At 39.9% G+C, this 288,358-nt stretch overlaps 4 protein-coding genes across 9 annotated transcripts; 1 reads left to right on the top strand and 3 right to left on the bottom strand.

Annotated features, from left to right (window-relative positions):
• Nucleotides 1-92,197: 92,197 nt before the first annotated feature.
• HTR7 (5-hydroxytryptamine receptor 7) lies at nt 92,198-186,287 on the bottom strand. 3 transcript variants are annotated; one of them, XR_005016788.1, is made up of 4 exons: nt 185,349-186,287; nt 101,695-102,453; nt 99,946-100,074; nt 93,806-93,879 (listed from the first exon to the last, which is right to left on the bottom strand). XR_005016788.1 is itself a non-coding variant. In XM_036828318.1 (3 exons), exons 1-2 carry the CDS (start codon nt 185,891-185,893, stop codon nt 101,691-101,693), a joined length of 1,308 nt encoding a protein of 435 aa, XP_036684213.1. In that variant the 5' UTR covers nt 185,894-186,287; the 3' UTR covers nt 92,198-93,879; nt 101,690. The 3 variants fall into 3 exon arrangements, 2 of the variants coding, with proteins under 2 accessions (XP_036684213.1, XP_036684212.1); XM_036828318.1 differs by lacking the exon at nt 99,946-100,074 and having other exon boundaries at nt 92,198-93,879; nt 101,690-102,453; XM_036828317.1 differs by lacking the exon at nt 99,946-100,074 and having other exon boundaries at nt 92,276-93,879.
• LOC118882521 (heterogeneous nuclear ribonucleoprotein A1-like) lies at nt 151,740-165,190 on the bottom strand. 4 transcript variants are annotated; one of them, XM_036828319.1, is made up of 2 exons: nt 164,125-165,190; nt 151,740-151,750 (listed from the first exon to the last, which is right to left on the bottom strand). In XM_036828319.1, the coding sequence occupies exon 1, from the start codon at nt 165,188-165,190 to the stop codon at nt 164,144-164,146; it is 1,047 nt and encodes a 348-aa protein (XP_036684214.1). In that variant the 3' UTR covers nt 151,740-151,750; nt 164,125-164,143. The 4 variants fall into 4 exon arrangements, with proteins under 4 accessions (XP_036684214.1, XP_036684217.1, XP_036684216.1 ...); XM_036828322.1 differs by lacking the exon at nt 151,740-151,750 and having other exon boundaries at nt 164,094-164,268; nt 164,416-165,190; XM_036828321.1 differs by lacking the exon at nt 151,740-151,750 and having other exon boundaries at nt 164,103-164,292; nt 164,440-165,190.
• A 14,589-nt stretch (nt 186,288-200,876) lies between the features above and the next one.
• On the top strand, nt 200,877-228,525 carry RPP30 (ribonuclease P/MRP subunit p30). The gene is made up of 11 exons (XM_036828316.1): nt 200,877-200,984; nt 202,476-202,531; nt 203,079-203,135; nt 204,345-204,419; nt 207,077-207,148; nt 214,026-214,115; nt 222,636-222,752; nt 223,304-223,333; nt 223,709-223,746; nt 224,133-224,212; nt 227,717-228,525. Exons 1-11 carry the CDS (start codon nt 200,903-200,905, stop codon nt 227,824-227,826), a joined length of 807 nt encoding a protein of 268 aa, XP_036684211.1. The 5' UTR covers nt 200,877-200,902; the 3' UTR covers nt 227,827-228,525.
• Nucleotides 228,526-243,250: 14,725 nt separating this feature from the next.
• On the bottom strand, nt 243,251-252,419 carry ANKRD1 (ankyrin repeat domain 1). Its single transcript, XM_036828315.1, has 9 exons — nt 252,002-252,419; nt 251,163-251,342; nt 250,116-250,253; nt 249,881-249,988; nt 248,736-248,834; nt 247,108-247,206; nt 246,867-246,965; nt 246,631-246,729; nt 243,251-244,095 (listed from the first exon to the last, which is right to left on the bottom strand). Exons 1-9 carry the CDS (start codon nt 252,026-252,028, stop codon nt 243,985-243,987), a joined length of 960 nt encoding a protein of 319 aa, XP_036684210.1. The 5' UTR covers nt 252,029-252,419; the 3' UTR covers nt 243,251-243,984.
• Between the last annotated feature and the right edge of the window lie 35,939 nt (nt 252,420-288,358).

Below are 288,358 nucleotides of genomic sequence, written 5' to 3'. Positions count from 1 at the left end.
AATCTTATTCATCATTCCAACTACACCCATGACATCAATAACCATTTACAGTAGATGACACAACATGTTTTATCTCCAGTCCAGACTACTCCTTGAGCATCTGACATATGTAGCCAACTGAAACTCATATCTCTATATGGTGTCAAATTGAATATACTCAACCAAATTCATAATCTTAATCCCCCCAAATCTGGCATTCTCTTGGAATTCCTTAAAACAATAAGTGCATTTACCATACCCCAGCTATTCAAGCTAGAAATTTAGAGCTCATACTGACAAGCCTCTCTACCTCAGCCTCTATATATAATTCATCATCAGGTCCTATTTCTTTGACCTCCTAATTACCTCACAAATCTGTCCCTTTCTCTCTGTCTTCACTGTTACCTCCTGCTCCAAGTCACCATTGTCCCTCATTTGGACTTCTTCAAACCAGTCAGGTGGCTGGTTTACCTGTGTCCACTCTGGCCTTCTTCTAATCCCTTCTTCCCACCTCAGCCAGAGAGATGTGTCCCAATCAGCTCACACATATACACACACACACACACACACACACACACATACTCCTCTTAAAACTCTAGCTGGCGTCCTATTACTCTAAGGTAAAGACCAAAGTATTTAACATGCCTCTCAGAATCCTGCATCTTCTGGTCCCCACTTCCCTCTGCAGCCTCCCTTCACACACTCCCCTTCACTCTTGTTCTGGTGACACTGGTGTGATTTCAGTCTCTCAATCTGAAAGGCTTCCGCCTGACACAGGGCCTTTGTGTATACTATTCCCTCTGTCTTGAAAGCTCCTCTCCCCACTTAACCCTCCTTTGCCTGGCTAACAGAACTCTTCCTTCTGACCTCACCTGATCATCATTTCCTCAGGGAGCCTTTTCTAACCTTCCTAAAAATGTAAAATCATCTTGTCATATGTACTTCTTCTCAGTGGTAAGTTTACATGTATGTACATGATTCTTTGATTAATGTATATCTCTCTCTCACTAGACTGTAAGCTTCACAAGAGCAGAAAAAACATCTGTTTTTGTTCACCATTTTCTCCTTAGCACTCAAAACAATGTATGGCACATAGTAAGATGCTTCCGCATATATTTTCATTTCTATTCATTGTATACATAACTGAATGAATACAATCCCACCCGAAATGGATGATTATATTTTTAAAAACTCAGTTATTGATATTTGTGGCATTGACTCTCAACAGGAGAAATGTTTTCAGACCAGAGAATGAGTGCAGTCTATACCACCTGTTAGCCAGGTAATCTTTGGAAAATCATTTACCTCAGCAGTAGCATTATAATAATAATACCAGTTTTCAAGCACAGGGCTATAGATAAACTGTCAAGGGCTATACAAATGTAAGACATTATGATTTATTAGCAAAGTTTAAAAGCTTTTTATGCAAAGGCCACCAAAAAATACATAAAAACACAAACTTAATGTTGAGAAAAGCCTTATGATTTCCTCCCACATGCTTCAATTTTATATTAGTTGATATGGATGCTTAATCAAATGATACACTGAAATATTTATGGAACATTCTTCAGGTTCCAATACCTTGAAAAAAATCTCTTTATTTCCTATTTTTTAATCATTATTATAGTTAAGTGGGTGAAATCAGTCCCTTCCTCATAGATGAGGAAGTACGTTGTCCAAGGTCACAAGCTAATAAGGGATGAACTGAGGCATGCTGTAATAAAGTTTTTGATCTCTTAAGGATAAAGAGAGATATCTTACAAGCTCCCAAGCAAAACAACAATAACAACTACTACCTACACAGGAAGAAAAAAATCAGACTAGCATTTATAACATTGGAAGTTAAACAGTAGAATCAAATCTACAGCTAAGAGCAAAGACTGCAACTTAATTCTATGCCCTATCAAGCTATGATTGCCCTTTCAGGATGTGTAAGACCCCAGAGAGTGAATCACCTATATATTCCATCTAAGGAAAATACTCAGGAACATTAACCAAATAATAAGTGAAACCAAAAACTGACCGAAAGATGGAAAAAGAGAAAGATAAAAGAGCAGTGAACAAAATAAACATGATGTATTTGTACATAAAGATGGATACAGATATAGAGCTGAAGATACAGACATAAAAAGATGAGGATAAACTACATGATATTGCTTACCTAAGGGGTAAAGAAGGCTTTTGAAATAGCAGGGACATACTCTAAGGAAAACTATAATAGGTACTAAATTGTGATAACAAAATCTAGGCATTTGGAAAAATGAAAAGCATTCCAAAAGATTAATGGTAGCGAGAAGGGAAAGAAAGGTGAGAGAAGTGAAAGTATTTTAATGGTCTCATCCTGTAGGGCAGGGAGAACTGGAGAAACAGCATCAAACAATGAGTGCACACCAAGTCAGGGTTTATTCATCTGGTGGAAGACAACCATTACTAAAAGAGAAAAATACACAAGAAATTCCAATTTAACAAGGGGAAAGAAACAGAATGAATATCAACTTAAACCAGCTAGGTTAAGAAAAAGGAAACAGAAGAAATAAGAAAATGACTAATGAAATGCAAAGATCGAAGAAATAAAGTCATTACATTGAATGTGAATAGACTGAAGTCTCCTATTAAAATATAAAGACTGTTGGATTACGTTGTATACATTTTGTTATTTGCAAACTTGCATTTAAATTGAAGTGGTAAAGAAGATGGAAAATAAAAGGATCAGCAAGGAGATACCAGACAAGAAAAGAGAAATGGCAATATTAATAACATATAAGGTGGAATTTAAGACTAAAACGTTACATACGATTGAAAGAATCATTCTGTCAGATAAAAAGCATAATTGAGGAATTTAGCTAAATCGCTACAAACTATACATACTAAAAAAATGGCAGCTAAATATGTGAATCCAAAACTATTAGATATACAAAGAAAACTTGAAAAATGCAATTGAAATAGGAGACTTCAATACAATTCTTTCAGAACCTAGTGGTCAAAAGTTAGTTAAGGTTACAGAAAAATTTAATAATACAGTCAATAATGTTGATTTAATAAATTATGTGGTAGGGTAGAGGAACTAGTTTGTACCAGCTTTTGGGAGCCAATTGTGAGTATCTCTTCCCATCTTCATATTCAGTGATGTCACATTAGTAACTAGAAATAGGTCATGGTGGGAGTATATACACCAAGGAAAACAGAAATGCTACAAGTGCTACAAATCATATCTAGAGATTTGGTTGTTAGACATTTATCAGCACACCACTGAGTCTCTGCATGAACATTTACATTCAAAAAGAGGGGGCTTCCCTGGTGGCGCAGTGGTTGAGAATCTGCCGCCAATGCAGGGGACACGGGTTTGAGCCCTGGTCTGGGAAGATCCCACATGCCGCGGAGCAACTAGGCCCGTGAGCCACAACTACTGAGCCTGCGCGTCTGGAGCCTGTGCTCCCAACAAGAGAGGCCGCGATAGTGAGAGACCCACGCACCGCGATGAAGAGTGGCCCCTGTTTGCCGCAACTAGAGAAAGCCCTCACACAGAAACGAAGACCCAACACAGCCAAAAATAAATAAATTAATTAATTAATTAAAAAAAAAAGAGGATACAATTTTTCTTGTATATCAATGGAACACGTTGAAAAGTTAATCATGTACTCGATTCAAAAACTTAACGGATTCCAAAAATGAAGATTTTTACAAACTACGTCTTTTTGATCATACACCAATGAAACTTGAAATAAGTGACAAGAATTACCACTGAAAATTTTAGAAACATATTTCTAGTAAGTCTTAGATCAAAAAAGTAAAATAAAAGAGAAATCAGTATCATCTAGAAAGCAATGAGAGAACCATTTATTCAGAATCTATGGGATAAAGGGAAAGCTCTACTTCATAGAAATGTTATAGCCTTAAATGCCTTTATTATTAAAGAAGAATGAGTAAGGAAGAATAACGCAAAGGGGCTAAGTACTAATCTTAAGAAATTGGAAAAAAAGAACCATAAAATGAACCAAGAAGAAATGAAGAGAGAAAAAAGATAAAAACTGAAACTAGTAAAATAGAAAACAAAAAAAGAAAGGATTGAAAAAAGATAAAGAAATCCACAAACTTGTTCTTTGGAAGAAAAAATAGATAATTTTTTCCATCAGGCTCTTGAATAAGAAAAAACAAGAGCAAAAGTAAAGCAATATTAGAGTTGAGAAAAGAAATATAACCACAGATGTAGGAGCAATTAAAAGAATTATAAGAGAATATATCATGAAACTGTTTAAGATGCATTCAAAACACATTTGAAAATGCTTTTCCTGAAAACACAAATTCTTTAAACTGACCTAAGAAGAAATGGAAAACTCAAATATTCCAATCATCATAAAACTGGAAAGGAGATTAAAAGTCCACCATTCAAAAAGGCATCAATACCGGATGGGGTCATAGCCATGTATTGCTATGTTTTTAAGAACATACAAATATTTATTTAATCTATTTCATTCCTAGGAAGAAGATGAAAATTTCTTCAGTTAAATTTTGGAAGATAAAATTATTCTAACATCAAAACTGATAAAGGTATTAAACAAAAAAGAGGAAGAAAAAGAGGAAGAGGAGGAGAAGGAAGAAGGGATGGAGGAGGAGGGGGAGGGGGAGGAGAATGAGAAAGAACCCTTTCCCCTAGATATAAACTCAATAAGGCCAGGGATTTTTATGCTTAAATACTACAACCTTAGTACCCAGACTGATACATGACATAAAGCAGGTGTTCAATAAACAACATTTGAGTGAATAATGAATCAATTCTGCTCGTGAACATAGATGTCAAAATTAAAAATAAATTTTTGCAAACCGAATTTGATGACACGTCAAAATATTTATATCATATCAACAGATGCTGATATGATATCCTAATGTGATACAGTATTTTAAATTAATCAGTATTACAGAGGAAATGATATATAATACCAACATTCTTTATTATTTCCATGAAGCATCTAGAAAATCCAGTAAGTAAAAAAAAGTAAAACAATGAATGTGAGCATTAAAAAAGAAAGAAAAATAATATGTTATTCCTGATATATGTCTCTATACCTAGAAAACCCAATTATCCTAGAGAAATTTCCATAGGAATTATTAATTGATAAAATCCAAATGCACTGAAATGGGAATAATATCTCACTTTCTAAAACAATGACAAAAAGAAACATGCAAGAGAGAGCTACTTAAGCATGGAAAGATATATACAAGGTTATCACTTTGCATTACCATGTGGCAGGGAACGGAATCAAGGAAGAAGAACAGGAAGGAAATGCCAGGTGAAGTCCAAATGCAAAAAATATGTAACAAGTTCAGATTTTAATTTTATTAGTAAAATGGTTCTTAAAAGATGCATTTGTTTATTTTCAACGGATTGCATCGTTCCAAAGGAAGGTATAAAATGAAAGAATTAAGACGTCATCCTTCCCAACTCCAACTTGAGGTGGTGAGACGCAGGTCGAGAGCATAAGAAGCATAAATTTGAACTCCAACATCTCTCCTTCCAGGGCCCTGGCCTACTTTGCTGCATAATCTTTCTCTGCAACTTTCTACCTGTGATACATTAGCCATAAGAGGGAAGGAACCGGCCAACCTCAGGTGTGTGCTGCTTGATTAGATTTCTCCACCAATGGTCCCCATCAAGGGCTGGTTTCATTCCTCTATGTTGCTGCTCCAATAACTGCATGATTAAAATTTTTAATTGTTTACTCTCTCTAAGCTTCTTCTAATCCCACTGCATCACACTTATGAAACTAGTAGTCTTACTCTCCTATTGAAGAGCCTTCATTCTAAAGCAGCGTCCTCCCCACCACCAGCCACCACCACTCATCTGACCACGGTATTCGATTAAAAGGTAGTTCATTGAACACATTCAGATAGGCGCTTATATGACATAATCCATGACTGAATGAACATAATTAAAAGAAAAAGAAGAAAAGTCATTCAGATGTGTTAAATGATGTTAGAAATGTTCAGCATATTTTACCTTATGAAGTAACAAAAATATTAGAGGCTTAAATCATCTTAATTTATTAAGATCAAAATTATATATTTAATCTTACATTTTTGTTATAAATTTTGGATATAAAATATTTTACTAAAAGAAGTGGGTTTTTTTATCTTTATTACAAAGCCTCTAACTATTAAGTATATTTCTGATTCTGGTACAGTACCAAGATGATTCTTATATTTATTTTCACTATGGCATTATGTAGAAATCCCAGTTCACACAAGTCCATGGAGTAAAAGGTAGAAGCACACAGGTTTTATGTCTTGAGATATTTGGATATTTTTAAATTGCACTAATCCAAGAAGTATTAATTGTTTCATCATTGACAACCACCTCTTTCTTTTTAAAGAAACTAAGGGCTTTGATTGTTCATCTTCAATGTTGTAATAGTCCTCCACTGTGTTTTTTAAACTAAGATACAGCTTTGAAAAACCACAAATATATGCTGTTTTGATTAAAACTCTTTAAGCTATAGCTAGATTCATGACAGACTAATTTGTTTAGTAAAAATATTGATAACAATTAACATTCAATAGCACAATAACGTTCATCACCCGCAACCACCCTCCTGAAATCAAGAGAGACCTATACGTAGGGATTAGAGAGAAAGTGAGGAAGTCTAGAGCCACTTTCTGGCAGTCCCCACATTACAGCAGAATCAAACCCACCTGACAGGACAGAACTTACCACGATAAAGGTAAATTTCTTTCTAAAGATCAAGATATTTGGTCTATATACATTTTTTTCTTTTTTCTTTTTAATTGAAGTAGAGTGGATTTACAAGTTGTGGCAATCTCTGCTGTACAGCAGTGACTCAGTTAAACACATAGAGACATTCTTTTATTCATATTCTTTTCCATATGGTTTATCACAGGATACTGAATATAGTTCCCTGTGCTCTACAGTAGGACCTTGTTGTTTATCCATTCCAAATGTAATAGTTTGTATCTACCAACCCCAAACTCCCAGTCTACCCCTCTCCCTCCCGCCCCCCACACTTGGCAACCACAAGTCTGTTTTCTATGTCTGGTCTATATACTTTTTTAAAGTTTGATTTCTCTTATTAATATGAATTTAACCCAATTCCTTGCAAAACAATATCCACGTCATTTCATAGTAGAGATACATTTGTCCTCTCCCTTCCTCATAGTAGTAAGCAATAAATAGCTGCACACTGAAATCACTCTTTTCTAGTCCCCAAATTTCCCCTTTGTCCACCAAAAAGGATACAGATAGACATTTCAGCCCATCCTGACACAATACCTCATTGTTAATACTTAATGAATACCCTGCTTTCCCCACTAGAGTGTAAATTCTGTGGAGTCAGAATCCTTGTCTATCTGGAAACCCAATGTCATCATATCCTGAGTCTTAAATAGTTCCTGGAACATAATAGGAACTCAGTATTTGTGGAAACAAGAAGAGGAAGTGCTGGGAGGGGAGAGGAAGAAAGGAAAGAAGGAAGTCAGGAAGCAAGCAGGCATATAATAATAAATGGTGGCTTATTATTCAAAAAGTAGGTGTGATTATTATTGCTGTCACTATGCACTTTTTATGAAGGGGGTTGTAAATCCATTTGCCTGCATTTATGAAGACATCATTAGCCCGTCAGACGTTTTGTTGGACCTTAGCCACAATAGAATCATATTTCCAGGCTAACGTCTCTGAAAGAAATTTATTTTGGCTTCTGTTTATTTCTAAGCTAAGTATAGGGTAACCATATTTTAAAACAAAACAACAAAAAAAACTGTCTCTGAAGCTATCTGAATCAAGAACAGCAAGTTCTGTTTTTATGAGGAAATGGCTTTTCCATTAAATGGAAAACAGTATTTTTTTTAATTTATATGTTTAAATTTAGAGCGCGGAAAGTCCAATTTAAGAATGTTTTCTGACCATGGAAAGATCATCTTCCCTCAGTTGTGAAGAAGGCCAATTTTCATTGACTCCATACTTTCACTCTAAGTATTGTGTCCTTCTGAGCTAGGAAAACAAGCAAAGGCATTCTATTAGGCTTTAAAGTTTCTCTCACAGTCCATATAATCATCTCAAGAGTACTGTTCTATTTCAGCACATTTTTGGAAAAGTTATCATACTCAAACAATATGGCTATTTGTCAACATCCTCTTTCCTCTGTAGCAAGATGAATTTTCCCCTGCCTTTGCTCACCAGGAACCCTTTCTCATTGTGTGAAGTCATTTTAAACTGAAGCAGCAGTTCTCCATCTCTGCTGATTTTAACCAGGAATGGAAGCTAGGTATCAGGAGTATCAGCACTTTCCTATCCCTTACCCGTGTCAGACATCACTAATCAATCATGGCAAATCCAGAGCCTGGATTTGATCACAGAATTCATATCAACAGAGGCTTTCAGGCAGTCACTGCAATTAATTAGACCATTTATGTAAGTCTAAACTTGTTTTGCCATTTCTGGTCTAGAAACTACCCGAAAGCAGTGAGGCCTATGAGATGTCTTAAGATTCATTTTAGTTCTACTATTCATTCTTATCTACAAATCATTTTACCCCAAGGATCTAGGAGAGACAATTCAAGCAATCTTCCATACTCTTGAATAATAAAACATCAACATCCTTTGTGCTGATGTCAGCAATCAAGTTAGAGAGTAGTGACCAGATATAAGTTTAAGTAGTAGGAGTTGTGTGTCCTGGGAAAGACATGGAACCCCATTTATGTTCTGTAAAATTGGAATGAAACTCCATGACCTGAATTACACTATCCTTCCCCAACCCAGCCTTTCAGTGATCAAGATTTCAGGGTCTATTTAGGTCTTGTATAAATACAAGAAAAACTAATTACACGAGAGGTAGGTAAGATGTATGCTATTAGAAATGTGGAGTAAAGTTGGTCTTGGGGAAAGGGGAATGGAAATACAATCCTAAGAACAAAGGGACAGAGTATGGAGCTAACCCTGCCACCCAGGTTGATAGAACATGGGACAAGAAAGGAAAAAATGCTGCTACAGGATGGAAGGTCCAGGGTGGGATGACTTGCAATTGATGAGAGGATGGGGCAGAAACAGAAACTCTGCTTCTGAATCTTGGGTCTAGCTATTTAGGAGCCATTTTGTTACCATCAGTGAGTGAAGTGATGGGCAGTGGTGGCAAATGGTATATACTACAATGAGATATACAACCAATGATATATGCAACCAGCTGGGTATAAACCTTTGGCATCTCCAGATGTTTGGCTGGTTCTATTACAGATACAAGCTAGGGCAATAGAACAAAGTGAGTCACCTCAAGTACCAATAGCCCAATACCAAGAAATATCTCAAAATCAATCTTAGCTACAAAATATTTGAATCTGTGACTCTAGAACTATAGCCACTATATCTTTTCTAGTTTTCCTCTTCACATCACTTCACGCCATGTATTAGAGATGATAAAAATGCTGTCACGAGATGAATGCTGCCAGTGGCAGTGCTCCTTGAGCCCCATCATATAGAGAAGTGCTGAAGCACTGCCACTCCCTCCAGGACAGGCTCATGACTCACAGCATACCTGCCAGACCCATGTGATGGTTTATGAAGATTCAAACTCTTACCCATGTTTTTCTGTTTTGCCAACTATACAACAAAATGAATCAACTGAACGGGTGTACTCAGTGTTCCTCTCCCCAGCACCAAGCTTTCTTCCTTTTGGGAGGGGGCAGCTTTAAGATTGGGACACTGCCTTGGCTTCCTTTTTAATCTCTCTGGTCTCACATCAGAGCAGTAGAAATCTAGAAACTGTTACCAATTTTTCCCTGGTCCAACTGGATTGCAGGAGAGAAGAACCAAACAGTCAGACCTAACAGTCTGCAACGGTCAGAGTTCTCCTGAGAAGCAGAATCATTCACATATATATATGTGTCCATAAGTACATGTATATCAATCCATAAATATGTGTATATGTGTATATCCATATACATGGAGAGACATGGACAGATATAGGAGATACACACACACACATATATATATCCTCTGTGTGATATATACCTATATATGGTATATCCTATTTTATATATATGGAAAGATTTATTTTAAGGAATTGGCTTATTCAATTATGCGAGTTGGTAAGCCTAAAATCCCTAATATAATATTGTTAGTGAAGTATACTTCAATTTAAAAAGAAGTCCCCAGGGCAGACCAGCAACCTAGAAATTCAGGCAAGAGGTGATGTTGTAGTCTTGAGTCCAAAATCTACAGGGCAGGCCAGCAGGCTGGAAACTCTGGCAAGATTTCTATGTTCCAGTCTTGAGGCAGAATTCCTTCTTTTCCTGAAACCTCAGTTTCTGTTTTTTAAGGTCTTAAGTGATTAGATGAGTCCGAATCACATTATAAAGGGTAATCTCTTTTACCTAAAGTCAACTGGAACTGTACATATTAATCACATCCACAAAGTACCTTCACAACAGTATCTAAAGTAGTGTTCGATCAAACAACGGGGCACCATAGTCTAGCCAAATTGACACATAAAATTTCACCATCACCCAGTCCTACTGATGTCTCAAACTATTGATCTTCTAGAATTTAATTATTTATATATTATCATTCTACCAGAGTAATAAATGTATAACTTTTCTTGTTCTAAAAGAAATTCAAGAAATGTCAAAATGATTGTTTCATACACTTGGCATAGCTCCTTTAGTAGTAAAGGAGAAAATTATGTCACAAGTAAGCTTTAGAGTTGTTTAAAGATAAAGAAAAAGCTCTAAAATATTGCAAGGTTCTTCTTTATAAATATAGGAATAAATTGGTAGAATGTTTTTGAAAGCATTCTAAGGTCAGATATCCAATGCCATATCTCCACAGAAGTACATGACAGGAATTGAAGCAACACAGGCAAAAATCAACACACACATAATACTCACTACACCAGAAACCTGAGGGGTTTTTTCCCCTTTTATATGGAAGAGAAATGCAACTTTTTTCAGGAGTTTACATTCTCTGTGATTTTTTTGATTTCAGAAAATACGATCAAGAAAAAAATGAAAGTGCTTTATTATTGCCAAAAATTCAACAATAAGTAGAGAAAATGTGGAATTGACTTATTCTATGACACCACAGATTCAACATCCTATGGTTCTAAAAGTCCCTTTCATTTATCCATTAATGTTATTGAACATTATTGCATGCCTGCTATGTCCCAGGCCCTCTCTTATGTGCTGGCAATGCAGAGATTCCCAGCACCATGGCAGAGATCCTGAGAAGGAATTGTTTGTGTTTATGAAATAACTGCGAAGCAGTGAGATAACATTTTTTTCTCTGCATAAATGCATCCCTCTTTAAAGAATGCCTACCTCCTGACACACCCACCATCCACACTCCCAAACCCATTATTTTTCTCCCTCCTGGTCCCTTGGAATTTTTCCTCAACATAGCGTGGATTATCATTTACTTGTGTTTGTCTGTTTCTTGCTTACCATGCTAACCCCCGCTCTTGGCACAGTGCCTAGAAAAGGGCAAGAGATTCAGTTACTTGTTGAGTGAATGAATGAATGGCATTTCACAATTATATATATGCCAAAACCCGACCTGAGTCAAGGGGTTGAAGAAAACATATCCTACCCCCTGACCAAAGGGACATCCCCAACCATGGGCTGTCTATGTTACTAGCCCCATCTTTGAAACATGCTATGCCAAGAACAGTGGGGACACTTTCTTAACCTGAGAGAATTAAGATTTATTGCCCTAAGGCATCCACTGTATGTCATAAATTAATGTCTCTCTTATGCATCTAGAATGTTCTATATTATCCTTAGGGACTCTGAGAAAATCGGCACCCAAACCCTTTTCCGTGTTCAGTTGAGAAAGGCTGAATGGAGGTACCCCTCACGGCTCGGTGGCAAACCTTCCAGACTGTATAAATGCAATTACATTGACCAACTGTACATAATTACTCTTTACTCTTGGCTATTTCCCTACACGTCCCTCTATCCCATTTAACTCTGACCATTTTGATTCTGCACTGGTGGCAGGAACACTCAGCTGTGTCGTTTTAATGCATCACCATGAGGTAACATCTCTTCTCTCCTGAGTCAAAGACCTCTTTGTCAACTTTTCTACTCCATCATTATGGGGCCCTGGGCAGGGGGAGTTCCAGGCTTCCAGCCCCTTCTTAGAGTAGCCATGTTCTTCATGCAGTTTCTGATATTTCTGAGTTAGCCATAGAGGACAGTCAATGTCAAGAATTTCAGGAGATGAGGGAGGTGGGGTGAGCCTAGAACCCCTCCATCAAGTCTGCTGCATTGTACGCAGCAATAGGAGCTAATTCAGGAACAGCCAGAATACCAGGTGCAGGAGGGGGCGAGCAGTACCGAGTGTTCCCTATGCAGTGGCCGCCTGCTGGCCGGCTGACTCACCTCTTATTTTCCTTTCATCATTCTCCTGAGAAAAACAGGAGTCCCTCTCCCTACGTTATGCTGCTCTCGGTAGGAGCCCAAACCTCAAAGCAGCTGGGACAAGAAGGTGAAAACAAGGATGTTTGATCGCTTTATAGGAAGCCTTGATATAAGCAGAAAAGAGCCTACTTCTGCTTCCATTAAACAAAAAATGGCTCAGTGGTCTGCTTAATCAGGATACCACTTGGCTATTTTCTCGGCTATTTTACCATTTTCATCTTTCAAACATTCTTTCAAGACAGATGTGACAGGAACAGTGCAACCTGTGTGTCTCTCCAGGAACAATAAGTAGAGAATTATTATAGATACAGGAGAGGTGAGTTTTGCATCTATCCCTATGGTGCTACTGAATTTCTAATGTTAAGATCCTCGTCTAAAATCCCAAGCAGTATACATATATAACAGTCTAGAGTGGTTTTCTAATGCCATTCCAAATACTTGTGGGAATAAGTGATGCTAATAAATAAAACAAATCATTCAGTTAGAGTTTGTCTTTGTGTGTGAGAGATGTTTGCCATTGCTTAATAGGTTTAAAAATAAAAGATCAGCCCTACACAGACTACTCCCTTCCTCTCCAAAGCCTAGTCTGCTGTGGGTGTGTGGACGAGACCAAGTAGGTCCCCATTTGGCATGGTTAACAGAGGAAAATGAGCTAAAGTGTACTTCCACACTGCTTGATGATTTTTCTCTTCAGAGGAACTATTAGAAGAATAATGTATTTGGTCATCTAAACACAGTACTTATTAAACATAAATGTATATTGTAATAGCAATAAAAGCAAATACTGTGAGTGAGCAGGCACTATTTTAAGCATTTTGTATGTATCAGTTCATTTAATGCTCACAAGACCCCCATGCAATAGATGTTACTACTAATCTCATTTTACATATTAAGAAACTAAGGCACTGAGAGGCAAGTAACTTACCTAAGATCACATGATAAGCAGGTACAGCTGTCCCTCGGTATCCATGGGGGATTAGTTCCAGGGCCCCTCATGGATACCCAAATCCATGCATGTTCAAGTGTCTGATGTATTATAAAATGGCCTAGTACTGTCCCTCCTCCCTCCTTATCCGCGGAACCTGCGGTTAGAGAGGGCTGACTGTATTTTGAAACAATATTGAAACAAAGATAGGTGAAGAATAGTACCTCTTGCCACTACATTTTGTTTCCATCGCCACTTAATTAAACCTTGGTTTAGGAAAATTTTTATTTTCTTGAAAAAAGAAATAATTCCATGCCTGAGGCCAGGGCTCCCCTCTTAACTATTTGTAGTTTGCGTGTTATATAACACAGGGTGTGTCCTCCTGCTGACAAAGTTAAATTGAGGCTAGTTCTCACTAAATATTCATACTCTGGGTAAAGAAAACTGCTGTCTGTTCCTGGGGGTTGTGTTACCTGTGGTGATTCCATACTCTATTTCTTTTTCTGTATCAGAAAGAGGAAAATTGAGACTTTTGAAATCCCCAAGAGTTTCCCCCAAATGGCTATTCTAGCCATTATCATGACTCAACCCAAAAACTCATGAAGGAACCAAGTTGCTCGTTCATTCGAATAGCCCTCCTCCCCGGGCCCAGGAGTTGCCTGCTACACCACTTGACCTCTCTGGCTTAGCTGTGCTTAGCAAAAATGATTCCTTACTGGGGCCTTTGCTCCTGGAACATTTAAAAGCACAATTTAGAAAGAACAGTAGCTTTTAAATACAGTTACATACTGCTTCCCTCACTAGGTACAAATGTGTTATGAATTTTAAGTGAGACTTTTACCTAAACCACTATACAGACCTCGGTTTCCAAAATAGAATTTGCCACATTTTAAATCCTAGGTAAATTCTAGCTAACAAATGGCCTCAGGTTCCAATATGTACAACAAGGAAAATGTATAGCTCTTTAGCTTTTGTTTTACTTCCTACTTTCCTCCCCAAATGATGAGGCTAATACAATGAAGGATTCTAGACTCCCAAGCTTTTAAACAATGGCCCATTTAGTGCTGGAAACAGAAAGCAACACACCATTTCTCTCCCTTCACCTACCCCCATCTGCCCCTTGACCCTCCAGATGGAAGCATCTCACGGACATATCCTGTGGTTTACTGAATACAGCAGGTCAGAGAATTCTCAGACTAGTCTTAAGTAAGTGGCTTTTTGTAGGGACTCACAGGTATTTGTCTGGGAGGACACATTAAGAAGATTCACAACACAATGATCCTCATAATCAATAATAGCTACCTTTGAACACTCACTGTGTGCCAGGCACCTTTCTAAATGACTTACATGTTTTAACTCGATTAGTCTTCACAGGGCAACAATGAGGTACTCTTCTTATCATCCACATTTTATAGAGGAGAATATTGAAGCACAGAGAGGTTAAGTAACTTGCCAAGGTCACACAGCTGGTTAGAGGCAGAGCCGAATGTTTGGACTCAGGCATTCCAGCTTCAGAATTCCTGAGCTTAGCCACTGTATTCCAGCCTCCTCTCAGAGTAGAAGTTTTATGCTGACTGCCCTCCTCTTCCAGGCCTCAGAGATAAAGAAAGAAATGGTCAGCTACATACTTGCCTGGGGGTTCATGGGAAGGGTAGATTTCAGAAAACCCAGTTCTGGGGGCTTTTGTTTGGTTTTGTTTTTGGAGGAGGCCATTGTTTCTGATACTGAAAAAAGACTCCTTATAACAAGTATCATAATGTTTGTCTAGCAGAGAACCTTTGGACATGTTTATCTGACCTTCCAGGGCAGAAATAAACAAGAGTTGAGACCTGCATTTGCACTTACAGTTCTAACACATTAAGAATCCAACGAATACCAAAAGCACCAACATAGGTCACAAATGATACAAGCAGAGCAGCATACCTGGAGGGTGGGTGATTTCTAAGCCTGTTTTATCCCTCTGCATCCAACCAATATGGATTTGTTGATAGAAACATGTCAGTTTCAACTTTTTCAGTATTCCTAACATTTACTTAGACTCGAGGAATAGAGAAGAAATACTGTAGTCTACAAAAGCAATCAAATCATTGGACCATCTCCACTGCAGAGTTTCAAACTGGCAAACTCCATTCCTCTTTGGAAATCCAGCACGATTCTGGAACTTTCAGAGCCTAAACTATAAACCAGAGTGTAAGGAGAGCCAGAGCCTTATTTATCTTGCTCACAAATGTGTTGCAGTTCCCTAGCAGAGAGTAGGCACTGAATATGCTGACTAAACGTTGGTAAATGAATGAGTTGGGACAACAGAGTTCCCTGTGAGTCTGCTTCCATTCCTGCTTTGAGGGAACGAGGTAAGACTCCTATTCCAATTTATTCTAGAATTTCTGCAGGATATGCAACCTGAAACATAGCAGCCAAGGAAAATCTTTGTTCAAACGCATACCTCTAAGACAATTTCAGTAGCCACAGGACTTGTTGACTATAAGACCAGCATCTGACCACAGGTTAAAGGTAAAGGTCTCTGCCCACCCATGGCATGTACCACAAACCCACTTGCAAAGTAATTTAGTGTAATTGGTCTTTGGGGTCAGACTTAAATTCACATCTGAACTCCACCATTTATGAGCTGCATTTTGAACCTCTCTTAACCTCTTGTTTCCTCACCTTTAAAATCAAGAGAATAATTCATACCAGAGTTGTTGTAAGAATTATATTAGATAATATTTTTTAAAGGCTAGCAGAGTACCTGGCATACAGGAAATGCCTAACAAATGGCTAGAAAGAGTAGAATGGGAAGAGGCTGAATACTTTTTCATTCTAGGCGCCTTCTCCATGTAATTTTTTAAAAGCCTCACTTTTATCACTAAGAGCACGCGGATTAGATAATTACCAATTTATCTTTCAAACAGTCTATGTGTATCCCCCATGTGATACTGAACCTCTCAGAAGAATTGTGATCTCTTCTAGCAATGTGCCAAGGGAGCTTTGGCAAGAGTGGGGCTCATCACCATGGTGCTGGCAAGTCAGTGGTGTTACGCTCATAATGAGAATACATTTCACTAAATGAAAGAATTTATGTAGTTTCCAGAAATACTTAGCTTGCTGCTAGGCTTTGGTCCTCACTGATGTTACTCTCAGACCACCTTCCCAAATAACTTTAATAAAGAAAAGAACCCTTGACTATTCCATATTCTGAAGATTTCAATCTAACATGTTATTCTGATAACACATGGAGAAGCCTCTTAGGTTATCTTGGTCCCTGTCAGGAATTTTGTTTCCTGTACTGAGAGCATCTGACTGAGTCACAGAAAATATTTGTGCTTATATGGTGATAAGGGCCATAAAATATGAAAAGCATGTTTTGCCTATCAAACCATTTAATAAGCGTACAATGATGATTGCTACCACTAGCAATGTGATCCTAAGAGAAGCAGACTCTTGGATTCAAGGAGGAAAGGAAGAGAAATGAAGCTACTATTTTAAAATTCATATAATGTCCCAGAAGCTAGTATATTTAACTACCATCACTCACTGAGTTTCCCATGTGCCAAGCTCTTTGTTAAGCACGTTTATGCCCATGTTCTCTCATTTAATCATCACACCTATTCTCTGACGTTGGTAAAAAACAGATCCTATTTTCCAACCGGGAAAACTGCAAGGCAAAAGCTAACTTGCCCAGGGTTCCTTATCTAAGAAGTGGCAAGTTCAGAACTTAAACCCTGAAATCTGGATTTGAAGTCTAAGATTTCTCATGCTACCATTTCATGTTTCCTACTGTTGACTTCAGCAGATGGTAAAATCTTGACCCTTACAGTTGGAGCAAGTAGGGGTATAGGATCTCATTTTCTGACTAATATACAGTAACAGATATTATCATATAGGAGGACAACTTCATGACCTCTCTATTTATACCAACAAAATGAGGTGCACCCCAAATAGTCTGTCAAATGAGGAATAAGCTAGATCTTGATCTCTCTAGAGATCAACTGGTTCCAACAGAACTCTAAAATTCTGGAGTCTCTACTTATAATGATTTTGTTGTGTTTGTATCATGGTCCAGTTTTAGATCAACTGCTTACATGTAGTAAGTTTTCCTCACTCACCAACTTCTCCCAACTCATGGCTTTTCCTCCAACACCTTTTCCGTTCACAGGCATACCTCATTTTACTGCGTTTCACTTCATTTCACTTCACAGATACTGTGTTTCTTACAAATTGAAGGTCTGTGGCAGTCCTGCATTGAGCAAGTCTATCAGCGCCATTTTTCCAACAGCATCTGATCACATTTTGGTAATTCTCACAATATTTCAAACCCTCCACCAGCAAAAAAGATTTTGACTCGCTGAAGGCTTAGATAATAGTTAGTCTAATTTTTTAGCAATAAAGGATTTTTTAATTAAGGTAGATACATTTTTTAGACACAATGCTATTTCACAGGTAATAGCCTACAGTATAGTGTAAACATAATTTTATATACACTGGGAAACTAAAAAATTCACGTGACTTGCTTTTTTGCAATATTTGCTTTATTGTGGTGGCCTGAAACCAAACCTGCAGTATCTCTGAGGTCTGCCTGTATTTTCATAAATAGGTTTCATAATCAGAAATACAAGAGAATCATAGCAACGCTAATTCCACCCCCCAGGACTAGTTCCTGAAGGCATGCTTCAGACCTTTCACTTGCTTTTCAGACAAGAGTGGAAATAATTGGGCTGCACTAGGTCTATTTTTACGAAATTATTCTGAAGAACAGTCATTAAGTTGGGAAGAGTCTACCTTATCCATCTGCATGGGTTTGCTAAATGAGGACAGTGTTTGTGAAAAAGCAGTTGTGAGCTCTTTTAAAACCACCACATTTCATACAGTAGTTGATTTCTTACATATTTCAGTGGGCCTGGTCTCAAAGCCCAAACTTAAAAGAAAAATAGCCATCACTGGCTCTATTTTAATAACAATTCTTCTCTACAGTATCCAGAACTATATGACATGTTCAGAAAAAAATATCCTTATAAACATATAAATTCACATCATAAAAGCAATGTTGTGATTATTAAACTGTGGGGTAGTCTGTCCATTAGTGGGATGTTTGCTTTTATGATGGGTCTGTAAAATGTGGTCCAGAGTGTGAGGTGGACTCATGCAGCATATGATTTCCCAACAAGGCTCTTTCATCCTGAGATTTGCAGAGTCACCTCAGTGGCTTTCACAGCTGCAAGTGGTTTAGGGCAACTAGAAGGGTTTCCAGGCCAAAGACGTTGGTTCTAATCCTGGATCTGCTGGTAGAATTCACTTCATTTCAATATATTTCCTCATCTCCAAAATGTGTGGTTTGGACAAGATGATTTCTGAGGTCCTCCAGAAACCTCAAGCTCTAAGGCTCCTTCTTCTACCCTCCCCACCCCCCATCCCATACACACACTGGCTTCTTCCCTTCCCATTGCAAACACCACTGGAAACAGGAGTGACATCTCAGACTGGTCTGATGATCAGACTCCAAGATACTGATGGCGGCACTTTCACTGCTGAGCGGGGTCTCCGTGCAGTCAAACACACACTTGGGAGTGGGATGCACTTGGCCGTAGCTCCCTTCCCTGCTCTTAGCCATGCAGATGAAGTGGAAAGTTGGCCCAAGGCTTGTTTTCTATACCACTCTGCCCTCCCTTGTTCCCTGTCCACAGCAGAGCTCAAGCCCATCTGCAGCCTCCACTATTTTAGGCACTGGATTTTAAAACAACTGCATTTTTCCTTACAGTCTCTCTCTCCTCCCTCTCTCTGTAGTTCCGTACCCCTGCTGCTGCGGATGTGATAGATTGGGTATAACCAGCTGGGGGGGAATTAAAAATTAGGCTGATACAGTCCCATTAGCTTTCCCAGAGTTCTATGAACTGAGACCTCAAGCCCAAACCCCCTTTCAACCATGTAGTTTTCTCAGCTTACTTTCTGCATGTTCCATATGGTTATCCCTTCCCAGAGAACCTTCTAGGGAGGAGAGGACTCGGGCTGAGGTGAGAAGCAGAAGCTCTCAATTCCTTGGCTCTGACACTCTACTGTCACCAATTATGCCATACCAATGAGACGGTTAGAATACCCTTTGATTTCAGAAACAAATATAGACAACCGTTTTATCAGAAGTTAGCTCATACCCTAATTAATAGAGAGTTTGCATAAAATGGAAGCTCTTACCTGACAAACGTATGGCAAAAATTCCTTTGTCTGAACTAGTTCACATGAAGCTCAAGCCTCTTTTTCTCAGTGTATCTCTAGCTCTATCGTTTTCTTTTACCGTGTGTCTGTCTCTCCCTCTCCCGGTCTCTCTCTCTCTCTCTCTCTCTCACACACACACACACACACACATACACCCCACACACGCTCTGCAGGGTGACCATGTGGGTACATCACTGCATCGCATTGAGAGGGACTGAGAATTTACTCCTTCCCAGACAAGCCACCTGAACAGGGAGCCCGCTTGGAAGGTCCAAAGGAGAAATAGTACAGTTGGTCCCAGTTTTTCCCATCCACAGCCCACATAGACACCCCCTAACACACGCACAGTATCTGGCTTGCACACCCTAGCATTCTCCCAGCCAGTGGGAGCTGTGCACCTCGGATGACTGCTGCAGCTCTGAAGACTGACTTCTCGAGGACATACCCCCGGACTGAGGAAATGTGCTGGCCAGAGGCAGCTGCCCACCCTGCCCAGTGGGGCTCAGGCTACCCTCCTCTCTAGCCAAGTTGAGCTGGGCTCCCTTCCAGCTTTTCCCTGAGGGCAGTGACTTATCATTAATGAAATTTTCCAGGTCCTTAGCCTCCCATCCTGTCATGAGAATCCTATCATTTGCACACCATTGACTGCGGCCTAAACGGTCGCTTTGGGTGTGTAGAAGAAAAAGAACGCTAGCTGAAAAAAATATTCAGCAGGCACCTCCCCAGGCGGTTATGAAAACTCAGCTGAAAGGATTATGTCTGGCCTCCCAGAGAAGAAGGGAGAAAGAAGAAAGACAAAAAACATTCAAGAGCTGTCAAATTCCAGAGTTCCTTCTGTAAGTCCTATCTTCCCCTAGTGATAATAAATGAGGGCTGTGTCAAAGATTTCTCATTTTTTCCTAACACTCCCTGAGCAATTCTCAAGCTGCTGTCATTAAGCTAATGTTTTCTAATGCATAAGCACATTTATAGTAATTAGACATGGGAGGCTTCTTACCATTCCAGAACCTTGATGCTGGAGCCTAGTAGAGGAAGCTGAGGAGTCTTCTCAGTTACAACGGCTACTCTCTTGTACCATCTTCTTGTTTCTTTTTTTCAAGAGGATGGGGAGACCCGGGGTACGAGGACAAGGTGGCACAAACCTAGGGCAGAGCTGGCTCCCCAGAGAACCCAGAGAAGAAGACCTGTGCCAGGGACCACCCTCTGCATCGCGCCACAGCTGAGAGAAGAGGCAAGATGGGAATGTGTGCCTTAGAGACTGTCCCATTTCACCTCAGTGCTAACCAAAGGTTCTTGGTGACACTGTATTCCTTAGGGTGGCAGGCGGTAAGAAGCCATTCTTTCTGGAGTGATCCCATGTGCTTCTTACCCCATCCAGCTTTGTCAATCTGCAGGCAAACACAAATACCTGGAGCTCCTCTATATAATGGGCTGCCCTAGCCAAGACTGGTCCCAAAGATTAGATTCGTTACATATTGTAAGAATATTACATATTCAGAGTAAAATCTTCACTTATGCAGAATGGTATATGATGGAAGGTAAAATTCCTCTCCTTATCACCTGACTCCCCCAAGTGCCCTTACCATAGGTAATCACATTTCACAGTTTATATCCTTTAAGAAATGATTTATACATATGCAACTGATTCTATAGATAATAATTTTTTAAATATTCAAATGGGGATCACAGAGCACATTGCTTGCTTTTTAAACTTAATGTATTTGGACATTTTTCCATATCGGTAAGCTCGGATCTAATTTGTTCTTTTGAAGAACTGAATATTGTTTGGGCAGACGGTAATTTAATGAGTCCTCTCAGAAGCGACCATTAGGTGACTTTTCGTTGGTTGTTGTTACCAGCCATGCTGCAGTTAAATTGTTTGTACACATATATTTGTGTAGCTGTGCAAGCAGATCTTCGAAGTAGAATCCTAGGCTTAAAAAGCATGTACATTGTAAATTCTGATAGATGAAGTCAGATTGATCTCAACAATAGTTGAAGGTAAGTGTTTGCTTTTCCACAGCTTGCCATGCCCAGTATTCACACTAAGGTGAAAATGGGATTTTATTGTTTTAATCTCCATTTCTTTAATCATGAATAAAAATTGGGGAATATACCTACTCACAATAGATGTCAGTGTGCATTTATAATGCTTAGTTTTACAGAAACACGTTTCCTCCATGAACTGCTTATTCATAATCCTTGACTCATTTTCTTTTGAACTGTTCCAATACTCTTCTGGATTTGTAAGATGATGTACGTATATAGGAAATGACAATATCTTATCATTGCATCCACATTTTTTCCCACTTTGATATTCAAAATTTTTTACTTTGTTTACAGGTATTACTAAAATACTAAAGTTTTATACATTTTTTAAACGTAACCCAATTATCAACTTTGTGCTTCATAACTTCTGGGTTTTATGTCAGACCCAGGAGCTTCCCCACTCCAAAATTATTTTTTTAAGTACTGGTATTTTCTTCTAGCCCTTTCATTACTTAATTCCTTAAGTATAAATGTTTTAATAATTTGGAATTTATTTTGGTATAAGACATGACATAAGGATTGTTTCCAAATTTCCAGTTGTCCAAACATAATTTATTATATAATCTAATTTTGCCTTAGTGATGTCAAATACTACCCAGCATGTCTAGTCTGAAAACATATGCAGGTCTATTTCTAGACTCTGTAATCTGTTTCATTGATTTTCTATTTACACCTTGATTATAAACTGCCTTCATTACTCTAACTTTATTATACATTTTAATACTTGGTAGGATTAGTTTTTCCTCATAATTCTTCTTTAGTATATTTTATTTTCAAGCTGGAAGAGTTGCAGGCAGACTCCCTCTTCAAAGGTAGTGGCTTGAGTTTTTGATGACTGTTCTTTAGTTCTGTGAAAACCCAATTGAGTGGGTCCTTTGGTTGTGCAATGCCCACCCACTGGCTCTGGGGAAGACCTAAATGCAAACCCAGACGCAATCTGTTCCATCTGAAGCCAAGGGGTCTGTTTAGAAATGTAAATTGGGCAGATCTTTGAACAGATCTATGTTTCTATAGTTTATATAGCCAATAGAGAAACATTTCTTCCCTAAGTGTGATTTATAATGTGTTTAAATGTGAAAAAATAAAATTACAATGTTTTAAAAAAAAAGTCTGTGCCTTAAAATAAATTTAGAATCCGTGGGAAACAATAATATTCCATGCCAATGTTAAAAATATAATAAAATTGATACTTTTTGTTATGTTTTACAAAATAAGCAAATTAACATGAGGTCAGCTTAAACTTAGAAGGATACTTAGAGGAGTTGACTCAGCAATTTTTTTTAATTTTAGAGATGAATATGAGTAAATCTTTTAAAAGTTATTTTTCATATAATCACGATATGGAAACTTTGGAAAATGAAAAATAAAACACCACTATCCTAATTGATATTATTAGCATGGATAAGAAAAAAATAATGAAATGGAGTATGTACTAGAATGTTTCCTTCCATTGATTTTTCTAGTATGTACTAGAATGTTTCCTTATATGCTATTTATAAATATGCATGTATATCTATCTATATATATAATTTAATGTTCTGATTTTTAACTAACATTAGGGTATAAATATTTATATGCTCCCTCAGAGTGTTATTAACCATCATTTTAATACTTATATCATATTACAGTGAGTGACTATATCATAATGTACCATATAACCACTGCTCTATTACTAAACATACAGAGTTTTCCAAATTTTCAACTATTTTGAGCAAAAGAGTCCTCCCATATTGTTGTTTCCTTAAGTTCCCTACAAGAAACCTTTTTTTTTTCTTTTTTGGAAACCTATTTTGAGTAATCTATCTTCTTTTGAGTTTGAGCTTTCTTGCTGAAACTATGGTAAGTCCTTGCAAAATTAAGGTGATTAAAATCTTAATGAAGATTTTTGCTGCAATTTTCACTAATTTAAGTCTACATCCATTCTTGAATGACTAGTCCTTCTCCACAATTTTTGCTGCCTGCTTTATCCTTCTGCCAGGTAAACAACATATTTTTTTCTGTCACCGTTTTTTTATACAAACATGAAACCATTACCATCAATAAAACACACTAATTAAAATAAAAGTTGTGGTATCTTTAAGAACTAAACATAAAAAACGAATCAGTAGTGACACTAAGCATTTTTTCTGGGTTGAATTAAACTGTACAACATTTTGACCTGTGGAACCACTCTGGTGCATTGAAGACAGATTTAGGAAAACATTTTCCTGAGTAATCCAGTGGACTTGCTCTGTTTCTGTTTAGTTTTTGTCTCTTTTCCTCAAGTCTGTTTGCATGAAAATAAGAAATGTTCCTGATTTCCCACCTGCATGGCACCATTCTGCTACTCCTTTAATTAACCAGTCCTCTCGAAATCACCTTTCACTTTCCTCCCACATTGTTCTAATTCTATCCATAGATCCCGTTGTTGAGCTGTTCACAGTACTTGCTAGCGTCCCATTTGGTGGCTGATTTTATAAGCAAAAGCAAATCAACACTTTTTTTACATTTAAAGTTTCACATCCAGATATATTTACTGTGGGCTCCCTGCAGTAACTTCTATACATCTTTTTCTTGCAGGAAATTTCAGTGCAGATCATTTAAAAAGTGGAGAAATGGGCAATTATTGCAAAAACAAATGCTGCAGGATCAAATTCCTCCAACCAAAAATAAATAAATAAATAAAAGGTCCACAGGTTACATGCATTTTAAAATGTCTCTCTATAAATGTCAGGATGTCGAATATAACTAGGAGTACTTCATAAGATTGGTTAGCTATTTAAGCTTTATATACAAAGAAGATTGGAGAACAAATATTTTTATGTTTAATGTTGTTACAAAACAAATACATGTTTACTGTAAATATTCAAAATTTACAAAAAAGCACAAAGAAGAAAATAAAATAAAATCCACCAGTAATACTTTAATATTCTCTGTCAAGAGAACCACACTGTTAATATGATGGTTTTCTTTTTTATAAAAATGGAATCATACTCTACATCAGGATCTACAATCATGCATTTTTCAATTAACAGTATACTGTGAGCAATTTCCTGTGTTATTAGTGTCCTAAAACATGATTTTTGTCTTATTCTATATATAAATATACCACATATTATTTAATTGCCATTTTTTTAACAGTTGTGAGGTTCTTTTTCTATTATAAGTAACTGTAATTGTGACCTTACATAAATTTTTTGTACATCTCTTATTATTTCCTTAGGAGAGATTTCTGAAAATCTAGAAAAATTCCTAGTTTTGCTGGTCAAAAAATACGAACAATTTTAGAAATTTTTAGTAAATGCTGTGGAGTTTCTCATGAAGGACTTTTCATTCTTTCAATCTATGAAAATGTACTGCATATATTCCTTCCTACGTTTAAATTTTTAAAAATCAAGTGTGATATTGTTAACTAACTTCATCTGTTTTGCCTATGCATTCATCCTTCAGTCCCTTTACATTTAATCCTTTTGTTTCTGTAAAAATTATGCACCTAGAAAAAAATGGCATTTTGTCCCATCATGCTTATAACTGGAAGAAGCCCACAGTTCATTTCAACCTTAATCCCTTCAACCAAAGACTGTGCTCTCCCAGGAAGGGACTCTAAGATTAATGGAAAATCGCCACTTCTGACTGAAAAAAAAAAAGACTTTATACTCTAAGATGGGCACCTAATATTTTAGCTGCCCCGTATCCCTTCCTTCCCTGAGTTAATATTTTTGGTGGGGCGCGGGGGGGAACAACACCTGCCCCATCCTGTCTGATTAGACCACAGTTGCAATCAGTGTCCTGCTCCTGGTCACAGTGATTCATTCATCCCTTCAGTAATTACTTATTGAGTGCCTATTTTGTGCCATATGCTAGTCTAGGATCTTGGAATTCAGCAGTGAGCAAAAAATGAAAAAGTTCCTGCTTTCTTGGAGCTTAGATCCTAGTTGGAGGAGTTGGCCAAATTAGACCAGTTGGAGTTATTTTCTAGAGTTTTACATGCAGACGGTGAAAAAAATACTCCTTTTTTTCCCCCTTGATTGAGAGCTGTAATGATATGATCCCAGAGCTCCACCAGCCATGTCCTCTGCCCTGTGATGGCACTAGAAGAGGAGGCCAAGACGTACCGTAGAAGCTCAGAAAAGAGCTGAAGAGTGAGAGAAGCCACAGTCCTTAAGCTGTTTTGCATCCCCAGACCCACCCTCTGTGTCCCAGTTTACAAGAGACAGTATAGTGTTCCCTGTCTTTTTTGTCCGTAACCTATTTGTCTAACACAGACTCTGGTCCCACACTGGTAAGTGCCCTTACTTTCTTTCTTCTGTCCTAGAAGATGGGAATCCAGAGTGCTAGAAGCAGGAGATAGCATATGCTCAGCTTTTGTTTATGTGTTTATTTTTGTTTTGCTATTAAGTAAAAGTACTAAAGTAAAGTACTAAATAGCAGTACTTTATTTAAGTATTTCATTTGCTTGCACATTTCATTCAACAAACATTCATTGTGCAACTACTATGCATCAGAGAGACTCAGTGCTAAGGACACAGCAGTGAACAAAACACACAAAATCCCTATTCTTAGGGAGTTCAATTTCTAGTGGAAGCTGGCTGACAACCATCAACCAACAAATAGAGTGGCTGGTGATAAGAAAACACAAGGAGGGAAGGAGAATAGGGAGTGCTGAGAAGGGGCAGTCAGGAATCATTGTTTTATTAAGAACAGCCTGGGAAGGCCTTGCTTTTTAAGGGGAGGTTTGAGTAGAGCTCTGAAGGAGAGATGGGAGCAAACCACAGATCACTGAGGGAATGTGATTGGTTAATAGAGGTGAACAGCTGAGGAATGCCCGGACACTGCACAGTAAGTCAGCTCATGCTATCTATTCCTGGGAAGAGTCTTTGACTCTAAGACAATTAATTTTAAATAAGAAGGAAAGAGGGAGAGACCTTCAAGATGGCGGAGGAGTAAGACATGGAGATTACATTCCTCCCCACAAATACATCAAAAATACATCTACATGTGAAACAACTCCTACAGAACACATACTGAATGCTGGCAGAAGACCTCAGACTTCCCAAAATGCAAGAAACTCCCCACGTACGTGGGTAGGGCAAAAGAAAAAAGAAAAAACAGAGACAAAAGAATAGGGACGGGACCTGCACCTCTGGGAGGGAGTTGTGAAGGAGGAAAAGTTTCCACACACTAGGAAGCCCTTCACTGGCGAAGATGGGGGGGGGGGGGGGGGGGGGAAGCTTCGGAGCCACGGAGGAGAGCACAGCAACAGGGGTGCAGAGGGCAAAGTGGAGAGATTCCCACATAGAGGATTGGTGCCAACCAACACTCACCAGCCTGAGAGGCTTGTCTGCTCACCCGCCAGGGCAGGCGGGGGCTGGGAGCTGGGGCTCAGGCTTTGGAGGTCGGATCCCAGGGAGAGGACTGCGGTTGGCTGCATGAAGACACCCTGAGGGGGCTAGTGCACCACAGCTAGCCAGGAGGGAGTCCAGGAAAAAGTCTGGACCAGCCAAAGAGGCAAGAGACCATTGTTTCCGGGTGCGTGAGGAAAGGGGATTCCTTCCCCACATGCCCACAGAAGGCAGAGCACTGCCTAAGTGAGCTCCAGAGATGGGCGTGAGCTGCAGCTATCAGCTCAGACCTCAGAGATGGGCATGAACCGCTAATGCTGCTGCGACTGCCACCAAGAATCCTATGTGCAAGCACAGGTCACTACCCACACCCCCCTGGGACCTGTGCAACACGCCACTGCCAGGGTCCCGAGATCCAGAGACAACTTCCCCAGCAGAACACACAGTGCGCCTCAGGCTGTTGCAATGTCATGCCAGCCTCTGCCGCTGCAGGCTCACCCTGCATTCCAACTATACTACCATACCCCTCCCTCTCCCAGCCTGAGTGAGCAAGAGAGCCCTAATCAGCTACTGCTTTAACCTCCTCCTGTCTGGGCAGGGAGTAGACTCCTGATGGCAGCCTACATGTAGAGGTGGGGCCAAATCCAAAGCTGAACCCCAGGAGCTGTGAGAACAAAGAAGAGAAAGGGAAATTTCTCCCAGCAGCCTCAGAAGCAGCAGATTAAATCCCCACAATCAACTTGATAAACCCTGCATCTGAAGAATACCTGAATAGACAATGAATGCTCCCAAATTGAGGTGGTGGACTTTGGGAGCACTGTAGACTTGGGGTTTGCTTTCTGTATCAAATTTGTTTCTGGTTTTATGTTTACCTTAGTTTAGTTTTTAATGCTTATTATCATTGGTAGATTTATTGGTTTGCTTGCTCTCTCCTTTTATTTTTTGTATTTTTAATTTATTTTTTATATTTTATATTTTTTACTATTGTTTTTTCCTTTTTCTCTTTTTATGAGTCTGTATGTGTATGCTCTTTGTGTGATTTTGTCTGTTTAGGTTTGCTTTTACCATTTGTCCTAGGGTTTTGTCTGTTCATTTTTTTTTTTTTTCTTTCTTCATTTTCTTCTGAGCCATGTGGCTGGTAGGATCTTGGTGCTCTGGCTAGGTGTCGGGCCTGACGCCCTGAGGTGGGAGGACCAAGTCCAGGATATTGGACAACCAGAAACCTCCCATTTCCACATAATATCAACTCAGGAGAGCTCTCCCAGAGATCTTCGTCTCAACATTAAGACCCAGCTCCACCTAACGGCCAGCAAGCTCCAGTGCTGGACGCCCCAGACCAAACAACTAGCTAAAAAGGAACACAACCCAACCAATTTGCAGAGAGGCTGCCTAAAATCATACTAAGTTCACAGACACTCCAAAACACACCACCGGACAGCCCTGCCCATCAGAAGGACAAGATCCAGCCCCACCCATCAGAACACAGGCAAAAGTCCCCTCCACCAGGAAGCTGACACAACCCACTAAACAAACCTCACCCACTGGGGGCAGACACCAAAAATAAGGGAACTATGAACCTTCAGCCTGTGAAAAGGAGACCCCAAACACAGAAAATTAACAAAATGAGAAGACAGAGAAATATGCAGCAGATGAAGGAGCAAAGTAAACACCCACCAGACCAAATGAATGAAGAGTAAATAGGTAGTCTAAGTGAAAAAGAATTGAGAGTAATGATAGTAAACATGATCCAAAATCCAGGAAATAGAATGGAGAAAATAAAAGAAACGTTTAACAAGAACCTAGAAGAACTAAAGAGCAAACAATGATGAACAACACAATAAAATAAATCAAAAATTCTCTAGAAGGAATCAATAGCAGAATAACTGACGCAGAAGAAGGGATAAGTGACCTGGAAGATGAAATAGTGGAAATAACTGTGGCAGAGCAGAATAAAGAAAAAAGAATGAAAAGAATTGAGGACAGTCTCAGAGACAGCTGGGACAATATTAAATGCACCAACATTCGAATTATAGGGATCCCAGAAGAAGAGGAGAAAAAGAAAGGGTCTGAGAAAATATTTGAAGAGATTATAGTTGAAAACTTCCCTAACATGGGAAAGGAAATAGTTAATCAAGTCCGGGAAACACAGAGAGTCCCAAACAGGATGAATCCAAGGAGAAACATGACAAGACACATATTAATCAAACTATCAAAAATTAAATTCAAAGAAAAAATATTAAAAGCAGCAAGGGAAAAGCAACAAATAACATACAAGGGAAACCCCATAAGGTTAACAGATGATCTTTCAGCAGAAACTCTGCAAGCCAGAAGGGAGTGGCAGGACATATTTAAAGTGATGAAAGGGAAAAACCTACAAACAAGATTACTACATCCAGCAAGGATCTCATTCAGATTCGACAGAGAAATCAAAACCTTTACAGACAAGCAAAAGCTAAGAGAATTCAGCACCACCAAACCAGCTTTACAACAAATGCTAAAGGAACTTCTCTAGGCAGGAAACACAAGAGAAGGAAAAGACCTACAATAACAAATCCAAACCAATTTTAAAAATTGTAATAGGAACATACATATTGATAACTATCTTAAAGGTAAAGGATGAAATGCTCCAACCAAAAGACATAGACTGGCTGAATGGATACAAAAACAAGACCCGTATGTATGCTGTCTACAAGAGACCCATTTCAGACCTAGGGACACATACAGACTGAAAGTGAGGGGATCGAAAAAGATATTCCATGCAAATGGAAATCAAAAGAAAGCTGGAGTAGCAATTCTCATATCAGACAAAATAGACTTTAAAATAAAGACTATTACAAGAGACAAAGAAGAACACTACATAATGAGCAAGGGATCGATCCAAGAAGAAGATATAACAATTGTAAATATTTATGGACCCAGCATAGGAGCATCTCAATACATAAGGTAAATGCTAACAGCCATAAAAGGGGAAATCAACAGTAACACAATCACAGTAGGGGACTTTAACACCCCACTTTCACCAATGGACAGGTCATCCAAAATGAAAATAAATAAGGAAACACAAGGTTTAAATGACACATAAGACCAGATAGACTTGATGTTTATAGGACATTCCATCCAAAAACAACAGAATACATTTTCTTCTCAAGTCCTCATGGAACATTCTCCAGGACAGATCATATCTTGGGTCACAAATCAAGCCTTGGTAAATTTAAGAAAATTGAAATCATATCAAATATCTTTTCTGACAAAAACACTATGAGACTAGATATCAATTACAGGAAAAAAATTTGTAAAAAATACAAACACATGGAGGCTAAACAATACGCTACTAAATAACCAAGATATCACTGAAGAAATCAAAAAATACCTAGAAACAAATGACAATGAAAACAAAACGACCCAAAACCTACAGGATGCAGCAAAAGCAGTTCTAAGAAGGAAGTTTATAGCAATACAATCCTACCTCAAGAAACAAGAAACAAATCAAATAAACAACCTAACCTTACACCTAAAGCAATTAGAGAGAGAAGAACAAAAAAACCCCAAAGTTAGCAGAAGGAAAGTAATCATAAAGATCAGATAGGAAATAAATGAAAAAGAAATGAAGGAAACAATAGCAAAGATCAATAAAACTAAAAGCTGGTTCTTTAAGAAGATAAACAAAATTGATAAACCATTAGCCAGACTCATCAAGAAAAAAAGGGACAAGACTCAAATCAACAGAATTAGAAACGAAAAAGAAGGAACAACTGACACTGCAGAAATACAAAGGATCATGAGAGACTACTACAAGCAACTATATGTCAAAAAAATGGACAACCTGGAAGAAATGGAAAAATTCTTAGAAAAGTACAACCTTCCAAGACTGAACCAGCAAGAAATAGAAAATATGAACAGACCAATCACAAGCACTGAAATTGAGACTGTGATTAAAAATCTTCCAACAAATAAAAGACTAGATGGCTTCACAGGCGAATTCTATCAAACATTTAGAGAAGAGCTAACACCTATCCTTCTCTAACTCTTCCAAAATATTGCAGAGTGAGGAACACTCCCAACTCATTCTTTGAGGTCACAATCACCTTGATACCAAAATCAGACAAAGATGTCACAAAGAAAGAAAACTACAGGCCAATATCACTGATGAACATAGATGCAAAAATCCTCAACAAAATACTAGCAAACAGAATCCAACAGCTAGGATCATACACCATGATCAAGTGGGGTTTATCCCAGGAATGCAAGGATTCTTCAATATACGCAAATCAATCAATGTGATAAACCACAATAACAAATTAAAGAATAAAAACCATATGATCATCTCAATAGATGCAGAAAAAGCTTTCAACAAAATTCAACACCTATTTATGATAAAAACCCTCCAGAAAGTAGGCATAGAGGGAACTTACCTCAACATAATAAAGGCCATATATGACAAACCCACAGCCAACATCACTCTCAATGGTGAAAAACTGAAATCATTTCCTCTAAGATCAGGAACAAGAGAAGGTTGTCCACTCTCACCACTATTATTCAACATAGTTTTGGAAGTTTTAGCCACAGCAATCAGAGAAGAAAAAGAAAAAAAAGTAATCCAAATCAGAAAAGAAGAATTAAAACTGTCACTGTTTGCAGATGACATGATATTATTCATAGAGAATCCTAAAGATGCTACGAGAAAACTCCTAGACCTAATCAATGAATCTGGTAAAGTAGTAGGATACAAAGTTAATGCACAGAAATCTGTTGCATACTTATACACTAATGACAAAAAACCTGAAAGAGAAATTAAGGAAACACTCCATTTACCACTGCAACAAAAAGAATAAAATACCTAGGAATAAACATTCTTAAGGAGACAAAAGACTTGTATGAAGAAAACTCTAAGACACTGATTAAAGAAATTAAAGACAATACTGACAGATGGAGAGATATACCATGTTCTTGTATTGGAAGAATCAACATTGTGAAAATAACTATACCACCCAAAGCAATCTACAGATTCAATGCAATCCCTATCAAACTACCAATGGCATTTTTCACAGAACTAGAACAAAAAATTTTACAATTTTTATGGAAACACAAAAGACCCTGAATAGCCAAAGCAAACTTGATAAAGAAAAACGGAGCTGGAGGAATCAGTCTCCCTGACTTCAGACTATACTATGAAGCTACAGTCATCAAGACAGTATGGTACTGGCACAGAAACTGAAATATAGATCAGTGGAACAGGATAGAAAGCACAAAGATAAACCCACGCACATATGGTCACCTTACCTTTGCTAAAGGAGGCAAGAATATACAATGGAGAAAAGACAGCCTCTTCCATAAGTGGTGCTGTGAAAACTGGACAGCTACAGGTAAAAGAATGAAATTAGAATACTTCCTAACACCATACACAAAAATAAACTCAAAATGGATTAAAGACCTAAATGTAAGGCCAGACACTATAAAACTAATAGAGGAAAACATAGGCAGAACAATCTGTGACATAAATCACAGCAAGATATTTTTTGACCCACCTCCTAGAGAAATGGAAATAAAATCAAAAATAAAAAATAAATAAAAAATAAAAATTAAAAAAAAAATCAAAAATGAACAAATGGGACCTAATGAAACTTAGAACTTTTACACAGCAAAGGAAACCATAAATAAGATATAAAAACAACCCTCAGAATGGGAGAAAATATTTTCAAATGAAGAAACTGACAAGGGATTAATCTCCAAAATACACAAGCAGCTCATGCAGCTCAATATCAAAAAAAAAATAACCCAATCCAAAAATGGACAGAAGACCTAAATACACATTTCTCCAAAGAAGATATACAGATTGCCAACAAACACATGAAAGGATGCTCAACATCACTAATCATTAGAGAAATGCAAATCAAAACCACAATGAGGTATCACCTCACACCAGTCAGAATGGCCATCATCAAAAAATCTACAAACAATAAATGCTGGAGAGGGTGTGGAGAAAGGGGAACCCTCCTGCACTGTTGGTGGGAATGTAAATTGATACAGCCACTATGGAGAACAGTATGGAGCTTCCTTAAAAAACTAAAAATAGAACTACCATATGACCCAGCAATCCCACTACTGGGCATATACCCTGAGAAAACCATAATTCAAAAAGGGACATGTACCGCAATGTTCATTGCAGCACTATTTACAATAGCCAGGACATGGAAGCAACCTAAATGTCCATCGACAGATGAATGAACAAAGAAGATGTGGCACATATATACAATGGAATATTACTCAGCCATAAAAAGAAACAAAATTGAGTTATTTGTAGTGAGGTGGATGGACCTAGAGTCTGTCATACAGAGTGAAGTAAGTCAGAAAGAGAGAAACAAATACCATATGCTAACACATATATATGGAATTAAAAAAATATATGGTTCTGAAGAACCTAGGGGCAGGACAGGAATAAAGATGCAGATGTAGAGAATGGACTTGAGGACACGGCGAGGGGGAAGGGTAAGCTGGGATGAAGTGAGAGAGTGGCCTGGACATATATACACTACCAAATATAAAACAGATAGCTAGTGGGAAGCAGCCCCATAGCACAGGGAGATCAGCTTGGTGCTTTGTGACCACCTAGCGGGGTAGGATAGGGAGGGTAGGAGGGAGACACAAGAGGGAGGGGATATGGGGATAGATGTATACATATAGCTGATTCACTTTGTTATACAGCAGAAACTAAGAGAACATTGTAAAGCAATTATAATCCAATAAAGATGTTTAAAAAAAAAAGGAAAGGAAGGGAAAAAGAGAAAAGCATTAAAGGCTATTGTAGATTTAGTTTACACTGAAAGCTTTTTTTTTTTTACTATCACCTTTAAAGACATATTTAATGAAATATTATTGAAATTCCTGTTCTTTGGTAAGGAGATAAAATGTTATAATTAAGGGTGGGATATCAAAATGATCCTTTTGGAAGACTTAATAAGAGATCCAAATCTGAGTGCCCCTGGTGTCTAATTTAGCTCCCTTAGCACGGTCCTTGCCTAAAAAGTCACTGGGAGGCAGAGAGAGAGTCTAGGTTCCACTGGATTGAAATCTAGAGTGGGGAGTCCTCAACTGAGATGACAAGAGACACTGACACCATAAAATCAGGCAACAGGCACAGCCTCAGGGCCAGACAGACACTGTGTGTGTGTGCGTAAACATATATATATATGTGCTAACATGTATGCATATATATACTAATATGTATGCATACGTGTAGTATATATATACATACATCATACAGTGTGTGTGAATATATATACATATATACATATATCTAACACTGAGACCCAGGGTAAACTGAAACAAGGCTTCCCTTCTCTGCCAAAGATAAACGGTTCCACTATTAGCTGAAACCCCAAACTCCTCCCCTCAGAAGAAGTGAATTACGAATGTGCCCAGGATTGCTGCCCTTCTAAATCACAGGCCCTCCCTTTCTCTATATCACGTGTTTATGAACAAAGACAAGATCAAATTAAAATGCTCAGAGAGCCATCGAGAGAGCGCCTGGATTTAAAACCCTGGAGAATCTCGGAACAAACCTGTCCAGTGATGTGTCACTGTCTTGTGGGCTGCAACCCTGATGGAGGCAAGCCTGTGAAATTGGTCAATCAGAGAATCACAAATGCCTTTTGAAACGTGATGCCTTTCTTCCCATTCAGGGCACCCTTTATTCATAGGCACCTAATACGCTCTTATTCTATCCTCTGCTGCTTGGCCTTCATTTCCTCACTTGTAAAATATAATGGTTGGATCAGATTTTCATTAAGGTCCCTGAAGCTTGAAGTGATAAATTCATGCACTCTTCAGTGTTAGAACCAAATGATCACCCTGTAAGGACTGCACTCAACACCAATACTGAGGAGAGCTCCAAAGAGCTCCCTCTGGTCTGTAAGCAAGAGATTTTAAACAGCTTTCTACTTAATTTGAAAGTTTCATATGTTTAGAAGAAACCAGTCCAGCCTCCTTTTTTAAAAGAAAATCTTCTAGTTAGAAGAAAGAGGAACCATTTTCAACAATACTGGGAAACTCTGCAGTAAGGTTAGAAATCCTGTGGCAAGCGATAAAGTACCACTCCCTTCAGTGACGCACGTGTGGATAAAACACCAGGAAATCCAGAGGCAAGCTGAAAATAGCCCCAACCACAGAGGTTTGGGAAGTGATCGACTTCTGCTCCCCAAGACGCCACGGGCTGGGACTGGCCCGAGAGAGCATCCGAGAGAACATCCGGGAGCGGAGCCCTGAGGGCACCGCTATTCCATTTACTTCTACTTAATGTTTCCAAGTAGATGGTAGAGCCCAATTCTGCTCTTTTTAAAAAAAGTAAATAAATAACATTTTACATAAAAGGCACAAGGCGGCAGATGATAATCCTTGCCCTTCTCACATATTTCCATCCCCTATAAGCCTACCTGGCAGACATAAGTCACCCAATAGATGCACCAACTACCTGAGAGGGGATTAATCCTGGGAGGGAACTTCTTCACTCTCATAAGCTTAGTCTTACACCTCCAACCTGCATCAGAATTCCCCAGAGCGCGATGCTGAATGGAGATTCCCAAATCTGCACAGACGTCCTGACTCAGAAGTACGAAGGGTAGGGCCCAGGAACCCACTGCAGTCACCGTGCTAGGTCATCCTTCCACACATAGAACTGAGAAGGACAGCAGAATCATATCACAGGGAACATCCGAACAGAAGGCCAAGACACTGAGGTTCTAGCCCAGGTGTCACTGTTAGCTGTGTGGCCTTAGGGATTACTTTTTCAAGGAGTCTCTCTCTAGTTCAGTTTTCTAAAGAATTGGTATGAACACCCTTATGGCCACCCATACTTTGGTTGTATTTGACATTTAAAGATGAAATCTTAATGGGGCAATGACTCTCCTGGGGAAATATTGCATTCACAGCACAGTTCCAGGCATTTGGAGCTAGCAGGAGGGAGAGGGACCCTGCTTTTCACTGAGTCATAACACGTGGGCAGCCACTTGGCATAACCAGGCAGGAGCTGAACCAGCTGTCAGGCCCGCACTGCCACATCATCCTTGACCGTGAAAGTTCTAGAATCAGTCCAGCACCTGGGTGTGCAGCAGGGTTACCCCTGACATGGCACAATTAAAGTAACTTCTCCAGGATATCTCGGGGGTCATTTTTTTGCTCATTCTTACTCATTCTCATTCTTTAAGTGCCTATCATGTAAAAGAACCTAGAGAGTTACTAGAGATGCCAAGTCAAATAAGACACAGTTCTTTCCTTCAAGAATCTACAGGTTCAGGACTTCCCTGGTGGCGCAGTGGTTAAGAATCTGCCTGCCAATGCAGGGGACACGGGTTCGAGCCCTGGTCCGGGAAGATCCCACATGCCACGGAGCAACTAAGCTTGCGAGCCACAACTACTGAGCCTGAGCTCCAGAGCCCACGGGCCACAACTACTGAAGCCCGCGCGCTTAGAGCCCGTGCTCCACCACAAGAGAAGCAACCGTAATGTGAAGCCCGCGCACCACAACAAAGGATAGCCCCCACTCACCACAACTAGAGAAAGCCCGTGCACAGCAACGAAGACCCAACAACAAAGAGCCAATGCAGCCAAAACTTAATTAATTAATTAATTAATTAATTAATAAAATATATTTTTAAAAAAAGAATCTACAGTTTCGTGGGAAAGACAGACAAGTTCACAGGTGACTAGAGTCCCAGGCGACGCGTGCTGTGGGACAGGTGAGGCTGGACGGCAGGTGGAAGTGGCGGCAGCTAAGCTGGCTGGGGGAGAGACGAGGCAAGGGAAGCTAGCCAGAGAAAACCGGGCTTCTCTGGAGTTGCAAGGACGTGGGAAAGCCCGCCAGGTGCATGAGGTGGACAAGGACGTAAGGGACATGGAACTGCATAGACATGAAGGTCAAAGGCAGCAAATACCACAGCATCTTCAGGCAACTGCAAGTGATTTAGTTTCTCTGGACACAGGGTACCTGAGTGAGAAATGAAGCTCTAAAGGAAGTAAGAGCCAACATCCGGAAAGTCTTCTGTGCTAAACTCGTGAAAATTATAAGGAGACGATGGTGAAAGAGTCTAAACAGGGAATACCATGATAAGAACTGCATTTTATAACAATCCCTCTTGGAGAGCACAAGGAAGGGCAGGTGGGAGAGGAGCCAAAATGAAGGCAGAGAGACCCGCTAGAACGTTGATGGATTTATGTATTTGAGAACTGCACAGGCCTGAACCAGGGCAATGGCAGTGGGCTCCAGAGACAGGAATGGAGGTACATCCTTGAAAAGATGGGCCATACAGGGCTTGTGACAGGTTGGATATGGTAGTTGAAAAAGAGAAGCACCCATTATTTAAAAAAAAAAAAGGTGGGGGCTTCCCTGGTGGCGCAGTGGTTGAGAATCTGCCTGCCAATGCAGGGCACACGGGTTCGAGCCCTGGTCTGGGAAGACCCCACATGCTGCGGAGCAACTAGGCCCGTGAACCACAACTACTGAGCCTGCGCGTCTGGAGCCTGTGCTCCGCAACAAGAGAGGCCGCGATAGTGAGAGGCCCGCGCACCGTGATGAAGAGTGGCCCCCACTTGCCACAACTAGAGAAAGCCCTCGCACAGAAACGAAGACCCAACACAGCCATAAATAAATAAACAAATAAATACAAATTTTTAAAAAATCAATTGACCATAATTTAAGGAAAAGAAAAAAAAATTCAATGAGAACTGGAAACATTTGGTTCAAATATGCCAAATCAATAGTCTGATGAGTGTCTGGGCGCTGTCTTCTGTTGCCACTCTGAATCCCTCTAATGGACAATTCCTAAATTAATGTTTCAGGAAGCTAATCTCCTCTTGGACATAGAACAGTAAGGCAAAACCTGAAAAGGGCTTAGAAAAGTCAATGACGGGAGAGCTTAGATCTTCATACAAGAGAAGGAAAAGATGTCAAACCCTCACATCACTTGGCTAAAGTTTCTTCAGGAAATGCTACTTGTCACTTCACTGTGCTCCAGGATGTCAGCCACCTCCATCCACTGTCAACCAACAGCAGGATAAAAAAAAAAAAAAGAGACAAGAAACAGGAGGAATATTCCAGAGAACTTCATACCATTGAGAAGCAAGGAAACAAGATTAACTGGATTAATAACAGAAATAAACAAAAGATAAAAGAAAAATCTTCCAAAGCATCCCTCCCTCTCACTTTTCCAAACCCTCCACTCATTGCATTCACCAAATACTTTCCAGGAAAATTTGTCGATGTGTTTGTTTTATTCCAAAATAATTAAGGCTCAAGGTATTGGCGAAGCACAGAGAGGTTATAACATGAGAATCCCCAGGAAATTCATAACATAAGAGTGTCAGGGAATCATGTCACAGACCACGTCAAGGTCATGTGGCCAAAATGCTCCCTTAGTTTTGTTTGGATTCTCCTCCTGCAGCAGCAAGAGTCCTGCCAAATCACTAGACTGGTGGAGGGACAGGACGCTCTGCTGAGAATCAGGATCTTTGGATTTCAGTCTCAGGTGTGTCATGGAATCTCTCTAAGCCTTGGTTTCCTCCTTTGTAAAAGGAGGAATTCATAAACCTTGCTTCTTCAACTTCAAGGGGCTCTTGGGAGGATCAGATTAAGAGAAGGTAAATAAAAACCTCTTTGCACGTTACAAAATGCTACAGTAACATAAGTCTGTTTAATTGTTACTCTTCTTACTATCATCATCAGAGGAAGTGTGGGCTAGTTCAACCAGCAGAGCCTGAGTGGTCTGGGCCAAATCCATCTTCATTCCTGAATATAATCCCCAAACCCTCACCTCCTTCTTAAGGTGAATTACTATGGTCTCTCATTTTCATATAAGAAGGATAATATTTGTGGAAACCAGTGAGCTTAGAACAATAACAAATTTGTTCTAGTGCTCATTGTGCTTTTTTTTTTCCTTTTTAAAATTTTATTTTAAATGTTTACTTTTTTTTAACATCTTTATTGGGGTATACCTGCTTTACAATGTTGTGTTAGTTTCTGCTATATAACAAAGTGAATCAGCTATACGTACACATATATCCCCATATCCCCTCCCTCTTGCGGCTCCCTCCCACCCTCCCTATCCCACCCCTCTAGGTGGTCACAAAGCACCGAGCTGATCTCCCTGTGCTATGCGGCTGCTTCCCACTAGCTATCTATTTTACATTTGGTAGTGTATATATGTCCATGCCACTCTCTCACTTCGTCCCAGCTTACCCTTCCCCCTCCCCGTGACCTCAAGTCCATTCTCTACGTCTGTGTCTTTATTTCTGTCCTGCCCCTAGGTTCATCAGAACCTTTTTTTTTTTTTTTTTAAGATTCCATGTATATGTGTTAGCATACAGTATTTGTTTTTCTCTTTCTGACTTACTTCACTCTGTATGACAGACTCTAGGTCCATCCACCTCACTACAAATAACTCAATTTTGTTTCTTATTATGGCTGAGTAATAGTCCATTGTATATATGTGCCACATCTTCTTTATCCATTCATCTGTCGATGGACACTTAGGTTGCTTCCATGTCCTGGCTATTGTAAATAGTGCTGCAATGAACATTGTGGTGCATGACTCTTTTTGAATTATCGTTTTCTCAGGGTATATGCACAGTAGTGGGATTGCTGGGTCGTATGGTAGCTCTATTTTTAGTTTTTTAAGGAATCTCCATACTGTTCTCCATAGTGGCTGTATCAATTTATATTCCCACCAACAGTGCAAAAGGGTTCCCTTTTCTCCACACCCTCTCCAGCATTTATTGTTTGTAGATTTTTTGATGATGGCCATTCTGACCTGTGTGAGGTGATACCTCATTGTGGTTTTGATTTGCATTTCTCTAATGATTAGTGATGTTGAGCATCCTTTCATGTGTTTGTTGGCAATCTGTATATCTTCCTTGGAGAAATGTCTATTTAGGTCTTCTGCTCATTGTGCTTTGTTGACCTCAGATGGATGTTACTGAATATGTTTCCATTTTATTTATTTATTTACTTATATTTTATTTTTGGCTGCGTTGGGTCTTCGTTGCTGCATGCGGGCTTTCTCTAATTGCGGCGAGCGGGGGCAACTCTTCATTGTGGTGCACGGGCTTCTCATTGTCATGGCTTCTCTTGCTGCGGAGCATGAGCTCTAGGCGTGCGGGCTTCAGTAGTAGTGGCTCAGGGGCTCTAGAGCGCAGGCTCAGTAGTTGTGGCGCACGGGCTTTGTTGCTCCGCAGCATGTGGGATCTTCCCAGACCAGGGCTCGAACCCATGTTCCCTGCATTGGCAGGTGGATTCTTAACCACTGCGCCACCAGGGAAGTCCTCCATTTTATTTCAACGTGTAGAACAAGCAGAGCAATACACGTTATGGGCCTCGCTGCTGTGAACTGAGCACATCTCTCATTATTTAGAAACTATATGAACAAAATTCTAGGAAGAAGCTTGGTTGATCCATAAGAACTAATGGGTTTGCTTCTATTTTCTCCTAGTTTATGGTACTTCTCATTAAATCAGTAAGTCATTTGATTACTAGTATGAGATTCCTTGTGGATAAAATGGGATTAAAACATTATAACAGAAATCACACAGTAAGTAAACTCCTTAACAATTCCAAATTATTCTTTGGATTCTGCATTTTTCTTAATGCTCCAAAATAGATAGACCAGTGTAAGTGGTGATGCTAATGTCCTCTGCCACGTAATCCCATCCTCAGGAGAATATGCCAAGAAAGGAATTGATTATAATCAGAATTTCATGCCACTGTAGCTTAGCCATACCCTTATACTAACATCTAGTTCTAAAATAATGCCTCCTATCTTGGTATATTTACACAAAAGAAAGAGCAGCAGTGAGATGACAAGATGAGCCAAAATCGACATGAATGAATTATTCATATTTATTGATATATCTAAAATGATAGCAGCAAATCAGGACATGCAAACTAATGATGTATCTAAATAACATTGCACATTTTAGTCATGAAGAATCTAATCAATTACCTAAATGTTTGACCTGTGTAATATACTAAACATCCAGACTAATGGCTGGATCCCCCCTCCTTTTGGTCAAAACGTATTGGACTCCTATAGACCCCAGGCAAATGCAGATAGGGAAGGAGTGTTGTGTAACAAGCATAACCATAATGTAATAATCATTAACAAAGTCATTTTAGAATCACAAAGTATAGAATGACAAGGGGGGAGACTTCTGATCAGTGGGCAGATTTTTATGGAAACCGCTCCTGAAACAGCCCTAAAACTTAAAATTCTGGATGAAATCTTTTAAAACCTTTAAAAATTTATAGCTGAGCTTGTGGGGAAAGAAGAAATACGGGTCAAAAGTAAGCACCAATCTACCATTAATCCTGGGAGGTCTAGAGCTGGGATTTAACAGGCATAAGGAGGCTGGAAACAAACCTATGAGAATAAGATAAGAGGTCAATCAGAGACTCTAATTAAACCTGGAACCGCTCCCCCCACCAAGGATTTTCACCCTTGAAGGGGAGGACAGGAATGCCTGACTCTCTTGGCCTTGGCCGAGGAAAGAGCTGGGGAAAAGGCTCCTTAGAATTCCTAATCATAAGTTCATAACCAGGCAAATTTGGGGCTAAAACTCAAGTAGCCTGTGCGGCCCAGGAAAACCTAAACTAAAATTTTAGTTTAAAGTGGTTTAGGTTTGTTATGCCCCCAGGAACATGGCAGCAGCAAAAGAAAATCCTTTCTGTATTAACATATTTTAGGCACAGGACTCAAAGAATTTAAGATAAGGTTCCCAGGAAATTGAGCACACAATGAAAAAAATCCCTAATCTTATGAGGTAAGAAGACACTATAGTAAAAAATCAACAACTGGGGGGAAAAAAAACCCTATAGAATCAAATCCACAAAACTTCAGGTACTGGAATTATCAGATACAGAATACAAAATGTTTATGTTTAATATATTTAAAGAAATAAAAGAGGCTTCTTCTTAAGTATAAGACAAGAACAAATTACTATCAGAATTGACCAGACATGAAATAGAACTAAATAAAATTTCCACTTTCAATAATTACAGACTAAGGAAAACAGACAAATCTTTCCACCGGGGACAATTAGAGAAGCAGGGTGGAATGTCAGACACATCTGCTTAGGGACACTGGAGAGCTCACAGGATATTGAGGAGTGTCATGCAAAGATTCTGGGATAATTGGTGGTCCAAGAGTGTTGGAGGATGCTGTTCTGCTATGAGTGTTTGCCCATTCCAGGAGAAAACTGAGTGGTGGGAGCAAAATGGTCTAAAAGAGCTAAGTAATAAGTCCAGGGCATGCCAAAGGTGAAGACCGGTGAATGCCCCTAGCTTTGTTCTAGGGCCTGAGGAGCTACACTCAAGGAGTAGGAGTTTCCTAGAAATCAACAGGCTTTCACAGAGCCTGCAGCTCAGCTTTGAATCATATCAACCTCTGAAGCTTATCCTGGATTCCTATGTCCCCAGATGCCTAGCAAAAGCAAACTTAGATCTTCACTGGAGGAAGATACTATCACCTAATATTATTTTTGCAAACAATTATTTCCACAAAGACATCAATAACAAAAAGATAAGAGAGAATCCTCATTTGTTTGCAACTTCAGAAATACCACTTTTCAGTAACCTCTGAGTCAAAGAAAAAAAATTCAAATGGAAATTAGAAGGTATGTAAATTGTTTTTTAAATGACATATCAAAACTTATGAAAAACAACTAGAGGCAAATTTATAATTTTAAAGCATGTATTAGAAAAGAGGAACGACTGAAAATCAATGAGATAAACATCCTAACATCCATCTCAAGAAATTACAAAAACCTACCAAATGAAGATAAATAGAAGATGGAAGATAACAAAATTAATGAACTAGAAATAATACATACAATAGAAAATATCAACCAAGCCAAAATGTGTGTGCTTTAAAAAAATGAATAAACTTATCAACTCTTGGAGATATTAGTCAACTAAAAAAAAAAAAAAGAGATGGGGACTTCCCTGGTGGTGCAGTGGTTAGGAGTCTGCCTGCCAATGCAGGGGACACGGGTTCGAGCCCTGGTCCAGGAAGATCCCACATGCTGCGGAGCAGCTAAGCCCATGCGCCACAACTACTGAGCCTGCGCTCTAGAGCCCGCGAGCCACAACTACTGAAGGCTGCTCGCCTAGAGCTCGTGCTCTGCAACAAGAGAAGCCACCGCAATGAGAAGCCCATGCACTGCAGCGAAGAGTAGCCCCCACTCGCCACAACTAGAGCAAGCAACGAAAACCCAACACAGCCAAAATATAAAGAAATTTTTTAAAAAAAATTTTAGAAAAAGAGATGAATTAAATAAATTCCTAAAAAATAAGACTTAGAAAAACGGATACAGAAGGTATAGTAAATTTGCAGTCTACTAACAATTTAAAAGTCTGACTCTGTAATTAAAAACCTTGTAACCCTACAAGGCTCACAGAAAGTTGGCTCACAGGAAAATATTACCAAAGAATATACACAAAGAGTGAACACGACCCAATTCATTTTATGATTCTGAAACCGTGTAGGACCGTACGGGGCCCTCCCAAGTATATATAAAGGCCTTTCTGTGTTCCCCATTTCTTGTTTGTAAGAAAAAGGCTTCAGCCTCCTAGACCTTCTCTGAGTTACAAAGGGCAGGTTCAAACAGTTAGTAATTAGAGGAGTGAGGGAACACAGAAAAATGATAATGCAGCGATGGGGCAGGGTCCTAGTTCCTCTTTGGCCGATGTTCATAGCAATCTGATTCATACCTCTGAGTTCTTTTACAGGAACTATGGCCCCCACCCAGGTGGAGGATGGTAACTACAGGCTAAACACAAGAACATGGACCCCAAACTGGTTGGAACTAGAAGGCTAATGATTGAGATTCCTGGAACACCACCCTGTTACCTCACCACCAACCAATCAGAGGAGGGTTACATTCCCTGCAACCCTCCTCCCAAATTTTGCCTATAAAACCTTCTTCCCTGAAACCCACTGGGGAGTTCAGGTCTTTTTGAGCATGAGCCACCCATTCTCCTTTCTTGGCCCTGCAATAAACTTTTCTCTGCTTGAAACATCAATGTTTCAGTTTGTTTGGCCTCACTGTGCACCGGGCATGTGAACTTGCTTTTGGTAACAATTCCATAATAGCTTTATTATCAAAACTTGAGAGACACTGCAAGAAAGAAAGTTACAAGCAAAACCTCAGTCATGAACACAGACACAGGAAATCCTAAACAATATATTGGCAAAACAAACCTAGTAACTTATTTTTAAAGGCTGGGTTTGGTGCAGGGGGTTTATACAAGAAACAAGGTAGGAGACTTTATTTATGAAGATAGAAAGCTACATTAAATTAGATTGTGCACAATAAGAAAACGAATGACCCAATTAAAAACTGGGCCAAAGACCTTAACAGACACCTTGTCGAAGAAGATACACAGTTGGCAAATTAGCAATATAAAAGATGCTTCATATCATATGTCATCAGGGAAATGCAAATAGAAACAACAATGGAATACCACTACATACCTACTAGAATGGCCAAAATCCAGAAAACTGACAACACCAAGTACTAGCAAGGATGTAGAGCAACAGGGACTCTTATTTATTGCTGGTGGGAGTACAAAATGGTACAGCTACTTTGGAAGACAGTTTGACAGTTTCTTACAAAACTAAACACACCCTAACCATAGGATTCAGCAATTGCACTTCTTGGTATTTGCCCAAAGGAGTTGCAAACTTATGTCCACACAAAAACCTACACATGGATGGTTATAACAGTTTCATTCATAATTGCCAAAACTTGGAAGCAACCAATACGTTCCTCAGTAGGCGAATGGATACATAAACTGTGGTCCATCCAGACAATGGAACATTATTCAGTGCTAAACAAGAATAAGCTATCACGCCATGAAAAGACACAGAGGAACCTTAAATGCATGTTGCTAAGTGAAAGAAGCCAGTCTGAAAAGGCTACATACTGTGTGATTCCATACCATATGATATTCTGGAAAAGGTAAAACTATGGAGATAGCAAAAGGCTCAGTGGTTTCCTGGGGCTTGGGGTGGGAAGGAAAAAAAGATGAATAGGTGGAGCACAGGGAATTTTTAGGGCAGTGAAACTATTCTGTATGATACTATAGGGTAGATACATAACTTTATGCATTTGTCAAAATCCATAGACCTATACAACACATAGAATGAACCTTAATGTAAACTATGGACTTTAGTTAATAATAATGTATCAGTGTAGGTTCATCAATTGTAACAAATGTACCACTCTAGTAGGAGATGTTGATAATAGGGGAGGCTATGCATGTGTGAGGGCCAAGGGGTATATGGGAAATCTCTGTTCTTTCCACTCAGTTGTGCTAAGAACCTAAAACTGCTCTAAAAAATAAAGCTTATTTTAAAAAATTAGACTGCAGTATTGATGAAAAGATAGAAATATCAGAAAATATAAGTATAGAGAGCCCAGAAATAGACCCATACACTTATGGAAATTTGATTTATGACAAAGATAACATGGCAGAGTGGTGGAGAAAGGATATTACTTACAATAAATGGTCCCAGCACAATTGTAAATCCATTTATAATAAAAGAAACATAACCCCCTAATTCACACCATACAGAAAAATGATTTCGAGGTAAATTGTAGATCTAAATGCAAAGGCCAAAAATAAAGCTCCTAGAAAGTAATGAAGAGAATATTTTCATGGTTTAAGGAAAAGGAAAGACTTCTTAAACCTGACACACAAAATGGTAACTATCAAGGAAAACTCTGACAAATTTGAATAAATTAAAATCAAGACACCTTTAAGATAGTAAGAAGATAACCCATGGAGTGGGAGAAGTTATTAATATTATTTATAACTGACAAAGTGCTCATGTCTAATGCACATTTAAAAAGAAAATTATCCCTACAAATGAATGAGAAAACATCAGACGACTCAACAGAAAAATGAACAAGAAATTTGAACAGGTACTATATGAAAAGTCTATCCAAAATGCTGATAACCATATACAGACACGTGAAACCTCGTCAATGATCAGAAAAATGCAAATTAAAGTCACATGAGGTACTACTATATACCTACTAGAAGGGCTAAAACTAAAAACAATTTTTAAAAAAAACTTGACAATACAAGCTATTGGTCAGGATGGGAAGCAAAAGGAATTCTCACCCACTACTGGTGGATGGTGTAAATTGGAAGAACCACTCTGGAAAACAGTTTGGCATAACTACTAAAATTGAAAATATGCAGACCTTATGACCCAGGAATTCCACTTCTAGATATACATCCCACATAAATGAGTGTAAGTGTACACATGGTGCAAGAATGTTCCTTGCACCATTATTTACAATCGCTTCAAACTGGAATAAGCCAATGTCCATCAATAGTAAACTTGATAAAGTGTGATGTGTTCATACAATGAACTATTATAACACAATAAAAACGAACAAGATAAAGCTACACACTGAACCTAGGTGAATCTTACAAACCTAATGTTGAGCTAAATAAAGCAAACCTGGAACACTTTAAAGAAGGTGGTTCCATTTAAAATAGCTGATATTTAGTGTGATAATTTCTAGGTCCATCCATATTGCTGCAAATGGCATTATTTCGTTCTTTTTTATGGCTGAGTAATATCATGCTAAGTGAAGTAAGTCAGCGGGAGAAAGATAAATATCATCTGATATCACTTCTTTGTGGAATCTTAAAAATGATACAAATGAACTTATTTACAAAACAGAAACAGACTCATAGACATAGAAAACAATCTTACAGTTACCAAAGGGGAAAACGAGGGAGGGGGTATATTAGGAGTTTGGGATTAGCAGATACACACTACTATATGTAAAATAGATAAACAACAAGAACCTACTGAATAGCACAGGGAACTATATCCAATATCTTTTTTTTTTTTTTTTTTTTTTTTTTTTTTGACTGTGTTGGGTCTTAGTTTCTGTGCGAGGGCTTTCTCCAGTTGTGGCAAGCGGGGGCCACTCTTCATCGCGGTGCGCGGGCCTCTCACTGTCGCGGCCTCTCTTGTTGTGGAGCACAGGCTCCAGACACGCAGGCTCAGCAGTTGTGGCTCACGGGCCCAGCCGCTCCGCAGCATGTGGGATCCTCCCGGACCGGGGCACAAACCCGTGTCCCCTGCATTGGCAGGCGGACTCCCAGCCACTGCGCCACCAGGGAAGCCCCCAATATCTTTAATAACCCATAATGGAAAAGAATCTGAAAAAGAATATATATATATATATATATATATATATATACATACATACATACATATAACTGAATCACTTTGCTGTACACCTGAAACTAACACAACATTGTAAATCAACTATACTTCTATAAAGAAAAAAAAAAAAGATTGAGTTCTGACCCTATAAAAAGTGTTCTAGTTAACACTTGTAAGAGAACAAAGCATAGATAAGTTTAACATCTACACAAAACAACAGGACAAACTGACCGATGAGAGTGTATACCTCAATGTAATTTGGGGAAGAAATAAATTACACTGCTCATGCTGTAGCACCATATGTCACGTAGAGCTGCTGGGGTCAGGAGGATGCAGTGATCATAATGAAAAAAAGTTATTACGCATGAGTGAATTCCCTCATGTTGTGTCTGGAAGATGTTATGCCTGGCAGTAGGGCACTAGTGGGAATAAAAGTTTTAAGTTCTTTTTCTGTATCCTTAAAATAAATCAGAAGTAGAACAAAAAAATAAATAAAATAGCCCATACTAATCCATACTGTTTAGGGATGTATTCCTAGGTGGAATATAAATAAATATGTTTTCTTTTAAAAAATGAGGCTGTTTTACAGAGTAGTTATCTTTAGGGAGAAGGGAAAAAATGATTGGGAGGGGGTACAAAGAGGACTTAAAGGGTACAGGCAACATTCTATTTTTAGTGGTTATGTGGGTTCATTTTGCATTAAATTATAGAGGTATACACTTTAGTGTGTACACTGTGACAGACAGAATCTAGGGTGAGCCCATGATTCCCATGTTTTCTGTGGGTGGGTCCTGTGACTTGATTTTAATCAAGAGAACATGCCAAAGGTAACAGAATGTAGGTGACTGTGTGTGTGTACAAGATTACGTTACATAAAACTAGCCCATCTTACCAGGAGTCTCTCTCTCTGTTGCTTTCTTTGAAGAAGAAATCTGCCATATTGTGAGCTGCCATATGGAAAGGGCCAGGCAAGAAGGAGCTGAAGGTAACCTCTGGCCAAAGCTGAAAAGAAATTGAGGCCCTCAGCCCAACAGCCTGCGAGGAACTGAACACTTCCCAAAACCACATTAGCTTGAATGCTGAGGCTTCCCCAGATGAGTGTCACATAAAACAGCACAAAGAGATGAAGAGATAAAAACATGGAAAAGTAAAGAGGCAAGAAAAATTACATGAGTTCCAAAAATGTCTGTCGGGAATTCATGGAAGAGAGAGCAGAGACAAGTAGGGAGAAACAATATGTTTAAGATACAATGTTTTGTTCTGTTTAGTTTTTTGAATTTTTATTTTATATTGGAGTATAGTTGATTTACAATGTTGTGTTAGTTTTAGGTGTACAGTAAAGTGATGCAGATATATATATGTATATGCCTAAGAAGAAAGATGAAGGAAATAGGACTACAGCATAATCTTGTTCTCAAATCTGATTCTCTTTTCCCTGGGCAATGCCTGCACCTGGGATAAGAATGTTTGGCAGCATTCCAGGGAATCTATTTGCCTTTCTTCCTTGATCCCATGTCCTGTAGCTTCTACTAAAGATGCTTTCAGTTGTTCCTGAGAACCAGGATAGAGAGTGCTTTTTTGGAAAGAGATAGACTCTGATGGCAGAGTCCACTATATCAGCTCCTCCTGGGCAAAGTAACAAACTACCGTTAGGAGTGCCATGAAGAGCCCCACCCCATGAGTGAGAAAATAGAAAAGAAAGTCCAAATGAAATAAATCGAGGTGATAGCATAGAATGCATGGCACCACAGAAAGAGCAGGGAGAAATGGAAGGAAAGCAGGGAGGAAAGAAGCAGAGAGCAGCATAAAAGCAAAGTGAAAGGAGATTAGGGGCAAGATGGCGGAAGAGTAAGACGCGGAGATCACCTTCCTTCCCACAGATACAGTAGAAATACATCTACACGTGGAACTGCTCCTACAGAACACCCACTGAACGCTGGCAGAAGACGTCAGACCTCCCAAAAGGCAAGAAAATCCCCACGTACTTGGGTAGGGTAAAAGAAAAAAGAAATAACAGAGACAAAAGAATAGGGACGGGACCTGCGCCAGTGGGAGGGAGCCGTGAAGGAGGAAAGGTTTCCAGGCACTAGGAAGCCCCTTTGTGGGCAGAGACTGCGGGTGGCAGAGGGGGGAAGCTTCGGAGCCGCGGAGGAGAGTGCAGCCACAGGGGTGCGGAGGGCAAAGCGGAGAGACTCCCGCACAGAGGCTCGGCGCCAACCAGCACTCACCAGCCCGAGAGGCTTGTCTGCTCACCCGCCGGGGCGGGCGGGGGCTGGGAGCTGAGGCTCGGGCTTTGGTGCTTGCCGGGAGGGAGTCCGGGAAAAAGTCTGCAGCTGCCGAAGAGGCAAGAGACTTTTTTTTGCCTCTTTGTTTCGCGGCGCGCAAGGAGAGGGGATTCAGAGCGCTGCCTAAACGGAATCCAGAGACGGGTGCGAGCCGCGGCTATCAGCGCGGATCCCACAACAACAGGGGCGCAGAGGGAAAAACGGAGAGATTCCCGCACAGAGGCTCAGCGCCGAGCAGCGCTCACCAGCCCGAGAGGCTTGTCTGCTCACCCGCTGGGGCAGGCGGGGCTGGGAGCTGAGGCGCGGGCTTCAGTCGGATCGCAGGGAGAGGACTGGGGTTGGCGGCGTGAACACAGCCTGAAGGGGTTGGCGTGCCGCGGCGAGCTGGGAGGGAGCCGGAGAGGAGGTCTGCAGCCATCGAAGAGGCAAGAGACTTTTTCTTGCCTCTTTGTTTCATGGCGCGCAAGGAGAGGGGATTCAGAGCACCTCCTAGATGAACTCCAGAGGCGGGCGCGAGCCGCGGCTAACAGCGCGGACCCCAGAGACGGGCGCGAGCCGCGGCCATCAGCGCGGACCCCAGAGACTGGTAGGAAACGCTAAGGCTGCTGCCGCCGCCACCAAGAAGCCTGTGTGCGAGCACAGGTCACTCTCCACACTGCCCCTCCCGGGAGCCGGTGCACCTCGCCACTGCCAGGCTCCCGTGATCCGGGGACAACTTCCCCGGGATAACACACAGCGCGCCTCAGGCTGCTGCAACATCACGACGCCTCTGACGCCGCAGGCTCGCCCCGCCTCCTCCGTACCGCTCCCTCCCCCGGCCTGAGTGAGCCAGAGCCCCCGAAGCAGCTGCTCCTTTAACCCCGTTCTGTCTGGGCGGGGAACGGACGCCCTCAGGCAACGTACACGCAGAGGCGGGTCCAAATCCAAAGCTGAACGCTGGGAGCTGTACGAACAAAGAAGAGAAAGGGAAATCTCCCCCAGCAGCCTCAGAAGCAGCGGATTAAAGCTCCACAAACAACTTGATGTGCCTGAATCTGTTGAATACCTGAATAGACAACGAATCATCCCAAATTCAAAAGGTGTGTGGATGAAAGGCTCTTGGTGCTCCAGCCAGGCATCAGGGCTGTGCCTCTGAGGTGGGAGAGCCAACTTCAGGACACTGGTCCACAAGAGACCTACCAGCTCCACGTAATACCAAACGGCAAAAATCTCTTAGAGATCTCCATCTCAACATCAAGACCCAGCTTCACTCAATGACCAGCAAGCTACAGGGCTGGACACCCTATGCCAAACAACTAGCAAGACAGGAACACAGCCCCATCCACTAGCAGGGAGGCTGCCTAAAATCATAAGGCCACAGACACCCCAAAACACACCACCAGACGTGGACGTGCCCACCAGAAAGACAAGATTCAACCTCATCCACTAGAACACAGGCAATAGTCCCCTCCACCAGGAAGCCTACACAACCCACTGAACCAACCTTACCCACTGGGGACAGATACCAAAAACAACGGGAACTACGAACCTGCAGCCTGTGAAAAGGAGACCCCAAACACAGTAAGATAAGCAAAATGAGACGACAGAAAAACACACAGCAGATGAAGGAGCAGGGTCAAAACACACCAGACCTAACAAATGAAGAGGAAATAGGTAGTCTACCTGAAAAAGAATTCAGAATAATGATAGTAAGGATGATCCAAAATCTTGGAAATAGAATAGACAAAATGCAAGAAACATTTAACAAGGACGTAGAAGAACTAAAGAGGAACCAAGCAACGATGAAAAACACAATAAATGAAATTAAAAATACTCTAGATGGGATCAATAGCAGAATAACTGAGGCAGAAGAAAGGATAAGTGACCTGGAATATAAAATGGTGGAAATAACTACTGCAGAGCAGGATAAAGAAAAAAGAATGAAAAGAACTGAGGACAGTCTCAGAGACCTCTGGGACAACATTAAACGCACCAACATTCGAATTATAGGGGTCCCAGAAGAAGAAGAGAAAAAGAAAGGGACTGAGAAAATATTTGAAGAGATTATAGTTGAAAACTTCCCTAATGTGGGAAAGGAAATAGTTAATCAAGTCCAGGAAGCACAGAGAGTCCCATACAGGATAAACCCAAGGAGAAACACGCCAAGACACATATTAATCAAACTGTCAAAAATTAAATATAAAGAAAACATATTAAAAGCAGCAAGGGAAAAACAACAAATAACACACAAGGGAATCCCCATAAGGTTAACATCTGATCTTTCAGCAGAAACTCTGCAAGCCAGAAGGGAGTGGCAGGATATACTTAAAGTGATGAAGGAGAAAAACCTACAACCAAGATTACTCTACCCAGCAAGGATCTCATTCAGATGTGATGGAGAAATTAAAACCTTTACAGACAACCAAAAGCTGAGAGAGTTCAGCACCACCAAACCAGCTTTACAACAAATGCTAAAGGAACTTCTCTAGGCAAGAAACACAAGAGAAGGAAAACACCTACAATAGCAAACCCAAAACATTTAAGAAAATGGGAATAGGAACATACATATCGATAATTACCTTGAATGTAAATGGATTAAATGCTCCCACCAAAAGACACAGACTGGCTGAATGGATACAAAAACAAGACCCGTATATATGCTGTCTACAAGAGACCCACTTCAGACCTAGAGACACATACAGACTGAAAGTGAGGGGATGGAAAAAGATATTCCATGCAAATGGAAATCAAAAGAAAGCTGGAGTAGCAATTCTCATATCAGACAAAATAGACTTTAAAATAAAGAATATTATAAGAGACAAAGAAGGACACTATATAATGATCAAGGGATCGATCCAAGAGGAAGGTATAACAATTGTAAATATTTATGCACCCAACATAGGAGCACCTCAATACATAAGGCAAATACTAACAGCCATAAAAGGGGAAATTGACAGCAACACAATCATAGTAGGGGACTTTAACACCCCACTTTCACCAATGGACAGATCATCCAAAATGAAAATAAATAAGGAAACACAAGCTTTAAATGATACATTAAACAAAATGGACTTAATTGATATTTATAGGGCATTCCACCCAAAAACAACAGAATACACATTTTTGTCAAGTGCGCATGGAACATTCTCCAGGATAGATCATATCTTGGGTCACAAATCAAGCCTTGGTAAATTTAAGAAAATTGAAATCGTATCAAGTATCTTTTCCGACCACAATGCTATGAGACTAGATATCAATTACAGGAAAAGATGTGTAAAAAATACAAACACATGGAGGCTACACAATACACTACTTAATAACGAAGTGATCACTGAAGAAATCAAAGGGGAAATCAAAAAATACCTAGAAACAAATGACAATGGAGATACGACGACCCAAAACCTATGGGACGCAGCAAAAGCAGTGCTAAGAGGGAAGTTTATAGCAATACAAGCCTACCTCAAGAAACAGGAAACATCTCGAATAAACAACCTAACCTTGCACCTAAAGCAATTAGAGAAAGAAGAACAAAAAAACCCCAAAGCTAGCAGAAGGAAAGAAATCATAAAGATCAGGTCAGAAATAAATGAAAAAGAAATGAAGGAAACAATAGCAAAAATCAATGAAACTAAAGCTGGTTCTTTGAGAAGATAAACAAAATTGATAAACCATTAGCCAGACTCATCAAGAGAAAAAGGGAGAAGACTCAAATCAATAGAATTAGAAATGAAAAAGGAGAAGTAACCACTGACACTGCAGAAATACAAAAGATCATGAGAGATTACTACAAGCAACTCTACGCCAATAAAATGGACAACCTGGAAGAAATGGACAGATTCTTAGAAATGCACAAACTGCCGAGACTGAACCAGGAAGAAGTAGAAAATATGAACAGACCAATCACAAGCACTGAAATTGAAACTGTGATTAAAAACTTTCCAACAAACAAAAGCCCAGGACCAGATGGCTTCACAGGTGAATTCTATCAAACATTTAGAGAAGAGCTAACACCTATCCTTCTCAAACTCTTCCAAAATATTGCAGAGGGAGGAACACTCCCAAACTCATTCTACGAGGCCACCATCACCCTGATACCAAAACCAGACAAAGATGTCACAAAGAAAGAAAACTACAGGCCAATATCACTGATGAACATAGATGCAAAACTCCTCAACAAAATACTCGCAAACAGAATCCAACAGCACATTAAAAGGATCATACACCATGATCAAGTGGGGTTTATCCCAGGAATGCAAGGATTCTTCAACATACGCAAATCAATCAATGTGATACACCATATTAACAAATTGAAGGAGAAAAACCATATGATCATCTCAATAGATGCAGAGAAAGCTTTCGACAAAATTCAACACCCATTTATGATAAAAGCCCTGCAGAAAGTAGGCATAGAGGGAACTTTCCTCAACATAATAAAGGCCATATATGACAAACCCACAGCCAACATTGTCCTCAATGGTGAAAAACTGAAACCATTTCCACTAAGATCAGGAACAAGACAAGGTTGCCCACTCTCACCACTATTATTCAACATAGTTTTGGAAGTGTTAGCCACAGCAATCAGAGAAGACAAAGAAATAAAAGGAATCCAAATCGGAAAAGAAGAAGTAAAGCTGTCACTGTTTGCAGATGACATGATACTATACATAGAGAATCCTAAAGATGCTACCAGAAAACTCCTAGAGCTAATCAATGAATTTGGTAAAGTAGCAGGATACAAAATTAATGCACAGAAATCTCTTGCATTTCTATACACTAATGATGAAAAAATCTGAAAGTGAAATTAAGAAAACACTCCCGTTTACCATTGCAACAAAAAGAATAAAATATCTAGGAATAAACCTACCTAAGGAGACAAAAGACCTGTATGCAGAAAATTATAAGACACTGATGAAAGAAATTAAAGATGATACAAATAGATGGAGAGATATACCATGTTCTTGGATTGGAAGAATCAACATTGTGAAAATGACTCTACTACCCAAAGCAATCTACAGATTCAATGCAATCCCTATCAAACTACCACTGGCATTTTTCACAGAACTAGAACAAAAAATTTCACAATTTGTATGGAAACACAAAAGACCCCGAATAGCCAAAGCAATCTTGAGAACGAAAAATGGAGCTGGGGGAATCAGGCTCCCTGACTTCAGACTATATTACAAAGCTACAGTAATCAAGACAGTTTGGTACTGGCACAAAAACAGAAATGCAGATCAATGGAACAGGATAGAAAGCCCAGAGATAAACCCACGCACATATGGTCACCTTATCTTTGATAAAGGAGGCAAGCATATACAGTGGAGAAAAGACAGCCTCTTCAATAAGTGGTGCTGGGAAAATTGGACAGATACATGTAAAAGTATGAAATTAGAACACTCCCTGACACCATGCACAAAAATAAACTCAAAATGGATTAAAGACCTAAGTGTAAGACCAGACACTATCAAACTCTTAGAGGAAAACATAGGCAGAACACTCTATGACATACATCACAGCAAGATTCTTTTTGACCCAGCTCCCAGAGAAATGGAATAAGAACACAAATAAACAAATGGGACCTAATGAAACTTAAAAGCTTTTGCACAGCAAAGGAAACCATAAACAAGACCAAAAGACAACCATCAGAATGGGAGAAAATATTTGCAAATGAAGCAACTGACAAAGGATTAATCTCCAAGATTTACAAGCAGCTCATGCAGCTCAATAACAAAAAAACGAACAACCCAATCCAAAAATGGGCAGAAGACCTAAATAGACATTTCTCCAAAGAAGATATACAGATGGCCTACAGACACATGAAAGAATGCTCAACATCATTAATCATTAGAGAAATGCAAATCAAAAACTACAATGAGATATCATCTCACACTGGTCAGAATGGCCATCATCAAAAAATCTAGAAACAATAAATGCTGGAGAGGGTGTGGAGAAAAGGGAACTCTCTTGCACTGTTGGTGGGAATGTAAATTGATACAGCCACTATGGAGAACAGTATGGAGGTTCCTTAAAAAACTACAAATAGAACTACCATACGATCCAGCAATCCCACTACTGGGCATATACCCTGAGAAAACCATAGTTCAAAAAGAGTCATGTACCAAAATGTTCATTGCAGCTCTATTTACAATAGCCAGGACATGGAAGCAACCTAAATGTCCATCGACAGATGAATGGATAAAGAAGATGTGGCACATATATACAATGGAATATTACTCAGCCATAAAAAGAAATGAAATGGAGGTATTTGTAATGAGGTGGATGGAGTTAGAGTCTGTCATACAGAGTGAAGTAAGTCAGAAAGAGAAAAACAAATACAGTATGCTAACACATATATACGGAATATAAGGGAAAAAAAAAGCCATGAAGAACCTAGTGGCAAGACGGGAATAAAGACACAGACCTACTAGAGAATGGACTTGAGGATATGGGGAGGGGGTGGGGTGAGATGTGACAGGGTGAGAGAGTGTCATGGACATATATACACTACCAAATGTAAAATAGATAGCTAGTGGGAAGCAGCCGCATAGCACAGGGAGATCAGCTCGGTGCTTTGTGACCACCCAGAGGGGTGGGATGGGGAGGGTGGGAGGGAGGGAGATGCAAGAGGGAAGAGATAGGGGAACATATTGTATATGTATAACTGATTAACTTTGTTATAAAGCAGAAGCTAACACACCATTGTAAGGCAATTATACTTCAATAAAGATGTTTAAAAAAAAAAAAAAGCAAAGTGAAAGAAGAAAGTGAGGGAACAAAGAGAAGAAATGATTAGAAAGCTGACAACGACAAGCAGACAGCGAATGGTCCCCAGTGAGAGTAGGTCACCTCCAACATGACAGCCCAAGGGGCAACACGATCAGTAAATCTTTGGGAACTGATTGCTACATAGGAGAAACCAACAGAGATGGCTAACAGGTGAGAAGATGGAGTACGGAGAGAGACCAAGACCCTCTTCTTTGGCTTATCAGTTTTTGCCAGCTCCCTATTGATCTAAGTACAAAATGCAGTGTTTGTGCAGGTCTGCCTGTAGATATAATGGCATAACATGTTAGGAGTCAATTTTGTATAATTCTTTATGTATAGAGAGTAGAAAAGGATGACTCATAGTTCTAGAAATGTATACCTTCTCATGAAACAATTCTAGAAATACTGAATAGTAGAAAAAAAGACAATAAAAACGTACCCAAATCCCACCTACTGGAAATTAGCATTGCTACCACATGGTAGACATCATTTCAGGTAAATCAGATAAATATATCTATATCTATATGTATCTATATACACACACATATATATATAAACGTACATATATACAAGCACACACATCTAAGTACACACACACACATACACATATATGTCACACACATAACTGTATGCATGGTTGGATGAACAGAAGGATGTACACAGAGAGATACAAAACAAATAGATAAAAGATAGAGGAAGCAAGCAAGCAAGCAAAAATAAAAGACAAAGGAAGGAAGGAAAGAAGGGAGGGAGGGAGGGAAGGAAGAGAGAGAGAAAGAAAGAAAACCTTTGCAAAACGAACTTACACTACCTGCTGTTTTCATTAAAATATTTCCATGGAGTCACATTATCTAATGTGGATACAGCAAAAATTAAGATTGCTAAGACAAAGAACATTACTCACCACTCAGTTCTACAAGGGTTAAGTCAGAACCCACTGCAGCTGACCACCAACAGCGAACCCAGAAAGGAATTCAGGATGAAAAACAGGATGAGGCACTCTGTGCTTCCGGAGAAGCAAGCCCTTAAATAGTTAGATGCATACTTCAGGAAGAATTTCAATGACCCCAGATTCTCGCATCTTCCCATACACAGAAAAACACTAAAATCATTAATCTGAGCTATCTGTTCTTCATGATTAGCAGCAATCTTTTACTAAGATGTATGCTTGATTGCATGAATTTCCTAACCAAAAATCATGTATAAACTGGTTCCTCCCCTACCTTCTTGGAGCAGTTTCCTCAGAGCTACTGAGTAGCTGTCTCTCAGGCTCTAGTCCTCAGCAAGACCCTGCATAAAACTTAAACTCACAAATCTTACGCTGTCTTTTTTTAAAGTCAACACTAAGCATTTCTTTAACTTACACATATACAACCATACACTTATATAAAGAGAGAGAGAAAGAGACAGAGAAGAAAATTAAAAATTTACATAGTGCAGACATTTCAACTTACCTTCCCTTTCACTTAAGGAGCATGAGAGACATTTCTATCTGTTCCTCATTCACAGTCAACGACAATGACCTCTGTAGTGCAAGTATCTCGCTGAACTGAATACGAGCTTTGGCATTCAAGAGGAGATACTGTTTGCATAATATGCCTCCAAACACAAACTTACTACCTTACCTAGTACTCTAATGAGGAAACAATGATTTTTTCCAAAGCTGGAGATTAAATTGGCCATGCTGAATTTACTAAGCAAAAGTGGCCTTCACTGCCACACACTTTCTGAGGAGATTTTCAAAGAAAATTTTGATTACATGTAATATTCACATTCTGGGATCATGTTAAAACCTATCTCTTAAGCAAGATAAAAATTTTCAGTGTTCTTGAAATTTGCTGGAAGGTACCAAAGAACAACTGAAAAATTACTAAATCTCAAATCAATATTTCTGAGAGTTAATTTATAAAAAGGAATCCAAACAAAAAGACATAGAGTTATTTTTTTAAACTATGCTAAGATTCTTTTTTAATGACTTATTTTAAGTTTAGTTAATGCCTAGTCATTCCCTTCTTGAAAGATATGGAAATTAACACCATACTTTCTCCCACGATCCCTCCCTCAATTCCCACTTTGTATTAGTTACACAATTATTTTACATTGTCAAAGTTTATAATATTACAGTCTGTTCTGTGGTCGTATTCCTCATAGCTGTTTGGTCTCTAATTCCATGAGTTTCACCACTACTCCACAAATCATGACATCGTCATCTATCTCTTGATGTGCTACATTTTGTCATCCTGTAGATTTTTCAAGATTGGATCACAGATACCACATGATTTAGAATGTCTGTTTTACAACTTTCCACTTGTATAACCAAGCCACTTGATATTGGTAGATACTGTTCCATTGTCTTCAGACACTGACTGATCCCATTAAGAAAGCTGGGATCAAACGTATTTTTCCCTTGTATAAGATCTAAATTTTCTGACCACTGAATTTTCCTTTATTCCTAAATTATAGTAATTTCTCCTAGATGTGCCTTAACTTCAGTTATTCTATATCAAGGTTGCTATTTTTTTCTTCCTAGGATAAATTGTGCCTTTTTTATCTGCAACTTCATGTTTTTATTTAGTTCAAAAAAGTTGTCTTCTATTATATTTTTACTCAATAATTTTTCCCTTATGTCAAGAGTTATGTTAGTATGCAATCAATATTCCTTGAATGCATAAATGATATGTTGGAATACTTTTTCTGTTCCATTTATTGTTCTCTTCTTCAGAAAATCAATTATAGTTTTGTTGATTATGCTTTCTCTGTCTTCCAATCTGACCACTTTTTTTATACCTTTCTTTTCTTTCTTTTTTTTTTTTTTTGGTCACACTGTAGGATCTCAGTTCTTCCACCAGGAACTGAACCTGGGCCCTCAGCAGTAAAAGCACTGAGTCCTAACCACTGGACCACCAGGGAATTCCTATATACCCTTTTTAATATCTCTGTCTTTTCCTTTTTGTCTTTGTGATTCCTTCAAGCCTATTCACCACTTTTACCTCTGGCTGTGTTTTCAGCACTGTGTCCTTTATTCTTGTCGCTTCTGAAGTGTGCTTCATCTCTGTAATGATTTTGTTTTCTTGCAGTTCTTCCCTAAATTCTACTGGCACACTATTCATTTCCTGCTTGATGTATTATAGTCTCTTCACAGAACCCTTTGAGCTCTCTTTTGGAAAACACAATGTAATTTCTTTAAAAATATATACACTTATTTGTCTGAACTCTTCCTTTTTGTGGGTAATTTTTTGGGGGTGATTCTTTTTGTGATGTATTTTTTTCTACCCTTTAAAACGACAATAGTGAGTCTTCTTTAAATGGAGCCAACTATTAGCTAAGGAATAATGTGGACAGGGGAGAGCGATCTAGAGCAATCCACAAAGTCAATTCAGGTTCATGGCTGTGGACACAGTCTCACTGAGTCTATCTCAATTTATATGGTGGGCTAGGAGCTTTGGTGCATATGTTAAGCTAACAGTTTTAATCAGAATGAAAGGAAACAGCCATCTGGACACCTTCATCCACTTTGAAAGGGTGCTCATCGCCAACATTCCTGGCTGATGAAACATATAGATTACCAAAGAGATTGGAATATATACAGCCCCTGCTGTGGACCCGTCACTTTCAGCTACAGACAGACCCCTCTCTGTCTTTCTCCAGCCTTCCTTAGGAGTGAAAATTCATGGAGGTAACACTTCACCTCAGTGTTGTTCAGCATCGCAGTGGAATATTTTCTCCTCCCCAGTGAAATACTGAAATGGTAATGAAGACTGCTGGTGAATAATAAACCCAGGGATAGGCAGGGGCAAAATGAGTTAGAACCAAAAGATGTGTAACTGAAAGGGATGCTTGGGAGAGGGAGAAAGGGGATGACTCATACTCAGAATTATGCAGGAGGCAGAGTTAAGTGTGTAAGAAATTCTAGTATTGGGATTTAGAGCTTGAGTACTGCAGAATTTCAGAACTGATCTGTGCCACTGGTTAGACAATCAATTAAGCTCTGATTATGCACATTTATCCTCCTGACTCATATTTCTCGTACCTACATGGAAAAGCCAAAAGCTGAGGAAGGATTCAAATCACAGCCCTGACTGCTCTGCTCCTTCCCAAGTGCTTCCTCTTGCCATTCCTAGGAATTCAGAAGCCCCAACTGATTCAGACCAGGAGCTGAGAAGCCGGGGGATGGGGGCGGGGACATCAAGGTGGAGAGGGCGGAGGATGTGGCTGAAATCTGCCAGGGGGCAAGTCCAGAGGTGGGAGACCTAATGCTTTACCCTGGGAGGATGTCCCTCCTTTGACTCTGAGGGTTAGTGCCACTGTCCATCAAGTCCTTTCTAGGTTATGAGTAGGTGAAAAACAGCTTCCCTGCTCTCCTTTATCCTGCTGCTGTTTGGATGGATTTAGACAAGAGGAATATCCTAGACTCTGATCTCAGCTCTACCTTTTACTTCCTTACTCCCAGGGTAAGCTTCGACACTCTAACCTCTCTGGACCTCAGTTTCCTCATATGTGAGAGGTACAGTCTACTGTGTATAAAATAAATAGGCTACAAGGATATACTGTACAGGGAATATGGCCAATATTTTATAATAACTATAAATGGAGTATAATCTCTAAAAATTGTGAATCACTATCTTGTACACCTGAAATTTATATAATATTGTAAAGCAAATGTATCTCAATAAAAAAAAGAATTAAACTCGCAAAAAAAAAAAAGGAACGTCAGTGAGGCTTTTCTTTTAGAGATGCCATCATTGCCCGTGAGAACTATTAACCTGGGTCTCCATAGGGCATTCCTCACTTAGTGACCTGTGTTCTGTCACAGCATAGAAGATATCCTGGGACTCTAAAGAATTATAGGATGAGTCTTTAGGTTTGCGACATTTGAGAGAAATCTGGGGCAGTTTGAGGCAGGTTGCAGTTGGGGCCATTTTACTGTTTCATTGAATATAAGGGGGTTTTTCCCCCCTGTTTTTCATTCTTTTTGCTACTTTAGGTGAGTTTTAAGGGAGGAAAGAGGAGTAAAAATGCTTTTACAAGTATTTAACCAGAAACTCCCTAAGTTTGGCTTAAATATTTAGCACATTTTGATTACAATTCACAGTGTATGTGCAGAGGGAGTTTGGGGGTTTAGAGCATTGAGTTTCAAGTCAGTTTAAACACTACCCCTATCACTCATGAGATCTTGGACCAGTGACTTAATCTCTCTATGCCTCAGTTTCTCCATAGGAAAAAAATGGAGATAATAAAATCTTAATGATAAGCTTATTTGGGGGCTTAAATAAAATAACTCATTTTAAACATTGAGCAAATAGGAGGGGAACCAAAAAAATACTACTTAACTGTTATTATAAATTTGCCTTAAAAGTGCCAGCTTAAAGAAACAATGAAGTATTGGTTGATTTGCCAAACCTAAATCTGGATAGACCCTACTTATGCTCAAGTGTTTATACCTATTGTACATCCAAGTAAGAAAACACAGCATTCTTTTCCCTGAAGGAACAATATGCGACACTTTCTTGTAGTTCTATCCCACAAATGTATCAGTGGGATAGAGTACCAACCCGTGATGGAAGCATGCATGGCACTTCACAAGGCAAGTGTGTAGTCATTATTATCTTTGATGGTGCAGTAACACTCTGAGTCAGACATTATAATTACCACTATGTAGATAAGGAATAGAAGTGACTTGTCTGAGATCTCACAGTAAGGGTCTCAACTTGGAACTTCTCTCTTTTTGTCCTCACTTTGACCCATGGACCCTCATCAGACAGGTGCACAAGGAACATGAGTCATCCTCTGCCTCCCGCAGGTATTGGAGAAAATAAAGTACCAAAATAGACAGAGGTGGCACACCTCTCCTCTTTATAGCCATGCAGTTTAGGAAAGCTTAGAATGAATGAATAGAAATTTTCTCAAGTCCTATATAGAATAAGGTAAGGTATAGAAGGAAGAAAAGGAAGGAAGGAAGGAAGGAAGGCTACTTCTGCCCTAAGAATATAAGTTGCCAATCTTATACTCTCACAGACCTGTATTATTTAAGAATTTTATTTCCTACAATCTCTGTGAAAGCAACTTATAGTCATGCTTGACATTATCAATTGATTTCAAACTTAACTTCCCCCTGGTATCTGAAAAAAGGATGAAGCCTGAAGAGATGACAGCAAGAGATATTAGGAATGTAAGCATACAAATTGCTCAATATCGGGCTATCATTGGGAGCTGAGCATTGTTTCACTGATGGGAGACTGGCTAGGGAAGCAGTGATTGTGAATTAAAGAAAGAGCTTTATAACTGTCTTCTCCTCTGTCTATAGACAGTGGGTGAGCATCCAGAGCAGATATTTGTCTGTTACAATAGATGGAACAGTTCTTTAAGATATGCTTTTATGGAGATGCCAACAATTTTATGAGAATGACTAATCCCAATTTGCAACAAGATCCATGTACAGTTTTACAATACAGTTAACTTAAGCACATGGACAGGCAGAGAATATTTAAATGGGTTTTCCCCCAAAAGATGCTCTCTCCCTAGTTCTTCTACCCATGTTAGTCCACGTCCCTCTTCTGATTCATTTTACAGCATAAAGGAAGTTTCATTTCTTAGCTTTGGGGAAAGAAACATAACTCCCAGATTGAGTTTAAGTTGAAAACAGGGATCACTATTAAACATCCTCTGTGGAGGTCAGCGCTTTAAATGTGTAACTGCCCACTAATCATGCTCATTAATCAGGAAGGCTAACTACAGAATAGCTGCAAACAAAGAAAAGCTCTCAGTGAGGAAGATCTGTTTAGGACACCTAATGACACTTTTGCTGGGGGACTTCTCTAAAAACAGCTAAGGAAATAAGCTAGAGAAACACAATATTCAGTAGGTCAGCCTTTCTATTAGTGGAACTTGCATGTTTTTATCTTTATCTTTTTATCTCTTAAACTAAGGAAACAACGTCTCAGAAGATAATTAGGCATCAGAGGCACCATGAAGCCATTCATCTTCAAAGCTTCTGCCTGGCAATTTGATACAATGTTGAGACAACTTCAGTTTCTTAATTTCCTTCATATAGTAATCACTTAAATAATTGAAACAAATTTTCTAAGTCATATCCTTCCCTATTCATTCATAATTACCCAATCAATTGAAGTACTTTCCTGTAATTTCAACCATAATATAATAAGTGCTATAATCAGATAAGTTTAAAGTTTAATCAACTCAGACTTCTATGTCTATGGAAATGTTTTAGTAATCTAAATTAAAATCACCTCCGATAATTCACGCACTCCTCTCAATGGTATTTGGTAGTTCAAGGAGGGGCATGGTGTTAGCATTCAATGGCTTTGTATTGTATTGAGCAACAGTTATTTTCTTTAAGCACAACATAAATTACATTTTAATATCTCTACAGATTTCCATATTGACAAGAAGAAAGCAAAGCAAATTTACTAAATAAATTTGAACGGGATGGTCTAGTGTTATTATATCTCCATATTTTAAGGACATGACTTTGCTTGCTTAAAAGCCATCTGATGAAATTCTAGTGCCTGTATTTTGAAGGGCAGGTAAGCTCAATCTCATTAGAGTCCGTGGTGACACAGTCTAGGAAAGCATATTCAAACTGCACTTTGGGAATAATCCACTTTGTTGTAAAAATCCATTTATAATATAAATACATACACACACACACACACACATACACACATACACATATATTCAGGTCTACAGAGCTATTGGAGGCAAAAGTCTACTAAATTAGGAAGCCACTTCTGCAGACAGTCTCTCAGTACACAGTGATATCAATACTGTGAATTGATTGATGCTTTTTTCCAGTTATACATTCTATGCAGAAAATTATAAGGGAAAAGAATAGGCTGTAAATCGCATTTACTCTTAAAAATATACTTATCATTAACATTTTGAAAATATAGAATAGTATAAAAAAGGAAATAAAAATCGTCTATAATGTCAATATTCAGTGATAACCACTTTAACAGTTTGATATACACACGTATACATACATACACAAGGACTTACACATATAAGCTTTTCTTCAATTGGGATTTTACTACTATATATGCAAATGCAGCTTCTTACCTGGAAGTTTTCACTTGAAATTGTGCCATTAATTTTCTTTTTGTATTATGTACGGTCAGGCCACTCAAGATGGCTGTTCTCTTGCTCTCAGAACATCCCCTGCCCGACCAGTGCCTGCTTCTCCTATATCTTACTCACCGGACTGACCTTCCTATGCACTTGCCCCAGGCCCCAGCTGGTGATTGTTCTTATCAAAGGGGCCGTGAGGGGCGTGCCCCTCTGCTGGTTTCTTTGGTAACTAATGAGCCCACCTGACGTCAATTCCCCTATAACTGGTAACCTCACCCCCGCCAACCCCCAGTGAAGACTGCTGCCATGTCCTGCCCTCCACTGTAGTCTGATACACACAGTGGGGTGTCGCTCCAGGAACTTGCTCCAGACGTGTAAGCTCCCCCCCTCCATTAAACCACTGATGTCTCTGTTGCTGACTCCGGGCTCTTTCTTTGGTCTTGAAGCTGGGCAAGCACAGGCCTCATAGGCCTGCGGGGTGCAGACCAACATATTATTAACTATATTTCCAAAACGTGTTTATTGTTAATGGCTGTTAGACTATAAGCTCCATAAGCATAGGGACTATCTTGTTCGTATAACCAGTAAAAAGCATGCCATAATTTATTTAACCATTTTCCTATTGTTTGACATTTAGGTGGTTTCCAAATTTTCACTCTCATAAATATTACAGTATTCTTAATGTATGACTTTTCCCAGTCTTTCCCCTTTACTTGACAGCTGTTTTGTTTCTATCTCTCTCCCACCCTCAGAGGGGAGCTCTATTTTGCCTGTTGAGTCTCTGAGCTTTTGTGATGCAGATTTAGAAGGAAAGAGGTGAAGCTGAAGTTGAAGAACAAGAGGTGTGTGGGCGCTAGCAGTGGAAGAGGGATTTTCTGAGAATTTTGGAGCACAAGATGTGGGAGTAGCTATGTGAGAGAATTAGATGGGAGGCAAAAAGTATTGCAGTGGTCCGTGTAGCCTCTTCACTGTGTTCTTAAAATGTAAGTACAGAAATTGAAGTGAATCAGGTGGGTTTCTTTGCCTGCCCAACATTCATCCTTTAGGATTAGGGAGTCCTAACTTCTGAAACAAACAGCCCCCAAATCTCAGTGGTTTAACATCATTAAAGGTTAGGATTTGCTCATGTCACTGTCCATTGGGGTGTTCAGTGGGTGAACTTCAGGTGGTGACACAGGAACTCAACTCCTTCCATGCGGTGGATCTGACATCCCACAGGGTCTCCCGAGTCTTGCACTGGTCCTTCTACATCCTGCCTGGAGGTAAAGAAGCAGAGAGAGCACCAGGGACTCTCTGCAGGAGGTTTAATGGGCCAGAATTGGAGGTGGAGTACATCGCTTTTGCTCCGTTCTGTTTTCCAGAATTCAGTCAGGTAGCCCCCATCTAGCTGCAAGGGAAATTGAGAATGTAGTTTATTGTGTCCCCGAGATGGCTAGCCTCTGTTATCACTTCCTATTCTCTGAAGTCTTGATAAAACTCTTACTCAAGGTATCTGTGTCCTCTTGGCCAAATGGTAGACAGGGCCCAAGTAAGGCTATTCGGAATCTCCTTCCTTCCCAATTATTTGAATCTTGAGTAAAGTGACAAAAAGATGGAAAACATTTGGGACTGGTTCATTCTGATGACAGTGCCCTGTAATAACCATTCCTTTGTTCCTGCAAGGGGGACCACCGTAGCCTGGGAACTGTCTTTTACAAGAACTAGATATTCTACTTTTCCTTCATATCCATAATCTACCCACATCCTTACAACAAATTCCTTTGCTGCCTAAGTTAGCTACAGCTATTTGTTGTTGCTTATAATCAAAGGACCCTAACTAATACAGAACTTGAACTCTCTTTGAATTATGTTCCTTTGTTATTATTACTAATCTGTGTTTCTTCACTCATAGTACCACTTCTGGATGATGGCTTTATAAATGTTACAGAAATAATGTTGAGATAAACTGATTTGTACATAAATCTTTACCTTATTTCCAATTATTTCCCTAAACCAAATGCCTAGACCAAATATATTTTTAAAAAGCATTTTAACCCTAATTATGTATTTCATTTAAAGACCTATACAAAATCTTTTCATATCATAAACATTCCATTTCAGCTTCAGAAATTGTGTTTTCATCATTACAAGTAATAGCAAACACAAGAAAGCACGCATCACACAGCCTAGCGTTAAAGTTAGGTTGATGAATCTAATCATAAGTGAGGAAATCCTTCCAGAAACTTTAGATACAGTGTGAGTTTTCTAGAAAGCTGTGTCCTCAGTTGCAATGGGATGGCAAGAAAAGTTGTGCCGTATCATTAGTGAGCCTTCAGTCGCTTATTTGCTTTTGGTCATGGTCAATTCAGATCTCAGTTTCAGTGGAAGCCATTCTTGGTCCCCTCTCTTTTATTCTTGTCTCTTTTCCTCCACACTGGGACGTCTCTTAACCTCCATGAAGCACCAGGCCACTAAGTTCTGCCCACATAAGTCAGTCAGGTCTTTATGAAATTGCCCATGAGGTTTTGCTGTTGCATGAAGACAAATTCTTTCATAGAGGGTTGGTTTGTCTTCTTGGTTTAAGAAAGAAAATGGGAAAATCTGGCATACAGATATTCATGTATCTCAAAAAGAAAGATAAAGACAATTTTTCTTTTTAATTTCCAAAAAGAGGAAAAGCTTGTTTGAGCCCTGCATACCTTGGGCAATTCTTTTTTTTTTTTTTTTTTTATCTACAGCATTACACTTTATTGACATATAATAACCAACTTTTAATAACACTTTATCATTGTAAAGATCTCACCCTTATTTTTTTTTTAATATCTTTATTGGAGTATAATTACTTTACAATGGTGTGTTAGTTTCTGCTTTATAACAAAGTGAATCAGTTATACATATACACATGTCCCCATATCTCTTCCCTCTTGCGTCTCCCTCCCTCCCACCCTCCCTATCCCACCCCTCTAGGTGGTCACAAAGCACCGAGCTGATCTCCCTGTGCTATGCAGCTGCTTGCCACTAGCTATCTGTTTTACACTTGGTAGTGTATATATGTCCATGCCACTCTCTCACTTTGTCGCAGCTTACCCTTCCCCCTCCCCAGGTCCTCAAGTCCATTCTCTAGTAGGTCTGTGTCTTTATTCCCGTCTTGCCCCTAGGTTCTTCATGACCTTTTTTTTTTTTTTTTTCTTAGATTCCATATATATGTGTTAGCATACGGTATTTGTTTTTCTCTTTCTGACTTACTTCACTCCGTATGACAGACTCTAGGTCCATCCACCTCACTACCAATAACTCAATTTCATTTCTTTTTATGGCTAATATTCCATTGTATATATGTGCCACATCTTCTTTATCCATTCATCTGTTGATGGACACTTAGGTTGCTTCCATGTCCTGGCTATTGTAAATAGAGATGCAATGAACATTTTGGTACATGACTCTTTTTGAATTATGGTTTTCTCAGGGTATATGCCCAGTAGCGGGATTGCTGGGTCATATGGTAGTTCTATTTTTAGTTTTTTAAGGAACCTCGTCTCATAGCATTGTGGTTGGAAAAGATACTTGATACGATTTCAATTTTCTTAAATTTACTGAGGCTTGATTTGTGACCCAAGATATGATCTATCCTGGAGAATGTTCCATGAGCACTTGAGAAGAATGTGTATTCTGTTGTTTTTGGATGGAATGTCCTATAAATATCAATTAAGTCCATCTTGTTTAATGTATCATTTAAAGCTTGTGTTTCCTTATTTATTTTCATTTTGGATGATCTGTCCATTGGTGAAAGTGGGGTGTTAATGTCCCCTACTATAATTGTGTTACTGTCAATTTCCCCTTTTATGGCTGTTAGTATTTGCCTTATGTATTGAGGTGCTCCTATGTTGGGTGCATTAATATTTACAATTGTTATATCTTCTTCTTGGATCGATCCCTTGATCATTATGTAGTGTCCTTCTTTGTCTCTTGTAATAATCTTTACTTTAAAGTCTATTTTGTCTGATATGAGAATTGCTACTCCAGCTTTCTTTTGATTTCCATTTGCATGGAATGCCTTTTTCCATCCCCTCACTTTCAGTCTGTATGTGTCCCTAGGTCTGAAGTGGGTTTCTTGTAGACAGCATACATACGGGTCTTGTTTTTGCATCCATTCAGCCAGTCTCTGTCTTTTGGTTGGAGCATTTAATCCATTTACATTTAAGGTAATTATCGATATGTATGTTCCTATTCCCATTTTCTTAATTGTTTTGGGTTTGTTATTGTAGGTCTTTTCCTTCTCTTGTGTTTCCTGCCTAGAGAAGTTCCTTTAGCATTTGTTTTAAAGCTGGTTTGGTGGTGCTGAATTCTCTTACCTTTGCTTGTCTGTAAAGGTTTTAATTTCTCTGTCGAATCTGAATGAGATCATTGCTGGGTAGAGTAATCTTGGTTGTAGGTTTTTCTCCTTTATCACTTTAAATATGTCCTGCCACTCCCTTCTGGCTTGCAGAGTTTCTGCTGAAAGGTCAGCTGTTAACCTTATGGGGATTCCCTTGTGTGTTATTTGTTGTTTTTCCCTTCCTTGGGCAATTCGTATACAATAATATCCAACTGTGAAATTGGAATAACTGTCACTGGGTAAAATTTACCTCAGGTGTGGCCAACTCAGCCAAGTATTTTGTTATTGTTGTCCAACTTGTGCTGCTTTGATAAAGAAATACATTCTTTATCAAAATGTTAGCATAAAATGTTTAATTAGTATTTAACCCAAAATATAATATATATTTAAAGAAAAACAGGCACAAAATTCACTAACAATAGAAAATTTTAACAAAGCAATACAAAAGTATGAGTAAACACTTTTAATAAAATTAGACTGAAACAAGTCTTTCTTAACTTGAAACCAAAGCCAGAAGAAAATGAAAAAGCTTTTAAAAGCCACTTACCAAAAAGACCTGGTAGAATAATTTTGTGAGCAAATTTTAAACATCTATACGGAATAAATTTTGTTACTGAGCCCTGGAACAATTTAAAGAAAAAGGAAATATTCCAAATACATGGTATAAACAACATTACACTATTGCCAAATCTTACTAAACTAAAAGAAAGCTACTGACCAATCTCACTTATGAATATCAACCAAAAAATATCCTAAACAAAATGTTAGTAAATAGAATTGGATAAGACACTGAAAGGATAGTAGATCATGAATAAGTGTAATTCATTCTAGATTGCAAGGATAATTTGATATAAGTAAATAAGTTAACATACTCTTTTAGCTGCCAAAAACATTTGTTTAATTCCAAATCTATTCCTGATTTTTAAAAAAATTTCTGAAGTAGGATGGAATGGATATTGCCTGAATATAAAAGATAAATACATATTGAAAATTTAAGGCCAGTATTTAGTGGATAAATAATGGAAATGTTTCCATTAAAGTCAGAAATAAGGATTTCTTAGATCGTCACAATTATTTAGTACTATTCTGAACATTTGAGACAATGCAACTAATCAAGAAAATGAAATAAGAGGTATACATTCTTGAAGGGAGGATGCAAAATTATCATAATTTCCAGCTAATATAATTTTATACTCATAAATGCCAGGAAAACAAACTGTAAAACTTTTGGAACTATTAAGAGTATCAGTAAGGTAGCTAGTTTTAAAATAAATATACAAAAATGCAGTCAGTCTTTTCATTTACCAATGATAACTAGTGAGAAAACTACCACATTTACAACAACTAAAAATAAAGAAAATCAAATAGAAAAATTACTAAAAAGAAATATACAGTAATACAAGTTATAAAACTCTATCAATGCACAAAAATTAACTGAAAATGGATTAAAGACTTGAACATAAGACCTGAAACCATAAAGCTTCTAGAATAAAACATAGTCAGTAAGCTTCTTGAAATACATAGGTCTTGGCAATGATTTTTAAATCTGATACTAAAAGAAAGAGTAACAAAAGCAAAAATAAACTGGGACTACATCAAATTACAAAGCTTCTGCACAACAAATGCAGCAATCAACAAAATAAAAAGGCAACATACTGCACAGGAGAAAATATTTGCAAATCACACATATGATAAGAGTTTAATATCCAAATATATAAGAACTCATATAACTGTGGTGATCATTTCACAATGTATACAAATATCAAATCATTACGTTGTACACCTGAAACTAATATAACGCTTTATCAATTATACGTCAATAAAAATGAATTTAAAGACATACCTTGCTTCTGGACAGAAAGATTTGGTGTTGTAAAGATGTCAATTCTCTTTAAAATAGACTACAAATTATATGAAATTTCAATAAAAATCCAACAAGATTATTTTACAACATGACAAAAATCACTTTCAAGTTCATCTGCAAAGACCATAACAAAGGAGTGGTAGGGAGGGGGTACGCACTTTCCCTATTAGATAGTAACATCTTGTATTTGGCAGATAACAACAACAACATGGATGGTATTGGCATAGGAAAAGACAGACTGTGAAGCGGGGGGGTGAGGGGGTAGATAATCACAGAAACAGACTCAAGTATTATGAAAGCTTAGTGTTGTTGGTTTGCAAACTCAGGAGCTTCCTGGGTGACATCTGAAACTGTCCCCCCCACCCCTCCATGGGGAGGCAAGCCACTCCCTATTGGTGGGTGGCAGGTTTAATAAGGAAGGGAACTTAACGATGTTTGCCATGGGTGGCTGCAAGATGAGTAGCTCTCTGCACCTGCCCCCCAGAATCTTAAAAGTTTATACAGAGGCCTTAACTGGGTTCAGTCATGCATACAGTCCAGATGGTCTCAACAACACAATACTCTCTCAAAGCTGTGTCCTTGAAGGGCTTCTAGGTAGGCAGAGTAGGTGGTACATGCATTCCGAGGACAGAGGAGGGGGCGAGAAGTCTCTGATTGCCCAGGGTCCAGCTTTCAGGTCAACTAGTAGTCACGTCCTCACCATGACCTCCTCCAACAAGTGTATGATAAATGTGGCATTTCAAATCACAGGGGAAAGATTTGCTATTCACTAAATAATTTGGGGCAACTGGCACCTTAAGGGAAAAATTACATGTCATGAATTCAATTCCAGGTAGATTAAAATTTTTAATAAATGTCAAAAGTGAAACAAAAGTCTGAGTACACACTTTTAATAACAATAAAGTGGAACAAGTCTTTCCTAACTTGACACCAAAGCCAGAAACCACAAAAGAAAATGCACTTACATAGAAATTAAGTACTTCCTGGCAGCAAAAACAAAAACAAAATAACACAATTATAGAAGTGTAAAAGACTTAGAAAAAACTAGTAACACACAGGATGGACAAAGAATTACTACTACAGGATGAAGAGCTCTTACAAACCAACTGTAAAAAGAAAAATGGTCAAAGACTATGAATAATTAATTCATGAAAGAACAAATTAAAATGGATGAAGAGTATGAAAAGATGTTCAGTTTCATTATTTTCTAAAACACAAACAAAACAACAAAAAACAAATCTTTTTAAACCATAAGATTGGCATCAGGTGAATCAAATGTTGGTATAGAGGAGGCAAATTTTTACCTCCACCCTCTTACTATTTTTGGCTGGGCCTGAGAATTAAACTGACATGGACAGATTAACAGGAGAAAAGTATACACATTTAAATTAAGTTTTACATGACACAGGAGCCCTCATAAGGAATGAAGACCCAAAGAAATGGCAGAACCTACATGCTTTTATATTAGGTTGAAAAAAAGAAGCAATTGTGGAAAAGTAACTAAACAATGTAGAGAGGCTAAAGGAAGGTAAGAATTATTTGAACAAGGTCTGTTTGTACAGAGTTCTTTCTGCCTCAGTTCCGTGTCTCTGGTGATAAGAACGTCTTCCTTTTTCGTGGCACAGAGATCACACCTTTCACATGGGAGTTTTATCTCCTGCTTTCAGGAATAAAAAGGAGGGTCTGAATGCCCATCTTGCCTCTGCTGTGTCTCAAGTGCCTTTAACGCAAAATAATCAATATGCCAAATCTGCGTATTTTGGGGTGACATGCTCTGAACTCCTTCACTGGCAAAGGAGGAAAAAAACTGGCATTCTTCCAAAACTTTTGATAGAGGTATGAATGGATACCTTTCTGGGAGGCATTTTTATCAATCTATATCACAATTATAATGGCACATCTCATTCAATCCAAGATCTCATATGTAGAAATTCTCCACAAAGACATAGTTACAGCATAGGGGGGAAAATGTGTAAACATGCCCGTTGTTTTAATAATGATAAAAGCAAAACTGAAAAAGCAAAACGTGACAAAATGTCCATCACTAGGTGATTGGTCAAGTAAATGAGACACTTGGCTACCATTAAAATTTAAGGCTGTAGTTTTTTATCTTTTGAGGTGGAAACACAAAATCAGCACATTTTTGAGTGGGAAAAAAATAGGCTGCAGTAAAGGATGAATTCATTTGTAAAACATATGTCCACATATCTATACATGTGTCCATGTACATTTAGAAATCTGGAAGTTTATCTCTGGATGGTGAGATTTGGTGATTTTATGGTCCTAATGGTTTTTTTCTCATTTTATTTTTATTCATTTATTTACTTGCGAAATGAGCATGTACCCTCTTAACTATAAAATATTAAGCTTTTCCAAAATAAGTCACCTTGCCAACCAGTTCCCCAACCCTTTTGGTTCTGTCCCTCCCTCTATACCAACAGTACCACATTTCTTCAATACTAAATTGCACATTTTTTTCTCACTAGGAGCCATCTTAAAATATATGGCATCTCACAATTGCTTTTGGCCAGGAGGCTGACATGACTTAGCTGTCAGTGCCTGTGTATGTGCAAACTTGGTTATAGTTATTTGTATTGTCATCAATTCAGTTAATTGCAGACATCACTGGTACTACATCTGTTGAGTATAACTGGCATTTAAAATTGCTTTGGTTACTGTTGCTACAGAACTAATCACCTCAAGACTTAATGGCTTAAAACAACAATCATTTTTAAAATTTATTTATTTATTTATTTATTTATGGCTGTGTTGGGTCTTCGTTTCTGTGCGAGGGCTTTCTCTAGTTGCGGCAAGCGGGGGCCACTCTTCATCGCAGTGCGCAGGCCTCTCACTATCGCGGCCTCTCTTGTTGCGGAGCACAGGCTCCAGACACGCAGGCTCAGTAGTTGTGGCTCACGGGCCCAGTCACTCTGCGGCATGTGGGATCTTTCCAGACCAGGGCTCGAACCTGTGTCCCCTGCATTGGCAGGCAGATTCTCAACCACTGCGCCACCAGGGAAGCCCAACAACAATCATTTTATTATCTCTCATAGCTTCTGTGGGCCAGGAATTCAGGAAGAGCTTGACCGGATGCTTCTGGTTAAGAAATCTCTCATGAGACTGCAGTCCCATAGCGGCTGGAATCAGAACAGCAGAGGTGGAGGGAGCAGGAGCACCTGGAAACTGGCAAAGCGTCTTTCTCTCTTCGCTAGTCTCAGGGCTTCTCCATGTGATCCTTCTGAGTTAGAATAGTTTGGGCTTCCTTGCAGCATGGCGGCCACAGACCAGCCAGACTGCTAACATGGAAGCTATGGGCTCTAGAGCAAATATTCCAGCAAACAAGGTGGAATTTGTATCATCTTTTTCAGACCTGGCTTCAGAAGTCATGCAGTGCCACATCGGATGCTTTCCACTGGTTACACGCAAGCCACAAACTAGCCTAGATTCAAGGAATGAGAAACTAGACTTCCCCTCTTAATGCGGCAGTAGTAAGCTTCTAGAAGCACATGTGGGACAAGAGCTATTATTGTGATCACCTTTGGGGAAAAAAATATCTGCCACAAAATGTTCTCAAAAAGATTATACTTGTGTTTAGCACTAAAATGTAAAGTTATCTTAAATCCAGAAAAGTACTACCTGATAAAAACAAATCCCTTTCCTTACGTATAACAGAACTCTTTCAATAGGTATAAAATAAAACTTTCAAGTGATAAGGGAGCAGTGTCTCATAGTTTAATTGGCAGAATTTATTCTGTCTTGGTGTCTGTTGGCAGAGATGGTCTTCCATTCACCTGTTCGGGTCCACTACCCACACTTCCTCCTTGCGAGGCTGATGGACATGCTCCTGTGCCCACTGGCTTCAGGTTGGGTTGGATCAGTGGAGAGGCCCAGCAGGATATGGGAGGGTGGGAGGGAGGGAGGGAGGGCAGGCGGACGGAGCATTCACTACCTGTTCTCCTCTGCCTGTGAGCTCCTGACTCAGGTTGTCGCTCTACAATTCGCTCCCCTTCCAGGTTTATGTAACATCCCCCATCCCTCTTTCTTTTATACTAAGGTAGTCACAGTTCCTCAGATGTTAGCCCTAGGTTTCTACACTTTCCTTTCTGGTTCCCCTACACCTTTGTAATTAGTGCCTTTGTAAATAAGTCCCTGACTGGTCAAGAGGTGTATAGAATAATGCTGCATTTTACAACTAATGGCATCTTAGAATAGATTAAACACAGCTTTAGAAGTGACTTCACTTTACATGTTAACAGGATGAACAGAGACTGGCCTGTCCAAGGCCTTCCCACTGTGGGGAGGTAGGCTGGTGAAGCTGGAAGCTAAGGGGAGAGACATCAGGCAAATTCCCTCCTGTAGAGAGGCGTGGTCACTGGGCTCTATGGGCGTGATCCACTGTGATATTTTCTGTTGTAATGCCCTTGTGCTACAAACACACTTTCAGTTATGTTTGCTTGGTGTTACAGCCTGATCTCATCTGTGGCATAGGCAAGGCCCAAAACCTACCTTGTTGTGTAGCAGAAATACAAGAGCAGCAGGAAGGAGAGACTGTTGCCAAAGCAAGAAATGACCTAAGAAGGATGGAGGATCTCACATAGAAACAGCTGACTGAAGGGATAAGTAAGAATCAGAATGGATAGTGACATGTATTATTTCTTCGTGTGATCTCAGATACCTGGGGAACCTCTGCTGTCGTATGTTGACTTCGGGGTCTCAAAGGAGAGGGGAGCTCCCTGAAGTCTGGGGACACCTAGGTTTCATAGTTTTAAACCTATTTAGGTGAGACTATTTGTTGAACACTTTTAGGCAATGAGCCCACTCTTAGCCATACTTCTCTGTCTACTGGTGGGAGGCAAGCCAGAACCTCCTAAATCACCTTGAAATCTGCTTAAAAATTTTAGCCATTTTCAATTCTGCCAGATACACCAGTGGTACACCTGCACTGAAAACTAGGCATATTCTTTGCAAGTAGAAATGGGTAAAGGACCTGTTCTTGCTTTCATTTGACACATTACTGAATCTTCTGAAACTTACCAAAATAGAGTATGCAGACTCTAACTGTTGTGGAAACTACCTTATAAAAATTCAGTTAACACTTCTTGAGTAAAAATTATTTCAAAGGTGACTGTCAAGTTGATGTCAACAATTATGAATCCTGTTTTTTCAATAATTCTAATTATTGAAATGTCAAGGAAAAATAGATTATATTCCCAAAAAAGGGATTAAAAAGGATCATTAGGAGAGCCAGAGCTTTGGCGCACCGTGTACTGTTTATACTGAAAGAGCTCTTGCAACTCCCTGTTTCTCCACTAACTTGTCTCTTTCCCATATTATAAGAATCCTCTATGTGCAAAGATCTCTGTTTCCACAACTGCAGCAGTTGTTACTTAACTTTCTTCCCTCAGGGTATTTAGAGTGTCTCCTAAAGATTAGCTGTGATGTTCCATTTTGCCAAAGGTGCCCACCTCCCTTGAACAAGACCTCCTCCAGCAAGATAATTCTTTAACGTTCCAGAGTTAAAAAGAAAATGTACTGAAAATGAGAATTAATCTGTAAGACAATCCCATTCTGAGGGCTGTCAACTTTCATTTGTGAATGGATTAATAAACATGGCTATGGAAGATTGACATAGGTTTATCTTTATATCATTTGGCCCCCGACTTAAGATCATTCAGGTCTAGAAAACCTACCTGCAACAGTAACCCTGGGCAAATAGTCCCAGGAATTCCAATTTTCCACATATGCCATGTTTGATACATACATTTTATGTCATAATTAGTAGGTAGAGAAATATAAAATATTATACAATGTGGCTGGTGAGGTAAAATGTTTGCTTTCAAAAATCTGAACTTTGAGGGCTTCCCTGGTGGCGCAGTGGTTGAGAATCTGCCTGCCTGCGCGTCTGGAGTCTGTGCTCCGCAACAAGAGAGACCGCGATAGTGACAGGCCCGCGCACCGCCATGAAGAGTGGCCCCCGCTTGCCGCAACTAGAGAAAGCCCTCGCACAGAAACGAAGACCCAACACAGCCATAAATAAATAAATAAATTTTTTTAAAAAATCTGAACTTTGAGACCCTAGAAATAGACTGGGAGAGCCTCTGCAATATTCTTTCAGCAGAGGTTCTCTATAAGGCCGGATTCTCCTAGTTGCGCATGTCAGAAACCCAATTCAAACTAACTTCTTTCAGAAACTCAAACTTGTCTAATAAGATCGTTCTAAAACTCTGGTTAAGATTTTTTTCAAGAAAACATGTCTTTTTCTCAGCTGTCCTCACCAATGGTAGATAAATAAATTAGTGCCCCTTTTTTATCTTTGCTGTGGTGAAATGGAATGAAAACATTTTACACTCAGCCTGTATTAGGTAGTGTTGCTATAAAAGCTCACGCTCCACTACAGTTCATGTTATAATGTTGAAGAGATGGTTTACATCCAAAAGATCTGTGCTTTGCATGATCCAAATGGATGATTGGGAATTAGGCCAAATTTTCCCTTAATTGATTTAATTTACTAAATTTTTTACTTTTGCAGATAAGTTAAAAGCCAGTATTTAAAAGCTTGCTACAATTAAATTTCTAAGAGCCAAGCAAACAAGTATAAAGAGTAATCTTTGACTATGCACCCAGAAATAGTTTCAGGCGTTAATTTTATCTCCACGTCTAAAATATATTCTAACATTCCATTCAGAGCCATTGATGAGAAAGTCGATGGAGTAACGGGGATGAGAGGCAACATTCCTCACTACAATTGCTCTCTTGAGCCAGAAAAAGCAGTCAAAGCTGTCTCACAGGAGCAGATCTCCCAAAGACCAGGACTGGGGGCAACTGGCCAAATCCTCCTGACAAACCTCAGCTATTACCTAATTACCCTCATTTGTCTTTGCTTTAAAAAGCTAGGGAATTCCCTCAGTTCTCAGCTCCAATGGAGCGGGAGAGAGACCTGGCCCATGGCATAGATGGATTTGGTTAACAGCTTGCTTTCAGCTGCAAGGGAACCTGGGGGGGTCTGTAAGTAACCGAACAAGGTCTGATTTGAGCTACTATTGCCAACACTGTCTGAAATTTCTATAAACACTCTCTCAGGTTCAGACATTGATCCAAGGAATGTATCTTGTAAGAAGGGGACATTGCCTCTGAATAATGGATTAGTGTATTTGATCAACTGGCTGACCACAAAGAGACAGCAAAAGATGAGAGAATGGGACACAGGTGAGTTAAGTTTTAATGAGGGGACTATAGAAAGGCACACATTAAAGGGCAATAGCAGTTAGGGCAGTGTATTAGGGTTCTCCAGAGAAACAGAACCAGTGTTATTTTATATATATAATATATAGGTTTTTAATATACATACATCATATATATATATATTTACATATCAACCAATACTCTATTGAGATATATATGTGCATATATATAGATATCTATGTCAATATCTATACATATATAGAGACAGAGAGTTTTATACACATACATATATAAAGAGAGTTATTATAAGGAATTGCTCACGTGATTATGGAGGTGGAGAAGTCCCTCGATCTACCATCTGCAAGCTGGAAACCCAGAAAAGCTGGTGATGCAGTTCAGTCTGAGTCCAAAGGCCTGAAAACCAGAGGGCTGATGGTCCCACTTCAAATGCAGGAGAAGACTGATGTCTCAGCTCAAATAGTCAGGCAGAGAGTGAATTTTCCCACCTGCCATCTTTTTGTTCTATTTAGGCCCTCAATGGATTGGATGAAGCCCACCCACATTGGGGAGAGCAATCTGCTTTACTCAGTCTATGGCTTCAAATCTCATCCAGAAACACCCTTACAGAAACACCCAGAAAAAACGTTCAGCCAAATATATGGACACCCCGTGATCCAGTCAAATTAATACACAAAATTAACCATCACAGGCAGGCTGCAATAGAAAGGGATAACCAGGAGAAAGCACTGAGATACTAGGTACCTAGAAATGCAGGAATCCAAGAAAAGGGTTTGGAAGCAGGAATCACAACATTTGTTCCCTTCACCATGATCTGGGATTTAACCTTGAACAACTGCTTTTGGGTATTCAGTGTAAGACGAGGTATTTGGAGAAGCAAGAGTGAGTCCCCTCTGAGTTCAGATGCATATTTCCAGGCCCACAAAAACAGTCAGTAACCAGTGAGATGCATTTTGTGGAAGGGAGAATGTCAGGAAAAGTACACATCAGCTGGAAAGCTCACAATTATTACTTACAAGTTAATGTCCTTGAGCTCCGTAAACCTCAGTACCTTTACCCAAAAAATGGAGATAAGACCTTTTAGGGTTGTTTTGAGGATTAGCAAAATGACTGGTGAGTAAAAAACACTCAATGAATGTAAGCTGTATCAATCGCTGCCATAACACACACACACACACACACACACACACACACATACGATGGTGAAAGCCTGGACCTTGGCCAAGGTCAACATCTCATTCTCAATGGCTAATATTCAACACATATTTGACAAAGATCAACTCTTTGTTTTGCTGACAACATTCTGATCAGCTGCTTGGCCATGGGGACAGAAATATGATGCACTGATTCTTAGCCGACCCTGTACTAGCACCAATATTAATTAGTTTATGCCAGGAATTCCTCAATAATGTAGGAATTAGCCAGGTCTGCACTTAAACTTAAAACCCGTTATGTCTTTAAATATAACTGAAAACTACCTAAGATGACCTGTGGGTTATTTCCTTCCACAAGCTTGCTGGATTTTTGGTACCAACAGTAGCATGGAATCCTAAAGGGTACTTATGAGAGAGTTTGTGAGAATCTTGTGTATTCCTCTGACAAGATTCTGTAACCATATACAAATGATTTAAATATTATTTCACATTAATCATGCTTTCTATACTAATTGCACACAGAATCAGCTAGATGATTCAGCTTTCCAGCATCTGTGGGAAGAGTGATTCTCAGCATTTGGAACCTGGGTGAGCTGTACCAGAATCACCTGTTAGGCGCCCTCCACTGCACCCCAGGGCATAATGAATCAGAATTTCTGTAAATGGGGCCCAGGAATCTTTATGTTTAACAAGCTCCCTGGATCATTCTTATTCAGAGCGAAGTTCAGAAGACACTGGGTTTAAGATGTAAGGTGGTATGGCTAATGTTAGAATTAACATTTCTAATATCAGAGCCCTTCGCCTTCAAACTCTGTGGCTGACATTCTATCAAAATTCAGTCTCTTTCTTTGCCTTATTTAAGAACAATTCAGTTAATAGAATCATTCAAAAAATGAAACACTTTTCCATGCCTTTGGGTCAGCATTCTGGATTCAATTTAATTGTAGATAATTAAAGAGCAGAAACACAGAGCGGGGAAAGTTCAGTTGTTTAAAGGCTCTGATCTGTGACCGTGGGTAACTTCTCTGCACTTCTACTACCCCAGGGGTAGTTCTCAGAGGTGAGCTATTCCTCACCTGTCTCATCAGTACACTCTCCCTATATCACGCTCATCACACGTGCTGTGTCCTGCCTTGCACACGTGCCTTGCACACTTGGTGTTCTGCACATGTCATGGTTATGCTACAGTCATTTCTCAGCTGGGGAAGTGCTAGGCTTTCCCTAATTGAGTAACTGCACACTCTCAGTGGATGACGGTCAGTTTTTGTGATTCATTTCTTTTCCTCCACGTGATGTTTGCTCTGACCATATTTATTGCAATGCAGTTTTACATCTATTGAACTTAATAAGGAAAAAAATTGAACTTATATTTTGTAGGTTTTTTTCACTTCACTTGTCTTCTAATAATCATTTTTATTATATTTTTAAATGCATAGCTGTGTCACAGATTTATAAAACATTCCTTCACCAAAAATAGTTTGCAAAGCACTGCTCTATAGCCCATTTTGTAAACAACTTCAGACAAAACAGCTCTAATTTACCATATTCTCACTTGCTAACCAGGAGGGGGTTGTACTAGATCAGCCATGAGATTCTCTAGGTCTGTAATTCTCTGTGTATACAGTATATCTCATTTTCCTATGGGTGGATTATTCACTTGTGAATTATCCATGATAAACTTTTATATCTACACTGATGTTTTGCTGCCTCTCCTCATAGCTCTGCACCATCTCTCCCACTGTGAGACCGTGTAGGTCTAAAGAATAAAGAACATTTTAATAATAGCCCAATCAAAATGTAATTAAGAAAGGTAATTTGGCACCAAAAATATCATATAATACATATCAAAAATAAATTCTACATAGTTCTTGCCATCTGCTATTTTGAATTACCACTTCTCTTCTCCACTGAGATTTAAATATTTATATCAATGTATTGAAGTATGCATTTCTTTTTGATCTCCCTGCATGTGCCTTATCATAGTAGAAATCACATTTTATTATAATCATTTGTGTAACATTTCAGCTTCTTTGCTAAACATTTAGCTTCACAAGAATGGAATGCATTTCTGTCTTACTCACCACTTAGTTCTACTGTTTAGATAGCCTCTGACATATTAATAAATATTTATGTGATTGAATGAGTGAATGGATGAATAAATGAATTTCTTAGAGGAAGAAACATGGATTAGTCTTTCATTTCTTTATTGTCTCCTGAGTATTTCTTGTCTATTACCTTCCTTTTGTTCCATAATCTCTGAGCACAAATTATATAGTTTGAATAGAATCTAAGATTTCATGTGTCTGTTCAGGGAGCCATAGTTACAAGATGTCTTAATTCCTTCTCAGGTTTTTGTAAAGTGCCAAATGCCCAGAATAACTGTTATCTGTTAAGTCTACTTCTGATAAGTTATCAACCTCTCTCCCTTTCTGTTTTGGATTAGACATCATAAATTTTGCTTTTAGATTTTTATTGATGATCACATCACATCTCTCTTGCTTGCATTGCATAAGCAGGGTTTTGGTTTTGTCTTCTTTTTTAATGTATTTAGCCAGCAGGAGCTTAAAAAGCAAAGTGTTTTAATTTAAGAAATTACTTTTTTTCTCCAGAGAAAGTGTAGACAAAGCAAGTTGAAAGAGAGACCCAATTAAATAAACTTCTGTCTCTGGGCATGAGATTCCCAAGGTCTGCATGCTTCACACGTAATACTAACAAGGCCTTCCTTTTTGGATTTACTCTGCTTAGAGTAAGGAATGACATCACAATATGCATTACTCCCAGTGCTTTCAAAATGTGCTGACTTGCTGAAAGTTTCCAAATGGCTTCTTTGTAAGCTGTTAGGGACCATATGGCTAGCTGTAGATAAACAAGTTTCAACATATGGACCATAACACATACATGGCACTGCTTCACTACTGCAGAAAATTAAGAAAAGGTTGCTCTCCTGACACGAGAAACTCATGCTAAAGATGCAGCACCATGTAGCGGAGGGCCTGCCCTAAGTTGCACATAGGAAAGCTTAATTCCAGCTCCTTCCTGCCCACTCACTGCACGTGTCACTTGATTACACCAAGTCTCCTGGATTTCCTCATCTGAAAATTAAAAAGAATGCCAAGTCAACATTGGCTTTCCTCCTCCTCTTTCCCTCCTTCTTTCCCTCTCTCCTTTTTTACCTTCCTTCCTATTAAGAAATATTTATCAATGTTTTATAGTTCTCAGCACATGGGTCTTTTACCTCCTTTTTTAGGTTTATTCCTAGGTATTTTATTGTTTTTGAAGTGATTTTAAACAAGATTGTTTTTTACTTTCTCTTTCTGATACTTCATTGTTAGTGTAAAGAAATGCAACAGATTTCTGTATATTAATTTTGTATTCTGCTACCTTGCTGAATTCATTTATTATTTCTAATAGTTTTTGTCTGGAGTCTTTAGGGTTTTCTCTATACAGTATCATGTCATCTGCAGATAATGACAACTTACCTCTTCCCTTCCAATTTGGATACCTTTCATTTCTTTTTCTTGCCTTGTTGCTGTCACTAGCACTTCCAATACTATGTTGAATAGAAGTGGTAAGAGTGGACATCCTTGTCTTGTTTCAGATTATAGCAGGAAGGCTTTCAGCTTTTCACTGTTGAGTATTATGTTGCCTGTGAGTTTGTCATAAATAGCTTTTATTATGTTGAGATATGTTCCCTGTATACCTACTTTGGTGAGACTTTTTGTTATGAATAGATGTTGAATTTTATCAAATGCTTTTTCTGCATCTATTGAGATGATCATGTGGTTTTGTCTTTTTTTGTTAATGTGATGTATCATACTGATTGATCTGTATATCTTGAACCATCCTTGCTGCCCTGGAATGAATCCAACTTGATCATGGTGTATGATCCTTTTTATGTATTGTTGGATTCGGTTTGCTAAAATTTTGTTGAGGATATTTACATCTATATTCATCAAACATATTGGCCTGTAATTTTCCTTTTTTGTAGTGTCTGTCTGGTTTTTGTATCAGGGTGATGGTGGCTTCATAAAATGACTTTGGAAGTGTTTCCTCCACTTCAATCTTTTGGAATAGTTTGAGAAGGATAACTATAAGTTCTTCCATTGAAAAAGGAAACACTGATAAAGGAAGTTGAAGATGATTCAAAGAAATGGAAAGATATCCCATTCTCTTGGATTGAAAATTCATATTGTTTAAATGGTCATACTACCAAAAGCAATCTATGGATTTAATGCAATCCCTATCAAATCATCCATGACATTTTTCACAAAACTAGAACAAATAATCCTAAAATTTATATGGAACCACAAAAGACCCAGAATTGCCAAAGCAATCCTGAGGGGGGGGTGGGAAACAAAGCTAGAGCCATAACCCTCCCAGGCTTCAGACAATACTACAAAGCTACAGTAATCAAAGCAGTGTGGTACTACTGGGCATATACTCAGAGAAAACAGTAATTCAAAAACACACATGCACCCCAATGTTCATTGCAGCACTATTTACAATAGCCAGGTCATGGAAGCAACCTAAATGCCCATCGACAGACAAATGGATAAAGAAGATGTGGTACATATATATAATGGAATATTACTCAGCTATAAAAAGGAACAAAATTGGGTCATTTGTAAAGACGTGGATGGACATAGAAACTGTCATACAGAGTGAAGTAAATCAGAAAGAGAAAAACAAATATGATATATTAACACATATATGTGGAATCTAGAAAAATGGTACAGATGAACCAGTTTGCAAGGCAGAAATAGAGATACAGATGTAGAGAACAAATGTATGGACACCCAGGGGGGGAAAGGGTGGGGTGGGATGAATTGGGAGATTGGGATTGACATATATGCACTAATATGTATAAAACAGATAACTAATGAGAACCTGCTGTATAGCACAGGGACCTCTACTTCATTTCGCTGTACACCAGAAACTAACACAGCACTGTAAAACAACTATACCCCAATTTAAAAAAAAACAAACAAAAAAACAGTGTGGTATTGGCACAAAAAACAGACATATAGATTCAACCGAACAGAATAGAGAGCCCAGAAAGAAACCTATAAACCTATGGTCAATCAATCTTAGACAATGGAGGCAAGAATATACAATGGAGAAAAGACTATCTCTTCAGCAAGTGGTATTGGGAAAGCTGGACAGCCACATGTAACTCAACGAAGTTAGTGCATACCCTCACACCATACACAAAAATAAACTGAAAATGGTTTAAAGACCTAAATATAATACATGATACCATAAAACTCCTAGAAGAGAATATAGGCAAAACTTTCTTGGACATATATCATAGCAATATTTTCTTAGATCAGTCTCCCAAGGAAAAGAAATAAAAACAAAAATAAATACATGGTACCTATTCAAACTTAAAAGCTTTTGCACAGCAAAGCAAACTATCAACAAAAAGAAAAAACAACCTACAGAATTGGAGAAAGTATTTGCAAACAATGCAAATGACAATGGGTTAATTTCCAAAATATACTAACAACTTAAACAACTCAATGTAAAGAAAAAAACAAACCCCAACAACCCAATCAAAAAATGGGCAGAAGACCTAAATAGACATTTCTCCAAGGAAGACATACAGATGGCCAGCAAGCACATGTAAAGATGCTCAACATTGCTAATTATTAGAGAAATGCAAATCAAAACCACAATAAGGTATCATCTCACACCGGTCAGAATGGCCATCATCAAAAAGTCTACAAAGAGGGGCTTCCCTGGTGGCGCAGTGGTTAAGAATCCACCTGCCAATGCAGGGGACACGAGTTCGAGCCCTGGTCCAGGAAGATCCCACATGCCACGGAGTAACTAAGCCCGTGAGCCACAACTACTGAGCCTGCGCTCTAGAGCCTGCGAGCCACAGCTACTGAGCCTGTGTGCCACAACTGCTGAAGGCCAGATGCCTAGAGCCCGTGTTCTGCAACAAGAGAAGCCACCGCAATGAGAAGCCTGCGCACAACAAAGAGTAGCCCCCACTCGCCGCAACTAGAGAAAGCCCGCGTGCAGCAACGAAGACACAATGCAGCCAAAAATAAATAAATAAAATACATTAATTTAAAAAAAAAGTGTACAAGGAATAAATGCTGGAGAGGGTGTGGAGAAAAGGAAACTCTCCTACACTTCTGGTGGGAATGTAAATTGATATAACCACTATGGAAAACAGTATGGAGATTCCTTAGGAAAGTAAAAATATAGCTACCAAACTAAAAGTAGAGCTACCATATGATCCACCAATCCCACTCCTGAGCACATAACTGGAAAAGACAAAAACTCTAATTTGAAAAGATACATCCACCCCAAAGTTCACAGCAGCACTATTTGCAATAGCCAAGACATGGAAGCAACCTAAGTGTGCACCAACAGATGAATGCATAAAGATGTGGTACACACCCACACACACTAGAATATTACTCAGCCATAAAAAAGAATGAGATAACGCCATTTGCAGAGACTGGTTCAAGATGGCGGAGTAGAAGGACGTGCTCTCACTCCCTCTTGCGAGAGCACCAGAATCACAGCTAACTGCTGAACAATCATTGACAGGAAGACACTGGAACTCACCAAAAAAGATATCCCACGCCCAAAGACAAAGGAGAATCCACAATGAGACGGTAGGAGGGGCACAATCACAATAAAATCAAATCCCAAAACTGCTGGGTGGGTGACTCACAAACTGGAGAACACTTATACCACAGAAGTCCACCCACTGGAGTGAAGGTTCTGAGCCTCAAGTCAGGCTTCCCAACCTGGGGGTCCGGAAACGGGAAGAGGAATTCCTAGAGAATCAGACTTTGAAGGCTAGCGGGATTTGATTGCAGGACTTTGACAGGACTGGGGGAAACAGAGTCTCCACTCTTGGAGGGCACAAACAAAGTAGTGTGTGCATCGGGACCCAGGGGAAGGAGCAGTGACCACATAGGAGACTGAACCAGACCTACCTACTAGTGTTGGAGGGTCTCCTGCAGAGGTGGGGGGTGGCTGTGTCTCATCGTGAGGACATGGACACTGGCAGGAGAAGTTCAGGGAAGTACTCCTTGGTGTGAGCCCTCCCAGAGTCCGCCATGAGTCCCACCAAAGAGCCCAGGTAGGCTCCAGTGTTGGGTCGCCTCAGGCCAAAGCACCAAAAGGGAGGGAACCCAGCCCAACCCATCATCAGGCAAGAGGATTAAAGTTTGCCTGAGCTCTGGCTACGAGAGCAAGAGCCAGCTCTACCCACCATCAGTCCCTCCCATCAGGAAACCTGCACAAGCCTCTTAGATAGCCTAATCCACCAGAGGGCAGACAGCAGAAGCAAGAAGAACTACAGTCCTGCAGCCTGTGGAACAACAGCCACATTCACAGAAACATAGGCAAGATGAAAAGGCAGAGGGCTATGTACCAGATGAAGGAACAAGATAAAACCCCAGAAAAACAACTAAATGAAATGGAGATAGGCAACCTTCCAGAAAAAGAATTCGGAATAATGATAGTGAAGATGATCTAGGACCTCGGAAAAAGAATGGAGGCAAAGATCGAGAAGATGCAAGAAACGTTTAACAAGGACCTAGAAGAATTAAAGAACAAACAGAGATGAACAATACAATAACTGAAGTGAAAAATACACTAGAAGGGATCAATAGCAGAATAACTGAGGCAGAAGAACGGATAAGTGACTTCGAAGACAGAATGGTGGAATTCACTGCCACGGAAAAGAATAAAGAAAAAAGAATGAAAAGAAATGAAGACAGCCTAAGAGACATCTGGGACAACACTAAACACAACAACATTCGCATTATAGGGGACCCAGAAGGAGAAGAGAGAGAGAAAGGACCCAAGAAAATATTTGAAGAGATTATAGTTGAAAACTTCCCTAACATGGGAAAGGAAATAGCCACCCAAGTCCAGGAAGCACACAGAGTCCCAGGAAGGATAAACACAAAGAGAAACACGCCGAGACATGTAGTAAGCAAACTGGCAAAAATTAAAGACCAAGAAAAATTATTGAAAGCAGCAAGGGAAAAACGACAAATAACATACAAGGGAACTCCCATAAGGTTAACAGCTAATTTCTCAGCAAAAACTCTACAAGCCAGAAGGGAGTGGCATGACATATTTAAAATGATGAAAGGGAAGAACCTACAACCAAGATTACTCCAACCAGCAAGGATCTCATTAAGATTCAATGTAGGAATCAAAAGCTTTAGAGACAAGCAAAAGCTAAGACAATTCAGCACCACCAAACCAGCTCTACAACAAATGCTAAAGGAACTTCTCTAAGTGGGAAACACAAGAGAAGAAAAGGACCTACAAAAACAAACCCAAAACAATTAAGAAAATGGTCATAGTAACATACATATCAATAATTACCTTAAATGTGAATGGATTAAATGCTCCAACCAAAAGACACAGGCTTGCTGAATGGATACAAAAACAAGACCCATATATATGCTGTCTACAAGAGACCCATTTCAGACCTAGGGACACATACAGACTGAAAGTGAGGGGATGGAAAAAGATATTCCATGCAAATGGAAATCAAAAGAAAGCTAGAGTAGCAATACTCATATCAGATAAAATAGACTTTAAAATAAAGAATGTTACAAGAGACAAGGAAGGACACTACATAATGATCAAGGGATCAATCCAAGAAGAAGATATAACAATTAAAACTATATATGCACCCAACATAGGAGCACCTCAATACATAAGGCAACTGCTAACAGCTATAAAAGAGAAAATCGACAGTAACACAATAATATTGGGGGACTTTAACACCTCACTTACAGCAATAGACAGATTATCTAAAAAGAAAATTAATAAGGAAACACAAGGTTTAAATGACACAATAGACCTGATAGATTTAATGGATATTTATAGGACATTCCATCCAAAAACAGCAGATTACACTTTCTTCTCAAGTGTGCACGGAACATTCTCCAGGATACATCACATCTTGGGTCACAAATCAAGCCTCAGTAAATTTAAGAAAATCGAAATCATATCAAGTATCTTTTCTGACCACAATGCTATGAGATTAGAAATCAATTACAGGGAAAAAAACGTAAAAAACACAAACACATGGAGGCTAAGCAATACGTTACTAAATAACCAAGGGATCACTGAAGAAATCAAAGAGGAAATCAAAAGATACCTACAGACAAATGACAATGAAAACATGATGATCCAAAACCTATGGGACGCAGCAAAAGCAGATCTAAGAGGGAAGTTTATAGCAATACAAGCCTACCTCAAGAAACAAGAAAAAATCTCAAATAAACAATCTAACCTTACACCTAAAGGAACTAGAGAAAGAAGAACAAACAAAACCCAAAGTTAGCAGAAGGAAAGAAATCATAAAGATCAGAGCAGAAATAAATGAAATAGAAACAAAGAAAACAATAGCAAAGATCAACAAAACTAAAAGCTAGTTCTTTGAGAAGATAAACAAAATTGATAAACCATTAACCAGACTCATCAAGAAAAAAAGGGAGAGGACTCAAATCAATAAAATTAGAAATGAAAAAGGGGAAGTTACAACAGACACCACAGAAATACAAAGCATCCTAAGAGACTACTACAAGCAACTCTATGCCAATAAAATGGACAACCTGGAAGAAATGGACAAATTCTTAGAAAAGCACAACCTTCCGAGACTGAGCCAGGAAGAAATAGAAAATATAAACAGACCAATCACAAGTAATGAAATTGAAACTGTGATTAAAAATCTTCCAACAAACAAAAGTCCAGGACCAGATGGTTTCACAGGTGAATTCTATCAATCATTTAGAGAAGAGCTAACACCCATCCTTCTCAAACTCTTCAAAAAACTGCAGAGGAAGGAACACTACCAAACTCATTCTATGAGGCCACCATCACCCTGATACCAAAATCAGAGAAAGATACTACAAAAAAAGAAAATTACAGACCAATATCACTGATGAATATAGATGCAAAAATCCTCAACAAAATACTAGCAAACAGAATCCAACAACACATTAAAAGCATCATATACCATGATCAAGTGGGATTTATCCCAGGGATGCAAGGATTCTTCAATATATGCGAATCAATCAATGTCATACACCATATTAACAAATTGAAGAAGAAAAACCATATGATCATCTCAACAGATGCAGAAAAAGCTTTTGACAAAATTCAACACCCATTTATGATAAAAACTCTCCAGAAAGTGGGCATAGAGGGAACATACCTCAACATAATAAAGGCCATATATGACAAACCCACAGCAAACATCATTCTCAATGGTGAAAAACTGAAAGCATTTCCTCTAAGATCAGGAACAAGACAAGGATGTCCACTCTCACCACTATTATTCAACATAGTTTTGGAAGTCCTAGCCATGGCAATCAGAGAAGAAAAAGAAATAAAAGGAACACAAATTGGAAAAGAAGAAGTAAAACTGTCACTGTTTGCAGATGACATGATACTATACATAGAGAATCCTAAAGATGCCACCAGAAAACTACTAGAGCTAATCAATGAATTTGGTAAAGTTGCAGGATACAAAATTAATGCACAGAAATCTCTTGCATTCCTATACACTAATGATGAAAAATCTGAAAGAGAGGAAACACTCCCATTTACCATTGCAACAAAAAGAATAAAATACCTAGGAATAAACCTACCTAAGGAGACAAAAGACCTGTATGCAGAAAACTATAAGACACTGATGAAAGAAATTAAAGATGATACAAACAGATGGCGAGATATACCATGTTCTTGGATTGGAAGAATCAATATTGTGAAAATGACTATACTACCCAAAGCAATCTACAGATTCAGTGCAATCCCTCTCAAACTACCACTGGCATATTTCACAGAACTAGAACAAAAAATTTCACAATTTGTATGGAAACACAAAAGACCCTGAATAGCCAAAGCAATCTTGCGAAAGAAAAACGGAGATGGAGGAATCAGGCTCCCGGACTTCAGACTATACTACAAAGCTACAGTCATCAAAACAATATGGTACTGACACAAAAACAGAAATATAGATTAATGGAACAGCATAGAAAGCCCAGAGATAAACCCATGCACCTATGGTCAACTAATCTATGACAAAGGAGGCAAGGATATACAATGGGGAAAAGACAGTCTCTTCAATAAGTGGTGCTGGGAAAACTGCACAGCTACATGTAAAAGAATGAAATTAGAGCACTCCCTAACACCATACACAAGAATAAACTCAAAATGGATTAGAGACCTAAATGTAAGACCGGACACTATAAATTCTTAGAGGAAAACATAGGAAGAACACTCTTTGACATAAATCACAGCAAGATCTTTTTGATCCACCTCCTAGAGTAATGGAAATAAAAACAAAAATAAACACATGGGACCTAATGAAACTTAAAAGCCTTTGCAAAGCAAAGGAAACTACAAACAAGACAAAAAGACAACCCTCAGAATGGGAGAAAATATTTTCAAATGAATCAATGGACAAAGGATTAATCTCCAAAATATATAAACAGCTCATGCAGCTCAATATTTAAAAAACAAACAACCTAATCCAAAAATGGTTGGAAGATCTAAACAGACATTTCTCCAAAGAAGACATACAGATGGCCAAGAAGCACATGAAAAGCTGCTCAACATCACTAATTATTAGAGAAATGTAAATCAAAACTACAATGAGGTATCACCTCACACCAGTTAGAATGGGCATCATCAGGAAATCTACAAACAACAAATGCTGGAGAGGGTGTGGAGAAAGGGAACCCTCTTGCACTGTTGGTGGGAATGTAAATTGATACAGCCACTATGCAGAACAGTATGGAGGTTCCTTAACAAACTAAAAATAGAATTACCATATGACCCAGCAATCCCACTACTGGGCATATACCCAGAGAAAACCATCATTCAAAAAGACACATGCATCCCAATGTTCACTGCAGCACTATTTACAATAGCCAGGTCATGGAAGCAACCTAAGTGCCCATCGACAGACGAATGGATAAAGAAGATGTGGTACATATATACAGTGGAATATTACTCAGCTATAAAAAGGAACGAAATTGGGTCATTTGTAGACACATGGATGAATCTAGAGACTGTCATACAGAGTGAAGTAAGTCAGAAAGAGAAAAACAAATATCGTGTATTAACGCATATATGTGGAACCTAGAAAAATGGTACAGATGAATCGGTTTGCAGGGCAGCAATTGAGACACAAATGTAGAGAACAAACATCTGGATACCAAGGGGGGAAAGCGGTGGGGGGTAGGGATGGTGGTGTGATGAATTGGGAGATTGGGATTGACATATATACACTAATATGTATAAAATGGATAACTAATAAGAACCTGCTGTATAAAAAAATAAATAAAATTCAAAAATTCAAAAAAAAACCAAAAAAGAAAAACAGAAAAAAATAAAACCACATACAGGCATCTCAAGCACATGACACCATGGTAAACGCTTTAAGAATTTATGAAACAATTTCCAGAAAACCTAGGCTCTATGAGTGCCTCCTGTTTAATATTTACAGAATCAAACTAAACACTAAGGCAACAGTCACTATGTTATCTCTTACAAGTACATTACTGCTCAGTAATCCTTTCCCAACATTCAGTCTTACCAAAAGATGATAGCTGATATCCTAGAGTGAGAAGAGAGCTTAGAATAGTCATTCTTGCTGAATAGTCCAAAAATATATGTAAAATGTTTATCTCAGTGATCTTCCCAATTCTTAGTTAAAGCAAAAGCTGTACCTTTGGCACAAATTATATCATAGGTGAAATAGTATAAATTGTTTGACATTTTTTCGCATTCTCTCTCAATTTCTACCTTTTCCTTTCCTTTGGCTGCCACACACGGAAAGCACAGTGTCCAATGTCCAGCCTCTGTAGCCAGAATGAAGCAGAGAGTTCAAGGATCAGGCGTTCAAGTCAGGCAGGATAAAGAGCCAATATGAAAAACTAAGGTCCTAATAAAAAAAATTAAACACATATGAAAACCTGCATCAACCCAATTAACCATAATGCCCTGTCTTAAACTACAGGAAAGAAACATGTCGTTCCCTACAAACCGCTACAGCACTTACTATACTATGTGGTGACAAGCTGAGAAATGTCTGCCTTCTGATGGCAAATTCCTCAAAAGGAAGGACTTACTTTACCCATTCTGGTTCCCTCGATGTCCACAGTGCTGAATGTAGCAGGAACCCAATAAATGCTCATTAATCAAATCAAGGAGTCACTATTTTTTTTAAAAAGTTACAAAATGGATGCAATTAATTACAGAACTGTCTTAACTACCTGTTAGGATTGTAGCAGATATATAAAGTTTGTCCTTCTGTTATTCTATGTAGAGTGACATTTATAACATCAGACCTTCAGTTAAAAGTCATTTAAGTTGCTTTATTACAGCTACAAATAAACTTTATTTGATGTAATGTAATAAAACATTTTCAAATTTAACAACATTTATCTGACCAGAAATAATCATTTAAATTATGAATATAAGTATTTACAGTTACTTTAGCAAATCTGCGGTTCAGGAATTTGTACAAGCTTTGTTGGTAAAGACAGTGCCCACCTCCCCTTTCAGAAAGGCAGACCCTTCCCCGTGTGTTGTAAGAAGCGATGTCAGTGAAAGTTGGAAGAAATCCACCATCCACGTTGGAATTCCACATTATCCTGTGAGAGAACAGCTATATATATTATAGGAAAATAATATTCTCTTTCAGTTCTCTTTTGTCAAATGCAGGTTGGTATTCATTTTGTATCCTTAGAGGTATTCTTCTCTGATCTACTGTCTTTCTGTCCCCCTAGCTCATACATATTACACAGAACCATTTTAAAAAAAAATACTATCTACAAAGGGATCTTTTGTTTCCTGACCTGCCCTGAACGTCTACCGCTTTGGGGAGAGGGAGAGGAGAAGAACAGAATTGGCCAGGCGCACATTTTATTTAAGATACAGAGAACACAAAAACCAATCCTCCAGAAGGAACAGAATGGTATTCTGGAGGGTTCCTAACACCGGCCCAGGTGACCTCCGATGCACACAGTTTAATACAACGCTGCTCAATGAGAATTACCATGTGGATATTCCATCTCCAGAAGCGTCACAGTCTTCCATGGAAACCCCATTATTCCCATACTTCCTCTCCCAAACCTCACAGTTAGGGACCAGCCTGTGGGCCCACTGTGCCCAGGTGTAAACAACAGTCACAAGTTCTGTGCCAACAATCATGTCACTATATGGTGTGGTGAGGTAGCCCCCGCTCTTCATCCAGGGAAAACTCCTCACAGGAGGAACTGCCCTCACCTCTCAGGATCCCCCAGAAGAAGAGCGAGTGCGAGTAAAAGCTTTATTCAGGTTTTATGATTCTCTCCATCCTGAGATGTTCCTGAGTTACACCATAACCATAACGAGAGAAGCGAGTTAACAAAGAAAGTACACTGGTGGGGACATCACAGGGACCCTGCAAAAAAGCCAAACTGTTTGACAGGAGCTGAACAGACACTGCTCTGGAAGATCATTTGTAGTAGCTGATGACGGGGTTCTGTTTTCTAACGTGGACATGCAAGGTATTCATCTCTATGCTTACCGCAGTTTGCTGGGGAAAACACCCTTCTGTCCCACAGCAAAATACATCTGTCTCATAAATGATTCCTGAATATTCACCACAAGGCCTAGACTCAGAAGCATGGGAAGCGTGCATGGGAACTTTCTTCACTTGCACGGACTTGGACAGAAGCAAAGCACCAGAAACTGTTTCCTTTCTGGAACTCTGTTCTGTGCACGTGCTTACTGCTGAGCTGATTGGGTTGTTTTCATCTGCACACAATAGCAGTGATCCACAGGATAAAAAGGAGAGGTCACCATCCCCCTCATAATATACTTTGAACAGCAGGTATACTTTGCTGGTCACATTTTGGCCATCCCAAGAAAGGACAGAAGCCTCATTCCATTCCGAAGTCTCAGCAAATGATTTCGTTCTGTTTCCACCTCTGTCTTGCCTTGTTTATTTCATCTCCATTATTCTGCTTTTGATCATGAATCATGACTTTTTTTTCTACAGTAGTCAGAGTTTTGTCTATAAAGAGAAAGAGAGAGAGAGAGAGAAAAAAAGGAGGCAAGAAAATGATTTAGCAGAACTGTAAATGTGAGTTTTCATTCTGTGGTGGGTGGATTTAATTTTTACTGCATTCAGTAATTTGAATTATTTGTGGTTTCCAAGGGGTTATGAGCATCTAAGGGGAAAGAAAAAGTGCTATGGCTCTTTTCATACATTTCATAGCTTCTACAAGTTTCCAGGGCCTTAATATATTTGCAAATCAGCTCCAGATAACCCACTTTTATAATATAGCTTTAGCCCAAAATGGCTCTACTCTCAATAATCCTTGCAAAATACTACTGCACTTGCCATACTTGAAAATAATAATGTTGACTACAACGCGAGTGTTCTCCCCGTCAAACCTAGGAGGGTGCACTATAGTAAACCCTGTGTGCAGAGACCGGGAAACCCCACCTCCCTGACTTCCTTCCTCCTAGATTCACAGAAGTGCCATGAGTCATGGAGAAGTTTTGGCCAACAGCTGAGGAAGTCTCTTCCTCCTTAGTGTAGAGCCACAGTCCCTCTAGATACACACTCTCCTACCTCTGTACCATTACAGGACTCAACTTACCGAACTACATTCATGTGCATGAGAGCCAGGTCTAAGAGGGTCCAGGGCCTCTGCCTTCCCATCCCATTGAAAGTGCCCCTCTCACTTGGCTGTCAAGACTTGTCGGATGGGTTTCCCTGGTGACAGGATCAGTTTCTCCATAAGACACCATCTCTCGCTTTGTGCCTTACCCCACATGATGGTGCCTGAGGAGAACGACCGCGCTTCAGCTCGGACCCGTGGCTCCAGGCTGCTGGGTATGTAGGAGCAGACACTGGAAAAAGGCTGTGTCCCCAATGGGGCTCCACACTTACTCTTAGCCTGGGGCCTCTGCCTCTTCTCCCATAGAGGAGACTGCACTTCCTCTGTAGCTCACAACGGCTCATGAACTTTACTGAATCTCTCCAGGCTCCAGCACCATCTCTGAAGTCTCCCTTTCCTCACCACCCACCTGCTAGTCAACTTCCAAATGTCCAGACATCTTTGGCCTCTTTCCTAGTCTCAATGCCACCCTCCTCGTGCAGGCCCTCCTGACAGGAGACCTCACTTTTACATTGGTCTCCAACCCATTTCCTTTCTCCTACTGTGAACCCCTATTTACACTGCATACCTTGTCTCACTCCAGCTCAGAAACCTTCCTCTCTCCCCACACCCACTTCGCCTACCTGCCCTCCAAGCTGACCCCGATTTACCCAGTTTCCAGGTCCTGCTGAAGACATACCCCAGGTTCTTTATGTACCTCCATCCATTTCGGTGTCCCTCTGTCCATCCTGTCCCCTCTGCTTTGAGTAGTCCCAAACCCACCTCCACCCCTGCCATCCCTTAATCCTACTCTTTATTTAAGACCCACCCCAAATATCACCTCCTTCATGATTTCCACCATGAATATTTTCTTTCTAAGACATCCCCCCGAGGCTTATTTTTCTCGTAGGTATGTTTGTATTGCTTCATTTTATTTTGTGCTATGTGTATTTACTGTCTACTAAGAAAACAAACAGACAAAAATATTAGAAAAAGCAAGAGAGGTCAATTGCCTGCATTTCCTACTTTAAAGAGACACTGCAAAGTTAAAATGTAGGCAACTACAAAGCATGAAGCGAACAAGCTATTATTAGTACTAATTGATGACTTAATAAAAATAAAGAGCTGAATTCCAGCTAGTTAATGATGAGGAAACTACTACTCTGGGGAAAGAAAATCCATGAAACAGCCAAATTTTTGTTTGTTTCTGTCTTTAAGACAACATCCCACCACAGATATCCAGGTGCTTGATGCTTCTTCCTAATTTCCACCGGGACCCATTTCATCTTTCTTTTTTTAATCACTGGTTTCTGTAAAGAAAAGGTAGAATCACCCTGAACTGCAAAGCTTCAGTACAAACCAGGGAGCAGCATATTGACAGAATTCATGGCAGGAACTCAAGGTTATTCCACTAGAACTGCAACTGACAGGGATTATAAGAGGCTCATTGATGAAAAGAAGGGAGAAGGGAAGGCAGAGCTACTTCAAAACAATTTCATGAAATTCTTTTAGATGGAAGTATTTTAGAAACTGCTGTTCAATATTGTTCACAGTAATGGTGTCAAAGAACAAAAGTCATCTAAATGTGACACTTAAAAGCCATTTACAGTGATTCAAAGCAAATCCATGAGTAAAGCCATCAAATTAAAAAAAAAAAATCCCTGCTTCTATCACATTATCACATTTGGTTTTATATTACCAGTATTTGAATACTTGTGAAAAGGTGACAGAGACTGTAATTTAGACTAGTGAATTACAATTACCAGTGAAGTATTTATAGCCTTTTCCCTCTATTCACTCCCTACCCAAGGAAGACTCCTGAGTGCCTGCCAGACTCGTGAGCCTCTCATTATGTTGATCAAGAAAATGGGGAAATATTTGGAAGTAGCAATACACAATCCAGTAGATTGTTTTTACAGGAAAGGAGGAAAACTATTATATAGGAGAAAAAATAGAGCCAAGAAGGTGGAATTAGGGACAAAAGTAAAAGAGACTAGAACCCAAGCAGCCAGAGGGGAAGAAAAGAGCTAGAGAGATTGCAGGGAGCAGCCCGGAGTCTCTAGGTTGGCCAAGAAGTGTGAGCGCTAGAGAGATAGGGAGGGGGAACAAAGGGTTCTAAGGTTTGCTGTGAGCTATGGACTGGACACCACATCATTCTTCCAGAGACTCCAGTAGAGTTAGGATGGCTTGGGGTTATCCAACTGGCGTTTACTTGAATGCAGCTGTGCAGAGCGTGGACCATGGTGGGAGTTCTGGTTACTAGTCTTTTACTAGCCACCACCACATCTACAGCCACCCCAGCCCCCTGGACTGTAAGCTTCCAGAGGCAAGGATTGTCACCTATTCATCCTTATATCCCAGACATGCCTGGCACCATGCCTTGTACACAACAAGCCCTCAAATGTTTCTGGAGAAAACAAGCCAATGAGGAGATGCCTTACTTCCAGCCTCTAGCTTCTAATTCATTCCACATGATGCCACTAAATCAGTCTTCATGGCTTTGGTGATTCCATTTTCCTACTTGCAGAGATTCAGTTAATGGCTTCCTTCTGCCCACACTAGGGTTTCTCAACCTTAGCATTATGGACATTTGGGGCTGGGTGATTCTTTGCTCTGGGGGCCGCCTGTGTAAGCAGCATCCTCAGCCTCTACCCACCAGATGCCAGGAGGTCTTCCCCTCCCCCAGCTGTGACAACCAAAATGTCTCCAGACATTGTCAAATGTCCCCTGGGGGCAAAATCACCCCAGGTTGAGAACCACTTATCTACACTAAAAATCCCAAATTTCTGGGGCTGGAATGGAAGATCCTTCATAATTTAACTTTTTTGACCTTTCCATTATGATCCCTAAATCTCCCCTACAACAATGCTTAGCTTTGGGCAGCCTGTCCTTTGCATAAGGTCCCACACTGACGCCTCTATAGCAAATGTCTCCTTCATGTGGAATGCCATCTCTAGTCTCCTTTAGTTATAAATGCTTTAACTTTCATAGATATACTCGAGCCCATACCTTCCGGAAGTCTTCCCTGATCAGAGTTAGGGAAATCACTGAGTTATTTTCCTCTCCTTTGAATCCTATAGCTCTTCCTGTCTCCACTTTTCCTGTGTTCTCAACACAAAAAGAGTGAATGAGCATGTGCATGTTTATGTACAGTCTGTGCAATAGAAATACATGCACTAAGGCAGGAAAGACATCATGTGTTTTCTGTATCCTCCTCAATGCCTGACACAGTTATAAACAAGAATTTAAAAAGGAGTCCTCCCACATTGGAACTGAAAAGAAAGCTGCCTGGTATAGAATTTTTTAAATAGCAGCTATCCCAACTCTCTAATTAGAAACTTCCTAGAGTTAATAAATATTTAGGCCATTCATCCCAAATGATTTTAACATTCCATAATTATAAATAAGATCAATAATTATAAATTCAAACAGAGAGAGATGTAATGAGGACACAGTCATTTTCTGAGGCCAGGGGAGAGCAAACTATGACCCGTGGGCCAAATCCAGCTGGCTACTTGTTTTTGTAAATAAAGTTTTATTGGTACACCACCATACTCATTTGGCTACTTGTGTCTGGGACTGCTTGCTCACTACAAAGCCAGAAATAAGTAGTTTCAGTGGAGACCGTATGGCTAGCAAAGCCTAAAATATTTACCATCTGGCCCTTCACAGTAAAAGTTGGCTGACCCCTGTCTTAGATTAACAGGAAAATAATACCCAAGACTCCACATTAGCTAAAGGCACAGAGGCAAATATCCTTGGATGTTATGTTGGCTGATTTACTTTTATAAAAGTCATAGTAGTACGGAAGTTAAAAGTACATTTAAACACAGATGTCCTGTGCTCAAATTCAGCTCCACATGGATGACTGAAAAAATTATTTGACCTCCCCAACAGAACGGAGATGAAGGAACCCAACCTCTCATAAAGTCATAAGGATTAAGTGACATAATTCACATGGAGTGCTCAGCATAATATGTGAGAGTGAATCATCAATATATGTGGGTGACTATTATTTCAAACTGGAAAGCCTGTTTGTGTGACATTTGAAAATTAGCATTTTGTAAACTATCTGAATTATGTGTGAATTATCAGCTAAAATAATCAATAAAATTATTCTCAAGTTCTCTGACTGTATAGGAGGAAAACTAACAGAGTGGTGTTTCCTAGTTCAGGATTTCAATGGTTCTTTCCTAGTTTCTATACTGGCTACTTAACTGGACCCCCTGCCACCAGTCTTTCTATTTTATCCACCCTTCCCACTGCTGCCAGGGAGACTCTCTTCAAACGCACCTTTCAGCATGTTACTCCTGGGAACTGGAACCAGCATGCTTTTCAGCTCCTGTGCTAAACAACTCTGGGGCCAGGCAAAATCACCCAGTGCTTGTTCCAGAAAATAGTTGTTTCCAAAAGATAAGACTGAGCACCAACTAAACAAGCTTACTCATCAATAGTAAGACTATTAGACTTACTGATAGTTTGCTTATTAATACTGGCATCAAGGCGCCTGGATGGGAGGGGAGTTTGGGGGGAGAATGGATACATGTATACGTATGGCTGAGTCCCTTTGCTGTGCACCCAAAACTATCACAACATTGTTAATTGGCTATATTCCAATATAAAATAAAAAGTTAAAAAAAAAAAAGGCCCTCACTTAGTTATACCCACCACTCCAAAGCTATCATGTCATAATCTCTGCCCAGTCCTTACCAGTTCCTTACCTTAACATGACCCAGCCCAAGCTCTAAAACTCTATCAATATCCTTTGCTTATTCCCTCCATCTGAGAAACTATCAAGTCTCTGTCAAGGAGGTGTCCTCCTAAGCTGCAGTAAGTCTAATAAACTTAACTTACTTCTATTAACAAGTTTTTTCTAAATGTCTTCTTAGAGAGCTGATGGCTAAAATCCCCAGCTCAAAACATTCAATAGCTCTTCACTCCTACAGACTCAAGTCATTTGACAAGTAGTGTTGCATAATAGCTAAGAGCACATGCATTGGAGTGATTCATACCATACCTACCACTTAGGGGCTATGTGATCTGAGGTAAGTTACTTTACGTCCCTGAGCCTCAGTTATTCTTCTGAAAACTGGGGATGCCAGAAGCACCTGCTTTACAGGTAGAATGATGTACACCATGAGAGCATGTAGTAGGTGTTCAATAATTGTTAGAAATTATTACTTTTATTATCTAGTACAGTGTCAGGCACTGTACTAGATTCTGCAAACAGAAATTTGACTAAGACATAGCTCCTTCCCTGAAGGAATTTAGAATCTGGTCCTGGTGAACAAACACTAGTGGTCAATTCAGTAAGAATCTTATAGGCCTGGAAAGATCCCTGGGGATATAGGTTGCTCATTGCATATATTCAGAAACCTAAGATTGTATTCTTTCTTAAAAAAGAAACTAACTTTTTACTGCGAACAATTTCATATGTACCAAAGAGTGTATATAATAGAAGTAAAAATAAATACCTGTGAAGCTATTTCACAGCTCAAGAATTAGCATATCTGTAGTCTTACAACTTTGAGTTCCTAGGACAGGAAATGATGATCTCTGGTTTCCCTTATCCATATTAAGGAGATGTTTCTGCCTCCTTCATCCTGGTGATGAGTTAGAGAACAAGCTGAGTTCCTTGAGGTTTTCAGAGTCATTTGGGGTGTATCCTAGGTTGGGAGCCCCGAGAGTCTACTGTAATCCATGCGGGCACTTTGTTCCTCTGAGACAGCTGAGAGCACAGAGGTCTCCTTGGCCATCTTAATCACAAATAAAGGCAGGCTAGTATATGGAGAGTATATAGAGGCAAGACTCACATGATGTGGGAATCTAGACCCAGTGGTAATGCTAATCACTGTGGGATATCTCACTTGCCAGGACTCAGTTACCTCTTCTGTCAAATGAAGGGGTTGGACAAGATGACTGAGGAGGTCCCTCTAAGCTACCACCGTCCATGGTTCTCTGGTCTATTCCAGAGAACCATGTTCAGTGAAGAGGGATACCTCTTCTCTCACATCCAACACTGATCTGCTCTCTCTCTCACCAGCACCTTCTATTTCCTCAATCCAGTTTCTTCCCCTCAGCTTTCAAACATGCAGATGTCTCCTCTACCTCAAATTTAAAACAAAATCTTCACTGGACCTGCCAACTTTGCTATATTGTCTCCTTCCTTCTTTACAATGCCAAATTCAGTCATATGTGTGTTACATGTAAAACCCATTTCCTTATCACCACTGGCCCTTTGTGGTCCTTTCTTGGATCCCAGTGCCCTACTGTAATTGCTTCTTGGAAGGCTACTAGTGCTTCCCAGACAAACTCAACAACTCTCTATCAATTCTCAACTCCTAAAGATGGGTAGTACTTTCTAAAAGCTCTGTAGTTTTCAAGACTTTGCTCCATCCTGGCATCTCCCCACACGAACCACTCCATACTGCCCCAGACTATACAGGCCCTTCCCCCACCCTCCTCGTGCAGGCCCTCCTGACAGGAGACCTCTCTTTTACATTGGTCTCCTACCCATTTCCCTTCTCCTGTTGTAAACCCCTATTTACACTGCATACCTTGTCTCACTCCAGCTCAAAAACCTTCAGATCTCCCCACACCCACTTTGCCTACCTGCCCTCCGAGCTGACCCCAATCTACCCAGCTTCTAGGTCCTGCTGAAGACACGCCCCAGATTCTTTATGTACCTCCATCCATTTCTGTGTCCCTCTGTCCATCCTGTCCCCTCTGCTTTGAGTAGTCCCAAACCCACCTCCACCCCTGCCATCCCTTAATCCTACTCTTTATTCAAGACCCACCCCAAATATCACCTCCTTCATGATTTCCACCAGTGAAGGATGAGGTCATCAAAACAGTTTTACTGGATCTAAGAGTAATAGCAACTAAAATGATAATGTTACAAGAATCAGAGCTACAAGGACCTAATGTGGATGTTATTTATGGAGAAAGGATGAAAAACATCACCGTCCTTGTCAGCACTGACATCAATTGCAATTCATCAGCGAATCAGTCTCTTCTTCCAATCCAACTAAAAACCTATCTTCGGCTTTTGGAATTCTATTGGGTGGAAGACTAGAGTCTACAGTATTCTAAATTCAAATCTGATACGCTTAGTAGAAAATAAGCTCGCTACTGATTCTGGAAGCTTTCTACGATGTGCTTCAAAAAGGAGTCCCATATAAGGGTTGGGGGGATAGAAGGAAAACAGTGATAAATGACCTTACAGCACAAGCTCAGGTCTCTCAGGCCTCTCGGCAAGCTTCAGGGCCTCGTGCATGCCTGCAGCCGAGAGCTTCCGGTTGATATTCCGGTACTGGCACTGGAGCAGGCTGCGGTAGGTGGTCCTCAGGTCCCGGTTGAAGAAGGCATATATAAAGGGGTTAATGAGAGAGTTTGCATAGCCCAGCCACAGAAATGTCCTCTCCACCCACAGCGGGATGCAACTGCACGCGGTGCCGCAGATGAAGGGTCTGGCCGTCGAGAGGAGGAAAAATGGCAGCCAGCACACAGTGAAGGCCCCGACGATGATCCCCAAGGTGGTGGCTGCTTTCTGTTCCCTCTTAAAGATGGAGATGTTTTTCCGTTCATGTTTGAGGAATCTCGAAAAGTTTGCACACTCCTCCACCTCCTTCTGGAGCTTCACCATGCCGTTCAGGGAGACGACGCTGTCGGGCTCCTCGGGACGCGGGAAGCCGGGGAACTTGTGTTTGGCGGCGCTCTTCCTGGCGGCCTTGTAAATCTGGTAGTACATGAAAAGCATGACGGACATGGGGATATAAAATGCCACTGCGGTGGAGTAGATCGTGTAGCCAAAATCCTGGCTGATCAAGCACACCTTGTCATCATTTACGTTCTGAGCCCAGCCGAAGAGTGGTGGTAAAGTGATAGAGGCGGACAGAAGCCAGACAGAGAGGATCATCTTGGCCATGCACTTCCCATTCTGTCTCACAGGGTACGTCAGCGGCCTCGTGATCCCAAGGTACCTGGGAGAGAAATGGAAAGAGACAACGTGACTGCCGTGATCACAGCAGATCAACTGGGGAGTACCACCAGCCAGGGACTAGGCTGTGTACCTAGTAGCTCCCTTCTTCACACAGCCCTTCTAGGTAGGCATCATTATTCCCATTTCATAGAAAGGTAAACTAAGACTCTGAGAGGTTACCTATTTTTTTCCAGGTCACACAGTCAGCCAAAGGCACTGCCAGCATTCAGCCGAAGAGCCCTCTGCCTGTAATGCTAGTCTATGCTCTTTTCATACCTTGTAGTTTCTCACAGTCTGTGTAGTCAATGAACTATAGATTCAACATATGCCTTCCCTCCCCATGACCACTGCCACTGAAATCAGCCAGGAACAAAATGTCAAGCCTGATGGGATGTTGTGATGCATCCTCACGAGCTAGCCAAGCTCTACCACACTCGGATATTACACACCCACTGGTCTCCTCTGTGGTCTTAATTCAGGCCAGCTCTGAATTCATTTTCACTTCCCCTTTGCACTGAAATGAAAGCACTTCTTTAAGATCACAGAGAGCTGTGAGATATTTAGGAAATCCTAGGGTTTTGGAATGGAAAGTACCAAGTGATCATTTTTTTATCCCCAGAAAATTCTCACGCAAGAGTCATGTCCGAGGAACAATCTGTAAAATAAAAACAGCCTGCCTCGTCTCTCCAGTTCTAAGGAGGATCACAAGGAAGGGCATAATTCTGAAAAATATTAGGCAAATTCTGTGCTTAGTTCTATATAGAGAATAAATATTTCTCTGTCTCTGTTATCAAGGATTTATAATGCAAAAGAGACTCAGCAAACAGAGAAAACATAGTTAGCAAGATGTTCTGTCAAATGCTTGGTAGTTTTCAGCTTTCCAAATTTGTTTTCTCCTCTGTATTTAATAGTCTTAGCTTCTATTTGAGGGAGGATTCAAAGAGCACTTGAGAAGCTAAGATAGGTAAAAGCCGGCCATTTTGTTGGTTTTCTACTTCATTTATGTACATAAAAGATACACTCGTGAAACATGAAAAGTTATTTTCTGAAAGTAGGTCACTTGGTGGTTTGGAATTTAAAAAATAATTATTTTTGTGATAGAAATAGCCTCACATGTTAGGTTTGAATTATTTCACAGAAGTCACAAATCATGCTTTCACAATGAAAATTAGCATCACCGCAACACTTACAATAAGGCAAAATTGAAATACAGTAAAAAAAGAATAAGCCAGATTTGCTTATTCAGTGTGAATATTCATTCTATCCTTCAACAAATATCAATAGAGTTCCTTCTATATGCCAGATGCCATTTTAAATGTTGGGAATATGGCAGTGAACAAAAGAAACAAAAATCATGAATGCAGGCACATGGGGAAATCATGCAGGGGGTGAATGGGAGGACTGAGCCTCGTGGTAATGTTGAAGGGACTTCTGATCCCTCCTCCCAAGGATGCAGGCGCTAGTGGTACCGGTTCTTCATTTCACCTCTGCCTTCCCTTGTCCTTGATAAAGCTGACCCACAAGCACTATCTCTAGGTTTTTCAGCTGTAAATAGGATTATGTTTTGGTTCCTGGATAGAATGAAGGATGAGAAAGAGGGAGGTTCTCCTGAGAAATCAAGAATAAGAGCTGAAAAGGAAGGGAAAAGAGAAAAGGAAGTGGGAAGGAGGGAGCAAGGGAAGAAGAGGGGAAAGATAGAGAGAAGGGAAGTGTGAAGTAGCCTCGACCTTATGTGGAATTGTCAAATTATCTGAGTTTTAAGCTATGGGAAAAAAAAAATTTAAGGAAAAAAAAAAAAAAAGATAGATGAGGAAAGCCCTGAAGAAAGGTGTTAGAACTGACTGTGTGCTCACAATTAAGCTCCTCCCTGCGCTGAGGCTGAATGCAGAGCTTCCCCCAACCCCAAAAAAAAAAACAAACTCCCCTTCTTTGCTTTGGTTCAGGAGCTCTCTCCAAGTTTTTCCTGCTGGAACTCCTTTGCAAACCTCTCTTTTTGGACCTAGTCCTTGCTCTCTATCAACTCCTGTGAATGGAGCCTTTGGGCTTCTTCCCAGATTCCCCAGGCAGCCTTTGCCAGGGATTGGACTTTGATTATTTTCTCCCTTTGCCTGTAGCCACAGGCATAAACTGCTTGTTCCCAAGCCTGGACCTAGCTTCCAGGATATTGTACCAACCCGGGTTGGAGGTCCAATGACAGAGATTAGTTCATATAGTTTCCTAGGTGGCCACCAGATGGCATTGTCAGACCATCTTACACCTACTTACTGGGGGGTTGGGATGGTAGGTAGAGCAATACTGTAGGTGTTTGTTGGAAGGAGGATTACTCATGACAAGAAAAGAAATTATATTGTATTTGGGGGGGGGTCATACAAAAAATTAGCAAGCCTGGAACTCACAACCTGGTAAACTCCAATTCTTGAGGAAGTCAGTTCCATTTTCCCTTCCATCCTTCACATTTTCATTACTTAAATAGGGACTTATATCTTCAGGCTTAATTAAATCTAGCCTCTCTCCTGCTCACATAAGTAATATCAAATCTACAAAGGTTAATCCTGAGAGATTAATTAATTATCAAAGGACACCTCAGAGTATTAAATAATCTCATAAGAACAACATACTTATTCATCCTAATATATTTAGTCTGACTTACATTACATTTCAGTGATGAGGACTCAGTCCTTCCTGGATATACAAATTATATTCCATAAACTCCCCTATTTTAGGCTCCATTCTCTAACGGCCTCAAGTAATGTCTTACAGTAAGGGAATTATATTTTCTTCTTTAGTCTCCTGGGTACCACCTGGGACTTTTGAAAGCTAAAATCAACCAAAAGATGATCAGAAAAAAATATGAGTGCTCATTAAAGTGTCTGGAAATAAAATAAATAAACAAAAGTCAACAACTTTCTAAAACAGGATTAACAATCAGAAAATATCATGGAAGAAAATAATTTCATTCACAGCAACAATCAAAAAATTAAAATATCTAGAAAAATCTTTTTAAATGACCAGGGCCTATACAAAGAAAACATAAAATGATACCGATAGACCTAAGAGAATGCCTGAATCTATGAGAAAAAAAATTTTTAATAAGAAAATCTAGTATTATAAAAGTGCCAGTTTTCCCTTAATTAATATAAAAATATATAACTCTAGCTGAAAATCTTAGCATTTCTTTTGTTAGTTCAACCAAATGATTTTTAAGTTCATCAAGTAAATAAGCAAAAATAGACGAAATCTGAAAAAGATGAAAAATGAAGGGATACTTATAAAAAAAAGTATAAAGCCACAGAAATAAAAATTCAATAATAAATATTCAGAATTAGACAGATCGATAGAACAAAATAGATCCCAGAAGTATATTCAAATATATAAGGGAATTTAATATCAGAAAGTAAGTCATTTTAAATCAGAGTAAAAGATTAGATATTCATGACAACTGGCTAGCAATTGGGGTAAAAATAAATCTGAATTATCTTTCTCCTTATTCAAAAATAAATCCCAGATGGATCAAAGATTATCATGTAAACAAATTAAACCCTAAGACTACTATGAGGAAATATGGGTATATCTGCAATCTGGCCAAAGGCCATTGTTAACCATGATACAGAAGCTTGAAACTATCAAATGATGCATTGATAAATTTTTGACAAAAATTTTATTAAAAAATAAATAAATAAATGGCATTTAGTTTAATTTAAAAATCACTATGTACAGAATTAAGTCAAATGACAAACTTGCAGTCCAAATAACAATATCTCAACATTTACAGATCTCTTACAAGTCAGTAAGAAAAAGACAACCATCTCAACAAAAATAGTGAAGCAATTAAACAAAAAAGAAATAAGAATATCCAATAAGCACTCGGAAATATGTACAACTTCATTAATAATTAAAGATATACAAATTTTAAAATAAGGACAAGTGCTCTATCATTTTGCTAACGGGAGTTTCAACTGAGATAACAGTTTTGGAGAGCAGTTTGGTAATTAATATACATTAACATTTGCCTTTTGGCTCAGTCAGGTTTCTAGGAATTTGTCTTGGGAATATAATTGTACAGGTGCAAAATGATTAACGTGCAAGGAAGGATGTTAACTAAACATATAATAGAGGAGAAAAGAGATGCAATCTAAATATCTATCAACAGATTAAAGTATAGTGTGTGTGTGTGTGTGTGTGTGTGTGTGTATATCATGTAACCATTAAAAATTATGGGGCTTCCCTGGTGGCGCAGTGGTTGAGAGTCTGCCTGCTAATGCAGGGAACACGGGTTCGAGCCCTGGTCTGGGAAGATCCCACATGCCACGGAGCAACTGGGCCCGTGAGCCACAACTACTGAGCCTGCGCGTCTGGAGCCTGTGCGCTGCAACAAGAGAGGCCGCGACAGTGAGAGGCCCGCGCACCGCGATGAAGAGTGGCCCCTGCTCGCCGCAACTAGAGAAAGCCCTAGCACAGAAACGAAGACCCAACATAGCAATCAATCAATCAATAAATCAATAAATAAATCTTTAAAAAAAAAAAAAAATTATGAAGTATATATCTATTTACTGATATGAAAACAACCCAACCAAAAGTAGATAGAAAACAATGACTAGCCCTAAAGGACAAGTAACAGAATATCATATATTCTATTAATCTGTTTATGTAAAACTAGGTGGTTATATGAGTGTGTGTGCATGTGTATATACTGAGATGTCTCGAAAAATATCCACCAAAATATTAATAGCAATTTTATCTGAGTTGTAGAGATTCGATTAGTTTTAAATTTTTTCTCTTTGTTTTTTTATGCACAACTTTTTAACTGTATATAATTTTTAAAAAACCATTTTAATTCTGAGAACAAAATGAAAGATTTAAGATGATTCTGTGATTCCTAAGTCACGTAAGTGATTTTGGCAACAGAGATGATCTGGTGCATAAAATCTTTAAGAAGCTGATAATTAAATCTTAGATAGTTTTATTCAATTAGCTTTTCAAAAGTGTTTTATTACATTCATAAGTTCACACAAAGAAAACAGAACTCATTGGCATTTAAAATCCCGTAATTACTATATAAAGTAATATTGGTATTCAGGGAAGTGTTTGTCCAAATTACAAATTCATTCTCCCCAATCTTGTATAGTATAAATCTTACCTTTAGGGGCGGGGAGGGGCAGGGGGAAGCAACCTAGATTGATTCTAAATATTCCCTAATATGCATGGTTAACATTTGTCACACTAGCATTTTATGCTCACTGTTAATTAGAAATCGGGTGCTTATAAAGCCTTCAGAATTTTACTTTAAAATGCCTACAAATGTGTAAGTACAGTAAATCTCAGAGACAAAGGCACCAAAGTATTATATAATTGAAAAATGTATGCAGCTCACATTAGGGGTTCCATTATAGTGGGGGTTTAGAGAAAAAGAGGATTAGGGAGTTAAAACACACATGGAGAGGGATTGGAAAGCAAATTAACTCGCTGCCTGTCTTCTATCCTAACTGTATAGAAATTATAGATAATGGTTCTTTAATTAAATGGCTTCTCCTGAGTTTTGTTGCTATAGAATAATACTTTACGGGATAAAGGAAACTGGGGAGAATTACTCTGAAATATAGTGTTTTGGGGAATGTTAGGCTTAAAAAAGGTTTGCACACTTAGAATCTCTCTTCCATGAGACCTCCTCCCTTACAGTAGGTGAAATTCACTGCAATCTCCACCCTACATCAGTGGTTCCCAAAATTATCAGATTATCAGACTCACCAAGAATCTTTTGAAACATACAGACTCTGGGGCCACCATCCACAGATTCTCTTTCGAGGTCTGGAGACTCAGAGTTCTGTATTTAGGACTGATGATTCTGGTTCTTTACCCCATGCACTTTTAGGGTAACTTTCCTTCATTCAATTACAAAGACTTTACACTTCAATACAAAATACAAAATTCAAATACAAAGACTTTACATACAATACACTTATTGTATGAAGGACTTTACTTTTACTTTTCATATTTCATCTTAATGGTGTGCTTCCAGTTTGGCCTAAAAAATCGTCACGAATCATATTTCCAATATCTCAGTTATGAGTTCTATCTTTCAGAACTGTGCTAAATGCAAATGAGGTAAGCATGGTTTTTAATGTCTTCATCAAGTTGTAGATTTGTCTAAATGCGTAATACACAGTAGGGTTTCATAAACCTTTCTGACAGTAAGAAATAAGAATATTTTTACAACAAGAAATACATTTCCCACAGTCGCTCAGTGCAAATATATATATTTATGTATACAAATAAGGAATTGATACATACATATGGGTGTACATCTATGAAGGTATATAGATACAGATGCATATATTTATACATATGAAACTGAAACAAAGTTTCATATGTATAAATATATACCATACTTACCATTACAACTTGCAATTCACTCTCTTCTACTGCATGCTACTCTACTTCAGATTTTTTAAATGCTGGTCTTAATGCACTAATTTGATTTCATGACCCAATAATGGAGCATGATCCAAAGTTTGAAAATTACTGGCCTTCAATAAACACATGGAAAGGTATTAAACATCAGGAGTCATGAGGGAAATGCAAATTAAAAACACACTGAGATAATACCAACATACATCAGACTGGTTAAAATTTAAAATAATGATGATGGTGACAATAATAGTAAGAATAATAAATTATAATGCCAAGTGTTTTGTGAAGATACGGAGCAACTTTAATTGTCATGCACTGCTGGTGGGAGTGTAACCTGATGTAACTTTGGGAAACCACTTCTTAACACCTACTGAAGCTGAAAAAAAAAAAAAAAAAAAATATATTTTTTTTTCTGTGACCCAGCAATTCTTCTACGTATACAATGAACATTCATCAGAATACATGTATAAGAATGTTCAAAGCAGTGCTAATGGTAATAACCCCAAATAAAACCAACCCATTCTACAAGAATAAAATAAGTACAATTCTGCAACAGTAGAATGGGTACATAAATTGTGGTACGTTTACACAGCAAATTCTATAAAATAACAAGAATGAACCAACTACTGCATCAACATGGATGACTCTCACAAACATAACACTGAGCTAAAGAAGCCAAAACCAAAAGAGAAAACAATGTCCCAAAACAGGCAAAACTAACCTATGGTGACAGAAGCCAGAAGAGTCGTTGCCTTGAGGGCAGAGGGCATGTTCTGGAAATGTTCTATTTCTTTATCTGGGTGTGTACATAGGTATGTTCACTTTGTAGAAATTAAGTGAGCTGTGCAGTTAGGACTTGTGTAATGTTCAGAATATATATAAATAAAGTTAATTTTTAAAATAAAATTTTAAAAAACACCATGGACTTAACATATGCCATTGAACTGGATGTTGACCTGTTCTCTAAAACTATTTTTTTTAATTTTTATTGGAGTATAGTTGATTTACAATGTTGTGTTAGTTTCAGTTGCACAGTAAAGTGAATCAGTTATACATATACATATATCCACTCTTTTTTAGATTATTTTTCCATATAGGTCATTACAGAGTATTGAGTAGAGTTCCCTGTGCTATACAGTAGGTCCTTATAAGTTATCTATTTCATCACCTGGATACCAAAACCAGACAAAGATACCACAAAAAAAGAAAATTACAGGTCAATATCACTGATGAACATTGAAGCAAAAATCCTCAACAAAGTGCTAGCAAACGGAACCCAACAACACATTAAAAGGATCATACACCATGATCAAGTGGGATAAAACTATTTTCAAAATGGGGTTCCACTATACTTTTAAACCATTTTCATCAGTACATCCAAGCTGTAATTATAGTTAAAACCAGTAAACAATCTAAAATCCCTATTCTGACCTCAGTGTTGAGGAAGAGAAGTGGGCAGAGGAGCGGGGACAAAAAAGTAACAAAATTCAACAAAATTTGGAAAGCATAACAAAAGCTTCCTCTTTGAAAAAGTAAATAATGAAACAAGAAATGAGCTTTTCCCTTTAGGGAGAGAATCAGAATTAATTAAAATAAAGCAAATCGCTTAAAAGTACTTTTAAAATATTCATATATTGTTGCTACCTAATTAATGACCACAATTTAGTGACTTGACACCAATCCTGTAGGTGTCCTCACAGTTCTGTAGGTCAAAAGTCTGGACACAGCACAACTGAGTTCTCTACTCAGGGTCTCACCAGGCTGAAATCAAGGTGTTGGCCAGGGCTGAGGTGTCACGTGAGACTCAGAGTACTCTTCCAAGCACATGTGTTTGTTGGCAGAATTCATTTTCCTGTAGCTACAGAACTCACAGAGGTTACCGCCTTCAAGCATCGGCTGCAGTTCTCAACCTCTCTGATCTTTAGACCCTCTTTGAAAAGCGCTCACCTGATTAGATCAGGCCCATTGACATTCAAGGGGAAGGAAATATACAGAGCATGCACACTGGGGAAGGGGAATCTCGGGGCCATCTTAGAACTCTGCCTACCACAGACACTTGGTCATAACAGAAGCTAAGGAGACAGAAAGTATCCCACCAAGGGAGCTCAGCAAAGACCTATTTGCTACCTACTCAAGTTGAGACAAGCCTTCCAGTGAGACTAATGTTGTCTGCACTCTATCATAAGGCAATGGTTTTTCTGCTGAATTTTTCTGTCATTTAATGCAAAAACATAAGGGTCCTCTTACTGTCCACTTGGTTTTTTAGTCACCTATTACGTAAAACTCTTTATGTCTATTAAAAACTATCAAAGCAGTGTTTTTAGGTAATTACAGAAAGTCATGAAAATGAACAATATAGGAGATCACTAGTGACCCCTACATTATGCCTGGTGTTAATCACTGCAGTTGTATCTGAACTTACAACAGACCCTGAATTTTCCCACCACAGAATTTTTCCACTCAGAGAAACAGAGAAATGGCAAGGCAAAGAGTGAGCCCCAAATTTACCAACAACAATAAAACAAAGGAATGGCATAAAAGCTTAGCTAAAAAGTTCAAAGATTACAGGAAGGTAAAAATATATATATATATATTTTTTCTGTTGTATGATTGTACTAAGGGGCTTCTAATCCCACCTCACCCCCAGAAGCAGTACTGAAGAAAGAGGGTAAGTGAATAAAATCCTTAAAATTCGGACTACTACCCTCTTATTTGGAGAGAAGCAAACTGAGGTGGTAAGAAGCCAGCCTGAAAAAAAGTCATGAAAAACCATCGTGAACAGAAGCCCCAACATACCATGTCAGCAAAGGTAGGAAGGGCCACCAGAATTTGCTCTCTTTTAGGACACTGGGCTGAACCGGGATACACCAAGGTCCACAAGGGGTAACCCTCAGCTTAGTGGAAAGTACTCAAGTACAGGACATTGAATGAGAACTCAGAAAAAAGAACAGTCCTCCATTAAAGGCTACGCTCAGCTGCAGTGAAGTCTACTCCCTTCCCTTCCTCCAGCCCTGCACCTTCAGGCTACGGAGAAGTAGATACAATAAAACAGTAGTCTAAAGAATAAAATTAACCGATATCAAATAGGGCTGAATATCAAGAAGAATTCAACCACACTATGTCAGAACAAACATTAAGCTTTAAATAACCCATGAATGAGCAAGATGGGGAAAAAAATGATATAGTAACTATACCAACATGCCATAAAAATAACCCCGGTGAAAGAAGCAACTGAATATGCATAAGACTGTTGAAGAACAAAGTTCAAAAAGAAAACACAACCCTCAGAAGAGAAGCAGTTTTCCTACAAATACTTTTCACTGTGAAGGACCTTAACAAGTATATGTTATCACTACAGTAGAGGCTCAAAGATGAGATGTTAAAACAACAGAACAAGACACAAAACAGGACTGTAGGGACATCCCTGGTGGCGCAGTGGTTAAAAATCTGCCTGCTAATGCAGGAGTCACAGGTTCGAGCCCTGGTCCTGGTCCGGGAAGATCCCACAGGCCGCAGAGCAACTAAGCCTGCAAACCACAACTACTGAAGCCCACGCGCCTAGAGCCCGTGCTCCGCAGCAAGAGAAGCCACCACAGTAAGAGGCCCACACACCACAACGAAGAGTAGCCTCCACTCTCTGCAACTAGAGAAAACCCGTTTGTGGTGACAAAGACCCAATGCAGCCAAACATAAATAAATAAAATAAATTTAAAAAAAAAAGGGACTATAGAGTTAAGGAAATATATTGAGGCCAAAACACCACCAGTGCAGATTTAATAGATAAATTAGAAGCAGATTGGAATAGAACAGACACACCGGAAAAGCAAATCAATGGCATTAAGTAAAGGCTTGAGGTAGTAACAATAAATAAAACACAGAGGGAAAAATGCATTCAAGCAATTAAAAAGAAGATAACAGTCATACAAAGAGAATGCAACCTAAACATCACGGGTGTTCCCAAAGAAAAGAAAGAACCCAACAAACATAAACAACAAAATTGAAAACAGAGGTGCAGAGGTAAGCAGAGGTACAACACATAAAAAGTATAATATAGGATATTTTCCTTAATGAAAGAGCTGAATGTTATGATCCAAGGGACACATAACATAGTGGGGGAAAAAAATGACAGAATTATTATCAACGAGATCTATCCAGGTAAAGTCACTGAACTTCAAAACGTGGAAAGATGTACGCAGACATCTGAAATGAAAAAAATCAAGGAATATGCAAGGGGGAAAAAAATCCAGCTGGTTCTCAACAGCATCAATCTGTAACAGGACAAACTTAAAAAAAGTCTAGAAAGATGTGAGTGTACAATAACATTATACCTGCTATTTAAGGTTATGAAATCAACAAGGAGACTTTCCCAAACATGAAAGAATTTGGGGGGATATAGTGCCCTTTATGGGTTTATCCCTTTTTGGGGGGGAAACCAAAATTCATCCAACCAAAAGATGAATCAAATTGAAGAATTTAGAACCATGATTCTAAACCAAGATTATCACTGAACCTGTTTAAATGTAGAAACTAACACCTGTGGGAATGATATTAGAAAAACAGAATGTAAATTTCACAAAGTAAAAATAATATAAACCACAAGAATCAGGAGCTGAGGGAAACAGCGTAGGATACAGTGTTAGAATTCTAACCATGTCAACTTTCACAATGGGGAACAACTGATACTGTCTAAAATTTTAATATATAGTTTATGTAAATCCAATTTCTCACTGGTTTTCATATTTTCCCCATGACCTTCATACAATCTTTTAGGAACTACTAGCTCTACAATTAATAGCTCTTACTTGAAGTTCTTCCTTCTTTTTCATCTTTTAAATTCAAGTAAACTCAGTTTTAATATTTCATGAAAATAACATGTATAGTGTGATCTCATCCTTATAAGTTTTTATCTGTCAACTTTCTATCTACCTGCCTGTTGAGTCAGCCAACCAGACAGCCAGCAATCCTTCTAAGTGGACATAAGCACAAAGAGACATCTAAAATGATGCTCACCAAATGTTATCACGGGTTTTTTTCTCTGCACAGGGAGAGTTTAGATGATTTGTTGTTTTATTTGTATTTTTTACAATTGCTTGAAATTTTTATAATGAGCACATTTAATTTTCACAAAAATTAAATTATTTCTCTAAAATATAGCAAGGCCTTTTTAAAAATAATGATTTCAACCAGTCATTTAACTCACCTGCCAGTTGGTTCCTTACAAATCTCTCCATGAACTTGGCAAGTTTGGAATTAACTGTTAATTTAACCATATTCAATTCCTCAGAAATTTTTGCAAATTATCTGTGCTCTCTGAATTCTCACTAACTTCTTGGATTGCAAAGTAAATTGGGAGAGAAAGCCAGTTCTAAGCATCCTAACAATGTAATCTCCTAATGAGATGCGGTGGACCAAAGATGGCTATGTATTCTTTGTCCCCTCTCTCTTTGAGAGGTAAACTCTTCCCCTTTCCTTTATTCTAAACTCACCTTGTGACTTATCTTTACCAACAGAGAGTGGGGCAAGTGATACTGTGTAACTTCTGAGGCTGAGCCTTAAGAGATCTGCAGCTTCCACCTTCACTGCTTGGAAAACTCCCTCTTAGGAGTCCACCATGCTGTGAGGAAGCCCAAGCTAACCCTGTTAAGAAAGACAGTGCCACGTGGGGGAGCACTGGGGAGTCAGACATATAAATGAAGCCTTCTTGGACCTTTCAGTCCAGCCTAGATACCAGCTGAGTGCAGCCAAGTGAGTAATCCCACATGATGCCTTTTGGAGTCAACAAACTACCCACATGAACTCTGCCCAAGTTCCTGACCCAGTAAATTAGGAACAATAATAAATAAAGTTACAGGGTGGTCTATGAGGCAACAGTAGATAATTGAGACAGCATAACAATGCCTTATTCTCCTAGCACGTGACCTTAGAAACTGGATTCGCTGTCAAGTACTTCACCGCATCACTAGGAATGAGTCTGTCCAACCCTACTGTTTTAACTTGACACCTGCATCCTCTAAAAAGTGAGCCACAAACACTAGTGTTTGAAGCAACTCTAAAATCCATTCCATGCCTACACTGGGACTTTGACTCCATCTTGACTGATTAATTTATTCATTCAAAGACTATATCTTAAGTATCTGCAGTACACCAGGTACTGCTTTATGGACTGGGGAGATACAGTAGTGAATGAAACAGACAAAAATCTATGAAGCTGACAAACTGGTGTGGGGCAGAGAGACAACTCATAAATAAATAAGTAAAAGCATATAATAGGGTCAGATAATTATGAGTGCAATGGAGGCAAATAAGGCAGGGGAGGGGACTAGGGAGTTCAGCGTGGGGTTGGGGGCAAGCTGCAACACAGATTTGCATTGTGATCACAACCTCGAAGCCCTTTCACCTCTACCTGCCAGGCTAGGTGTCTGGACCTCAGCTTTTCCTTGAAATTTGAGATTGGCATGTCCCTTTGGGTTGAAGATCCCCATTATCTCAAGCAGGAGTTTCCTACACAAGTTTTATTCAACAGAATCTAAACCTTCCCCGTGCAAGGACGTATTTAAAGAACACTGACTGTGGGGCCTGTGCTTTCTTCCCTCCTCTAAGGCCCAGCTTCTAAATTATTTCTCTTCCTCTCTCTCTAACTTTCCAAGTCTACAGGTTTATTCTGTTCCACCTACAGGTAGAAATGTATGGGTGGGTGCATGTGTTTCTACTGTATGTCTATATTATATTCCATTCAATCCTCCATAGTTCTCATTCCTTTTCACCCCAATTTTATGGAACACCTTGTCTATCTCAGCTGCTTTTATTTCCTACCCACCCACTTCCTTCTGATTCTCCCAGTAATCTGGTTTCCACCCCCATCACTCAAAAGCAGTTTACTCTAAAAGGTTACCTCCCTTTTAGTCAATTCCAATTGTTATTTTCTCATTTCTGATAACTCTCGACTTCTCTCCTCCCTGAAGTGTGATTGCAGACTGCCCAGTCTTTCTCAAAATGCTCTCCACCCTCAACTTCTGTGGCACTGCCTTCCCCACTTCCTTATCTTAGGCTGCATGGAGAGGTACCATCTCTGGAGTGGCTAGATGATATTTAACCTCAAGAGAAAATGAAAACAATCTAAACCTTGCACTGGGCAGATCTGGTTTGAATTCTAGCTCTGTCCTTTTAACTGGCTAAAGTATTCTGAAAAAGCTCCTCAACCTTCCTGAGCTTTCTCTGCCTCACACATAAAGCAACAGCAAAAGAATATCTATCTTGTGATTCACTATGATGATTACATGAGAACATGTATGTAATTAAAGCTTTTGCCCCACTCTCTACCTAACAGCCACTCAAAATATATAGCTGACTTCCTTTCCTCCAAACCCCCTTTTAAAGAAAGGAATGGGCAAATAAAACTGTAACCTGAGTCGATCCAGTAAGAGAGTAAGAGGGCTGTAATACAAAGCATCTGAGAAAGGAAGTAAGACTAGAGGGGAGTTATCTCTACATACAACAGAGTATAGCAGCACATAGTAGGTGTTTGTAGACTTCACTGGTGAGATTGCTGGCTGGATCTGAATTGGTGAAGTGGCAGTACGAATGGTGAAAAGAAGACAGAAGCAAGAGATAATGTTGAAACAGAGTAAACAGAAATTGAAAATGGTTTAGTAAGGATGAGGGATAGGGATAAAGATAAAGGAGGAATTGAAGAAGCTCACCTGTTTTTAAGCCAGGATGACAGGGAAGATGGTGGGCCAGTATCTGAAGGAAGCAGTTCTCAATCCACTGTAATCCACCTTTCACCCAAGAGACCTCTGAGACAGATCTCGCTGGGATGACTGATGCTGTCTCTAGATCCCGAGGACATTTCTCCATCCTCATCATACCCGATAGCTCTGCAGCTCTCAGTATGCACTCACTGCCTCCTTCTTGAAACTCTTTCCTTGGTCCAATATTGCCACACTCTCTCAGTTTTCCCACCCCTCTGCCCACTCTTGCCCAGTCTTCTTTGCTGCCTCGTCCTCTACTAGCGGGCCTTGATGTTTTGGAATTCCTCAAGGCTGGGTCCCAACCCCACTTTTCTTCTATTTCTAATTTCCTAGTTGTCCTCCACAATTACCAGTGCTTCAAAAACCTCTATTGGCTGATGATCCCAAAATTCGAATCCCTAGCCCAGACCTCCCCTTGGAGACCCGGACTGACAAATCCAACTGCCTCCTTCACGTCTCTACTTTGCTATCTCTAAAACATTTTATTCACTCCTTTGTTCAACAGACTTTTATTAAACACCTTGTTTGGGTCTGGCCCCATCTCGACATGTGCAAATATATCATCATCTCCACCAACTGAGCCTTCTTCTATTTCCCTGATTCGTGAATCCATCTAAGGGTGTGGTCCAGAAACCTGGGAGTCATCCTTGACTCCTCCTCCTCTTTCATCATTCCCCTCCCAGTTATCGACACAGCCCTGCCTATTTTACCCCCTCAGTGCCTCTAAAACCTACCCGCTTCTGTCTGTCTCCACTGCTACCACTCTAGAATCATTCTCTCTCTCCATGGATCACCACAACAGCCTCTAAATCGGCCCTCCATATCTCTTCTTCTCCTTCCTAATCCATTCTCTTCATGCATCCAGGGTGATATTTTCTTTTTAAATTTTTTAATGTTAACTTATTTCATTGGATAAGTAACATCTTCACATACTTCAACATTTTACATATAATTAGGTGTATATTGAGAAGTCTTACTTCAAATCCTATTTCCATCCTCCTCACCCCCGCCTCGTGTATGTATCGCTTTTATTAGAATCCTGTGCACCCCTCCAGCTTTTCTTTGTACAAAGGCAAGCAAATAGAAATACGTGTTCACGTCCACTTTCTTACACGTGAGACAGCATACTGGACACACTATTTTGCATTTTTCACCTAACAATATATCCTGGAGATACTATTACACTAGTGCATTGAGAGCTCCCTCATGCTTTTTCAGAGCTGCATAGCATTCCATTGCAGGGCTTTGCCATCGTTTATTTATCCAGTAATCCATAAATAATAGGATAACTAAATTCAAATGGTATCAACAACATTTTTACCTACGCCATCCACTAATCAAGGACATCCACACTTCAGATGCGAACACCCAGACATATAAAGGATGAAACAATTCCAACATCTTGGTGATATGAACCCTAAAACTTAGGGGCCACCTGTCCTTCAGTTGGCCTTTGAAGAAAAGGCAGGATGTGGCTGGCAAAGGCTGGCGTTCAGCCACTCAGGGTCCCACTGACACACAGCACAGAACTGATGTTTCTTCCCATTAGCCGAGAACACTCCCATTATCTGGAGCCCAGGGCCTAGTTCACAAAAATCCTGCAACGGCTGAAGGTGTGTGTCCTTGAGCCATCCTTGCAGAAAAGACAAGAAGGCAAGTTTCCTCAATGTACCCCAAGTTGCTGCACCATTTGAATATGAACATCATTTTACTCCTACGTTAAGAATATCATGCATAGCAGTCTAAATTCATCGATATTCAAGTTATTAAAAAGCATAGAAAAATATGGCATATATAGCTTTGGGAAAGACACATGTCTCTCTATTTAATACTTTGAAAACACCACTTCCCCTTAAATGAATTGTATAGAAAGTTACACATGAAATTTACTCTATACTCTCTTTTCTATTCATTATTGTTGATAATTAATTTGCCCATTTCCATTAATCTTCCCCCAAAGCAATCAACTAGCAAGTATATTTAATCTTCAAAAGCATATTATGTATGCATATGAATAGATAATTCCAACGTATTTTCTTTCTGAACTGAATTGCTTATCTGACCTAGGCCCATCACAAATGTTCACATATTTCCACTGAAATAGAGTAGAATATAAATCAGCATGTACTTACCAAAATGCATTTTCTCGCTTAAAGTTTTAAACATACTCAGTTTTATACCTCACGACTAACTATAACCAAACACATACTTTAAATAATTATGAGAACAATGAACAAAAGATGTTTTACAATTAGAAAATCAATGATATAATATATTCCAACCTACAAAAGGAATTTTAAAAATTAAGCTCTAAAAACCAAAGCAAAAATACAACAGTAACATCAGAACCAGTTGGCAAAACACCAAATGCCAAGAGTCAGTGCTTTGAACAAAATAAGTAAAACTGGGGGCTTCCCTGGTGGCGCAGTGGTTGAGAATCTGCCTGCTAATGCAGGGGACACGGGTTCGAGCCCTGGTTTGGGAAGATCCCACATGCCGCAGAGCAACTGGGCCCGTGAGCCACAACTACTGAGCCTGCGCGTCTGGAGCCTGTGCTCCGCAACAAGAGAGGCCACGATAGTGAGAGGCCCGCGCACCGCGATGAAGAGTGGCCCCCGCTTGCTGCAACCATAGAAAGCCCTTGCAGAGAATCGAAGACCCAACACAGCCAAAAATAAATAAATAAATTTTTTTAAAAAATGAGTAAAATCGAAAATCCCTTTTGTGGACTGTGAGATGAGAAAGAAATTAAAAGAGGAAAGAAACAAAAAGAGAAAGAAAATATCAGGTAGAAAGACCAATAATTTTCAAAGTAAATTAAAACATACAACAAAGAATTAAGAAAAACCTCTTGGTAAGAACCATAAATCAGTATATCTTTAAAAATAGTATTTAGGAAGGCATCTCAATTGAAAACTGATGACAAAATTACCATCAAATAATTCAATAACCTCCTAAGTTCAGAGGATATTAAGACAAATTCCTAAAAACAAAACCTCCACATCATAGCAGCACAATTTTATTCTTATCTACGTAATACTTTAAAACAGCAAATAGGCATCAGGTATTTGGTTACTTATTCTTGTCTTTCATTTTAGTCCTTTATTCTCACATTTTTAAAACTATTTCCCCATAAAATGGCATTATTTATCAGTTTGAAATAATATTCAGTATTAGTAGTCTATATGAGCCATTGCAGAGTCTAATAGCTTAGCTGTCTTCCTCTCCTAGGATACATGAAGTACATCAGTAAGAGAGAGACGTTCCCCTCCTCTTCCTTCCTCCTTTGGCACACGAATCACTAAAAAACCACTACAACTTTAATTTAAAGGTTACCTGGCATATGAAAGGGACATTTATCCCCCAAGGAGAGAGGGGAACTACTTAAAAGGAATAAAACTTTTATTAATATTTTTCAATCAAATGTTGCAATCTCTTTATCCTTTTTCCTTTTGTAATTTTCATGTTGGCCTATGCAAGTGCTTTGTCCATGTAATACTCACCCTTTCTAGGAAAGTCATCAAATGGGACGAGTTTATTGAAAAAGAAACAGAATTAAAAATTCAATGACCAAAAAAAAAAAAAACAAAACACTACAACTTTAGTGCAGAGGCTATTTCTATTCTTCTCTTCTTTCCCTTAGTCCCGTTTCACGACATGTGTCTTTACACTAAAGCAAAAACCTTCCAGAATTAAAAATCATAGCTGATAAACTTACTTTCTACATGTATGGGGGAAAAAAATTGTGTTCTTTTTATATATTTGTCTACCCATAAACCCACCCTCCACTGTGTAAGTTTAATGAAATATGGCTTATTTTTTCCTTTTATCCCCAGAATGATTATGCTAAAAGAACAAGAAGAGCAAAAATAATTCTGCCTCATGTTTTCATAGCATTTGAATAATACCGGCAGATATCTACTGAGCATACAGCATGCCAGGCTCTGTGATAAATGCTTATACACAGCATTGGATTCAGTCCTTACAACCCTAAATGGTAGGTATTATCCCCATTTTACAAATGGGGAATTTGAGGCTCAGAGAGGTTAACTTACTCTCCCAATGTCACATAGTTAATAAAGCTCAAAACTGGGTTTCAAACATGGGTTTTTCTCCAGAGCCTCCCCTTAACCAATACACACTTTTCTACTGAATCAGTTACAAAGCACATCCATATACCTGGTCTAGTATAATCCCTGTTTCCCATTTATATTGCAGAATCATTGACTATCTAGCCAGAAAGAGCTTAGAAGCCCTGACTCTAACTCAATATGGAAATTCCCACTTAGAGCATGACTAGCTTTTAGTTAAATTCATACACTGACAGAGAAGTCACAGCTGCTTGAAGCAAACAGCTACACTGTTGGATGGTCACAAATGTTTAAAAAGTTCTATGCTAAGTCCAGGACAACTGTACCTTTTAATGGATTCCCTTCCATGGGTGTTATTCTTTTAGAGCAACTGAGACTAATTCTTAATCTTTTCCATATGACAACTATTCAAATGACTGCAGCCATTTGTGATCTTTTCACATCTTCTGTTCAGTTAGGTCCTTTCCATTGGCAATGACAGAACTCCACGCCCAGACAAGATTAAGCAAGAAGGCAAGTGTAAGGGCTCACAAATAAAACAAGCTGAGGTTACACTTCAGGCACATCTCCATCCAGGGGCTCAAAATGATGTCACCAGAATCTGGGTTCTCTCCAATTCTCACCTCTATTCCCATCAACGTGGCTTAATTCTCAAGCTCAGTGAATGGCAATATGGTGTCCAGCAGCTCCAGAGTTATATTTTGCAAGGTTCAATCTGATTCAGAAGTGTATGCTTTCCCCCAGCACAGCCAGAAAATGTCTTATTGTGTTTTGTTGGCTCTGATCAGTTCACACATCCATCCCTGAACAAATCATGCAGGCCAGGAAAAACACCCAACACCCCAGACTGGGGCATCCACTTCACCAAAACACACGGAGTAAGAATAGGGGTAGGGACAGTTTCCCAGATAAAAATAATAGTTGTTTTCTACTGAAAACAAATCGTCCTTCTTTTCAGTAGAATTTGTCAGTGATCTTATAACATGACTACAGACTTGAACTCAGGACTCCAAATGTGCCTGAACCAGCATAGGTTACATGAAAAGCAGAATCATTTTTTCACATTTGTGTGTTAGATTTATAATTCAAGCTTATATAATTATATTGGTAATTCAAGGTGTTTCTCCTTTGTTGGAGTTGTTCTTCTCTCAAGTACCGAGCGCTCATTTTGTCCTAATTGTGTCCCTAGCCTATTCCTTAGGGAGATTCTACAACCATATCTCTTATTATGACTTCTGCACTTTTGTCTGACAGGTTTATAATTTGGAGGCTGCTTCACTTGAATTTTGTTATAACAGAGGATCAGTTAGATACATTTGGCTTGGAAAAAAATTTTTTTCAGAAAAACCAGCTCAAGATGGCCTAAACACTGAGAATGATTTATTATGTCCCCAAACATGAAGTCACAAAGTTGGCTGGCTCTGAGATACTTAATTTGCCAGCCCAAGAACATCATGCGGGACTGGGTTTCCTTCCATCTTTTCACTCTGACATCCTCAGTGTTGGGACCGGCAGCTCCATGGACAGGATAGGGCAACTGCCATTCCAAGCATCCCACACAAACCAAACCCAGTAGGACTCTGACATACCGTTTCTTCACGAGCATCTCTTTTTAAGCAATAAAACCCTCCCAGATGGCCTTCTCCACAGACTTCTGCTCAAAGCTCGCCAGCTGTGAATGACATCACATATTTGTCCCTAAACCAGTCACAGATAGAAACACGAGACAACCATGAGTGGTTGAGTGAAACATGACCACGTGTAGAAGAGGGGGTGCCTGAACAAAATAAGGTTCTTTTAACAAGGAAGAAGAGGGGACATACTTGGGGGGGGGTAGCAGAAAAAAGTTAAAATCAATCATACTCTCATCACCCCAGAAATAGATCTGATTAACACTGTGGTGTATTTCCTTCCAAACTTTTTTCCCGTCTTTTTTGGTTGCTTCTCTTAAAATGTCTTCATTCATTCATTTGCTTGACAAATATTTACTGAGAACCTCACTGCTTCCCACTACTGTTCTAGGCAATGGATATGGTGGTGATAAAGGCAAGGAAACAATTGGATATGGCTTTTCCTGGCAGCGTTAGGTGCCAGGTAGATGAATTAAAATGGGATTGAGAGCGAGGACAGTGCAGTGGGCGCGGAGAGGCGGTGAGGTGAGGGCAGGCCTATCTGAGCAGAGTCCTGAGACAGGTGAGAGTGAGTCACAGGAGGATCCAGAGAAAGTGACTCCTCTATGCAGAGGCCCTGAGAGCAGCACACGGCCATGTCCAAGAGCCAGCTGAAGGGCCAGAGTGGCCAGCATCATCGGGTGAGCAAGACAGGGAGATGTAAGTGACACATCTGGTCAGGAGCCGGACCTCGTGGGGCCTGGCAGGCCCTTATGAGGCCTTCGGTTTTATTCTCAATGAGATGAGAAGCCCTTGGAGGGCTGAGCAGGGGAGACGGGGCCTGACTTACATTTTGCGACGTTCACTCGGGCTGCTCTATGCAGGAGAGACTCTGTGGACACAAAATTCTAGTAAGCAGACCTCTTTCAAGAATTTCTGACAGCTTTTTAATGTCATTGTTTCCTCATTTATAAGAACAATGCTGTCTAGTCACTAGCTTTCTCCTATGTCTCTGAGAGTCTGTTTCAATTCCTTACTGTAGAAAGGTACTGGCCAAGAGAAATATATAATGAGAGCCACAGATTTAAAGTTTCTAGTAAAAAAAAGAAGTAAAAAGAAATAGGTGAGCTTGAATTTAATATTTTATTTAACCCATATTTCCTAAATATAATTTCCACATATAACCAATATAAAAATTTTTAATGAGATATTGTACAGTCTTTTCCTTGTATAAAAGCCTTTGAAATCTAATGTATATTTTATACATACAGCACATCACAATTCTCACTAACCACATGTAGTTACTGCTTACCATACTGGACCTGGAAGTTTGGGACAATAGTTTCCACTTGTTCTGTATTCCTTCTAATGTGTCCCTTATGCTATATCATACCTTTAATATTTGAGGACTTAACTTCATAAATATTTTAATTTTAAAAGGTCTGGCTAACTTTAATATCCAGTATCACTCAGATCTGTTGGGTGGAACTTGTCTCATTCTATTATCTCTTTAGATTAACTTTTTATTTTCAAATACTTTTAATTAAAAAACACACTCATATAGTTGTAGGCTGGCTAGCTCTAGTTCAGGATATTTACTTGAAAAAAGTAGAATACTGGCAATCTTTATATCCTGTAATTAACTGGATAAATTTTATTAACCTTAGAAAAGATGTGAAGCTGAATTATTTTTTCTTTCTTTTAAGTTCATGACCTAAATTTGATTTAGTCAAGTAAGTAATTTCATAAACTTCACACCTCACACTTCTCAGAGGTTGAAAGAACATAACATCGTTTTCTAATTTTAAAAGCAGCATTTAAGCAGAGTAAAATAAAATTATCAGGTATAAAAATGCTGATTAACCAGAATACTTAGGGAATAAGATGGTTTTGTTAATTGAATTCTAAGGTTAATGTTTGTTCCTTATTGTGAAAAATCTTTCTAAAATATATTAGGCAGACTTCCACTTAAATAAGTATAGTCTACTTACTATAACATAATTTTGTTTGATGATTCCAGAAGTTGTGCAGCTTCGGTGTTATTATTCTGAATAACAGCCATTCTTGTACAGAGATACAAAGAAAATCCAATTATTTAAGGTCTTAGTTTAGCTGAGGTCTGGCCAGAATTCCCTACTGCATGGCAACTGAGAATAACTATTATTTTATAGAGTAAGTGAGAGTGTACCAGTTAGGAATGCTTTTGGCAGAACATAATAACCTCTCCAAAGTGGGGTTTGTTTTCCCATGGAGGTCAGGGGTCCCAAACAGGTATGGTGACTCTGCAATGCCATCAGGGACCTATCCTTCTAAATTCCCATTTTTTTTTTTTTTAGAAATTCACGTTCTTTTATTTATTTATTTATTTATTTATGACTGTGTTGAGTCTTCGTTTCTGTGCGAGGGCTTTCTCTAGTTGCGGCAAGTGGGGACCACTCTTCATCGCGGTGCGCGGGCCTCTCACCATCGCGCCCTCTCTTGTTGCGGAGCACAGGCTCCAGACGCGCAGGCTCAGCAACCGCGGCTCACGGGCCCAGTTGCTCCGTGGCATGTGGGATCTTCCCAGACCAGGGCTCGAACCCGCGTCCCCTGCATTGGCAGGCAGATTCTCAACCACTGCGCCACCAGGGAAGCCCCTAAATTCCCATTCTTAACAGACTTATTTTGTGACCTTAAGATAGCTCCTACAAAGAGAGGCATAACTTCCACATTCCAGGCAAAAACACAGAAGAAAGGCCAAAAGGCAAAAGATTAAGCCAACCAAGTCTGTCCAGTTGTAAGCCCTTCCCCAGGAGCTGCCCCCAAAAACTTTCATCTCAGTCTCCTTGGCCAGGACTGTGTAAAATGACCGCTCTGGTGCCAAGAGAGGCTGGGAGGTTAGTAGTTCAAGTGGAAGCATTGCCATCCAAAGCAACCAGCGTCTTGTTAATAAAGAAAAATGGTAGAATGTATTGGAAAAGACAACCGGCAGTTGCACACAAGGAATTCCCACTGTGGGAAACAGGGAGTTGGCTCCTGAATCCCCTACGTTTTGTGGCAGCTGAACAGGAAGTGAGAAGCAAATAGGATCAGTAATGAGAGGGCACAATTTGTATCGACAAGTAACAATGCCACCTGACATCCACACATGCCTCTTCATCAATTCCTCCTCACTTGATGTTGGAAATTCCTCCGTGGACAGACACTCCCAAGTGTACAATTCCTACTTGTTCTTTCCTCCTCTGATTCCCCTGAAGTTGATTCTAACTAGCTGAACCATGGATCCCAAAGGATGTGGACAATGGCATGACTCTAAGCCAGCCATGTCAGCCAGCAGGCTAGACCACTGGACACGCTGAGGCTCCTGACTAACCTAAAAACAGAGACTAATATTAAAATGAAAGACAAGTCTCACGGCTCTGGCTGCTCAAACCTGACCCCTTTAAACGAGCTGGGGTCCCCCACAGAAACATACGCTAGATATTCGCCTTCTACCTCTATAATTAATCCAGGCCACTTCCCACTTGCCCGCACCCACTGCCTCTCACACAGGGCTTTCCTGTTTCTTCCACCATCCAAATATGGCTCAACTCTGAACCTGATTTTTCAGCTTTGACTGCAACATCCCTCCAGACTTCAGAGCACTCTTCCTCCAGCCCCAGGCAACCTGACCTTTGCCTTGTTCCTGGGTGACCCCCAACTGGTGTTGTCCTACCTGTCAGAGAGGAGATCAGGCACCCCTAAATTTCTACTTGGAAGTGGGAGAGCTGCCACCCCCATCCTGGCTGGGAACACTGGTGAAGTGCCAGCGGGAGGGAGGATTTTACACGGGCCACTTGATGGCGCTGTTGTCTTGCACAGCCCCCAAGCATGGTCCCTGGGGAAATGTGTGTGCCCCCCTGAAGATTCATAAGAAGAATTCCAGGGACTTCCCTGGCGGTGCAGTGGTTAAGAATCCACCTGCCGGGCTTCCCTGGTGGCGCAGTGGTTGAGAGTCTGCCTGCTAATGCAGGGGACACGGGTTCGGGCCCTGGTCTGGGGGGATCCCGCGTGCCGCGGGGCGGCTGGGCCCGTGGGCCACAACTACTGAGCCTGCGCGTCTGGAGCCTGTGCCCCGCAGCGGGAGGGGCCGTGGTAGTGAGGGGCCCGCGCACCGCGATGAAGAGCGGTCCCCGCACCGCGATGAGGAGTGGCCCCCGCTTGCCTCAACTGGAGAAGGCCCTCGCATGAACCGAAGACCCAACACAGCCAAAAATAAAATAAAATAAATAAATAAAGTAGCTATAAAAAAGAAAAGTGCTTAAAAAAAAAAAAAAAAAAAAAAAAAAAGAATCTACCTGCCAACGCAGGGGACACGGGTTCGAGCCCTGGTCCGGGAAGATCCTGTGGAGCAACTAAGCCCGTGCACCGCAACTACTGAGCCTGCGATCTAGAGCCCACGAGCCGCAACTACTAAAGCCCGCACGCTCTAGGGCCTGCGTGCCGCAACTACTGATTCCGCGTACTTCAACTACTGAAGATTGCGTGCCTAGAGCCTGTCCCCCGCAGCAAGAGAAGCCACCGCAATGAGAAGCCCGCGCACCGCAACGAAGAGCAGCCCCCGCTCGTCGCAACTAGAGAAAGCCCGCGCGCAGCAATGGCGACCCAACGCAGCCAAAACAGTAAATAATAATAATAATAATAAACAGAATTCCAGCAAGCTCTCTTCCTCTTTCTTCCCCTTTGGAGCAGAGAATGCTGGAACAGAAGAGGGTTACAAATGACAGGGGTAGAGGGACTAACATCATCAGAAATGACAAAATGAAACTCTCTGCATTTCTGAGTCGGCCAAGAAATAAAATCTCATGTGACTCTGGAAAGCGGTCAGTGTTACATCCCAGCTAGGAAATAGCAAGAGACGGCCAAGGCCCTCTGTGATCTGAGCCCTGCCTTCCGCTCCAACCTCACCGCAGGCTACTCCTGCCCTCTACCTGCTTTTTCTTTCTCACATACTGTGTTGGTTGAAAGAAGCTGGGTTATGTTCTGAGCAAAAGCAACTCTAAGATCACAACAGTTGTTTATTTTTCACTCCTGTCACGTCTTCTATGAGTCCAGGCAACACGGTAGGCCAGCTCTCCTCCTTAGTGGTGGCTAAGCGGTGCCTCTCTGTGTCACGGCATTGCTTCCACCATCCCCGTGGCAGGGGAAGTGTGCTCTGGAGCCCCACACCCACAGATGAGTGCTCCCACCCAGAAGGAATGCTTGTCACTTCCACCCACATTCCATTGGCTATGGCATATTACGTAGCCTTAACTAACCACAGTGGGACAGGAAGTCAATCCGCCACGTGTCCAAAAGGAGGACGATGGAAACACTGGTGAGCAAGGCTAATCCCTGCCACACGGTCCGTGTTCTCTTCCACCTCCACACGCTAGGCCCTCAGAGTGGACCTTGGTTAACTTCTGTTCCCATCACTTATTCCTCACCCTCCAGCCCTGGACCCAGGCTAAGCAAGAACGGTGCTGATTATCATTATACTTGTCACAGCATGTTATTATTTGTCTTACTCACAAAATTGCATGCTTCCAAAGGTATTTTACTTGTCTTTTAAAAATTCAAGTATGGAATTCAGTACATGGTACAGAAGGGGCACATAGTAGGGGATTCATCAATGTGTGATAAAGGCTTAAGTGAATAAACACAGAGCAGCTCAGGGGGTACGAAGGAATAGTGAGAGGCACAATGACGCAGGGAAATGGAACAGACTCACGTTCAGACTGACAAAATCAAGCTCCCTACATTTGTAAATCTAAGAAGTAAAATCCAATGGAATTATGGGAAGTTATCTGAGTTTTTGTTAGTTTTTTAGGTGGTGCTGTAGTTGTTTGTCCCAGCAAGAGACAGACATAGCCCAGTGCCTAGAACATTGTAGGATTCTGTATGTCTTAAGTTTCTCCCTCTCTCCTAAGAGTACCACTGGTACTCTTGAAGAAGAAAACAAGGACAATCAAAACTCCCTTACAAGGAATAAATATTTACATCTATGGCATATAGGACTTGAAATTTTAAATTCTGAAACCTTTTTCAGTTTTTATATTAGAAAGTAATATGAGACCCATAGCAAAAAATTTGAATAATATGAAAAGGTATGAATTCAAAAGTGGAAGTCTCCTTGCCCATTTCTACCCTAGATTCCCAATACTACTCTCAGAAGAAATTGCTATAACAGCATATTCTTCTAGAAAGTCTCTGCACATACTGCATTCAGACGTGTTGATATGTAATCTTTTCACATAAATGAGATCATACCCTACAAATTTTACAACCTGCTTTTTTCTCTTCACTGCATATATCCGACATGTCTCTATTATGTCTCCTTTATTTTAAAGCTGAATAGTGAGAATAAGGAACTTAAGCCAAACCAATGAGCCACAATTTTTTGGAGTTTTACTTTTAAATGTATCTTTCAAAGAGAAGAAGAGTTTAAGACATTCTCCTATAGAAACAATGAGAAAACTGAGCTCATATTCCACAGAAAATCCAGAAGACATCAGAAGAGTACTATATGGTCAATACAATGCAACTATTCATCTTTTAACTGAAAATAAGAATCTGAGAAAATAAGTATTTTACTTTCCTAGAAAGCGCGTGTGATTCTACCAGGAAGAAAAATCTGATTTCAAATGTCCTTATTTCAAACATTCTGTCTTGTTATATAACAAAGCCTCTTCTTTTATTTTCTCATAAGCAGAGAATCAGAATTAAAGTCTCTCCCCATCAACTTAAAAGCAATATTCATGCGTCAAATTTTCTCTATGAAAATCAGCATTTCGCTTGGAAAGGCCCTCTCTCTGCTGTTCTTTGACCACTATAATGTTCCTGGCATAACCTTGCCTGCGGCCACATTTGAGTACACACAGCAATCAAGCCGCCATCTGCACCTTACTCAAGAATTACTCCCCCAGCCAGGCTCCTTGCTCTGGGCACACTCTCCTTTGGTGCCAGACCTTGGCTCTCTCACTCCTCTGCCTGAGTTGGATCAGACTGCACTCCAGGACCGAGCATTGACCTCTGGCTCTGCTCTGGTTCCCCCGTGGGAGGCTGATTCCTGTCATTCATGGGACATCACAAACACAGCAAGGACTGATCCTCCCATATCCTGGAGAGGCTCCTGGATACTGGCACTAGCTGATCCACGGCACCTCCAATTCCACAGTCATTGTCTTAGTCATTGTGCAAGAGACAATGCACCCAATGCCCCAGCCTCCTCGGGATACCACAGTGGCTACTCTACTTCTCCAAGAAGACACTGAGCAGCTTCTAGAAGCAGTCAAGTCAGGAATGTGAGTTCAGAAGTCAGTCTGACTTGGGGTCACACCCAACTTCTAATTCATAAGCTTGAGTGAGCCATTTAACCTAAGACTTCATTATCTCACTGGTAACATTGGGTTAATGACAGCATTTATACAATATGGTTAAGTAAGGTAAAATCTTACTTAACAAGATTAAATAATCCCTATTATTTATTGTGCTCAGTTAAAGTTAAGTCATAATAGTATTACTGTGCTTAGCACAATGCATGAAGCTCAGTATGTGCTTAATAAGTGTTAGTGGAGATGTGATGCTGATAGTGATGATAATGATGCTAGACCTCTCCAGAAGTCTTTAGAATTACGGACTTCCTAAGTAATTAACTCCCTAGAATCATGCATGCCCCATTACCTTTCCTAGATATCAAGGAATGAGATGCCTGGATCCTTCCAGAGGAAAGGCACTCTGACAAAGCTATGACAGTGCCCTGAAATGGCCAAGTAGACTCAACCAGGATCCTCCAAAACAAGGCAAACCCTTGCCCCTTTCCATGTTCCTGAGGCTTCCAAAAGCTCATCTGAGGCTCGGACAATTTTCTAATACTCATCCTGGAGCCTTTTATTTCCTCTTCCCACAAATCTGCCTGGTCATTTTTGATTGTTTTTGTTCCTTGCTCATACTTTCGATTCCATCTTTTACTTCTTTAAAAACAGTAAACATGGGTATCTGAGGTTCAGTATTTTATAATTACATCTAAAGTCTACAGACCCAGTTGGGCTGTGTGTAGTGTCTGCTAGTAGGGCCTGGTTTCCTGAGGAGTTTTATGATGTGGTGATTGTGAGCCTGGGCTTACTGGGACTTTAGCTGCAGGGATTCTCTGAGGCCTGTAATGAACGTGTGTTTCTCCAGAGACCGTTTGCATCCATTTCTGCCAGGCCGGGCAGCACAGTCAATCCATAATCCCTTTGTACCAAATTCTAGTTTGGGGTTTTCCGTTTGTTTTCCTTACACCTCAGGAGTAGTATGAACTTGAACCTAAACCCCCTCAGTGCCTGCTTCTGGTTACAAATCCTTAAGAGAGATATTGCACTGTGCAGTGTCAGGGCTAAGAAAAGCAAATTTCCCTGCTAACTGCCTGCAAGTCCCCACACCCACAGGGCATCCTTTCAAGTGTCCTGAATTCGAGTGGCAGCTTCAATCTCATTCCCCGTTTTGTAAAAACCCCGGGTTTATCTCTTGCCTACAGATTGCAGTCTTTGCAGTCAAGGTTCTAGGTCGCCAAAAATCAGCAGCTCTCCCAAGGGAGGCCACCAGCTTCCAGGCTGGTTTTCCCCTCAGACTGCTTGCTTTTTCTCCATTTCAGGCTTATAAGGATTCCTCTCACTTTCTTGCCAGATCAAGCATGCAGTTTAAATGACATATATTCTTTTTAATTTTATCCGGCATGCTAGGGTTTTGCATTAGATAGGCTTTACAGAATAACTAGTCCATCCATAATACTACCAGAAATAGCCTGGATTTTAATCTGATGCTAAAGTTTACTCAGTATTTTGTTCACCCCATTATTTGAATGGTTTGTTTGCCTCTCCTTGTCATCTGCTTCAATAATCATGATGTTCCTGCTATACTGTGGAGCCCCCTCAAACTCACCTCTGCCTGAGTTGTCTCTTATTATCTCCTCTCATTTTCCATTAAGCTCTGGCTCTTCACCATGGATTTTTTCCAACCAGGTCTGCCCAGAGGAGACAGGTTACTGTATAATTATTATTTTTATTATGTGACTTCAAGCAAGAGTTCTAGAAAATTTAGTTCTTGACAGGTACAATAAAATTACACACAGAAAGATGGGGATTAATTACATTCTCACTAAGACAAGTCCTATTGAAGAGATGATGTGGAATAGTATGGCATTTTATACATTATCTGTCATAAAATACACCACACACAAAACTATCTAACTATAGATAGTTTTGCCAACCGCCTCAGGGGATATAACCATCTACATCCTATAATGCTTTCATTGTCTTAAAATTAATCACAAAGGACTCTGAAAGGATCCATTAATAGCCCCCCGTAAAACATACTAAATACCTCCATGTTGTTCTCTCTTTGACGCTCAAGCATTGGGATTCCAAGCCCAGCCTCTGAGATAAGCAATCTGGGTTTGAATCCCTGCTCTAATCCTCATAGGTGAGAGCCTGGAGCCGGTCACTTCATCTCTATGAGCCTCTGGTCCTCATCTGCACAACAGGGATAATAGCTCCTCCCTTACAGGACCACATCAGGGTTTAAATAAGAACATCCGTAAAATCCTTGGTACAGTTCCTGGCACATAGGTTGTCTTCAGTAAACAGCAGCTAAAAGAACGAATCCTATTAATACATAGTTTAAAAAAAAATACCCAGAATTCTCATAAATGGAGTAGTGAGCACAACGGGGCCAATATCAGTAAAGTGTAAGGAAGCCAAGAGGTTTGTTTAAGGACTGGGAATGAATGTGTGCTGACCTGACCACTCTTCTACTTGGTCCTCTGTGGAGCTAACCCACTCTCCAAGATGATCAGTCAGGATAAAGCCTCAATTCGGAATCTGTAATAGCTGGTTGTGTGACTCAGCATCATTAGCACAAGTACATATAGTTCTATTCCACTGCCCAGCTCATTCATCAGCTGTTCGTGCTCGTGACCACTCTGGGGAAGACTCAAGCTCCCAGCCATTCTGCCTGGAATACTCCATAGTCTCCCTTAGGCTAAGTCCTACTCATTCTCTACATGCCAGCTTGGATGCAGCTTCCTCCAGACTCTCCAGTGTCACTGAGAGCCCTGCTCTGAGTTCCTAGAGCATCTCCTCATCACAGCCTCAACCACCCTGGCCTATGACTACACACTTATTTGCTTGGATCCTCAGTAAGGTAAGATGCATTAGGATAGCAGCCATGTTCCTCCTTGATCGGCACGAAATCCAAACCCTAGTACAATGGCTGACAGGCATTAAATATTGGTTGGATGAATGAATGAATGAAACATACAAACAACTGTAGCAAAAGACTTATTTGTCCCATAGACATCACTTAGAGGTATTAGCGATATCAAAGGTGTTTGATCACTCAGACAGACCTAAATATCTAATTGAGGTAATCGAACTGAAGAAGTGGCAGAGACATACACATTGAATGCTGTCTTCTTGGTGAAAGCCAAGAAGGGTCTAAGGGATTTTTAAATCCTAGATGCAAATCCCTTTTCACCTATATAAGGTCCCCCATCTGTCTGTCTGTTTCTTTCTGTCTCTCTCTGATACACACACACACCTCCATATAGTACATGACTCGGTACCTGGTACATAGCCACTAAAGAAATATTATCTGAATAACTGAATGGCACCCCTATATTTTCCCCCCATCAATCCTAACACTTTGCCTGGGGTTAAAGTGTTAACTTCCAGCAATCCACCTCCAGCCTCCGTTTTTGTGATGTATTTTAAGTAATATTTACTATAGTTGACCCTTTTGTTTTTCAATGAACATACACAGTATTTTATTAATATCATTTAAGAACTTTTAAAAATAAAACATGTTATATCAGGTAACCACTAATATTTCACTAGTATATGGCCAGGTGTTTTTTCCTTTCATTAATTTTGGGATTTGGGCATTTTTTAAATTTATTGTTTTTATTGAAGTATAGTTGACTTACAATGTTGTGTTAGTTTCTGGGGTACAGCAAAGTGATTCAGTTACATATTTTTTTAAATTATAGGTTATTACAAGATATTGAATATAGTTCCCTATGTTATACAGTAGGACCTTGTTGTTCATCTATTTTATATATAGTAGTTTGTATCTGCTAACCCCAAACTCCTAATTTATCCCTCCCCACCAACTTTCCCCTTTGGTAACTGTAAGTTTGTTTTCTATGTCTGTGAGTCTGTTTCTGTTCCATAGATAAGTTCATTTTTGTCATATTTTAGATTCCACATATAGGTGATATCATATGATATTTGTCTTTCTCTGACTTACTTCACTTGGTATCATAATCTCTAGGTCCATCCATGTTGCTGCAAATGACATTATTTCATTCTTTTTTATGGCTGAGTAATATTCCATTGTATATATAGACCACATCTTCTTTATCCATTCATCTGTTATGGACATTTAGGTTGTTTCCATGTCTTGGCTATTGTAAATAGTGTTGCTATATGAATATAGGGGTGCATGTATCTTTTTGAGTTATAGTTTTTTTGCTGGATATATGCCCAGGAGTGGGATTACTGGATCATATGGCAACTCTATTTTTAGTTTTTTTGGGGAACCCCCATAGTGTTTTCACAAATGAACTTATCTATTAAACAGAAACAGACTCACAGATATAAAGAACAGACTTGTGGTTGCCAAGGGGAGGGGGGAGGGATGGACTGTGAGTTTAGGATTAGCAGATGCAAACTATTATACATAGAATGGATAACTGTCCATAGCGGCTGCACCAATTTATATCCCCACCAACAGTGTAGGAGGGCTCCCTTTTCTCCACACCCTCTCCGGCATTTATTGTTTGTGACTTTTTTTATAGTTGATCCTTATTCTTTACACAGCCTTAAAATCGTGGGTTCTTTTCCCCAATATTTCTTACCGCTCTTCAAAGTGCACTGTAACGCCTGATGATAAGGACTGAGCCCTGAATACAGAGATCCACAAAGTCCTCCAGCCCTCAGCAGCACTTCTCAGGAGAGCTAGGAAATAGTCACTGTGTGGCCTGCTAAGCAACCCAACATGAGAAGGTACCTGCCCCTGGAGTGTGCTTCCCAACCTAGATTCATGTGACCATGGGGATGTGGCCTTTCTGTGAGGAGCTTTCACACCACCTGGCTTCCAGCTAAAATACTGCTCCTTCCAGGCCTTTCTGGGGAGGAACTTCCTCAGCACATTCTGCCCAGGTTTATCTCCAACCTGAACCAACCTGTGTTTTCATTAAAAACACATAATTTAGAAAAGCAGCTGGAAAACCACCAGCTCAGCGTTTGCCCACACACCCAACAAGCAGGATAACCGCCTTGGGGGCCTTCACACTCTGTCAGTGCCAAGTGGCCAAGGGTAGGCCTCAGCTAAGAAAGGTTCATCCGCTTCAGCTGCAGGAAAAGGCTGGGTATACTTGCCTGCTGCTAGAGACCTGTTCATATTTCTCTACGCAGGTCAGTGATTTTTTTCTTCCCACACACATTCTCTTGGGAACTTTGAAGCTAATAAAGAGGCCAGCTGTGATGCCTGGGTTAACACTCCCATGTGTGTCTGTTCCTGACATCAGGGTACATGACATAGGAACAAGATAAGAAATGCTTAAAAAATGGAAAAGCGATGAGATGGGGAAAGAGTGCGAAACCCTGACAGAGTCTAACTTCCCTTACTCTCGGTTATTACCTGAACTTTTATTTTTAAAACCAAAAAGCCTTGAAATTCATGAATAATACAGGAAATCTGTAAAATGCCACTTTTCTGGAATAAGCAGGACATTAAAATGCAAAGTGCAGTTCCACACACAGCTGTACTCAATGTGACAAATTAAGCTCTTCTTATTCCTAGTCTTGACATTTACCTTCAAGATGTTTGTTCAATGTAGAGAGAAAGAGCAGGGAAGAAGCAGATGAGAGGAGTGGCCACAACAACCCCCAGGAGGCCAGCCTCCCATAAGATGCCCTCAGGGGGTGAAAGGTTACCCTGGGAGCCCTCCTTCCCCTCCAGCAGAGGACACGGGAAGAACCATCTTCTGCACTGTTGCATTTTCTCAGGAAGACCTTCTCATAAAAACGGCATTCTTTAATCACGACAATCTCTCTTCAGAATGAGCAGGACAGAAATCTAGAAACTGAGTAAACTAGAAAGTTTCTGACTCCCTGTTGGACCCATAACTCCATCCTTTACTCACTCAGCTAGACTCACAAAGCCCATCCTCACACCCTCCCTTATTATTCAACATATTTATTCAGGAGGAGTGCCTACTATGTGCCTGGCGTGCTTAGGATCCCTCAGTAAATAATGCAGACCAAGCTCACTGTCTTCTGCCGGCAGCTGGGGATGGGCATGAAGAGCCAACACTTCCATCAGCTGCAGTAATAAGTGTTTCACACATTAGCTTACCCAATCCCCATTGCAGCCCTGTGAGGGAGGTACTATTATTATTCCCATTGTACAGATGACAAAACTGAGGCACAGAGAGGGTATTTGGCTAGCGAACTAGTAAGCAGTCGAGCTGGGGTGTGAACCCACGCACCCTGGCTCCAGAATCAGCATGCTTTAACCACTTCACTAGTTTACCTCTCGCTATGGCCTCCTCCACTTGCTGCCTTACTATTTGTTTACAACAATGAGCGCACCCTCCCAAGGGCAGGGTCCACACCCTAGTTATTTGGGAAACCACCACTCACAACCCCTATAGAGTTTGGGTCGTGGGTACTCAATAAATATTTACTGAATAAATGATTCACCTTCTATTACTATGAAATTACCCTGGAGCTACAACAGCAAGTATTAGTGCCATCGAGTAGAAAGAGGCCTGGCACAGGAAAGACTACTAATATTACCGAGTGGTTGACAGCATAGTCAAAGGCAGCGAAAGGTTATAGCAATTACCTGGCATGCTTAGGGTCCATCAGTAAACAGTGAAGACCAAGCTCACTGCCTTCCGCCGGCAGCTGGGGATGGGGACGAAGAACCAACATTTCCGTCAGCTGCAGTGCTAAGTGTTTTACACATTAGCTCCCCCAATTCCCATTGCAGCCCTGTGAGGGAGGTACCATTATTATTTGCATTTTACAGATGAGGAAACTGAAAATGTCAGGAAAATGTCTCCATGTAGGTGCCTTGCCATCACGCTACACACCTCACGCTTGATTTGATAACCAACGCTAGTTGCCTAGTATATACAGTTAACATTCCAAACCCAAAACCAATCAATCCGTGGTATTCTTAAGGGGTCAACAAAGCAGAACATTTTAAACAGAGCTCTTCTGAAAACTCCATAATCATGGACACAACATAACAAGGAAGATCTCAAATCTTCCAGGAAAAACCTACATATATGTAGTTACAAAAGACTGTACTAATCTTGTGAAAAGCAAATAAAACCAATCATTTGGAGACCAAGAATTCAATTGGGTCCAGATAGAAAGCCCAGAAGAAAATGACTGTTCCTGATCTCTACTTCTGCAGGAACCCAATTCTTTTTGCACACTTTTTTTTACTAATACATTGTGATATCAATGTATTAGTATGAGATAAGAATAAAGGCACTATCTAAACCAAACAAACTGAATTTACTGCTTTTTTAAGACCTCTTATCAAAAATAATAGAAAAAAATAAGAGTATCTTATTTCAGTTAGTCACTTTTGGTTGCTTTTCCCCTCTGATATAAAATGAAGATAAAGAAAGAGAAGAAGTCAATGAAAAGTGCTGGGAAACACTGTCATAGGCCAAAATGCAAACGTCAGGAAGAGTGTGTACACTTCTAATCCCCACTTCCTAACCTAGTAAACTCCTATTCATCCTTCAAGACCTTGCTCAAGTGTCACCTCCACTGTGAAGCTCTTCCCTTCTGTGCCCCACCTCCAGCTGCTCACTCTCATTACTGAGATCCTATAGCACCTGAGAAGTAACACTATCATATCATATCATATCATATCATATCATATCATATCATATCATACTATAACTATGCACTGACATCCTTCTCCCACAGATAATATGAGGCCTTCCTTATGAAGTTTCTCAGTACATCCACCAGCTAAATAACTACTGAAACGAGAAGTAAACAATGATCATTTAAACAAATATTATTTCCTTCTTCCTAAGCTATTTGTATTATTGCACAACAAAAAGCTCTTCAAAGCAGCATAAAGACCCAGCAATTCTCAAGGCCTTTACTTTGACTCTCCTTTTGTGATTTTTTTTTTCCTGTATGGTCTTCAAAACTAGTCCTGCTGAGCTACAAAATCAACCATCACTGAAATGTAAAGTAGAAGAAATAACCAAGGACTTTGGTTTTCAATGCTATTTTTGTCTGTTCTGCCCACGATAAAACTGTCAGTAAGGACACCCCACACACATCAGTGCATCTGCCTGAACTGAAAAGAATGCGGAAAGGCTCACTGGGAACATCAAACCTACTTTATAAATCCAAGTGCCCAGACATGATCTCTTTCTTTAAATGCTCTTGGCAAATGTATGGCTGAAGGTTAACAGACAATTAAGAATCACTGTAGTTCCATGAAAATGATGAATAAAACAGAAAGATCAGCCTTGCAGGGTTGCATAAAATCAGCTACAATTAAACAAAACTAAGCCACTAGAGAAAGCACTGTGCTTGCTAAATGCATCTTGCTGGTATAGTGCCATGGTTAAACGTTTGGATTTAGGGAGATCACAGAGGCAGAATTTAAATCCATGCTCCGCCATGTATAAGCTGGGCAACATTGAACGTGTTACTTGATCTCTTTATGCCTCAGTTTTCTTATCTGTAAAATGGGAATAATAATAGTACAATCCCAGGTTTGTTATAAGCACTTAGCAGAGTGTCTGGCATATGGTAAACATTCAATAAATATTAACACTTACCATTCTTTCTCTTATCTCATTTATTTATTCATTAGTTCAAGAAAATAAACATTTAATGCAGACACTAAACATTGTGCTGGAGACTTTCACACACCATTACGATTCCTACCTGGAAAAATGAAAGGGTTAGACACAATGAAACTTTCCAATGCCAACATCTTTTATCCTAGTTGTGTGAGTAGTCAAACATGGCTACTAGGGTTCTGCAAATATTTGATTCAAATTTCATTGTTAAAATATATCAATAATTTTTTTGGAACTGTGCTATAAAGCATCAGCCACACTCACTTGTGTTCTCTATCAAATTTTAACAAAAATCAGACTCCAAATGATTTAATTTGTGCTGCCTGTTTACCTCTGCTTTTTTCTGGAGCCCTCATGATAAAGTTTCCTTGTGGATATATTTGAACTTCTTGGGAATGTGATGCTGACTAAGAAGACTGCAGGTCTTTTCTTGTTTTGTTTTGCTAAAATTCAGACCTACCCATGTCTACTCACATAAAATCATACAAGCCAATACAGCACAACATACGTGTGCTCCACTCAATTAAATGACAAGATACGTTCATATGGTATTTTCTGCTAAATGGTGACAAATTAAGATGGCCAAGGAACACATTAATTGACTCTTTAAACTGAACACTTAATTAATAATTGCATGCACTTGTTACTTGCTGTGATACTAATTTGAAATGAGCATTTCCTACTCTTTTGAGCTACTGTAACAGTTAAATTGAAGAGCAAGCTATTAAAAAATACTACCATGTGCAGCTACTTATCTGTGTGAACCCAGATTTTCTTGATACCATGTAAAGAGAGAGTGTGTGTGTATATGAGAGAAAGAGATACAGAGAGACACAGAATGCAAAGAGAGAGAAAATTAAATTGGATGCTTAGATTGATGTGACTAGAACTGTTTTCTATAAACACAAATTTCATTGGATATTTATTAAATCAGCCTCATTGATCTTTTGGATTACTTTATAGTAATCGAATGTCACAAATTCAAACTAACAGCTTATACTAACAAAATGTCCCTTTAATCTCTTCTTCATATTTGAATCTTACATGATATTTCATTTAAAAGGGGGGGTTCAGAAAACTTTGTTCCAAGCTATTCTCTTTAGTGAGCAATTACCACAGGCCAGTAACTATTAGGATTCCTAGGTGGGACACAAAGAAAAATATTACCAAGTACCTGTCCACAAGCTTTATATCTAGAAAAGACAGACATATGCACATTTACAATAAGGCAGTACATGGGAAGTGCCATCAAAGTGTGTGTGTGCGTGTGTGTGTGTGTGTGTGTGTGTGTGTAATTCTATATAATACCTGAAGGAATGAGGAGGTAGATTGGGGGATGATCAATTTCAACTGGGAAGTTAAAGGAAAAGTTATACAGATAATTAGTATTTAAGTTGCACATTGAATACTGAATAGAATTCAATAGGAGGGTTAAATGGAAAGATTCAAAGGTAGAAGATTCAGGAAATGTTCAAGAAAAATGCATGGTGCAGTGTGTGTATATACTCTTTTGTTCACATGCACTGAAGGGGGGAGGGGAGGAGAGAGAACAACCTGAGATAAGGCTAGCTTAAATTAAAATATGTTGTAGCCCCTAAAACTGTACCTAGAATAAAGATGTACATTTGGTATTTATCCTATATCTAATGAGCCCAAAGAGAAAATGTTTAAAGTGAACTGTTGATATCCCCTCCTTTCCAGTTTTTTCTTTCAGTCAGGATATCATTATAATTTCCAGTAAACTGAAGCTTGATAATCCTCCTGTTTCTTGATCTTTCCTAACAATTTCTCACAAATGTGAAAATTATTCCAGTATTTGACAAGAGTTTTAATTCTTCAAATTTGAAGTATCTGGTCACAGCTGCTCCCTATAATTCTTTGGTATTTACCTGAGAAATCTCCAAGTCTGCTTTCAGTATAGTCTACAAAAAAATACATCATGAAATTAAAGAACTTTGAAGAGGGAAGGAACCATAAAATCATGTAACTCAAATTCCTCATTTTCAAAGGCATCTATGACCCACAAAGGTTAGATGACTCTGTTGAAAGGATGAAATGAAATGGAGCATGAAACCATTTTTTAACTCAAAAACCACTAAAAAAAAATTTTTTTTAAGTGTCAAACAAGTTCATCACACAAGTTCTCAGTGTTAGGACTATAAACATGATAGCATGATTCCAATTTTTAAGTTTCTTGACTTCCGAGCCAAGCTTATCCTCTTGCAGGGTCCAGTGGGGGATTAAAAATAAGGCAACACCAGGTCCCTGGTTCCAAGACTTCTATGTCTAATTGGGGAAATAACAGATAAAGTCTATATATAGAAGACTTTTTTTTTGGCTACAGCCATACCAGATGGAAATAATCATAATTCTTCGTTTATAACACATTATCAACATTGCTCCATGTATGACCCTCTTTTTCATTTATTTTATTTATCTTTAAAAATACAGTGAACACCATGAATGCCCCATCCATCCCAAGAACCACGATCCAGACGATCATATCTACCCATGGGCACCTTCCTGTCCCTTTCTCTGCCTTCCCTCACACAGGAGGGGAAGCCCACTTCCTGCTGTTAATAAGGGAAGACTCAGTGGAATCGGTCCAGCTTGAGCCAAGGATGATCACTAGCATTTGGATACATGGAAAATAATATCCAAACGTGAATAAAATCTTGAACAAAGTTCAAACACAAAAAACTACAAGGCAGGTTTGTGGAGGGAGTAGGAGGGATACAAAGACCGATTCAGCGGAATAATAATTTGTGAACGGGCTTAATAAGAAACAATAGAAGATACACCTTATGGGTAGAGGGCTCTAAACGCCACCTAAGGGGTCTTAAGTTTATTCTGAAGATAATGGGGAGATCCTCAAAAGGGAAGTGAATGATCAAAGTAGTGTTTGGGGAAAATCAGCAGGATGGATATAACCAAAACAGTCCGAAGGGAAGGAAACCAAAGTCAGAAAGTTCAGAGTTGTACAACAAAATGTCACAGAAAATGACAACTGGCCAACATTCCAGTAGCAGCCACACCCTGCTTCCCACAAAAATAACCACCCATCATGAAAAACAAAAACGTAAGACTTATAAAATCACTTAAGTAAATAATCTAACTATTAACAAGAACACTCAGATTATCTTTAAAAATATTCAACAAGAGATAGCTTAAAATAAACACATCTATTAAAATCACAGAGAGTTAAAGGATAAACAGAGTCACTGGGCAAACGCTAATTTTAAAAAAGCAGATGGCCATATTAATTTCAGATGAAGTAGAGTATACAATTCAGCTGACCTGAAATGTCTAGCGGAAAATATAAATTTCACAGATAAACCCCCCAAAGAAGTACACAATGTAAAGAGACTAATTAGTAGTGAAAGAAACTGAAAAATTAAAGGGAAGAAAAAGGTTCCAGAACCAGATGTTCTAATATGGACAAAAAGATGTAAAACCAACCAATTCATTTTATAAATCTAATATAATTCTAATATCTGAGAAAACTAGCTCCCATTAAAAACAAATTGCTGAAATTAACTATGGACCAGCCCCATGTCTTTAATTTTAATACATATTACATAGGGTCCCTTATCTACTAGGCACTATGCTAAAACATAAGAAAAAATATGTTCTCTGTCTTCCTCGTACTTACAGTCTAGCCATTAAACAAGTAATTATTAGTGTGATGGGGTAGATATGTGAAAATCACAACAAAATATTGACAAACATTTTTAAAATAAACTAAAAGAATCATTCATAGTGACCACAGAGGAGGTTAATCCCAGGAATGCAAGTATAGTTTAATGTTAAGAAATTTATTTATGAAAATGACTATACTAACCAAAGGAATCTAAAGATTCAATGCAATCCCTGTCAAATTACCAATGGCATTTTTCATAGAATTAGAACAGAAAAATTTACAATTTATATGGAAACACAAAAGACCCTGAATAGCCAAATCAATCTTGAGAAAGAAAAATGGAGCTGGAGGAATCAGGGTCCCTGACTTCAGACTATACTACAAAGCTACAGTAATCAAAACAGTATGGTACTGGCGCAAAAACAGAAATATAGATTAGTGAACAGAATAAAAAGACCAGATATTAACCAATGCACCTATGGCCACCTAATCTATGACAAAAGAGGCAAGAATATACAGTGGAGAAAAGAGAGCCCCTTCAATATGTGGTGCTGGGAAAGCTGGACAGCTACATGTAAAAGAATGAAATTAGAACACTCCCTAAGGCCACGCACAACAATAAACTCAAAATGGATTAAAGACCTAAATGTAAGAACAGACACTATAAAACTCTTAGAGGAAAACATAGGCAGAAGAACACGCCTTGACATAAATCGCAGCAAGATCTTTTTTGATCCACCTCCTAGAGTAATGAAAATAAAAACAAAAATAAACAAATGGGACCTAATTAAATGTAAAAGCTGTTGCACAGCAAAGGAAACCATAAACAAAATGAAAAGACAACCCTCAGAATGGGAGAAAATATTTGCAAACAAAGCAACCGACAAAGGATTACTCTCCAAAATATACGAACAGCTCATGCAGCTCAATATCAAAAAAAACAAGCAACCCAATCAAAACATATGCAGAAGATCTAAGTAGACATTTCTCCAGAGAAGACATACAGATGGCCAAAAAGCACATGAAAAGATACTCAACATCACTAATTATTAGAGAAATGCAAATCAAAACTACAATGAGATATCACCTCACACAGGCCAGAATGGCCATCATCAAAAAATCTACAAACAATAAATGCTGGAGAGGGTGTGGAGAAAAGGGAACCCCTCCTACACTGTTGGTGGGAATGTAAATTGGTACAGCCACTACGGAGAACGTTATGGATGTTCCTTAAAAAACTAAAAATAGAACTACCATATGACCCAGCAATCCCACTCCTGGGCATATACCTGGAGAAAACATTAATTCGAAAAGATACATGCACTCCAATGTTCATTGCAGCCCTATTTACAATAGCCAGGACATGGAAGCAACCTAAATGTCCATCAACAGAGGAACGGATAAAGAAGAAGTGGTACATATATACAATGGAATATTAGTCAGCCATAAAAAAGAACAATATAATGCCATTTGCAGCCACATGGATGAAACTAGAGATTGTCATACTGAATGAAATAAGTCAGACAGAGAAAGACAAATATCATATGATATTGCTTATATGTGGACTCTAAAAAGGGGGTACAAATGAACTTATCTACAAAACAGAAATATAGTTACAGACATAGAAAACAAAGTGGATATATGTATATATATAACTGATTCACTTTGCTGTACACCTGAAAATAACACAGTATTATAAATCAACTATACTCCAATAAAAATTTTAAAAAATAAAATAAAATAAAGTTCTGGGGCATGGATTCAGGTACCTGAATCAATAAAAAAAGAAATTTATTTATATAATATAGTCGTATATCAACATATCTAATATATATATACACACATGCTAATACATAGCTAGTGAAAAGTTTAATTATATTAAAAACAAATTTTTTAAAACTCTTAAAAAACAAGAATAAAAATAAGATCAGCTCAGAATTGCAGACCAGTGTAAACTGCGGCCTTAACCCTTATATGCCAATTCCTTGATGTATAAAAAAGTATTTTTTAAAAACCCGTAACAGTTTTGGAAAGCAAGAAGGGGAACATTCAGTGAACCAAAACTCATATGGAATCCCTTAAAGATAGAAAGTAGACTGGATCAGATGAAAAGAGGAACCACAGTCCAAAATACTCAGAGAAAATGACTGCTGAACAATGTGGTGGAGCTTCTGGGGGTGTTCTAAGCTAAGAAGTAGGATGGATATAGGAGAGGGATCCAGGGCAACCAATAGTGTGATCTGAGTGGAGATAGTTATCACAGTAGGAACAGACAGGCAAAACCTGTCACTCCCCACTCACCCCTGTGCCCCAAACACTGACCAGTAGAATAGCCCACCTGGAAATGCATCCTCCCTCCCTTATCATTACTGGGCTGCTTCAGTGAAAGAGACATCATTAGCAGACAGGCAAGATGAGTCCACAACCAAGAACTCCAAAACATTTGGGGACAACCAAAATCATCAAACTCAACAAGACCTAACACCAGAGGAAGAATTATTGTAACAAACAGGGAGAGACTTTAAAATAAGTATAATTTTTAAAAGCATAATTAATAATCCCAAAAGGATCAGGCAAGGTATTAGTCATTAAAAAATAAAAGTTTATAAAGAAATTGTATCTTCAAAATATAATAGGATATTTGTGTTCTCAAAATGAGTCAAGTAATTCTAAAGCTCATCTAGAAGAATACCTAGATGATATTAGCCAAGAAATTTCGGACAGGAAATAAATGCTCTTATGAGATAATAAAAAATTAAAACAGCAAGATAGTGGTATAAGAATTGATAATTAATCAGATAGAATAATAGCCCAGAAACAGACCTCGGTATGTATTAAACCTTACTACAACAACAAATATAATGAAAGAACTGACTGTAAAAAAAAAAAAAAAAAAAAAAAATCCACAAAATAGCTAAAATAATTCACAAATATTTAAATTATCAAAGGATAAAGACATCCTAAGCAAAAATGCAATCTAAGAAATAAAAGATAGTTTTGACTGTATTAAAAATACTACACAAAAATAAAAAGCAAACGATAAATCAGAAAAATATATCTGCAAAATATATGACAAAAAAGGGATTAGCCTCCAAATATAGAGAGCCCCTATGACTTAATTTTTAATTAGTATAGATATTGAGATACAAAGAAAAAAGATTCTTTGAATATTCACCATTTTAATGGTATTTATCTCTAAGTCGTAAAAGTAAAAATTTTACTTCCTTTATATTTTTTTGTATACCTCAAATTTTCTGCAATTAACACAGTATTTTTATAATCAGAAATAAAAGTTATTTCCAAATCAGTAAAATGAAGATGAACATACAGGCAAAGACAATTCACAAAAGAAGAAACAGAAGGCCAGTTAAGATATGATAAAAGGTGGACATCTCTAATCAAAACTACAAAATAAAAAAGGATGCCATGTTTGTTTCTTAAATTGTCAAAGTATAAAAAACAATTTTTTTTAAATGATACTACCAAGTGTTGGCAAGAATTCAATGAAACAGATACTCTCACATACTCTTGGTGGTGGAAACTAAACTGGTATAATCTTTCCGAAGAACATGGCAATATATACTGTAAGTATTAAAAATAACAAACTCTTATAATTTCTACTTACAGGAAATTACCCTCAAAAAATAATCATAGCAGCAAACAAGTATTTTCGAATTTTATTTTATTTTTTTATACAGCAGGTTCTGCTTTTTTATACAGCAGGTTCTTATTAGTTATCTATGTTATACATGTTAGTGCACATATGTCAATCCCAATCTCCCAATTCATCACACCACCACCACCATCACCACCCCCGCTTTCCCCACTTAGTGTCCATCCGTTTGTTCTCTACATCTGTGTCTCTATTTCTGCCTTGCAAACTGGTTCATCTGTACCATTTTCCTAGATTCCACATACATGCGTTAATATACGATATTTGTTTTTCTCTTTCTGACTTACTTCACTCTGTATGACAGTTTCTAGATCCATCCACGTCTCTACAAATGACCCAATTTCGTTCCTTTTTATGGCTGAGTAACATTCCATTATATATACATACCGCATCTTCTTTATCCATTCATCTGTTGATAGGCATTTAGGTTGCTTCCATGACCTGGCTATTGTAAATAGTGCTGCAATGAACATTGGGGTGCATGTGTCTTTTTGAATTATGGTTTTCTCTGGGTATATGCCCAGTAGTGGGATTGCTGGGTCATATGGTAATTCTATTTTTAGTTTTTTAAGGAACCTCCATACTGTTCTCCATAGTGGCTGTATCAATTTACATTCCCACCTACAGTGCAAGAGGGTTCCCTTTTCTCCACACCCTCTCCAGCATTTGTTGTTTGTAGACTTTCTGATGATGCCCATTCTAACAGGTGTGAGGTAATACCTCATTGTAGTTTTGATTTGCACTTCTCTAATAATTAGTGATGTTGAGCAGCTTTACATGTGCCTCTTGGCCATCTGTATGTCTTCTTTGGAGAAACGTCTATTTAAGTCTTCTGCCCATTTTTTGATTGGGTTGTTCATTTTTTTAATATTGAGCTGCATGAGCTATTTATATATTTTGGAGATTAATCCTTTGTCCGTTGATTCATTTGCAAATATTTTCTGCCATTCTGGGGGTGGTCTTTTCGTCTTGTTTATGGTTTCCTTTGCTGTGCAAAAGCTTTTAAGTTTCATTAGATCCCATTTGTTCACTTTTTTTACTTCCATTACTCTAGGAGTGGATAAAAAAAGATCTTGCTGTGATTTATGTCAATGAGTGTTCTTCCTATGTTTTCCTCTAAGAGTTTTATAGTGTCCGTTCTTACATTTAGGTCTTTAATCCATTTTGAGTTTATTTTTGTGTATGGTGTTAGGGAGTGTTCTAATTTCATTCTTTTACATGTAGGTCCCCAGTTTTCCCAACAGGACTTATTGAAGAGACTGTCTTTTCTCCTTTGTATATCCTTGCCTCCTTTGTCATAGATTAGTTGACCATAGGTGCGTGGGTTTATCTCTGGGCTTTCTATGCTGTTCCATTAATCTATATTTCTGTTTTTGTGCTAGTACCATATTGTCTTGATTACTGTAGCTTTGTAGTATAGTCTGAAGTCAGGGAGTCTGATTCCTCCAGCTCCGTTTTTTTCCCTCAAGATTGCCTTGGCTATTCAGGGTCTTTTTTGTCTCCATACAAATTTCAAGATTTTTTTGTTCTAGTTCTGTGAAATATGCCATTGGTAATTTGATAGGGATTGCATTGAATCTGTAGATTGCTTTGGGTAGTATAGTCATTTTCACAATATTGATTCTTCCAATCCAAGAACATGGTATATCTCTCCATCTGTTTGTGTCATCTTTGATTTCTTTCATCAGTGTCTTATAGTTTTCTGAGTACAGGTCCTTTACCTCCTTAGATAGGTTTATTCCTAGGTATTTTATTCTTTTTGTTGCAATGGTGAATGGGATTATTTCCTTCATTTCTCTTTCTGATCTTTCATTGTTAGTGTATAGGAATGCAAGAGATTTCTGTGCATTAATTTTGTATCCTGCAACTTTACCAAATTCATTGATTAGCTCTAGTAGTTTTCTGGTGGCATCTTTAGGATTCTCTATGTATAGTATCATGTCATCTGCAAACAGTGAGAGTTTTACTTCCTTTCCAATCTGGACTCCTTTTATTTCTTTTTCTTCTCTGATTGCCATGGCTAGGACTTCCAAAACTATGTTGAATAACAGTGGTGAGAGTGGACATCCTTGTCTTGTTCCTGATCTTAGAGGAAATGCTTTAGGTTTTTCACCATTGAGTATGATGTTTACTTTGGGTTTCTCGTATATGGCCTTTATTATGTTGAGATAACTTCCCTCTATGCTCACTTTCTGGAGAGTTTTTATCATAAATCCGTGTTGAATTTTGTCAAAAGATTTTTCTGCATCTATTGAGATGATCATATGGTTTTTATTCTTCAATTTATTAATGTGGTGTATCACATTCATTGATTTGCATATATTGAAGTATCTTTGCATCCCTGGGATAAATCCCACTTGATCATGGTATATGATCCTTTTAATGTGTTGTTGGATTCTGTTTGCTAGTATTTTGTTGAGGATTTTTGCATCTATATTCATCAGTGATATTGGTCTGTAATTTTTTTTTGTACTATCTTTGTCTGGTTTTGGTATCAGGGTGATGGTGGCCTCACAGAATGAGTTTGGAAGCATTCCTTCATCTGCAGTTTTTTGGAAGAGTTTGAGAAGGATGGGTGTTAGCTCCTCTCTAAATGTTTGATAGAATTCACCAGTGAAGCCATCTGGTCCTGGACTTTTGTTTGTTGGAACAGTTTTAATCACAGTTTCAATTTCAGTGCTTGTGATTGGTCTGTTTATATTTTCTATTTCTTCCTGGTTCAGTCTTGGAAGGTTATACCTTTGTAAGAATTTGTCCATTTCTTCCAGGTTGTCCATTTTATTGGCATAGAGTTGCTTGTAGTAGTCTCTTAGGATGCTTTGTATTTCTTCCATGTCCATTGTAACTTCTCCTATTTCATTTCTAATTTTATTGACTTGAGTCTTCTCCCTCTTTTTCTTGATAGTTTGGCTGAAGGCTTATCAATTTTGTTTATCTTCTCAAAGAACCAGCTTTTAGTTTTACTGATCTTTGCTATTGTTTTCTTTGTTTCTATTTCATTTATTTCTGCTCTGATCTTTATGGTTTCTTTCCTTCTGCTAACTTTGGGTCTTGTTTGTTCTTCTTTCTCTAGTTCCTTTAGGTGTAAGGTCAGATTGTTTGAGATTTTTCTTGTTTCTTGAGGTAGGATTGCATTGCTATAAACTTCCATCGTAGAATGGCTTTTGCTGCATCCCATAGGTTTTGGATTGTCATGTTTTCGTTGCCATTTGTCTCTAGGTATTTTCTGATTTCCCCTTTGATTTCTTCAGTGATCTCTTGGTTATTTAGTAACATACTGTTTAGCCTCCATGTGTTTGTGTTTTTTACGTTTTTTTTTCCCTGTAATTTATTTCTAATCTCATAGTGTTGTGGTCAGAAAAGATGCTTGATATGATTTCAATTTTCTTAAATTTACCGAGGCTTGATTTGTGACCCACGACGTAATCTATCCTGGAGAATGTTCTGGGTGCACTTGAGAAGAAAGTGTAATCTGCTCTTTTTGGATGGAATGTCCTATAAATATCAATTAAATCTATCTGGTCTGTTGTGTCATTTAAAGCTGTGTTTCCTTATTTATTTTCTGTTTGGATGATCTGTCCATTGGTGTAAGTGGGGTGTTAAAGTCCCCTACTATTATTGTGTTACTGTCGATTTCCCCTTTCATGGTTGTTAGCATTTGCCTTATGTATTGAGGTGCTCATATGTTGGGTGCATAAACATTTAAAATTATTATATCTTTTTCTTGGATTGATCCCTTGATCATTATGCAGTGTCCTGTCTTGTCTTCTGTAACAGTCTTTATATTGAAGTCTATTTTATCTGATATGAGTATTGCTACCCCAGCTTTCTTTTGATTTCCATTTGCATGGAATATCTTTTTCCATCCCCTCACTTTCAGTCTGTATGTGTCCCTAGGCCTGAAGTGGGTCTCTTGTAGACAGCATATATATGGATCTTGTTTTTGTATCCATTCAGCAAGTCTGTGTCTTTTGGTTGGAGCATTTAATCCATTCACATGTAAGGTAATTATCAATATGTAAGTTCCTATTACCATTTTCTTAATTTTTTGAGGTTTGTTTTTGTAGGTCCTTTTCTTCTCTTGTGTTTCCCACCCAGATAAGTTCCTTTAGCATTTGTTGTAGAACTCTTTTGGTGGTGCTGAATTCTCTTAGCTTTTGCTTGTCTGTAAAGCTTTTGATTTTTCCATCAAATCTGAATGAGATCCTTGCCGGGTAGAGTAATCTTGGTTGTAGGTTCTTCCCTTTCATCACTTTAAATATATCGTGCCGCTCCCTTCTGGCTTGTAGAGTTTCTGCTGAGAAATCAGCTGTTAACCATAGGTTAACATCCCTTGTATGTTATTTGTCGTTTTTCCCTTGTTGCTTTTAATAATTTTTCTTTGTCTTTAATTTTTTTCAGTTTGATTACTATGTGTCTTGGTGTGTTTCTCCTTGGGTTTATCCTGCCTGGGACTCTCTGCAATTCCTGAGCTTGAGTGGCTATTTCCTTTCCCATATTAGAGAAGTTTACAACTATGTCCTCAAATATTTTCTTGGGTCATTTCTCTCTCTCTTCTCCTTCTGGGACCCCTATAATGTGAATGTTGTTGAGTTTAATGTTGCCGCAGAGTTCTCTTACGCTGTCTTCATTTCTTTTCATTGTTTTTTCTTTATTCTGTTCTGCAGCAGTGAAATCCACCATTCTGTCTTCCAGGTCACTTATCAGTTCTTCTGCCTCAGTTATTCTGCTATTAATTCATTCTAGTGTATTTTTCATTTCAGTTACTGTATTGTTCATCCCTGTTTGTTTGTTCTTTAGTTCTTCTAGGTCATTGTTAAACATTTCTTGTGTCTTCTCGATCTTTGCCTCCATTCTTTTTGCGAGGTCCTGGATCATCTTTACTATCATTATTCTGAATTCTTTTTCTGGAAGGTTGCCTATCCCACTTCATTTAGTTGTTTTCCTGGGGTTTTATCATGTTCCTTTATCTGGTACGTGGTCCTCTGACTTTTCATTTTCTCTGTCTTTCTGTGAATGTGGTTTTTTTCCCACAGGCTGCAGGACTGTAGTTCTTCTTGCTTCTGCTGTCTGCCCTTTGGTGGATCAGAGGCTATCATTCTTTAAGTACAGATCAATAATTTCCCCTCAATACATTATCTTGTATTTGCTCACACTGAGGCTCATTTGCCACTTCTCTACCCACATAATTTTTTTTAATTAATTTATTTATTTATGGCTGTGTTGGGTCTTCGTTTCTGTGTGAGGGTTTTCTCTAGTTGTGGCAAGCGGGGGCCACTCTTCATCGTGGTGCGCGGGGCTCTCACTATCGTGGCCTCTCTTGTTGCGGAGCACAGGTTCCAGATGCGCAGGCTCAGTAATTGTGGCTCACAGGCCCAGTTGCTCTGCAGCATGTGGGATGTTCCCAGACCAGGGCTCGAACCCGTGTCCCCTGCATTGGCAGGCAGATTCTCAACCACTGCGCCACCAGGGAAGCCCCTACCCACATAATTTTGTGAGAGCCTTCTATAATTTATTCCCAAGTCTTGCTACTTTTAAAATATACCTTCTTTCTTTTAATAAGTGTATGGGAATCATTGAATTATAAAGCTGGAAAAGACCACAGCCTCTTTATCAAATTCATCCTTCTCAGTTTTATAGTACAGCTTGGAGGTATTAAAACACTTGTCTAAAGCAAATGCTCTCCACCTCGCTGCCTTTCTTGGCGGTCGCCGCATTCCCCATGACTGAGACGATGAAAGGAAGGGGTTAGGGAGGGGAAGGGGAGCCGGTGCCATCCCCGCTGCTCCACAGGCTGAGGCAGCTCCTGCTTCTGCACCGGTCAGAGCGGTCAGTGCTCCCGGTGCTGGTCCCTGTAGTGCGGGCGGTAAGACTGGGCCGATTCTGAGGCCAGGGCTTCAGCAAACTCCTCAGCCTCAGCAGCAGCAGCGGTAGCAGCGGCAGTGACAGTGGCGGCAGCGGTGGCGGGCAGGCACCAACAAGTATTTTCATCATACTCTTTAATGATAGTCAAAACCCAGAAATAACCTGAATATATCAATAAATAGGGAAATAACTACATAAATTATGGTACATAATTATGCAGTCTCCAAAAGACATACTTTTGAAAAATGACTTAATTGTGGGGTAACTGCACCCAAGATAATTTTAAATGAAAACAGCAAGACATAAAATTCTATCTACAGTGAGAATTTTAAATGGTGCAGCTGCTGTGAAAAACAGTATGGTGGTTCCTCAAATAATTGAAAATAGAATTAGCATATAACCCAGCAATTTCACTTCTGGATATACACCCAAAAGAACAGAAAGCAGAGTCTTGAAGAGACATGTGTACACCCATGTTCAAAGCAGTATTATTCACAATAGCCAAAAGGTGGAAGCAACCCAAGTGTCCATCAACAGATGAATGCATCATCAAGATGTGATATATCCATACAATGAAATATTATTCAGCCTTAAAGAGGAAGGTTATTCCGACACAAGTTACAACATGGATGTACCTTGAGGACATAATGCTGACAAGATAAAACATTCACAAAAAGACAAATGCTGTCTGATTTCCACACAGATGTGGTACCTGCAGTTGTCAAATTCATAGATAGAAAATAGAATGGTGGTTGCCAGGGGCTGAGGAGAGAGAAGAATGGAGAGTTATTTAATGGGTACAGAATTTCAGTTTTGCAAGATGAAGAGAAGTGTACAGCTAATAATGGTCAAGATCGCAAATTTTATGTGTATCCTACCACAGTTTTTTAAATGGGGGGAGAAAACTAAGCATGAACCCACTTTTGAAAGACATTGATATGTAAGAGAAAAAAAATTATCACCTCCCTCAACCACCTCCACTACCACAATTTTCTAAGGAGACTGATGGTATGAGTGCAAAAGCTTAAAAGTTCTCTGAATAATAAATAATAAAATAGTATCTTCCATAAGATAGTAGAAGTCTAGGAAAGAGGTAGGTGGAAGAAGGCAGGATCTAGTAAGATGGGAGCCCACAAAAGGGAGAGGAGGATTAAAAGGAAAACAAAAACTCCATTGCCAAAGAAAATTTACAATACGTTAGAAATGGCTTATAAATACTTTTGTGCAAGTGGATTCTTCTGGGGAAGCTCAGAGACGAGGCTGAGTGGCAGCTGACACCTGGGTTATATAAGAAAAGTCTAGGAAAAAAGACTGGAAGGATACCCCCTAACTGTCAGTGATGGTTATTTTTGGATAACAGGACTCCTGGTGATTTTTTTTTCCTTTTCACGTGTATTCATTTATGTATTTTCTAAACTTTCTACAACCAGCATGTGGGGATTTATTTTTCAATGGTTGTTTTGGAGTGCAGTAAAAAAAACAGGGGAGGGGTGATGGGCATGAAAGAAAGGTAAACAAGAGACACTGCCTTGTGAAAGACAAATCTACAGGATTTAGGAACAGGGCCACTGAGGAACTTTATCCTTTTGCAGTTCATTCATTTGCTGATTCGCTGATCTAACACACATTTATCGATATCCAAAGGAAACTAAAATGAAGAAGACCCAGTCCTTGCCCTCAAGTAGCCGTGAGTCTAACAGACTCATAGTCAGCTCACCATAAAGCCACGTGAGAAGCACTGCAAGAATGCTTCGTACTAAGCATACACTATAAGAAGAACTAGAAATCTTGTCAAAGTACCAACTAGAATCTAAGATGGAAAAATACTTTGAATTAGTATAAACCAGTAGATGCAAGATATTGTCATAACTATCTGAATTATTCCACTGAGGAACAAAACCCCCATAAAACCATGGAAAATATATCAAGGAAGATGCCCCACTGAGCAAATTGTTCAAACAGTGCACGTTTGGGCAGCAAACATTTTGATAAGCATTTTTGGATGAAATCTTTCAAAAATAATGTGCTTTCTTTGCATCCTGAAACAGCATCAGTGGAACAAAATCGAATGCTTTCCTGATGACTCAGTGTCATCACCCAAAGAATCAAGTATTATGCTGCCTGTGACCCAGCTCTCACATGCTCTCAAGAGCTATTGGTTTCTCTAGGATTATTTCCCCCAGACTGGGTCCAGATTTCTAGGTTTTTCTCATTCTTGTATGTGTTTTTGGCAGCTTTTTATAAACTTTATCTTAAATACATTGAATTTTAGAGCTGGAAGGGAACTCAGAGATTAACCAATTCAACCCACTCATCTCAGAGGAGGAAGCCATTTCCTCCTTCACTCTGAAGTTCTGCCTCTAACTTAATGCCATTTTAATGCTCCTGCCGTGATGAACTCCTCTCCATTTTCCGATTTTCTGCCTCTAATCTGACAACTGGGAAACCAGATAAGCAATCTTGTCAGAACGACACCAAAAATAACAATAATCGAAATGGATAAAAAAATTCTAAGAATACAAAGTATGACTTTTAACGTTGTTCTCTTGGGCCATACGTTGTGGGAACATGGAAGCCTCTTTTCCAAACTTCAGGTTTTGCAAATCTGTTTGCAATAAGAAACTGAAGGTTTCCAGGGCTGTCACATGAAGAATGCTCATCCTCTGAGAAGGAGGACTTCTTCCCCTTATGAACTGTGTGATCTTGAGTAATCACACATGTAATCATGTAATTCTGAGCCTCGGTTTGGTCACGTGTATAAAGGGAACAAAGTCTACCGGGATAATAATTAACGGATTACATGAAGTCATGTGCTTTAATGAGTGCTCAAAAAACGGGAGTTGCGGCTGCTGCTTCTCTCTGCTTTTCCTCAAGCAGCACAAGAAGGCGTGTTTGCAGATGCTCCGTAGTATCTTCATTTTACTTATCTCCTTCAGGACTGGATGCAATCCTGCTCAAAGCAAAATGGGTTCTCCCTAGGGCTTCTCAATGTAGATACCATTAGAATCATCTGGGCGCTTTTAAAATGCTTGCTGCCTAAGCCCCGCCTGCAGATATTCTGATTTGACTGGCCTGGGTTGGGACCCAGGTGCAGACACTTTTTAAAGGGTCTCCAGATGATTCTCATAGGAGCCCAGGTTGTGAGTTAATACTCGAGAGAAAGACCTCGAGTCGTGCTGAGCCTCCATGCCTGTCTCCGTCGGATCAGAACCCCTAAAAGCCCCCTGTCCACTGGCCAGACTCTGGGTTGGTTTCTTCTTGGTGCTTCCACACTGATAACTTTGAGACCCTCCCCTGACTCAACTCCTCTTTCCCTCAAATTCCATGACAATGTCTGGTGTAAGTCTGATCTCATACCAGGTATATACACTGGTATGACTGTACCACTTGTTAATATAATACTTCCATTCTAGCTGGCAAACAGCTACTGCCCCACGCTCTCTGAGTGGCCCCCACTATCTCCATCATCCAGCCCTAAGACCCACATCCACTGTGATTGGTCAGTGGTCATAGCTAAATATCTTGAATATCATCCCTGGTGTTCATGACCTAGGACTTTGCCCCAGAGCAATGAAATTTAGAGGGTGAAAACACTGTGAGTCATGATTTGTAAAGATTATGAGTGGGACCCTTTGCATAGACAGCCATGCAGCTTACAGCCTAATTTTATTCAGGTCTTTGTTCAAATGTCCAAATTCTGGAGAAAATGTGTCCCAGACCACTCACTCTAAAAAGGCACTTCTCTACTCACCTCACCATGTTTTAATTTGCTGCAAAGCACAAATTACTTACTATTACACTTTTTAGTTTATGTGTTATTTGAGTCCCTCCACTAGATCCAAGGTTCTGTGAGAACGAGGATTTGGTCTGGTTTGTTTGCTCTCCATTCCCAATGTGTTGAACAGAATCCATTCCATAGTAAGTGCTAATCACTATTTGCCAGCAATAAATGAATAAAATAATTCACATACTACCAAGAAAATATATGGATGAAAGAAAATATCTGCAAATCATATATCTGATAAAGGACTTGTGTCCAGAATATATAAAGAACTCCTACAATTCAATAATAAAACCACAAACAATTCAACTAAAAAGGGGGGGTGGAGTTTTGAATAGACATCTCACCAAAGAAAATACACGATTGGCTAATAAATTGCTCAAAATCAGGAATGGATAGGAAAATGCAAATTTAATGACAACGAAATTCCACTATACACCCACTAAAGTGGCTATAAGCAAAAAAGATGTGTGAACATAAAGAAACTGGACTCCCATACATCGCTTTTGGGAATGTACAACCAATTTGGAAAATAGTCCGATAGTTTCTTACAAAGTTAAACATATTCTTACTAGTAATTCCACTCATAGTTATCTGCCCAAGAAAAATAAAAACAATGTCCACATGAGGACTTAGAACTATTTATAATAGCCAAAAAAGTAGAAACATTCCAGATGTCCTTCAGTTGCTGAGTGGATAAACAAAACACAGTATATCCATACAGTAGTACAGTAGAATACTATTCTGCAAATATATGTGTGTGTGTGTGTGTGTGTGTGTGTGTGTATAAAACGAATGATCTACTGATACATACTACAGTATGGATGAACCTCAAAAATATTATGCCAACTGAAAGAAGCAAGACACAAAAGACCACATATTGTATGATTCTATTTACATGAAATTTCAAAAAAAAATGGCAAATCTATGGATACTGAAAGCAGAAGACTGGTTGCCTAGGAATGGTAAATGGGAAATAAGGGCACAGGGAATTTGGGGATGTATTGAAAATTTTCCAGAACTGGATCAAGGTGATATATACACAACTCCATAAATCCACTCAAAATCACTGATCTGTGTACTTTACACGTAAATTTTATGGTATGTAAATTACCCTCACTAAAGCTGTTAAACAACAATGAAAAGATGAAATAAAAACCACTATGGAAACACGTGTTCATTGCACTCCCTCCCAGAAAATCTCTCCTACTCCTTTTTCACTAATACTGCTTCTTTATCCACCATGGCAAGCAGACAGGTCTAGGGCTGGGAACCAAGTCAAGAGGGATCTGCTGGGTTTGGGACATTGTCTTTGAACAGCATACCCCATTCCCCCATAACTTCTCCCAAACAGCCAATGATTTGTGGATAATTTGGAGTCACAACCCCAAATTGCCCCATGAAGGCTTAACCTGATATATGGTTTCTACTTCTTTGGCCTACCTGCTTTCGAACTGTCCTCGTGGTTCTCAAGCTCACTTTTGTCCTGGACACTAGCTTTGGTTCAGCCTTATTCTTCAGTGTATAAACCTGAAACAAAACCCCTCAATTCCATCCTAGATCCTGTGCAAAGAACCTCATTTAGACTGGCACCAGCTAGCTTCCCACTAGTTCTGGGAAGGAATAGAGTTCAGGCAGTATCTCACAATCTAAAAGGTATATCCCAGGGATTCCTATCCTCCTTCAAGAATGAGGACCCCTTTTAAATGTCAAAACATTTTTCAAGCCCACACTTAGTAGTAATTGTACTTTTAGTATCGGTTGTCTGAAAAAATACAGAATGACGAAAAGCTATGATAGCTTAAATGCTGTTAAGTAAATTTGCATTTTATTAATCATAACTACATCTATATTTATCAGGAAGGAAAATCTCCTATTTTGAAAAAGGGGGAAACACTTACTAAAGCTGCTTCTGTGTTCTGAGAAAGTGAAGAATTCACCTCTGGGGGAAAAAGTCATTCTGTTGCTTAGGATGACACGGCCCCTAGGTCGTGAAAGGGAAGGTTCTAGGCTAATCTGATGAGAGAGAAAGGGGCTGAAGGGAAACAAATTGTTCTACATAATAAAATAATACAGATCTTTTAAGTTGTTCCCAGGCAGCTTAAGAGAGTAACGGCTTTTAGGTTTTGTTTTTGTTGTTGGAGGGTGTGGGCAAAGAGGGAAGGAAGGACCCCAACACATTGAAAGAGATGTTGGGGGGAAAAGAGTTGACGAGAAGAGGAATTGAACATGAATTCAGACCATTATTATTTGGAGCAAGGACCTGGAGGCTCTTAGAATGACCCAACCCACAAAAGGGGGATATCCACTATAGGAAATGTGGTTTCTGATCATTTTCTTGAGTTATTTCTTTAGAATCATAAGAACTACAAGTGACTTTTACAGATACCGGGAGAAGATCCCAAGCATCTGAACTAGTACATACAAGGATTAAAACATCAACACAGACCCCACAGTCCTGCCAAGTCTGTTGTTTCAAAGGACAGTTGTAACACCCTAATACTACAGTAAAAGCAACAATCTCCACAACTTACAAAAAAAGCACTCTTGCTTATACATTTTTATTTTTACCACCAGAATACCCTAGGAGAAAGGTATTACCAACCCAACTTCACAATGGGGAAACTGAGGCTCAAAGAGAGTGAAATGATACCTTACAGTTAATAAGGAAGTCACAGAATGAGAACTAAAAGCAGGGCCTTTCCATTCTGAAAGCAGTGCTCTTTCTACATCAACACAGGTATGGAAAAGGAACAAGAAAAAAAAGGGCATCAATACAATTTTAATTAATTTTATCAGATTTCAATAGCCAACAGAGAACACCTGAGAGGTCAAAGAATGAAGCACTGCTCTAGACAGATTAGGTGCTACTGCTGACTTTAAACCATTTCCCACTCAACAATATGAATATTCATTCATTCAATAATTCAACAGACTTTTATTTATTGACTGTTTATCTTGTGCTAGTGCATTGACAAAAGCCAAGTTTCAGTCATTACAATTGAATACCGTTCAATAATTGTTATCAATAAACAGTGTAATGATATTCTTCCCTTGATGGTAAGAACCTGATTCACTGCCATATTGGTTTGTGGATGTTATTAAGCTGATGAAAATCCTGCCTTTCCTAAAGAACAAAAAGCATTTACCCTGAAAGACATTAATAACACTCACACACAAACCATCTGCCTACATTGCTTTTAAATCTGTAACCAGATAAACACAGAAGCTTATTCATGAATTTTTTTATTCTAGAGCACCCAAGGTAAGGCAAAAGTCATAGCTGAGAAGTTGCCCAAGTACAGTTGAGCAATGACATGGGCCAAAGTCATCACAGGAAGATGTGACCCAGAAAAGTTGCTCTACAAAAAAGGGAAATAAATGAACAACTTCCTCAACTTATGTTGTGCCAGTCACTGTTTTTCGTCACTGGAGTCACTGGACAAGTCAGTCCAGTGTGCCTTCCAAGTTCTGGTTCTGCCACTTAGTCAGTTGCTTCAACAGGTACATACTTTCTCTGTGCTTCAGTTTTCTCTTTATAGAATGTAAAGGTTGGACTACATAATCTCTAGAATTCTCTATCAATCAGGGTCTCAGCAAGAAATAGACTCAAATTAGGATAATTCAAAGAGACTATTCACGGAGGTATGGGCAGGAGGTAGGGAAACTACAAAGGACAGGGCAGCCACAGAAGAATAATCACCATCCAAGGTCCAAAGGGAGGAGGGAAGGAGGCAGTTACAGGATCCAAAAGGAAGGAGTCATGTAGCAAGGGCCACCTTGAGAGGAGCAGCGACTTCCCATCAAGGGGCCCAGTCAGGGCAAGGTGATCACCTTGCAGGAAGGGCTCGATCTCCCTTTGATATCCTTCCCTGGACTTGCCATTGGCTGAACTCAACCAGAAGCCAAAGAACATATCAGTTTCCCAGGGAAGAGAACACAGTGGAGAAGGGTAGAGGGTAAGACCTGGAGATGGGAACTAGCACAGGTCCCTTCCAGTTTTAACACTCACTGATTCTGTTTGTCTGTTTACTTGACCACCGACATGCCAAACCTGGAACTTCTGGGCAGTTAGGAATGGGTATGGGGCAACATACACACCAAGGTCGGCCCCTATGCGATCACTGTACAGAATATTTCAAGGTGCTGATATCATGCTCCTAGGTGAACCTCCAAGGTCTAGATATGTTATCTGATTTTCATCTTTAAAAGAGGATACATGACCTAAAAGGAATAGACCATATTTTCTATCCACTTCTCTGTGAAGCATAAGAGTTAAGATGCCAGCGCTGAAATCAGACACACCCAAGTTTGATTCCAGGTTCTGACTCTGGATAACCTGATTAAACTCTCTAAGCCTCTCCTCGTTTGTAAAATGGAGATAATAGAACCTACCGCGTGGGGCTGTTGGGAAGATTCAAAGAGACGGTCAGCATGTAGCCCAGAATCTGACTGATACAAGGCAACATTTAATCCTTCACTGGGCATTTATCCAACAAAAATTTCTTGGGGAGTTGTTAATGACTATTACCTGAGTTACCTTCCTCTTCCTTCATTCTGACTCTGAAGGACTCCTTCCTATGACTGACTTTCTAGGGTTCCCAAAATGCCAACAATCAGTCACAGATTTTTACCGAAGCTACACATTGAACGAATTTGTTTGAAGAGTTATCACCTTAGACAAGATGAAATTAATAGCTTTCAGTGGAAAAATTGTTCATTTTGAAAATATAAATCTTCCACATTGAAAATAAAATCAAATCCAAAGAAAATATAAATCAATCATCACGTAATGCCATTTGAAAACTATAATTTAGAAAAAGGAAACTTGGATTCCACCAAAAGGATTTATTCCGGCAGTGTCTTTTATGACTATATAATCCTATTTTTAAAAAACTTGGGGGACTTTATTATCTATAGATACCCAAAGATAGGATAAGGATGGGTAAAAGACCACCATAACTATAAAAGAGAATGTGAAAATACAAAATGTCACGAGTATAGCAAACATCAGGTTTTGGATACCTAGTTGGGTAGAGGGGAAGAAATAAGTGAAGAGACTGTTGGTGACACAGAAGCCAAGATCCAAAGACCTCACAACTGAGCTGCACATTCTCATCTGGCCCGTCCACACTTCCAGAGTGCGTTCTTGGTCCAGGCACTGGGATAGGCCTTAGGTGAGCAAATCCTATTAGTCCTCCAGACACCACTGCTGCTTTTGGAGTATCCAAGGTCTACTGGGAAGGTAGACTTATAAACAGCCATCCAGAGAACATTACGGACATTGTGCTATAACACAAACAAATCAACATGGGAACATAAATTCAGGGGAAAGGAGGGTCAAAACACCAAAGGCTTGCTGTCGGTTAGCCTTTGCTGTGTAAAACTAATCTAAAACCATGTGGTTTAAACACCAGCCATTTATTCAGCTCCCTATTTGGCGGGTTAGGGGGGCCGTTCTGGGCCAGGCAACTTCAGTCCATCTCGAGTGGGTTTTCTTATGTCTGTGGTCAGGTGGTAGACCTGCTGGTGCCTGAGTAGTTTAGGATGGCTTCATTCACCTGACTGGTAACTGGCAGCCAGGGAAATTGGAGGACTAAGCCCTGGGTCTCTCGTCGTCCAGCCTGGGGTTCCTCACATGATAGCAGTCACAGGGTTCCCAAAAGCAGCAAAAGAAGGCAAATTCCAAGTCTCTGCCTACATCATGTTTGCTAAAGTCCCATCAGCCAAAGCAAGTTAGAAGGCCACGCCAAGAGTCAATATGGGAAGGGCTGTAAAGTCACACTTGAAAGGCATAACAGACATGGGAAGAATTGGGAGCCATTTCTATAATCTATCACAAGGCTACACACAAATGATATCTGAGGGGAATGTAACAGTCTCCTAGGAATTTACCAGGGTAGGAGCTATTCCCTGGAAGAAGAATCAAGACAGGAACCAGCATGTAAATGGAAAAATGCCTCGGACTCACCAAAGATGGAGCAATGAGAGGTTCTGGAAGCAAGGTTAGATTTCATCACATGATTTCTTTTTGTACAAGTATATTTGAAATATCCGTGGCTGTAGTGCATCCCATCATACTGTCTCCAGTGTCTAGTCTTGCCCCTGGGGCTTGGAAGCTAACCCAATAAGGCTGCTGGGGACGCTCATATAATATGCTCTGCAGGTAAAAACCCTATTATACTGACCATCCTTACAGGGAGACCTTGATGACAGGACATCCTGGAAATGAAATCCACAGCATCTTCATAAGCCATGAGAAGCAGAACTGTGCCTTCAAAGATACAGAAAAAAGGCTCTGGCAGCTATGATGAGGTACCCACTCAAGGGAGTAAGGAAACAAGACCCACCGAAGCAGAACTGTGTCATAAATGGTGTGGCTTCTATGTCCCTCTTTCATTTTCCCTTCCTGTTTCATACTCAAGACACAAGTAAATAGTCAATTGTTGCCAGTTTCATTCATTCATTCATTCACTCGTTCACTTCTCCAGCCAATATTTATTGAGACTTTCCACATACCAACAGAAGCTGGGAGCAAACAGAGATGAATAAGATGTCTCTGTCCCCACAAACCTCAGCACTTGGTGTGTGGGGGACAGAGAAATATAATCAACTACATTTCAGCCTGATGGTAATAGAGAAGGAAGCTCAGAGTGGTCAGGGAGAGCCTGGGAGGAGCACCTAAGCCAGACCAAGGTATCAGGGACAGCCTCCTGGAGACCATGACACTTTTGCTGCGTCATGAAGAATGCTTGGGAAATAGGCTGAAAAGAGGAGGGCATTCTAGGCAGAGAAAACAGAATGTACTGGGACATGGAAGCAAAGGAGGACATGGTATATGCAGGAAAACAGAAGCAGCCCCTATACTTCCTGTGACACATAGGAAGTACACAGAGGAAAGGGCAAGAGCAGGAGACAGCCAGGATGTTATCTGAGGAGTGATGGTGTACCACAAACCCTCCCCTCCCCATTCTCTACAACATTATACGAGGTACCAATCATTTATCCTTCCCGACTGACCCACTGAGCGCACCTCAGCATGAATGAACTCAAGTCCCTGACGTGCCTCAAGCAGCATCTGAAGTAAATCATGGAACTGACCTTGGCCCCTATTTCTGGCATCATTGGACAGGTAGGGTGGTGTGCAGGCAGGCTGGCATTCCCTGAAGCCTCATCAAGACCCCATATAGACTTTTCCTAAAGGCAAACTTGATTTATTGATACTTTTTCCTTTTAGGATGAAAGAAGAAAAGACTCAGAAAGGGCATCAGTGAACCTTCCCGTTCAAACAACTCTCCAGTCCCAGAGAGCTGCCCTGACTAGCTGGTAGAACTCAATTCCCTGGCACAGCTATTATTAATATTAATATTAGTAATAATAACAATGCTCTGAATCAGTGGTTGTTTTATATGAGTCAGGCCCTTGGCTAAACTCCTCATGTATATAATCTCATTTATTCCTCATATTAACTTCATGGAGATATTTTTATCATGCATGAGGAACGAGGTTTAGAAATAAGGTACAGTGACTTACGCAAGGTCACAGTTAGGAGTCACAGAAACAGAATCTGTATCCTGTCCCCTGACTTCTGTCTTAACAGAGCTTTCTGTGCCCTTCCCCAATCCTATGGGAATCCTGGTCTAAACAGCCCCGATCCCTGACCTTTCCACACCAAGCTCCCCTACTCTACTCCCAAGTTTACCAGACTCATTTATTCATTCAGGGATATTTTTGCATCCCCACTAGTGTACATGAGCCTGAAGAAGATGAATCAGACACAGTCTTGAGCCTAAAGCGTTTCTATTCTAGTAGGATATTCCTTAATCCATTGATCCATTCATTCAACAAATATGATTCAGCGCCTACTGGGTGCCAGGAGCTCTGCAAATGCTAGGAAAATCGAAGTCAAAGTTCTTGCCCATTCTAATGGAATTTAAGACAGGCATATAAATAATTATCACGAAGGTACACGCAGCAGATACAGGGTTGGAATGCAGGTTTCCCGACTCCCAGGTGAGTAGCTAAGCTTCTTGAAAGAGCTGTTTCTAGTCAATGCCTCTCCTTCCTTCCTCCCAATCTCTCCTCACCTCGCTCCACCGGGGCCTCCATGCCATTGTTTCACTGAAACCTCTTCTCCAGATCACCAGTGACTTCAAGGTCACCCAACTGATTGGCCATTTTTCTAGCTTTATCTTACAACAGCGTTTGACACAGTTGATATTCTATCCTTGTCAAAACATTTCCCTTAATTTCTGTGATAGCACTCTCCAGGTGTTCCTATTTCACTGCCCATCCCTTTTTAAACTTTGCTGGCTCTTCCTCTTCTCTTGACCTCTAAATATTTTATCTTGCTAAGGATGGGTAGCTGGACCCACCCTATGGCTTTAAATATCATTTCCAATGACGCCCAAATTTGTATCTCCAGTCCTGACTTCTCTCTGGAATCCCAGACTCTTATATACAAATGTCTAATGATATCAAACTTAGCATTCAAAATAGAACTCTTGGAAATGCAAATCAAAACAACAATGAGGTATCACCTCACACCAGTCAGAATGGCCATCATTTTTTTTTTTTTAAAGACACATTTATTCAGCATCATGACCAGACTATTACATTTAGCAATCAACAGCATGGGTGCAAAAAAAAAAAAAAATCTATGTTAAAACCCTTTGTTGGAATGCTTTACACTTTCCACAGAACAGAAACTAAAATAACCTGTTATACAATTAGTCACAAATACAGTCCTTGAGTTTTTTTGCCCATACACATGAGTATTGTCTAAAACATGTCTTCTTTGTAGCAGCTAGGCCCTGCCACCACTGTGTTTGGCTGAGTTCACAAATCTTTTGACCCTGTAGCTTCCCTATCTCTTCCCTGGCTCTCCTCTCCTACTAAGCTTTGTTTCCTGGCAGTAATCAAAACCTCTGCCACTGCCATAGCTCCTGCTGCTGCTGGAACCACCATAGCCACTTTGGTTTCAGGGTTTGGCAAAGTATTGGCCTCCACCACCATAGGGGCCAGAACTTCTGCCTCCAAAGTTTCCTCCTTTCATGGGTCCAAAATTTGAAGATTGATTGTTGTAACTGCCAAAATCATTGTAGCCTCCGCCACCTCCAAAATTGCTTCCACTACCACCGCCAAAGTCGCCTCCGCCTCCTCCGTTGTTATAGCTGTCACTCCCGCCATAGCCACTGCCCTGGTTTCCATAATGTCGACCACTTCCATAGCCTCTGCTTCCTCCAGAGTAACCAGAGCCGCCTCCTCCATAACCACCATCATTACCAAATCCATTATAGCCATCCTCACTGCCACCATAGCCATCACCACCGCGGCTGCCACCAAAGCCAGCTCGACCACTGAAGTTTCCTCCATGACCAAAGCTGTCATTCCCACCAAAACCACCTCCACGACCACCACCAAAGTTTCCAGAACCACTTCGACCTCTTTGGCTGGATGAAGCACTAGCCATCTCTTGCTGAGATGGGGCTTTCCTTACTTCACAGTTGTGGCCATTCACAGTGTGGTATTTTTGAATGACAATCTTGTCTACAGAGTCATGGTTATCAAAGGTTACGAAAGCAAAGCCTCTCTTTTTGCCACTGCCTCCATCAGTCGTGATTTCAATCACTTCAATTTTCCCATACTGCTCAAAATAATCTCTTAGGTGATGTTCTTCACTGTCTTCTTTAATGCCACCAACAAAACTCTTTTTCACAGTTAAGTGGGCACCAGGTCTTTGAGAATCTTCTCTTGAGACGGCCCTCTTTGGTTCCCCAACTCTTCCACCCACCTCGTGTGGCCTTGCCTTCAAGGCTGCATCCACCTCCTCCACAGTGGCATACGTGACAAACGCGAAGCCTCTGGAGCGCCTGGTGTTTGGATCCCTCATTACCACACAATCTGTGAGCATTCCCCACTGCTCAAAATGGATCCTCAGACTCTCATCGGTTGTTTCAAAACTCAAACCTCTGAAGAAGAGCTTCCGCAGCTGTTCGGGCTCTTTGGGTGACTCTGACTTAGACATGACGGCAGTGGAGGGGCGGTGGGGAGACGTCAACGATGCTCACTCAGTGGTGTCCACGGGCAGAAAGCAGAATGGCCATCATTAAAAAGTCTACAAATAACAAATGCTGGAGAGGGTGTGGAGAAAAGGGAACCCTCTTACACTGTTGGTAGGAATGTAAATTGGTGCAGCCATTATGGAGAACAGTATGGAGGTTCCTCAAAAAAAAACTAAAAATAGAGTTGCCACATGATCCAGCAATCCCACTCCTGGGCATATATCCAGACAAAATTATAATTCAAAAAGATACATGCACCCCTATGTCCACAGCAGCACTATTCACAATAGCCAAGACATGGAAGCAACCTAAATGTCCACCAACAGATGAATGGATAAAGAAGATGTGGTACATATATACAATGGAATGCAGTGCTCAGCCATAAAAAAGAATGAAATAATGCCATATGCAGCAACATGGCTGGACCTAGAGATTAGCATACTAAGTGAAGTCAGAAAGAGAAAGACAAATACCAAATGATATCACTTATAGGTGGAATCTAAAATATGACACAAATGAACTTATCTACAAAACAGACATAGAGAACAGACTTGTGGTTGCCAAGGGTGGGGGGAGGGAAGGATTGAGAGTTTGGGGTTAGCAGATACAAACTATTATATATAGAATGGATAAACGACAAAGTTCCACTGTATAGCACAGAGAACTATATTCAATATCCTGTGATAAACCATAATGGAAAAGAATATGGAAAAGAATGTGTGTGTATGTGTGTGTGTGTGTGTATGTATGTATTATATATGTATAAGTGAATTATTTTGCTGTACAGCGGAAATTAATATGACATTGTAAATCAACTATATATCAATAAAATAAATTTTTTTTAAAAACCAAGATAAAAAAAAAAAAAACCAGGATAGAACTCTTGATTTTCACCACCAGTTCTGCTACTCTCTTATTTGATCAACAGCATAACCATCAACTGAGTTGCTTGAGCCCAAAGCACATAGTCATCCTTTTTTCTTCTCTGTCCCTCGCCCACCACATCCAATCCATCAGTTAGTCCTGCCAGTGTGCCTCCCAGACATATCTTGAACCCCTCCACTTTTCTCCATCTTCATTCCTCTCAATCATCTTTTATCTTAACAACGACAGAAGCCTTCCCATTGGTCTCCCAGCTTTCACTCACACTCCTCTCCATTTCATTCTCTACAAAGTAACCACAAGGAACTATTAAGAGTACAAATCAGATCATGTCACCTGAGACTTCAAACTCTCCAAGGCCTCCACTGCATTTAGAATAAAATCCAATCTCTTTACCTGTCCCAAATCCTAATATGAGTTGTGACCACTGCTCTACTCTCATCTCCTTCTGGGCTTCCCTTTGATCTCTCTACCCCAATCACACTGGCCCAGGGCCTTTGCACCAGCTGCTGCCTTTGCCTGGAATGTTCTTCCTCCTGATCTTCACATAGCCAGCTCCATTGTGTTATTTACATCACGATGTATATGTCACCTCCTCAGACAGGCCTTCCATGACCAACCACTCTAACATATCACTCTTTTTTAATTCTCCATGTGGCACTTATTACTAATGAATCAGTGTGTGTGTGTGTGTGTGTGTGTGTGTTTAGTTTATCTGTTTCTTGCCTATTTATTCTTACTAGAATGTAAGATTCAAGACAGCAGAGGCCTTATTTGCTTTTGTTGAGGATATAAAAGAGTAACCAATGAAGATTAAGTAATCAATAAATACTGAAGATGTGAATAGATGAACCCTCTAGGACTCCCATAAAAAGAAAAGGCAAATTTTCTATGTCAAGAAATTGCTAACATTCACAGGAAGATAGACTAGATGAAAAGGCAGAGGGCTATGTACCAGATGAAGGAGCAAGGTAAAACCCCAGAAAAACAACTAAATGAAGTGGAGATAGGCAACCTTCCAGAAAAAGAATTCAGAATAATGATAGTAAAGATGATCCAGGACCTCGCAAAAAGAATGGAAGCAAACATCGAGCAGATGCAAGAAATGAAAGACCTAGAAGAATTAAAGAACAAACAAACAGAGATGAACAATACAATAACCGAAATGAAAAATACACTAGAAGGAAGCAACAGCAGAATAACTGAGGCAGAAGAATGGATAAGTGACCTGGAGGACAGAATGGTGGAATTCACTGCTGTGGAACAGAATAAAGAAAAAAAGAATGAAAAGAAATGAGGACAGCCTAAGAGACCTCTGGGACAACATTAAATGCACCAACATTCGCATTATAGGGGTCCCAGGAGGAGAAGAGAGAGAGAAAGGACCCGAGAAAATATTTGAAGAGATTATAGTCAAAAACTTCCCTAACATGGGAAAGGAAACAGCCACCCAAGTCCAGGAAGTGCAGAGAGTCCCATACAGGATAAACCCAAGGAGAAACATGCCAAGACACACAGTAATCACATTGGCAAAAATTAAAGACAAAGAAAAATTATTGAAAGCAGCAAAGGAAAAATGACAAATAACATACAAGGGAACTCCCATAAGGTTAACAGCTGATTTCTCAGCAGAAATTCTACAAGCCAGCAGGGAGTGGCATGACATATTTAAAGTGATGAAAGGGAAGAACCTACAACCAAGATTACTCTACCTGGCAAAGATCTCATTCAGATTCGATGGAGAACTCAAAAGCTTTACAGACAAGTAGAAGCTAAGAGAATTCAGCACCACCAAACCAGCTCTACAACAAATGCCAAAGGAACTTCTCTAAGTGGGAAACACAAGAGAAGAAAAGGACCTACAAAAACAAACCCAAAACAATTAAGAAAATGGTAATAGGAGCATACATATCAATAATTACCTTAAACGTGATTGATTAAATGCTCCAACCAAAAGACACAGGCTCGCTGAATGTATACAAAAACAAGACCCATATATATGCTGTCTACAAGAGACACACTTCAGGCCGAGGGACACATACAGACTGAAAGTGAGGGGATGGAAAAAGACATTCCATGCAAATGAAAATCAAAAGAAAGCTGGAGTAGCAATACTCATATCAGATAAAATAGACTTTAAAATAAAGAATGTTACAAGAGACAAGGAAGGACACTACATAATGATCAAGGGATTGATCCAAGAAGAAGACATAAACATTATAAATATATATGCACCCAACATAGGAGCACCTCAATACATAAGGCAACTGCTAACAGCTATGAAAGAGGAAATCAACAGTAACACAATAATAGTGGGGGACTTTAACACCTCACTTACACCAATGGACAGATCATCCAAACAGAAAATTAATGAGGAAACACAAGCTTTAAATGACACAACAGGGCTTCCCTGGTGGCGCAGTGGTTGAGAGTCCGCCTGCCAATGCAGGGGACACGGGTTCAAGCCCTGGTCCCGGAAGATCCCACATGCCATGGAGCAGCTGGGCCCGTGAGCCACAATTGCTGAGCCTGCGCGTCTGGAGCCTGTGCTCCGCAGCAAGGGAGGCCGCGATAGTGAGAGGCCCGCGCACTGCGATGAAGAGTGGCCCCCACTTGCCACAACTGGAGAAAGCCCTCGTGCAGAAACGAAGACCCAACACAGCCATAAATTAATTAATTAATTAATTTAAAAAAAAAAATGACACAACAGACCAGACAGATTTAGTTGATATTTATAGGGCATTCCATCCAAAAACAACAGATTACACTTTCTTCTCAAGTGCGCACAGAATGTTCTCCAGGATAGATGACATCTTGGGTCACAAATAAAGCCTCAGTAAATTTAAGAAAATTGAAATCATATCAAGCATATTTTCTAACCCCAAAGCTATGAGATTAGAAATCAATTACAGGGGAAAAAATGTAAAAAAACACAAACACATGGAGGCTAAACAATATGTTACTAAATAACCAAGAGATCACTGAAGAAATCAAAGAGGAAATCAAAAAATACCTAGAGACAAATGACAATGAAAACACAATGATCCAAAACGTATGGGATGCAGCAAAAGCAGTTCTAAGAGGGAATTTTACAGCAATACAAGCCTACCTCAAGAAACAAGAAAAATCTCAAATAAACAATCTAACCTTACACCTAAAGGAACTAGAGAAAGAAGAACAAACAAAACCCAAAGTTAGCAGAAGGAAAGAAATCATAAAGATCAGAGCAGAAATAAATGAATAGAAACAAAGAAAGCAATGGCAAAGATCAATAAAACTAAAAGCTGGTTCTTTGAGAAGATAAACAAAATGGATAAAGCATTAGCCAGACTCATCAAGAAAAGAGGGAGAAGACTCAAACCAATAAAATCAGAAATGAAAAAGGGGAAGTTACAACAGATACCACAGAAATACAAAGCATCCTAAGAGACTACTACAAGCAACTCTATGGCAATAAGATGGACAACCTGGAAAAAATGCACAAATTCTTAGAAAGGTATAACCTTCCAAGACTGAACCAGGAAGAAACAGAAAATATGAACAGACCAATCACAAGCACTGAAATTGAAACTGTGATTAAAACTGTTCCAACAAACAAAAGTCCAGGACCAGATGGCTTCACAGGTGAATTCTATCAAACAGAGAAGAGCTAACACCCATCCTTCTCAAACTCTTCCAAAAAAAGGCAGAGGAAGGAACACTCCCAAACTCATTCTATGAAGCCACCATCACCCTGATACCAAAACCAGATAAAGATACTCCAAAAAAAGAAAATTACAGACCAATATCACTGATGAATATAGATGCAAAAATCCTCAACAAAATACTAGCAAACAGAATCCAACAACACATTAAAAGGATCATACACCATGATCAGGTGGGATTTATCCCAGGGATACAAGGATTCTTCAATATACGCAAATCAATCAATGTGATACACCATATTAACAGATTGAAGAATAAAAACCATATGATCATCTCAATAGATGCAGAAAAAGCTTTTGACAAAATTCAACACCAACTTATGATAAAAACTCTCCAGAAAGTGGGCATAGAGGGAACTTATCTCAACATAATAAAGGCCATATACGAGAAACCCAAAGCAAACATCATACTCAATGGTGAAAAACCTAAAGCATTTCCTCTAAGATCAGGAACAAGACAAGGATGTCCATTCTCACCACTGTTATTCAACATAGTTTTGGAAGTCCTAGCCATGGCAATCAGAGAAGAAAAAGAAATAAAAGGAATCCAGATTGGAAAAGACAGTAAAACTGTCACTGTTTGCAGATGACATGATACTATACATAGAGAATCCTAAAGACGCCACCAGAAAACTACTAGAGTGAATCAATGAATTTGGTAAAGTTCCAGGATACAAAATTAATGCACAGAAATATCTTGCATTCCTATACACTAACAATGAAAGATCAGAAAGAGAAATGAAGGAAATAGTCCCATTCACCATTGCAACAAAAAGAATAAAATACCTAGGAATAAACCTACCTATGGAGACAAAAGACCTGTATGCAGAAAACTATAAGACACTAATGAAAGAAATTAAAGATGATACAAACAGATGGAGAGATATACCATGTTCTTGGATTGGAAGAATCAATATTGTGAAAATGGCTATACTAACCAAAGCAATCTACAGATTCAATGCAATCCCTATCAAATTACCAATGGCATTTTTTATGGAACTAGAAGAAAAAAATCTTAAAATTTGTATGGAGACACAGAAGACCCTGAATAGAGAAAGCAGTCTTGAGGAAAAAAAATGGAGCTGGAGTAATCAGACTCCCTGACTTCCGACTATACTACAAAGCTACAGTAATCAAAACAATATGGTACTGACACAAAAACAGAAATATAGATCAATGGAAGAGGATAGAAAGCCCAGAGATAAACCCACGCACCTATGGTCAACTAATCTATGACAAAGGAGGCAAGGATATACAATGGGGAAAAGACAGTCTCTTCAATAAGTGGTGCTGGGAAAACTGGACAGCTACATGTAAAAGAATGAAATTAGAACACTCCCTAACACCATACACAAAAATAAACTCAAAATGGATTAGAGACCTAAATGTAAGACCGGACACTATAAATTCTTAGAGGAAAACATAGGAAGAACACTCTTTGACATAAATCACAGCAAGATCTTTTTGATCCACCTCCTAGAGTAATGGAAATAAAAACAAAAATAAACAAATGGGATCTAATGAAACCTAAAACTTTTGCAAAGCAAAGGAAACTACAAACAAGACGAAAAGACAACCCTCAGAATGGGAGAAAATATTTGCAAACGAACCAACGGACAAAGGATTAATCTCCAAAATATATAAACAGCTCATGCAGCTCAATATTAAGAAAACAAACAACCCAATCCAAAACTGGGCAGAAGACCTAAATAGACATTTCTCCAAAGAAGACATACAGATGGCCAAGAAGCACATGAAAAGCTGCTCAACATCACTAATTATTAGAGAAATGCAAATCAAAACTACAATGAGGTATCACCTCACACCTGTTAGAATGGGCATCATCAGAAAATCTACAAACAACAAATGTTGGTGAGGGTGTGGAGAAAAGGGAACCCTCTTGCACTGTTGGTGGGAATGTAAACCGATACAGCCACTATGGAGAACAGTATGGAGGTTCCTTAAAAAACTAAAAATAGAATTACCTTATGACCCAGCAATCCCCCTACTGGGCATATACCCAAAGAAAACCATAATTCAAAAAGACACATGCACTCCAATGTTCATTGCAGCACTATTTACAATAGCCAGGTCATGGAAGCAACCTAAATGCCCATCAACAGACGAATGGATAAAGAAGATGTGGTACATATATACAATGGAATATTACTCAGCCATAAAAAGGAACGAAATTGGGTTATTTGTAGAGATGTGGATGAATCTACAGACTGTCATACAGAGTGAAGTGAGTCAGAAAGAGAAAAACAAATATCATATATTAACGCATATATGTGGAACTTAGAAAAATGGTACAGATGAACTTGTTTGCAGGGCAGAAATAGAGACACAGATGTAGAGAACAAACGTATGGACACCAAGCGGGGCAAGCAGCAGGGGAAGGGTGTTGTGATGAATTGGGAGATTGGGATTGACATATATACACTAATATGTGTAAAATGGATAACTAATAAGAACCTGCTGTATAAAAAAATAAATAAAATAAAATACAAAAAAAAAAAAAAAAAAGAAATTGCTAACAAAGGACTATCACCTTTGTGACCCATAAAGGAAGCCAGAGTGGTAGGAGCCTGGCAGTATTCAGAAAACTATCAAGTATAAAACCGTGAGGCAATCTATTTATTAAACGGGAGAATCTGCAAAGACTTCTCTTGTGAATATCAGAGACTTTTTCAAACCAAACGTATAGAACATACATCTCCCAAAATAAAATTCTGAAATATTCAGGCAGCTGGGCTGGATTGATTATAGATGGATTGAAGCATGTCATTTAAGTCTCCCCATGATAGACTATAAATATTGATAGCCCCCTTTAGGTGGACGGTTCTGCCTGATGTTCCAGATGAAAGAACCATTTGGAAGGAAGAAAGCTATCCAGCTGCCTCTCTTTGAAAGATTCGGAAATATTATCAGAATGCCCAGAAATACAGAATTTGAATCAGAACAGAGGCCAGGATGAAAGTGAGAATACAAACCGGCTAAATGGGCAAAAATAAAGCTCCCAAATAGGTTCACTGGAGATGTTTCCCCAAAGGCCCACAGCTGCTCAGCCCCCAGAGGCTGGCATCCTGTACTTCAACAGGCACATCAGAAGCATGAGCACTTAGTTCTGACCTAGCAGTCCTCGTTTTGCAGCAATCCTTAACAAGAATTCTCCAGGCACAGAAAGGCTGTTCAAAAACAGACCATAGAGTACTGGGGGTTTTATTGATGGAAGTGCTCAAACTAGCCAATTGTTTGCAACCAGAAGCTAAATGACTCATAAACTCTTTCAAGAAAGGTCATATCGCACAGGGATTGACTGCAAAGCAATATGTACAACCTAACTTTTTAAAGGTGCAAATTTTCTGGTACGTGAATAAAATAATCTTAATTTATGCTCAACTAGATAACCTCTTGAGGACGAGCCTGTGTCTTTATTCAGCTTTGTATCCCCACAGTACTTCAATACCCAGTAGACAAACAACAAGGGTTTGCTTAGTAAATAAATCTCACCCCCACCATCTCCTCTAGATTGCTCACCCATGTATCCTCTCTCTCCCTCTCACCTCCCCTCCCTCTCTTTCTCTCTCTCTCCATCCATATCCCCACAACCTACCTAACCCTCTCTCCATCCCTCTTCTCTCTCTCTCTCTCTCTCTCTCACACACACACACACACACACACACACACGTATACACACTTGGCCTCTTTGTTAGGGCCTCCTGCTCATCTAACTTAAAACTATGAAGATGTGGATCTTAATAGTCCATAGTGACCTCACGTTAACCATAACCCCAAAGCTAACAGATGGACTGGAGTGGGAGATACCGTGGATCAACACTAGAGGAAAATGTGCCAAAACACATCTGGCCCCAAGGATATTAGATAAGAGACTTCGGACTGATACGAATATAATAATAATTGCTATTAACATCATCACTGTCCTGTCTGAACAGCAGGAGAAAACACTTATCACTTGACATGGTTCAGAGATGATGTTCACAAAGCCAACACCCCTCTGAGCTGGAGTCAGACCTTCCCTCAGCCAAGCAAGATTCACTGCTTTCCTCCTGTGTGCTCTTAGGCAAATTACTTAACCTCTCTCAGCCTCCCTTTCCTCATCCTGCAGGGGTAGCAGGGATGAGAGTAACCACAGAGTGGTCATGGGGATGAAATGAGATGCATCACATAAATCCCGTGGCACTGGGCCCGGCACATAGTACGTGCTCAATAAATGATATTGCGACTGTCAGTTACTGTGCTTCCCTATTTGGGTATCTCCTTCATGCCTGACACCTATGGCTTTCCTTCTGGGATGCATGAGCTTGGTCGAAATATGTTTTGTTCATTGAAACGAAAAGGATCTGGGATTTTTGCTTAATTTTGCCTGCCTTTTCACCCTGTTTCATGGCACAGCAATGATAATAATAAAGAGCTGACTCCTGGTTCTAAGCTGCTAAATCTTTTGCATCACTAGGGCCTTGTTTATGTCAGTGTTCCGCACACACGTGGAGAGCAGAAAGTGGCTCACCAGCCTACTATGCCTTGATGGGATGACCCCTTGGGACTGTCCCACTGCCTCCACGCTGCTTCTGTTTCATTATACAATCTCTTGACTCTAATTTGGCTTCCCAAAAAAACTTCACCAAGAAGAATATTTCATAAGAAAGTGGAGAATAAGAAGGCAAGGCCAGACATTTGGGAATCAGAGGCACCCACCTTCCCTCTCTTCCTTCCTCAGTCAATCCACACGGATTAACTGAACACCTACTATGTGCCAAGTACTAGGCTGGGGGCTGGGGATTCAGTCTCGAACAAGAGAGACCCTGGTCCTACCATGCTTGCTGTATGGATGACCCCACAAATCATGAATCCATTACAGTTAATTTCACAAACCGGTAATTACAAACAGAGGTGAGCGCAAGAAAGAAAAAATGCAGGGAGTTATACGACTGTCTAAGATCATCTGGGGATTCTCGGAATGCTTCCATGAGGCAGTAACATCTAGTCAAGGACCTGTCTGAAGAGTGATAAGAATTAACCAGCCCAAGAGGCACATAAGTGTGTCAGGGGGGTGGGGTGGGGAGTAGGCAATAAAAAGACTTGTAAAGTCCCTGAATTGCAAAATGTCAAGGAATGGAAAGAAGCTCAGAGTTGCCAGAATATGGGGGTGGGGGGGTGGGAAGAGGGGCAGGGGAGGAAGAGAGATGATCTACACGATAGTTAGAGAACTGAATTGACTTGAACGGAATCTTTGGCAGAAGTCGGCAAACTCCAGCAGGGTTAAATCTGGTCCCTTCCTGGTTTTGTATAGCCTCCCCACACACACCAGCTAAGAATGTTTTCATATTTTTAAATAGTTGAAAAAAATTAAAAAGACTAATATTTAATAACATTGTGAAAATCTTATGAAATTCAAATTACAGTAGCCATAAATAAAGTTTTACTGGAACACAGCCATGCCCGTACATTTACATATTGTCTATAGCTGCTTTCACACTACAGTGGCAGAGTTGGGTAGCTGCGACAGAGACTATATGGCACACAAGCCTAAAATATTTACTATCTAGCTCTTTATGGAAAAAAATTGCCAACCCCTGATCTAGTGAGATAGGCAGAAGTCAGATTATAAAATCTTTTAAATCATATTAAAATTTTAGGACCTTATCCCAAGAGCAGGGGAACTCATTAACCCATTAAAGAGTCTGAAGAGGAGAACAGCATAATTCAGCAGTGCCCAGACCTGTCTGCACATTGGGTTAACCTAGGGAGCTTCCAGAATATAATGCATGAGTCTCACCCCTGGAGACTGTGCATCAGTTGGGTTTGTGTACGGCCTGGGTATGGGCTTTGGAATTTTTTGAAGATTCCTAGGTGATACTAATGTGCAAGTAACTTTGGGAACCATGGATAAAATCGCATTTGCATTTTTACAAGATCACGCTAACTCAGGGCTTCTCCCTCTGGCTGAATACACATTGGAATCACCTGGGGGATATTTTCAAAGATACTGATGCCAAGGCCCACCCAGACCAATTACATCAGGATCTCTAGAGATGGGCTCCAAGCATTGCCCAGGTGATTCTAATGTGCAGCTCAGGTTACGCACTCTGCGTTAATGTGCAGCAAGTGTAGATACACGGAAAGCCCTGGGAGGCTACTTCGCGTGGTCCAAGTGAAAGATGGCAGAGGCTTGGCTTGAGTTTCTGGCGCTGGGACCGGGGAGAAGAAAAGTGAAGGGACAGTGAGCAGGGCTTGGTCAGGCACTGGTGACAGTGGGGGGCTGGGTGGAAAGTTTCAAAAGCGATACCTAAATGTCTAGCAAAGCAAATGGGTGCAACCTGATGCCATTTATTGGGATGGGAACCTTGGAAGAGGAACAAGTTTGGGGGGGTAAGAACATGAGTTCTGTTCTGACATCTTGTTAAAAGGGAGGACGCCTATGATGGGATTAGTCAGACTGAGGCTATAAAGGAGGCTGGGGTCAAGTCACAAGAGGCCTTGAATGCTATCTTAACAATGTTCTCTTTATATAGCAGACAATGGCTACAATGATGTAGAGGAACACATATGGGCTTTTGATTCAGATGGTGTTCCTGCCACATGCAGTGTGTGTGCTTCCTCAGCTTCCTCATCTACAGAATGGGATTTAAAATGTTCACACTCTGTCTCCTATACCTTTGGCCAGCCGACCTCAATGACAGCACAGGCCTCAATAAATACCCTTACAAAGGTGTTGTGAAGATTAAATGAGATATTATGTGAATCTCTAGAAACTTATGTAGCACAAAAGACCCTCAAAAATGGTAGTTGTTATTTCTAAAGGAGAATGACACAGTGACACCTCACAATGATGTTTTAGGAAGTGTATATGGACAATGGTGTGAAGGATAAGCACATAAGATAAGAAACTGGCACTTAGGTTTAGCAGTTATGACAGACAACATGATGGCATCTGTTCATCTGTCAGTAAGAAGTCAGAGTCCCGCAATCCTGTGGAGGCCGCAATCCTCCAGAATCCTGGCTACCCTCCCAGGGCACTGCTCCTCCTTCTCAAGTGTGGCTCTGGTTGTCTGTCTTGACCAAGATGAAGGCCAGGCGACAAGATGGAGAAAAAGACAAAAAGAAGAGGATTCTATCAACTCTTAAAGTGTATATACAAGCTGAAAATTAATTTCAGAGATGAGCAAGAATGACTTCCTTCAAAGAGAAAGGGGATCCAGGGAAACCAGAATGCACCCTGCACTGCTGATCACAGCAGAATTAAAGCCAAGAGCAGAACTCAGATCATCGAAGCAAATGAGTCATAGTACCTGGCGAGGAAGCAAGGCTTCAGCCAGACACCAGCCAGAACTAAAGATTATGGCTCTTGCAAATTAGCCAGAGGAGTTCCTGTAACTGTGGACAACCCAAAAACGACCCCTGCCCGCAAACATGAGGCTAAAAACTAATGGATGCTGATAGCATTAAAACAATAACTGTATCTGCTCAGATTAACCATACATCTGATGTAAATCCATATACACCTCACAAGATGTCATCAAGTAAGTACTTCTGTCCCTTTAATGTAAAACAAAATACATATGTAGGAAAGTGCCTAAAATATACATGAATATTTTAATAGTAATTTTTAAAGTGAACCCTCATGTAACTATCTCTACAAGCAAGAGATAAAACATTACACCACCTCAAAAGCACACCTCTCTGATCACAACACCCCTCCTTCCCACCTAGAAGTAACTAGCTACTATCCTTGTTCTCGTGATGTATACTTCCTTCCTTTTCTTTACGATAGTTACACTTATGTATGCCTCTAAACAATGCTGTTTCTTTCATTTTTATATGAATGGAATCATGTGTTCTTCTGGACTCCACTTCTTCTGCTCAGCATTATGTTTGTGGCCCCAAAGAATTTATGGGTGAAACTACATGATGTCTGACATCTGAGTTAAAATACTGTGAGGATGGAGGAGTTGCAAAGTATACTTTGAATACGGTGGTCATAAATTCATCACTGTTGAAGCTAGGCGATGGATGGATTAGGCTCTTTATACTATACTCTTGACTCTTAAATAAGTTTCAAAACTTTTATAATAAAAAATTGTTTAAATTACTTTGTGAGATTCATTTTACTACAACAATTTTCACTGCTGTATAGCAACAGTTTTCTAAGTAAGGTCCCAAAACCAGGAGCATCAGAATGATTGGGGAATTTGTTTAAATGCAAATATGCAGATAATTGGGCTCCACCCCAGACTTACTGAACCAGAAACTCTTGGAATGGGGCCCAGTAATCTGTGTTTTAATAAGTCCTCCAGATAGTTCTGATGCATGCTCAAGTTTGATAACCACTACTCAACAGTATTCTATTCTGTGAATGTTCCACAACTGATTTATCCATTCTACTACGGATACACTTATATATTATTTCACGTTTGGGAGTTTCAAATTTGTGGATATTATAAATATTCTTGTACAAGACTTTTGGTGACAAGAGTCTCTCTGACATATACCTAGTGGTAAAATAACAGAATCCCAGAATCATAGGGTGTATGTATCATCAACACTCCATGATAACGGCAAATTATTTGCAAAGTAGTTCACCAGTTCACAGTCCCACTAGTAACATACGAAAGTTCCCTCTGCTCTACATCCTTGCCAATATTTGGTATTTTTCAGACATTTTAACTGTTGCCATCTTAGAGGGTTAAACACTTTTAAGCTATCCAAGTTGGGATCAAAAAACATGTATTAGGGAACAGAACTCCAGACATGAAATCATAGTATTACAAATATATTAGTTGGTGGGTTCGCATGGAATAGGCCTGATGTAGGAAGAATTTGGCATGCTGGAGAAACTGAAAAAGGTCAGTATGACTATACTATGGAGAGCAAGGTGAAACACAGTACAAAATGTTGTTGGGAAGTAAGGGAGGAACAAATCAGGGACCTTGTAGGTGTGCCAAAGACTTTGAATTGTATTCCTAGTGAAATGAAAAGCCAATGAAGGGTTTTAAGCACAAAATTTACATCATTATATTTCTATATCTGCATACATTTAAAATCTTTCAGGCACACATCCACTTCTACCTATGATGGGGTTGCTTAATGCTTCAGACTAATGCTTCTGCTGAAAACAACTAGAAAAGCTGGATAAAGCACAAATACATACACACACACACACACACACACACACCCCTGCTTAAAGGCATAACAGAGTTTTTGAGAAAACCAGGAGTTGAGGGGACAAAATCCTAGAAATGAGAGAACCACAAAGAGATGAGCCAAAATTCTGCGGCCACTCTTTCCCTTGGGACATTTGCCTAAACTAGGTGAGGGGTAAGGAGCTGAGGATCCAGGCAAAGAGCCTCAACAGAAATGCTATTAAGAGGCAAAAATACCAGAAGAAATTTTGGTAGTCTCTTGAGGAAAGAAAAACAAAAATTAGAGACCTGAGATGCCAAGATCCAAATAAGAAGGAAGGAACAGAAAACTATGCCCAACACTTAGCTGGTATTCCTCTCAGAATCTGCTGAATTCTGAAGCTGTGCAGGGCAGGAGGCTAAGAAGCCAAGGAGAAAGCTCCCCAAAAAAATTTCAGTGAGAGTTGTGATAATCTTACACTGCTAAGGAGAGAAAAAAACAGAGTTCTGAACTAGCCAGGGGGAGAAGTCATTGAGAACCCCCTATGCTCTTAGCTGAAGTTCCAAGAAAGCTACACCCTAGAAAGAGGCATTGGCCAGTGGCAGACACAGCTTTATCAAAACTAAAATAAAGCCTACAGTCAGCTAAGTCCCTAACTGGACTACAATAATCAGTTCCCCAATATGCCTGCCTAGAAGCTATTTTCTCTGGAGTAGAATAATATCATATACAACATCCACAGTTTTTCATACAAAATGTTGAGTATACAATTAAAGTTTATTAAGCATGCAAAGACACAAAGCCAAAACCCAGAGCTGAGGGTTGGGTCAGGGGGGAGAGACCACACACAAAGACACCACAAGTGATTCAGATATTAGAGTTGGTAGAAAAAGAGTCTAACTATGATTAATATGCTCAGAAGTATAATAACAAGTTGGAGAAATTCAGTGAAAAGGCAAAGAATTTCACCAGAGAGTTAGAATCAATAAAAAGGATCAAATGCAAAAAAATAAAAAATAAAGATCAAATATAATTTCTAGTACTCTAAAATTAAGAACTCAATAGATAAGACCAAACAACATATTAAACAGAGTGGAAGAGATGATTAATAAATTGGAAGGTAGGTCAAAATTCTTCAAAGCTGAAGAACAGAGAAAAATATAAAATGGAAAAGAAAGAAAAGAGTGTAAGATACATGTGTGATAAAGTAAAACAATCTAAATTATGTAACTTTGAAAACGTAGAAGAAGAAAGAATAGGACAGTAAAAGTATTTAAAGAGATACTAGCAAACTGATTAGAGACATCAATACACAAATACAAAGTTACTAAGAACCTCAGCAGGGTTGACAGCAAATAAACAACAGAAAATAGCCAATAATGCCAAACCTAGGGACATCACAGAAAAATGCATAAAAACTAAAGACGAAAAGAAAATCCTGAAAGCAGCCAGAGGAAAAAAGATACATTATCTTCAAAGAAGTAATAATACTGTTGGTAAATGACTAATGTTTCAACAGAAATAATGGAAGCCTGAAGACAATGGAATAATGTTTTAAAGTGCTGAACAAAAACTCAAACATAGAATTCCATACTTAGAGAAAATATTATTCAAAATGATAGTAAAATTAAGACATTTTTAGATAAGTAAAAACTGAGAGGATCTGTCACCAGCAAACCCTCACTTTAAAAAATGCTAATGAAAGTCTAACGGGCATAAGAAAATGATCCCAGATGAAGGCATGATAATATAGGAAAAAATAAAGAGCAATGGAAAAGGTAAACATGTGGGTAAATAAGAATGAATACTGATTGCTTAAAATAACAATAAAGATAATATCTAATAGGTTTTTAAAATAGGTAGATTAAAATGCATGACAATAACATAAAAGATGTGAGGGGGGTATATAGAATTAAAATACAATAAGGTACCTTATTATCCAGTGTTATATTTACCCAAAAGGAATGACAATATGTACACAGGATGACTTATAAATAAATATTTATAGAAGCACTGTTAGTGATATATAGAAAATGGAAACAATGCAAATGTCCATCTACAGGTGAACTGATAAGCAAATTAAATGGAATACTAATCAGCAAAAAAAATGAATAAAACACTGACAGGCTAAAAACTATGGATGAATTGCACAGCAGACATTATTATTGAGCAAAAGATGCCAGATGTAAGAGTACACACTATATGATGCCATTTTATGAGGTTTTGTCCAAGAAAAACTAATCTATGATGCTAACAGTCAGGACAATGGTTATCTTTGGGAGTATTAGAAACTGGAGAAGAGCAAGAGAGGACCTCTGGGAGGTAGGTGATGTTCAATTTCTTGATCTAGCTGCAGATTACCTCCATGGGTTCACTTCGTGGAAATGCATCAAGCTCTACATTTAGGATTGCTCACTTTTCTATATGTATTTCCAAAAAACGTTCTAAAAATATATTTCATAAGTACAGAAAGTTATATGCAGGATAACAAGACTGTATCAAGCATCAAGATTAAGAAACAAAGCATGACCGATATCATTGATATGTATGTTACTCCCTGATTACACCTCCACCCACCCCACCAGAGATAACTACTCTCATGAATTTGGTGCTCACCATTCCTCTGCACTATTTTATACTTTGACTCCTTATATAAGTTCACCTAAACAATATATAGAACTGTTTTGCATGTTTTTAAACTGTATATAAAAGATAATTTGATTTCTATTTTTTAAAGATCACTCTGAAAAGGGCACAAGGAAACTTTCCGGGATGACAGAATATTCTATATCTTATTTGGAGTGTTGGTTACATGGGTACATACATTTGTCAAAACTCATCAAAATGTACATTTAATATCTGTGCATTTCACTATAGGGAAATGTTATCTCACTTAAAACCATTTAAAAAATAAAATAGATCATTCTAGCTTCTTCATAGGCAATGGATGAGGACTGGACAGAAGTGGAATCAGGAAGGCCAGTTAAAGTATTACAGCAGACCTGGTGAGGGTCAAACTCACCTATCTGAGGAGTAAGGAAATAAAGTCAGGCTGTGGTCACAGTTCTTTGAGCAGCTTAACTGTAAAGTGGAGCAGTAACTGGAGGGAAGAGTGAAGCCAAAGAAGGAGTTCTTAAAAATGGAACATCAAGCTTGACCCTGTTGAGAGTCAACACTGAAGACAAAGAAGAGATGAGGACCCAAGGGAAAAACCAAGTCCTCTAGAATGTGAGAGGGAACAGGATGTGAAGTGCAGGTGGTTTGGTCTTTGCTGGGACACCATGTCTTCTTGTTTTTTAACTGGAAGGAAATAAAAAGGGTAGAGAAGCAGGAAAACTCGTTTGGTGGTGGAAAGACAAAGTAGTTTCCATCCAATGGCTGCTACTTTTTCAGTGATCATGGGTCATTATCTATAAAGGGTGGGGATCAGAGTGTTGAAGCCTGTGAAGAAGAAGGGTACGAAATTCCATTGGAAAAGGCTGGAAAAGCATCCCAGCACGGTGGGGAGGGGTTAAGAAAAATCAAAGGTTCCATTTTAGACAGGTTAAATGCCCAACAGGTAACCAACTTCTTGTAACATAGCATGGGCTCAGAATATTATTATTCATCTTTGCTTATGCTGCACGAAGCATGGCATAACACATATTAGGTACCCGAGAGAGAATGGATAAATGAATGAATGAAGATTAAATCTTTTTCATATTTTCTTAGCACATTTTTATATCGTTGGCCATATTCCACAATGGAACTGAAGAAAAAATAGAAATAATGCGCCTTATCAATCAACCGATAACAAATGCATTTTCCTTTTTCTCATTTTTAGTTCTGTGTGTTCTTGGAAGAAAGGCAATCTGTGTCTTCCGATGCTATAAATTCTTCATTTTATCTAAATAAATGACATGTTCATCTTCTAAAATAACTGTTAAGCAGAATTCACCAATGGGGCAATTCTCATAAAAAACTAAGAGACAGAATCTTTATCCTTACGTTAACACAATTTGTGACAATCATAAGGATATAGCTGGCAAAGAAATTAGAAGCTCTTGTCAAGGTGGATGGACCTAGAGTCTGTCATACAGAGTGAAGTAAGTCAGAAAGAGAAAAATAAATACCATATGCTAACACACATATATGGAATCTAAAGAAAAAAAAAGGTTCTGAAGAACCTAGGAGCGGGATAGGAATAAAGACGCAGACGTAGAGGATGGACTTGAGGACACGGGGAGGGGGAAGGGTAAGCTGGGACTGGAATGAAGTGAGAGAGTGGCATTGACATATATACACTACCAAATGTAAAACAGATAGCTAGTGGGAAGCAGCTGCATAGCACAGGGACATCAGCTCGGTGTTTTGTGACCACCTAGAGGGGTGGAATAGGGAGGGTGGGAGGGAGATGCAAGAGGGAGGGGATATGGGGACATATGTATATGTATAGCTGTTTCACTCTGTGATACAGCAGAAACTAACACACCGTTGTAAAGCAATTATACTCCAATAAAGATGTTAAAAAAAAAGAAAGGATTAACCTCATCTCTGTATTGGAGACGTTCCTGCTGCTGCTAAGTCACACGTGCATCACGAGCAGAGAAAACCTTTAGCTCATGTACAGGAATCTCAGCGCGGTCCCACCCAAACCTGGTCATCCTAGGAGACAAATTAGCACACGGTGCTGTTTGTTTATCATTTATCAATTATGAAATGAAAAAAGCTTATAAATGCATTACTTGCAGCAGAAATTGTTATTCGTTTTATTACACTAAGTTCCGTTTAAAAGGACTCCATTCATGCAAGAAGCACCGTTTTTGTTGGATGAACAGTCGGATTTTTACGCTTATAATTCAAGCATATACTTACTATGTATATTGAGTGCACTCTCCCAGTTCCTGTTGCCACAGCCAGACTGTAAATGCATATCTGTGGTCATGCTTAACTACAGTCATTCAGAACTTCAGCTGTCAAGTTTGGAGCTAATATTCTCACATATGCAGTTCATGCTCTACTCTTAAAAATAATTCCTTGTTTGCTATTAGAAGCTCCTAACATAATATACAAAATGGCAGGATCAATTTTTTAAAATAATATAGATCTTTAACTAAATGCAAATACAATGTATTTTTCTTCCCTGAAAATATCCCCTTCCTTCAGTAACTATAAACCCTGGCCAAGCAGTAAAACAGCACAACATGTTAAATATTAAAAAAACAAAACAAAAAAACCCACACACACAATATAGCAGTGTTTACAGGAAGGAAAGGAGGAAAACCTCAGTTTTGTGCTACACCATCCTCTGAGACACTCTCATTTTAAGTGTGGAGGCATCAATTATCTCTCCTTTGCTGGAAGGTCTACACATTTAAAGGTTCTGTAGGTCCACTAAGAAAATAAGCAACTGTTTCTCTGTATCATTAAACACAACAGGATACCAGCCTGTGCTGGTTTTAAAACACTAGCAAAATTCCAGCTGTTAACATTAAGGTTTACTATTTCAGTCTCCAGAGAAGCAGAGAGTTGTTCTGTTGCCAGAGCATTAGGACCGTACTTCAAGTTGTCAACTGCACAATATTTCTAGGACCAACGACTAGCTCCACTGCAGAATCTTGTAATCCTAGAGTCTGAAGAAACCTTGCAGGTCTCCTATTCCCATCTGACATCCAAGACAGGAATTTTTTCCCCCCAGCATCCCTGACAGAAGGTCAGCCTCTGTTTCAATTACTCCAGTGGGGGAGTTCTCAAAAGAAGATTCCCAAGGGATATGATGAAATGCTAGAACCAACCATTCAGACAGGGAATAAGGCTCCAGTAAGCCTGTAGGATACAGACAGCCTTGCCAGACAGTAAAACCAGACTTCCAAAAGAATGTGACTCAGAATCAGCAATCATAGAGGTGCAACGTTAAAACATGTAGACCCCCCAATTTTGGGACCATTCTAGGTCTTTTTATTGGCCTGAGAAGTAGCTCGTACAATCAGGAAAGCAAGGTGGCTTTTCTCCTGCTGATTTCTTAAAGTAAGAACTGATTCTTTCAGGCTCACAGCAAGGGTTTGTCAGGCTCAGAGAGGATCAAATCCCTCCCTTCTGAAAACCAAGCCAAGGGACCCCCTGGTGGAACTGCTAACGCTTAAAATACTCTTAACTTTGGTCTTAAAATTCTCACTACTGTAAACCAGAACATTTCGAGCCCTTCTTTTAAAGGTGTATATAGGCTACGCTGTAACTGAAGTTGTTTGGTTGGTGTCGGGTTGATGTGTGGGGTGGGGGGGGGGGTGTTTTAAGCGCAGCCCTTCCTCCCGCAGGGGAGTCTGGTTTATCCGACCAGGAAAGGCAAGTGTGCGGGGCTGAGCTGCCAGCACATCCCCAGGCGGACCCCGGGACGGGGCGGCCCGGCCCTTACCTGTCGATGCTGATCACGCACAGGGTCATGATCGAGGCCGTGCAGCACATGACGTCCATGGCGATAAAGACGTTGCAGAAGAAGTGGCCAAAGATCCACTTGCCCCCGATAAGGTCGGTGACGCTGACGAAGGGCATGACCGCCACGGCCACCGAGAGGTCGGCCAGCGCCAGGGACACGATCAGGTAGTTGGAGGGCTGGCGGAGCTTCTTGACGAAGCACACCGAGATCACCACCAGGCAGTTGCCGGCGATCGTCAGCAGCGTGATGAGCGTCAGGATGGAGCCGATCACAACTTTCTCGGCTCTGCCGTAGTTGATCTGCTCCCCGCAGCCGGAGGCATTGTCCGGGAGTGCGTCCCAGGTGGGCACGGGGCTGGCCGTCACCTCAGGGACCCCGTGCAGCAGGTGCGGCGCCCAGGAGCCCGCGACCGGGCCGGCGCCGTCGGGGCTCAGGTCGGGCAGCCCGCGTCCCACCTCTGGCAGGAGGAAAGAGCGGAGGTGCCCGTAGAGGTCCGGGCGGCCGCTGCTGTTAACGTCCATCATCGTGCCGCTGTGCGTCGCTGCCCATGGAGCCGGCGCCCCCGCCACGCGCTCCGTCTGCCGGCCCGGGGGCTTCACCTCGTCGGTTCCGCTCCGCTCGGCCCAGCCATGGGGCCCGTGCAGTCCGCTGGGGGGCGCCCCGGCTCGGCCTTGCGGCCCCGCACGTCCCGGTCCCCCAACAGCAGCGGACGACGCGGGAGCGCGGCCAGCCGGGGACTCCCTGCGGGAGGCGCCTCCAGCACCCGACGGACCCCCGAGACGCGCGGGATCGCGGGCCGGCGGGCCGGGCTCGGCTGGCCGCACCGCACCGCTCGCACCGCTCGCAGTCTTCAGCCGCCGAGTGGCTCGGCCGAGAGCGCCCGGGAGGCAGCGGCAGAAGTTGCGGAGAGCGCCCCGCCCCTCGCGCCCGCCGCCGCCGCCGCCGCCGCCGCCGCTCCCCTGCGGCAACCGCGCCGCGTCCCCGCCGCCAGCGCCGCCGCCGCGTCCGGCCGCTGCCCGCGCGCCCCGGGCTCCCGGACGGGTTTTCCCGGCTGCGCAGGGGCCGCCGTCTCTCCGGCGCCCCCCGGCACTGGGCGGGGGGCGGTGCTCCACGTGCCTCCCGGGATCCCGAGCCGCTTTGCCCGGGGATCTTTCCGCAGGAGGCTCACACTCCCTCCGACAGACCCGAACCTCCTCACTAGTGAACGACAGTTTGGTGGGGGGGAGGACTAGGGACCCCGCGGACGCTCGGACTCATTGCAAAATGAAGAACCCGGGGAGGGATTTTTTTTTTTTTTAATCTTAATTTAAAATAAACCTTTCTTAGCACTCCACCAAGCAACAAACATACTTCCGTTTCCTATTTTGACCACTGATGGGAGAAAGCGAAGATGGAAAAAGAGAAGCGGCTGAATGGGGGTGGGGGTGGGGGTGGGAGCTCAGAAGAAGGAGAAAAGGGAGAGGGAGGGACGCCTGGGTCCTGACACCTAGGAGGAGATGGGGGCTCTGGGGAAGGGACCTCCAGAGGGCTTCAACCCATTGTGACCAACCCTCCAGGCGTCTAGAAACAAGCCTCTCAGCTCTGAAAATAGACCTTGGCTGCTTTTACATTCAGACTTCAATGCCTAATATATTAAAATGAGGGTTAATTCTCCCATGGCATTCTGGAAATCTTGCACATAAGAGAAGAAATGACCGGTTATAAATGTTCTGCAGAATCCTGGATGTGTATGTTGATTTAATTAACGCCTATTGCCTAAAATCGCCTTGGTATGGAAACCCTGTCAGAGTGGCTGATTTTTATTATCTGTGAGACTTATTTCACTCCATTTTGTTTAAAGATTTTATCGGAAGCCAGCAGTGATTTCTTTAGTTTAAAGACTAAGAATAATCAAATCTGTTTTCTTTTCTAGTTAGACCCTAGCGGATCATAAATAAGAAAAGGAACAGGAACCTCAAAATGTATTGATGTGAGCGCTGGGTAACACTCCTCATTCTTCAGGGTGGGTATTAGCCCTGTTTTTCCAGATCGGGAAACACAGTTGCTATTGCAATCAGCTGGTAAGTAAGAGGTTTCAAACCCAGGTTTATCTGATTACTATGTTCATATTCTTCCCTCTACACGTTCCAAAAAAATTTTTTTAAGTAGAAAAAATAAATCCCTAAATCATGGGCCAATGCTGACCGCTCTTTCACTACTGTGAACATGTCAGAGGCTCTCTTCTGTCTGGGGTAAGCGGATCAACACATTCAGAGGAAGAGTGGAGCATAACATGTAGACCACAAAACAATACTACTTCATGGTTAAGAGGATGGGTGAGGAAATTTCTTCAACCTTACTTAAGTTAGTATTAAACATAATTTCAGACAAAAGAAAACTAGTTTGTAGCTGGAAGGCATCTGAGAAACCATTTGTTCACCCTGCAATACAGAGAGGGAAATAGAGGCTGGGACAAGTTTAATGACTTGTTCAAGATCACTCATGACTACATTGAAATGTCTCAGGTTTTTGGTTTTTGAGGTTTAGAATTGTCTCAAGGACTCTAAAATTCCTTAAGTTAGTAAATTTCACAAGCTACTTGGGACTTTTCTCATTTTAACTTAGTTTAACTCATTTTGACTTTTCTCATTTTTTTTTATCTACCTTGAGTACTCTAATCAGGGTCAGCTTACTTTATGTCTTGGCTCTTTTAAATAATATTCCACATTAATTAATTATACAAAGAATTTGAAAAGCAATATTTTTTATTTGAGTTTACAGTCAATATAATTTGCCACCTACACTCTGGTCAGCCCTTACCCAGCCCACTTATGTTTCATAGCTGCTTCTGATGTTTTCTGCTTTTGTTTTTTCATTGTAGACATATAAATGCACCAAATAATCAGTAAAATACTACTTTCAAATTTACTTCCTCTTCCATTTTCAGTATAGCATCAGGTCCAAACTCCCCTTTTTATACAGAAGTCACTTATATTATCCCTGGTGATGGCTGAGTGTATTTCCTGAGAGTTGCTAGGTTTTTCATTTATAAGTTATCACAGTGCATAAACACAGTTATCGAAAATCTCAGCTTCTGCAGCATTACCTTGCTTATGTTGAGTTTAAATTTCATCTATCATTGTATCATTCCAAAATCCAGACAGAACAATTTGGAATTCTTTCTGTCTCCCTCTAACCTTGAATAACAAATAATCATATCTTAATAAAAATATTAAAATCTCATTTATCCTTTTCCATAATTTTCTCACACAAAAAAAGCTAAAGATACAGCTTCACAAAATATTCATAAAAATACCTAAACATTCACCTAAATGTGTTGTTTTGCCCTTGGTTTCCTGGGGGTTTAAAATCCATATCAAGGTGTTGCTGCCTTTCTCCTCCCCCTGCCAGCCTACTCTGGCTCTTCTATTGGAGATAATAAGAGAGGGGTTGGCATCTAAATCAAATCACGTCTTCAGTTTTAATCCCTTTGATTTCTTTCATTGAAAAAATAACTCTGCTACTTTAAAAAGTACCAAACCTTGTGTAGACTCTCATTTCCTATAACAGCATTTTCCTAAAATTGTCAATGAGGGTACCTGAAATGACAGCTTTCTGAGGTTTCCAACTGGCAATCTCCTGCACTCAAAACTGCTCTGGGGGAGTACAGAAGAGTAGCCGCATCCTACAATAAGAATTATCGTCTTTTTATAAGCTCTTCTTCCTGTAGGTACACATCTGGCTCATCTAAATGCATGTGCTTAATCATATCTCCGCAGGCCCACACATACCCATCCGGAGGACATATGCTTAGGAGGGCTTATTTTCCCATAAACCAGCATACTCTGACAGTCTAGATTTACTTTAAGAAACACAAGGAAAATAAAGCTTTCTATGCCATAGGATTCATTGGCAACACACTGGTCAGTTAAGCATACTAACGTCATGCTGACTGGGGCTCTAGTAATTTCCAGTGCCCAATGAGGCTGACTTTCTACAGGACTACTCTTGCACTTCTCCAAAGTTTTTCAGCTACTTACTTGTACACCCCATTGGCTCACTCAACTAAACTAATTGTCTGGGTGTTGACCCCAGAATTGGATGAGAAAAGACTAGGAAAACGATGCTTAGATAGGTATAGTGCTAAGATTAGTGCATATAAATATCCAAATCCTACCCTGTGTACCAGTCGGGTTGTAGAGCAGTAGCACAGAGCCAGAACACACATCCTAGCAACTGTCAACACAGATATTGGGAGGCCCAGTTGGGATAAAAGGTAGTCTGGGACACAAGAATGTCCCCATCTCTGTGACAATCCCCCTCACCATGGTTAGTCTCACACTTTCTAGGCTCTGAAGGCTCTTAAAGCACTTTTTTCACATCTTTATTATAGCACTTACTGGTGCATTACACTTTATGTTTACATGACTGTCTTTTCCAGCAGACTGTGAACTCCCCAAAGGCAAGGATATTTTCTTATTCCCGCTACATAATAGGTGCTCAATAAATGTTTGTCAAAGTGTAGGAAAATGCCTATAACCAAGAGTCCTTCATGATTTAAAATAATTCCTCAGCTTAAAAGTGAATAGTGAGTTTTGTTTTGATTCAGATATATATGTCCTTTAATTGTGATACTTTCACTTGCATTTTCCCTTAATGCTAACTAGAAAAAATGTATTTTTTTCCCCCTTTGGTTCCATTTAGAAAATGTTCATTCTCTTTACAAAGTAAATGTATCCTTTAAAATTTTTTCTCAACAACAATAAGAAAATATGAACAGAAAATCAGAGAATGGATAGATCCAAGAGCACTTAACTTATTTTTCTAATTACTCCATTTTTTCTTACTGTGACCATCTCGAAATATAAGTGGTACATGCTCACCCTCTAGTGGTGAATCTATTCCTCATACAAATTCCACACAGAGAGAACTTCCATGGAAAGCTCTTTTCAGGGAACAAATTGGACAATGTCAGCTTCCATGGTCCAAACCTGAAGGACTAATTGAAAGAAAAATTAAGTCCTTCACCTTAAAGAAAAACAGGTAATATGAGCATTCACTCATTGATTGAGTCAACATTTATTGAGCGTCTAATACATACCAGGTATTGTTTTAGGAGTTCTTTTTTTTTTTTTTTTGAGCTATTTGAACATTTATTTGTGGTAATCAGTATGTAAAATAAAATATTTTGTATACAGTAATGACACATCCGAAAGAATATTATTTATTGTCTCCAAATTTGAGATATAAATTTCCATGTGTGATTCCATGAGTGAGGATCTCTATAATTTATCACTCACTTATTTAACCATGAAACACATTTGCTTGAATTGTGGCTTTCAGCTTTTCTTTTTTATTTATTTATTTATTTATGTATTTATTTAATTTTTTTAACATCTTTATTGGAGTATAATTGCTTTACAATGGTGTGTTAGTTTCTGCTTTATAACAAAGTGAATCAGTTATACATATACGTATGTTCCCATATCTCTTCCCTCTTGCATCTCCCTCCCTCCCGCCCTCCCTATCCTGCACCTGTAGGTGGTCACAAAGCACAGAGCTGATCTCCCTGCGCTATGTGGTTGCTTCCCACTAGCTATCTATTTTACGTTTGGTAGTGTATATATGTCCATGCCACTCTCTCTCTTTGTCACATCTTACCCTTCCCCTTCCCCATATCCTCAAGTCCATTCTCTAGTAGGTCTGTGTCTTTATTCCCGTCTTGCCACTAGGTTCTTCATGACCTTTTTTTTTTTTTCCTTAGGAGTTCTTTTTAAAAAGGACACGTTAAGTTGGAGATCCTATTGGACATCCAAGTGGAGATGTCATATAGTCAGATACAAGTTCAGGAGAAGATCTCTCAGGAAGAAGAGCAGATAGAGAAGAAGCCTGAGGAATTAACCCTAGGATGCTCCAACATCCTGAGGTTGGGGAGAGGAAGAGAGACCAACAAAGCCGGAGGAGAGACCATTGAGTTAGGAGGAAAACCAAGAGAGATTGGATGCTCAAAGGCAAGGGAGGAAGATGTTTCAAGGAGAAGAAATTGATGAACTCGGCCAAATGCCAAGTAAGGAAAGAACTATTCCAGTGAAGTGGCAGGAATAAAAGTAGACTAGAATGGGTTCAAGAGATCATGAGGAGAGAGAAAATGGCAACTGGGTGGGCAGACAACTTTTGGAGTAGTTTTATTCAAAAGAGTAGCAGAGAATTGGGCAGAAGCTAGAGGGACATGTGGTATTTAAAGATAAGTAGAATAGAAAGAAGAAAGTCTTTCATTGAAGAATTGATAGGCTGCATCTTATACTACATTTTCTAATCCCCTGTAGAATTTTAGGAATCCTTCTACAGTTGTCAAAATAATATGTGATATGAAAATTGCCATTATTTTCATGTCCGCATTTCCAGGCAAAACTATCCCTGATCCAGTCATTCAATAAACATGTACCAGCTATATATGAATAGGCACTCTGCTAAGTGCTAGGGATGAACAAATAAGGCAAAATTCTCCACTCTGCAGGTGTTCATTACCTGGTGAAAGAGACAGACTAGATACAGTGCAATATGAAAAGCCTCATAATATAAGTATGAAACAAAGATGTGGGAGTCCAGAGGAAAGGAGCATTGGCTCTTCCTGGGGAGACCAAAGAATTCACAGAGCTAACACTTCCTCTCAGGCAGAAGTTTCATCAGTAGACTGGAGGAAAGGGGAGTGCAATGCCAACAGGGGTCCATTAATATGTGGAACACTTGCCATAACTGCATCATATAAAATGCAGTGGGAACGGCGAGGGTAGACTTCTTGGGGGCCAATCATAAAGAATCACGTGTGCCATGCAAGGTACGTATGAACTTTACTCTGCAAGAAGGGTCATATTTTTCTAAAATTAAATGTGACTCTGAGCCCCCACCCTATTTATCTGATGGGCAATTCAGCTACAGTCATTATTGTGGCTCCCTCTTCCCCTGCCCTACCCTGAGGTTCCACTGATGGACCTGGAGTCTTGTACCCAAAGCAGACCATTCCACAAGGCTGCTCTGTTTCTCCCTGTTGTCCAAGACCACACAATCCCACAAAGCAGCACTGCTGCTCCTGTGTCCTTCAGGAGCATGGGAGCCTTGGCTGAGACTGTACACCCAGAGTCTAAGGGTCCACGGCCCTCGGTGAACGGAGCACCCATCCCGCAATAGGTCTGCCCGCCTCCCTGAGGGTCCCTACTACGTGAGGAAAAGCAAACCGCATCTTCCCTATAGTCAGGAAATGTATTCCTTTCACTTTCTAAAACCACCCTCCCCCAAAAACAGACACTGATCCTACAATTACCTGGCATGAACGCTTAAATGTTACTGGCCTGGGATTTTGCCCTTCGGGGTACATTTGGCAATGTGTGGAGACACCTACTGTTATTACAACCGGACAGATGCTACTGGCATCAGTAGTTAGAGGCACAGGACAACCTCCCACAACAAAGGATTATCTGGCCCAAAATGGCAACAGTGCTAAGGTTGGGAAACTACGTTATTGATTACATTTTAAATTGCAAATGCACAACTTGAGAAATAAAAATATTTAATTGATTTTTAAAAATCAGTATTCCTTTGATTTATAAATTTTTAAAAATACTTTTATTTATTTTTGGCTGCATTGGGTCTTCATTGCTGTGCACGGGCTTTCTCTAGTTGTGGCGAGTGGGGGCCACTCTTCTTTGCGGTGCTCAGGCTTCTCATCATGGTGGCCTCTCCTGCTGCGGAGCATGGGGGCTCTAGGTGCGCGGGCTTCAGTAGTTGTGGTGCATGGGCTCAGCAGTTGTGGCTTGTGGGGTCTAGAGCGTAGGCTCAGTAGTTGTGGCACACGGGCTTAGTTGCTCCACGACATGTGGGATCTTCCTGGACCAGGGATTGAACCTGTGTCCCCTGCATTGGCAGGTGGATTCTTAACCACTGTGCCACCAGGGAAGTCCTTATTCCTTTGATTTAGACTGGAAACTTGATGAATTTTTTTTTTCCTGAACCAAAATAAAGTACAGAGTTAGTTTCAGGTATTATTATTATTATTATTTTGCATCATTGTCTACAGTACAGAATCCAACCTTGATTCCTCCAACTGGAAGCAATATTTAGTTGTATTCATTTTTAAAACCAAAGACTATTGTACAGAAATAAAAATACTTCTGAACATAGATAAATTCTTTGCACAATGGATTTTATATTCGAGGCAATAATTCTCAACTTATGAGATTCAGAACCCCCTGTTTTAGTCAGTTCAGACTGCTATGACACATTACCAAAGACTGGGTGTCTTAAACAACAGAAATTTATTTCTCACAGTTCTGGAGCTGGGAAGTCAGGTTCTGGTGAGGACCCTCTTCCCGGTTTGCAGATGTCCATCTTCTTGCTATGTGCTCATATGGCAGAGATCACAGAGAGAAGAAGCAAGCTTTCTCATTTCTCTTCTTATAAGGGCACTAATCCCATCATGAGGGTTCCACCCTCATGACCTAACTATCTCCCAAAGGCCCCATCTCTAAATACCATTACATTTGGGGTTAGAATTTCAGCAGATGAATTTGGGGGTACACAAACATTCAGTCCATAGCACCTGCTTTTTAAATAAAATATATTTTGTAGTAATAGAGGAGAGAATAAATAAATATGTATTTAAGTATATGAATGCTTGGGCACCACTGTATCAAAAATATAGCAGATGCCTATATCTACTTATAACAAATATGTTTATATTTTAATATGTTTAAATATAGATTTAAGATAACTAACTGAATATTGTCAATAGTTCTAACTTACGCATAATATTTTGAAGTGAGAGCTAAATACATATATATATTTACTTATTTAACATATATCAGATAGTATATAAGATGACGTATGTATGTGTGGGTATGTCTGGTAATATGTACATATATGAATCACCATGAATGTGACTGCTGTAAATGCAGAGTGATACAGGTGTGCCACATTGTCAACTCGAATAACAAAAGTAGTGTTGCTGCAATGACATAATTTTTTGAAATGGGGAACAACTCTTATAGTTCTCTTATACATGTAGTTCCAACCAACTCTCATAGTGCCAAGCAAAGCAAAGTACAATCTTCCCTCTAGTTACTCAATAGTTATACTCCTATAAAGTTCTGTGCCTATAAAAATTGTGAAAAAATTGCCGTGCTTTTATATGTAAAACCTATTTAGGTTCTAGGCTCAGGTAGTGATAAGCAAGCTCTACCCCATGTGAATGTCTGGCTTGATATTCAAAAGTCATACAAGATGAGGGACAAGTGTTCATTGTATGAGACTTTCTCATTCACTGCAGCATAGTTAACACTTCTGGCCCCTTCCTACTAAAAGCTAGTGTCAACCACCTCACTTCTCAATTATAGTGACAATGATAAGATTAAAACAACAAATTACTATGACAAGCGAAAAAAAAAAAACATACCCACACAAATTTTCAAATGCCCCCCTAGGGTTAGCTGAGAGGTAGAATAGAGGGTCTGAACACTGTTGTGGACCTCTGATTTAAAAAGGGTTGAGCAGATAAAAACAAGGTCTTACTGTACAGCACAGGGAAGTACATTCAATATCCTGTGATAAACCATAATGGAAAAGAATATGAAAAAGAATGTATATATATGTATAACTGAATCACTTTGCTGTACAGCAGAAATTAACACAGCTGTAATTTTACAGCTGTAAATCAACTATACTTGAATAAAATAATTTTTAAAAAAATAACGAAGGGTTCAGTAAACGTTTTCTGTAATTTACAACAGATAGTAGATATTTTAGGTTTTGTGGGCCAAGATGCAAAATTGAGGCTATTATGTAGGTGCTTAAATAGAAAAACTTCCTTTTGTAATTTTTAATCACATTAGTGATATTAATTGAAAAGGGCAAATTAAGCAGATTGTCATAAAGTTTCAAGGTTTAAATCATAGTATCTTTTTTTGGATCATAGTCTTCAACTCCACATTGGTGCTGCACTATGAGGTTAGACCATAATTTTCACATCTGGAAAGCAGTTTCTATGCCAAAAGTGAGCTAGATTATTCCTAGCCAGATCAGTTTCCCAAAGACACAATTTTGCTATATATGAACAAATCAGTTTATATGCTTTTTCAAAAGGTGGGGAGAGAGAGTATTTAAAGGGGTTATAGCATCGACAAAAGAAGCAAATCTGGTCCAGCCTCCTGTGGTGAGCCGAGGTGGAGATTTTTTTCCTTGATAGCATCAGTAAGTAAATTTCTTTCAGCACTTCAAAATTTTCTCAGCATCCACTATATGCACTACAGCTATTTGGAGCACAAACTGTGTGGGTCATGGTCAATTATGATGGCTATTATTTGTATAGTTTCTAAGCTTAAAGCTCAAAGTGGTTCTGGCCTATAGTATAATAAATTGGCTAAAATTCTGTGTCTTGACAAAATGTCGCATTGTGCTTATGTTTCATGAGTCTGATGTTAACACTGACCGCTGCAGGAGTCCCATCTGTAGTCATGGTTACCAATTCTAACACGTCTACTTTAAAATGCTCAAAATTTTTCTCCATACACAAAAATAAGCCACTTCCTAATGATGTGCCTTGTTTGAGCACCATTTCCAAAAGATATTTAGTCATATCAAAATTCTCAACACACATAACTTTTATATATCTACTTACTTACCAGCTGTAATAGAAAATGCCAGAAATAACCTAGTTTTTTCATGCAATTTACCCTGCAAGTTCTAAGCTATATTTCCAACATACTGAGATTAGAGTTTGCAAATGCTAGTTTCTGTTTAGGACCTGTTCTTTCTTTTGCCTTCAATAAATATTCTTTGCAAACTAGTCTTCAGTAAAAAAAGAAAGTTTTAGTTGCCTGAGCAGTTTTTTCCTTCACTTAATACACAACAATTTCCCACTACGGGGCATATACCCAGAGAAAACCATAACTCAAAAAGACACATGCACCCCAATGTTCATTGCAGCACTATTTACAATAGCCAGGTCATGGAAGCAACCTAAATGTCAATCGATAGACGAATGAAGAGGATGTGGTACATATATACAATGGAATGTTACTCAGCCATAAAAAGGAACAAAATTGGGTCATTTGTAGAGACATGGATGGACCTAGAGACTGTCATACAGAGTGAAGTCAGAAAGAGAAAAACAAATATCATATATTAACGCATATTTGTGGAATCTAGAAAAATGGTACAGATGAACCGGTTTGCAAGGCAGAAATAGAGACGCAGATGTACAGAGCAAACGTATGAACACCAAGTGGAGAAAGGGGAGGTGGGATGAACTGGGAGATTGGGATTAACATATACACACTAATACGTATAAAATAGATAACTGATGAGAACCTGCTGTATAGCACAGGGAACTCCACTTCGCTGTACAGTAGAAACTAACACAACATTGTAAAACAACTATACCCGCCCCCCCCAAACAAAATACACAACAATTCAAGGCAGCATCACTGCAGTGGTTCTATCAACTTGACTGGGCCACTGGATGCCCAGATAAGTGGCAAACATTCTGGCTGTGAGTTTGAGTTTTTTTCTGAATGAGATTAGCATTTGAACCAGTAGATTGAGTAAAGCAGATTAACCTCCATAATGTAGGTGGGCTTCATCCAATCAGTTGAAGACCTGAATAGAACAAGAGGACTGACCCTTCTAATAGGGGAGGATTCCTCCTGCCTGACTGCCTTCAAGCTGAGTCAGGGGTGTTCCCCTTTCACTGGACTCAAACTGAAATATCACCTCTTCCTGAATCTTGAGCCTGCCTGCCTTCAGACTGGAACTATACCATCAGCTCTCCTGGGTCTCCCACCTGCCAACTGCAGATCTTGGGACTTGTCAGCCTCCAAAATCACACAAGTCAACTTCTTTTTAAAAATCCCTCTCTCTCTTTCTCTCTCTCTCACTATATGTATATATATGTACACACACACACACACACACACACACACACACACATACACACATATACACTCTTGGTTCTGTTTCTCTGGAGGACCCTGACACTAATACAATCACTTATTTTACTTGCATTAAAAAAAAACTGTATTGAAATTTTAGCCCTTTTCTTTCCATTCGTTTCCATCACACATCTTTTCCAGGTACCAATCATAGTTCTTCTTTTGATTTCTTTCGTAATAACGTCTTAAGTTGTATTCTTTTGTCACAGGCATACTTTGCATCTTAAAAAGGTAGGAATACTCCTTATTTTTACAATGATAATTTTTATAATACACCAGACTTCTTCACCTGTGTTTCGTTTTCAAACTTTTGATAGAAACATAGATATAAAAAAAATTCACTTTCATCTTAATCGCACTTTAAAAAAAAAAACCCTACCATTGCAAGCAGGGATACTCACAGCCTAGAAGATGGACAAATTCTTATGCTATCAGGTCAGTAAGGGGAGTTTCTGAGGGAGGAATTATTGAGAGAGGCTCCTTGAATTGGTGATGTCCTGTGGAGTCCCATTTGAGTTCTAGACTTAGCAATTAACTCCTCTAGTATGCTTTACCAGGGCCCCTGGGAAAAGCTGGACAGGTGATTCACTGTACAGACTTACCAGCCATGTGATGAATAGGGGCAAATGCGAGCCTGGTCGGAGGAAGGGCATCTTTTTCTGATCGGCACAGGAGCTCCAGTAAGTGCTCCATCATTGGGAACAAGAGGGGGTGTTCTATTTGGGTTGCTGGTGTATCATGTCAGTCTACCACATGCATAGTTCAGGGAATTTCTGGCCATGTGTTTAGGTAATTGAATACATCCAAAAGTGCTACAACTCGGTTGACATGGGTATGAAGGTAAACAAGAGGTCATGGGTTTATTTATTAAATCTGCAACTTTTTACTGAGTACCACCTAATTTATACCAGTTCTGGATACATGCCAGACCTCTGCATCTTGGTGCTCCTCGATTTCATGCATCAAAATTTAATTCAAGCATCACCTCCTCCAGGAAACTGTCCCATATCCTCTCCAAATCTCCCAAACTTCTCCCTCAATCTGGAAGAGAAGACCCTGCCAGATGTTTTTGACACATCTGTGCAAGTCATAATATTGCTTTCTTGCCTTGCCCCACCTCAGCCTTAAGCTGACAGAGGACAGGGAGCCCAGAGGAGTGTTTCTCAGCTCACTCAGGAAGGGTGAGCCAAGTCAGAAGAGGATAAGGGCACAGACCAACTGAGCATGCACTGACACTGAGGGGCCAGCCCAAGAAAGAGAGGTCCTCAGGGAGACCCAAAAGGGCTGGAACATTGTTTTGAATGCTAAAGCCCATTTTCTCTTTCTGAGCTCCCTAAGGAAGAGGAAATAACTGAAGAGTCATCCTCTTTGAGCCCAGGACTCCTACTTGATATAATAGGAATAACAATAACAATATTGGCTGGTTATGAGGATTAAATCAGACAGTAGATAGGAAGTATGTAATTATACAGCACTATTATCTTCCAGTCAGAAATTTCCAAGGTCTTCTAACTCCAGATCCTTTCTGCTCTAGGAACCCACCCCCCAGGCCCACCTCTGACCCCTCTTCCCTGCTCCTCTCCCCTATGCCATCGTCCCTTTTCCCTCTTCCCATTCCTCCTCCCCTCTTCCCATTCCTCCTCCCCTCTTCCAACTGCATCCTTTCCACCTCTCTCCCTCCCTACTCCCTCTTTCCTCTTCCTCCAGCCCTCCATTCTCTTCTTCCTTTCCCTCTTCTTCTCTCCCTCCTCCCTTCCCATCCTCCAACTCTCCTCTCTGCTTGCTTTGCCCAGGAGACAGTACACCAAGTGAGAACTGAACCAAGCTACCTGGATCCAAATGTAGGTCTACCACGATTAACTAAGCCTTAGATGACTCAGATGTAAAATGCAGATGTTGCTAAAAAGCAGGACTTAACTCACAGTTGCTTTGAAAATTAAATAGATATGTAGGTAATTACTTAGCAAATAGGCTTGCCCTCAGTAAAGTGCTCAAGTGTTATCCATCCATTTTCCTTCTTGCCCTTTTTCTTCCTTGTCACCTAAGCCCACGGTGAAGATGAGAAAAGAAGTCTAAAGGGTACAGTTCACAGCAACAGCACCATGACTTTCAAAGAAAGAAGCTCTCTGTAGTCTAATGCTGGCATCAAATAATGAGTCATCTTATTCACCTTCACCACACATATTTCTGACCAATCTAGATTTTGTGGTCATAGGTGAAGACCTGTGAAATTAACATCAGATTTTCTGATGAAAAGCAAAGGGTTTGTTTTATATGACTTTGTTCTATTTACAGAAGTACATTTTTCTTCTGTTCTTACTCAGGAAATACCAAGTATTGGGAAAGCAAAAGATTTCTTCTTTACTAAATTAAACCAAAAGGAGAATTACATGCTACTACATGGGACAGATCCCTCTTAAAATTCTCTTCTGAGACCAAGAAAGAAATCATGAAGAGGAGTACAAATCAAGATGTGGCCCTATAGACCAGAGACTGTGTATTGTTTGTGATAAGTCAGCACAGAAATAGGAAATGTTTAGAAACTTTCACAGCCATTAGGCATTGTCTGGATGCCCAAGCCCCCCAGTTAGTGGACTCTTCTTATTCAGCTGAGTACAGAGCAGTTCCGATGTTAGATTAGTCTTCTGAGGCCAGATCTACCTATTGGTAATGCACAATGGACCACGTACTGCTCCTAGAAGAATGGGGGGGGGGGCGGGGGGCGGGGGGCGGCGGGCGGCGGCGACCTGGCCCTTCATCACAGACGTTTGAGAAGCACTGATGTAAACTATAGTTCCATAGTTTTATGTTCTCGGATCACTGATTTATCAATCTTTAAGACGAGTTCATTTACACGAAGTTCAAAAATGTGGAAACATCAAATGTGTGGGATTTGATTGTACATTTCTTAGATGGAAAACTGTAAAACATTTTAATTTTGCCCCTCCTTGTCTAACCGGTTTTTGGCTAAACCAGTGTTGGAGCTAACCGCTCATCCTAGAGAGAAGCCTGTCATCTCGTGGCTGAGGACGTTGACTGTAAGGAAGGGTAGCGTGCTGTGGCACCGCCAGTTGTGATTGGGCAAAAAGACCTTTTTCTCAGGCAGTCCTCTTTTAGGTCAGTTTCTCCATTTCCCCGTTAAGTCCATTTTATAAACAACGGAATGGACTTTAGGGGAGGGAAAGAAAAACGGGTTCCCTACTACTTTTTAAGCGTTTCCGGCCCTTAGCAAATGGGTTTGGTTCACGGTAGGCGCTCAATAAACGCTGTATACGTACATTTTGAAAGAATCACTTTCTACATTATTTCATAGGAGGAACGGTGGAAGATGTGAACTCCTCCGGGAGAAACCAAACATTCTCATTCGGAAGAAGACGAAGAAGGAGTGAAGTGAGGCTGTAGATGCCCACACACTAATTTCTGCCGGTACTTGAAGGCGAGCGAGGAACCTGCGAACCTTAGTCCACGGGAGGGAGGGGCAGAACGCGCAGGTAAACTGCAATTCCCGGCATGCCCGAGGGGGCGGGCCCGGCGGCTGCGCAGATAGGCGCGCGGCCGTCACGTGATTTCGGCATGGCGGTGTTTGCGGACTTGGACCTACGGGCGGGTTCCGACCTGAAGGCGCTGCGCGGGCTCGTGGAGAATGCCGCTCACCGTGAGTCTCCCCGGCTTCGCGGGTCGCGGTGCCTGCCCAGTCTCGCTGTCCCCCCATACTGTCGGACCACGCTCGGGAGGGACCCGGGCGGGCCTCGTTCCGGTCTCGTGGGGTCTCCCGGCTGTCCCTGGAAGCTGAGGCCCCTGCGGTGTTGCTCTGATCCCGGGCGCGGGAAACTCGAAAGCACTGGGGAGCTGTTACCCAGTCTAGCTCCTTATTTCTTGCAAATTGAGGAAACTGAGGCCCTGACAGGGCGGGGGATCTGCATAGGGCCCCACAGCTGATGGATGGCAGAAGCCTGGGCTTCCAAGTGTAGTCTCCTACACCAGTGCTTTTAATATCGCCCCTTCCTGCGTCTCACGACAGTGTTCTGACACTCAAATGCAGGAAGCTGGTGCACCTATGGGTCCGAGAAGTGGGGGAGGGACATGGGGTCGCGAGTGTTTGAATAATATTATGTAGAGGGAGGGTTGGTGGGGGCGGAGGACATACTAGGAGGGTGAGAGGGGAGCAGCATGGCCAAAATGCTAGCATGTTACGCATATTTGAATCCAAGGGAAGCAAAAGCTCTGAGAGGTAAGATCCCATTTTAATTACTGGAGTTAATCGCGACTGCTGTCTCTTTCGTTAGACTGTGAAATGTCTACGTGGGGATAGAGGGGGTTAAAAATAAAGAGGTTTCTGCAGGGCCTGTTAAGTAATGGTTGCTCAGTAAATGAGGGAGGAAGAAAAGAAGGAAACTGGACAAACTAATGAGAGGGGGGACCACTATTTTGGCATTAATATGCATTATCTTTTAATGTTAATATCCTGTTGTCCCATTGGTGTTTAAATAACTTAAAGATTGGAGTCATGATTTAGGCATGTTTTTGTTAGTCCACATGTCCAAAACAGGGCTGTGTTGAGGCTGATAAAGCAAGGCTCTGGCTTCAAATAGTTCCCAGTCTCTTGGTGGGTAGCTCAAAGGCGTGTGTGGACAGTGGTGTGAGGGAGTCGTTACTCCATTTCTCCTTAGCAAAAGGGCCTTTGAAGTAGAAAGGGTAAAAAGCAAAAGAAACGAGTAAGAACGAAGGTGAAAAAGTATACACTTGATGGGATGAAAATGAACAAAGGGACACGAAGGAGAATGATGGTTTAAAGGAGTTGTGCAAAGTTAAGTGTCTTTGGTATAATGCTAATAATGCACCACCAAAGTCAAACAGAGCCCTGACTCTGTGCCAGCCACTGTTCTAAAACATCCTTTGTGTGTTATCTCATTGGATTCTGCCAGTCATATAAGGTGAGTTCTGTTATTATCACCATTTGGCAGACGAAGAACTTGAAACTTAAGTAACTTCTAAGTAGTAATGCTTAGATTTGGAAATGGGCCGTCTGACTCCAGAGCCCATAACCATTCTTCTTACTACCTTCTAGTCTTGACATGAATTGGGATGAGTTTATGTGTAAAAAAGGTTGTTGTATTTAACAAGAATGTTCAATTTTTCTTTTCAGTGGGCTATTCAGTTGTTGCCATCAATCATGTTGTTGAATTTAAGGAAAAGAAACAGGTAAAATACAATTTCTGAAGTTAATAATAACCAGCATTTATAGTTATTTTGTGTATATTGGTAATATTGAAGCTACAGACAAGCACTCTTTGTGCATTATCTTATTTTAATGTTAATAGTTGAGCTGATGCGTATTTGTACAAATGATAGTTTTTTGTGAAGTGCTAGGGCATGGTGTAAGGATTCTTAAAGTTGATTTGATGTTAAGTAACTTTCAATAACTTCTTAAAAGTGCACTGTTATTGATTAAACTGTAATTACAATATTTAATCTTTTTTATTGTAGTCATGGACTCATTACTAATTGATTTCCCTCCCAAACATACTAGTAAATATGTATATCTCCCTTTAGGCCAACAACTGTTCCTTACAGATTGTTTCATTCTAAAAACTATTGTTCATCCCTCCTATCCATTGATGTTCTCAGCTGCTTCTCTGCTTCAGCTTTCTTCATTAAAAAACACACACATGCACATACACACAACTTATTTAGTGTTTCTGAGTGCCAGAAATTAGCTTTTTAAAAAAAATATTCTTCTTTGTTGTAGGAAATTGAAAAACCAGTAGCTGTTTCTGAACTCTTTACAACTTTCCCAATTGTACAGGTAGGTGTTTTGTTTAAGAAACATAGTACTTATTCATCCAGTTCAGACATGCCCAGTCATATATATGGTTCTCTAATCTGTACTGCCCCTTCCTCTGTCTACCAGTCTTACCTTTCCATGAAGACTCAGCTCTTCCACGAAACATTATGTACATCTCTTTTTCTCTGGCTGTACAGGTATACCTCAGAGATATTGCGGGTCTGGTTCCAGACCACCACAATAAAGCGAGTCACACGAATGTTTTGGTTTCCTGGTGCATATTAAATTTACGCTTACGTTGTACTGTAGTTCAATAAGTGCGAAGTAGCATTATGTCTAAAACAAAAAAAAATCAATGTATATACCTTAATTTTAAAGTGTTTTATTGCTTAAAAATGCTCACCATCGTCTCAGTCTTCAGCAAGTTGTAATCTTTTTGCCTGTGGAGGGTCTTGCCTCAATGCTGAAGGCTGCTGACTGATCAGGGTGGTGGTTTCTGAAGGTTGGGGTGGCTGTGGCTGTTTCTTAAAATAAGACAACAGTGAGTTTGCTGCATGAATTGACTCTTCCTTTCACTATGATTTCTCTGTAGCATGCAACGCTGTTTGATAGTATTTTACCCACAGCAGATCTTTCAGAATTGGAGTTAGTCTTCTCATACCCTGCCACTGCTTTATCAACTAAGTTTATATAATATTCTAAATTCTTTGTTGTCATTTCAACAGCTGATTAAGTTCGATGTCTTATATGGGTATGGTTTTTGGCACTGAAAACAATTACAATAGTATCATCAAAGATCAGTGATCAGGGAATTCCCTGGCAGTCCAGTGGTTAGCACTAGGCACTTCCACTGCGAGGGCCCAGGTTCACCTTGATCATAGATCACCATAACAAATATGATAATAATGAAAAAGTGTGAAATACTGGGAGAATTACCAAAATATGACACAGAGACAGGAAGTGAGCAAATGCTGTTGGAAAATGGCGCCAATAGACTTGCTCAATACAGGGTTGCCACCAACCTTCGATTTGTAAAAAATGCAATATCAGTGAAGCACAACAAAGCAAAACACAATAAAACTAGGTACGCCTGTTTTATAAATTCCTTGAGAGTGAGGACTAGGTTTTACTGATCTTCACTATCCTTTATTGTTAGTACCTTTTAATGAGTACTTTCCACTGGTAAGGAGGAAAATCAGTCATTTCTATTTTGTGCTTTTTTGATTACAGGGAAAGTCAAAACCAATTAAGATTTTAACTAGACTGACAATTATCGTTTCGGATCCATCTCACTGCAATGTTTTGGTAGGTTAGTTGTTTTTCTTCTCTCTTGGCCTTGTAAGTTGTATTGATTTCTGCTGAATACTGTTGTTTTTCCAACTCCTCCCATTCTTACATCTCCCCTGACCCCCCGTGTGACACTTGACTGCTCTCCTTAGCTCAGAATTCACACAGTATAACAGAATCTCTTCTACTCACGGCACATGTATAAGAATACCACAATTAAAGAATCTTTTGGCAAGTGGTATTCATTGAACTTACATGAAGTAGACATAGGTGGGTACTAGGGATATTGCTATGAATAATACGGACACAATCCTTTTAAAAATGGGAGGAATGTTTAAAAAGTGGGAGGTAACAAATAAGGGATGTCCTAGGAATGTGCAACAGGAGGCCCCCCAAGGAAGCTGATGTTCAAAAAGGGGCCAGAAGAATCAGTGTTACAGGTGCCAAGTGGGGGAGAGAATGTTTCCGCAGACAGGATGGATTATGCAAGGTCCTGAATCCAAGAAGAAACATGGTGCATTCTGGAAGATGAAACACCAGTTGAGTTGAGCCTGTTGAGCTGTCTGTCCTGGGATGAGGTTAGGGAGGTGGGTCTGGGTGAGCAATTAGAAGAAGCCTTTGAAGGTTTTAACCAAGGGAGTACAGTTATGAAGTTTGCATTATAGAGGATAGATTAGAGGGGATAAAGGAGGGGATTTAAGAGGCATTGGGGCTGGGGGAGAGGGGAGGAGTGACAGGATTTGGATGGATTTGTTGATTGGATAGAAGGCGATGACTCCCTGCCTTGGCCTCAGCAGCCAGGTCAGTAGATGGTACCATTTCCTGAGGTGGGACATAGAAAGAGAAGTGAGTTTAGATCATCATGTTTCAGACATGATGGGTTATTGTGAGAGTTCCAATGGAGCTTGTCAAATGCGGGGTTGGAAAAAAAGGTGTGGCCCTCAGAAGAGGGACCCTAATTAAAGATACTGATTTGGAAGTGGTCACCCTGTAGAGAGTAATTGAAATCATGAGACTGGATGAGACTCCTTGGTAAAAATATGATGTGGGAAGAGAAGGTCTAGGACAGAGCCCTGAGGAAGTTCGGTATTTAATGGTGGAGTAAAGGATGAGGGATGAGCTAGGATTAGAGACGGAGGTGGGGCTGTCTGACAGCGAGGAACGTGAGAAGGCTCAGCAGCATCAATGTGCCTGAGTAGTCAAGTCAGAGAAGGGCTAAAACGTGTGTCGGATGGGCAAGTCTCCTAATGACGTGGAGGTCATCAGTTGCCTTAGTAAAAGCCATTTCCACGGACATGATAGGGACGTGAGAACATGCAGCCAGTGTGTGCTGCTGACTTTGCTTGAGAAACTTGATTCTGTGGAGGAACAGAAGGTATAGGGAGGCTGGTGGATAAGAACCTGCTGTCTAGATTTTGTTTGTTAGATGGAGACTTGAGAATGCCTGGTGCTGATGGGACGGATCCAGTGAGGGAGAGAGAAAGTGAGATCTCTGAGCAGGTGAGCTGCTTCATCTTTAGCTGGAATGGCCTCCTCTCTCACAGAACAGGCGTAGTCAAGGAAGGGCTGGCTTCCTTTCTAACATCAGCATTGCTAAAGGAATTACGGAAAGCCGAATTTTGGGATAGTATACAACTGCAGGCAGCATTCTGGTTCTCTAAGCCCAGGGAGACATAAATGGAGCTGACTTTTTATGGTCATGAAGAGTTTGATTTTCTCTTGTTATCCTGAACATCCTGGTGGCCCCTATTTGTCCACATCCCAGGTGGGAGTGGGCAAGCAGAGGACAAAGAGTCCTGGATCCTGACTTTTTCTGAGACCTGGAGCCTGCCCTGTCTCAGCACACATCTGCCCAGCAGGTTTTCTTACCTGCTCAAGCACAGTACCTGCTGCTTCTCTCCAACCTATCTCTTTCCTCCTCTAATTTTTATCATGCCTTTTCTTTTTACAGAATAAGAGGTAAAAAGTTTTAAAGGTGCCAACAGGCAAAGAAGAAATATCACATATCTCATCACTCAGAGATTGTACTCTTGAATATATATTTTTCCAGCCTTTTCACATGCATACACATATGATACAAGTTTGAGACTTTCTTTTATAAACGATCTTTAACGGATAAATTCCTCTTTTTCTGTCTTAGGACTCTCGGGTATTTTCTTGCATGCTTATCAGTTTAATTTGTTTTTAACAGTATTCTCATTGTGAACCTAATCACATCACACTTAGTCATGTGTATTTCTTGTCTCACCAAAAAATGGTGAGTTCCACTGAGAGCAGACATATGCCTTAAATGATTTTGTATCCCCAGTGCCCCACACACAGCAGGTGCTCAGTAAATTTCTGGCAAGCTCCTCCACTAGCTTGTAAGAGCAGCAGCTATCTAATTTGATTTTTGTATCTCAAACAAAATGTTTGGTACACAGTTAAAGCATAACAATGTGGGAAGGAAGGAAGGAGGATGATTCCTTCCTCCTTAGTAGGATGGATGTTGGTATCTGGAGTCTCATGTGCTGAGAAAGTCTTTTCTGACAACATACAAAGCAAAGCAGAAATGTCAGTGGCATATTAGAAGTGTAACACAATTGAAATATAAGTGCAGCCAGAACACTAGTCAGAATTCCATATGCATTTGTTGTTGTTGATACTGTATGGTAACACTCTTTTTATATTACTAGAGAGCAACTTCCTCAAGAGTCCGGCTGTATGATATCGTTGCAGTTTTTCCAAAGACAGAAAAACTTTTCCATGTAAGTAATAGATAGTAAAAGAAAATAGTACTCATTATTTTATATAAGAAGTCTGATATTATACCTTTGTAGGTGACCTGTATCATCTCATCTGGAAACTTTGAGGATTTTTCATTTATACTTGTTGTTCTGGAATTGCACAAGGGTGTATTTGGGTGACATATTTTGTTTTATTTATTCTGCTAGATATTTGGTGGGCTGAGATTAAAAGAGTCCATCAAGTTTTCTTCTGTTTCTTTATCTCTGCTTCATTCATTCATTTGAAACTTCTCTTAGGTAAATGATGGTCCATCTCTTTCTAGCTCTAAAAGCACTTCAGTTTCTGCCCTTCTTACTATTCGCTGCTGCCTGTGACAGAAGAAGGGAGCAAGGTTCTACTGTGGCATAAAAGATCCCTTCTCTGTTTTAGCTTTCTCATTTGTGTGCTCTGAGGTGTGGTCCATATGCCAGCATGATCATGTCAGCCTTTGGTCTTCTAGAAATCCTTCAAAATCAACCATCTGCTGATACTATTCCTTTTTGTATAAGAGAACCTTTATGAATTTAATTTCTTTTGTCCTTTTCAAATGGCCATTTCTATGACTTTTCAGGAGGGAAAGTTGTTTAATGTGTATGGTCATTTTGTCAACTTGAGACAGAACACACTGGGCATTGTAAGTGATCACAGAAAAGAAAAAATCAACTGTAATATAGTTTTTCAGGAATATGTTTTACTGTGTAAAGTGAGGTATAGCTACTTTTAGGAAGTTCGGAATGTTGTCTTTATTTAGGTTCAGAAAAGTAGCCATCTACCGAAAGTGTATGCACCAAAGGGATATTATGGGGGGAAAGAAAAGCACTGGTCTTTGATGTTTTAATTTTACAGCATAATTTGTTTTTAAGCAAAGTCCGTTCTAAAATTACAAGATTTTCCCTAAGTTTATCCAGTAGATGGAGTTGTTGACTAAGGAGACTGGTGTGTGGCAAATTTCATTTTCAAGGCACATTAACAATTCTTAATTGTTTATACAGTAAGTACCCTATATACGAATGAGCTCCATTCCAGGAGCTCATTCGTGAGTCCAATTTGTAAGTCCAACAAAGTTAGCCTAGGTACCCAACTAACACAATCGGCTATATAGTACTGTACTGTAGTAGATTTATAATACTTTTCACACAAATAATACATAAAGAACTAACAAACACAAAAAATAAAAACATTTTTAATCTTACAGTACAGTACCTTGAAAAGTACAGTACAACAGCTGGCATACAGGGGCACGTTTGCATCTTTGAAAGTTCGTAATTTTAAGGTTTATATATAGGGGACTTACTGTATTAATGCAGAGAAACAGTACAAGTTATCTATGAATTCCCGTTTTTTGGTGACTCCTTTTCTAAAATGCTCAGTTATAGTAATTCTCAAGAATTTCATTTCAGAAAAAAGGGGAGTAGGATTGAGTAGTTCTTAGTCATCAGAGACCCCTGTGGAACCTTTTAAAATCAGGCACATTCAGATCTCCACTGTTGGAGATTCTGATCCAGTAGGTTTGGGGTTGAGTTTGGGTATCTTTTTTTTAAGTTCCACAGGGGATTCTGATTCAGTGCCGAAACCCTAAGATGGACCATGGATATGTCCAAATTTGTTAAACAGCAATTTAGTTTTGTTATTAAATATTAACAACTCAGTTATACTGTAGACTGAAAGTTGGTAGTGTACCCAGTTTTTTATTGTACACTTGTTTTTTGAATGAATTTTGAAGAGCATACAACTTAAAATTTCCATAGCCATTTACTGGTGATTAGAGAAAACAACCATCCTGGGGATAATTGGGACAAAGGCTTATTATTATCCCCATTTTGTAGAAAAGAAAATTGAGACTTAGGCTCAATGATTTGCTCTAAACTTAAAGTAGTTATGTCATAGAGATAGGACTTTGGAGTCTTAGAATACCTTATAATTTGATTTAGTGAATTTATCTCATTACTTGTTTTTCTCAGATTATTCACAAGTTTTAATTCAAAACTGTGAACACATAATTCATGATGATGGGTGGAACAGTCAGAAATATTCTGGAAGATGGAAGAAAGCTGTAAATAATTGACAGAGTATTTGTTTGGAATTGACTGCAGAGAAAACAGTTTTTAAAATCAGAACATCTTATCTTTCCAAATCTTAGCCATCCTTTAAGATTCAGTTGAAGTTGGCATTCTCCCTGTTTTATATAGAAAATCAATTTAAAAAGACATTTTTCTTTTAATTATGAAACTTTTGTAAGCACATCATGGTTTGGAATTGGGTCAAATGCAAGCAGTTTGTTGCTTAACAGGTTATGTTCTGTTAAGTGATTTCATTTGTTTGGTTTGTAAGTTGATTATCTAGAATGTAAACAAGTGTCCCTGTAGATACGATATTCTGTAACTAAGGTCTCTAAAATGAGTTATAAAAGCATTCCTATACACATATGTTAACAATTAGTAGTATAAAATCTAACCACCTTAAATAGAGTTGTTTCCATGGGAAATAACATACTCTTTTCCACTCAGAGTATCTGGAAGATATCTCATAGATAAATCCTTTTTCTCCATAGTTACCCCAGGGGATAAGGCAAAGATGAAAGGCTGTAAGCAGAGTCCATTGGCTGGGGCTTCTTAGGATGGGGGCTTTTGCACAGCAAAGGAAACCATAAACAAGACAAAAAGACAACCCTCAGAATGGGAGAAAATATTTGCAAATGAAGCAACTGACAGAGGATTCATCTCCAAAATTTACAAGCAGCTCATGCAGCTCAATATCAAAAAAACAAACAACCCAATCCAAAAATGGGCAGAAGACCTAAATAGACATTTCTCCAAAGAAGATACACAGATTGCCAACAAACACATGAAAGAATGCTCAACATCATTAATCATTAGAGAAATGCAAATCAAAACTACAATGAGGTATCACCTCACACAGGTCAGAATGGCCATCATCAAAAAATCTACAAACAATAAATGCTGGAGAGGGTGTGGAGAAAGGGGAACCCTCTTGCACTGTTGGTGGGAATGTATATTGATACAGCCACTATGGAGAACAGTATGGAGGTTCCTTAAAAAACTAAAAATAGAACTACCATATGACCCAACAATCCCACTACTGGGCATATACCCTGAGAAAACCATAATTCAAAAAGAGTCATGTACCACAATGTTCATTGCAGCTCTATTTACAATAGCCAGGACATGGAAGCAACCTAAGTGCCCATCAACAGATGAATGGATAAAGAAGATGTGGCACATATATACAATGGAATATTACTCAGCCATAAAAGGAAACGAAATTGAGTTATTTGTAGTAAGGTGGATGGACCTAGAGTCTGTCATACAGAGTGAAGTAAGTCAGAAACAGAAAAACAAATACCGTATGCTAACACATATATATGGAATCTAAAAAAAAAAAAAAAAGTCATGAAGAACCTAGGGGCAAGACGGGGATAAAGACGCAGACCTACTAGAGAATGGACTTGAGGACATGGGGAGGGGGAAGGGTAAGCTGGGACAAAGTGAGAGAGTGGTAGTGTATATATGGACATATATACACTACCAAATGTAAGATAGAAAGCTAGTGGGAAGCAGCTGCATAGCACAGGGAGATCAGCTCGCTGCTTTGTGAACAGCTAGGAGGGTGGGATAGGGAAGGTGGGAGGGAGATAGATGAAAGGGAGAGGAGATATGGGGATATATGTATATGTATAACTGATTCACTTTGTTATAAAGCAGAAACTAACACACCATTGTAAAGCAATTATACGCCGATAAAAAAAAATTATTTGCATGCTCCATTATATCAGTGTGCTTTATGAAATAATATACACACACTGAACAAAACATTTTAAGGGAAGGAATTAAAAATAAATGAAAATAGAAGTTCTGTTTTCTTCCTGCTTCCAAAATCCATGCCTTACTCTTTGCAGAGCATTATTGTAGTATATGCTGCTAATACCTGAGGCTACTGAAAGGGCGTATCTTTCAAGGCAGTTCTTCTTAAGGTGTGCTCTGGCTCTGCTGGTGTCAGATTTGCCAGGAAAATTTTTTTAAAACGCAGGTTATTAGACCCTGCTTACTGAATTTACTGCTGAGAGTAGGGCCTGGTAATCTCCATTTTAAATAAATTCTTCAGGGAGGTTTTTTTTTTTTTTTTTAAACAGTTTAGGTTGGGAGGCCCCATTTATGGGCATCTCTTTTTTCCCTGGGCAAGCCTGGCTCTCCCTTGAATAAAATATCAGAATGTACTAACCTGACATCCATGAAGGGGAGCTGGGGGAGACTGAACCCCCTTCTCTTATTCCACTTGTTCCATAAAATCAAAGATAAATGTATGTGTGTATATGTGCAGTTTGGGGAATACCTTCCTTAAATCCTCATAGGAATCCTTGGCCAAAGAAAAGGTTAAGAACAGTTGATATGAATTCATATACAACCTGCCAAAACCACTATAATCAAATTCTTAACCACAAATATATTTGGACATAATTTAATCTTTTTAATGATTTAGAAAGCATTTCATTATAGTGTGAACATTAGCTCTTATTTTATAGTTATCTAAATGTATCAGTTGAACATTTGGATTAATAGAAAGCTAAATAACAAAAGAATTCGGTTTGAAACATTTTAAGTCTGAGGTGTCAGAGGGAACCAAGTGAAGCCATCCTTTGTAACTGAGAGTTTATTATAATGCATGTACTTAAACCAACACAAGGGATATTTTTTAATTAACTACTCTTATATAAAAGAGGGAAGAAAGGAGCAATACATAAGTAAAAAGGTAACCTAATTTAGCTTTAATCTGGGGAAGAATGTTTAACAGGCTTTTAAGAAATGAATCAGCTTTTTGAAATGAAAAATAATTTGTGTTTGTAATAATGAATTGAAACAGTGCAAAGAGGTATGCACTGAAAAGTACACCTTCCTCCCACCCAAAACGCCCTCTGCCTTTTCTCCAGAGGCAACCACTGCTAGCAGTTCTTGTGTTTCTTTTCAGAAGTATTTTTACCTAGTCCATCCTTCCTTTCTTCATTTTCCTCTTCCTCTCCTTCCTTCCTTCCTTCCTAATACCATGGTTTTTTCACCTGACAGTATATCTCAGAGATGGTTCTGTAATATCCACTAGAGAGGTACCTCATTCCGTTTAAGGAGTCAGCATATTCCATTGCATAAAGGGGCCATAATTTTTGTTAAGTAAAGTTGAGAGATGTTTAGTGTGTCTAGTCTTTTGTGATTGGTGTTGCAGCGACCGTCCTTTCACCAATATCCTCAAGCATTTGTAAGGTATATGGCTATAGAATGCATTTCTAGTCTCTATAGGATACATTCCTATACTTATAGGAATTTGCTGGTGTGTGCTTATAAAATTTTGATACCTATTGCTGAAATGCTTTTCAAGACCCTGTACTGATTTAAAGACCCTGTGAGTCCCTGTTTATTTTTGTGTCACCTGTATATTACTAAACTTTTTCATCTTTGCCTATCTGGTAGTTTAAAAATGGCAAACAGAAGCCGAGCGTGTTTTATGTTTCATCTGCTATTCAGACCTTTACTTCATCCATTCTTATCAAATTTTCAATGACTCTTTTATGAGTTGGACAGCTGTAGAGTTGGGATGGGGCAGATTCTTTACGAGCCAAGTGTTTCTGCCAAACCAGCATTACTTCCCAGGCTTACTAAGTTACTACGACTGTCTTAAAGCCAGGCAGCCTCTGATCACTACCTGCTTCCTGGAGCCCTGGGGTGGGGGTAGGAACGACTGAAGTGGGGATTCTGAAGAGAAAGGATAAGATGTGACATTCCTGTCACTGCTGAAGGTCGAGCTGACCCTATGGGGCATTGTCACCCCCTCTTGACCCCTTTCTCTTGGTCCGTGCCACGGATGTTAGTTTGCCAGCACAGCCACCCTGGCAGCTTGGATTTGTTTGTCAAGCCTGATTACACCAGCATTGATAGTAAGGCTTATTTTTGTCATGGTACAAAACAGCCAATTCCTTTTATTGCTGTAAATCAAATAATGGCAAAACGAGAGCCGGGTATGCAGCTTCTAGCCCTGTCTTTTGGCCTGCACTGTTATGCTAGTAACCTTTCCCTGGCTTTATGTTCCTTCCCTGATTTTCCTTTTATCCTGATTTCCTTATCTATTTATTTTATCTTGAATGTCTTTTTTTATAAGCAGCTTCAAATCTCTTTTGGAAGTAAATTCAGAGTATCAACAAATAGCAAAAATGAGAACAAAGGAAAGGGAAGTTAAAAGTTGAAAAAAATGCATTCAGTGCCATTTGATTTATAACAGCTCTGCTTTGACCGTTTATGGAGATGCTCTCTTTCTATTAGCATTTGAACAAAATGCCATTGGTAGTGCCATGTATTTCTTTGGCCAGTCAATAGACTGATAGGAGCCACAGGCGTGGGCCAATTACTGGCACAAAAATAAATAATTTCTGGAGTAAGTGGACCATGCATACATTCCTTTTGGCTTATTTATTTATTTTTTCTTGGATTTCAGAGCAGTTAGTTTCCTTTTTCTAGAACAATCTGAAGTAACCTTCCAGAAACTGAGCCTCTCTTAGCAACCTCTCCTTATGTAGCTGACCATGAATTAGAGGGTCTCTAGACCCTATCTGTTGAGATGGTCTATAGACATATCACTGCTTCAGCTAGATTACAGCTAAACCATTCAAACCAAATGTGAAGGAATGGCTAACCATTGACTTTGTAAAGGGACAGATGTATTTGAACACAGAACCATGTAATGCCTGTGGAGTGAGCCATATCTATTTACATTTCTTTGTGTCACGTTTGACCCTACCCCATTCTTAACATGTGCCAATTTTCCTTTTGGTTTTACCTGTTTTTTTCTTCTTGACAGGTTGCTTGTACACATTTAGATGTGGATTTAGTCTGCATAACTGTAGCAGAGAAGCTACCATTTTACTTCAAAAGACCCCCTATTAATGTGGTAAGTCACACTTTCCATTCTATATGAATCTCTACATGTGCATTAACACACTGGAAAAGGGGCAGAAGAAACTGCTGTTCTTAGAGGGGAAAAAACAAAGGCTAGTAATAAATAGGCAATTTAAAAAGAGGATTTTTTTTTCTAAACTGACTAAAGGTAGAAAGAAAGCTTAAAATAAAAAATATCCAGTGAATTACCAAGATGTGTTTGAAAGGCCTTAGAAGCTCAAATTTGTGAAGGAAATTTCCTAAGAGGATAGCTAATAATGATGGACACTTACAGTCTGATTGTTGAACATTAAGGGGACAGAGCAGCCAAGAAAAGAGTAGGACAAAATAGAGAGAGGGTTCCCAAGGCACCAGCAAACTGGAAAGGTGGAGTGGCAGGGACTGAAGGGAGCGGGGCCTGGAAAGCACGGTAGGCGTGGTCTCTGCAGAATTAAAATTTGCATTGAAATGTGCTGGCTCACACAAAAGCCCAGGGTTACTTTTATGATAACCTAAGAGGGGGGGCCATGCATTCAACAGATCTTGTGCTCCTTCCTCTGCTATAGAATTTTTCTCGTTACCTTTCTACATAATTTCTCTTGTTTTCCTCTACTCCTTATCTTCCACCTGTCACACCTTTTTATGTCTTACTCCATCATAAAAGTGATATTGTTTCACAATGGGAGCTGTAAGGTTGGCACAGCTGTCAACTATTTGCATTGGCAACCAGATCCTGGGAGGAGTTAGGATGCTTTTTTAGAATAGAGGCTTCCGAAGCTCTCTCCCATTCTCAAGAAGTGCTGTTGAAGGAGAAAGATGGTTTGACAGGCAGCCTAGATTACATCCCCAATCCTGTCAGAATTGGAAAATTAAAAATTTATGGATTTTTTTCAGGATAGATAACTCTCCTATTCTTTTGTCTCTGTAGAATCACAAGTTCTTCCATTTCTGTTTCCCTCTCCACTGCTAAGGAATTAGCTTGATGCTGAGAGTAGGGAGACAGTGAGAGGAGAAAATGATCTGTATGGTATGGAAAAATTGAATCCAATGTGGAAAAATTTAAGATGGCTTGTGTTCTACCCCTAAGTGTATGCTACTAAAGCTGTACTTGAAAAGTATTCAAAATTTTAAAGTTATATATTTAAAGGGCAAACTATAAAACAGCTCTTTTCTGACCAATAATGAGAGTACTACTGAACATATAACAATATTGGTTAAGCTCAAATCATTGTTTCCCCACATTCTTGCTGGTACTTAAATAAGTAAACACACAAAAAAAAAAGACCCTTAATCATCACATTTTAGAACTGGAGATCTATGTTGTTAAAAGTGGTAAAATGAAGAAGGAGAAGCTGTTCAGCTCTTCAGACACAGGGTTGGGACAGACCTGGTTGACTCCCCATCAGATGAGATCTCCGATGTGCCCCAGCTACCATGATAAAAGGCTCAAACTAACACAGTACACAAGGTGATGACAGTCTTACTGGCCTCACATGTTGTTCCTCCCCAGAGCTAGTACACTCTGTCTCTAGAAGGTTGCCAAGGCTTTTTACCAACTTCACACTGCCTATCCATTTTCCATGTAGATGGCACCCTCCGTAAGTTGCTCTTAAACTTACAACTTTTTTACTTTTCTCTTCACCTTAATGAACTAGGAAGGCCATTTTCTAGACGGCTTTGCCTGAGTAAACCCACATACGATACTGTGTCCTTGGCTGGGCGGAGATGGTGGCATGTGATGCTAAGCCCGAGTCCATGGCATGGACGGCAGTGCACAGCACGTAACTCCTCATGTCCCACAACAGTGATAAGCTGCCCAGTGGCTGTTATGGCTTCGTCTTTTGATTGGTTTCTTAGGAACATGCCCTGCTGTCCAACCCAGATTGTGAGCTTCTAGAGAGCACCAGCTGTGTCATGGTCCTTTTTTAATTACCCAGATACCTTGCCTGTAAGAGCTCTTCCCTAAAATCTGTCAATTGAACGAGTATATATCTAATTTTGTATGTCTGGGTACAGCTTGGGGAACACAGCCAAATCCTGTGAACCGTTAGTCCTCAGCTGGCTGTCGGGGCTTGGCAGGCAGCATCCACCGTGGGGGGAGTGGGGCGTTGGGGCGGCGCGAGGAGGAGGTGCACTGGAGGTGGCAGCGCTAGGACAGCCCACCTCCTGATTCCATCTGTAAGTTCCTGAAGGTGCTATTTTTTGATGGATATTTTTGGCTTCATTCCCACATTTTTCAATTTAAGAATTCTGAAAAGTAAAAATTTGACAAGTGAGAGGGATAGGCAGTATTTAACACTGCCTGCTTTTTTAAAAATCTGGTATGAACATTTTACATATGTTGTTTAATAAAAACTAGATGATGGAGTAGAGGGAAGGCTGTGCAGGATTATTTTTAGCCCTCGTCTAGTGTAGAAGTAGGCTGCGGTGTGAATTGGTCAGGAAGCAGAAGAGTCCCTATTAATTCATTCACCTCTTTTTTATTTAAGAGAAACTGGAATTAAAAGTTAAATTAATTAAAATTAAATTAAAAGCTAGAAACATACAATAAAAGGTGTCCACCTTATTGTTCAGGGTAAATAATAGTAGTTGTATAGGTATGTGTATATTATTTGTACCTAATAATATCTATTCTGGATATGGAGCTGTATGATTAAAGTATGGAAATATATTCATCATGAAAGTATAGAAGATGTAGTGAATGTGGGGAACAGTTCAGTCTTAAGTCTTGGTCCTTGCATGCTCTTTTGGCCCTGAGAATGAACTTGTCTTTGGCCATGAAAAGTGGATAGGTTGGCTTTATAAGGATCACTGTATTGAGCACAGATCTTAATTTGGATGGGGTGGTGAAAAATAGGAGCATTAAGATATTTAATTCATTAGCCTTTAACCTAGAGGCCATAAGCCATGTGAGAATTATCAGCTCAGAAGGTTGGGATTTTAGGTCAAAGGGTATAGATTTTCACTTAAAAAAAGAACAAGTTCTGAGGCTCTAATGTACAGCGTGGGTGACTGTAGTTAGTAGTCCAGTATTGTAACTCAGAAGTGGTTGAGAGAGGATCCTAGGCACTCTCACCACAGTCACCACACACACGAAAAAACAAAAAAACAAAAAAAATGGTTAACTATGTCAGGTGGTGGATGTGTTAATTATCTTGATCTCAGTAATCATTCTACAATGTAGAGTATATGTATATCAAATCATCACATTGTAGACTTTAAATATATGCATTCTATTTGTCAATGATCCCTCAATAAAGTTAAAAAAAAAAAGAAGGAGGTTGGGATTATAAAGGAGGGCCCAGGAGCTAAAACATACCAAAGCACTCCTTATGTATAACTTTCAGCTCCCAATCCTTTTGTTATTTTCACCACATGCTTAGGGCACCATAATTTCAATTATGTTAATTCCCGCTAAAATCTCCTACAAACCTCCTCTGGAGTCTTAAGTAAGTTGTATGGGAATCATTTTATCATGTAATAGTTGGGTTTCAAAAAAGTTAAATTCAACTCCTCTTCTTGGATAGCCAGATGGCTTCTAATTATTTAGCATTTTAAGGCTTAAGCACTTTCACACCTGCTCTAGCCCTGCAGCTTTAGGGTGGGGTAGATGTGAATTACCTCCCTGATGCAGGTGATGGAATTGAGACTCAGGTAGTTTGTGGCTCACAACAGATACTTGTCTCTCTCAAAGGTTGACTTGGGATTTGTACTTAAGCTTTGATCCTAAATCTGCTGTCATTTCCCACTGGGAAATGCTATTTAAAATTACTTTACAGCAGAGCTCTTTGTTAAGCACAGAATAATTCCATATTTTAAAACGTGATCTTTATGAATTCAGGTTTTGAGAAGAATTTTTTTAAGCAGCACGTATCTTCACCTTCCCTTTGATTTTTTTTTTTTTTTACAGTGTTAGTGCCATTCAACAATAACTTCAAGTTTATTGGGCCATTTCCAGTGATTGTATGTTTTATGCTCTCTTTCTGATGTTTTCCCCTCAGCATTTCCTTTAACCCTAATCCATTTCTGTCTTCATGGTCCAGTTAGTCTCCACTAGGAGAAATCCAGTAAATAGTATCTGAAGCAGTGAGGTTGTTCCAGGAGTCTTGCCATATATCCTTGAGTTGGGTGTGAGTGCTCTATAAACTTTGTTTTTCATCACACATATTGTGAACCTAACTATGTTAAGTACCTTATCGATCCAGTACTTGGAGCAGTGCCAGCAAACCTGTCAGGATCAAAAAAATGTCTGTGTGGCCAAAAAAAAAAACTATCAGAAACAAAGTTAGAAGGACTAATGACAGACTGGTAAAAATAGTTTCACTTATATCATAGATAGGTGACTAATCTCTGTAATATATAAAGAGCTCCTAGAAGTTGATACGGTTAAAAAAAAAAAAAAAAGAGAGATGATCAATCCAAAAAAATGGATTAAGAATATGGAAAAGACATTTCACAGGAAAGGAAATACAAATGACCTTTTAACAAATGAAAAGATGCTTAAATTCATCATGCTAAGAGAAATTCACATTAAAATCACCTCTCTGATTGGCACAAACCCAGAAGTTTGATGATACACTTTTGTGAGGCTGTGGGAAAGTAGGCATTCTCATACTTTGATTGTAGCAATGTAATTGGAACAATGCTTATGGGGCAGTGGGTAATTTGGCAACAACTATCAAAATTATAAATGCTTTACCCTCTGACCTAGTGTATTAGTTTCCTGGGGCTACCATAACAAAGGACCACAAATGGGGTGGCTTAAACTAACAGAAATGTATTGGCTCACAGTTCTGGAGACTGGGAGTTTGAAATCAAGACATTACTGGGGTTATGCTCCCTCTGAAACCTTAGGGGAATCCTTCTTTGTTTCTTCCTAGCTTTTGATGGTTTGCTGGCAATCTTTGGTGGTCCTTGGCTTGCAACTGCATAACTCCCATCTCTACCTCTGTCTTTACAACATGTTCTTTCTCCCTGTCTTCACATGGCCATCATCTTATAAGGACACCAGTCCTACTGGATTAGGGGTCCGCCCTATCCCAGTGTGACCTCATCTTAACTAATTACATCTACAATGATGCTGTTTCCAATTAAGGTTACATCCTAAGGTACTGAGAATTAGGACCCCAGCATAACCTTTTATGGGGGGAAACAATTGAACCCATAATATCCAGCAATCCCACTTTAGTGTTTATTCTACAGATAGACTGGAACGACCCAAAATCTATCAGTAGAGGCTTGGGTAAATGCCATACCGCTGCAGTGGAGTACTCTGCAGCTGTAAAGCAATGCTGAAGTTAGGAGCTGACGTGGAAAACCCTTCAAGTCAGAACCAGAATGTAGTAGGCTACCTGTGGGGTAAGAAAGAGGAAAAATAATAATATATATTCATGTTTGCTTGTATTTGTATGAAGAAACTCTGGAAAAAGACACAAGAAGTTAGTGAAAGTGATTATGGGAGGTGTGGGTGGGGCAAGTGGGAGCAGAGATACAGTGAAGACTTTTTATTGCTTTCTTATGTTACTTGATTTGTGAATCATGTGAACAAGTTACCTGTCTCAAAGAATGATACCAGGAATGACACCAAGAGTATCATCCTTTCGAATTCAATAAAGAACTAATTTTTATGAAATTAACAGGGAATCTGTATATTGTCCCAGTAATCAACCCCCTATTTCCTTTCTCTCTTCTTTCTCCTAAGCTTTGCTTAGTTCTTGGAATTTTACCATCACCATCTCTTTTCAAATATCACACACCTGTTCTTGGTATGTAGCATCGTTATGACTGTTATTTCTCATTAGTAAAGAAATCATCTGCCTATTCCAGAACCTTTGGTCAGAGATGCAAACAAAAGCTAATCAGGCGGGCACTGGCATTCTTTATGAAAAGGCTGTTATGAACAATCAGTTGATGAGCTTAAGGCAATTTACATTAAAATGGTCTTAGAAGCAGGAGCTCAGGTAATGAGTCTGTATTTCATCTATCTAAAAATTTTAAATAAGGTGTTATGAAAGAAATGTTCACAACCTTCAGTAGCACATTATCTTCAGTTTCTCTGAGAGTTTTCAGCTTGAAAGTGAATTTGATTAATGTACTAAGATCAGAATCAGAACTTTTTTCTTAAAAAATAATTAAGCGGATAATTATGTCCATTTAACCCTCTCCACCCCCACAAAAAGGAGTTTTTATTTTGATCTGGTCCCCAAGTGTGGGGGGCAGCAAATTTTCCAGAATCCTTTGGGACCTGGTCACCTAGTTCTGTGTGTCATCACATCTTTTATGTCCCCTCTTCTCCATCCTACCGACTTGTGTTTTAGTTCAGCAGCTAGAGAGATGAGGAAAAGAAATACCTGTAAGTAAGCCTCTTTGGCTAATTAGTAGTTTTGGTAAGAGAAATAGCCAGGGGGATAGTTGAGACTACGGTTAAAGGACATGTTTTGGTTTATCTGTGAATTTCAGGTTGCCAAGTTAACCCTGGTTTCTTTTGTGATGGATAATCCATAGTGAACAGCATTATCACATGACCTCTTTTCCATAAGCTACTATTTATTCACTCAGAATATAAATATATTAAATGTTTTTTGTATAAAAGACAGTTCTGTGTTACAAAGAAGTATCATGATACCAGCTCTCAAGTGTACAAGTTAGGCAGGGAGAATGAGGTATATATTTATGGCACAAAGAGTATCATAACAGACATCATTCCCAGATATAATTAACACAAGCCAAAGAATTGGAGGCAGGAAAAAGTTGTCTAAAAAGGGGAGAGGGGGAGGTTGCAGTGTAGAAAATAGCATGTAAATGCTAATTAAACTAATATCAGATATATAGGGAAATATAAAATAAAATCTGGGCACCTCAAGGCAGGCAGAAAAGTTAAGGAAAGGGAAGATTGGGGGGTGGGCAGAAGAAAAGAAGTCTGTGTTCAGGAAGGGCAAGTGGAAGGAATCTGACAGGCACATGTGAATTAAATCAAGGTGGGTGGACTGCCAGATCTGAAGAAGACAGGTTTTTCCAGTCCTTGTAACACTCAGGAGTAGACCTCCAGCAGTCACAGCTGGACCAGTCCCAACTCATCCTCTGGGTAATAAATAGAAAATCGTTTGCCAGGCAGAGACTTGGACCATACTGCCTGGTCTTTGCCTGCTTTTCCCCCTTTGCTCCTTTGAAAGACCGCTGCAACCAAGCGACTTTGCCGTCCTGACTCTGATTATCACTTCCATGCTAAAATCCTTAGATGCTTCGTGTGGCTGTTAAGATTAATTCTGTCTCCGTTTGGCACTTCCCATCCTCTTCAGCCCCCGCTCTCCCACCACAGGGCTCTCCTCATTCTCTCCTCCCCAGCCTTTGACTTTCTCTGCATGCTCCCATGCTTCCTCCAACCCTAGAGCCTCTTCACATACTGCCCCCTCCCTCTGCAAACGCTCCTCTCTCTGCTAGTCAATTGATTAAGTCCTTCCTCACCCACTCCCAGACTTCTTGATGGCACTTAGCACAGTGGAAGTTTTGTGTTTTTGTGTAATTAATTATTTGATGGTCTCCCCCACTAAACTGGAAGCTCTTACAAGAGAGGGACCATGTCAGCTTTTGCTCACCCATTCCCCCGCACAGCTGGCTTAAAAACCTATCTGTTGTGAATGGATGAAGATTTGAATCACTCATCAGGGAAGCTGCATAGTGTAGTAGATCCAATTGCCACTTCTTCCAGGCTGTTTTCTTACCTGTGGATGCCTACCTATTAAGAACATCTTAAATAAGAAAGAAGTTTCTTTATCTCATGTAAAAGGCCAAGCTGGTATGGTAAGCTGGGCAGAATTGTCAAGGGCCCAGGTTGCTTTCATCTTTTTTGCTGGGCATCCATGAGCCCCGTTTAAGATCAAGGGCTCTGTTAGTAAAGAAAAAGGGGAGAAGAGAAGAGATAGCGGGGCAGTTAGCTGTCTCTGCCGCAGTGCCTTCTAAAGGTATTGTAGGGGTTAAATAAATACATAAGACTCTTAGCACAGTGCCTAGCGCATGGCACTCAACTGTGGCTGTTAGTTTCTTCCTTCAACATATGCATAATAAATGACTTACCTGAGAGGCGTTCCACTCCTGTCCTTTGGACATTTTTCAGCTCATTTCTTTGTCTCTTCATTCTTGGGTCAAATTACTATGTTTGCAAACAGTTTATCCTGCATGTAGGGAACACATCTCCAGTTTCCTTTTGATAGTTCATGGAGTAGTAGCCCTTCTGCCACCCCACTGGGACGTTGCTCTCCTCAGCCTCTTGATGATTCCTGTTTATATAAAGTCAGCTTCCCCACAGCTAAGATAAACTCTGTTGAGACAGGGCCACAGATCTGTTTTCTTCTCCCGTAGATGGTGCCATTCGGGCACAAATCCGCCTTTATTCAAGGCTGTACCTGGACATGCAGGAGGTGGGCAGTGCGGGGAGAGGGGTGTGAGGAGGGAGGTGAGGGGGAAGTTCAGTGAAAATAAAGTAAGACAGTGTGTGTTTAGCTTTGACAGTTTATTTTCTTTATTTCCTGTGAAGGCAATTGACCGAGGTGTGGGCTTTGAACTTGTCTATAGCCCCGCTATCAAAGACTCCACAATGAGAAGGTACACAATTTCCAACGCCCTCAATTTGATGCAGGTCTGCAAAGGAAAGGTATGGTTCCATAATTTTAGGATATTTTTCAAACCTAGCAGTTTATTATTATTAATATACTGGGGTTATCAAGCTGAGCCCATTTCCTTAAAGCAGAAAGTTCTCAAGGCACAGCAACAGATTCTCCCATTTCAAAGAGCTCTGCAAGTTTTAAGAGAAAGAAAAATATCCTAGGGAAGAATAATATGAGGGGGGAAAAGTGTTGAAAGTCTTTATCTTTCAGTGAAGAATTGGCCGTTTACCTACTGTGAAAGAATCATCTAAATACAGTTATCATCATTGAGTTGAATTAAGGTTATATGACCTTTTCAACTAGTTTTTTAAACTAATGCATCTTTTCTAAGATCTGTTGGGAAGGCTTCTTGTTCTGTTTCTTATTTTAGGCTGCCTTTAGTTTGGCATGAGGTCTTTCAGCCTTTCACTTTATTTACCTTAACTTTAGAAGAAGTTGGTATTTATGTTAAAACTTGATTACTGGTTATTTGTATTATAAGACTTCAATTTTTTTGACATTTATCTAAGATTAATATTGATTACTTTCTATTTCGTAGAATGTAATTATATCTAGTGCTGCTGAAAGGGTAAGTCTGGCATTAAGTACTTTATTTTTCCTTTTCAAGTTAAGTTAGTCACGTAATAAAGGTTTATTGCATGTTTTCATTTTTAATTGCATTTGCTCATTGTAATTGCTGAAGAGTAAAATTTATCTCCATTCCTTTGGGGCTTCAAATTTTGCTTATATAAATAGTTTTTCCTTTAAATTGTTGCAAAATGCTTTTCAAGGATCTTTTATATTTTCAAAAATGTAAGTAACCTGTCAAAATTATAAGGACTTAAATTTATGCAGTTGACTTCCTTGTTTTTAGATACTTAAGCATCCTGTTTACTGCAGATGAAGTCACTGAAGTGTTATGAATAACTTCTTTCATATCTATTTTTTGTTCATTTTATTTTAGCCTTTAGAAATAAGAGGCCCATACGATGTGGCAAACTTGTATCCTTTTCTGAGTAAGAAGTCATTGAAATTTTCTTTTGGGAAATTTGGAATTTGGTATGTTATACTTTAACAAGATTTTTTAACCTTTTACTATGAATTTATCAATTAATAGCTTCAAAACCAAATTACATCAGGTTGTGAAAACTTCATCCTTTTGTTTTCTGGATTAAGGGTGAAATAGAAAAAGGGGGAAAGAAGGACTCTATAAAAGCTTAGAGTTAAATGACTCTTTTCTCAAATGCCTGTTCCATTTGGACTAAGAACTATAGAATTAAAGTGTCTCTCTCAGTGCCTCTCCCTGGTGAACTGGCATTGTCAGTTATGTTTCTGTTAGTCTCCTGTCCTCAGCTGACTCTGGGTTGAAATCTTTAACGACCCCCCAGAGGGCTGCTGTTTGGGCTGTCGGAAAGTGACGCCAAGGCCGCAGTGTCCACCAACTGCCGAGCGGTGCTTCTGCACGGAGGTGAGCAAGTCCTTCCAAGAAAAACACCGAGTGGTCATGTTAAGAACCAGTCATTTCTGTGAACAGTTGAGCCATATCTACTTTCATTATCCTGCCCCTCAGAGTTCCTTTAGGGTCATCTTTTCTGAACCTGTTTAGCCATACCCATCAGTGCTTTCTCACCCTTTACTTCAGGTTTTATTTTCTGTAATTTGTGGAATGAATATAGTTTACCTTCCAGAAATGAGTATTGAACGTGTTCTCTCCAGTTCTGCACGTGTGTCCCCGCCTACATTTTGATAGGCTTCTAAACTCCCTTTTTCCTCCATAGGGACATGGTTTCCCTGCTGAAAATCACTGTTTTAGAGAACTGAACGGTGAAAAATATATGTTAAGCCAGTTATGAGGAACGCAAAAGCACCAAATACATTTTTAAAAATCCCGCTAACAAACTCAAATCATAACTTTTCACATTTATTACAACTTGTGATTCTTTTCTCATTTTTGGTTTACATGTTCAATTATGCACAGACTACACATTTTTTACTCACATTTCATTTATATGTATCTTCCTCCTCACCTTAATTTCACTACTTGAAGGCACTGAATTTCTTATTCATCAGATGATAAAAATTGAACTAGAAGTGTTTGACATGCTAGGACTTTGGAGAATAAAAATGAGGCTTTTTAAAAGAAAAATATTTACACTTTTCATCTGCTGTTTTATCTTCATTCTCTTTGTAATTTTTAGCACTAGTGGTAGTGGTCAAGAAGTAATTGACTTGATATCACCCAGATGAATGTTAAACTTCAGAATTGGTTGCTACATATAAACTGGGTGATTTAGCATATGAATAGTTAGGTTATTGAGGGCTTGTGTATTATGTCTGAATTTTAGTGATCTGGTTTCCACTTCGTAGAACTGGTTAGTGTATTAACTTACCATGAATTAGATGATTTTGCTTTTGTTTTCAACATTTTTAGTTTGAGATTGTTGTATTATATAGCCTAGACCCATCACATAAGCTCTGGGAATGACCAAATTAATTAAAACTTTATCAAGATTTTCTTGAAATTAGGGAACAGTTGGTTCACACTGGTAGTTCTGCCATTATTTTTGTCTACTTTAAATGAACATAAGGAATCGTCAAGATTTGGATAACAATTAGTGGTCTAAAACAGACTGAGACAAGGAAAGGAAATTAATTTTTAAAATTTAGTAGGGAAAAATATGAAGATCTGTGCTTCATAAAACTCAGCTATTCAAAATAAGTTATATATAAAGCTAGGCTTTTACAGAAGCTAAACTAAAAGAAGCCTTGTGGACTTTAGCATTCCCATTCATTCTAGTTGTGCCCGGGACAGGCCTAGTTTATGCCTGCTGTCCCTGCAGAATTAACAGCACATCTACAGGATGTTATAATTACCCTGACTTTAGTTGACATTGGGATGAATTTGAGACAGCAGTTTCAAAATTCAATTTACTAGGATTGCAAATTCAGCCTAAGGTTACATTAGAAGAAATACAAGATTCTGAGGCAGGAAGATTCAAAGTGTCATCATTATCCTCTGCACTGATAAGTCCCGGCTGGCATCTGTATCATCCTGAGTGCCACATTTAAGAAGGACAGCACTGCACTGAAGCACTACCAGAAGATGGTTAATTCTTGGAGGGTGTGAAAACCTTATCATGAGAGCAATTGTTGAAAGCAGTGCAGGAATGGATACCTGGAAAACAGAAGACTTGGGACACGCAGTAGCTGGGCTTCTACATTGGAAGGCTTGCTACAAGGCATCACAGTTAGATGGGTCCTGTGGGATTCTAGAAACCAATGAATAGCAGTTCTAAGGAGGCTGTGGGGAGGGGACAGAGGAAAGAGGTTCAAGATCTAAAAGAGTTACTTTATCTGATAATTATAAAAGTCTTGTTTTTCAACGGTTTATAATCCGTTGTCTTAGATTAAGAAGTAAATGTTCATGTGATGTAAAAAAAAATATTTCTGAGGTGGAACTAAAATAATTTTGAAACTAATGCATTTTGTTTTGTTACAGAGTATTGATTTTCACAATTTAATTTTTGTCTTTTTATTCGTTCCACTGATTTTTAGACTTTTACTCATAATCATAGTGATAAAATAAACATCTCTAAATGTAACATTTTTTGGAAATCATGGACAATTTCTGTTTATTTTGAGGTTCTCTGATTATGTTGGTATTTTAATGACCTTGAGAGCAGTTTTGTCCCTTTTATAAATTAAAATGCTTTTAAATAACTGGCAAAGATTTAGTAGACTTGGTAAATTAATCCTGATAAATGAGAAAGTAATGTTTAACTTTTAGAATTGACTTTTGTACATGAAATAAGAAATAATTCTTAACTAAATTTATGCTTATCAAATCCTTTTGATTTTTATCTCCTTTGTATCCAAAGGGTCACTCTTTCTCTCCTCCCCAGTCCTTCCCTGTTTCCTAAGGACTAAGCTTAAATCTCTTTTCACAGCACTGTGGCCCTTCACAAGCTACCAGCCTCGTTTCCCCCTAATTTTTTCATGCTCCTCCTTTACACCGGCCATATCGTCCCCAAAGTGTATTAGATTCTTCGTACCTCTCTCTCTATGCCTTTGCAAAGGAACACTTTCCTCTCCTTTCCTTTTCCTTCTTCCCTATTCTTAGCATCACTTCTTTCATGATACCTTCCAGATTCATCCAGGCAGAGTTACTTCTTGTGGTGCCTCCATTCCTATTATATTTGCCCCAGATGTGCTATCTCAGTGTGTGATAGGAAGAAGCACTCTATTAGGCATCCTGAGATCCTCTGTAGATGACACAGAGCCTGGCCCCTTAGTACATTTTTAGCAGAAGTTAGCTACGTTTAAGTTGAACTCTGCTAGCAACCTGACCTAAACATTTAATAATTCCCATTCTTCTTTGTTCACTGTCACCAATATATAAGAGATCAATAACCATGTGCGTTATTCCTCATTCACTCAACAAGTATTTCTTAAACACCTGTTAAATAACCAGGCATTGTTGGATGTTCACCACACAATTGATTCTTCAGAGGTATAATCATGATCTAGTGGGGGACACAGATAATGAATGGTCTGTGCTGTAAAATGAAGTGAGCACACACACAACCAGGGAAGCAGACTGTTGTAGTTGCCGTCTTGATTCATTTGTCTTTCTACCACACTTTAAGCATGTGCTACACCAAGCTCTGAAACTTGGGTTTTGGCTACATAAGATGCCTCGGACAGACCATTAGAGATAACCTGCCCTATAGTTTTACCCTTGGGGTAGTCCCTTTGGAATGAACTAGATGTTAAAAATATACAGATATTTGTAGAAGCTGGTGGTGGGGAAAGGTGAGAACTGTAAATGGCATCAACACTCACAGCAGTTTATTATGGTTTCATCATTTACTCATGCTGTAAGTCACAGTAACATGGGGATGCTTGTTAAAACCACCACTTTTGAAATCATGGCTTAACTTCGGGCACTTTGGTTTCCCTGTTTGTCTTATAGAAACTAGAAAAACTGCTTTTGGAATTATTTCCACGGTGAAGAAACCTCGGACGTTAGAAGTAGATGATGATTCTCTTCCAGCCTGCAAGAAAGCCAAGTGTGAGAGCTGAAACGAGTCCCCCTGTCTCTGTCAACACTCCCTTCTGCCTTTTGAGAATCCATCAGCCACAACAGAAACGGAACCTCCGTATGATTCACTATTTTCACTTGGAGCTAGATACCCGTAGTCTATAAAAGCAGTCTTATATTTAAGCCATTAAAATAACAAAACCTAGTAAAGCATTAAAAAAAAAAAAAAAAGGCTGCCCCCGTAATGAATTTAGATATTTTAAGAGAAAAGCAAAGACCAGTTCATTTATCCTTTCCGTTAAGTGATAAATGGAAGGTATAATTGAATAAGATGTTTCATTATTTCAAGAGACTCTTTAAAAATGTTTCTTGCTCATTTAAAAGTTCATGCTTTTCAGCTTTACTTGATATACATGGCTTATTTTTTAATTTTACTACTCAAAAAGTGGTTATTTTGAGGACTCTTAAAACTTATGTTAAGGGGTTGGCTTTTAGTTGATCTACTCTTGCTTTAAGCCTCTCTTTCATTATAGTCATCAAGTCCAACTCCTTCCTAAAAGGAATTGCTATAAAATTTGTGGAAGAAAAGGGAAAGTGCACGTAAAATCACACTTGGCCTCTTCCTTTGCTGCTTCTTACCTCCGTGATGTCCTTGAAATAGGATTCCTTTGAGTTGGAAGCCCCTGAAAACCTAATATTGATTTTCCTAATTGCTATAGTAAAAATCTCAAAGCACTGGACTCAATCAACTTTGGAAATAATTTTTTTAATAACAGGATCATTATATTAAGGAGAAGTAGCCTTTTTTGTAAATATCTGCATTTATACTATATTGATATTAAGAACATCATTTAAATGAAGCTAAGAACACTGTTCTGAGAGTCAGAGAAAAGATAATTTTAAAAATAGAAAACTTTACACCAGACTCACTTATGAATTTAGATCCTTAAATAAGATATTGGTAAAACAGAGTATACCATAACCGGGTGAGATTTATTCTAGAAATGTAAGGATTTTTCAGTTCTTTTCAATGTACTATATACTTTATCATATTAATAGGTCAAATGAGAAAAATCAGAATCATCTTAATAGATGCCAGTAAGACATTTGATAAAATTTAAAGTCCATTCCTGATTTTAAAAAAATAAACAAGAATAAAAACCCTTGACAAAATACAAATAGAAGAATATTTCACACATACATGTATATGTTCATTTCTCTTTATATATTGTATATATATTAAGCATCATGGTTCTAAAAATAAAGCATTCTTTACTTCCTCTTAAGCAATATGATGGATTAGCCTACTACACTCCCTCCATAAAACTCATGGCCACTGCTCCTGAACCCTCACACCCAGAGTCTGCCACTTCCTTGAGAGTGCCAGCTTGCTTCTGCCTTCACCCCACTTGGATTCACCAAAAGTTAGGTGTGTGTTTATTCACGAGTCTGTTTATGCCATTGTATTTAGCATTGTAAAATTAATATAAGTTAATTTAAAATTATAAAAACTGATGAACCAGGAGGGGAAAAAAAGGAATTCCCTGGAAAATTAATGCTTTTGAAAAGTTTGAAAAAGATGAGTCATTAAAAAGAACTGTCAAAATAGGTGTGAGCAAGACAACTAGATTTAGAGGAGATCCGGTGGAAATTCTGCACTTGGATTGCTTTCCAGAGCCTTTATAAGTTCTTTTTTCATCTTCTTTTTTTTTTAATTGAGGTAACATTATTTATAACATTATTTTAAGTGTATACATTGTAATTCAACTCGTGTACATTACAGCTTGCCAGCAGAAGTTTCCATCCATCACCATACAGTTGACTCCTTACCCGTTTTGCTTTCCCGCCCATCCCTCCTTCCCCGCTGGTAACAACTACTCTGTTCTCTTTATCTATGTGTTTGTTTTTGTTTCATTTAGTTTGTTCTTTTTCTTTTTTTCCCCCCCCACATAAGAGTGAAATCATACAGTATTTGTCTTTCTCTATCTGACTTATCTCATTTAGCATAATACCCTCAAGGTCCATCAGTGGTGTCACAAATGGCAAGATTTCCTCTTAACTTTATGGCTGAGTAGTATTCCATTTTATATATGTGTGTGTGTGTGTGTGTGTATGTGTGTGTGTGTGTGTATATACACACACCACATCTTTATCCACTCATTTGTTGATGGACATTTAGGTTTTTTCCATATCTTGGCTATATAAATAATGCTGTAGTGAACATAGGAGTATGTATATATTTACGAATTTGTGCTTTCATATTCTTTGGATAAATTCCCAGAAGAGGAATAGCTGGATCATATGGTAGTTCTATTCTTAATTTTTTGAAGAATCTCCATAGTGTTTTCCTTAGTGACTGGACCAATTTACATTCCTACCAATAGTGTATGAGGGTTCCCTTTTCTCGACATTCTCTCTATAACATTTCTTATTTCTTGCCTTTTTGATAAGAGCCATTCTAACAGGCTATCAGGCGTGCCATAGGTATTAGCATTATCTTTCCGCATATATCTCCTCAGGCAAGGGAAACAAATGCAAAACTAAACAGCTGCACAGCAAAAAAACTATCAACAAAACGAAAAGACAACCAACAAGGACCTACTGTATAACACAGGGAACTATAATCAGTATTCTGTAATAACCTATTAAGGAAAAGAATCTGGAAATATACATATGTATGTGTGTGTGTGTATGTAAAAAAGTTTTTGTCAGGTTAAAAAAAAAGACTACCTACTGAATGGGAAAATATTTTAAAATCACATATCTGATGAGGGGTTAATAGCCAAAATATATAAAAAACTCATACAACTCAACAACAAAAAACCAAACAACCCAATTTAAAAATGGGCAGAGGGTGCTTCCCTGGTGGTGCAGTGGTTAAGAGGCCACCTGCCAATGCAGGGGACATGGGTTCGAGCCATGGTCCGGGAAGATCCCACATGCCGCAGAGCGACTAAGCCCATGTGCCACAACTACTGAGCCTGCAAGCCACAACTACGGAACCCATGTGCCACAACTACTGAAGCTCGCATGCCTAGAGCCCATGCTCCACCTCAATGAGAAGCCCACACACCGCAACCAAGTTTAGCCCCCACTTGCCACAACTAGAGAAAGCCTGCGTGCAGCAACAAAGACCCAACACAGCCAAACATAAATAAATAAAATAAAAATAAAAATGGGCAGAAGATCTGAAAAATGTCCAATATGTCTTTGGACATTTTTCCAAAGAAGATGTACCGATAGCCAATAGGCACATGAAAAGATGCTCAACATTACTAATTATGCAAATCAAAGCTAAATGAAATATCACTTTTCTTTCTTCTTTAAAGAGACTGGAACTCAAGAACAAACTGTAGATCTCCCATCAGTGGAGCCATACTTCCAAGAATAGGCTTTGACCTTTCTTTAAAAGATTGGCACGTGAGTGTACATTTATATATTTTAAACTTAAAATGTCTAAGGGGATGTATGTTCAACTTTTTTTTGATGCCCCACCATAATCTGCTTTTTCAACCAACTGACTATATTTTAGCCCCAACTGTACCAGGTATAATATTGAGATCTTTCATGTTATATTAGAAAGGAGGAAAAGTTAATGACACAATATGAGTCTTCTTGAAAAATTCAAGAAAAGCAACTGGGTAAAGGTTAGAAATACAGGTGCTTTTTAGCACCTGTATTTCAAATACATTTGTTACGTATTTGCAGTTGTGCCTGCTTTCTGTTTATGAACAGGTGCTTATCCTATTGTTCAAAATAGGAGGGCATGATGGCTGGTTACCAGTGAAGAGCAGCAGGTGGGCTTCTTTAAAGTTTGCTTTTGTTAGAACATGAACTTAGTTGCAACAAGATGACAGTACCTTCAATAAAAGTTCAGCAAAGTGGTCAATTATAAATACAAAAGCCAATAGTTTTAATTAACAATAACATGTTATAAAATACCATTTTAAAAGATGCCCCTGAGGGAGGAGCTTCAAGATGGCGAAGGAGTAAGACATGGAGATCACCTTCCTCCCCACAAATACATCAGAAATACATCTACATGTGGAATAACTCCTACAGAACACCTACTGAATGCTGGCAGAAGACGTCATACCTCCCAAAAGGCAAGAAACTCCCCACATACCTGGGTAGGGCAAAAGAAAAAAGAAAAAACAGAGACAAAAGGATAGGAATGGGACCTGCATCAGTGGGAGGGAGCTGTCAAGGAGAAAAGGTTTCTTCACACTAGGAAGCCCCTTCATGGCCAGAGATTGCGGGTGGTGGAGGGGGGAAGCTTCGGAGCCACGGAGGAGAGCGCAGCAACAGGGGTGTGGAGGGCAAAGCGGAGAGATTCCCGCACAGAGGATCAGTGCCAACCAGCACTCAGCAGCCCGAGAGGCCTGTCTGCTCACCCGCCGGGACGGGCGGGGGCTGGGAGCTGAGGCTTGGGCTTCGGAGGTCAGATCCCAGGGAAAGGACTGGGGTTGGCTGCGTGAGCACAGCCTGAAGGGGGCTAGTGCGCCACAGCTAGCTGGGAGGGAGTCTGGGAAAAAGTCTGGAGCTGCCAAAGAGGCAAGAGACCATTGTTTCGGGGTGCGCGAGGAGAGGGGATTCAGAGTGCCGCTTAAAGGAACTCCAGAGACAGGGTGCGAGCCGCGGCTATCAGTGTGGACCCCAGAGACGGGCATGAGACGCTAAGGCTGCTGCTGCAGCCACCAAGAAGCCTGTGTGCAAGCACAGGTCACTCTCCACACCGCCCCTCCTGGGAGCCTGTGCAGCCCGCCACTGCCAGTGTCCCGTGATCCAGGGACAGCTTCCCCGAGATACCACATGGCGCACCTCAGGCTGGTGTGTCACGCTGGCCTCTGCTGCCACAGGCTCGCCCCGCATTCCTTACCCCTTCCTCCCCCAGGCCTGGGTGAACTAGAGCCCCCAAATCAGCTGCTCCTTTAACCCCGTCCTGTCTGGGCGGGAACAGATTCCCTCAGGCAGCCTACACGCAGAGGTGGGTCCAAATCTAAAGCTGAACCCCGGGAGCTGTGCAAACAAAGAAGAGAAAGGGAAATTTCTCCCAACAGCCTCAGGAGCAGCGGAGTAAATCTCCACAATCAACTTGATGTACCCTGCATCTGTGGAATACCTGAATAGACAATGAATCATCCCAAATTGAGGAAGTGGACTTTGGGAGCAATGATATATTTTTTTTCCCCCTTTTTCTCTTTTTGTAAGTGTGTATGTGTATGCTTCTATGTGTGATTTTGTCTATATAGCTTTGCTTTTACCATTTGTGCTAGGGTTCTGTCTGTCCGTTTTTTTTTTTTGCTTCTTTTGTTTTTAATATAGTTTTTAGCGCTTCTTATCATTGGTGAATTTGTTTTTTGGTTTGGTTGCTCTCTCTTCTTTTTTTTTTTTATTAAAAAATTTTTTTAATAATTATTTTTTATTTTATTTTATTCTATCTTCTTCTTTCTTTCTTTCTTTCTTTTTTCTCCCTTTTATTCTGAGCCATGTGGATGACAGGCTGTTGGTGCTCCAGCCAGGCGTCAGGGCTGTGCCTTAGAGTTGGGAGAGCCAAGTTCAGGACATTGGTCCACAAGAGACCTCCCAGCTCCACATAATATCAAATGGCGAAAATCTCCCAGAGATCTCCATCTCAACGCCAAGACCCAGCTCCACTCAACAACCAGCAAGCTACACTGCTGAACAAACTATGCCAAACAAGTAGCAAGACAAGAACACGACCCCACCCATTAACAAAGAGGCTGCCTAAAATCATAATAAGGTCACAGACACCCCAAAACACACCACCAGACATGGACCTGCCCACCAGAAAGACAAGATCCAGCCTCATCCACCAGAACACAGGCACTAGTCCCCTCCACCAGGAAGCCTACACAACCCACTGAACCAACCTTAGCCACTGGGGGCAGACACCAAAAACAACGGGAACTACGAACCTGCAGCCTGTGAAAAGGAGACCCCAAACAGTAAGTTAAGCAAAATGAGAAGACAGAGAAACGGCAGATGAAGGAGCAAGGTAAAAACCCACCAGACCTAACAAATGAAGAGGAAATAGGCAGTCTACCTGAAAAAGAATTCAGAATAATGATAATAAAGATGGTCCAAAATCTTGGAAAGAGAATGGAAAAAATACAAGAAACGTTTAACAAGGACCTAGAAGAACTAAAGAGCAAACAAACAGTGAAGAACAACCCAATAAATGAAATTAAAAATTCTCTACAAGGGATCAGTAGCAGAATAACTGAGGCAGAAGAACGGATAAGTGACCTGGAAGATAAAATAGTGGAAATAACTATTGCAGAGCAGAATGAAGAAAAAAGAATGAAAAGAATTGAGGACAGTCTCAGAGACCTCTGGGACAACATTAAATGCACAAACAATCAAATTATAGGGGTCCCAGAAGAAAAAGAGAAAAAGAAAGGGACTGAGAAAATATTTGAAGAGATTATAGTTGAAAAGTTCCCTAATATGGGAAAGGGAATATATAATCAAGTCCTGGAAGCACAGAGAGTCCCATACAGGATAAATCCAAGGAGAAACACACCAAGACACATAATAAGCAAACTATCAAAAATTAAATACAAACAAAATATATTAAAAGCAGCAAAGGAAAAACAACAAATAACACACAAGGGAATCCCCATAAGGTTAATGGCTGATCTTTCAGCAGAAACTCTGCAAGCCAGAAAGGAGTGGCAGGACATATTTAAAGTGATGAAGGAGAAAAACCGACAACCAAGATTACTCTACCCAGCAAGGATCTCATTCAGATTTCACGGAGAAATTAAAACCTTTACAGACAAGCAAAAGCTAAGATAATTCAGCACCACCAAACCAGCTTTACAACAAATGCTAAAGGAACTTCTCTAGGCAGGAAACACAAGAGAAGGAAAAGACCTACAATAACAAACCCAAAACAATTAAGAAAATGGTAATAGGAACGTACATATCGATAATTACCTTAAATGTAAATCGATTAAATGCTCCAACCAAAAGACATAGACTGGCTGAATGGATACAAAAACAAGGCCCGTATATATGCTGTCTACAAGAGACCCACTTCAGACCTAGGGACACATACAGACTGAAAGTGAGGGGATGGAAAAAGATATTCCATGCAAATGGAAATCAAAAGTAAGCCGGAGTAACAATTCTTATATCAGACAAAACAGACTTTAAAATAAAGACTATTACAAGAGACAAAGAAGGACACTATATAATGATCAAGGGATCAATCCAAGAAGAAGATACAACAATTGTAAATATTTATGCACCCAACATAGGAGCACCTCAATACATAAGGCAAATACTAACAGCCATAAAAGGGGAAATCGACAGTAACACAATAATAGGGGACTCTAACACCCCACTTTCACCAATGGACAGATCATCCAAAATGAAAATAAGGAAACACAAGCTTTAAATGATACGTTAAACAAGATGGACTTGTTTGATATTTATAGGACATTCCATCCAAAAACAACAGAATACACTTTCTTCTCAAGTGCTCATGGAACATTCTCCAGGATAGATCATATCTTGGGTCACAAATCAAGCCTTGGTAAATTTAAAATTGAAATCATATCAAGTATCTTTTCCGACCATAGTGCTATGAGACTAGATACCAATTACAGGAAAACATCTGTAAAAAATACAAACACATGGAGGCTAAACAATACACTACTTAATAACCAAGAGATCACTGAAGAAATCAAAGAGGAAATCAAAAAGTACCTAGAAACAAATGGCAATGAACACACGATGACCCAAAACCTCTGGGATGCAGCAAAAGCAGTTCTAAGAGGGAAGTTTATAGCAATACAATCCTACCTTAAGAAACAAGAAACATCTCAAGTAAACAACCTAACCTTACACCTAAAGCAATTAGAGAAGGAAGAACAAAAAAAAAAAAAAACCCAGAAGTTAGCAAAAGGAAAGAAATCATAAAGTTCAGGTCAGAAGTAAATGAAAAAGAAATGAAGGAAACAACAGCAAAGACCAATAAAACTAAAAGCTGGTTCTTTGAGAAGATAAACAAAATTGATAAACCATTAGCCAGACTCATCAAGAAAAAAAGGGAGAAGACTCAAATCAATAGAATTAGAAATGAAAAAGGAGAAGTAACAACTGACACTGCAGAAATACAAAGGATCATGAGAGATTACTACAAGCAACTATATGCCAATAAAATGGACCACCTGGAAGAAATAGACAAATTCTTAGAAATGCACAACCTTCCATACTGAACCAGGAAGAAATAGAAAATATGAGCAGACCAATCACAAGCACTGAAATTGAAACTGTGATTAAAATCTTCCAACAAACAAAAGCCCAGGACCAGATGGCTTCACAGGCGAATTCTATCAAACATTTAGAGAAGAGCTAACACCTATCCTTCTCAAACTCTTCCAAAATATAGCAGAGGGAGGAACACTCCCCAACTCATTCTACGAGGCCACCATCACCCTGATACCAAAACCAGACAAAGATGTCACAAAGAAAGAAAACTACAGGCCAGTATCACTGATGAACATAGATGCAAAAATCCTCAACAAAATACTAGCAAACAGAATCCAACAGCACATTAAAAGGATCATACACCATGATCAAGTGGGGTTTATCCCAGGAATGCAAGGATTCTTCAATATGTGTAAATCAATCAATGTGATACACCATATTAACAAGTTGAAGGAGAAAAACCATATGATCATCTCAATAGATGCAGAGAAAGCTTTTGACAAAATTCAACACCCATTTATGATAAAAACCCTCCAGAAAGTAGGCATAGAGGGAACTTACCTCAACATAATAAAGGCCATATATGACAAACCCACAGCCAACGTCGTTTTCCATGGTGAAAAACTGAAACCATTTCCACTAAGATCAGGAACAAGACAAGGTTGCCCACTCTCACCACTATTATTCAACATAGTTTTGGAAGTTTTAGCCACAGCAGTCAGAAGAGAAAAAGAAATAAAGGAATCCAAATCGGAAAAGAAAAAGTAAAGCTGTCACTGTTTGCAGATGATATGATACTATACATAGAGAATCCTAAAGATGCTACCGGAAAACTACTAGAGCTAATCAATGAATTTGGTAAAGTGCAGGATACAAAATTAATGCACAGAAATCTCTTGCATTCCTATACACTAATGATGAAAAATCTGAAAGTGAAATTAAGAAAACACTCCCATTTACCATTGCAACAAAAAGAATAAAATAGGAATAAACCTTTGTAAGGAGACAAAAGACCTGTATGCAGAAAATTATAAGACACTGATGAAAGAAATTAAAGATGATACAAACAAATGGAGAGATATACCATGTTCTTGGATTGGAAGAATCAACATTGTGAAAATGACTATACTACCCAAAGCAATCTACAGATTCAATGCAATCCCTATCAAACTACCACTGGCATTTTTCACAGAACTAGAACAAAAAATTTCACAATTTGTATGGAAACACAAAAGACCCTGAATAGCCAAAGCAATCTTGAGAAAGAAAAACGGAGCTGGAGGAATCAGGCTCCCGGACTTCAGACTATACTACAAAACTACAGTCATCAAAACAATATGGTACTGACACAAAAACAGAAATATAGATTAATGGAAAAGCATAGAAAGCCCAGAGATAAACCCACACACCAATGGTCAACTAATCTATGACAAAGGAGGCAGGAATATACAATGGAGAAAGGACAGCCTCTTCAATAAGTGGTGCTGGGAAAACTGGACAGCTACATGTAAAAGAATGAAATTAGAGCACTCCCTAACACCATATACAAAAATAAACTCAAAATGGATTAAAGACCTAAATGTAAGGCCAGACACTATCAAACTCTTAGAGGAAGACATAGGCAGAACACTCTGTGACATAAACCACAGTAAGGTCCTTTTTGACCCACATCCTAGAGAAATGGAAATAAAAACAAAAACAAATGGGACCTAATGAAACTTAAAAGCTTTTGCACAGCAAAGGAAACCATAAACAAGACCAAGAAAAGACAACCCTCAGAATGGGAGAAAATATTTGCAAATGAAGCAACTGACAAAGGATTCATCTCCAAAATTTACAACCAGCTCCTGTAGCTCAATATCAAAAAAACAAACAACCCAATCCAAAAATGGGCAGAAGACCTAAATAGACATTTCTCCAAAGATGATATACAGATTGCCAACAAGTACATGAAAGAATGCTCAACATCACTAATCATTAGAGAAATACAAATCAAAACTACAATGAGATACCATCTCACGTCGGTCATAATGGCCATCATCAAAAAATCTACAAACAATAAATGCTGGAGAGGGTGTGGAGAAAAGGGAACCTTCTTGCACTGTTGGTGGGAATGTAAATTGATAGAGCCACTATGGAGAACAGTATGGAGGTTCCTTAAAAAACTAAAAATAGAACTACCATACAACCCAGCAATCCCACTACTGGGCATATACCCTGAGAAAACCATAATTCAAAAAGAGTCATGTACCACAATGTTCATTGCAGCTCTGTTTACAATAGCCAGGACATGGAAGCAACCTAAGTGTCCATCAACAGATAAATGGATAAAGAAGAAGTGGCACATATATACAATGGAATATTACTCAGCCGTAAAAGGAAACGAAATTGAGTCATTTGTAATGAGGTGGATGGACCTAGAGTCTGTCATACAGAGTGAAGTAAGTCAGAAACAGAAAAACAAATACCATATGCTAACACATATATATGGAATCTAAAAAACAAACAAAAAAATGGTCATGAAGAACCTAGGGGCAAGACAGGAATAAAGATGCAGACCTACTAGAGAATGGACTTGAGGACATGGGGAGGGGGAAGGGTAAGCTGCAACAAAGTGTGAGAGTGGCATGGACATATATACACTACCAAATGTAAAATAGATAGCTAGTGGGAAGCAGCCGCACAGCACAGGGAGATCAGCTTGGTGCTTTGTGACCACCTAGAGGGGTGGGATAGGGAGGGTGGGAGGGAGGGAGATGCAAGAGGGAAGAGATATGGGGATATATGTATATGTATAACTGATTCACTTTGTTATAAAGCAGAAACTAACACAGCATTGTAAAGCAATTATACTCCAATAAAGATGTTAAAAAATAAAAAAATTAAAAAAAAATAAAACAAGTCTATTTTAAAATGGAAAAAAAAAAAGGTGGCCCTAATCACAAAGACATAAATTACCAAGAAATGATGGGACTCTGTGAAGAAAACTCTTAAATAAAAGTCACGTGGGAAATTAAAGACTGGAATACATGAAGGGAGACATGGTACATCAAATTCTCCCCCAATTTAATCTATGAATTTAACAAAATCCAAAACAAAGTGTCCGTATGTATTTTTGTTTGCTTGTGTATAGATTTTGTTTTTAGGCTTGGTATTTTGAAAGAAAAAAATTTGAGAATAGCTAAGGAATTTTGTAGAAAAACAATGAAAGACACTTATATTGGTGAGTATTACAGAGTACAACAGAACTCTAGTAACTAAAAGTGTATAATTGGTACAGAAATTCATACAGAAGAATGAAAGAGCTGGGAGTCCGGAACACTTCAGTTATAGGGAGAAATGATGGATTATTCAGTAAGTGGTGTTGGAACAACTGGTTATCTGGCAGGAGAGGCAGGACAGCACAGTACAGTACAGTTAAGTGCAGAGACTGAAGACACACTGCCTGCGTTAAAACTCCAACTTTCTAGTACTTGCTACCTGTAACCTTGGACAAATGATGTAACCACTCTGTGCCTCACTTCCTTCTTCTCTTCTCCCTATGGCATTATTGCAAGGGTTAAGTGGATTAAAATTTGTAGAAGGCCCAGAGCAGAACCTGTCATATAGAATGTACCTACTAAATATCAGCTGTTATTCTGTCATTTAGGAAAAACAAGAAGTCCATTCCCTATGTCATACCCAGTACACACGCATAATAAATTTAGGTGGATTAAAGATTTAAAATTTTTTTAAGTGTAAAATACTAAAGAAAAAGGTAATTATTTAAAAAAAAAAAAAAAAAGCTTGGATTGGAAAAGACCTAAACGTGGTCATCAAAGCCAGAAAACATAGAAGCTTGATCAATTTGTCTATAAAAATGTAGTGTTAGAAAAGTACAAACAACTAGGAAGGAACATTTACAGGGCATATTCCAGAGAGGTGTAGCATCCTTAGCTTCTTTAAAGAAATTGCTTTTAAAAAACAAATATGCAACATGACAAATACTGCTAGTGTCCATCCAGATCCTTTTTACCAGGCTGGGTACCCCTTCTCCAGCTGCTGCATGTTGGATATTAATGGTTTATCCTCACCCTCCCCTGGAGGTTGGCCCACGGTGAATGCCTGATGCAGGGCATTACAGCCTGGCCTTCTGGCCTCTGTGGTGCAGTTTATGCTCCTGAGCTCCCCATGGGATTAGGTGTAGGAGAGACTTCTGAAACCATGTCTTTGCCTCTTTTCTTCTCCTGCCCTGTCCTGTTTCCCTCAGTCCCTTATAGACCACTGTCAAGAAATCACTTCCACAAGAATCCTTATTTCAAGCACCGCTTCCAGGGAACCTGCCTTAGTAGAAAACTGAGCAAGGAAGATTGGCCCAGAAAAATGCTCAATAAACCTGAAGATGCTGAACTTTTTTAGTAATCAAGGGAAAATCATCAAAAATATATCTTTCTTTTGCTGATCGGGTTGAAAAAATAAAAGATTTATAAAATGAGTATTTTCATGGTTGTAGGAAAAGGCAATAACATTGTGGAAGGGATAATTTAATACCAACCTTATAGGTATTTCTATAAATGTATTTCTTCAGAAATAACTGGTTAGGTGTAAAGGATGCATGGATAAGAATATTCATTGCAACAATGTCTAAAATGGGAAAATGGAAACAACCTGAATGCCCAATAATGATAGGATTGGTTAAATGATCCATTGTACATTGAAACATAAGACTACCATTTATAAAGATGTCTAGAATAAGTTGTTCAATTGAAAACAGAGTTATAAAGCTAAATGTACAGTGCCCATATGTAATGTGCACAGAAATAATCAGTGTCACGAAATTAGGATTATTGGTGACGTTTGCTTTCTTCATTTCTATAATTGGCTTAATACTTAATGAGCATGTATTGCTTGTTCAAGGGGAGAGATTTTTTCATTCGGGGGGTAAAGGCAGTATGATAGATGTTATGACATGGAGAAAAAAAGTACAGCAGGAACACACTTGAGACTAACAAAGTCTAAGTAAGAGTTAAGGGTGGCTTCCTGGAGGACATACAGCTACCCTGAAGGGGAGGAATGAGGAGAAATTATGCAGTGGGGTGGGAAGAAGAGACTTCCAGGGAGTTGGCACAGTATATGAGAACAAAAGCTAGTGCCTGGATTTTTTAAGAAACTGAAAATTCAGTAGAGTTGAAATTTGCTGTTTAGCTAGGAAAGTAATGAGAAATAGATGAGAATAAAGAGTTAACAGCATTCAGATTTCAAGAGTTTTAGAAAACGTTAAGGCACTTTTATTTCATCCCGAGAGAAATGGGCAGCCACTGAAAAATTTTGAAGTGGAGAATGACTTGATCGTTATTTGCATTTTAGAAAAATCACCCTGGCTGCAACTTGAGGAACAGACTGGAGGGAAGTAAGGTGAGGGCATTTGAGTAATCCGGGAGCTGCTGTGGTGATCTGAACTGGGGGAGTGGCCCCTAGGATGAGGGGAAGAGGACAGGTCACAGCACCCCTTAGGCAGTATGCTTGATAAGAAGTCTTGGTGGGTGGTTGAAAGAGGGATGAGGCAAAGGGAAAGTCTAGAACAACTTCCAAGAGTCTCCATCGGCCAGTGGGACATTCCCTTCACTGGTAAAAGAACGCAAGACGCAGACTGTGGGCAAAGAGCTGGCTTAGTTGGGAAGACAGGGAGCTTATAAAAGTTGACCGCCAGTGTGACAGAACCTTGAAGGTTTTGCCTGAAGTGTTTTATCTTTTCCGTTAGCAAAGGTCACTGAGTTGGCTTTGTTATAATGGGACTTATTCCATGTTGATTCTCATGCCCCCTACCTCTGTACTAGTGCAGATCTTTATATGCAGCAACACAGAAGTGTTTTAACCCCTTACTTCCTTCTCTCCTTTACCTTCCAGCTCTTGTGGGGAGGGGAGCTTGAGGAAGACATCAAGAATGAACTTGGCCACGTAAATAATAACACACCCAAGCTATGCTCTGGGAGACATCATTGCAGCAGTGGAGATGCTGCCTCTGTTGTAGGTGCTTTACTTGGAAGAAATGGAAGGACCCCAAGCCTTAAGGATCTGACCGGTTAGAGCCAGGACCCTCAAGGGAGAGCAGGGGGTGGCAGAAGGGGATTGAGAGGGAGATAACAGAGAGAATGAAGCTCCCGACGCCCCCAGGAGGTGGACTCTACAGATTGTTCAGAGACTAGATAGAAAAGGTACAAAAATATTTCAAACCATCCTCACAACTCCATGATCAGCTAACTGGAGGATCTTCTGGTTATGGATCGTGCCTACATGCCCTCTCAAAGTGTTAGAGGCATAGCGAAGAGGTTACGAGTTTTATCCTATCTGGGGTGTTTTTTGGGAGGGGTACTAGTGCGAGTGTTTCATGTTGGCCTTCATACTTTTCCCATAACCTTGCCCTTTTCTGTGTTCTCTCTGCTGCCTGGAACACTGTGCTTGAATAACTCCAGTTTATCCTTCAGACTCCCCTGAAAGGTTTCCACCTCAAAGAAGTCTTTGTAGAAACCCCCTCTGCTGCCTCCCCATCGAGTGATGGGCCTCCACAGCTTAGACTCTCAGCACTCTGTACTTTTTACTTCTTTATATACTTACTTCAGATTGTTACTGTATATTGATTTCTGTGATTATTTCTTTAATATTCATCTATTCCAGGAAGGCAGGGTGGGGACAATTTGGTTTTCTCATCACAGGTCATAGCACCTGGTCCAGCATATGGCAGCAAAGTAGCTCCCCTTGGAGGTCAACAATCATTGGCCAGGTGTGTTTTCTCGTGGGCAGTCTTTGACATTACCGCCCGGTGTGCACAATAATTGTTAAACCTCAGATTAGTTAAGCCCCAGGGGAACATCTTAAGGGAACACCTTAACTTGCAGTAATCATTTTGCCCACCAGGGGTCTCTTTCTCCCCATCACTGGGGCCAAAAAAGCTTGAACTCCTGGGTATCTTTATGGTTTTCACAGCCATGCTGCTCAATGTGGCTGTGCCATACCACCACCTCTGCATCACCTGGGGGCTTGTCGTTAATGCAGAATCTCAGGCCCCACCCACACTGGAGGAATCGGAATCTGCATTTTAACAAGATCCTCAAGTGATCTGTGTACACGTTAAATACTGAGAGGTGTGGTTCTACAGGACATTCCTAATATGAAAAGCTTGGAAGACAAAGAAAACCCCATCTAAATGGCCTTTTTGCATGATTCTTTCCCACTAAAAGGAGGAAAGAGGGTTAGGATTTGCTTTTATTATGAACATAAAATATACATACAGCATAATATACATTTACACATTTACAATTCGCAGTTACTTTCATCTTTTTTGAACTCATTCAGTTCTGCACGGCCCAGTGGCCCGCTCCTTCCACTTACACTCAAGACATTCTCTTTACCTTGGTACGTACAGCGTGTGACCTAGTAAGAATTACCAGGCCCAGGCGTCGAATGGCCGGCTTTACTGTCCTCACAGAATCACTTTCACTCTGTTTCCTTTCCTGTCGCTACAGGCTTTCCACAGCCTCACACTTCAGCATGAAAAATTCAGGAGAAAAGAGGGCTGCAATAATCCCCTTTGTCTTTCAAAAACACCTTGAAACATCTTCCATGAGCGAGGTGACACGTAAGTTGGCACTGACAGCACTTCTGGTTAACACGGTTTAAGAACTACTTATGGGAAGGCTCTGACACATCACATACAAACTAAGCTTGTTCACCAAATGGGTGATCACGAAGGATCTGAATATCGGTGGTATCGCAGTAAATAAATAAATAAACAGTAATAAATACAAATAAATACAGTGGGTTTCACTAAGGGAAATGTCAATACCTACGTCCCTGTGCTTTCTCAAAACATAATTAGGTGCCGCTTTACAACAGGTTGATAAAGAGAAGCTAGTTTTCATGATGAGTCGCTCTTTGGGGCAGTGAAGAGAAGCCAATGGAAGCTTCTATCGTCGTTTTTCTCAGAATGTCTCTATGCGAGAGGATTTGTAGGAGTTCTCTTTGAGGTTGTCAAATATTGCTTTGGTTCCATTCTGCCACTGTAGCACCAGATCTGTCGGAGTCTTCCCAGCCTAATCAAAATAGAGGAGGGAATTTGACTTCCAGGTGGGAGGCATCTATAAATTCATCTCGTGTGTGTGTGTGTGTGTGTGTGTGTGTGTATTTAATGAGGTAATGGATAGGTGTATGTTATTGAAGTGTTTTATGTTTTCCACTATGAGTGATTTGCAGTTTATATTCAAACCAGCCCTTCACTGTTTCTCACGGGAATGCTTTTGGCATTTCAGATTAGCAGTGGTTTTCTTTCCTGTGGGATATCCCAGGTGGTGGTAAAAATCCCTGTCCCTAGACACTAAACAGCAAGAGTAAGCCAAGTCATTTTCAAACTCAAAAAATGCCTCCATACTTACCCAGTATCCTGCAAAATGGGTGTGGGGAGGTAGTAGTATCCCTCTTGGTCAAGAACCAGTTCCTATCAATTTGGAAAATGATTCCTGATTGATAAAAACTGGTGGGGAATGAGCTGCTTCAACACCTTGGCTTAAGTACACAAGTACCACTCCAAGGGGTAGATTTTTCACAGCTGCTCAGAACTTACATTGGTCTCTCCCAGGAAATTTATTTTTCTTGGAGATGATATCAATGATGTATAACTTATGATGTATAAATAACTTTTAAGACCAAAATTTTTTTACCTTAAGCATACATCTCAAGATATTTACAACAATTAAAACTGTGTCACCTCTCAATTCTTGTCTTTAAATTTGAGAAGTCCTAAAATTTTCCATCTCTATTCATTCAGAAGTCTCTCTTTATCCCAGAGACTGGCAGACTGGCAGCTTTGAGATGCAAATAAAGCTAGAGACCTGTTTTGGCCCAAATAGAGCTTAGATTTTTTTTAAAAGTTGGAATTAATTAGCAACAGTTGGAAATTAAGAGATTTCCCAACTGAATGTGTGATCTCTGCGAAAAAACTGGGAGACCTGGCCGCACAGTTCCCGTGGTTTCATGGAGCAGCAATGGACGGAGTTGGGGAAGGGCTGCTACCTTGAAGTAAGTTGTGTGCATGGCACCAGCAGCCACCATGTAAGTCATCTATCCCATCTGCCTGGGCCCTGTGCAGATTTGAGTTAGTGGCCCTGCAACCTTCATTCTGGACCTTCTCACCTTGTAGCATCCTACCTTGAGGGACACTCATCAGCAAACATGAAGACAGAGTTTTGGACAACAATACAGTAATGTATTGTTTCCAGTTCCCTTCAAGATGGTGTCCAATAGCTTAGTGGTCTTTTTTGGGAACATCCATCCATTGGGTCAGTGACATTAACAGTTCCAGAACCTTTATGCTGGGGTCTTACTGATAATTCAGAGCCCTGATCCCTATTTGTATATTTGGGGCTATTCTTTCATGAATTCCTCGAACTCCTCTGTATTGAAATTTATCTCATGATTCCCTGGCTACTTACACAGTCTCCCCAAATCTGTACGCTATTTATCTCTGCAGGTAGTGTCTCTCACTGCCTGAAAAAAAATCATATTTTCTGCAGCCTTGGGGATTTCACTGAATCTACTCTTTCTGATAGTTTGTTTAAATTATTTGATAAGACCAATCCCAATATCAAGAATGAGGGGACCCGACTGTTAACGCAGTCTCTATTGCATTTATTTTTTGTTCCTGTCACCAAGACTTCTTTTTTTTTTTGAATGATGAAGTATTCCTCTCAGTCTTATAGTAACACAGTAAGAGGAAGAAATTATTCACAGTATAAGATGACTGGGGTTTTCTTTCCTTCTTTGTAAAGTGATTCTCCAAAAGCTTCTTTCAAATTACTTCTTCAGTACTTTACACTCATTCCTCCCAGTGATATTTTTAAAGCTTAGATGATGCTTGACTGGGAATTGGGACCATGAGGAAAATTTGGTTACATTCCCTGGCTTACAGATGAAGCTTAATTAATACGTACTCATAAAGGGGACTTATACAAGCATTTTCAGGGCCTAAATATAGGAAAGTATTTTGAGGGATGTGCAGATAAACCAAAGAGGAGAATGAACAGAAATTATCTCAAAAATATAGGCAAAAGCATGGCTACCCCTGGAAAAAGTGGTAGCCTGTCATGCTGTTGTAAGGAGGGGAGGACTATTCAGAATTACTTGGATTAGATGTTGATTAATTTGAGTTCCTTGGCCCTTGGTTGCATTGACCACTGTGGAATTTTTGACAACTTCAGCAATGGTAGGTGTCTTTATTCCTGACTACCCAGACCTTGCTCAGCCAGGGATGGCCAAGGCAGACTGTGCTTATGTCTGTAAGTGTGGGCGGTTTGGCCATCTTTTATCTTCAAGGCCAAATTTTTAAAGAATTACTACAGGCTATATTAGGCACCGAGGTCATAGCAGTCACTATGGCTTCCCCATCTCTGACCAGGTGATCTGAGTCCTTGCCAAACTCAGCAATGTCCTTATGGGAATGACCAGGGGCATTTAAACCGTCAAGAGACCCCTGAAATATCAACACTACCGTTGTAAGAATATTTCCAAGTATGTGAGCCATATTTTTGTTCATTAGAAAGCTGGCAAGCAGGGCCCCTTGCTTGAGCACTTACACAGTTCTTGATGTTGAGGTCGGCGCCATACATGATCAGGAGTCTGATCATCTTGTACCGGTTCAGCCTCACGGCATCATGCAGGGGGGTATCTCCTTCCTAGAGAAGCAGAGTGAACAGACAAGGTGAGCCTGAGGCCAGGAAGTGGGTCCCGCAAGGGTGCCCGGCTGGGGCAGTTATTCCAAATATGTAAATGAGTGAAGCTTTAGGAGGCCAAACTCTGCCGGGCTACTCACTCGGTCTTTGGCGTTGCGTTCCGCCTCGCAGGCAATGAGATGCTCTGCGCACTCGTAGTGGCCGGTCCTCACCGCCACGTGCAGCGCCGTGCTGAGCAACTGCAAAATGCAAGAGCCTGCTGTGTCCCTGGGCGTGAGGACAGAGGCTGCCCAGACCCCAAGGCGTGTGTGAAGGGGAGAAGTGGAGGAGGGACAGGGAGGCGGAGGGGAAGAAGGAGGGGGACAGGAGGAGGAGAAGTACCTTATCCCGCGCACTGATTTTTGCTCCTTTGTTCAGCAACAGTTTTAAGACATCCAGGTTTCCTCCGCGGCTTGCCCAGTGGATAGCTGTGGATTCAAGCTGTACCGGGAAGGTAAAAGGACAGGAGTTAGTGAAAGAAGAACCTAGACAGAGGAATTAGTACTTCGTTTCTAAAGCCCAGGAACGCCAGGTTTGCTAGGGCATCCGTGGGTGACACTGGGCTGTCCTCGTCTAGGTTGCCAATTGTAACTATTGTAGTCGAAGGCTCTTGCCAAATGTTTTGGCTAAACTCTTAAGTGTGTGAATGTGAGTGTATGCGCTCCTGTGTATGTATCTATGTGTGTGTTTGCATCATTAGGAGGTTCTTAATAAACCTAATAAATCTTTTTAAAAGAGGATAAGAACTACAATTTATTGGGAATTTCCTCGTGCCGACATAGTGCCTCATACTTCAGACGCAATGATGCTCCCAGCAACATTATGAAGTGGGTATTCTGTGCTCGTTTTGCAGATGAGAAAAACAAGGCTCCAAAATATTCAAGTTTCTTGCCCAAGGAAGCACAGCTAGTAAGTGGCAGAAGAGATATTCCAACCCACAGTCTGCCTGGAACTTTTAACCACTTTTGCCATATGCACTCAAAAGTTCTAGACAAATGTATTTTAAAATTCTGGCAGAATAAAAGTAGTCCCTTCTAAAAGATATTCATCTGGATCTGACACCTATCCTTGTCCCTGTTGTTTTTTCCTCATCCCTTGCTGGGTCTCTCCTGCCATTTGTGCCAGCACACCCTCTGTACCTTGACCATCATCACTCGTGGTCACTGCACTTACTCATAGGAGTAAGTTTGGTATATCCCTGGCCCTCCAAATCCCATGCTCATGAATTTTTGTGTCTTTCTATACAAACTTTATATTTTGTTTCTTTTCTTGTTTTTCTGTGTGTACGTCTTTTGGGTTCAATTTTGGCCAGTTCCTTTGGACTTTTTCAGTCCCTTTTCCACTTTGCTGAAAAGTCAAATTGAGCTGTATTTAAATAAAGCATTTTCTCAGCTCAATCTTCAGGTCATAAAATATGCTGTGTACCGGTCTGTGTAGAAATCACAGTGGTTGAATTACTGAGGTCTGAATAGCAACTACTTTCCGTAGATGCAATTCATTTTGTATGCAGTCTAGCCCCAAATCTCACTGATGACAATCAGCATCTATCATATAAGGTGTGCAGCTAGAGAATTCTGAGATGTTGTTGGCAGCCAAGGGGCCAGGAGCAGGCGGCCACAAATGGTAGAAGGACATGGAGGCTGAAAGGCAAGTGTTGACTGCATTACTTCTCAGTAAGGCTACTGACTTGATAATGACCCAAGTCTTCGATGAGGATATTGAATTCTGTCCAGCAGCTCTCACTTCCTTCTTTTCCCTGAACACTCCTCTCCTTTCAGTATGTGTGAAAAATACTTCCCGCATGACCTAGTCCCATCTCCCAACTTCCCTTTGTATGGAGAAACGAGCTTCTGCCTAGTTCTCGCAGATCAATTTTCAATACAGTCAGCCCCCTTTTCCATTGTAGGTTTTCTCAAGTTTCACATAGTCTACTTACTTTGGCTCACTTCCAGACAAAGAAATATATTTACCATATCACGGAATTCAGTCTGGGCTCCAGCTTCTATTAACTTCTCCACAATTGCCAAATGTCCTTCTAAGCATGCTCTATGAAGAGCTGTCCGTTTATACTGTCAAAACAGAGATTTAAGAAAGAGAGAGGGAGCAATGCATATAAAAATGAGCATAAATCCTTTCTAAGAAGTATGAAGCTGGGGACTCTGATGACCTAGTTGATAGAAACTTGAGTGCTTCTTTATGAATTAGAAATGTCAAATTTACTAAAATTGTTGTCTAGAACAATTATTCTGCAACTGAGATTTACGTCTCCTGCAACATACGTTTCTAAGTGCTTAGAGGTCTACATCGAGGCACATGGGCTTAAAGATTCAAAACTATCTAAATGCTGACATTTCCCTTTCTTATATTTTGTGCCTTCATGGTTTCTGTAGTATTTGCCATGCAGTTCAGGCTGTTTTCTTCCATCTGGGACGGTTGATAGGTTGAATATCAAAAAGCATTCAATTCATTTTTAAGAAAATGGGAGACATTTTTCATTCAACTTCAGAAATGATTCCCCATTTCAATTCATGGGGGAAAGGATACAAAAAGGATTAGTGATTTCTGGTAAATGGCTTCATATAAATGGATTAATAGACTGTGCTGGAACACCTTTTAGGCATTATTTCACTCCAATGCCCTCTATTTTCAGATAAGGAAACTGAGGTCCAGAAAATGCAGATTGGCTGCTAAAAATCAAATAGGCAAGTAGTGACAGAGCTAGCACTTGAACTCCAGTCTACAGATTCCCTGTGTAGAGCTGATGTATTTGAGTCCAATCAAAGATAATGCTAATAATATATTTCTCCATTGGTGACTAGTTGGTCCTGCCATATTAAGAGTCTATCTCAAAGATCTAAAAATTAAAGACAAGCTGAAAAAGCAGTCAGAAGTATATTAGAGTGCAAAAAAAATAATGCAATCCATAGCTCTAATCCAGCATTTTCTTTTTTTGGACCACTGCACTCCCCTGTTATGCTATTGGCATATGTGGCAACAGCTGGGGAGACTGTTTCAGGTGGATTGATTTTTGGCACCAGATTAGCAAGGCTGCAGCAAAGCATAAGAAACACAAAATTAATGAGCTGGATTTTGCAGTGCTTTGTATAAGCCTTACCTCATCACAGACATCTGGATTGTTCTTGTCTGACAAGAATTTTTCTACTACTGGCAGTTTATTCTCCAGGGCAGCCTTCAGAAAACTAGGCACATCCACAGGTTCTGTCTAAAGCCAAAAAAACAGTGTGAGAGTTACCATGGGTTTTCCAACATTCAATCAAACCCTCCACAGATATTTACTCCCCTGTAGCCTAATGCCGAGGTGTAATACTGCAAAACCAAGCAGCCCTTACGATGATTTCGGGTTCAGGTTCCTTCACAACTGGAACTTTAGTTTTCCTGTATTTTTTCCTTTTCTTCAGTTGAATGATTATTTCAAGGTCTTCTAAATTTTCAAGCTTTGATCTTTGTTCTAGTTTTTTCTTCTTGAGCTAAAAAAGAAATCCATGTTTCAAAATACAGTGAGTTCTACTGACAAGCATTCTGGTTGTGTCAAAACAGAATCTACAAGGTCTGAGCTAAGTATGTGAGCAGTTTGCGCAAAAAGATAAAAAATTTATAGTAAATCTTTGACTTGGATTTAGTGATTTCTTATTCAAGTACTTAGGGGTCAAATTTTTCAGCTAATTGCCTTCATCTTCACTTTCCTTGCTCATAGCATCAGCTTTTCACTGGAGATAGGATCTAGTCTCTAAGTGATGATTTTGTAATTATTTCCATAAACAAACCCCAGATTTCTGTAGAATTTTGTATCATGCTCATGAATTTTTTTTTTTACCCAAAAGACTCCACTAATAAGTTTTAAGCTCTAAAATTTCAGTGCCAGTGTCTTCAGGTGGCCCACTAAGCAGGGCTCATGAAATAGACTATCCTGGACTACAGCTAACAAATGCATGTTTTATCTGTGGTTAGTAAGTAATGAAAATTCACCCAGCAACACATTTTGTCAACACAGAAAGCGGCCACAGTCAAACAATGATCCGTGGACCACAAACCACATTACTAAGAAAAAGAAGGCTCCCTTGTTTGGGATTAACTAGACAGTGTAAGACATCAGAAATTCACTGGACACATTTCTCTTTCCAAGTCTTTCAATCAAAACACAGTCACAGAACATACAGTGATTGATTCGGAATCCAGAGGTCATAGTCTTGCCAAAGAATTATTTTCTGCAACCTATCCCATAGAAGTTGCCTCTTTATAGGTTAGAATCTGGCAAAGAAACATCTTTGGAATGGTTGCATTTGTTTGGTTTCTCTCTCTTCTCCTTCCTGTCTGGCACCTCCATCCGCTGCCCCGTCCCCAACCTCCCACTCATGAATTTCATGGAAGGGTCTTACCTCTGCCTCTCGCTCTTTATCAGTTTTCCACTGTTGCTCCCGCAGGCTCACAAAATGTGCTGGAAGTGTTTTCAGGTCCTCTTGCTTCTCTAAAGTGACAGCAGCTTCATACTCTCCATCTCTGAAATCCTCAGGAAGGAACTCCCCAGCGTCCCCACTGCCATTCTTCTTCCCTGTAACCTACAAGGGAAGATGGCAGGGTCAGAAGTAGCAGGCCTGTCCTGGGGTCGTTCTCCACAGAGGATGCTGCAGGCAGCCCCCGGCCCTCCCTCCCTGCTGACAGTGGCGTCCATGCAGCACATTCTCATATCTCAGGCAGCAACGAGTTGCTGCAGTGTTCCAGGATAACCTTCAGATGCTTGTCCACCTCTCTTGGTTAAATCAAGGTTTAGGTTAAGTTGAAATGTTTAAATCTACTTTTAATCCATTTAATCACATTCCTCCTAGGAAAATCACAATCTGTCCTCCCCATCCCCACCGATTATTTAAAATTCTTTCGTTTTAGGTTGATGATCCCTTGCCTTGAGTTATAGTTTCCAGACATATATTCTTGCAATAGAACTTCTCCCCTAAGGCATTTTGATAACTATACATGATTACACACTTTAGTAATAAAAGCAAAGGAGAAGATAATAGATAGGAAATATGTAGAGAATTCATTACTGCCAGCTCCCTTTTTCCAGTTTCACTTATTTCATCACATAAACCAACCATTTTCCATATATGATATTTTCAGAGTACCAGCACATTATGCGAGAAAGAAAAGGGCATTTCAATTTTCAAATAAAAATCAAGGCTGCCCCATTTTTCACTGCGTAGAAATAATGTGCTTTACATACCAGCTCTTCTACTTTCAGAACCATCATGTTGACCTGAAGTTCGTCTGTCTGTTTTCCTCCTGGGGGATGAAACGTTGAGTCGGCCCTGGGGAGCCCCCCCTGCTCTGATCAGCTTATATAGCTAGGGCCGGGTGAGCTAATCTTCCAACCTGGGAACCCAAGTAACACCCCTCCCCCCCCACCCGGGGCCAACTCAGAGGCAGGTGAATTTTCATTCCAGACTCAGTGTCTGGGAAGCAGGAGAGGGAGGGGATGACAAGTAACCCCACTGAATATGTGAATCAGGAAGAAATGTGAGAGGGCCATTCCTTTGGCAGTGACCACACCGCTCAGCAATGCAAGTCATCCTATTTATCGGGAAGCCAGGGGACAGCTGTCTGTTGACATTGCACCACACCACTGCTCCTTTTCCTTCTTTGTCAGCTTTCATATGACTAACCCTATCAAGAAAATGTAAATGCCCTGTGTATCACACCACCAATAATATCTTTCTGATAACCAGACTTATCGACACGTCACTTGGGGGAAGTGTTGCTTCAGGACATCCTATTCCCATGGGTAAACAGCCTGAGAGGAAAGGATCCGGGTCCTAATTGCCCTTGTCTATATCTGTTTGGAATTCTCTGGGGTGATGTCTGGGGCTAAAAAGGCCCCATGACATGCCACCTTCCCATCATTATAAGAAATTGAAAGCATTCAGTAATGCACTTTTATTTTATGGTGTCACAGGCCATAATTAGCACATGACATGCTCACTGTCTTCTAAAACAGCATGCTTACTGGAGCAATTTTTATTCAAAAAGTTTCCAAAATGTCCCAAGATAGGTTATATGAGACCGGTTATTAGTAACAGTACAACCTTGATTAGGTCATAGAGCCAAAGTGCTCAGGTGCTGTAGATAAAAGACTAACCTGTGGGAGCTGGTCAATGGAAAACTGATGAATTCATAAAAGTGCTAACAAAAGATCAAGATGAAAAAAAAAATTCATTACATGGGACTGAGTGAACTGATGAGGATGATTATAATTTTTGTGACTTTCTGTTTGAATAAAAAAAAAAAATCCCACAAGGACTCAGAGGCAAAAAATATACAAATCAATTTTCACTGCAAAGTAAAGGAGCTGTTACAGTGGAGGATTACTGGACTGAATGTCAATATTATGACATAGTGTGAGTGTGTTTCGTGTTTGGTAATTGCAACCATTGTTGCTTTTGTTGTGGTCATCCATTTACAATGCTTGGTGTCAGTTTCTTTATCTCTTGTAAAAATAAAATACAGTGTGTGTGTGTGAGTTGTGGAAAAAAAAAAAGAAATTTTAAATTCCTGAAAAAAAAAAATAAAGTTAATTAGTAAGTAAAAAAAAAAATAATAATAATTAAAAAATACATATCCCTGGGCCCCACCTCAGTCATTCTGAGTTGATTTATGGTGAGTCCTAGGAATCTGTATTTTTCAAAGCACTCAGGTAATTCCGATGCATGAAGGCTTGAGACAGGTTGCCAGAGGAGCAAAGAGCTTTGCTTTGGGGTGAGGTGAAAAGACCTCTGTTTCTGGTTTCGCATCTCTGAGGTGTTTAATTATGTGAAAATACTTAGGTCTCTTTATAGTTCAAGGAGAAACTGAGGTTACTATCTCCAAAGCCATTTAAAACCTAATTTTTCTCAGTAAAAGAAAGGAGGGGGGGAGTGAGAGTCTGAATGAAACAAGTGTGTTCATTAGGATGTTATGTTGACCTGTGTTTATCACTCCCTTAAACGTGCCCACACAACAAACATGGCTGCCAATCTCTTCTTCCCCCTTGAACTGATGATTTTTCTGGAACTTTCAGAATGAGACATTGACACACACCCCCAAAACCAAAGTGCTGGCAAAGAGGGACCCTCCCAATAACTCCTGTTATCTATTCTGGTCTCCTAATGTTCTATCCTAAAAGGTTTTACTTAAAGGAAATTTCCTGGTGTTTTCTTTGAGGTGGAGACAGCTATAACCATTTTCATTGGTCTCTTTAAATAAGAAGTGGCCACTTAAGCTTTTCCTACCATTTGTGTTATGCCTTTTTGTTCCAGGCCTGACCCAAACTGAGGGGAGCCTTAGGAGATATCTTTGAGGGGAGGGTCGTGTGTCGTTTAAGCGTCTTGGATATAGAATCCCAGAGCTGTTAGTGCCCTCAAAGTTCAAACAAGACCAGTGCTTTCATTCTGCAGAGAGGGTGCTGAGGCACAGAAATGTGTTAAGTCACTGGCTGCAGACGCACAGCTAGTTGGTGGATGCTAGGTTGACGAGTTTGGATTCCATCCATCAGAAGCAGAGATTCACTGAGGCCAGAGCAGATTTCCCATGGTGGTTCATACCTAGACCCACTCAGGGCGCAACCAAAACTGATTAAAGGGCTCTTCTGTGTTCAGATCACCTCAAAAAAGGCAAGTGAAAGTGGGTGGGACGGCTCCCCAAGCCCATTCCTTCCTCTGGTCAATCAATCATCCCCTCAAACCTGACTGGTTGTATGCAGGAGAGTCCAAGAAGTATTAAAACTTTGCAGAGGATGACGCTTGAGGAAGGGTTGATGGAATGGGCAGAACTTAGAGAAGGAGCCTGCTGGCCAGATCCTCGGGTATCTTCAGACGAGGAAAATCACTGCCAGCCTCTCCACTCCCCTTTCCCATGTTGATCCCATTTGTCATTATAAAACATGAGAGGATTTTGCTCTTCAGAAAGAAATTCTAGATACATTTAGCTCCCTAACAACACATCAGACAAAATTGTATTTTCAAATCATTCTTATTCATCAAAACTGAGAACCAAACTTTGCAACTAGAGGAGAGTTCTCTGTCACTTGTTTTTCAGGAGCTTCCCTCCCATAAAAGTTCCCCTAGCGGGATAAGTTCTGAAATTTGTATATTTGGCTTGATCATAACCTCAAACTAGGCGTAACCTTTCCTTACCAAGATGAATTAAGACAACAGACCTGCAAGTTGGTTCTAGAATGATTTAGCAACCCAGTGTCAACTCTCTATGGCCGGAATGAGCAGGGGAATGGTCCTGAGCTTGGCCAGAGTTACCTGACGAGCCTTTCCCCTCCCCTCAGGATTTATGCATTTCAGTGAGACCAGAATTATAACCCTGTCTACAGGTGAGGAAAGTGAGAGGCAGAGAAGCAGGGCCTAAAGCACCTATTGCTGTCCCCCAGGGTTTGAGAGACATGCCCAGACACCACGAGGGTTCGTGGGCCACAGCTCAGCTCCAAGGACAATTTTGTCTTTCCAAATTTTAGGATATTATACTTCTACTCAGACTTTTTATTTTTACTATATTTTCTTGACTGTGTAAGTAATGTATAAATATGTTGTTGAAAATCAAAACAACACAGAGAGAAGGTTGCTTAGTTGCAATCTTGCTGAGTGTTGATTTGGTACTTGATTTGTTTCACTTGAGCCTTGTCTTAGAGATCATCTTCTACCAGCACAGATAAGTCTGTCTCATTATCTTCAACAACTCTATGGATTTCTCTGTGTGGACATACCCTTGCTTATTTAACCATACTCCTATTTATGGACATTCAGGCTGTTTTTCAAAATGGTCCTTTTATTTGCTACAATCCAAGGTATTTTATAGCACATAAAATGTTATTGTTATTAATACTCCTTGCCCTTAGAGCACCCACCTTGATACTAAAAGGAAGGACTTGGAGGACTGTAGCCAGATTCTGACTTGGAAGCCACATTGTTCTGCTGCTGCACCTCTAATTGCTCATTTTGCCATCCCTCCTAATTGCCTTCCCAGTCCCAGCTGCTACTCACCACTCTTGGCTCAGTGAAATAGCTGACTTTGCGCAACTAGGAACCCAAGTGTCCCTACAAGGAAGCCAAGGCTCAGTTACACACTCAGAAATACCAAAGGGAGGTCATAAAGCTGAAGCAAACAAGGTTCAAGGTTGTTTCCCCTCCCCCGCCAACCAGGGATGGAATCACGTGCATTTGAAAAGCCGCACGTACTGGGGACATTTTGAGCAGGGTTGTGACATCTGCCTTCATCTCCTCTCAAAGGACAGAGTCAAGACCAAAGTCCTCCTGTATCCAGGGCTCTGTATAGAAAGTGCATGCACATTGCTGTAAGCAACCCAGTATAAGCTGCCTTTTGGCAGATATCGGCGGCCTCCTTTGGTAGATGTAGGTGAAGGCTGTAGGTCTCTCCTCCACACCTTACAGCAGCAGGTGCCTTGTTGTAAATTATGTAAATTATGTCTCCAGCCAAATTCTGCCGCACATATGGACTCATGTCAGCCAACAGGTACACACAGCCACATGACTGTTCTGTAAACGCAATGAAGCAGCCCCTGGCCATTTAGATCCTAAGAGTGCCCGGCATAAAAAGTTCACTTGAGGCAAATGAAACCATTCTAGCAGTAGATTTCAACTAACTTTCTAGTCTAATCAGATGACAGAACCTTTTGTGTATGACCCAACACAAGATCTGACCAATTCCTATTACTGAATATAGGCCTGGGACTCTAAAGGGCATAGCAAAGTGCCTGACACATAGTGAGGCTAAATATTTAGTTGACACCTGGCAGGAGTCTTACATTCTTTTCTAGCCAAACCACATATCTTAAATCCTCCTTTCTTAAATAACAAATAATCTGCTAATACTAATTAGAGGTAAAGATAGTTAAGGTAGGTGACCTACTCTGGAGTGTAAGCAACTTATTAGCATCTTTCGAATGCTAACTAACCACAACAAGTATAACCTCCCAGTTAGGGCACCTCAGAAGTGCCCCTTCCTAGGGTGTGATTCCAAGGCTGGGTGTATCTTAGAATCGCCTGTGAAGCTTTTAAAAGGTGCTGATGCCCTGACCTCAACCCAGGTGAATGAAATCTGAATTTTTGCTTTAATATCCAGGTATTGTCTTGGAAAAAAAAAAAGCAAAACTCTCCAGTTGATTCTAATTTCCACCCAGCATTGAGAACACCACTCCAGGGTATAGATTTAAATGAATATGTACATAAATATACATACGTATATCCTTGAAGATGTAGAAGGCAGTCAAGCCATCCTTATCCCAGTCTCAGAATTCTGATTGTGAAAGGCTTTGCCTTTACTACGACTATGGGAAACAAACACACACACACACACATAAAAGTTACTCATCAATATTTATTTGGCCCTACTATGTGTCAGGCATTTTTTAGAGCTGAGATATACCAGTGCACACAAGAGACAAACTCTCCTGCCCTTGTGGAGTTTTCAGTTTTACTGAGCTATTTAAGGAAAACTGCAGGCAATATAATATGCTTCTTCTGGCACAAAGCCAAGGAGGGTCAGGGAAGGCAGCAGTTGTATATATATGAAGTTGTAAAGGATGAAGGGTGTAGGATGAGGAATTAGGGAACCTGGCTTTTAATCCTGCCTCTGCCCTGGGACTAGTTGAGCAAGTCCCTTCAACTCCTCAAGTTACCAAAGGAGAGCTTTGAACAAAATGATTTCTGGGCCCCTAAAGTTTTATTGAGGTCTCAAAATCACTGAATCAAAAGATAGAAATAAACAACACTCACATGTGAAGCATCACATGCAGACCACAAAGTTGATTCTCCAAAACCTCTAAAACAGGAAATGGCCGGTAAAGCCTTCACTTGCCCAGTGTATTTCAACCATTTTTAAGACATGCCCCACTTGATAAACATAAAGATCTCACACCCTCTGTTAACATGAATAGAAATGCCAAGATCAGCCTGGGGCCCAAACCAATGAAAGAAATGGTAATATGCTTTTCCAAAGTTTCCCAGGCCTTAGAGATATTGATAAGGCTCCTTCCCTCCTCCTTCCCCTCTGAGAATCTCTGCCCAGGTTCTTGCTTTTGCCAGAGTCCGTGCAGGAAAGGTATCAATAAGCAGGAAGAGCTGTCAGTGACTTTGTTTCCTCAGTGTGTTCTCTTTCAGGCTTCTGTACTAATTCCCAGTCTTAGAAAGGCAGAGCCTTTAACAACCAGCATTCTGAGATGGTGATAAGGATGAGTGGACTGCCTTTTTTTTTTTTTTATTAATTTATTTTTTGGCTGCTTTGGGTCTTCATTGCTGTGCATGGGCTTTGTCTGGTTGCGGCGAGTGGGAGCTACTCTTCATTGTGGTTCACGGGCTTCTCATTGTGGTGGCTTCTCTTGTTGCAGAGCGCGGGCTCTAGAGTGTGCGGGCTTCAGTAGTTGCATCACGTGGGCTCAGTAGTTGTGGCTTGTGGGCTGTAGAGCACAGGTTCAGTAGTTGTGGCGCACGGGCTTAGTTACTCCGTGGCATGTGGGATCTTCCCGGACCAGGGTTTGAACCCGTGTCCCCTGCATTGGCAGGCGGATTCTTAAGAACTGTGCCACCAGGGAAGTCCCGAGTGGACTGCCTTTTACCACTCGGAGAAGAAGGGGTGTGTGGAAGAAGCAGCTAATGTGAGTGCATAATGATTCCCCCTGCTGCCCCTAAGCTTTCTGAAAAGCTAAACTTACTTCATGCGATGAAATTGTACTGAATGGACAGTGGGATGATGGAGAGTTTGCATTGAAGTAGTTTTTTAAAAAGAAGTCTGATTGTCATAGTAACACTCTGAAAAGATTTTGATGCAACTTTGGAATTACTTCACATTCAATTACGTAGGACATCCACTTGGGGTGAGAGATAAGTGCTTCTGTCACTGCAAACATAGAAAGAAAGTCCATTTAAGCTTTTTGGCCAATTTATTAAAGCAGAGGAGAATTATTTTTAAAATACAGTTTCTGACTTCAAGGAGTGTTGGAAAAAAATTTTTCTTAGTGTAGTTTGGAGTTTCCTAATAAAAGAGAAAATGCTGCAAAACATCTTAAGTTTGGGTTCTTTGGGAAGAAGAGAACTCGAGGGCCAGGAAAAGCACTGAGCAGTCATTGAGTCCATTTGCTGATCATCAGGAAGGGCCAGGTTAAGGCAAGTAGGACCCTCTTACTTTAAAGATTAAAACCTCCCTTTGTAAACATCCCAATGCTTAAACTTTTACTTTAACATAGTTTTTTTTTTTTTTTTTTTTTTATGGTTTACCTAAATCTTGGCAGTTCAGTCTGTTTGTTTCATTCTAGCTTCAGTAAAGATCATCACCACCAAAAACGTTGATTGAGCACATTTACAATGAGTTTTGTTAGATCAAGAGGAGAAAAAGCTAAAAGGTGAAGTTTCTGCCCTTGAACTCTTACAGGAACAATCCCCTCTATGGGCTCAAAACCCTTCTTATAACTATGTATTGTTAAACTCTTCAGGACATCAAATTTTGGAGCATAGAAAGGGTTTCAGTACTGTCTAGCCCAGTCCCCAAATTAAACACAGTGGAGCAAGTGACACCAGAAGAGATTAAGTACTTCATCCCAAATCACACACAGAGTCGGGATCCAAATCAAGGTCTCCCTACTTCCAGGCCAGTACTCCATCCCCAGCTTAAAAGTATCTTGGTTATTTTTCTTCACGCTAGCTGATATTTAGTGGTCTATTCCCTTCAAAGTACTTAAATGCCCACACTGTATCATTTCATGTTTTGTCTCCTCCTATACAGAGGTTTATACCTTGGTCACTTTAATATATATAGGCTCCCATTCCTTGGAGAAATAGCTGATTCCAGGTCTGGAATGGGGAAGGTACAAGATGAGCTTAGACTACACTGTGCTGGAAAGCAAGGAGGTACTCATGGACTATGGGGAACTTGCCCAAAGATGCAGCTGTAACGGCTGTAAGGGCTCCTGCTCTCCAAATTTGGGATATATCATGTCAAAAAGTATGATGATGGTAACTTCTGAATAAAACAAATAATCTATTGAGTCCATAGTGATAATAAATAAATAATATAAATATATAAACAAGTAAATAAATAGAGAAAGGAAAGGAAAGGGGAAAGCTCTTCTTTACAGAAGAATGCCAGCTAATTGTTATGGAGAGAAGGATACAATTAGAAAGTTCACAATTTTACAACCCCCAGTGAAATAACTGATTCAAGCAAAGATCATCAATGAATGCTAAGACCATTTTATAAAAGGTCGTTGGGCATCAGGATATTCTCATAGTACTAAAAGATCACACAGAGATTACATATTAAATACGAAGGATCAAAAAGCACCTTTACAATGGAGAAATCTGGCAGGCACCACCTTCACAAGTGACCAGATTTATCAAGAGAAGTGCTAGGGACCAGATATCGGCATTTTTTTAAAATTTTCAAGCTGATTCTAATTTCCATCCAGAATTGGGAATACCATCCCAGGGTTTAGATTTACACAAATATGTATGTATGTGTACATATATATTCCTGAACTTGTAGTAAACAAATAAGCCATCCCTATCATGGTCTCAGAATTTTGATTGTTAAACACTCCACCTTTACTAAGACTGTGGGGAAAAATACATACATCATATATATAATTCCTTCATTCAACAAATGTTTATCTAAGTCCTGTCAGGGACAACCTGATATTATGCATTTCCTGAAGTGTTGCAATAAGAAGTAGCATCACTTATGTAATATTCTTACCAAAAATGTTTAACCTGAATCCAATCATGAGGCAACATTCTGACAAATCTAGAATGTTGGACAGTCAACAAGACAACTAGCTTAAGCTCCTCAAAAGGTCAGTGACTTGAAAAACCAAACAAAAAAGAAGTGGGGAGTTGTTCTAGAGTAAAAGAAACAAAAGGGACAGAACAATCAGACAAGATGCGTGAACTTTGGTTGGATCCTGTAATTTAAGGAACAAAAGCCATAAAATACATTTTGGGGCCAATTAAAGAAATCTGAATTTGGGCTGTATTTTAGACACTGTATTTGACTTAATGATAGTTTTCTTGTGTGTAATAATGATTTTGAGGTAGTATAGGAGAATGTCCTTATTCTTAGGAAATACATTCTGAATTATTTAGGGGTGAGGTGTCATGATACCTGCTTTCAAATGGTTCAGCAAAAAAAGTGTGTATGTGTGTGTGTGTTGAGAGAGAGAGGTGAAAAGAAAAAGAGCACAGCTTTAAAATATTAACAGTTGAATCTAGGTGAAGAGTATACAGGTGCTCACTGTACTATTTCCATGTTTCTGTCCCTTTCAAAATTTTAAAATAAATAAATAAAACCTCTTAGTAAAATAGGAACCTTAGGACATAAGCTCCATGAAGCAAGGAATGTACGTTTGTCTGTTTCTCTCACTGGTGTTCCGCAAGTCCTTAGAGCAGCCCCTGGCACATAGTAGGCACTCAATAAACATTGTTTAATGAAAAACAAACAAAAAAGGTGGCCCCAGCCTGGACTCAGGGTGCTGGCTGGAGGCCAGGGAGCAGGCGTGTCTGCCCAGCAGCGCCCTGCCTGTCAGCGTGGTTCTGAGCTCCCCCAGGAGGCTCCAGCACTCGCCTGGTGCTGCCAGCTAGGTAGAAGGTTGGGGGAAAGAAGAGTCACTCAGCCAGAATGGCTTTCCCATGACCTGCTTTCTCAGCATTCGCCACAATCCAACTGGAAACGACCAGGAGACGCTTCTGATGAGAGTGTTAAGATGTAGGCACCCGTCGGCACACACGGGTTCAGCCCCGTGGACTCAGGGGAGAACCTCCTGGACCACAAGCTCCAGTAGACCCCGGGCAAATGGGGAAATGGAAAGTCTTATAGGAGAGCCACAGCTGACTTCTTTTTTTCATTTGATCTCCTGTAATGCCACCAAAACAATACATTGTTTTTCGAAGATGAGTTTTCTAAGATTCTACCAGTTGATGGCTTACTACTTTGTTTCTAAATTCTGGGGTTCAGGAAACGTATATATTAAGAAATGATACAATATGAATTCAAAGAATGAACTGAAAGTTAATGGAGGAGTTGGTGGTGAGGGACTAGGGTGCTCAGTGAAAGTCCTGCCGCTAAAAATGTCTCCATCCTCCTCTTTTTCTCTTCCTCCTTCTCTTCTTTCTTCTATCCTCTTTCTTTTACTGTCTCCTTTCTTTCTTTCCTTCCTCCCTCCCTCCCTTCCTTCTTTGCTTCTTTTTTTCTCTCTTTCTTAAAAAAAAAATCACATGAAGCCCAAGCTGAACCCAGCCTCCACCCCTACACCTCCTGTAAGTGGAGCCATGATCCTCCTAATAGTGACAGTCGAAGAAAGAGGTTCAGACCTTCTTAACTCAGAAAATCCCCCCAGACCTGTCATCTCTTTCCTGTGTAGACCTGCAAAGGAGGTGATCTTACCTCTCCCACTTGGAAGGAGACTGGCAGTGCTTTCTGAACTGAATTCACATAAGAAAGGGAAGAACCTGTTTGGAAGAACATCCCCTTCTGCTGCCAACACAAGCAGATCTTTAGAGAGGAGGGAAACTGTAACCCCTCCAAGATCTTTGCTCCCCTTCGGAGCCCAGGCGCTCAGGTTTCACAAAGGAATTTATAGAGCAGACTGACGCCTCTGGGGTTGGAACGGGCTCAGGACCGAGTGGAGAGCGTGAAGAGGGACAGGCGCCCCTCTCTGCTTTGTGTGGACTGGGATTGTTTACCAGGGGATGAAAACGTCCTCTCACTGAAAAGGAATGTTTGGCAAGGAAATGACCTCTGGAGGCTCAGCCCAGTGGCTCCCTGGGGAAGCAGTTTGGGTGAGTGACAGATCAGAACTGCCAACCTGGGCAGAGCACACTAGGCGGGGCAGGCGAGGGGGCTGGGATCACAGGAGCTTTGTGGTGTTTAAAGCAACTCCTGCCTTCAAAGGACAGCTGTCCTCTTGGTAAATTATGTTTTGCAAAAGAAGAAAAAGAAAAAAAAAATTGAGAGGTGAGAAAGCATATTGAAAAATAAAAGAAACGTTTCCTAATGTACCACTTAGCTCAGAGCTTGTCCCAGATCCTTTCAAAACCATGTTTGGAGTTCCTGAGATGGTGTGGGGTGAGTTGCTCTGGTGGCTGACATTTACACTTGGGTGAGATGGAGAGAGATGACATTCTTCCTTATTTGGTGGCTCTGGAAGCCACATTCCCTCCTCATCTCTCATCCCATAAGACCCTGACCCTGGTCAGCAGAAGCCCAAGCCATTCAGCAGCTTCCCCCCTTGGCACTTCCTTATCTCACAGTCTTCACTGTGGAATTCCCAGGCCCACCCCAGTGCTCCGGATGTGCTTCAATCCATGGCCTGCCACTTGGCTCCTCTTGTGATGACAAGCAGATAACATAGCTCACATGCCTTCTCCTTTTCCTGCATACCAACCAGACCCCAGCTTCGAAAAGGAAATGCACCACAAACCAAGAGAGATGGAGTTTTTATTTTTATATAGACATTGTTAAGACTCTGCAATAAGCCTAGTGATTTCCCATGTTACTGCTGTTCCCTGAGTTAATCCCCTCAATCATCTCAGGATTTTTACGGATGAGGAAATTAGTGGGTACAGAGGTTAATTAAATATTCACAGTCACATAACAAATGGGGTGTGTGTGTATGTGTGTGTGTGTGTGTGTGTGTGTGTGTTGATGGTGAGGGGCAAATTCAAACCCTAGGCTGACTCCAAGTCCAAAGCACTTTTATTGTAGTTAAATCCCATCACAACTACGCATGACCCCGATGGCAATCACTCTCAAGAAGATTCACCAAGTTCCGACATCATTAACTTCAGGACAAGTATTCTTTCTTCAAGGCATGCTAGCAAAAGCGGCACTTTCAGTATTCATCAACATCACTATGGTTACAACCACAACTCTAATGCAATTTACAAATTTACAAAGACTCCATATCTGAGAAACAACAAGAAAGCAGAGAAAATATTTGCTAAGCATGTCAGTAAATGAATAGGTGTAAACGTGAAATAAAGTGGCAGGAATATGTCCAAATCAATAAATATGAATGAGTTAAATGCCTCTTTTGAAAGACAGATGCTCTTATATGGGGTAAAACAATATGAACCAAACTATCTGCTGTTTTGTAAGAGACACACTTATACCAGGATGACACTGAGAGGATGAAAATAAAGGGATGGACAAAGAGATACCATGTAAGTGCTACCAAAATATGCAGAAGGGGCAATATTAGTATCAGACAAAATAAATTCAAAGCAAAAAAGCACTAAATGAGACAAAGAATGATGAAAAACACCATCCAACAAGAATTTCTACCAATAATTAATTTTTATGCAGTCAACAACATAACATCAAAATTTCTAAAGACCAAATCTGTGTACTCAGGCATGCTAAGAACGGGTACCCTTGAGTAAAAAGTACTCTTCGGGCTCGATAGGAATTTGCTGTCTCTTCCAGTGGATAATTTGTATGCAGTGTATTTAAAGCAGGGAGCTTAAGCTCAGACTTCCAGATTGGAAAGATTCAAAGTATTTCAGGGAGAGCTTATTTACGCTTTACCAGTGTTTTACGTCAGGGAAGCATTATAACAAATAGACCGTGAAGATCACACCACATCCTAAGGAAAAACAAAAAGCCACAGAAGGTTCTTGGAGTGTCTCTTCAGGAAATCCTCAAGCACTCAAGGCCCTTGCCAGTTAGGGTAATGTGTTCATAAATTTCCCCTAACAAACTCATTCCAGCATCAGAAAATGACAAATCAATCAAACTTTAAAGGATTGATAGCTAAACTCTTCCAGGACTGTGGGCATGAATCCAGGAAAGGAATTTATGCCAGAACATTGAACCCCTTCCTGCCAGAAATGGAAATAAATACAGAAAGAAACCCAGTTACTTCAACTCATATATACCATGTTTTAGGCAAGAGAGTGAGGATGTAGCTTAGAGCTTCTCCCAGATGAGAAGTAAGGAAAAGTAAGGAACTAAAGCACTCAGTTCTTAAACAAACCTCATCTTCTCCAGCAGGGCTTGAGCCAGTGGAGGAAAGGGGTCTAGAGGCTAATGAGGGTGAAGGTTGTCTGTGGACTAGGCACCTAGGTTCTAAATGATGTCTTTTGAGGGGGACACAATTTGACTTGATATTAAAGCAAACCTAAAACTAGTAAGTGCAAATCTAGACTATTTTGTCTGGTAAGTGTAAATTAAGCAATGAATAAATTAGGAACACTTGAGGGAAAATTAATGTAGTTGAGCTCACAGGTACCTTATGTTCTACATCCAAATCCAATAAATACTTCCGGGACTTCCCTAGAGGTCCAGTGGTTAAGACTCCGCGCTTCCACGGCAGGGGGCAAGGGTTCGGCCCCTGGCTGGGGAACTAAGATCCCACATGCCACATGGCAAAAACACCACAAAAAACAATAAATACTTCCAAACTCTGTGGGAATGTAGAATGGAAACCCTACTAGGTGATTGACAAGCAAGGTTTTTTGGTGTGTAGATGGATTGAACACACGTGCACACATATGTATTTTTATTTGTGTATGTGTATGTCTATACATGTATATACCTATAGGTAGATAGGCAGATATTAATTTGGGTCCTATTTCTATCTCTCCCTCTCCATTCCTTGCATTCTCTTTTCTCTTTTCCCCCCTCTCTCTGGCCTAACTCTCTGCCTCTGCTTTTCATTCCCTGTGTGTCTGCCAGTAGGTAGTTCTTTTCTCTGCGTGTCTCTTCATGGAGCTCAGTGTATTTCTGTCAGTCATAGGCTGTCTGCCCTTCTCTCTTCCTCTCTCTGTCTCCCTCCTCTTCTTACTTTTGCCTTTGGCTCTGGATGTGCTGCTGCCCCTGTGCTATGATGCATTTTCTATTGACGGCGTGAGCATTCAGGATGACCAAATACGGTAACGGGTTTCAGTCAGGGTTGAGATCATGGTAGCCAAGCAGTGCTTGTACCCTGCACAGTGCTCAGGAAACTCAGGACTATCGCAAACACTGGCCCACCTCACATCCAGGCTCCTGAGATCAAGAGGAGACAGAGAGATGTAGCCAGATCCCGGTTTATAAAAGGCATCAGAGGCTCTCTGTTGGCAGCAGCCACTTGTTAAAATTCAGTCAATTTTCCATCCCAAAGCAATTTACATTCATGTCTCTGTAAGGATCACTTTGCTGTGCCCTTACTGGAGGGGAAACTGTCTTCCTTAGAATCATTTAGATAATTAGAGTAAATCCACCGGATAAGGAATGCTCAGGTACAACAATGAAACTATTGAAAGATTTTTTTTTTTTTTAATTCACCCTCCTTTTAAAAGAATGTTCAAAGAAATTGCCACATCAGAGTTCTGAAATGTCAAGAATTCCTCTCATTTCTTGCCGTAGCTAATGCCAGGAACATTCTAGAATACTGCAATTACTTGTTCTTTAGAGTGAAGGATAAAGGATAATTTTGTTTGCCTGAGCTTTAACCCACCTGAGAAGTATTTTTCCAAGGTCCTCCTTGAGCAAAAGGCTGATGGAAAAACGTTCAACCAACCTATGGGGAAATAACTTTTTTGTTAAGGGACTTTGCTTAATCAAGCATTCGTCTATGGCATTTTAGGGATTTCACTTTTACTGAATCCTTCCAGAACCTGCAGAAAGACTTCAAAATGGACAGCACTAACATCAGCTGCAGAACACAGCTGCAGTGAGGGTTAGGGGAGATAGGCTATAGTGCGGTATGTCAAGGGTACAGCTTCATTTTTCTGTATTTTCCTTTTGTGATTTTTTTTTTTTAAAGAGGAGTCCAAATCAAAAAGGTAGGGAAGCCTATCCCTTAAATTCATGGTTCATGAAGTTGATTAGAAAGGTTTTTTTAAGTCTTGTGGAAGGGCTATGTAGGGTGTGAAACTTCCATCCTATAGGACAAATTCTAAACTGTAATGGGACCTTCCCCTCAACCCAGCCTATTTATTACCATTTACTGAGCATTCACCATATGCCACATCATGGGATAAATGTTTAATTAGCTCATTTAAATCTCACAGTAATCCTTTAATACAGATAAGATTAATATTCCCTATTTTACAATGAAGAAACTGAGCCCGATGAGTTAAAGCAGTTTGTTCACACAGCTAAGAAGGAAGAGATCTGGGATTCAAACCCAGGTCTGCTGACCTTACAGTCTGTATTTTTAAATACCTGTCCCAGGGCTAGACTTGACATCAGGAGTTCAGCTACAGGGAGAAAATTGGCTCCAAGCCACAATGGGAATGAATGTCCCAGATGGGAAGATTATGGAGACCATTGTAGTAAGAACTATTTAGCTTTGTTAAGCCCTATACATTTGCAAAGCCTGATATCTATTATCTCAGGTGATCTTTTCTAGAATTTAGCGATTGAGAGGTTGTTGTTCCCATTTTAACAGAAAAAGAGGCTAAGACTCAATGAGGTTAAGTGACTTCCTCAAGGTCACATACCTGGGAACTGACAGAGCCAAAACTTGGGCCAAGGTTCATCTCACTTTTGTCCTTTGAGCGGCTTCTCCTGGGCCAACTACAATCAATTGAGCATTACTAGTCTGAAGTGTTGTTTTGAAAAATAGTCTCAGGATGGATCAAGACTTGGCAAGAAAAAAGTGTCATGATTGATTAGTCATGTCGGCATGGACACCAGAGTGAGGATTGGCAGCGCACTTGCCACAATTATGTCATCACTGATCTATTTTGTGCGATCCCATAATTTTACAGAAGAGGAAATGGAGACCAGCTTCAGAAATTCTGAGAATTCTCAGAATTTGAATTGAGTTGATTCTAACTGAACTGGAACTGAATTGAATGAACTAAGGTAAAGTAAATGTACTTGGACCAAAGTAAATATGGTAGGCCTGGTGATCAATGTATTACACAGTGAAATAGTTCAATAAAACAGGAACAGAGCTAGAATTTATGAGAAGGAAAATACAGAACATCTCCCTATCTGACATTTCCAATATCCAGAAATCACCAATAAATTAATAATATTAAATATTATTAATTAATTTATACCTGTAATAAGATGTTACATGGTAAGGAGGGCAGGTGCCAAGAGGATTGAGTATAGAGATTGAAGAAGCATGAAAAGGAGATTGGCATCTCCTTCCCCCAGCTGGATATTCACAGCAGACCAGCTCCCCTGTCTCTGCATCAAAGAGGATTGGAGAGATGTGGAAGGTGCAGAGAAATGATCCACCACTTGGAGCTGCATGCCCACCACTGGGCCTGGCAATGAGCTTGAGCTGCCCATGGGACAGCTAGACACAGTGCACTGCAGCGAGCTGGGCTTGAGCCATCTTGCTGTTATTCCACCTAAGAGGGTTGTCTATCCAGTGCAGATACCCACCGAGAGGATGTTGCCTATGCCACCTTCAGTGGGAGCTGAGATGCAAGGAGATCCCAGGAGCAGAGGACATGGAGCTGGAGCCAAATGTTTTAGTCAGGGAGTTACACAGCAGGGGGAGGAACAGAGGGTCTTCAGGATCCTCCGAAGAGCTGCTATATGCACACCTATCACATGGGCGGCATGGACATTGACCCGCCTAAGCTGGATAATTAGCAACAGGTGAGGACCTTAACTAGTTAAGTGAAGACAAGTTTTCCGTTTCTTCCTTCCTCTTCTCCACTTGCAATGGCTGATATTATGTGTCAACTTGATGGGCCACAGGGTGCTCAGATATTTGGTTAAACATTATTCTGAGTGTGTCTGTGAAGGTGCTTCTGGATGAGATTAACATTTGAATCCATAGACTGAGTAAAGCAGATTGCCCTCATCTAACCCGTTGAAGGCCTGAATAGAATAAAAGACTGAGTGAGAGAGAATTTGATCTCCGCCTGACTGTTTTTGAGCTGGGACATCCGTCTGTCTTCACCTGCCTTCAGACTCAGACTTGGACTGGAATTATACCATCAGCTGCCCTGGGTCTCCAGCTTGCCACTGCAGATCTTGGGACTTGTCAGCCTCCATAATCACCTGAGCCAATTCTTACAATAAATCTCTCTGTGTATATATTTATTTTTCTTTCTTTTTTTTATTTATTGAAGTATAGTTGATTTACAATGTTGTGTTAGTTTCAGGTGTACAGCAAAGTGATTCAGTTATACATACAGATGTATCTACTTTTTTCAGATTCTTTTCCCTTATAGGGTATTACAAAATATTGAGTATAGTCCCCTCTGTATATATTTAGCACCCTGACAAGTGGAGAGGAAAGGTATAGAGCTTTGAACCACGTAAGAGATTGAAGTTTTATACTGTATCAGGCTAAATTGTAACAGCAGAAAGTGACAGCAAGATTATGGAATATACCTAACTTCTGTTAAAGCCTAAAGAATGATTCGATGGAGTATAATTGGGACTTGGGAACAGCTATTGAAAGAAATCAAAATGTTTCATGTTTATACTCCAACAAGTCAAATTTCTTCAGTAACCTAGTTACATGCCTGACCTTGTCCCACAAAAGACTTAAAGTTGTTTATAAGAAGCCATTTGATACAATGGAAAATGAAAACTATGATAAGAAAAAAAACTACAAACTGAATAGTATGATCATCAAGAAGAAAGAAAAGTCGAGTCAAAGATCCACAGGCCTTCCAGTCCTGCCCTGCCATTGGGGTTAAGTCACTAATTTGGTTCTGATTGTCTAGCAACCAAAGCAGAAAGAGGAACTTGACCACTTAACTGATAACAGGGATAAAATACGCTAACAATTTCCAAAATAAAAATGCTCTGGATGCTGTGCAGTGTGATTAAGCAGTGAACACCAGTAGCTGTCACAGTCCAATTCCCTGTCCTTCATTGCTTTAATGCTTAGCTATGCCCTCCAGTTAATAGTATGCTTTAGATGAATAATACTGATGACTAAAATGGAGAAGCATGTGCTGAGTACAGTGCTAGTACTTCTAGTTGTCATCCTCATTTTATAGATGGGGACCCTGAGGCTTGTAGAGATTAAGTAACTAGACTATGTCGACCCAACTAGCAAGTGGCAGAGCCAGAGTCTGAAGTCAGGTCTGCTGGTTCCTAAGCCCACACTCTTCACTAAACCCAACTCTGTAATGCTGTTATGAGAAATGAGAAAATACTGATAGCTCCCTCTTAGCCCAGGTGCTCAAGGACCAGGGTGCTCTGGTCAACTGAGGAGTGAATACACTGGTGACCTCTCACAGTACGGGGAAACACAGCAATATGATGACAATGGTTAACAGTGTTTGAAAACTCCACCCACTATGGGATACGCTCCATGCTAGTTTGTCTTTCATGCCACAAAATGAGAATCCATATCCCTCTCACCAAATTTAGGGCAGGAATTTGAGAAATATACATGTATATAAACATACATACATACATATATATTTTAAATATATAATAAATACATAAAATATATTTATAAGTAAATATTGGTTTAAAAAATAAGTTGACTCATAGAGCTTTTACAGTGAAGCTTTGGTTTCACAACTTAAGGTGAGAGCTAATTTCCTTGATTCTCTGGTCCAATTGGCTTTGTATTCTGAGATGTCTTCATTCATTATTAGGGAGGCAGCTGAAGTGTAGTAGAAAGTGGATCAAGTTTGGAATCTGAAGACCTGAGTTCAAGTTCTGTCCACTTAAATTGGTTATCATTTTTTTTTAATATTTATTTATTTATTTGGCTGTGCTGGGCCTTCATTGCAACACGCAGGATCTTCGTTGAGGCATGCGTATTCTTAGTTGTGGCATATGGGATCTAGTTCCCTGAAGACAGATCGAACCTGGGCCCCCTGCATGGGGAGTGCAGATTCTTAGCCACTGGACCACCAGGAAAGTCCAAATTGGTTATCTTGAGTGATCTTGAGCTCCCATTTCTCATCTATAAAACTGAGATAATAAATCCTATCATTTGGGACAAAGATGAGAATATATATGTAAAAAAATATATAAACCCTAAACTGAAATTATGCAATATGACATTTCTCAGTTAAATTTAAAAGAAGGAGACGAGCTAGCTGGCTGGCAGGAAGAGCACTTGGTCAAGAATTTAAAAATCACAGTTCTTGCATAGTGGGTCCCAGGAAATGACCTAACACTTTGACTAACTTCCTGGATTTAGATAAAGCATACATTTTTTTTAAACTTCATTTTTCTCAGCTATTAAATGAATTTAGACTAGCTGTTATCAAATACCCCTTTTTATCCCTAAATGTTTTGATTTTTGACTGTTGATTTGCTTCAATTTATGTTTTCATGTTTGTGTAGGAATATAAATTAAGATCAAGAATATTGCCTGGATTTCTATTTTGAAAAAGTGTGATATGTGAAGATTCCCAACCCTTGGTATTTGTAACTAACACATGTAAAATCCTTCAAAATGACTTCTGAAATATTTTTATCTGTCAACAGATTTGAACAGAAGCATCTGAGTGCTGAACTTCAGATCTTCAATGTGTTATAACCTGTCATTGATTTCTAGTTGCAGCTTCAGCTCTTGAAAAATTGCCTTTTACTTATGGTTACTGTATTAGTTTTCTAGGCCTGCCATCACAAAGTACCACAAACAGGGTGGCTTAAACAGTAGAAATTTATTTTCTCACAATTCTGGAAGGTAGAATTCTGAGATCAAGGTGTCAGCAGGATTCGTTCCTTCTGAAGGTCTTGAGGAAGACTGTTCCATGTCTCTCACCTAACTTCTGTTGGTTTACTGGCTGTTATGGGATGATTTATGTTCCCCTTAAGTTCATACGTTGACATCTTAACCCTCAGTACCCCAGAATGTGACCTTATTTAGAGGTAGGGTCTTTATAAATTTAATCAAGTTAAAAGGAGGTCATTAGGGTGGGTCCTAATCCAATATGACTGGTATCTTTATAAAAGGGGAAAATTTGAACACAGATGCACACAAAAGAAAGAAGACATGAAGACACAGGGAGAAGGCAGGCATCTGTAAGTCAAAGAGAGAGGCCTGGAACAGATTGCCCCTCACAGCCCTCAGAAAAAACCAACCCTGCCAAAACCTTGATCTCAGACTTCTAGCCTGCAGAACTATGAGACAATAAATTTCTGTTCTTCAAGCCACCCAGTTTGTGGTACTTTGTTATAGTAGCCCTAGGAAACTAACATACTGACAATCTGCTGTTCCTTGGCTTGTAGACACATCACCCTGATCTCTGCCTTCATGTTCACATGGTGTTCTCCCCATGTGCATGTCTGTCTCTAAATTTTTCCTTTTGATAAAGGACATTTCATATTGGATTAGGGCCCATCCCCTATTCCAATCTGACCTCATCTTAACTAATTATATCTGCTACAACCCTATTTCCAAATAAGGTCACTCACTCTACTCCAATGGTTTACCCTACTCCAATATGACTTCATCTTAACTACTTACATCTGCTACAACCCTATTTCCAAATGAGGTCGTATTCTGAGGTACTAGGAGTTAAGGCTTCAACATTTGAATTTTGGGGAGACACAGTTTAACCCATAACAATTACTCATTATGGTAGAGTGAAAAATATGGCCACAATATTTTATAGCTCCTCCCAAGAAGAGGTGGAGTCTATTCCCTCCTCCCTTGAGTGTGAGCAGGACTTGTTACTTACTCTGACTAAGAGAATATAACGGTGTTGATGTTTGAGGTCTGGAGCCTAGGCCTCAAGAGTCCTTGTAGCTTCTGTCTTCCCCCACTTGGAGTGCAGCCCTGAGACCGCCAGGAACCAAAGCCAAGGATAAGAGGCCTTGTGGAGGGAAACCAAGGTGCCCCAGACAACAGCCAGCAACTGCCAGGCATATGAGTGAGACCATCCCAGACCTTGTAAATAGGGGTTGGCAAACTACAGTCCGTGCACCAAATCAAGCCCAGCTCTTCTTGTATAGCCTATGAGCTAAGAATGGTTTTAACCATTCCAATGGTTGGAAAATATCAATAAAAGAAGAATATTTTGTGACTCATGAAAATTATATGAAATGCAAATTTTAGTCACAAATAAAGCTTTATTAGAACATAGCCACACTTCCTTGTTTACAAATTGTCTATTGTTTCTTTTGTGTTATAATAACAGACATGAGTATTTGTGACAGAGATCATATGACCATAGAAACCTAAAATATTTAATAGCTGACCCTTTATAGAAAAAAAGTAAGCACAACTGAGTCTCCAACTGAATACAGCTGGGTGGTGAGTGGGCACAAAGGAAGCAAGGGGAGGCTAGGACCTGTTCCTGATGCAGGATCAGGAAAACAAATCCTTATTTTAGACCACTAAGTCTAAGGGTGGCTTGTTATACAGCAATGGATAACCAAAATACTTATTTATCTAACTTCCAGTTAAGTGAAAAATAATTTCTAATATGAAGCCAAAACAAAACATGTCTGTTTTAGCAAAAAACCAAAAACCTCTCAAAACATTGAGGATCTAAACCAAACTTCTCAAACTTTTTTTTTTCATGTGCACATTTGTGATTTTTCAGGTAATTATATTTAACAGTCTAGAGAGCAAATAATTAGTAGAACCAAAAGTCTCCACTGAACTATGTTAAATGCCCTCGGTTCACAATGGATTTCTTCCTTATCTCTGATTTTCAGCATTTCATGCCAACAGACTGGTAGCCTATGATTCAGATGAGAACGCCTGAAAACAGCTGAAAACAGTTTATTCCTTCCTTCGGCGTCCTCATCACTGGTAATTGAACTGCTCCGAGACGAACCTGAGAAGAAATACCTTGCATCAGTTTGCTTTCTGAGTACTGCCATGGTTAACTGACATCCTGTGCAGGAGACGCAGCCGTAGCCTAACCACAGAAACAGAAACGTACAGTTTCCGGCCTCTAACAATGAAAGCTGGGACCTGTGAGATCTGGGAAAACCTGAGTCTGAATCTTCCCACTTGGAGCTCCTGCCTCGAACACAGCAGTCAAGTTCCCAGAATGTATCAGAGGGATCACAGAATTAAGAGGTAAAAGACCCAAGTTCTCATCCTGGGGCATTTCAGGCATCTTCTCTACAAATGAGGAGTATGATAATGCCTCACTTATTACCTAACAGTCATAATGCCTAATAACACCTAATATCTAACGTTCACATATTGAAAGTTAACACCGTGCCAGGTAATGTTCTGGGGATGCAGCAAACAAAACTGAGTCCTTGCTCTCATGGAGGTAAAATTTTACGGTGGGAGTGACAACTCTTGATGTAAATTTTACAGGGATCTTCTGGCCACTCTGATGAGAACTGATTGCAAAGAGAGAGACCAGTTAGAAAGCTATTGCAGTAAGACAGGTGAGATTTGGCTGTGGCTTGATGATGGTAGAAGGAAAAGTGAGGAAAGGTGATCAGAGCGTGGATGTGTTTTGAAGGTAGAACCAACCAAATTTTTCTGCTGGAAAAGTGGTGGAGTGTGAGAAGAAGAGGAGAGTCAGAGATGACCCCCAGGGGTTTCTCTGAGTAATCGGGAGGGCGGCGCTTCCATGTGGAGTATGGAGATGGAAGACGCCACAAGACAAACTCTTCGAATATGGCTGCTCAGGCAAAGTCCTTCCCTGGATCCTGGCTCTTTCTCCGTGGGTTGGACATGTGCTGGACACAGTGACCCCCAGTGAGCAGTTATTCAGCTCCAAGCAGCTCCCGCATTTCTCTGGGGCAAGCACCTCTGTGCCCTTCACTATGGTGGTCCCTGGCAGCCCTGTTCTCCCTCTGGTGCCAACTCTCATCTACCCTTTGGAGACTTTGGGCGCAAGAGGGCTCCATTTTATGTGCCTTTAGGGGAATGAGAACTTGAGGGTGATGTCCTTATTCCTCTTTGCCTCCCCGCCTGCTCCTGCTCTCTCCCCCGGGCTCAGACCACTGGGGTGGGTCTGTAGCTCAAGAGTCAGTGCAGACTTTCATCTCTAGGGATCGAAATGGCAATCTATCCACCAGAGTTTAGACAGTTATCTTGGGCCTCACTTCCCTAGCTGGAGGGAGAGATGGTGGGTGGCCTTCTCCCTGAGAGAGGGGCAGCCTCTCTTTGAAAATGATGCATTTTCTCAAAGGGAACCTCCTTCCAGATTCCAGTCCCCTCTTATATCTCTTCTCCCCATGGGCCCCTGTCTTGCACAGGTGATGATGGTGGGTGGTAGCAGGTGAGAGGAGTGGTCCTATAGCCGGAATGGGACTTTCTTTGAATTGGAACTCTGAGAACTTAAGATCTCACTAGTATTATCTCTGCTCCATAAAGCAAACTCAGGAACAGGGAAAAAAAAAAAAAACTTAATCAATACTTCACAACATCCCATGATGTACAGGATGAGTTGTTGCCATGAAGAGAGCCCTGTCTGTCCCTAAGGACACACATCAGAAATAGCGGTCCCTGCCCAAGGCAATGAGGGAAATTCCTATCAACAGAAGAGATGTGGAAATATCCATTTCCCACCGATGTCAAGGCCAGGGGTGGGGATTCTGGCCTAAAATAACTTTCTCTGGGCCAAGCAGCCTAATGGGACCTTTAACCTCTCTAAGACTCAGTTTCCTGACCTGTAAAATTAGCATTGAATTAGTCTGCCTGGTTTTCCCAGCTCAGATTTTTAAGAGTTAAGATGATGGAATGTGCTGATGTTGTATAAATAAAAGAAACCAGTCATTTTTTTAGCTATCTGGAAATCCCCTTCACAATTTGTGACTAGAGATAGAATTCAGACTTATAACCCAAGATAATCTTTTCCTATCTCAAATATCCCCAATTTACTCTCTGGCTTACTGTTATATTCCATTGTGAGTTAAGCCAAATAGATGTCCTGATTAAATAAAAACAAAAATCAAGTAACTTGTACTTCAAACTGGTAAGTAAACTCGTAAAACTAGAGTGGCATGGCAAAGATATCAACTGTAACTCATAGAATCTCTTAAAGGAGTCCAATGACAAATGGTTAAGGAAAAAGCAGGGGTGTCTTTGTCCAGGACTTTTAAAATGATCTTAAAACTACAAGTTGGGTTTGTTGGAAGGACACATGGGGATCTCCTGGAACCCAAGGGCAGGCCGGGCAGCAGACCCCATGGGGACTGGTCCCAGGGGCTGGGGCAGTCCTCCTTACCAGCTATCCAGGCACATGGCCTTTTATCTCAGCTTCTGTCTGCATATCTACAGGCAGACCTCAGAGATAGTGTGGGTTCAATTCCAAACCACCACAATAAAGTGAGTCACATGAGTTTTTTGGTTTACCAGTGCATATAAAAATTATATTCACACTACGCTGTGGCCTATTAAGTATGCAATAGCATTATGTCTGAAAAATGCACATACATTAATTTAAAAATACTTTAGTGATAAAAAATGCTAACCATCATCTGACAACGCAGCGTTGTCACAAACCCTCAATTTGTAAAAAATGTAACAGAGCAAAGCACGATAAAACAGAGATATGCCTGTACTTCCCTTTTACTGAGGAGGAGGTGTAGGCAGGGTTGACAAACTGATGACACAGTGTATGACAAAGTGCCAATATCTCAGTGAGCCTTTTTCTTAATAAAACTAAGTCTTGAGTTTTGATTACTTGTGCTTCTGGTTTTAATGGCCTTTGCTGCCAAGGAGTGCCTACGAAGCTTAAACTGAAGGTGCCTTAGGATCACCAGTAAAAAAAAAAAATGATAAAGCACTGGATAACAAGAAAGGGAGAGTTGATTGAAGACTTTCAACTCCCTGGGCTTCCCTGGTGGCACAGTGGTTAAGAATCTGCCTGCCAATGCAAAGGACACGGGTTCGAGCCCTGGTCTGGGAAGATCCCACATGCCGCAGAGCAACTAAGCCTGTGCGCCACAACTACTGAGCCTGCGCTCTAGAGCCCACAGGCCACAACTACTGAGCCCGTGTGCCACAACTACTGAAGCCTGCGCACCTAGAGCCTGTGCTCTGCAACAAGAGAAGCCACAGCAATGAGAAGCCCGTGCACCGCAACTAGAGAAAGCCCGTGCGCAGCAATGAAGACCCAACGCTGCCAAAAATAAACAAATTAATTAATTAATTATTTTTTAAAAAAAGAAAACTTTCAACTCCCTGAAAGATGGGAACAAGGCCTGAAGACTCCCACATCCCTAGCTCATGATTCTGGAGACAGTTGTCCTGTTGAGTTAAAGATGTTATTTAAAAAGTTTGGCTAGAAATAATGACAGTGTCAGAACCTGCTAACCACGTTAAGATTTGAGAAAGAGACTTCAGTAAGAAAAAGTGAAACTTTGCCTATTATTCAGACATCTTTGGCCTTTTTTCTTTCTTTCTTTCTTTTTGGAAATAATTTCCAGACCTCATAATAATTTGAGCCAAAAGTTACAGGCCCAGATCCTAGCCCAGGCTTTGACGCTAATTTTTCAAAAACCTTCTCCCTGGAGCCTGGAGTTTGATGAATGGCACAGAGTTCCTTCGCTGCTGCCCTTGGTGGCAAAATGCTTTGTTGGTTCCATCGCTTACCAGCTATGTGCCCTTGGGAATACACCTAACCTCTCTAAGTTTTTCTCATAAAGACTTGAATGGTTAGCTTTCTTGTGATGTGTCATTTGTGTTACATTCTTTAACTCTTTAGATGCAGTGTTTCTCACCTACAGTACTTCATCCTATCTCCTCCACCACTGTTGACACAGTGCCAAGCTGGGAGCCCGTGTTCAATAAATGTTTATCATTTTCTTGATTTTGGCAAAAAGTATTTATAATCATTTATTAAAATTTCACTCTGGGCAACACATCAAATCTGGTTACTTTGCTGGGGGAAGAGGGAGAAGGACAATCAAGGAATAAGCTTTGTCTTTAGGAATGTTCAATTCAGGTAACTGACCTGGCAGTCTCTCCTCTTCTCTCCCACAATGTGTGACTCTAGGGAATTACTTGGGAGTAGAAACTGTTGGGACCAGAGTTGTCGTCTAGCTAGATGATTCTGGCTTTCTGGTGGCCTACAGAGATACAGAGGGGGCTGCTGCTACCCGTTAGCTGCCCCGTTTTCCTGAAACAAATGCGTATTGGACATAAAGGAGCTATGCAATTCTTTTCTAAAACGTTCACTTATTGCCTCAGAGATCTGGAGCTGCCAAAGCTGGGGGGCAGGGCAGAGGTGAAGAGGAGAGTTATTTGTGCATCGTCCTTCTGGCTTTGCCCCCTCTCCTAATTTCCTTGCACCCCAGAAAGGAGCAAGTCCTCACCCTGCAGGCACCCAGGACCTCTCCTGTGGACGCCCTCCCCCTTCTCCAGCTCTTTCTCCTCCAGCCAGTTCTCTCTCATCTTCCAGGGTGGAAGGTTAAGGTTGGAGGAGTGTGAGTTCTGGTCCCATGGATGAGGGGAGAGGGATGCAGCAGAAGAGAAAGGGAGGGGAAGGAAATTTCCATTTCAGGTTGCCATTAATTTCCTCCTCAATAATCTAAAATCCAAAATCACACACTATTTGCGAGCCAGAAGACTAACTTTCCTCTGCTAATACCCACTCCAGTGTAACCTGGGTGAGGAGTTCCTACTCCTTCTCTGAACAGAACTTTGGTCCTGTTTCTGGTGAAATAAAAATTCTGGCCTTATCGAGCAGAGAGAGTTTGTCTCCTCCATATTCTGGGTAATTGTGAAGCTTCCTGGCATTAACTGACAATGATGGATGCCTATTATCCCTGATTTCTCCCCCTTTCCAGGTTAAAGAATAGGAGGCAGGTAATGGTGGAGGTTCAGCCAACCTCATAACAATGGATTACAAGAGCTAATGTCAATTCACACAGCATCCTTCCATAGGATTCCAAGGAAGTGTTGGTCCCCTGAGAAATCGAACTGCCTTCTCCACGATTTCTAGAGAAGTTGCTTGAATTACCCTTTCCTGTATACTAAGAATACCACCCACAACTCAAGTGTAATTGTTTTATCCATCTCTACCACTCCCCACCTAAGGCCGTGAGCCATCTGAGGGCAAAGGCTGCCCCACCACCAGCGACTAAGGGCATACTAGCTGCCCTCCCACCACCCCTTGCACACAACATTTTGTGAAAAGAAAAGAGGAATCTTTTGCCTCCCTTGTAAATGTTCAGTAGGTTCAGCCCATAATGGATGAGATGAGATGTATACAAAGACAGGCAAAAGACAGATTGGCTTCCAGGCCTGAAGCTGGAAGGCTGGGCAATTCTGTCTCCACTGACTTGTCTAAAGCTTCATGGAGTGAATGGTATTACCATAACCCAGAAGGATGGTCGGACAACTGTAGCTCTAGTAAAGGACAGACCAGGAAGAAAGAACCTGCAGTGTGTCTCCAGCGCTGACCCTCAGGTGTGACCTGTCTGTCCGGGTTGTACAGACAGATGATTCAGCTCCCAGAGCCTGGAGCCATAAAATATTTGAATCATACACGCAATTCCCCTTCTTCTGATTTCATGTTCACTAAGCAACTGTAATTGTAATGAAATTACAATTTGATTTCCCATGTATTTATTAATACCTCACTTTGTTCTAAAAAGATATGAGGGAGCTTGTGAAAGTGCACATGCTTCCATTTAAAAAATAAAACTTAATATAAATTGTTACTGTGGAGTTTTGGGTCTTGCCTGCCCTATATCCATTTTTTTTTTTAAGTCGTTATTGAATTTGTTACAATATTGCTTCTGTTTTATGTTTTGGCCTTTTGGCCACAAGGCATGTGGGATCTTAGCTCCCCGACCAGGGATCGAACCTGCACCCCCTGCACTGGAAGGCGATGTCTTAACCACTGGACCGCCAGGGAAGTCCCTGCCCTATGTCCATTTTATCCTTATTCACCTACATTTTCTTGGAGAGAACTAGCTACCTCTCAGGTGGATCTGGTACCATCTCATCACAAGTTCCTACACCCGGCCAATATGAGAATTCCATGAGATTGGTCTCTGGGGCTTGGCCAAGTCCCCCATGGAAACTCAATTCCTGAGATCTTATTGGAATCACGGGGAAAAAGAAGCTCTTCTTCCACTGGCACTGCTGTCTGTAGGGTGATGTAAGCCTGGTGGTGCCAGGAGCCACCAGGTGGGGAGGCAGGAGCCTGAGAACGGAGGCACCACAGAAGAGAGCAAAGCTAAGAGATGGAAGGAAAGAGACTGAGCACTGATGAGAATATTTTTTAATTTTTAAAATTAAAAAAAAATTTTTGGCCGTGCCATTCGGCATGCGGGAGCCTAGTTCCCCAACCAGGCATTGAACACGTGCCCCTGCATTGGAAGCGCAGTCTTAACCACTGGACCACCAGGGATGTCCCCACTGATAAGAATTTTTGAATTCTTAGCTCCGGCCATGGCTAAAGCTAGACCAACTCGTGGGTTTTCTTAGTAGACCTAATATAGTCCCTTTTTTCTTCATTAAGTTGAGTTTCTAGCCACTCTCAGCTGAGGGTCCTGATTAATTCAGTGTATGAGAAAAGTAGAGAGAGAAAAAGAAATTAGCATAGAGAAGAAAAAATAAGACTAGTAGTAAGGTGAGCATACATACCCACAAAATGCTTGCCATGAACTCAGTATCCTTGTTAGAGCTGGCCCACAAACTCACCTCAAACTCCATAGCAGTCCGCAGGGGCGGAATCTGCTCACTAACATTAATTAGAGGACTCAGAAGAAGAAAACTAAGCAAATGCTCAGGAGAAAGATTACTATTCCTGATTATAAAAATTGAAAGGAATTTCCCCCTCGGGCTCCTTGTAAAGATGCTGTGTGAAACAGTGAATCACACCCTCAATAATATTCTTACAATAAATCCAACAATGCATTAATAACTTACATGGGACTGTTTCTTATAACATCTTGCGAAGCGTATTGATGACCTAATACCAAAGCCCAATTCAACAAGGACAGCTTTAAAGTGGGGGGAGTGATGCCAATCTTGTATATGGCTCTCTGCTAACACGCTTGGTCAAAGTGACCCCTCTAAGATGAACAAGCTGCACACTGTACCTCTAGGTGACTGAATGGTTGGGGGCCATAAACCAGTTACAATTCCTTTGCTTTGGGAAGCTGATCTGCATCTTATATTCTATGGTAATTAGATGGATGAATCATTGTCTATTAAAGCCATTTTTACTCTGATGCCATAAAACTATGTCATATGCAAAGAAGAGAGTGGGCCAGGAGAGAGAGGCTTCCTTTCTAGTTTTCCTAGAAAGGATCCCTCCCTGATTTAAAGGCGCCTTCCTGCCTGCGATCTGACAGAGACACAGGATTTTTGTGGATTTTTAATCTAATGAATTTCTTTTTTTTTTTTAGATGAGGTTGCTATTTTTTTAAATTGAAGTATAGTTGATTTACAATGTTGTGTTAGTTTTTTCTTTTTCTTTTTTTTGGCCGTGCCATGTGGCATGTGGGATCTTAGTTCCCAGACCAGGGATCGAACCCATGCCCCTGCATGAAAGCTCAGAGTCTTAACCACTGGACCCCAGGGAAGTCCCCATGCTGTGTTAGTCTCTGCTGTACGGAAACTAACACAAAGTGTTTCAGCAAACTGTAGAGCAAAGTGATTCAGTTATACATACATATATATCTATTCTTTTTCAGATTCTTTTCCCTTATAGGCTTTTACAAAATATTGAGTATAGTTCCCTATGCTCTACAGTAGGTTCTTATTGGTTATCTATTTTATATATAATAGTGTGTATATGTTAATCCCAAACTCCTGATTTATCCCACCCCCCCTTTTCCCTTTGGTAACCATAAGTTTGTTTTCTATGTCTGTGAGTCTATTTCTGTTTTGTATATAATTTCATTTCCATCATTTTTTTTTTAGATTCCGCATATAAGTGATATCATATGACATTTGTCTTTATCTGGCTTACTTCAGTTACTATGATAATCTCTAGGTCTATCCATGTTGCTGCAAATGGCATTACTTCATTGATTTTTATGACTAAGTAGTATTCCATTGTATAAATATACCACATCTTCTTTATCCATTCATCTGTTTATGGACATTTAGGTTGCTTCCATGTCTTGGCTATTGTAAATAGTGCTGCAATGAACATAGGGATGCATGTATCTTTTCGAATTATGTTTTATTTCCAGATATATGTCCAGGAGTGGGATTGCCGGGTCATGTGGTAGTTCTATTTTTAGTTTTTAAAGGAACCTCCATACTGTTCTCCATAGTGGCTGCATCAGTTTACATTCCCACCAACGGTGTAAGAGGGGTCTTCTTTCTCCACACCATTTCCAGCATTTATTATTCGTAGACTTTTTGATGATGGCCATCCTGACTGGTGTGAGGTGGTACCTCACTGTAGTTATGATTTGCAGCGCTAACCGTGTGGCTAGCATTGTGGATTTCAAAGGCAGGCGGCCCCTGCTTGGTGACAGAAGGTGTTTCTTAACACATGTGAGTTGAATGTGTGATAATTGCACCCTAGAAGTATATCTAATAAAGGTTTTCTGCTCCCATTGAGATGGAAAAGTCTATAAAATCCCTAATAACACTTCACCCTCTGAATATAATCTTGGAAGCTAGGTTTCTAGCATTTTGTGTGTCTGTACGGTCAGGCCACTCAAGTTGGCTGTTCTCTTGCTCTCCATACATCTCCTGCCTGACTAGTGCCTGCTTCACCTACACCCTAATCATGACTGACCCCTACACCCTAGTCATGACTGACCTTCCTACGTACTTGCCCCAGGCCCCAGCTGGTGATTGTTCTTATCAAAGGGGCCGTGAGGGGCATGCCCCTCTACTGGTTTCCCTGGTAACTAATGAGCCCACCTGACGTCAATTCCCTTATAACTGGTAACCTCCTCTTCTCCCCGGGAGTGAAGACTGCCACCATGTCCTACCTGACACAGTGGGGTGTTGCTCCAGGACCTTGCTTCAGACATGTAAGCTCCCCCCTCCGTTAAACCATTGATGTCTGTGTTGCTCACTCCGGGCTATTTCTTCGGTCTTGAAGCTGGGCACGCACAGGCCTTATGGGCCTGCGGGGTGCAGCCCAACAGTGCCCAACCAACTCTTTTTATTTATATGGCCATTATCCATTTTTAAAATGTATGAACCAGTTCATCTCTAATAGGCATGAATTTTAATTTCTCCCTTTTCCTCCTTGTATTTCCATTTCATTTCTTCCATAGAATTTCATTCTAATGTAATATATTTTTATATTTGGAAGTCTTTTATTGATATTTATCTTGAAGAAATATACTTTTGTAAATCGAAATTAATTCTTTTTATTCTTGTGGCTATAAAATTCTTAGTGTTAAAATTTTCATCTGGATTCAGTTAACATTACATAGATATTAATACATAATTGATCAAAACAACATAACTATATTACAAATTATAATAAGTACTTATTAAACATAAGAAATAACATTTTATGAAATAGCTTCCTCTTAATGAGATAGATGGGACTGGTTTTTTTCAGTTAGTTCATATACGCATGGATGAGTCTTACTTACTGATAGAATGAGACAGGATTCAACATCAATTCTATTTCTTCTTTTTGTTTTTATAAGCATAAGCATTAATAAACCTGGTTCACATAACTAATTAGATGGGAATGGAAAGGATTTTGTTTTCTCAACTTAATTATATTCTTAGTTATAGTCTTTATTTATATTTGGACTCTAAGTTCTTATATATATTCTTCTAATTAATATAACATATAATTAATATATAATATGTTATATATTCATATGTATATGATTCTTGTATATTCTAAGTTTTATTCAGAAAATCACAGTGATCCATGTTAAAATAATTTTTAGTGATCTTTGAAAAAATTACTTGGCCTCCTTTTTTTTTTTAATTAATTAATTTTTTTTTATTTTTGGCTGCCTTGGGTCTTTGTTGCTGCGCGCGGGCTTTTCTCTAGTTGCGGCAAGCGGGGGCTACTCTTCGTTGCGGTTCGCGGGCTTCTCATTGGGTGGCTTCTCTTGTTGCAGAGCGCGGGCTCTAGGTGAGCGGGCTTCAGTAGTTGTGGCACTCGGGCTCAGTAGTTGTGGCTCGCAGGCTCTAGAGTGCAGGCTCAGTAGTTGTGGCGCACGGGCTTAGTTGCTCCGCAGCATGTGGGATCTTCCCGGACCCCGGCTCGAACCCGTGTCCCCTGCACTGGCAGGCAGATTCTTAACCACTGCGCCAGCAGGGAAGTCCCTTGGCCTCCTTTAATTTAGCTGAAAGCAAAGCATTGGACATCATAATACTTAGAAAATGATTCTTTAAATCCTATCATTAAAGTCATTTACTTTCTCAAAACTATCCATTTCAATTGCCCCTTTCTGCAAGCCGCAGACTTTTATAACCACTGTGAGATTCAGGATGGATGAATGGCACGTAAAGCAGAGAAGCACAATTGTGATGAGAGTAGGGAAAGGAGGACTGGCATGATGTCTCCTCTGCCAGTCAATAGTCATATGGAAATTAAGGCTCTGGAAAAAGGCTCCCTTAAAACTCACTTTTTATACCTTCATCCCTTAGAAAGGTACTTATTAAACATATGAAACAAAATGTGCATCTCAGTTTGAGTGTCAATGTTCCAGTAAGAAGGAAAAATTTATTAAAATATAGGAACTGTACTAAACAGTGCTGTAAAGAAGCAGCAAATGGTAAAATCCTGGAGGGAGGGTGCTATGTGAGATAAGGCAATGGGAGAGGCCTCGTGACAGGTGCCACTGAATTTGAGTCCAAGGATGAGCTTAGGCAGTTTACAGAGCTGGGGAAGCACATTCTAAGGAGGAGGAACAGCAAGTACAAAGGCCCTGCTGGGAATAAGCTTGTGCATTTGGAGTGGCAGGAATTAGGCCAGTGTGGCTGGAGCACGGTGTGGGGGGGGAGGAGAGGAGGGAAGTGAGCCCAGAGAAACAGGCAGGGCCAGAATGGGTGGGGCCCTGAGGGAACTGCATATTATTCTCAGTGCAGCCCAAAGCCATTCGAAGTTTAACCAGGAGAGTGATAGGAGCTGAGTTGTGCTTTAGAAAGATCATTCCAGATGCTAGGAAACGAGGCAGCCGATGACAGGGAAGTAAGAATAAAGCCAGCCAGCAGCAAGGCCATAGACTAAGGCAGTTGTCCACAAGGGGAAGGACAGTGGCTCAGGATAGAGGAGAAGAGTGAAGCTGTAGGAGGGGTTGAATTGGGGCAATAATTTGTAGAAAAAGCCTACAAGAATTACTGATGGATGAGATATAGAGTGTAGAGAAAGGGAAAGAATCTACCTGTAGGATAAATCCGAAAAGTAGGATTGCTTAACTATGTCTAGGACATATTTCAACATCAGAAAATTTGAACCCAGAAGTACTGGGCAGCTATTCAGGTCATGGCACTAAGTGACCAAGAACACCAGTCTGAAAATCTACCTGGATAAGCAATGATATGGACCCCACTCATGGGTCATTGCTCCAAGCCACCATACACGTACCAGGCTATGAAAACTGCCACATAAAATCTCTCAAAATGAGGTCCATTTTTGAAGGGGAGTTCTTATTGCCACAGTTCTGGTTAGTCCAAACTCCATGCCTATCAAGTTTTAAGTGAATTTTCTTTATTACCAAATAGGAGTTGTGATGGTAAAATAAATGTTTCGAAATTATCCATACTTTTAGAAAATTAATTTTGAATAACTTAGCAAAAGAAACGAGCTGGTCTCTCTTGCTTGTAGAAAGTGTTGTTATACAAAGAGGCGGTCAAAGAGAGCACAGCCAAACTGTAAGGAGAAAAGTGTTATAGAGTGTGCCAGGCAGGCAATTAATAAAACATTACATGATCTTTCTTTTTTTAATATTTATTTATTCATTTATTTATTTGGCTACGCCTGGTCCTCCCAGCTGCGGCACCCAGGATCCTTGTTGCGGTGTGCAGGATCTTTTTAGTTGCTGCATGAGGATCCGTAGTTGCAGCGTGCGGGATCTTTGGTTGCAGCATGCGGGATCTAGTTCCCCGACCAGGGATTGAACCCAGGCCCCCCAAATTGGGAGCACGGAGTCCCAACCACTGGACCACCAGGGATGTCCTTCCGTGATCTTTCTTGATTTTGTGATGATTATGGTATTTTTCAGCATTTTGAAATTTGTGATTCATTTGATTTCTCAGCCTAAATGAATATTTATTTTCATACTCAATTTGTATTTTAATTTTGTATTCTTTATGTTAAACAGGGCTCTACAAATTATTTCAGCTTTAGGCCCACAAAACCTGCCCCTGGCTAGTGGCATCACTTATAAGATGGGGAAGTCTTGGCAGGGAGCAGAAGATTGTTGTTGTTTGGGGGGGATATGGTGTATGTAGGATTATCAATAGGCTTTTTTTTTTGGAGGGGGTGAACCTAGGTTAAATTAGAAATGACTCTTACACATCCAAATGAATCTAGGCAGTTGGATCAATAAGTCTGGAGTTCAAGAGTTCTGGGTTGGAGATATCAGTTTGAGTGTAATCAGTGCATAGTTGGTGTTTGAAGCCCAAGAGTCTAAGAAATTAGCTAGGGAAGGAGTTTATAGAGAAGGAAGAGAAGTGAGTTCCTGACAGAGCTCTGAGGTCCTCAACATTTAGAAATTTAGTATAAAAAAAGGACTCAGGAAAGGAGGCTCAGCAGCAGTAGCCAATGACACAGCGGGGAAGCCAGGAAAGTGGGCGGCCCAGAGGACTAGAGGAAAGGACCCCATGGAAAAGGGGAGGTCAGTCAGGCCAAACCCTGCTGCGAGGCCAAGAAAGACGAAGACAGAGCTGGCCGAGGGATGTGGCCATTGGTGACTCTGACAAGAGCCCTTTCCCCAAAATGGTGGGTAAATCACCACTGGGTGTGGAGAGAGTTTGGGAGAGTATGGACAGTGAGGAAGCAAAGACGGTGCCTGTAGACAACCCTCCTGCAGAGCATGGCTGTGATGAGGAGCAGAAGGCAGCAGTAGCTGGTGGAGGGTGTGGGCTCAAAGGAGTGTGTTTGGATTTTTTAAAATGTGTGATATTAAGGCATATTTGTGTGTGGATGGGAATGAGCTAATAGAGAGGAAAACTGATGATGTAGGAAAGAATGGGGATAATTGCAGAGGGATCTGGGTCTAAATGGAAGCATTTAGCTTAAGTAAGAGCAAGGACAGAGGGCTGGTAGAGAATCTGGTTACCAGTGCAGGTAGGCGGATGGATTTGGTGTTGGGAACATGAGGTGTCCTCATCTGATTGCATCTATTTTCTCTGTATGGCATGGGACTTGTTTGGAATCAGAGAATGGCTATTCTTTTTTTTTTTTTTTTAATGTTTATAGCAAATTTATTTGAAATGACTAAGAACTGGAAGGAAAAAAAACACCACCAAATGTGTATCAGCTATAGAATGGGTAAATAATGTTGTTGTCCAAAATGACTCCTCTGACTATTGGGGATGAGGAACAAGAGAAAGAGTATTGAAGATTTGAAGTGAGAAAAGAAATGTAAACAGGTTTTTTTTTTTTTTTTTTTTTGGTCTGCGTTGGGTCTTCGTTGCTGTGTGCGGGCTTTCTCTAGTTGTGGCGAGCGGGGGCTACTCTTCGTTTGTGGTGCGAGGGCTTCTCATTGCAGTGGCTTCTCTTGTTGCAGAGCATGGGCTCTAGGCACGTGGGCTTCAGTAGTTGTGACTCGCAGGCTCAGTAGTTGTGGCGCACCGGCTTGGTTGCTCTGTGGCATGTGGGATCTTCCCGGACCAGGGTTTGAACCCGTGTCCCCTGCATTGGCAGACGGATTCTTAACCACTGCGCCACCAGGGAAGCCCCGTAAACAGTTCTTGAGTGGAAAAGTAACATGACTTTGTTGTTTGTATACTTTTCTACAAAATTGTAAACTCTTTGAGGGACGACCCATGTGTTACCTATTTCTGGAAACCCTATAGAGCCAACATGGCATCTTGGACAAGGTAGGCCTCTGATGTACTCCTGTTGGGCAGGTGGGTGGGTGGCTGAATCCGAGGACCCTTGGAGAAATCCAAAGGGAGAAATGAACTTCATCAAATGAAGTAAAAGACTTCATCAAATCAGGGAGGATTTGAGTGATCAGGAGAATTTTAGATGGGAATGTGGCATGAATAAAGATGTAAGTGTAGCATCTTCTGGGAAGGCTTTTCCCCAACTTGGGCAGATATACGCATGTTTGAGGTGATGGGAAGATACATTCATATGTGCTGGTAAGATAGGCCCAAGTGTGTTGTGTCTTGAAAGTTATGCTAAGGAGTTTGGATTCCAACTGAAATTAGCATGTATGTGGTGCCCAGCCTGAGACTTTTATTTGAAACCTTAATGAATACAACCTGGAAAAACTGAAATTTTAAAACCACAAGTAGTTTTATGTCACTCAAAAAGTAGAAACTTAAATTTAAAAAGTACAGACTTCTGTTTCTTAGGAAACCATCTGAATGAATCTTTATACTACAAAAATGTAAAATAAGTGTGGCTTTCTAAAATGGAGATATTATTAACTCCAGAGGCTAAGATCCTCTGTAAGATAAGGGAAGAGGTGACTACTGATGGTGCAGAAAGAGCTGCATCTCTGCAGATATGTTTCTCCTAGAAAAATGGTTTCTTATACCCACTGGCAGATATATGTGTTCTACTTGAACGGGTGTGTTCTTGTTCAGGCAATGTTCACAGGAGGCCAGAAGGCAAAACGGTGGGAATGGTGAGCCGGAGATGACCTCACCTTACCAAGG

The sequence above is a fragment of the Balaenoptera musculus genome, chromosome 16 (genome assembly GCF_009873245.2).
Source record: "Balaenoptera musculus isolate JJ_BM4_2016_0621 chromosome 16, mBalMus1.pri.v3, whole genome shotgun sequence".
NCBI lineage: Eukaryota > Metazoa > Chordata > Mammalia > Artiodactyla > Balaenopteridae > Balaenoptera > Balaenoptera musculus.
This window is presented reverse-complemented; position numbering and strand designations above follow the sequence as displayed.

Coding starts and splice junctions, on each gene's coding strand:
- RPP30 (XM_036828316.1), top strand. CDS start 200,903: ATGGCGGTGTTTGCGGACTTGGACCTACGGGCGGGTTCCGACCTGAAG. Junction 200,985..202,475: donor CGTGGAGAATGCCGCTCACC/GTGAGTCTCCCC, acceptor TTTTCTTTTCAG/TGGGCTATTCAGTTGTTGCC. Junction 223,747..224,132: donor CCATACGATGTGGCAAACTT/GTATCCTTTTCT, acceptor ACGACCCCCCAG/AGGGCTGCTGTTTGGGCTGT.
- ANKRD1 (XM_036828315.1), bottom strand. CDS start 252,028: ATGATGGTTCTGAAAGTAGAAGAGCTG. Junction 249,989..250,115: donor AACCTGAACCCGAAATCATC/GTAAGGGCTGCT, acceptor TTTTGGCTTTAG/ACAGAACCTGTGGATGTGCC. Junction 248,835..249,880: donor ATCCAGATGTCTGTGATGAG/GTAAGGCTTATA, acceptor CTGTTTTGACAG/TATAAACGGACAGCTCTTCA.
- HTR7 (XM_036828317.1), bottom strand. CDS start 185,893: ATGATGGACGTTAACAGCAGCGGCCGCCCGGACCTCTACGGGCACCTC. Junction 102,454..185,348: donor TGCGTGATCAGCATCGACAG/GTAAGGGCCGGG, acceptor TTTCTCTCCCAG/GTACCTTGGGATCACGAGGC. Junction 93,880..101,694: donor GAGAGACCTGAGCTTGTGCT/GTAAGGTCATTT, acceptor TTCTCTTTATAG/ACAAAACTCTGACTACTGTA.
- LOC118882521 (XM_036828319.1), bottom strand. CDS start 165,190: ATGTCTAAGTCAGAGTCACCCAAAGAGCCCGAACAGCTGCGGAAGCTC.